The 263,227-nt window shown below is 40.7% G+C and overlaps 5 protein-coding genes across 8 annotated transcripts; 3 read left to right on the top strand and 2 right to left on the bottom strand.

Annotated features, from left to right (window-relative positions):
- Window positions 1-2,707: 2,707 nt before the first annotated feature.
- RIOK3 (RIO kinase 3) lies at window positions 2,708-13,928 on the top strand. 3 transcript variants are annotated; one of them, XM_059836053.1, is made up of 13 exons: window positions 2,708-2,770; window positions 3,845-3,966; window positions 4,928-5,025; window positions 5,154-5,258; window positions 5,802-5,911; window positions 6,625-6,768; window positions 7,693-7,820; window positions 8,984-9,172; window positions 9,665-9,824; window positions 10,836-10,916; window positions 11,005-11,094; window positions 11,465-11,572; window positions 13,117-13,928. In XM_059836053.1, the coding sequence occupies exons 1-13, from the start codon at window positions 2,708-2,710 to the stop codon at window positions 13,216-13,218; spliced, it is 1,500 nt and encodes a 499-aa protein (XP_059692036.1). In that variant the 3' UTR covers window positions 13,219-13,928. The 3 variants fall into 3 exon arrangements, with proteins under 3 accessions (XP_059692036.1, XP_059692035.1, XP_059692034.1); XM_059836052.1 differs by having other exon boundaries at window positions 4,880-5,025; window positions 8,987-9,172; XM_059836051.1 differs by having other exon boundaries at window positions 4,880-5,025.
- Window positions 13,929-17,493: 3,565 nt separating this feature from the next.
- RMC1 (regulator of MON1-CCZ1) lies at window positions 17,494-33,437 on the top strand. The gene is made up of 20 exons (XM_059815871.1): window positions 17,494-17,679; window positions 19,978-20,054; window positions 21,513-21,597; window positions 21,976-22,032; window positions 23,103-23,189; window positions 24,399-24,539; window positions 26,177-26,280; window positions 26,760-26,849; window positions 26,961-27,066; window positions 28,331-28,442; window positions 29,519-29,563; window positions 29,747-29,800; window positions 30,118-30,246; window positions 30,600-30,706; window positions 31,435-31,554; window positions 31,738-31,815; window positions 31,975-32,079; window positions 32,165-32,233; window positions 32,377-32,602; window positions 33,358-33,437. Exons 1-20 carry the CDS (start codon window positions 17,494-17,496, stop codon window positions 33,435-33,437), a joined length of 2,058 nt encoding a protein of 685 aa, XP_059671854.1.
- Window positions 33,438-33,477: 40 nt separating this feature from the next.
- Window positions 33,478-63,917, bottom strand: NPC1 (NPC intracellular cholesterol transporter 1). Its single transcript, XM_059815870.1, has 25 exons — window positions 63,834-63,917; window positions 56,622-56,744; window positions 54,260-54,366; window positions 53,482-53,657; window positions 52,400-52,567; window positions 51,509-51,758; window positions 49,451-49,527; window positions 48,410-48,780; window positions 47,795-48,021; window positions 47,128-47,228; window positions 46,044-46,146; window positions 44,890-45,079; window positions 44,289-44,471; window positions 43,504-43,618; window positions 42,555-42,682; window positions 42,323-42,463; window positions 40,393-40,482; window positions 40,092-40,282; window positions 39,175-39,290; window positions 38,470-38,599; window positions 37,872-38,072; window positions 36,970-37,201; window positions 35,727-35,840; window positions 34,768-34,930; window positions 33,478-34,082 (listed from the first exon to the last, which is right to left on the bottom strand). Exons 1-25 carry the CDS (start codon window positions 63,915-63,917, stop codon window positions 34,000-34,002), a joined length of 3,864 nt encoding a protein of 1,287 aa, XP_059671853.1. The 3' UTR covers window positions 33,478-33,999.
- Window positions 63,918-75,258: 11,341 nt separating this feature from the next.
- On the bottom strand, window positions 75,259-102,988 carry ANKRD29 (ankyrin repeat domain 29). 2 transcript variants are annotated; one of them, XM_059815689.1, is made up of 10 exons: window positions 102,968-102,988; window positions 97,509-97,619; window positions 95,828-95,926; window positions 93,707-93,805; window positions 86,720-86,818; window positions 83,627-83,725; window positions 78,682-78,780; window positions 78,118-78,213; window positions 76,949-77,047; window positions 75,259-75,342 (listed from the first exon to the last, which is right to left on the bottom strand). In XM_059815689.1, the coding sequence occupies exons 1-10, from the start codon at window positions 102,986-102,988 to the stop codon at window positions 75,259-75,261; spliced, it is 906 nt and encodes a 301-aa protein (XP_059671672.1). The 2 variants fall into 2 exon arrangements, with proteins under 2 accessions (XP_059671672.1, XP_059671673.1); XM_059815690.1 differs by lacking the exon at window positions 76,949-77,047.
- Window positions 102,989-120,021: 17,033 nt separating this feature from the next.
- On the top strand, window positions 120,022-244,754 carry LAMA3 (laminin subunit alpha 3). Its single transcript, XM_059815873.1, has 76 exons — window positions 120,022-120,282; window positions 126,219-126,371; window positions 138,403-138,520; window positions 139,147-139,265; window positions 140,835-141,005; window positions 142,808-142,905; window positions 144,352-144,467; window positions 148,393-148,511; window positions 152,903-152,993; window positions 154,041-154,172; window positions 156,022-156,084; window positions 157,424-157,465; window positions 157,597-157,734; window positions 158,576-158,710; window positions 163,542-163,588; window positions 165,003-165,102; window positions 166,304-166,356; window positions 166,745-166,850; window positions 168,402-168,501; window positions 168,970-169,126; window positions 172,078-172,216; window positions 174,860-175,002; window positions 176,348-176,448; window positions 176,554-176,707; window positions 178,086-178,246; window positions 180,494-180,602; window positions 182,808-182,905; window positions 185,186-185,351; window positions 185,763-185,889; window positions 185,989-186,128; window positions 186,511-186,626; window positions 187,157-187,368; window positions 188,204-188,408; window positions 192,324-192,468; window positions 193,246-193,386; window positions 194,778-194,942; window positions 197,901-198,002; window positions 199,959-200,042; window positions 200,986-201,216; window positions 204,974-205,087; window positions 208,866-208,975; window positions 210,853-210,933; window positions 212,319-212,422; window positions 215,061-215,111; window positions 215,501-215,652; window positions 216,193-216,303; window positions 216,403-216,514; window positions 217,076-217,243; window positions 218,258-218,454; window positions 222,296-222,412; window positions 222,965-223,119; window positions 224,480-224,621; window positions 225,224-225,323; window positions 225,714-225,830; window positions 225,914-226,093; window positions 227,925-228,067; window positions 229,119-229,295; window positions 230,488-230,639; window positions 230,738-230,900; window positions 231,387-231,520; window positions 232,032-232,182; window positions 232,964-233,083; window positions 234,008-234,132; window positions 234,486-234,606; window positions 235,760-235,900; window positions 236,683-236,813; window positions 237,672-237,803; window positions 239,450-239,594; window positions 239,894-240,045; window positions 240,458-240,647; window positions 240,950-241,090; window positions 241,918-242,077; window positions 242,215-242,342; window positions 243,867-243,960; window positions 244,306-244,425; window positions 244,609-244,754. Exons 1-76 carry the CDS (start codon window positions 120,022-120,024, stop codon window positions 244,752-244,754), a joined length of 10,035 nt encoding a protein of 3,344 aa, XP_059671856.1.
- Window positions 244,755-263,227: the final 18,473 nt, after the last annotated feature.

Raw genomic sequence — 263,227 nt, 5'->3', positions numbered from 1 at the left:
CGATGATTCATCAGTGACATGTAAACTAGAAATATCCCAGGGAGGTAGAAAAGCAGTGAAAGACATGCCCTAGCTAGTCACAATTACTGGGCGTTCTTTTATTGTGGCCTAGGTAAGCCTCGTTCTTCCCAGATCTGGTATTAGCAAGGCCCCATCTCTGCAGTTCTTGCCTTGACTTTGTTCGGGTAACGCAAAGTACAGGGCTCTCTCTGTACACATACACCCTGTTTTTAGAGGACAGAGCAAAGCAGCCTAAGTAAGGAACTGAGCATGTCCTAAACTGGGGAGTGAGGGAGGCACTAACTGGTAGACCAGAGGCCAAATCCAGCCCACAAAATGAGCCTGTCTAACCTGCTACGTTTAGCCTCAAAAGTCAGCAGACAGTGCAACAGCTGAACTGTCTCCACTGCACCAAGACAAATTCAAACATTTTGGTCCATCAGATGCAATCCTATCTGGTTTGTAAGGAGGTGGCCCAAAACAGACATCGTATTTCCAGTGCTGAAAGATGCAGTCCATCCAGGCCTACTAAGACCACTGACGTGCCACTGTAACGGATGCGATAGGGATGTCAGGGTAGATGATACAGCATTTCTGCTTTGCAGAGTGTGTGTTTCTGTAAGCATGTCAAATGTGTATTTTGCAAACAAAGGTGTACTTTGCATTGTGCCAAAAAGTCAGCCTGTAAAGCTTTAAAAAAAAATAAAAGTTCACAGGTATCTACAAAGACTAATGTAAGCATGTGATAAGAACACTTCTGACTTTTTATTTTAGTGGAGTATAATTTTTATGCAAAATATTACAGTGATATCTCTGTGTTTCTTGCAGTATTTCTTATTAAAAGTGGGAGACTCAGGCAAAGATGATATATCTTCCTACAGCAAAATGCAGCAGCAGATTTGAATTCTTGTAATCTACTTACAGTGAGGGATTAAGAATGAAGATATAAATTTATGCCAATGTTGTTTATCATGACTGACTTGAATTACATATTAAGTAATTGCTATACAGCTTTGGAATTATTTTGAGTTATATGAAGGGAAGTTTCTGCTCTGTCTAGATTTTTAACTTTTTATTAGGAGCTGGGAATGTGTGGCAAATTACTTTGTTTAAATGTCATTTTACAGAACATTTCTTCTCAATATAATTCAGTTCAAAGCTTGATCCATTCATATAGGAGGTCGTGGGGTCAAGGCCTAATCATGTAATATTTAAGAGACTAATATAAAAGACTTATTTCTGAAAATTAAAAACAGGCTAAAAAGACATAGGAATATTAAGTCATTGTTAATGTCTTTTTGAACTAAAAGCTACCAAAACCAGTTTCCTTAATCAGTGCTTGTACAGCTGTGCTAGAGTAATGATTTTCTTGGGGCAGCAGGACATTGCTTTGACATTCTGCTCATTTATAAAACTGATAAACTTAGCCAAAGAAGATCAAAGGGGGCATGGCAGCAATCTTCACACCCCAAAAGGCAGCTGCAAAGGGAAAGAAATAATCTCTTCCCACCAGGGCTAAGGGCAGAGAGGATAAGAATCACACTGGTACCGTATCACCAGGGTCGGCCATCGTAATGCCCCCATGGCACATGCCTGCGTCGTGCCTGCAGGCTGCGCGTAGCTGAGGCAGGCGTTACGACCTGGGCCCTGACCCTCTTCCAAACCGCCCGCCCTTTAGCTGGGGACTTTCTGCAGTAACGAACGCTGGAACAGATTGTCTTGGGATATTGTAACGTCTTACGTCATTGCAGGTTGTTAAGGACAAATTATATGAACTTTGGCTGACAAAGCTGATTCTTGCATGCCTGAGTCGACGAGAGTGGCTTTTGCTGGGCCTGCCCTGGCAGCGTGGGCTTCGCTAGATGTTTTACTCGGAGCTGGCTGGGCGATGCCGCAGGGGCTGCACGACCCCTTACCACTCCTCCTGCTCCTGGAACCTGCCAGCTTCACCAGGCTGGTCTTCTGTGATAGCGCAGTAGTCTACATCGGCAGATACCTCTGACAGCTGGTGGTGAGCCAGGCCTGGGGAGGCCTGTAGGCACTGCTTCCTTCCTGTTGGGAACCGTCAGACAGCAACTGTACTGCAGCGAAACACCATCCAGTTGCCCCTGTCCTGGAAACAGGGCATTTTAATCACAATACTATTTTCCAAATAAACATTACGTATAAAATCGAGGTGTAACAGGTGTCAGATCATGTACAAAGTATTTAATTTTGTATTTACAGCGAGTTACGGGATCAGGATCAAATTAATCTGTCCGCTTATGTGTTTTTTTTTCCCGTTCCCTTGGTTACTTCCTTAGATAAAAGCAAACGTCACCCATCCAATTTCATCCTATCTGGTTTTCTGTCAGCACAGATGCCCGGCGGCCTGGCCGCGCCGCGGGCAGGCTGCCATCGCCCTCGCACCCGGCGCTATCCGTTAGCTCCCGGGGTGGGGGCGGCCGAACCCGCCGCCTCAACTCGCAAGCAGGCCCGGGAAGCGCCGGGTCCGCCGGTGACCCCACGGCCGCCCCGCTGCCCCGGTGACATCACCGGAAAGGCGGGTGAGGCCCCGAGCCGCCGGCCAATGGGGAGCCTGACGGCAGGTGACGGTAAGAGAGAACGGGGGAGAACGCGGAAGTTTTCGCATTGGGAGCGCCGCTGCCCTGAGGAGTGCCCCCGTCGCTGCTGTCGCCGCGCCGCCCGCCCGCCCTTGCGTGCGCAGATGGACCCGGTAGGAGTCGCCGCCGCCCCCGACGCCGGGCCGGGCCCCGCCTGGCGGAGCAAGGTGAGCGCGGGCTGGGCGGGGGGCGCGGGCCGGGCGCGGCGGCCCGCTGGGCCTTAACGGTGGCGGCGGCCCGCGGGGCTGTGTCCGGCACCCCACGGTGGCCCGAGGCACCTCGGCTGGCCGGGGCCGTAGAGGTGCGGCCGCCGCTGGCCTGGCTCCTCGGGGGCGGAGGAAGACTAAGGCGTGTCGGGGCACGGACACCGTCTCCGGCCGACCTTCGCTCACGACAGGGGGGCAGGCACGTAGGTGTCTGCGGTACGCGGCTGCCCTTCTTCCGCCCGCCTCCCTCGGAGCGGGCTGGGGCCGTCGAGAGGACGCTGTGAAGTGGTGTCAACAAAACAAGGGTCACAGTTATTTGGCAAACCGAGCGCTTGGCTCCACTGCCTAAGCGAGTAACGAGCCGCCCTGGACAGGGCATGGCGTGGTTCGCTGCTACTAGCAATTATCTTCTTGGTGGAGAGAGCTGCTGTTAGACCCCGATAAATGAGTCGCTTCTCTCCAAGCTCTGTTGGTGAGCAGGGAGTTGGATCTAAGTGAGTTTGGTTATCAAGGCGGTAGGCTGTGAGTCACAACTTGGTTGGATGCATCATTCCCCGACCCCCACCTCCCCAGGCAAAGCTGTGTGCGGGCTTCTGCGTTTTTGAAGGGATGTGTATGATGCCTGTTCTTTCAGGACTCTAGAAACAGGAGAGGAAGCTGTGCATAAGCCATGAATATTGTGTTATTCCAAGAGGGGGGTTACATAGTCTGTGTGCACACTTGTAAGCAAACTTTCTGGGAAGGCTTTGCCCCTGTCTTCAGGGGGTACTGACAAACTGACGCTTCCCCCCCCCCCCCCCCATCAGTAAGTGACCATCAATATCCTTTCAATCACAGTTCTCTCTGTTGAGTTTATGAAACTACTACTTGAGGTATTTTCTGTCCTTTAGTTCATCATACTTCCCTAAGTATCTGTAGAAGACAAGCTCTTATAAGATTACATGAGCTTACTTTAGAGCCAGTGATAGCTAATTATCCTGATTATTGTGTTGCCGCTGCATTTCTTGCTGACTTAAATAAAATGTTTATTTACAGTGTCCGTGGGGAGCCCCGAACACAACATCAATATCGTGTTCCCTTGCTGATGTAATGAGTGAACAGTTGGCGAAAGAGCTGCAGCTGGAAGAAGAAAATGCTGCTTTTCCTGAAGTGGTTGCGTAAGTTTAAATCCTGGATTAGCGATCTCCATAGTTGTGAAGCCATCTTCTCTCTCTTGTGCATTTTCTTACAATATGCTTAAGGTGTAGCAATAAAGTAAATGCTTTGCCTATTACCTCCTAACGCTGCTTTTTCAGGCCTTCTTCAGTGAAGATGGCTTCCCCAGTTAAAACTGTTCCTTAGATTCTCTTCTCTGTCGCCCTTTATTCTTTCTTGATATTTTCTTTGCATTGTTTTGAGTGCTTTAAGCCAGTCTGTAAGCTACATTTTGAGAAACGTTGTCAGAAACATTTTTTTTCTTCCCTTGTAGAAACTATTGTTAACAGTGTAAACTCTTGTGAACAGTGTTATTTTGAGAACTGTCAGGTGTAAACTCTTGTGAACAGTGTTATTTTGAGAACTGTCAGGTGTAAACTCTTGTGAACAGTGTTATTTTGAGAACTGTCAGGTGTATCACCTGTATCCTCCTAATACTTGAAAGCTCTAAACACAGGCCAAAAGCTTACTAGTTCTAAACTCTTACAAATTTTGCCTGGGGTCTTTTCTGTGAAGCAGAACAAAGCAACACTGTTTGAATTTTTTGAGTATGTTTTTATTTACTTACACCTCTATGCCTTCTTTCTCTTTCATGAAGGGCATGTTAAAAATAGAGCCCAATGCTTCTTGCAGAATGGTAAACAAGTAAAAATTTAAGTAATATTTGCACTGTAAGGGAATGGCAAAGAGAAATTAAGTCATGCTCTATTAATATTTAGCGTTGGCTTGGAGCGGGTGTGGACAGTTGAGATCCATTAGTTTCTATGCAGCTCTGCATAAGATCTTTTGTATAGAGTGATGAAATGGTATAAAGCAGTGTTTCTGTTTAGATTACTGTGTTTAATTTTTTTTAATTTCTGTTTTCATTTTACATAGTGTTGCTGAAGGACCTTTTATTACAGGAGAAAATATTGACACTTCTAGTGACCTAATGCTAGCTCAGATGCTGCAGATGGAATTTGACAGGGAATATGACGCACAGCTTCGGCGTGAAGAGAAGAAGATTAATGGAGACAGCAAAGGTACCCTCATCAGAAGAAATATTCTTGCTTTGGAGATATTCTTGGCACTCTGCTTAAGTTGACAGAGCTGTGAGGAAGTGGCAAATTCCTGATAATCACAGACATACTTATTTGTTTTGTTTCTCAAGTCTCCATATCTTTTGAAAATTATCGGAAGGTGCATCCCTATGACAGTGACAGCTCGGAGGATGAGGTTGATTGGCAGGATACCCGTCATGATCCTTATAGAGCAGGTATGTGGCAGTTTAAACAATACAGTTTCTTTGGTTAATAGACCTACGAATATAACATAGTTAAATTAGTTTTTTTGAATGTAAGGAGACATACCAGCTGTATGTGAAATCAGGTCACCTAATTGGGAGGTGTTATGCAGGAAGTTGGGCGGGTAACTTCAGGCTTCTGTCTGCCAGTACATTGGCTTCAGTGGCCAAATCTGGCAAAATAGCTATTGTACGTGGAAAGTATTGTGGGATACGCGTATCTGTCATCTACATTTGGCTAGGGGCATCTGCACATGATATTGAATATTCCTGTCTTTAACATGCCAAAAGTGTGTCTGACACCCCAGAGAAGACATAGAAGTAAGTCATGATATAGTAAAAGAAGCTGTCATGTTTAGGGTAAGAGAAGACTGCGTTAAGATCATGCAATTGAAGTATTTTATTCTGTTTAATAAATAAAATTATGTTACTTTTTTGGGCATTATGGAACCTTTAAAAGCATTAGTTTTGTTTGTTTAGATGTAAAGTTTGATTTATTTCTCTCACTGCTGGCAGATAGACCCACTACTACCCCAAGAAAGGGCTTTGTAGGAAAAGGAAAAGACATTACTACTAAACATGATGAAGTGGTATGTGGAAGAAAGAACACTGCTCGCATGGAAAATGTAAGTGAAAACTTAGAGGAACTTACTTTGTGTGTAAAACTGGAATGCTGTAATTCAGCCAAAGAACTAAGGCATGTCCATCTGTGCCAGTGTATACAGTGCTGATTTTTTTTTTTTTCAGATGAAAGTAATGCAGTGTTTGGATTGGTTATTCAAATTGTCAGTTCAAGTTGTACGAGTTTTTTGTTTAATAATAGTTTGTTAACGACCATGATTCAAAAATTTGCACAGAACTGTTTTGGCAAAACAAAACTATCAGCAAGTTTGGTACACAAGCAAATAAAACACCAAGGCTATTTTTGAAGAGTATGGCTATCGTGTAACTATTTTTTTTTTTAATTCATTTTGCCTCATGAGCCAAGTAACTTATTTTCAGTCAATTGTTTGTCTTACGGCTTTTCAGTCTGTTTATCCGTAGTACATACCTTCTGTTTTCTTTAATGTAACTGATGCAACTTCTGCAAATAAGGAAATGCTGCAAGTGCTATTTTTACAGGATGTTAGGTAACCTCATATAAATTTAGTCAGAACTTCAAGTTCTGAGTTCAGAGCAATATGTTTTTTAACATAGTGACAGCATTACACAAAGTGGGTTTCACATCAGTACTAATCTACCCTAGGTTTTTGCAAATCAGAATGAGAAATTTCTGCTTGTGCCAACTTTTGGTGTCTTCTAGTAACAATGCTTAAATTTCTGTTATTTCTACTTGTAGTTTGCCCCTGAATTCCAAGTTGGGGATGGAATTGGGATGGACTTAAAGCTGTCAAATCAAGTCTTCAATGCCTTAAAGCAACACGCATACTCTGAGGAACGTCGAAGTGCAAGGCTCCATGAAAAGAAGGAGCACTCTACTGCTGTATGTTTTTAATGAAGTCTCTCTATATATACTTTTTATCTTGTGTAACAGCTGAACACTGTTTTGGTAATTCCTTGAAACATTCCTTTTTTAGTAAAACAGTTAAACAATACTATGTTAACATTGCTGAAGGAGATGGTATCAGTCAGCTCCTACTAGAAAAAGGCTGTCTTTATTTGAGCTGCATTACTGTGAGAGTCATATCAAAATAAGAGCAAGCAGCTTCCATTTTTTTCTCTTTGTCTTTCTAAACTTGTTTCTTAATTGGCTACAATGAATAAACTGCTTAGAAATTATTTATAGAAAACATCCAGAGGACTAATCCTCTGCAGTTGAACCATGTGACTCCAAATACCTGTCTTCATAGCAAGTTTCAGGAAGAAGAGGTGACCAAGCAAACTCTGACTTAATAATTTAGGAAGTCAGTTCATATGCTTCATGGGTGAGTTTAGAGCAGGGCCTCTGGTAATTCCTGCTGTGGACTTCTTCAGATTTGGGTGTTTTGCTTTGCTTTATTGTTACTGATATAAAAGGAATCTAATATTTGGTATATTTTGATTCATGATTTGTAAAGATTTCTTGAAAACTTTATAGAAAGTGCTCTTGAGCCACAGTCTGTGCTTTATGTGGAATTGGTAAAATACTGCATGTGCTACAGAGCTGATAAGGTACCTGGGCATATTAAATCTTAAGGACTACAGATGGCAGTGCTGGAGCAGTTTGGCTTTGCTTCATCTGTTTGTTTGGTTTGGTTTTGTGGGGTTTTTTGTTTTGTTTTTTTCCCCCTCTCTTACCAATTGAGAGAATGCTCTTAATACATTATTCTTTCCACCTAGTTGAACACTTGCAGTATATGAATACTCTAAACTCACTGTAAAGCAAAGTATTATTTTAATTAACTGAGTATTCATTTCTTGCCTGTAGGAGAAAGCAGTGGATCCTAAAACACGTTTACTTCTGTACAAGATGGTCAACGCTGGGATGCTGGAGACCATCACAGGCTGCATCAGCACAGGAAAAGAATCTGTTGTATTTCATGCATATGGAGGAAAGTAAGTATATTGTTTGTTACTGACAGTAGCTTTAAGTACCAGAGATGGTTTAAAAAACAGAAACCACAAAAACATTTAAATAATCTGCGCTTTTCATTCCCAAGACTTAAAGTTTGTATTCATTTATATGCAGACAATAATCATAAAATCTGAAAACCAAATGGTACCAACCATAAAGTAAAAAAATCCTCACTTTCCTCTTTTGGAGACCATTTAATGAACGGGGACAAATCCACTGTAGCTTTCTGTGGAAGAATATGTAGTCCTTTTATAAAAAAAGAAGTCTTGAGATTTTGGGGAACTCTTTCCACTGTCCTGTCCCAGACTACAGAGCTGTCATGATGATCTTAGGCTACCTGAAGATTGTCTTTCCATACAGATCACTGTATTATCAGCTCCATCTGTGCAGTTCCGTGGAGGTGCTGTTTGTTACTGTTGGGTTACCTTGAGAATAGTGTTGGGATGGTGTTCACTTCGCAAGTTATGCAAGAGTCCAGTTTTAAAGACTACCATGGTGGAAGGATTGTAGTATGTTAATAGTGATTGTAGTGCATTGAAACACCACTAGTTTAAAGTGAGTTAAGAAAGAACTAATAAAACCCAAATACAGATAACCTATTTAGAGTTGTTGAGAGAGGGGTAAGTTGGGGGTGGGAGAAAAGATGTGCTCTTTGTGGTGGTGGGTTTGGGTTTTTTTTTGACCTTTGCTTGAGTGATGTTCAGGAATGTTCTTTTGCTTAGTATTATTCAATAGGCAAAATCTTTGTGGTGCTTAACAAAACATTGTGATACTACCATTATTGTTCTAATGCAAGAGTTTTTTCACTTGTAATTTCTTGAAGGAAGTGCATCCATTAACAGGGCCGTTACTAGCTATGACATTTAAGTAAAATACTAACAAATTAGGAGATCGAACCTATTTGGTAAGCAACATATAATCAACATGCCAAAACCCAAACATTCATATATAAGCTTTATCATAAACTCTTATAAACTTAACTTGAATCGGCTTCCAAATTTGATAGAAAATAAGATCTTTTCCTCTCTTATTGCAAGATATAGTGATTCTTAATATGTTTAAAAAAATAAAAAACCAAAACCATGCATTTGCTTGTAAAGATGTGAATCGCTAACTTTGTTATATATTTTACTTTTTCCATGAGAAGTGCAACTGAAGATAAAGTTATACCTCCAGAATGTGCCATCAAAGTGTTTAAAACAACTCTTAATGAATTCAAGAACCGTGACAAATACATTAAGGATGACTACAGATTTAAAGACCGCTTCAGTAAATTGAATCCACGAAAGATTATTCGTATGTGGGCTGAGAAAGAAATGCATAACTTAACAAGGTAAAGAAAAAAAAAAGTATAGTTGCCACATGCCTGTCGTTTTCCTGTTCTTTTTTTCAAGGAAATTACACTGTGTCTGGGTAGAAGTTTAGATTTGATTTTTTAGGCTAAACAATATACAACCTGGCACAGATTGAATAAGCCTCTGGTTTCTTACAGTTTAATGAATTGTCAGCATCTTCAGTGATTTGGCAGCAGGATTTACAAGCCAATGAAATTAACAGACTCCAGCTAGAAAAGTAATTAGTTTTCAGTGAGCATTTTTTGACCCACTTAGGAAAATTAAGATCTTAAAATCTTATGTGAAATACTGTGAAATATATGTATGTATTCAGTTTTCAATTTGATCTATTTCAAAGACTTTTTGACTCTGGATCAAGTTTCTCACACACAGCTCTCTAAGATTGGAAATGAGCAAGCAGGAACTAAACTGTAGGGTTTGGGGTTTTTTGTTTTGTTTTTCTTAATCAGTATGTATTTTCTGATCCACAGAATGCAAAATGCAGGAATTCCTTGTCCTCAAGTGGTTATCCTTAAGAAACACGTCTTGGTTATGTCTTTCATTGGCCAGGATCAAGTCCCAGCTCCTAAACTAAAGGATGTAACTCTTAGTAGTGAAGATATGAAAAAGGCCTACTATCAGATTCTTAATGTAAGACAATGCTGATTTCTCCTCCAATTCTGGATTGTATTTTCTTTTAGGGGAATAAGTTAAAGGACAAATCAGCATTTATTTACTTTTCAGGAAGCTTGCATCATTTTCAAGATATGGAGTCCAAAGGCTTATGTGGCTGCTCTTTAATGTGTGACTTAGAATAAACAAATTATGCACTAAAAAAATAAATACATTTAATCTTAATCTGAGTAGAAAACATGCTGGAACTTGATGACAAACATATTTAGCAGCAGAGAAATTATAAGCAAGTAGTCCTCCTTTTATACAAGCAGTATGTGGTTTAGAAAGTTCTCTGAAGTCTTTCTGGGCTTACCGAATACTTAATTTACAATGTGTAAGCACTCTCCAGTGGATAACCCCCTCCCCACCCTCCTTTTTAACAAAACTAGAAATCGGAGAATGAATTAGAATATTGCATGGTGGATGTTTTACTTTCCTATTATCTGCTGTAATTGGTTTAAACATGTACCTGCTAACTGTCCACTTACTGTTAGCTTTCTGTAGACATTAAAAAAAAAAAAAAAACCCAAAACAAACCCACCAAACAAACAACAACAACAAAAAAAAACCCCAAAAAAAACAAAAAACCAACCAACTAAGCCAGCACCTTGATAATATGAATGGTCTGTGCCTCAAATCTTGAGATCAGTAGAGCAATACAACCATGTTTTAAGTGAATATGCATACTAGTTAGGGTTCAGTATCTAAAACTGTGAGATGACTTTCCTGCGTGATAGGGATGAGAATGACAGGTATATTTAGAAAATGTGTTTATCGGCCTCATGCACTTGGACTCGTTGGCAGAGCTGACATGAGTTTACCAGACTGATTGCAATTCTCTGTATGAAACTTTATTGAAGACTTGGAAAAAAATTATGTAAATTGGGTGGATAATTGAGGAAAGGCTTTGTTTTGTTATAGTAATGCAAAGGATATTTATTTGGAGTATAGCACACTTCATTCATTCATTAATTTGGTTCCTTGCAGATGATGCAACAGTTGTATAAGGAATGCAACCTGGTCCATGCAGATCTGAGTGAATATAACATGCTTTGGCATGATGGGAAGGTGAGCATATTCTTAATGTGCGAAGGAAGGTTTTAATCTAATGTGAAATGTTAATGTAAAGTGAATTGCTGTCTCTCTGTGACTGCAGGTCTGGCTTATTGATGTCAGTCAGTCTGTGGAGCCAACCCATCCACACGGACTTGAGTTTTTGTTCAGAGACTGTAGGAATGTTTCACAGGTATGACCTCTTTATCTGACAGTCCTCTGTTATGCTGAATGTTTTCCAAGGTAAAACAGCATCAAATCCATTCAGACCTAACCAAAAATAAGCCAATACCACTCTGTAAAAAAAATATCACCACTACCTATATATAAGATTACTCTTGCATATCGTCGATACTGGTGGTGGTCTTCTCCAAAAGGGAAAAAAGTGTGGAAGAATAAAATGGTACCACTAGATCTTGAAACTTTTCAGTTATTTTCATCTGTAGGTCAACAAAAGCAAAAATGTCATTTTGACTAAATATTGTAATTGTAACTTGGGGAGGAAAAGGAGTATTTTGTTTTGTGTAGTAAAGTGTTTAATATGTGCTTTTTATATTGACTAGTTCTTCCAGAAAGGAGGTGTGGCAGAAGCACTTAATGAGCGTGAACTCTTCAATGCTGTCTCAGGTTTAAATATTACAGCTGACAATGAAGTAGACTTCCAAGCAGAGGTATAGCTTTCTCTGTGTCTAACATTTTAATTTGGCTAGCTATAGTAGCTATTGTAATGCCTTAACTTTCCACGTTTATTTTGTGTGATGAGTGTGTGTGAGTATAATTTCAGCAGTCATTCTGCATCTCTCTTTTTAAACCTGATTATTTCAACATAGTAACAAACGGTTTCTGAAACTCTCATTGACAGACCTCTCCATGCCCTTTCCTGAACCCCCTGCTCCCAAGTATAAAAGGCTTCATGTTGCATATAATTGCTTCTTCCAGTGTTAAGGGAAATTTAGTGATCTGTTTTAGTTTAAAAGCTAGCTTTGTTGTCTTTCCTTACATACGTTAAATGTTGTGCAGTGAAAGGAATGACGGTTTAAAAAAAAAAATTGTTCTGCTGCTTATTTTTCATGTTTTAGATTTTAACTTACTTGAATTTAAAATTTATAGGCTAGCATTTTCAATGTTCAAGCCTAAAATTAGACACCTGAAATCAGGCTAATGTAAATATGGACAAGGAATCTTTGGTCACCTTTGGCTTTTAATTTTCAAATTTTAGCTGTAACTCCTCAAGGCATGCATCCTGATACCAGACATTTATAAAAAATAAATTGTCAAAAATTTGACATTTACTGATTAAAGTAAGGGTGACATGGCAATTCTACTCTACTTAATTCCTAATAACAGTGCAAGTGTATGCTAGTCCAGCATATGTAGTAGGTGGCAGCTTGAAACTATTTAACTCCTGGGGCAGGTCCTCAAAGTGAGAAAGAGATAAAGGAAACACAATATCACTGTTCCAAGATCCTTATGTATCAATTAATCAAGCAAAACCCAATTCCCTTACTGGCTGTGTTGTGAGCATTGGGGTGTGGGGTCAGGTTTTTTTGTTGTTGTTTTTATGTCATCTTTTTTGCTTGGAAGTTCTATGGGAAAGAGTTACATTGCTGTTTACATAGAGGTGAATTTGAGCAGCCCATCCTTAAGACTTTGATTTTAGTTGCTAGTAACCAAAATTATCTCCCCTGGAGTACAAGAGGAAGTAATCCAAACATAACAGTCTGAAGATTAAAATAAGCTACTGTACTGTGTTACTTTGATTGCACAAAACATTTAACTGTCTTCAACTTTCACTGTTAAAAATTATTGCAGTGGATTTGTAATCTCAGTATTACTTGGAATTTCTCCAGTGCTGATGGATTGGCTGAGTAACAGTAGAAAAGTTCAGAGTTGGAGAAAGGGACACTTCTGTACTTTGGGGAATACAGCTGAAGTCTTTAAGAATCATCCAGTCCTCCCTGCAACTCGTGCATTTCAGTTACATAGCATGAAACCATGAAGGGGAGTGCTACTTGTTTTACTGATTTGTTGAGAGCGGATGTTTCAAGCTGTACTTCCAAAGTACCTTGAGCCATACATGTGACTGAATCCTTGAAACAGAAATATTGTATATACCTGATCAGTCATCTGAAGCTACCTTTTAACACTGGTTAGAAACATTCTGGCACAGGCATGGTTTTATGATTTCAGCGTGGATTTATTTCTGGCTCTCTAGATTGAAGCTTTGGAGAAGATGAATGAAGATCACGTGCAGAATCATGGAAAGAAACTGTCAACATTTTCAAGCGATGGAGACCCACCTATATATGATGAATAGCACTGAGCGTATAGCTGCTAACGAAACACAAATTTACTGCTTCTGACGATGTTGGTGCAGTGGTAAATGTCAACTACCAATGTCAAGAGAGAGTGGTTGACTGGGAATACCAAAATGGAAAACACAGCGAGCATACGGTGATGCCTCAGTGTTGTTTTTTTTTAACTTAGCCCACACATCAGGCTGGTGCTGTGAGAGTGGACTGTCACTACCTCTTCAGATGGTCTGACAACTTCACCAATTGCCCATTACGTTAGACTAATGTAGCGGAGGTGGTCATATTTTGCATGATTCAGAGCTTATATGTTTTAGTTTAGACAATCTAGATGATTTTTTTTTTAAAGTATTTAGTGGGAAAGCACGCTAGGAGAGTCCCTCTTTTTTTCCTATTGCTACTTGAAAAACTAATTAAAAATTGTGCTTGGACACAGTGTCAGTGAACCTTTCATCCTTCTCAGCCAAGGGCAAAATGAAAAGTTGAACTATGTGCTGCAATCACATGAAAATGTTAATTTAACAAACTGATGTCTTATATATGCAAAAGTCTGGACCTTTTTGTTTGAAGTACATGGAATGTGGCTCTAACTATCTCTGTAAATACAATTGGGTATTACATGAGAAACAGATTTGAATCCAACCAGCAGAGGACTTTGGTGACATGCCAAGAAATCCTGAGGGCTGCATCCAAGTTGCAGAACAAAGAGTTAAGTTCAGTTAGCTTCACTCTTAATATACAAGTGGTTCCAAGAACTCGGTGCAAGAAAAAAAAATAAATTATCTATAATAATCCTGTCTCTAAACTGAAATTCTGGGTAGAGCATCAAACATTCTCACTCGCCCCAAAGATAATCATAGACTATGAAAACTAAATATTGATTATCATTATTTTTAAACAAAGCTTTTTGCTTACAAGTGCAAAAAGAGTACTCAAATTTGGTTTTTTCTCATGCTTTTCTTAATGTCAGTCATCTTATTTTAGCAAGTTCTAAAAATCTAGCCATGTTTCTCTCCAAAACAACACATTTAAAGATGAACTGATGTAGTGGGATGGTTTGGAATTAAGACATTTTGATCGACTTCTTTTTAACGCTGATTGCTGTTTCTGACGCTGCTCCTTATCAAACAGAATATAGTGTTGCTACATGTGACATTCTCAGTGTGCTGTGAAACTGACTTTTTTTAAATTTTTTTTTTTTATTGGAAAGCTGGTGGTGAAGTAAAAACTTAAGGTCTTGTGGTGGTATTCTTGCATGGTTCTTTGTGTCGTATGGCCTTCGCTGATCTTCAGTGCTGCACTAAAGCAGTGAGAGGGTAGGGCTACCCTAGTTCAGTATAACAATAGAAAAATGACTGTTTTAGTGGGTGCTATGTAAATAACCTTGGTGTTTTTGCCAGTTTCATCCTAGTACTTGGATCCTGTTCCCTTTTCTAAATTAGACAATTGTCTTGCTTTTGAAATAAAGACACTTAGATCTTCTGGAGATTAAGTCTATTCCTAAATGCTCAGTGTAACCACAAAGTAACTGTATCAGGGAAAGGACAGACTAGGTACTGAGAGGGAGGTGCCTACAGTTATCTAACCCCTTCAGGAAGGCTAAAAGCTTCTGTTGTCAAATATAACCAAACCTTCCTCAAAACAGTCAGAGGAGAAGGCTTTTAAAAAGAAAAGGATAGTCCTATTCTAGGCTTATTGCAAGTTTCAATACTCTTAACATTTCTTAGAGAAAAAAATACCTCAAAGCAGTTGCTAATACCTTACAACGTGCTTGTCTAGGAAAGATGTTGATTGCCAACTATATTTGCATCAAGTGAGAGGAAGAGAGAGCAGAAATAAGGGGAAGTGGGGGGGGGGTTGTTTTTTGAACTGTGACTTGAAACAGAGGCACCTGCTTGTATCACTGTGCTTGGACTAAAGCCTCAGTTGTTTCTGTCATTTTTAATTTCTTTCTAAAATCTGTCTAACACAGATTAAAAAACCCTCAAAAAACAAATAAATGAAGCAATGGTCCTCAAGTCTGTGATATAAAGCTACTGGGCCCAGTTATATTGCCTAAACATCTTTTCACTTCCAGCAGTAAAATTGGCTCAGGAATTTGCTTTGAGATTTTAAGACCTTTGGGCATATTGTCAAGTAGTTGAAAACAAGAAAGAAGTTGCTAAAACAAGTGTTTTCCTGGACTCCTTAGAAATAAAAGGTTCTAGGATTATCATTAAGCAAACAATCTTAGAAGTAAATCTAGATTTTTTTCATTGTTAATTAAGCTATTTGCTTAATTAACTTTTCTGACGTTATTACTACTCTAATGGCCAATTCTAAAACTATGACAATAGTTTCAAGCTGTGTGTTTATATACTTGTCTGCTCATTTCACCCCTACGTACCTCAGTTTCTACTATTAATATTCCTACTGCAATTGTAGAAAGTGCTTGCTGTCCTGTAGGGAAGCAGGAGAAGGTTAAACATAAGTAGAATTTCTTAGATTTTGGCCTTGGATTAACTACACTTTCGGCTAACATGCAATGAATTTTTTCTTTTGTGAAAAATAATAAACTTTAAGGTACTTTAAATGCTCTGGAAACACTTGCCCTCTCTAGTTAACATGGAATTGTTTGATGACGCAGGACCATTCTGCAGAGCAAATAGTTTTCTGTAATTCCTAGTTGTGACTTTAGTTTCTCTAGTCTGATGTGAAATCATCGCAGTTGGACTAACTGGGTCACAAGTCAGCAAGCAGTTTTTTGCATGATACTGTGTTAGTATCTTAAATTTGTATTTCTCCTGTACTAAGTTGTACCACTCCTGTCTAATCTGAAAACTTTTAAATTGGTATGATCACAGTCTCCCCCCCCCCCTATTTTTCATTTCCTTTATTTCCCTTTCTAAACCAATAAGCAAATACGTAATTGATGATGTTCTCACACAATTTCTAAATCATACTGTAGGTTGTGCAACTAGTGAACTAAGGCATTAATCCACCAAAAAACCCCAGTGCTAGTTTATTGTCCGAACTAAAATACAAATAAGCGTAAATGCTGAGAAACAACCCAGAATTTAACTTCAATAACACTTTATTAATAGTTCCTGAAATAAGGACTATTTTCAGAGTATAATTTCCCTTTCTGATCTATTTTACAGCTAGCCGCTAAAAAGCAGTTTCCTGCCCCAAAGCAGTATCGATAGTGACTGCTTTTCAGTGCTAATGCAGTAACTGTGGACAAATTAAGGCAGAGCTCTGAAGCAGTTGGTTCCTTTTTTTCCCCACCTAAAACTTTTGGGTTTTTTTTGAGAAAGCACTGTAAAAGGTTGGGCGAAATGTATTTATCTCCTGTGTGACGTGTCTCAGCTGTGTTTTCCTTCCAGTAGGCCAGGCAAGGCGACCGGCTGTCTACGGAAGAGGCCCACCTGAGGTACAGAAGAGATTTCAGGGTGACACTGCGCTGCAGAGCGGCATCGAAACCGCGGCGTTCCCACGCCGGCAGCAGCACAGGCTGCGTCTGAGGCGCGGCCCCTCTCCGGGAAGGGGCCGGTTGCCCCGGCGGGCGCGGCGGCCGCTCTCCGGCCGGGCCCGGCAGCAGGGCGGGCCCGGGGCGGCTGCCCAGCCCCCGCGCCTGCCGCTGCGGCCTCCGCCTGACGCGCACTGCGGCGCCTCTGCGGACAAGACCTAGGTCCCGACACCCGCCCGCGAGAAGCCCGGCCCCGCGGCCTTTTTCCGTAGCGTTTTGCCCTCAGCCGGAAACGCGGGGCGAGGGAAGGGGCGGCGGGCCCGGGGCCACCTCAGGGCGCGGCGAGGCGCGGGAAGGACCCGCGGCACAGGCGGCGGGACGCTAGCGGCCACGGAGGGCCCCGCGCTGATGGACCGCTTCCCACGAAGGACCGCCTTGCCCGCGGGCGGCAAGCGGGGAGGCGGAGGGCCGGGCCGGGCCGCAGGCGCCACGCCATAGCGCCCGCGGAGGCGAGCCGGGGCTGGGCGGAGAGCGACGGGGTAGGCGGAGCAGCCCAGGGCCCCGCCCACCGCCCGTGGGGGAGGCGCGCGCCCAAGCGCGGGGCGGGGCCCTTTCAGCCCTGAGCCGCCGCTTCCTCACCTGCTGTCGCGTCCGCGGCGGCCACCCGCGCGCTCCCCTCCTGCCGCGGCCACTGCTCTGCGCCTTTAAGGCAGGCCGGTCCCGCGTCACGTGTGAGGGGAGTGTAAACAGGAAGCGGCCGGCCGGCCGAGAGGTGGGGTGGGTTTGTTGGCGACCGTTTGGCGCCGGGTGACTTGCGCCGCGAGCCGCCGCCATGAGCTGCGAGCCGCCGCCGGGGGAGGAAGAGGCGCCGGGAGGAGGAGGAGGAGAAGGAGAGGAAGGGAGAGCCGGAGCCAGAGCTGGGGAGGGCGGCTGCTACCTGGCGCTGTGCGCGCGGCCCGTGCACTTCGAGAAGGCCAACCCCGTCAACTGCGTCTTCTTCGACGAGGCCAACAAGCAGGTGGGCGCAGCGGCGGCAGCGGGGCCTCCCCGCGGGGGCGGCGGGTGGTCGCGCTCCCCGTCCTGACACGCTGCCGGGCGGTGTTTGTCGACCGGCGCATCGTCGCCTCAGGGCCTCGGCCCACCCCCTGCCCTGGGGCTGCGTGTGGGTGCCGAGCCCCCAGCCTGCCGTGGTGGGGGTCTGGGGGGGGGCGGCGGCCGGCGGATCCTGGGTGTCCCCTCCGTGCACCCCCCCCGTGCCTCGCGTGGCTGAGCGGGCTGGGGTCGCGGCTTCGGGCCTGTTGCCTCAGCCTTTCCCGCTGCTGCTCTGTTGCCTCTCCGAGAAGAGGGGTCTGGAGGCTCTCAGGCCTGGGTTTGATTTTCTCCCCTCTCCTCTGCTGCTGAGCGTCAGGCTGGTTGTTCCCCTCTGTGGAACCGCTGCCGTGCGAGGTCTTGCTGTTGGGTGGCTGGCTCAGAACCTGTCATCTTGCTAGAGATGGTGGAATTTTTTTTTCTCAAACGCATCAGCATAGACTTACTAGGTTGAATTTCACCTGCCTTTACTCTCACTGCCATAAGGTCTTTCTGGAATTCTTCAGAGTCATCACTTTTTCTTTCTATTCCAAATGTCCCAATACTACTGACAAACCTTGTCACTTCACTGTTAGCTTCATTTCCCTGATTTATTTTTTTTTCCCTTTTCAATTCCTAAAGTTCAGTATATTCATAAAATTAATATTTGTAGCTTCACTTGTGGCTTGGACCTGAGCAGATGATCGCTTTTCATCTCTTGGCTTTAGTTCTTTTAAGCGTGTTTCTCCTTAATATCCCTATGGGCTTCTGAGTATTCAACTCAGTATAGCTAAAAGATTCACAGTGTGTTATGAGACTTATATAGATATGGATGCATTTCTCAGTCTGATTCCTGTAACCATTCTGTGATGTCAGCATTCACAGAATTGAAACGTTCAAGCTTTCTTCGCGATATAAATGGCATGGTTTGCCACGTGTGGTGTGGACATGATCAGTGGCGTATTTGGAGAGGGAGGAGTATTTCTGGGATGTGTTTCTTGCTGTTGCACTCTGTTCAAAATTATTGGTGTCCTTTCTCTTTGTAAACCATAATCCTTTACTTACATTTTGGGGGCCAGCTGAAATAAGATTGCTTAAATGTGCCTGTGAGGAGACACTGTATCGTAGTGTGGATGCGATATGACTACACATAAACTGGTTGTTAAGAGCTCGCTTGTAAGAAAATTATTTTCAACTGTAAATTTCATTCTCCATGTTTTCTTGCTACTCTAAAATTGTTTAATTTCTGATTCTCTAAACCATTTGTAACCAACATTTCAATGGCAGTTTCCCGCATGAATGGCCTTCTGAGCGGTCTGTCCTTGCTATTTTCTTGTCTTGTAAAGATTAAGAGAGTTTTGCCTTAATTTTCTACCTACATCAATATTAAAAGTAGTTTAAGTATTTATCATTCTAGTAAGGCTGTGGACTTGCTTGCATTTTATAGTCTTGACATGTGTATTCCTGCATGAGCATACTGCACCAGTAGCATGGCTAATATTGCAAAACAATGTATCTGTTATTCTGAGATTGGATCTGTGTGTCTAGTGCTTCTACATGTACAACAAGTACAAATAAGGCACATGCCTGACTTTCTAAGTCGGTTAAAGTTTGTAGCAGCATGACTTTTTTTTAATGTTACCTTAATCCAGCTCAACACGCCGTATAGCTCTCGCAGGTTTTATACATATATGTGTGCAGTTGTGCTAAAGGAATTCTTTAAGTTGTTCATGCAAGTCGGCTGAAACTTCTTAGGTACAGGCAAAACTGCAGATTACTATTAAACTACTCCTATCTAAGAACATGTTCTGACAAGATCAAGCTTCTGGGTCACTGAGTTGCACTGCTCCCAATCCCCAAGCTGATTTTGTTTTAAACAATGCCCTGATGTCTCAGACACTTTTACTAGTACCTGACTTAGGAAAATATGAATATGTCAAAAAAAAAAAAAAAAAAAAAGAGAAAAGCTTATATAGACTTCTACTGTTTTAACTTGCCCAGTAGTTCAAAATATGCCTGCAACACTGTCACAGTACCATTGGAAACCTGTCAACTCCAAACTCCAATTGAACTTGGAGCTCCAGAGGAAGGAATTGATTATTTACGGAATCTCAGTATGAACTGGCATATCTGTATAAGAACAAAAATGGTGTCTAGTCAAAAAATTAAAGGTGTGGCTTATAGAAAAGAAAGTTAAGGTTATGATTTTGAATAAGCTACAAATATGTTCAAAACTCTTTTTTTATAGGTTTTTGCTGTTCGATCTGGAGGAGCTACAGGAGTTGTTGTTAAAGGTTTGGAGGATAGAAATCCCATTTCCTTCAGGTAAGGCACCTTCATGTTTGTTGTCTTGGGATAGAATTCTGCAGTCTTAAAATTATGTGGTACTTAGTTCTGATATACTATAATTCAGGCACAAAACTTAGATGTAGTTGTGGTCATCTTTTGATTCTTTTCTTAGATGTAATCTTGCAATTAAGATGACATGCTTTGCCCTCATGAATTTATAGTCTTCTGGGGGGGAAAAAAAGTCATTAGGCTGTGGCTTTTTTTTTTTTTTTTTTTGAAACAGCAATGCCTTATTAAAACAAGCTATATATGTAGTAGAGTATGGAGATTCAAACTTGTGATTCCTACAACAGCAGTGACTTACCAAGGATGCAGTTTAGCAAGTTAAACAAAATGAAGTGAACTTAAATTTGTAGAGAACCGTAATTTCTGAATTTCATGCCTGTGATTCAAGCAAAGTGTTTTCTACATGTAGATTCCTTGCATTGTTTCTTGTTGAATCTGAATTGTCTTTTATATCTTCCGTTTCTTGTTGAAATGTTTTTTTTGCAGTACCTGACAACAGTACTTTCAATGAAACTACTTTGTCTTTAGAAAACTATTTTATATATTCCTCTGTTAAGAGCAATGGCTCTCTCACTCTGCTGTCCATATATAAGAAAGTATTCTTTTGCTTGAAGGTTACTTCAATCCAGATATGGATGAAGCAGTTTGTAGTCAAAGTGCATTTACAGTGATCTGTCAGGTATTACATAAGGCCTGTCCTGGAAGTTGCTATTTTTATTTGACTTTTTAATTTGACTACCCTTCTTGTCACAAATCCTGAGGGAGCTGAAAATACTCAGCGAACTTCAGGAGGTTCCACAGTTTTCCTGCTTGACTATCTAGCTCTCTTTGTCTGGACTTAATAACGTATACTGGAAGTAGAACTACCTCATTCATGCCAATTGCACTGATGCTTGTTTGGTAAGAATACATTCTTTATTTTTTCAAATTATGTGAAAACAGCCTCACGCTCCCTTTAACATCAGTTCTTCTAGAGAATGTGTCCTAATGGGGAAGCGAGTAGGCTTGAGTCACTTAGTAGTTCTGTAAGTAAAGGAGCCGATTGCAGGATGTTGGTGAGTGTTGCAGAACTCCAGACTCACTGGGACAGGACTGAGAATGTAGGTTTGAATAGTCCCACAGTCTTCCAATTGCACATCACAGGCCAACAGAGCTGAGCATTTGTAGTTACTTCAGGTGCTAATCTGTGCGACCTTAGCCATGTTTCTGTTAACGGTTGTGTTCAGAACTTCTGAAGAGTGAACTGCCATTATCTTCCAGTCTGAATTTTGAATCCTGTAATTGTCCAGCAACACTCATAAGTTGTATTCAAAAGCATTTGCATTACACTTTTCCCCCCTCTCGTTCTCTTTTTGAGAGTGTATTACAGAGATCTGTAAGAAACTATTTTAGATGATACTTCCATAACTTCTTTTTCTTTCTCTATAGGATGGAAGACAAAGGAGAAGTGAAGTGCATCAAGTTTTCCTTGGGGAACAAGATACTGGCTGTACAGAGAACTTTGAAGAGTGTGGTAAGAAACCTACAACCTGCAGATAGGGAATTGTAGCTGGAAATCTATTTATAGTACCAGAGTAGAAGCCTCTGAGGCAAAGGTTCAAGAGGTCTGGTGGCTAACAACAATTGTAGTGAAAATTCCTCTATTGTCCAGAGAGGCTGAACGGGCAACGTTGTTGTCTTGCTAGTATCATCATTTAAGAAAAGTAGGGGGGGAGCCAAGACCTGTAAAGAATTCCCTGGCAGGGATGAAGTGGAATATAGTACGTCAAGTTTTTCTTCTATGTATCTCATCCAAAATAATTTGATAAACTAGTATGTGTTCTCTTGTATATATGTATGTATCTTGTCTGTACTTCGTAATTGCTAACACACTGCATGGGTGTTTTTGCAGGATTTCTTGAATTTTATTCCAGATAGCCCTCAGCTTGAATATACACAGGAATGTAAGGTAAGTTAAATGACCAAAGCTTATACACTTAAGTGAAACTCTAATGTTAGTTATGCTGGTGGCCTGTACTCTAGAATAGAACTAACAGAGATACCTTCCAAAACACTAACATGAAGTAAATGACATATGTAGTCACTACTATCTATCTGAATTGAGGTAAACGAACGGGTATTAACAATACCATAAAAAACTTCCTGGTCCAGTCACTTTAATTCTTTCCTCGAAAGGACTAGAAATGCTGTGAAGGCAACAAATGCTGGGGTTTGGGATGGAGAAGAGACAAAGTGCTGATGATACAAAAACAGTGGACAGTAATTATACTAATGCCAGATGTGTTAATGTGGATGTTTTACCCTGATTTCACTGATCAGTGATAGTAAGCTATTACTAGTTTGCAGACTATGTTTGGTATTTTTAAACAACCCTTCTAGTTTTTTGATGATTATTTTACCAGAAACAAGTACCATTGTCATTGTTTGGTACTTTCCAACTTTTAACTAAGATGAATTACGTTTTGGGGTAATAGAATGCTAACGTAAATTTTTAAATATCTGATTTGCACAGATCCCTTTATTCCTGTAGTCTTTAAAGCTGAAGCACTCTCTGCTTCATTATTTAGAATTATGTGTTTGAGTAAACTATTCTAGCAAAGCATTTATGATAGTGTTATGAGCGAAGTCATGGCAAATATTTCCACTTAGTTCTTGATTTCTGTCCACAGATGGAACCATCTTTTCATGTCAGGAATTGGTTGAATTGGCAGTATGATTTCAGCCAGAACAACCTGGCTGTATTCAGGGAGAAATGAAAATTTAACTGTATAATACACTTGTAAATCTTACACGCTGCCAAAAATTCAGGTCATACAGTAGCTGTGTACATCATAGTTTTGGGAGTCTTTACAAAAGTAACTGATGCATTCTGGGTGTCTAGTGGCCAAAAGCATTAACTCCAGTGATAGGATAACTAAATTGCCTTTGATCTCGTGTTCTTTGTTAAGGAATATTAGCTTATCTGAATAGTTATTTTTTTCCAAGTAAAAGAGTGTTTGTTTGCTTGTTTGTTAAAAGACAAAGAATGCCAATATTCTAGGATTCTGCTGGACAAGTTCTACAGAAATCGTCTTCATCACAGATCAAGGCATTGAATTCTACCAGGTAATACAAATAACTCTTGTAGGACATACTTAGAGATTTGAAAATGTAAATTTGTGACAGTATCTTTGAATTCCTTTCTTCTAGCTCTCTAATTGAGAAAGTGCATTACTAAAAAAGAAGTTCTGCTGGTTTGTTTGCAGGCTACAATTATTTTGGTTTGAGAGGAATACATTTTTGGGGCAAAGGGAATTTATCATTAACAGGTTATTTCATACAGCTAACAAAGACCCTGTGTAAAGGACTACTGAATTAAGCCGTGAGAACTCTAAATTAATAGATGATGTTGGCTTGTATGGAAATGAGTATCTAAATCTAATGTGAAATATCACTTTAGGCAAAACAAATCAGCATTGGGGAGGATGTGTGCATGCTTATAATGCAGCAACAAACAAATAGTTGACTAGATAGTGACACCCTTCTGCAAATCGGTAGCTTTCTCCTATGTTGATCTCATTGTCTGAGTTTCTCTGTGTTATGTATAATTACCTTTGCGTATGTTTTTGAAGAAATCTAATGAATAAAGAGCCCTTTCTGACATTCATGATGAGGGATATTATAAACTTCCTCCAAAGTTGTGCACTTCCTAATAGTTCCAGTCCTGGAGCTAAGACACGGTGTTGCACATAGTACTAGTTATTAGTAACAGTAATTAAAGAAAGTAACTGAAAAAGTGGCATTATTTCCTGCTGATTGAGGCGGGGGGAAAATATATTTGGCACCTAAAAGGATTATGAACTGCAGGTAAAAGGACCAAATCAAGTAAGTGTGTTTTTGAAAAGAAGTTATTTAAGCCCTTAAAATGAAGAGAATCAATTTATATGCTGTGTTAGTTCTTAAAATAAAAGATTAAGGAAGCTGGGGAGTGAAGGCAGCAAAGATATTACAATAACTTTTTAATAAAACTTGTCTAGTTGTGTCAAGCTAGGGGTTTTCTCTATTATGGACAGAAATTATACCCAGACCTGGATGAGGGGGAAGAGACAGCACCTCTCAGCTCACTAGAATTTGAGGAGGATTTGGTACACATTTCCTTAGCTACTGTAAATTGGAGCCTAAGCTGTAATTGTCAGGTTTCTGATTTTTAATTCTAGCACTGTAAATGCCCTTACACTTAACTGTTTCTCACTTAACATTCCTAGCTACTGTGTAGTACCATTGGTGCTGCTGGAATCCTGATGGTAATATTATGCTAATATCCTGTGTTTCCAGGTATTACCAGAGAAAAGAAGTTTAAAACTTCTGAAGAATCAGAGTATTAATGTCAACTGGTACATGTATTGTCCAGAGAGCTCTGTTATTCTTCTGTCGACCACTGTCCTTGGCAATGTCCTGCAGCCATTCTATTTCAAGGTAAAGTGATATGTTCCAATTTTTTCATTTTGTGTGCTTTGGTTGTTTTAGGCTGGTTCTTCATTCAAATATGCTAATGCTTTTCCTGGATTTCTTTCAAGAGGGGTGTGTGTGTTCACATCCTTATATGACCATAAGCAAAGGACAAAGCAGAAATCTTTAAGGTAGTTCCTAGGTGATGGCTTAAAATTAAGTAATTTGCTCTTTCTTATGTCCTCGTTGGAAAGAGGTGTGTCCTGCTAATGTTAGACCGTTGACCTTGAGAAAGGGGGAAAAAAAAAAAAATCGGTGACCTAATATTTGACAACTTAAATATCTTTCAAGAGATTTTTTTCACTTAAATAAGTATATATTATTTAATTTTACAATGGGTATTTGCACTCTGTAGTGTGGTAATAAAGAAATATTAAGGGCCTTTCACTTGTGATTATAACTACAACCTTCCAAATGTGAGTGGATGAATTTGAAAAAGCAAGAAAAAAGGTAGCACTTAAGAAACAACTATTGTCCCAAGTATGAAAGGGCTTTGTTTACAGTATTTATTTCTCTTGGTGTTATTCCCTGTGGACAACACTTAAGGTTACAGGGGAAATATTTTTCTTTTTGGATTGGAAAAAGTGTGTAGTAAAAACTAGAACCTGTTTTAAGTTAATCATGCAGTAAGATGATTTAAAAAATGAGGAAAATAAGTACAGAGTTAATCTTGCCTCTCTCAAAGGATTAGGAAAATTTCTCTGGTGGTCTAAGGGAAGAGATTAAAAAGAAGCTTATTCAAATGGGTTTCCTGGTTTGATCTTGTGTAGGGTCTGTACTGGATCCTGAAATGCCATTCTCTTAGGTGGCTGGGTGGAACTTAATAGCCTCTCACAGCTGTCCTTTTAAGGACTTAGGTCATGCTTCACCCTCCTTAACATTTTGTGTCAAGCTGTAGCTTGAAGCTAACTAATTTTTGTGTTCAGAAGGTAATCTTTAAAGATTTCCTGAGAAAGGTACTGTACTAAAATATCTTTGAAAATAGAGCTCTAGCAAAGCATATATTTGTGTTCAGACTTCACACTCAAGAATGAGATAATGAGAATGGGAAGTGCATTTCAATGGAAGCTTTGGAAACTCTGAAATCTTGCTTAAATATAAATTCTGTAGGAAAAGAGGAAGAGGGGAGAGGAAACCTCTGAGTATAAGGCAGATTCTGGAGTTAGCAGGAACAAAAGCAGACTGTGACTGGTAGGAGGTACTGATATTTTCCCCTTCCCAGTAAGCAGTTATTTAAGACTTGGAGCATATGTTTTGCTGGAAGAAAGGAAGTTAAAGAGAGCTGCTGTTTGAGATCTCCAGACCAATTGTAAATGGGATCTGCATACAAATTTGTCTTGACTTAATGAAAATGGAAATGTTTTGCTAGCTGAAGCTGATGGTATAAAATCAAGATGATAAAGCTGCTAAAATTATAATACCATAAGTATGTGTTTAGGATCACAGTAGGAAAGAAAGTGTCAGGCCCTTTTTTTTCTTGTCGGCTATCACTATTCTTCACCTGATGTGGGTGCTATTGATGCAGCGTTTGATTACAGGTTACTTGAGACCTTTCTGTTTCAACTCTTAATGGATTTTTTTGGGGTTTTTTTGCTGTTTAACAGAGCGGAACAATGTCAAAACTATCAAAATTTGAAATCGAGTTACCTGCAGCACCCAAGTCCTCCAAGCTCAGCCTTTCTGAAAGAGATATTGCTATGGCTACAATGTATGTATCTAACTAATCAAGCCTTTCTTGGAAAAGTATGACAGTCTGGGGATGCTGAGAAAAGACAGGAACATTAATATGGTTGCATTTGTTTCTTGTCTTAGCAGTACTACTGCTTTAAAGTACTTCAGTTACTGCCTTGAACAAAGCATCTAAACAACTCCCTTGGGGCAAGGCAGGGAAGGGAAGCTAACTGAAAAGTCTTAGATGAAATTGTTCTTGATTAGTACATAAATTTTGAGAATGCTTCATTTTTGAACCGATGAGTTGGTAGAGTTGTTCTTAGATGCCTAACTGGCATGAGCATAGGCTGTGTGTTGTGATTTATCAAGTGCTGTTTTAGTCTTCCACTTCTAATGTTAATTGATCATTTGACTTAGGTAATCTCACATCTGTTCTTTTAGAATAAAATGTGTGGCTCTAATAGACCAGTGGAGCTATTATTTGAAACTAATGCTTTAATCCTATTGTCTCGTTAGATATGGGCAGCTTTATGTTCTCTATTTGAGGCATCACTCAAGGACTTCCAATAGTACAGGAGCAGAAGTAGTCCTCTATCACTTACCAAGGTAAGAGCAAAAGGAAGAACAGTAGTGGCAATTCACATGTGTGTAAGAGACATTAGCTTTTCTAGTTTAAACAAGCTTACTGACCATTTCTTCTCACCTCTATTTCCATAGAGAGGGTTCCTGTAAGAAGACACATATTTTAAAGCTGAACAGAACTGGAAAGTTTGCACTGAATGTTGTGGATAACTTGGTGGTAGTACATCATCAGGATACCGAGGTGTGATTTATTTATATTATCTTGTGCCTTAACTTTTAAAAGTTAGGGGCAGATTTTAATAATGATGCCTGTTAGCTCTAGAAAATATTTTTGCATGTGCTTAGCTGTTCCAAAAGCCAGAGTATTTGCAGGAACAAAACCATAAGGGTATAAGAGAGTCAAAGTTGTCCTTTTATCTTGTTGGGCTAACATTTAATCAGGGCTGTTTTTTCTTGCACTTTTTTTTGTTGTTGTTAGTTTCCTATGATACTCTGCTGCTGCATGGTGTAGGCTTTTAAGGCATTATACAAAGAGGGAGAGTTAAATTGGACACTAAATTATTAAACCTGGAACTTCTCATATAAAAACATATCATTCAAATGTGTGTGATGACACAAACTTATGCTCCTTTAGTTTGAAGGCCCGGATCTGCAAACACTTCTATGAACACAAATGATCTTATGCATATGGTAGCATAGGTAAAACTTGCTTGTCAGTAGACTCAGTAGCAAGGCTTGACCAGTGGTAAAGCTGAAGTGGTACTTTGCTCTTAACTTGTGGAAAGGCTTTGGCTTCTTGTAGTATCTTTTCTTGGGCAGCTTCAAGAGCTGGGGCATGTTATCTCATTAAGATGATTAGCTGATGTTTCATTTATAATTCATGTTAATTCTACACATTAGCATTTAATCCAGAACACTTATTCTCCAGCATTTTGATCAAGCTATAAACATGACAATATAAACACAGAAAACAAAATCAGACTGAATAGGGCAGATACCAATAATTGAAGTCATATTTTATTAGCACTGAAAGTGAAGCTAATTTCCATTGTGCAAGGCTAAGAATGTTGTCCATACTAGGTAGAAGCATTAGTGACCCGAGTTGAACAAGACTGAATGGTAAAAGTATGAGGGTATCATGGGAAGATGCAGAATTTTCCTCATGGTTTCTAGCATCCATAACTAAGCAGTGAATTTGACATGAATCTCTTACAAGGGGATGTACAAGACAGACTGAGAGAGACTTTTTACCAGGGCCTGTAGTGACAGTTCAAGGGGCAATGTTTTTTAACTGAAGGAGGGTAGATTTAGATTAGATATAAGAAAGAGATTTTTTTTTACAGTGAGAGTGGTGAGACCCTGGAACAGCCACAGCACATCCCTTCCAACCCCAACCATTCTATGATTCTGAGAACACAAGATGGAAATGTGAAAAGCAGCCTGAATACATGTAAATGGGTGGTAATTCACATTTGTGAATACTAATTTCCTCTTCTCAATTGCAGACTTCAGTTATATTTGACATCAAGCTAAAAGGAGAATTTGATGGGTCTACTACCATCCATCAATTTGTACTTCCAGCTCGATCAATACAACCCTATCAAATACCTGTAGCAGGTAGAACTACTATATAATAAATATCCTAATACTGTTATCAAGATTATCTAAATGGCATACAAGAGTGCTTCAGGTTTTGGGATGCTAGTTACTAACATTTCTATTACACATGTTTAGGATAGGGTGAGGGAGGAAAGAAGGTAAGAAGGAATTGAGCATAAATTTGTGTTCCAAACTTGTGCCTACTACAGAAAAGTAAGAGTTGCTGTTTAAGGTGCATACTTCCCATAGTACTTTGCTTTTACACTTCAGAGTTGGTTTGGGTTTTTTTTGGCCACAGCTATAAAAGCTTGTGTGTGTGCTCAAAAGCACTTCATGCTTTTCAGGCTTAAGTCATGACTATTTAACTTCCCAAGACAATCCAAGCTTAGAATCAAGTTCAGTACCAGTTTAGAAGCAATGCCTTAGCATTGCTTCATATCAACGTTCAGACTTCAACACTTAGATTCTTCTTCTTGGATTATCTTTCTGTTCTTCTGTCCTAGAAGTGTAACGGATAATTACCCTCAAGCTGGAAGCAGCTAGAAATAGTCAGAGCATAGTTCCACTAGCATCTGGGAGAGCAGTGTGGTTCTCTTTACAGAAGAGAAAGATGCTTCTATAGGAATGATTGCACCTTATAAGCTCTTTAACATCTGAATTTTGAAGTCACTAATAGCAAGTATGTTAAAACTGCAGGTGAAGGTTTGTATTAAAGGTTAGGATCAGAAAGTACAAACCAGTCTTGCTTTTTAAGAAACTAAAGTGATTACATATAAATGCAGCAAATGGGGTCTGTATATTTAGAATTATAGTACCAGAGGTGGAATACTTCTGCATTCATGACTTCACTTGGCTAAAAACCAAAACAATCATATTTTGAAGAATTTGTTTGCCTTTTCACAGTGTCAGATTTTCTTTGTAGATGATCTGGCTACACAAATGGATATATCTTTTTTGCCTGCATGCTGTAGGACTGCTAGACATGTTAGAATCCATAGTTGCCTTTTCAGTGTAAGATTGTATTTCATATTTTATTAGTGTAGAAGAGCTGCCCAAGTACTACTGTTCTTCACATAATGTTAATTGTTCTGCAGGTCCAGCCTCTGTGACAAGTCAGTCTCCAGTTCCATGTAAACTCTGTATCCTTTAAATACAAGTGTAAGAGTCTTACTGAAGCCTCATTCTATGTACCAAGTGTGGAAGTAAAGGTGTGACAGTAAATGAGTGTATGTTAATAGGATCTGCTTCAGTACAGTAATGTGAATTTAGTAGCAACACTTTAGAATCAATGTTAATATGGATGTTAAGACTTTAACATTTAGATTCTTCTTCTTGGATTGTCTTTCAACCTGATATTATCATCAGTGCAAGTGAAGGTAAGTGGTGAGGTGTTTGACTCTACTATACACAATGCCAAAGGGGGGGTAGTTTATACCTTCAATGCACAAAGCTGCTTAAAGCAAAGTGACTCAGCAGATGTACTTTGTAAGATGACTACTCTTGGTAGCAATAACTGAGGATGACCATATCTTTACTACAACTTCTCAGGCATAATGTTGCTCTAAAACAACATACACTGAGGAAGGCAAATAAGTCATAACTTGAGATGTGTTCTCATTTAAGATGGAGAAGTTAATGTCTAGGCTATATTATGTAAGGCAATTCACTTTTTGTTTTACTCCTTTAAATCAAGGTTACCTCTGGAGTCTTCAAGTGAAACTTGAACCTGTAGTTAACCTCTTGCTAGATAAAGGAAAACTAATGGATTTCCTTCTCCAAAGGAAAGAATGCAAAATGGTTATTCTATCTGTATGCTCTCAAAGTAAGTTCATGTGCTTTTTCTGTCTCTTGAAAGTACAATACTGCTTATTCATAAATGCTCATACAAGTTAGCTGGACTGTTCTTAATTTGAGATCACCTCTGAAGCTAGCTTGGTCCTGTAAAAAAAGTCATTTGAGTAGACTACTCTGTCACTACTCTAAAGGAATTACTTAATTGCATGAAAGAATTCAAACTCTTCCCTGCCCCCCCCTTAGTTAAAATACATCTTATGACTGAAAGCATTTCTTTAAAGTTTAGAATCAACTTTAGAGTAGCAATCACCTTTTCAAAAAGGCAACATTAAGCCCTTGGTTATTTCTCCTCATAGTTCTTTTTTCTTTTTATCTTTTCAGTGCTCAGTGAGCCAGAAAGGGGATCACTGTCTGTGATTGCAACTGTTTTTGACAAACTGAATCATGAATACAAGAAGTACTTGGAAGCTGAGCAAAGCTATACTATGGTAAACCATGTTGGCTACAACAGCTTACAATAATAGGATGATGCTATTTGTATTTCAGGTTGCATCATGGTGAAGGCAAAATACCTGCTCTTTACTTAGGAAATTCAGGCCTGCCCCAAGGTCCTGGCTGCCTTGGACTCCCAGTAGGTGGTCTACTGTGCAAGGTGCACCAAGATCCCCACTTAGCACTCTGTTGTGGCAGATGCTGCCTAGCTCATCTCCAGCATGACAAGTAACATACCCCAGTGCTTGAAAGCAGAGAGAGGGTAGAAGTTCAAAAAGCAACTTGAAAGCCATAACTATGAAAATAGCTTCCAAACCACTGATTTCATGGCACACTATACTACTGCACAACATATGCAGCCCTGATGCATCTCAATTACTTCTGTTAAAACACCAAGTTCAAGCACTAACTCACATAGTACAGCTGCATACTAACAGTCCTTCTAAAGCTGAGGGCCTGTGGCATAGTCAGTTTGATTCATCTCCTGATGATTGAGGCATATAACAGCAGCTACATCTATATAACTCTTAAAAGCAGTTTTGAACTTAATATGAAAGCCCACATTGGAGAGAATGCATCCAGTATAACATGGCCACAGATGTGAATTTGCTCAGTAACAAAACATGTTTATAATTATGTTCCCAGTGGAAAACAGTTTCTGTACAGATGAGACTAAAACTGTACAACACTACAGCTTTCTTTTAAAAAGGCTTTCTTCTTGTAGGTGGTAGAAGCAGGCCTGAGTAGAAGTAATCCACTCCTGAAACGTCCAGTCCGCACTCAAGCAGTTATTGACCAGTCTGACATGTACACACATGTTTTATCTGTATTTACAGAGAAGAAGGTAAGTTAATTTTAAGTGCTAGTTTGGCAACAGCCTCAGAGCAGCAAGCTTAAGTTGACTGCTTGAAATAGCCTGTCAAAAACTTTATTGTCAGGATTAGGGTATTTTGATACCCATTCTGACAGGGTTGTCATGAACAGGGGAAGCTATGCAAGTTCCACCTAACACTTTTTTCTTGTCCAGGAAGCACCTCATAAGTTCACTATAGCAGTCTTGATGGAATACATTCGCTCTCTTAACCAGTTCCAGATTGCAGTTCAGGTAAAGTACTTACATGCCAAGTACATCACTTCACTCTGAAATTACATGGAGTTTCAGATCAGTCTTCCTCATATGTCTAAGTCCTATACAATACTACCTTTAGATTGTAAAAACTGGTATTGAGACATACCTTTGATGGTCATCTTCTTGCATTCACAGCACTACTTATATGAGCTGGTCATCAAAACCCTTGTTCAGCATAACTTGTTCTACATGCTTCATCAGTTTCTGCAGTACCATGTGCTTAGTGACTCAAAGCCTTTGGTATGTAAGACAATAAGCTTCAATAAGTTAGTGATGGAGGTGGGAAGTCTTCAGAATTTTAAGGTTATTTCTACTTTTGCCCTAGGCTTGTCTGTTACTGTCCCTGGAAAGCATTTACCCTCCTGCACATCAGCTGTCTCTGGACATGTTAAAAGTAAGCATTTCAGACTATAGTAACTCCATGTCACATATGGGTTAGACTTGTCAAACAGCTTACCTGACCAAGCTTGAAGTGACTAGCTAGCATCTCAGTCATTCATTAGAAGCATAGTCTTACAGCTGTGATTGACTTCACAGAGACTTTCCACAGCAAATGATGAAATAGTGGAAGTTCTGTTGTCCAAACACCAAGTTTTGGCTGCCTTGAGATTCATCAGGGGTATTGGAGGACACGACAGTATTTCAGCCCGCAAATTCCTTGACGCAGCAAAACAAGCAGAAGATGACATGCTTTTCTATACTATATTCAGATTCTTTGAACAAAGAAACCAGCGGTTACGAGGAAACCCTAGTTTCACACCAGGTAAGCAATAAGCAGTTAGACCAAGATACTCAGTTGTGCAAACAGAACTAAGACTTGTTTCACTTCCACTCCAGCTGAGTCTTTTATTATAAGTCTCTATTATAAGGTAAAACTCTTGGTGCACTCCAGCCTGTATTTTAGACTTATCTTTAAGCACAGTTCCAAAGTTAACTTGTCTTACCCCTTTGTATACTGCACCCAGGAGTAAAGAGACTGAGCCAAACAGGAACTTGCAGATTAAGCTAACCTGTTTGGGTTGCAGCTGCTTGTACTGCTTAGTTTAGCAAAGCCATTATCTCCAATTAGTGCTTTCTACTGAAGCCAGGAACTAGGTCAAGAAACCTTGAGTTCAGTTGCCTGTTTCCACAGATTACAAAAATTCAAGGCCTATTTTATACTACAGTTCCTCTCACTTTAAAAACCAAGCTAAACTGCTTGCACCAGATAGTATACAGGCACAGAATCCCACTCCAAGATTTTATATCTTGACAGAAAAACTCTCATGATATGAATCTGCTAGTTAGATACAGGAACTAGATCAGACATCTGCTTTACCACAAGAATACTTGTCACAGGACTGGAGATACCTCACTATTCCACTGCTTTAAAATTGTTAAACCTCCTTTACTCAAAGGCATTAAAGATAAGAATTAGTACTTATAAATTAAGTTCAGTTAAACTACACAATCTTGCTTCTCAGTTTCTGAGTTTTAAAGTTAATGTTAAACTTTTATTTTGTGCCCCCCCCCCCTTAGGTGAACATTGTGAAGAACACGTCACCTTCTTCAAACAAGTTTTTGGAGAACAAGCTCTCATGAAGCCCACAACTTTCTGAAAGACTCTTCCACTGAAATGTATAAACTTAATTTATTGCATTCAAGTAGATTTTTGAACTACAAAATTGCTATTTTATAATAAAGTATATACAAGACATTTTGGCAAATAGTACTAAAAATATTACAACCTGTGATGGCTTCCCCCTAAAAATAGAGACAAAAATTGCATTGACCTGCATTTAAAATTAGTGTCAGTAGTTTAGCAGTCCATTCTCATACACATGTCACCTCAGTTTCATTGACAAAAAAGCTATTCAACTCGCAATACAGCTGGTTTAGGTTTCTAGAAGAAAAAGATGCAACCTCTTGAAAACAGAAGTGTTTTAGTAATCTTGTTAACACATCTAGTTTTAGTAATACTGTTACATGAGCCACACGTAGCATTTCCTGAGTTTAAAGCTATATCCAAAGCTGCAGCTGGTTATCTTCTCTAGTTGAATCTATGCAGGAGTCAAGTCAGTGGTGGTTACAGTGTGATAGTCATAGAACATTGCTGCACTTCAGTTCTTAAGAGTTGGGCCTAAGCCACAGTTCATGGAGTCCACTGAACACTGTTAAAAACTAGAAGTAGAGGAGTCTCTCCCGTTCTGTACCTCTGGTCCTCTCTTGTGCTGCACGAGTTTTAGCTTTATTTACTGATGGGCCTGAGAGAGAAAAAAGAGTTATTCCAAAGTCTCAACATTAGAGCAGATCAGTCAGCCATCAAGAACCATGCATGATCTTAGTTGTCTAGGTCCAGCTTAACATTGATGAGACTTCAGAAACATGCTTCTCCTCAGCTGTTAATAGGTGTCAACAGCAGCAAGGGCAGTAGGTGAATCCCCATCAGTCTTAACCCCCTTAAGTAAGGCTCAGTTAAACTCTGCTTTTAAGAACTACACCATAGGCATGAATTTCCAAATTCAAGAGGATGGTGTTTAGACCATTCTTACTGCAAACCAAGATCACTTCTGCAAATGCTGGAACACTGTCCCACAGCAGGTTTTTTGCTTCCACCTGCCATCCTGTGCCCAGGTTGAGAGACATTAATCATGCTGCTGTCTGTTGGGCCACACAGGCCTAGGCAGCCACCTCCATGAGGAACAGCACAGTGCAACCGCACAGGGCAGGCTGTGGTTGCTTCAGTTCAGTGTGCCCATAACTGTGATCTTGCACTGCCACCAGTCAACCCTTGCTTCCTAACAGACCAGCTACTTGAATGACCCAGAGGCACATTCAAGTACTGCTTTCTATTCTTGCAATCCTTCCTATTTAATGGAGAGAAAGTGTCCACAGGTAGCCAGCTATTTTTCTTTGAAGTGCGTTCTACAGCAGACTGTCACATCTTACCTATGTAACTAAGCAGAACTGGAAGAAATATTAGTCCATGTGTTGCTCCCAGCAGAACCATAGCTAGATACATCCTGAAGTAGAATATCTTGAAGATTTGAGATTTGGAAAAAGCCAGTACTACAATTCCTCCAAATTTGGTCAGTGTGATACCACTGAAAACCTGTCAATAAAAAGAAGTGTTTTTAAGTCATAAATAGGGCTTTATGCAATTCATTTGCTTTAAGTATTTAACATTTTCTAAAATTCTTATGTAATCTGAGGCTCCTATATGCAGTATACCTCCTTACCTGTTAGTCCTTAGAACCAAATCCAAGACCTACTCAGGAGGAGTTCAATTTCTTGGTCCCACTAGAACCTGACACCACAGGCCAGGCTCAGTATGATTAAAAATCCACTCTAAGCTGTACAGCCACCTAGTTTTAGTTTGATTTTTACTTCAGGCAGATACTTTAGTAATGGCTTTCATCTGTATCTCACACTCCAGTGAAGTTCCTTTCCTGGGTCCAGTACATGTATCACCAAAACAGTCTATTCCAACACCATCCACATTGCTTATCTTAGTTTAAGTGACATGACAGTACTGCCTACAAACTGAGGCTTTCTTGCATTCCCAAAGCTTCAATTGCATCCCATATTCGGAACAACCTTTCCTAGTCACCTCTGAGTATTTGTAAGACAGAATGGGATAATTCAAGGTTAATCCAAACTACTAGTTCAGCTAAGGTTTTTAGCTCTATTCTCTACTATTAGGTAGTAGTAACATCAGACTAGAAATTGAGTTTTGATCACCCCTATTACTAGTAGAAGCCTAGGTTGATCTCTTAAGAGTTTTAATCAAGTATTCCAAAAAGAAAAGGCAAGGCCATCCTTATGACATAAGGATATTGGCATAGTCTGTAAAGTAACTTGGCTACTCATTTCCCCCCCCTCCATACAGTAGATAGATAGATACTTACTGAACTGCCCATGTGAGACAAAGCTTCTTCTGCCCGCTCTACTCTACTGCCCTTGGTACTAACAGTGAACGCTCTCGTCACATGACTGCAGAATTCCACAGCAATACCACAACTCTAGAGAGTTAAAAGAAACATACATGAAAATATAATTTAGTCAAGCACTTTCATGGTAAGGTCTCTACTCAGAACTCTATAGACAGGCTAGAGAGGTTCTGGCAGCTGTGTTCCCTTCCCAGGGTTAAAATGTCATTGCAAGTTACAAGCTCAGCATTGCTTGGTTACTGGAGGCCGTTACAGGTACTGTATGGCATTTCACCACCAGTCATTACTAATAGACAATTAATCTGATTAAACAGGAATCAGAACAGGAGATCATTTTGGAGGACAAAAGCTTCTTGACGTTGAAGAAAGCTGGCTTCAGTGCAGCGCGTGCAGTGAATACCGAACGCTAAAAATCAGTTTACAGATATTAGCTGCAATAACATTGCTTTAGAGTAATACTGAGTATACATGCTGATTTGATACCATAAAAATTCAGCTGAGTTTAACACTTTAGTTTAATCTTAAAAGCAAGCTATTTAAATAGTCATTTACAATATTGATTGAACAGTTGGCAAGCCTTAAACGTACCTAGCAGGTAGACTTGCATGAACACATGCCTAGTTGCAACATGGGGCAACAGTTTACTCTCTCAAACCTTCTCAGATCTGCAGTAAATCTCTAGAGAGCAAGGTAAGCCAGAGCTCCAGCACTCAGCTATTAGTTGCTAAGTTCTGGAGTGTTTCACCAAGGCACTCTCTGCCCAAGTGGTTTCTCCCATTTACGCATGAACAATACTGGTGCTAGCACATCACAGATCTACTCTGTAGAACATAAATACAGCAGAAGCCTTAATACTAACCTATGTATCCTTACCTTAGGCACGAACAACCTCTGCTAATGTGCAACAGCACCTAGCCTATATAGTAGCAATACAACTGTTGCTGCAGAACAGAAGAGACCACCACCAGATGCAGTATAGCTTGCAGTTCAACTGCGGTATCTTATCAGTAGTAGACTAGTTGTCAGAAAACAGGTTTATTCTACACACCATCTAGATGTATTAAGATAGTTCCACTACTGTTCAAATGCCTGTCAAAAAGTTTAGTAGAAAACACTATTCAGTATCACTAATATATACATAAGACACACAGAACTGTTCAAGACTTGGAAACAGAAGCAGAGGGATGTCTTGTTAACTTACCATGACAAGATTTACTAATGAAACTGCATTCAAGCTGATGCCCCAGAGCCACATCACTCCAAACATGTTGACGATTATCATAGCAATAGTTACTGAAACTACAACAGCAGCCCATACTTCAAAACCAAGCAGCACAGTTGTCACCAAAAATATTGATCCCAAGGAGATGCAGAGGTTAAACACAGCATCATGCACAATTGTCAAGTATTGTTCATAGAAGACATAAAACACACTGTGGAAAGAAGAAAGTTGTAGTTAGTCATCTTCCTTGTTACATGCTAATATTAGATTAGCTTCTGTGCTAAGGATAAGTAGTTCCCTCCTTATAAAAAAAGTCACCAACAGGAACTGGCTTCCTAGCATTAGTGGAATGACTCTTACAGAACACTGGCTGCTGTATGACAACTCTTCACTAACACTTCAAATAAAGGTTGCATCTGGAAGTCAGGGTAATTCCCACCTTCAATACAAGCAGCTACAGTAGTTGCCAGAAGGCAGTTCCTCAGATTGTGGTATCTGCAGGAACTACTGCAGAGGGTCTGAACCAATTCATTATGCAGCGAGACCATAAGGATGGATAGGATTCTTTGAAACAAAGAGATGAGTATTTCAGCTGTAAAGATACCCTACTATGAAAACTAGTAAGTGGCTGAGCTGAAGCCAGAGCTATCTTTGCAGTGAAGGACAGGTTTCTTGATTTAAGTTAGTTATCAACCACAGTAAAGATAAGTTAGTGCTGTGGATATAAGTTGTATTTTTGTGGTTTTACTAGAAATTCCAGAATCTCTGTATTACCTTCTGTTAGACAAAACTGAAGACTCAAGTCTAAGATGTTACTAGCTAGTACCTTTTCTCAGTTGCTCAAGTTGAGTATTTGTCACTAAGGCAAGATGTAAGCATACCTGTAGGGAAACACCCGGTAGTTTTTCTCTTTGATGCCCATGGTTTCAGTAATGTTATCTGCTATAACCCGAGCTTTCTTCATAGCATCAATATAATCAGATGATGTTTTCAGTACAGTATGGTAAGTCATAAAATAAGTTGCTCCAACATCAGATTTGTTGTTTATAAAGTTGACAGCAGAGTTATATGCAGCATGTCCTCTATATAAACATAGTAACATTTTAGATGTCAATATCAGTACCATTCAAATTCATTAGCTTGTATAACTTACAATCTTGTTTCTAACAGTTTCGAAAACTAATAAAAGCTTCAGAGCACAATACACTTCAAGACTGCACAGGATATACTAGAACAGACTGACTATAGAAGTTGTTTCTCTTTGTACAGGGGAAAGCTGCTGTTCCATTTAGTTGATGATGCATTTGTTTTCCCAGTTTTGTTTCAGAAAAATACTATAGAACAGGTGAGATGTCAATGTTTGCGTGCCTTTTAGAAGGACATTAAATATCCAACCTTGCAGACAAGAAAAGTCACACTTCCAGAGCAAGTATCTTTGACACACTGGTCTAAGCAAGATATATAGAACATGGCTCTTACCCTTTGCCACATTTAGGATTAGGGTTGTCCGACAGGAACATTGGCAAAAACGTCATGAAGTCTTTGCCCTGTGGTCTCTGCTTGCCTTCTTGAGTCAGTGGTCGACAACGAGTGCAGGATGGATCAGTGACTGAAGAAATACAGGAAGACGGTCAGCTACAGGATCAAGTACTCTTTGTCTTAACACTAGTAATTTCTGACTTGCAATACTACAGGATACAATTCCATAAAAAGCATTTTCACTGATGAAATAACTGATCAACCCTGAAATTCTGTATAATATTTGTAGTCCTTTATTTTTATTTATTACTACTAAGGCAAAGGCTACCAAACAACATAGTTACTTGTGCATTATCTACATTAGACCCAATGAGAATTATATCAAATTGAAGGATCTGAACAAAAACAGAGCACTAAGTTTGTGTGCTCTAATGAAACCAGGAGAAGGGTCAAAATTTTTATAACAAGTTATTTTTTGAATAGTCATTACATTGGCTGTCTAGGTAGGCTGTCTTTAGCCTGCAGCATTCCAGTAGAATATTTATGTTTACTCAAACAGTAGTTAAAACAAATTAGAGGGCAACTCAGGAGGTGCCTGCTCACAGCAAGAAAAGCTATTCGCCTGACTCATGCCATGATAAAATGTTTTGGCTGTGAAACTTTTAAACCAAGCTAATCCCATAGCAACAAGATGGATGCTAATACCTGAAGCATTGCAAAACTGTCCAGTAGTATTGTAGACTCTGCAACAGGATGACTGCGGCTTCACCCAGTCAAAGTAGTCATCAATCCAGGATGATGGGGCATAGCCTATCCTCGTGCTAACAAAATAATGTAACAGATCCATCATCAGTAATTTTATGTTTCATTCCAGAACACATCCCTTGATCTCTCCAGTGTGAACTTACTCCATGTCAACTCATTCTGGTCCAAGCTACTTAAATCTCCATGTAGTTCCCTGCTCCAGTACCCCATCCAAGAGCCAGTCCTGCTCATAACACTGCAGCTAGCAAACAGCAGGAGCTTCTTCCGTGCATTCAAGTTCCACTGCCAAGCTCACTCAGCTTTCCATTCCCCTGTCCACTCCGTGCCCCATCCTATTCTAGATATTTTTGCCTCAGTTTTCAAGCAAGGCTCCTCCTTTAGTTAAGCTGAAGTAAAACGACTGAACTACAGTGGAAGGAATCAGGAAGAAGCTTTCTTCAGTTGTTAGCTACTGAACTCCAGATACAATTCCTGCTTAGCCTTGCTAGGCTAAGCTAGTTTATCCACTAAGTTTAGAAGCTAAGCATGCAAGTCATTTTCCAGGAAAGCTTAGCCATACTGAGGGGGTTTCATGAATTTTTCTTCCTACCATTTCCAGAGTCCTTGAAGGATCAAGCCCCTTTTCCAAACCCAAGTACATCGATATATCCCACCACTCCAGACAGGTTTTATCCTCATTCTAGGAGATTGCCACAGCTTCTTCCCACCACCCCCACCTCCCAAAACCACAGTATAAAGCAAGTACAATAGAGTGTCAGTTGTACAATCAACAGCTGAGCCGAACTAAATTAAAAGGACACACTGGTCAGCTACATCTCTTCCATGTGACTATGGAGAGAAAAGCATGAAAGACTTACTAGCTACCAATTTCTGCAGCATTGAAGATTTGCTGGACAAGTGAATCATTATTACATCCCATTCCACCACACACCATGTTCTGCCCTTCCAAAGAGGTGTAGTTGTGCCCTTCTTCTAGGACAAAGTAGACAGGAGGACCTACATGCAGGTACTTGCTGAGCTGGCTGAAGTAATCCATTACATAGGAGTCCTTAAAGAGAAAGTTTTGAGTTACTATTACATAATTTTGAGGTAGCACAAGACATCAAGGTTTCAATTCAGCCACAAATTACTGAAGAGCAACATGATCTTAAGACTTACATCTGGCATTGAGAGAGACTGATCCAGTCCAATCTCTACATTGTGCATAACTGCTGTACTGAATGACAGAACACCCACAAACACTGCTACCTGCAAAAAAGCAAATTCATGGAAGCAAGAACTATACAGAAACAAACAATAGAAGTAATTTACTAAGTTAATAGCAACTATGCAAAAGAGGCTCTAATTTAAGTATGCTGCCCAGGCTTAGTACAACAGTGGCAGTAAAAGCTAGCTACGCAAGCATTCCCTGTGGAGCCATAAGGGGGAAATTTATACTTAGAAGGCAGCAGTGAAAGATATGCCAAACACCTTCTGTAAATAAGCACAATAACCGCAAACTGAATCACAGTTTCAGCAACGCCACTCTAGATTAATGCAGCATAGGAGCCACCATGTGCTGATTTTTGACATATCACAGAATGATGGGGGTTGGAAGGGACCTCTGGAGATCATCTAGTCCAACCCCTCCCGCCAGAGCAGGTTCACCTAGAGCAGATTGCACGGGAATGCGTCCAGGTGAGTTTGGAATATCTTCAGAGAAGGAGACTCCACAACCTCTCTGGGCAGCTTGTTCCAGTGCTCTGCCACCCTCAAAGTAAAGAAGTTCCTCCTCATGTTTAGATGGAACTTCCTGTGACCAAGTTCGTGCCCGTCACCTCTTGTCCTGCCACTGGGCACCACTGAAAACAGACTGGCCCCATCCTCCTGGCACCCACCCCTTAAGTATTTCTAAGCGTTAATAAGATCCCCCCCTCAGTCTTCTCTTCTCCACACTAAAAAGACCCAAGTCCCTCAGCCTTTCCTTGTAAGAAAGATGTTCCAGTCCCCTAATCATCTTTGTAGCCCTTTGCTGTACCCTCTCCAGCAGCTCCCTGTCCTTCTTGAACCGGGGCGCCCAGAACTGGACACAGTACTCCAGATGCGGCCTCACCAGGGCAGAGTAGAGGGGGAGGGTAACCTCCATCGACCTGCTAGCCACACTCTTCTTGATGCACCCCAGGATGCCATTGGCCTTCTTGGCCACAAGGGCACATTGCTGCCTCATGGTCATCCTGTTGTCCACCAGGATTCCCCAGGTCCCTTTCCACAGAGCTGCTCTCCAGCAGGTCAGCCCCTCACCTGTACTCATGCATGGGGTTAATTCCACCCAGGTGCGGTACCCTACACCTGCCTTTGTTGAATTTCATAAGGTTCCTCTCTGCACAACTCTCCAGCCTGTCCAGGTCATGCCAAATGGCAGCGCAGCCTTTCGGTGCGTCCGCCACTCATCCCAGTTTTGTGCCATCAGCAAACTTGCTGAGGGCACACTCTATCCCTTCATCCAGGTCATTGATGAATATATTGAACAGGACTGGACCCAGTACTGACCCCTGGGGAACACCACTTGTTACAGACCTCCAACTAGACGCTGTGCCACTAATCACAACCCTCTGAGCAATATCTATTAGCCAGTTTTCAATCCACCCCACTGTCCGTTCATCCAACCCACACTTCCTAAGCTTGCCTATGAGGATGATGTGGGAGACAGTGCCGAAAGGCTTGCTGAAGTCAAGGTAGACAACATCTACTGCCCTCCCGTCATCTATCCATCCAGTCATGCCGTCGTACAAGGCTGTCAGATAGGTCAGACATGACTTCCCCTTGGTGAATCCATGTTGCCTGTTTCCACCTATATGCCTAAAGTGATTTCATGTCAGTAATGCAACTCTTAAATCTGGGCCTTGGACAATCCAAAGTCAAGCCCCTTATTTACTAGAAATACTCTTGCAGTTACAAAAGCTATTCTAATACTAATGCTGAAAGCAAAAATCCTAGAAGCTTCGTTTGTTCCATTGTGTTGAAGATTTTTCTTCAGTATGAGACTTTCAGGCTCACTACACTTTTGTTCAAGTTTAGATGACTGCTTATGTAAAGAGGGGATACATACTACTATTGGTCTCATCCAATCCTTAAGCAGATAAGGGGAATACAGATTTTTGAAGAACAGAAATAAGATGCTCTCAGAACGTTGGACTCTGCTCCTTTCTTCATTGCTTTTGATGCAACACAGAATATCCAGTCTATTTCTCTGAAAAGTGATTAAATGCCAGATTTAGTACAGTTCTGCATGCCAGATGCCATCTGTATTATGCTGCAGTTATAAGTGCATTTATACTCACCTCTTGACGCTTAATATCCAAGCCCAGGAGACTTACAAAGCAAGTGACTTGAAGAATAAAGTCTATGAGCACAGCCATTCCAGCAAAAAGGGAGAATGTGCGAACCGCTGGCATCGTAGACAGTGTCCCTGAAGGAAGCGACCCAATTTAAACAAGAAAGCTCCCTTCTCTTAGAAACGCATGAGCATTTTCTAGACAGATATCCAATTTAAGTGTTAGCAGGACGAAGAGCCTTTCTCTTCAGCGTAAGGAAAACATCTGACCTGAGCCTGGCTACGACTATTGTCTTTGACCTATTTGATATCATTAAGGCTGTGCAAAGTAGTGACTAGCTTTAAGACATTTCTCAATTCCAAAGTTATAGTCTTGTGCAGTCTGCATAAGAGGGTAGTTAGGGAGTGCTGTCAAGCAGGACCTTGTTTCAATATTAAGCCACTCAATGCAAGCTGAACCAATGGCAAATTACACTCCAAGTAAACAAGTGCATTATGAAAGAAAGCTAATTTATACTTGAAGGATAGCAACATAAGATACACCTCTAACACATACTGTAAGAGTGAACCTCAAACATAATCTGTCATAGGGGCATTTTTCCAAGCAGTGGCAAGATGACTGAATGTAACGTAGGAGCTAGTACACCCTCATATTTAATGTATTACTAAGGTCAAATCTAGACTTGTCAGTCACTACAAATTAGCAAAAAGCTCTAGCCTTTCATGCTGAAGAGCTTGACAGATTCAGAATTACATCTTTTTAACTGTGCCAACCTCAAAGTACTACAATGCCTATCCTCAGCAGAGGTCAAGTTAAACTTGATTATAGCAATGAACAACTAAGCTAAACTTCCTCTACAAATTCTTGCTTTGTTTTTATATTTTAGTTTTGCATTTATTCTTGCAAGATGCAGGTATGATAAGGCCCTTATCTTCAAATATTAAAGAAGTCTTACCAAGAAAGAATGCCACAGTCTCCGAAAAAGATGAGAGAAACATACTGGGTGCCACATCTCCCAAGACTCTGCCAACCTGTTTATCCAGAGTTTCACCCTGAAGGCGCTCATCTCTCTGTTTTAAGGCAATAATTCATGATAATTAGGAATCATGCACTTTAGAAAGTGCTTTTATATGGTTTAAAAAAACCCAAAAAACTTTCAAACATCCGAACCTTTTGTAGTTTTTGCTGCATTAACATGAGTTAGATAAAAAAGCAGAGATTCTCTAATACAAAAGCAGCATGACCATGCCCTGTTGCCTTGCTTCAAACCTAACTTAAAATACAGTAATAAGTTCAGTACTTCAGCCAAAACCACACACTTGCCAGAGGCAGTGCCACTTTAAGTGGTCCCTGGTCTGAAGCATGTAGTTTAGTCCATGATTACTGCTCACAATACACTAAAATTACAAGTGATCAAAATAGTAATCAATTTCTACAACTACCAGAGGAGAATGTTAAAAATATTATGCATTTGTACATCATTAGTATGTGGATCAGAAACTATGTTAAGTGAGCTTGATATCAGCCAGCAGTAAGAAAAAGCAGATGTTTTAATTTTTTTTGTGGGGGAGAAGTGTACATACAATCTTGTCTCTCTTCAAGACCACTAGATATCCTGTGAGAGTCCAGAGCTGCTCAGACTGGGTTGAGCACTGGAATGCAGAAGACTCTCTGCTCCAAGTTAACAGCCTTCAAAGATAACAGGCACATTTAGAAGAGTCTGTATGAAGGAATACATACCTGAAGTGTCTGGACTATAATGAAAATGTTGTCCACCCCAATAGCCAGCACCAAGAAGGGAATTACTTCTATCACAATCAGTGTCAGTGGGATTCCAAAGTAGCTGAAAATGCCTACAGAACATGCCACCGAGCTCAGTACAATCAGGATGCCTGCAATGCCCAGGGAGATCTTTGAATCCACCTAAAAAAGTTGTAACGACTGTCAACCAAACCAGAATCATCACACAGGACAGATTATAGCAAAGGTAAAAACGGTATTCTTACATTTAGTGTAATTAGTAGAAAGCTTACTTTTCTGGTTCTTTTGAAGATCCAGATATTTAAAAAAATCAAAAAACTTGAAGCTACAAGCCTTAAAGCTTAAGTTAACTGCACATCTCAAGTGAAAAATAGACTTAGTTGAGGCTATGAAGCACACAAATTGTCAAGTATGACAAGGACAATCCTCCCCCTAGTTCCTGTGCAAGGAAGACTCAAATGTTTTAAGACAAGATTGAATATGAGAAGTCTGCAAAAATATTCCAGTCACTTAAAGCTAAGAAAAGCTAGTCAGCAAGCTGTAGCTTCAGTGTTTATAGCAATGAGAACTATACACATACCAGCAGTCTTCTACAGCTCTGGATATGTCCCAAAGCTATGGAGATGTACACAAACATTACAATATAGCTTATCAACACAGTGCCAATATCACTCTTGCTTTCACGATTAATTTCATCTTCAATACTCCGTTCCGCAGAAAATGATATAGTTAAGTTTGGATTATTGTAGTTCTTCAAAAAGTTAATAAACCTGAAAGAAAAAAAATGTCAGTCACACTTTAAATAAAACATCTTGTATTAGAAATACTTGGAAGTCAGCTGAAGGCAAACTTAAATCATCTGTGTGGTACAAGAGTGCACTGTGGCCAGACAGTACTTTGAGGAACATTCCTCATTTTTAGAAGAGGGGTGCTGACTACACATCCCTAGAACTCTACTCCAAGCACTAGAAATACACTATGCTGAAATACCTTCCATGGTCTCTCCAGAGTTTGAGGACAACCAGGTATCTTGCATAAGCATAAACTATTTCAAAGCATAAGTGCAGTTTTCCTCAAAGCTAGACAAAAAGTACACACATGAAATATGACTGCAGCTTGCTTACAGTACTTGAACTATTTATTAGCCCTGATTTCAGTTCCCCTAACTGGAGAGGTGCTTGTGACACAGGTAGACACTAGTTATACTTGTATGTAGTCTTAGACTTTTTAGTACTGTAGTTTTTATCCAAACCATTAGCCAGAGTAGTTGGCCTGTGTAAGCCAACATCAGCTGTTCAAGATGGTGAAGGGGATGAAAGCTTTAGATCCTTATCTGGAAGACTTTTGTAAAAATTACAGTTTAAGAATTACAGGATCAAGCTGGACCTTTCCACTGGTGGTAACAGTCCAGTAGATTGGACAGTCTACCTGTGTAATTCTAGCAAAATTGAAATATATAAAATCCTTTCTAAAGTTACTTATCAGCAAGTACTACTGGACTAGATGGTCACTAACAAGACTAGAACTTATCTCCTCAAAGCAAGTGAGGTATGTCAGATAAATTGAAAGTCTTAAGACCAGTATAGTCTGTCCTTAACAGGTTTTGCTGCTTCTCAAAACATTCTTGTATTATACAGAGAAACTGTCAGTACAGTACAGGTGTTTTTCATGTATCTACATTTAAAGGTTGCTTTAAGTAACACATGTATTTCAGAATACAGGAAGCCTACTTACTCTTTTTCCCATGCCAAGGCTTTCATTAGCTTTCTTGAATCATTGTAGTAGTTGTTGACAGGAAAAGTAATAACAAGAGCTGTAGCATTATTATAGTTATCACCTATAGAATAGGAAAGAGTTGTCAGGCGTTACAAAATGGAGCTTACTTTCCTGTATAGGCACGTACAATTAAGTTTAAAATTAGTATTATCCAAAGCAATCCCATCCTCACAACTCCATTAAATGCAATCTGCTTAACAACATTGAGCCCTCGAAACCACTACTGAAATAAGAAAAGATATTACTGAAATAAGAATGGAAGTTGATAAGCACTCCAGATTGTATTCAAAAGTAATCATTCATCACTTACCATGCTCATGGCACCTCAATGTTAAATTGTTGCATGGTTAGACAACAGGCTACTATATAACCAGTGCTTTTGACTTCCATGTAGTGAGATAAGAGGATGTGGTTTCTTAAACATGGTGCCTCTTGCATACCTGGGTTTTACTCAAAGCAAGTACAAAAATCTACAGTTTAATCAAGTGCTTGCCTTCAAAGGCTGTTTTAGTACATTTGTGTTTGAAATATCTATCAAGTTACATTTAATTGGATAAATTGCTTCAACAAAATTTGGCTTCAGAATAACTATGAAAGGGTTTCCTTTGTGAACATCTTAATCCATTCTTAACTGCTTTGTCAGATCAGTGACAGAACTTAATTCTAACTCAAAAGCAAAATATATGCGTATGCCAGCATGTCAACTTGAGATACTTCACATCTTTATCTAGTTTCAAAAAACTAAAGACCCTTTACCAGGCCCGAAGTAGACTGGACACCTGCATACCTGTCAACAAGACAAGTATGTTCCAGTAATAGACTACTCTGCAGGCAGAGTGCTTGCATTTGGCACTTCAATCTCAGCACTGATCCGACTGAAAAGTTATTTAAAATACCCTTACTTACTGAAAGCTTAACAAAACTCCAGTTTCTCTGGAGTGCATATAAACGCGTGTTGAATGAGAATGCACCTTTAGTGCCAAAGGCAGCACACAAGCATGTACTTTCAAGACTTAAACTGCAATACTGTTTTGCCACCTACCATCATATCCTCCCAACACCAGCCATGGAAATATAGGTCCACCAAATGTTCCTAAGCAGGGATCGTGAAACAAGCTTGTGTCATTCAGTGATGCTGGAGCCCTAGAGCAATCACCAGCAATAATTGTTAGCTTCTGCTTGACAATTAAGGCACAACACCACAGGATCAAAAAAGTAAGAAGCTGTTGTGTTATAGCTGACTATCAAGAGAGAAACAAGATAAGACTGCTAGTGATACATTGCCCTTGTGCTATGTTTGCTTTGAATTTAAATACAGTTTTAAAGGTGTCTTCCTTATAGCTTCAAAGACAAGGAGTGGCTTCTACTCAACTGAACTATAAACTGAAGCAAAAGCTTAGAAACTGTCTTCTGTATCAGAATTCTACTTCTCAGAAGTGTCTGAAACATGGTTAAGGTAAAAACAGAGTCAGTGCCTGCACCAATTCAAGCTTAACCTGAAACCTCATTAAAATGCAGCTCCTGCTGAAGTACTAAGACAAAGAAACAGAGGCAGTCTGTACTAATTTGCAGTTCCACATAGTATTGAGAGTTTAGAAAGGGGTAAGAAAAGGTTCAAGGGGGCAGCAAGAACTAGCTAGTTTTGTTCGCCAGCAAGACAAAGACCTAGTTGGCCTACAGTTAGAAAAACACATAATCATACTGCTTACCGAACACAGTATAAAAAGTGAGTGTGGTAGTCAGCATAGACAAAGAACTCATCCCCAGTAGTGTGATCTAGTACAGAATGACTGTTCTGAAAGTAGTTGAGTACACTCAGTATAGTGCAGTTGTTGTTGTATGGAGCAAGAGGAGCCAGGCAAATGTCTTTCAGCATTACAGTCTCATTGTCAAAAGAAGCAGTTATGTTGACAATAGCATCCTGCAAATCCAGCACCTTGAAAAAAGAAAAAAACCAAACCATAGTTTAAGAGCAGCACAAGAAAGCATTTCCCTTACAAGACAGGACTTGAGTGCATGCTACATTCCTGTAAGTTTCCAAAGGCAGTGGCACACATCAACAGAAGTACATGACTAAATCTCATTACTTCTGCGTTCACACTAAGAATACTTACTAGGACTTAGCTTGCAAGTCTCTACCTTTAACAGAAGAGGTCAAAAGACAAGGTTTTCAGCAAAAAGCTTTTATAGTAAGACTAGAATTTTTAATATGAATATCTAGTGATTGTTTTGATAGATGCATGGCAGTACAGATGGAAGCCAACTCCATATGGTTATACCTGTCAGGTATGTTTAGGTCTTTGCTCTTGGGAAGTCCCAATTACCTGATGGAGAATCTCTTTGCTAAGTGGAGGCCCAAAAGGTACATCTGCTCCTGATGGGTAAGGTGAATAGGTGTCTGGATGACTGTTTGGTGCTTGAATAATAAGTTGTTCAGTACGAAAGAAAGGCCCAAAGTGCATGTCAAAGTACTCCTTCTCCTTGTGAGCTTGGCTGCTTGGGGCTGACCAGAGATCTACAGGGTTTGTAGTTGCTTTAACATATACGAAGCCGGAGCAGCACATTGCAATGAAGACCACAGAGAAGAGGATAACAGGACGTGGATTTCTGACACAGAAAGCCCCCCATGATGTGAATGTCATCCTTAGGCCATTCTCAAACCTTTCACCAAGCCTCTCACCACAAGTGACTTTCCCTGTAAGAGCAAGAAGTAAACAGTAAGTGTTTGAGAAGTCAGTTTAGCAGCATTTTTTTTTTTTGAAGTTCACTCAGAAAGATGAAATTTTATTCTAGCTCTGTTTGTAGTAAGCACCAGAAGCTATGTCTACACTGACAGTCAGACCCAGGGACCAATCCTTGGTTGAGGTCAAGGGGGCAGAAACCAGCTTGTACCTAGCATTGCCCCTTCTAATGCAAAATTATCTTTGATAGCAGTAGGCACAGCAAATAAAGGCAGGAAGCAGCTGAAAGATACATAAGCATTAAAATGAGCTACCTCAGCTGCTACACAAATTAAACTACAGTTCTTTCAAGGCATGCTTTGAATGGATACATAGCTGGGTCAGAACATGATTAAATTGATTTTAGCATCATGTTGCCCCCTTCACCCCCAGCTACCAAGCACTCCAGAACTTCCTATTAGCCTAGCTAGACCCATAAACTGCGCAACCAGGGGTCTTTCAGCATCCAGCAAAATAGGGTTAAGTGCTACTCTAAAAGAGAGATACTGGCCAAAAACTGAAATAAAGCCCTGTAAGAATGGATTATATGGCCTCACAAAGCTAGAATTCCAGAGCCCGTCCACAGGAAGGGGATGCACTTAAGCTGAGTTTCTATTAAATTTATTACTCTTATTCAAGACATACCATTGTCACGATGGGAATTCACAGAAAAGGCTATATTGCTGTCAATTGGTGTGTACTCTGAGACAAAGTGCCGCCTCCTGCAAGACAAAAAGTTATGTTACCCTGCTCCCCCAAAAAGGCGTCTTTTGGGGTTTGTACAGTAAGAAGAGAGTCCAATGCTAGTAATAAATTTGATATTTGGCTCCTCCAGAACCTATAGGCACTATGTTCCCCCTACACCCATCCACTCAAGAACAGCAATCTCCAGCTTCACGATCCTTTGAAACAACTTATAGCCATGTTGGCTCTCTTAATAAACTTTTCCAGCTTGGATCAAGCACACGTTCTTTACCCATATTTAGAAGATCAGTAGGATTAACAGCACAGAGACTCTCTTTAAATTGATCATAATTTAGAGTGATAGCATTTGCAAGAGATTTCTACATTAGAAATATTTTACTTCATTAGTCAAACTGCTTAAGTTACACCCATTTAGCCTGAAGAAAGGGGGAAGTTAAGAAAAAGGAAAGTAAGGTACTTTCTTCCTGTCCTGAAGACAAGCAAGTTATAGCACAGAACACTTATAATAGACCTATATTGCCTATACTCATTCCTGATACCCAGAGCAAGAGATAAGTTCAATAGTCTTCTCATGGTAATCTAATCAGACCTCCAATTATGGCAGGATGTTTTGGGCTATGAACCAGACATCTCAAACACCCTTACCATTTCATGCAGTTTACTACGCATATTGCCCATAGTTTACTACACATGTTGCCCAATAAGTAAGGCTGCTGAACATGTCTTAAGTTTGTTGTACCCACTATCCTTTTCCACACAGATTTAATTCTTATTATACAGCAATTTCAGATTCCTGGTCATAATTGAACAATATTAAAGTTGCACTGAAAAGTACCACATTTAAGAATATTACATAGTGGAAGCCTCTGGAAAATGCTATTAAGAAATATTAATAGGTTTCCACTGCTCCAGATTGCTAGCACACCCACACCAAAGCATTTACAGCTACAGTTACTTGTGCATTTTACTAGCGAGTATTGCATGGCACAGAGAAGCTAGCTTGCTGCCCCTTACTTTACAAAATACTATACTTACTGGAAGCTCAGCTTCTGTTTATTTATTTTCAGAACAGGAGACTAAGGAAAAGTATTCATGACTTAATTTGCAATAGGGCAGTGATTGTTTTGTTACAAGTATTAGTCTGCAGGAAAACTATGTTATGCTTGCGTGTTGCTGCCAATACTAGATCTTGCTCTCTCCCACTGATCCTGAATGGAGTCCTATAATCCCATTACCTTTAAGTCAAACTTTTAGTGATTCTTTCCCCCTCAGTCACATCTCCTAACAAAGTATGGTGTGTTGCATGCGCAACAAAATTTCTAACAACAGCCAGAACAAATAGAGGCTTTAATGAAACACTGCATGTGGTAAAAAGGCCTCTCCATCACATGAATTTTCCAATTACAACTTAAGGAACAAGTGATTTGAGGAAGGACAGGAACAGGATTGCATTTTTACTTAGTCATATGGGTTCTCCAAGGTGTTAGTTTATTAGCATACTGACCTAGTCTTAAGCATTGTAAAAACCCACAGCTTCCAGAGAAGTTTGACGTTTGAGTATGAAGGTGGTTCACCACTTCTGGAAGGTAGTGCTCTGGTATCTTAATGCATACCATCCAAGAACAGACAGAGTTAAATTGGGACTTTACTCTTTACCACAAAGGCTTAATGTCAATCAGATGAAGCAGAAATATGCAACTCCACAGACTCTTGCACTCTTTAAGTTCTTGCTTGTGTAAGTTGTAGATTTGTGTATTTGATCCTGTAGCTAGGGATGCTACGAGAGTTGTGCATCAACTAAATCAACTCTCGCACTCACTTTCCACCACATGGTTTTAGATGTTAGAACACTCCCTGTAAGTATAAGCATCTGCCACAGAACATGACTTTTGTCTGGGTGAAGAAGTAGAGACATAAGCATTCTGTCTGTCCTGGGCAAGGGAAGTTTTCAGGGAAAAGGTAAATGACTTACAGAGCTGAGCATTTTGAATGCTTTACCTGTAACACCAGACTCCAAAAACTAGTGCAAAAAATACGAGTAGAAATCCCATGTAGGAGATCCACATGATGACATACACAGCATCCAAACCAAACAGAAGCCAAGGAGCAGGCAGTGGAGGGGGCTGAGGTTTTGGACCACAAACAATTGAACAGTCCTGACAGCTGCATGGTCCTGTTGAATCATCCACAGACTCATTACAGCCTTTGGTAGCATTGTTCATAGGATTCATTCCACGGACAGGAACATCTATGACAAATCACAAGTTGCAGAGCCAGTTCACTACCAGGTAAAAATTCAGACCTTCACAACACAAGCTTCCCAGTTAAATGAGTTAACCCTTTACATGAAACCCCCTAGCCTCTATATAGAGTAGCTTTTCTTGGTCTGACAGCTGAAGAAGCCACTGCCTTTTCCATAACAGGTACCAACTATTTACAGTTGTCTGCTAACTAAATGACTGGTCCTGTTTTAGAACACTTCAGTCTGTAAAACTAATATGCACATACTTCTATCATCCCAGCAATGATTTGTCATCCCCCCCATCTGTTCAGACTGTGAAATGTGTAACAATTTCCTTACAAAGAAACCCTAAAGGATCAAGGTACTGCCCTAGTTTCCCAAGGAATACAAGCTATCCAGTTGCTTAAGCTTAGCCCATCCCTTAATGAGTTTTAGAGACCTATACAGCAAGAAGCTGCATACAAAGCAAGTGCAAAGTATGACTTCAAGCAGAAATCAAAAAAGATAATCAGTTTATCCTACATTGCTTCGAAAGCCTCTGACTGCAGACTTTCATTGCTGGCCAGCTGTTTAACAAATCCCTATACTAGCTATAGCACACAGCCTTTGACAGAAGCTTCAAAGGCAAGGACTATTCAGTTTCTTACCTGAAAAGATAGGAATAATGCTGAAAGGAGTTTGTCCATTGTCTTTACTAAACATGTACTCAATCCAGTTGGTCGCATTGCAGTCCTTGACATCCTTCCCACACAGCAGCCCCAGTGCTTTAACATTACTTGATGGAGCCTCCACATCTTTGCAGGCATTATACATTGCTAGGAAGAGTGCATGAAGACAGAAGAGTCATTAAACCAATGTTATTATTTCAGTGAGCATTCCAAGTATTTCCAATAATTAGACTCACCAAGTTCAAAGAACATGCTTATAGCTTTCAGTATCTTAAGATGTTTCCTCTTGAAATAATGCTGTCAGTTGTATTTACAGTATTCAAGGTGGCAATGCTTTGTTACAGCTATCTTACTCTGAGTAGGCCACCTGAATCTGTATTACAGTAGAACCTACTTTACTGTTTGCGAAGGAACAGTACTTAATATAAAGTTCCTTTCAGGGAAAGTTATGACAATTAAAGGTACTTTTGACCTGTAGGCCATATATGACTTTCAAATGTCTCATAACTTGATTCAAGGTTACTGCACAAAGTGTACAAAAGACTGAATTAATGCTTCAGGCTCGCTCTAAAACCAAAATACAACCCAAATTTGTTTGTTCTTCAAAAAAATCTTTGGATTTGACAAAGGACTAGAACAGTCTGAAGTGGACTGAGTGCTTCTTCAAGAACCATTGTAGTGCACTATGTACAAACTTTACTATCATACTTGCCAGACAGTTTCAATGTCAGGTAGGCTTTGGATATTCAGTATTTGGCAACAGCTTTGTTTTTCTTAAGTTACAAGTCATCAGGGTTAATAGCTATTAACCATTTGTATAGATGTCCAGTCTCAGATGAGTCTTCAGAAACACTGTTATTAACAGTGTCAGTGTAATGTCTCCAGATCAGGCAGAAGTTAGTATTCCAGCATTTTCAAGGGGAACCTACTGGTACCTATTTGATGCCTCAGACTTCAAAAGACAGTCACAAAGATGTTTCCCCCTCCCAATTCTTCCTGAGAAAGCATTAGTCTTGTTACCTTGACAAAAACCTAGGTGAATTAACACACTGTTTACTCACCATTTGCAAAGTGTTCTCCAATGAAGTACTGCAGCTCTGTAATGCTACTTTTGTTCTCTTTTAAAATTGGATCATAATAAGGTATGGTGCTTGTAACATTCAAAAAGTCAGACTGATTTGGACTGCAAGTCAGTTCACAGAAGAGGTTTATCAAGTTGTAAAAACATGATGGACATCTGGGTAGGAAAGTCAATGAACAGCAATCAGATTAAGAGGTAAAGATACAAGGCATATCTGATTTGACCTACACAGCAAGTATAAACATTCTGCTCAGAGTGACAGAACAAAATACATAAATTCTACAAGTTTTTAATTAGCAATACAATATTAGTTGATACTTAAAATTGCTTAATACTCATCAGTACTATCAACATCATTCACTAGCAAAATTGCCTACCTCAAATAGCAGCTACAAGCAGAATTTGACTAGAATCTGAAGGAAAACTTAACTGCTTCTAGCAGGAAGACTTCTGTTAGAACAAGACGACTGAACAGTACCTTATGTTACCCTCTTCTGAAGGCTTCATTACAAATATAGTAGCTTGAGACAAGCTAAGGTAATGTTTATTCTACCAACTAACTCCATTCAGCCTGTAAGTAGTCATTTCATGAAATTAAAGCCTCCCGATATGGATGAGGAAGTCTCTCCAAGAGCTTGCTCCAATAAGCCTTTAAATGAAATTACCACCTTTTCTACAGTCTACATGAACAGAAGAGTCTTAATGTCCTTTCTTGTTAAGTTACAAAGCTCTAGTTGCTTTGCCATTCATTAGCATACCTGGAGAGAAACTGTAGAGGCAGCTGCAAGTTGTTTTTCAAAGTCTGAAGCTGATGAACATCACAGCAAGTGCTAACATTGCCGAAGAATAAACCTGGACAGAGTTCCTTAAATACAAACAGTATTGAGATCAGGGGGAAGGAAGGAAGGAAAAGTAGGTTTAAGACTTCAGAACTCATTATGGTTACGGGTTCTGCTTCAGCATATTTCAAAAGACAGTAGCTGTTGCTTGGGAGATGCATAGAAAAAAAATATCAGTCTAGCCAATGAGATTCTTTAGAGAATAGGGAGAAGAATCACTTCTTTTATTCAAGGCACCACTTCCTTTTAAAAAAGCTCCTTCAGATGATCTTTAGTCACCAGGGTCTATATATAGAATGATAATGGTATTTGAGAGTCTATTAGTAATAGGACAACACATGTTTATCCAAGTTGAAAGTATTCCTGCAGCTTATCCTCTAGCGTATCTTCCGGACAGTATCAAATTCTAAAGTCTTAGAAGGCAAGCCACTTACCACAAAATCATTGATTACCTGGAAGAGCTATTTCATGTTCAGTTTACAGAAGAGACAAATGCATTCAAAACAAGTATAACCAATAGTAACATACAAGAACTGTACATTAAGTCTCCAGAAACAGTACAAAACAGTAGTTAGCTCACCTACATATTTAAGTCACTCCTGCCACCAGCCAAACCATTGTTTCACTCTCTAGCTATAGAACCATAGAATCATTTAGGTTGGAAAAGACCTTTACACAGAATCACACAGAATCACTAAGGTTGGAAAAGACCTGTAAGATCATCAAGTCCAACAATTACAAAAAACCCACAACACAAGAAAAAAACCACAAGAACCACCCACACCACACACGACCATGCCCATCAAGCCACATCCCACAATGCCATATCTACACGCTCCTTGAATACCTCCAGGGAGGGTGACTCCACCACCTCCCTGGGCAGCCTGTTCCAATGCTTCACCACTCTCTCAGTAAAGAACTTTTTCCTAATATCCAGTCTGTATCTCCCCTGGCACAACTTGAGGCCATTTCCTCTTGTCCTGTCACTCGTCACTTGGGAGAAGAGACCAGCACCCACCTCTCTGCAACCTCCTTTCAGGTAGTTGTAGAGAGCGATAAGGTCTCCCCTCAGCCTCCTCTTCTCCAGGCTGAACAACCTCAGTTCTCTCAACTGCTCCTCATAAGACTTGTGCTCCAGACCCCTCACCAGCTTCGTTGCCCTTCTCTGGACACACTCCAGCAACAAAATGTCCTTCTTGTAGTGAGGGGCCCAAACCTGAACACAGTATTTGAGGTGCGGCCTCACCAGTGCCGAGTACAGGGGCACGATCACCTCCCTACTCCTGCTGGCCACACTATTTCTGATACAGGCCAGGATGCCGTTGGCCTTCTTGGCCACCTGGGCACACTGCTGGCTCATCTTCAGCCGGCTGTCAATCAACACACCCAGGTCCTTTTCTGCGGGGCAGCTTTCCAGCCACTTGTCCCCCAGCCTGTAGCGTTGCATGAGGTTGTTGTGACCCAAGTGCAGGACCCGGCACTTGGCCTTGTTGAACCTCATACAATTGGCCTCGGCCCATCGATCCAGCCTGTCCAGATCCCTCTGCAGAGCCTTCCTACCCTCAAGCAGATCAACACACCTGCCCAACTTGGTGTCTGCAAACTTACTGAGGGTGTAATTCATGCTTTAAAGCTTTGAACTATCATCTGCCAGAAGGCAAGTCTGGCAATATCATCCTATACTGTGCATCAAATCCATAAACTCTATTATAACTTTCGTTTTGTTCACTTTGACAACTGAAGTACAGATAAGGAAATATGGTCTCACGCTAGGCACAGCTAAGGAGACTGAACTTTGTCTAAGTTTGCTCCATTTGTATGGGTGTCAGTTACTGCTTTCCTATTTAAGGAAGAGATCAGGAATGATCATTTGATGGAAAATATAGTTTAGTTATCTCCTTTAGAGATCAGACAGGCAAAACTGTGGTATGTATCATAGTCTGGAATAGTCCTAAAAAACCCCAGTCTGACTAAAGTGTGCTCAAACCAGTGAGGAAAACATGCAGGAAAGTGAATGAATCCTGTATTTAAGGTTATGTTTGTGAAAGCCTAATTACATGTGTTGAAGACGTCTCCTATCGGAAGAGAAACTGAGGTATATTACCTTCACACAGTTGGGGCTACAAGCCATACCTGAGAAATCAGAGGTAATCTGTTCACTTTCTCATTTAGTTAAGATGAGAAAGCTAAGGGTCATAGTGCAAGTCCAACAGAACCCAATAGAGAACTCTGAAGTATAGGAGAATTATTTTTTTGCAGCAGACCTCCAAAAGAAGCTCACCTGCATTAAATCATAGCCATCCTCTGGTAGTGCTATTGGTGGTCCATCATAGGCACAGTTGTATCTCTTGTCTCCAGAAGCAGCTCCACACTCCCCATACCAGACACACACTTGTGGAAGTACCTAATCAACATGAGATAACTGATTAACTGCAAGGAATAGTTGCCAAATTCCTCAGCTACTGTAGAGCTTATGTGCTACCATTCCAAAAGTCATTTACAATCCAGATTAGATAACTTCCTGGTAATTTAAACATCAGCATATACTACATAAAACACCCATTAACAAAAGCATGTGTTTTTGTCACTGTGCACATAACTGATCTCCAAGCTCAGCTCCCCACCCTTCCTTGCCCAGTCTAGAAACAGGAACAGCACTGTCTATAGTTAAGACCATGTATAAGAGTTACTTAAAAACTTAAATTAATACTTGAAAAGCACCTCCAAATAAGGTGATGTAGAAAATAACTTGTTCATGCAAGACAATATACATGATTAGCAGGTTAAACTGTCACTTCAGAGCACATGAGTCAATGTACATGGAGAAATGTATTACTTATATGCAATACTTCAGTTCCTCCTGCCACCTTTTAAGCCTTCTTGCAAACTCAGTCACTCACAGTGACAGATTGAGGAAGTAGCAGCATAAAAAGGATTCTGAAGCAGAACTTCACAGCTCTGCACTTGCCACAGAATGCCACATATTGTCACATTCTCAAAGGATGCTCTCCATCACCACTTTCAAGCCTAAGCATGCAACATTTAATGGGCTTACAGTGCTAAGTACAAAGAAAAAAGCTTCAAGTCTCATTTTAAAGTCTCATTTTTTATGAAAAATTCAGAAATCAATCCTTTATTACGTGCCTAAAATAAAGAAAGGAAATTGAAAAAGGACAATGGCACCTTGCAAGCCTTATATTTTTTTCAGTGGTACTGACACTGAGACATCTGAAATGCTAAACCAAAATATTTGTTCTGAAAATTAATGCAATAACAAGTTATTTACAGCAAAAGCTTTACAACAGATCCAAGGTTTTCTTTCCTATGCACCTGGACTGCAAGTGGAAAGCAGACTGCACAAACATTTACTACACTTCTGCCAGCTCTGATAAGAAGTTTGCATGGTACAGTTTGAGAGACAACTGACCTATTTTTATCTCCTGAACAACCTTGACCTAGCATTTGTAGAAACACCATATGCTTACACTGCAAGGGCAGACTGCTGTGCTTTGTGCTTGATCATGAATAATATTGTTTACTGACCAGAGAGGCCCCTGGAAAGGCTGTATCCATAATACCCAAGAGCTACCCAGAATTACAGTGCCTTTGCATTTTTGTGCTGAACAACACTGACAGTTCTTCAAAAAGTACAATAGTAATTGTTTTTGATTTTTTTTTTTAGTCAGGGACAATAACCATCACCAATTTACCTGACCCTGTTTGAATTGTTTTCCCTTTATCTTAACCTAGGCAACATGGCCCAATTCAAAGTTACTCACTATAAGCCAGGTCCAAAAGTCAGTTTAAGTACCACTCATACAGATCAATATTTCATTTGCCTACTCTACCATTTCTTCTAGCTGAACCTGTAACCAGCTGCTAAGTATCACCATATTCTTAGGTACGAGTTGGAAAGCACCCCTTAAGATAGCACTTTTAAACACTGAATGTTTAACAGCATGTTCATGCATCAAATTAATCTAAGAAGTCAATGCTGCTTTGATGCAAATTTAGAAGTCACTATCTTCACCTCTGCTTCTTCACACCTGTATACCCTGGTTTTAATAGCAAACAATCTACTAGTGGGGAAAGAAGATGATTTAGTGTTTGTATGTACCCGCATCAGAAGTGAATTAATCATGTCTTGAAGAAGCAGCACAGATTCATTGCTATTCTTGCAAAAGGGCAAAGAATTTTGAGCTGCTTACTACTGCCCATGAGAACAGAATTTGGTATTTCTTCAATATCAGGCTGGCTTCCATGTTTAGTCTACAATGGTTTGTAATCATAGTTTCCATGAACACTTTTTAAAAAAACCACTCTGTGCTTCATTAAGTCTTGTTATCTAACACTTCTTAATTTTAAAAACCCACAAAATTATCAACCTACTCTTTTCAGAAAGACTTAGCTTCTTCCACAGTGGAAAGTGTGGTAAAACTGGTAATGCAGCTACCAGTTACAAAACACTTACCAGAGCACTTCCTACATAGAAGAAAAGAACTATCAGTCAGCCTGATGTGGTAGCTGAAACTTACTTTAAGTTTTTCTAAAAATGTTATCTGTATTTCAGGGTAACACTTCCTTGGTTATAACTACACAGATACAAAATAAAATACAAGCTGTATTATGTCCATACTTTACCTGCAAGGCTTTTTGCCATTGTTTTCAGGACAGAACATAAAGCAACTTACTTGCATATGAGACTTGGTCATGCACCAAAAAGTATTCAGCTAAACACACAAGAAAATAAAGCAAGATGAGGTGTTTCAGCCTCGTGTTAGTTTACACTTGTAACTTGATTAAAGATTTTATAACCATATTACTGAAGTTCCACATCAATAAAACCTACAATGAAAAAACCAACATGTTTATCACTCAAACTTTCAGCCTGTTTAGAAAAGCTGAACAGATCAGTTACTTTTAACTACTAGAAGAGCACTTAGACCTAGAACTGCAAGTTTGAACACTCTAATTCAGTATTAACACTAAGAACTCAATTTCAGAGACAATCTAAGATTAGATATTTATGCCATGACCTAGCAGGATCTCACTAATAAAAGTCTGAATTTGTTCCCTGAACCAGTAAGCTTTGGTGATCCTTGATTTACAGTGGCTGAACCAAGTCAATAAGCCTAAAAAACACCAAATCATTCGAAGTCAGCAGCCTAAAGTCACCAACATAGCTCTCAGACATTAACAAGTTAATAGCACGCTCATCACTGAGTCAGCCACAAAATATGGGAGAGGGCTGGTCTCCTAGGATTCAGATAATATTCAGGGATACTACAAGTAACTAAGTAACTACCCATTACCACTGATAAGATATAGCTGGAAGCTCTCACCCCAAAAACCCTCTAGTAAAAGCTAGAGTAAGTTACAGAATAAGACAAGTACTTTGCTCTTTCCATTCTTTCAGAAAAACATTCCTACACTGGTAGGAATAGATAGGGATGAGTAAGTGTGGTTGTAAATAAGTCTAGTTAACAAAGCTACTGCTTGCAGACTCAGACTTTCAAGTCACTTGAGATTTGGGTGAACAATCATCTTTCTTAAATGGGTGAAAGCCCTCCTAGCACCAAAATTAACAGAGAAATGCTGTATTGAACACAACTGCCTTCTAAACACAGCAAGATACTCCCTAAGACTAACACAGGGTTGGGTGGGGTTTTTTGGGGGTTTTGTTTATTTGCTTTTTTTAAAGATCACATTACTAAGTGCTCCGTATTTTAAAATGGAACTTTCCTAAGTACTTTACAAAGCAATAGCAATATAACCTTAGCTTAAGGCTGTTCCCTGCTGCCCCCAGCACTGCCTAGAAACCACCTGGCAGTACACTAACAGTAGCCTTCAGTACATCCCCAGAGTTCAGAAAAGTGTATTCCTACTTCCGGTAGACGTATTCTGTTTGAAGAGAAATTTCACTCCAGGTCAGAGCTCCAGGAGCCCTAATAAAGAACTTGCACACAAGCAAGTATGAGCATTTCACGACTATTAACATTCTACAAAGGTTCTGTTACAGCTTTCTGGTTCCCAGGCATTATCATTTGTTTGTAATAAAACTAGTGTTCCAACAGATCATAAACACATTTACTCCAGTCCAAGTTTCTTCAACTGCATGTTGAAACAAATCAATAATCTTCAATGCTTCCAGCAACATTAGCCATCACCAACAATGAATATGTAGCTGTTAAGCAGACAAAGAACAATGATGATGTTGTATACAGAAACAGCAACTATTTGTAGTCTTGCAAATACCAGATGACAAGTGAACATTGTTTGGCTCTCCAAATTAAGATTACTAATGTATGGATAAGGCAACAGCATCAGATACAGCTGTTTCCCCTTCCTCCATTAGGATGATACAGCTGTGATCTTGGAGGGCAAGAAGAAAGATTCCAGGAAACAGCATACTCTCCCCCCCCTCCCCCTGACTCCCTTAATATCTAGTCCACACCACACTTAATAGCTGATAGTGCCCACTAGGTTGAGAAATTGAGTTCTAGGGAAACACAATACCACACTACCCTTAATAAATGACAAAACTGGTTTATGGAAACAGGTGACCAGGTCAAGTTTGCAGATCTGCCTCAGAAGTTGCACATTATCTCACGGCCCTCCCTATGAGAGGAGGAGGTCCATGGACCAAAGGAAACTTTACAGGTTTTAATTCTTACTCTTATTTTGTCTCCTTCAGTAACTTGTTCAGAGACAGCCAATTCAGAGACAAGCTTAGTCTGCCAAGCTCTTCTTGTTCCTTTGCTCACAGGTAAGGGACTGTTCCCTTTCAGACAGAAAAATTATTAGCTAATCCTGGTCAGGCAAAGCAAGCCCAGGTTCTGGGGTTATCCAAGCACACTTGACATGTCACAGGAAAGTCAAGGTCAAGTAGGAAGAGAAAGTTGCAATAATGGCAGTAGTTCAGCATCTGTGGAAACAAGCTGGTGTTAACTGACAATGATTTACTGGGAAAATACACACTTACTGCACGCATGATCAGACAGCACAGGGCCCCTAACTAGCAGCTGTCTGCAACTAAGGCTATCTGCACCAAAATACCTCCAATGGTCTGCAGGGGAATAGTAATAATACTGCACAACACTTAGATTGTTTTGTCTACTGCCCAGCAAAGTACTATTCAGTTCTACCAGTCATTCCCTTCAGTCATCTCTCCCCTTCTAAGAAGGCTTCCTCACTTTCCATCCAGAAAGACTATGAACAAGTAACTCCTGATTTTCCAGGAAGTAACTTCAGTAAAGTGTTACTGTCTTGTTCTGAAGCTACATTGCCATCCCTGCCAAGCAAGTTGCTCCACACAGGCATTTCAGACCTTTGTGCCCAAGGTCAGGTAACATGGCACTGCAGGCCACTTGGCAAGTTTGAGACAGAGCAGCACTGCCATTAACATCTTCGCATAGAAGTTCAGAAACTCAAATACATCCTACAGCTTGGGATCCCAGTTGCTGATAGGAAACCTGTGTCTAACCTTGCTTAGCCACTAATTTAACAGCCTGTGTTTTAGTATAATTATACAAGGATCAACTGAAACAGCTGCCATTAAGCACACAAGATGACATCCGGTACATTAGGATGTTCTTAAGAGAACAAGAACAGTTTCAAGACTTCATCCTCCTGTAAGTTCACATTCAGAAACAGGACTAAAGGAGCCAAGATTTTCCATGTGGTTCTTTGATGGTATTAATGGGTAGTTAACTACCAACTAGTAACAGGTTAGCTGACACAAGTCTTGTACCATGCACTGTTCAGAGTGAAAGATACATCCTATACAGGCTGAACGCTTCCAGTTCATTGTGAAAGTGTACATAATGGAAGGATTGCAAACTGAAATGCCACTCTAGTCCACTGACTTCTTTAAAAAGAAGAAACATGACATATGGCACTTCGGTTTACACACACCACAACCAAAAGCATGAAAACATTACATTACCAGTAGACTTGAGGGAGAGAACAGGTTCACCTTCGCAATACTTCTCTTCTGCCAGCATCTAACACTATATAGGCTCAGTCTAACTGAAGGACCGGTTTCTTTTTGAAAGACATCAAGGTCCACTTTGTGGAGTGTTAGGCTGTAAATAAGAGTTAATGGCAAAGAAATTTTCAATTTTGCCTTCTTACATTACAAAACTGAAACCTGCATGGTTAAAGTAATTTTGCAATGTTTACTTCTTATGGACCACAAAGCCACATCCTCTACAATGATCCCCTAAATCTTAGTGGAACTTGTTTCAAGCTCCTCTAGCTCATTATCCTGTCATCTAAAGGAAAGCACCTTGTCACTTCCTTACCAGCCTAGGACACACCTCATTGCTACAAGATGGTATCTCCCTCCAAAAACATTACATAAAGGAGTGTTGGTAAGGTGTGAAGTCCATTACCTACCCACCTGGAGATCACAAGTCATTACTAAACAATCAGCTTCTCCAGTGGTAATAGAAGAATGAATTCCCAGTTTTCTGTTCAAGCTCTTTAAAGGTTGTTTGAAGAAGATACAAGAACAGGAGAACCTCAGCACACACACAGGATAACAAACTTTTGAGTTTAAAAAGAATTAAGCATAAAACTTGACTTAGAAAGTATGTTTCCAAATTAGTTAGAGAAGAGAAAAAAAAACAAACACACCCCACTAAGGCTTACAAGACACTCCTTGTTTCTCCAGAGGAATGTGGAGTATCTCACTCCTATCTTGGACTACAGCATAAACAAAACATGACTGAGAACAGAGCAGTGAAGGTTTTACACTATTTTTTCTTAAAGTATCAGGAAGTGCAAATTATTCTAGTCATTAATTCTAATGCAACACATAGTCTTAACATTGGCACACCAATAAATAGCAGATCTTACTACACACAGCCTATTACTTCCAGGAAGCTGTCACCTAGCATAAGAAACACTCCAAGCAAGCCGACCCAGCCACTGAGGACATCTGCAAGCCTCTGCACGAGCATGTGACTGCATGGCTACTCACATGCATAGGGCATTGCATAACGAGGGCACACCACAGGAACGCGGCATGCCAGCAGCTGTTGCTGCATCCAATAGCAGGGGACTAGGACTGGGCAGAAGTTGAAGTTTGCTAAGCCGGAGCACACCCACTGTCGCGCCGCAGGTGCTCCCAGGCGGGCCTGCTGTGTCGCCGGGCTGTCCCGCCCGGCACCGAGTCGAGGAGTGAGGGAAAGTGGAGGGAGAGCCCCACCGGCGACAAGCAGGGGACACCCCGGAACCACACTTCAGCTTCCCACCGCCCCGAGCCCAGCGGCCTAACCCACACCAGGCGGCTGACGAGACAGCCGCCTCCCTCAGCCAGCTTCCCCGCCGGGGAGACCCCCGCCTTCAGGCTGCGCGGGGAACCACCCCGGCTCCCCGCAGCCCTGAAGCAACACCCGGGGGCACCCCGCTCCCCACGGCGGGCACCCGCCGCTCCCTCCCCTCCCGACGGTGCGAAGCGGCTCGGCCTCCCCCGGCGGGGGGGACTCACCCGCACGGGCGACAGAAGCAGAAGGAAGAGGAGGACGAGCAGGCCGAGGCCGCCCCGCCCGGGGCTGCCTTGCGGGCTCCCCATGGCGGTGCAGGCAGGAGCGCGGGGGGCCAGCAGGGCTCTCGGCCGCAGCACCGAGAGGCGGTGAATAGGAAGCGGGAGGAGGAGGAAGAAGAGGGCGGGCGGACAGCCAGCCGCGCCCGCGCAGGTCCGGAAGGGCCGCTGTCGCCAGGCCGGGCGGTGCTGCCGGCCCCGCCGCCGGCCCCTTCGAGGAGCGGCGCGGGGGGGCCGCGCCCGCGCGCCGCCTCCAACCGCCGCCGGCGCTCCGCCCCCCGGGCACCTCCTCCCCCCGGCGGCGGGGCGGAGCCGCGCCTCACGCCACGGCCGGGCCGCGCCTCAGCGGCGGTGGTGGCGGTGGCGGTGGCGGTGGTGGCGGTGGCGGCGGCGGCGGTGGCCGGGCTCGTCTGCGGCCGTGCGGTGGGAAGCTCGGCCCGGTGTCAGAGCGAAGCTGTGTCTCTCCGGAAGGGCAGATCCCGCCGAGGCTGCGGCAGCAGCCGGCCAGCGGCTTTGTATGGACGCGGAAGTCTTAATCACGTAGTTTATACATGTTGAAGTCGCTTTGAAAATCCTGGCTTCGAGAAAAGCGTCTTAATTTTGCTTTACAGTTAGTAATCCATGATTTCCAAGCATTAGTCTGACAATCCCGTGCACTGTTACCGTGCAGCTGCAGCAAATACAACTCGCGAGCAAGGCAGGCCAGGCTGCCCGGGAGAAAAACGCTTTCCCCGGCGTCCGCGGCCGGAGGATTCGGCGGGCGGAGCTGCCGTCGCTGCTCCCGCCGGGCTGAGAGCAGGCGGCCTGACCGACGTGGCCATCGGCAGTTCTGGGAGTGCTGATAGTGCTCGGCCGCTCTGTTGGGGATCTGTTTGTTGGGGATCTGTTCGGGATCACTTTGGGATCTGGCTGGGAGGAGGCACACTAAAAGCGGGGTGCGCCGCATTCCCATGCGGTCCCTCTGCGACTTCCCCGCCACTTGACTGCCTTCGCGGCCGGGGAGCACACATTGCGCTGCTGGAATAAAACGTGTAATTTAGCTGATATTGCCATCTGCTGACAAAAATGCAGACTAGTCTTGGTGTCACAGCTTCACGGGCTAACACGTTGGCCGGCAACCTCTGGACGGTCACATAGTCCAACTTTCTGCTGAAAGCAGAATCCAGTTAGATCAGGCAGCTCGGAATCGTCTGGTTGTGTTTTGAATAGCTTCAGAGATGGAGATTTCACGGCCTCTTTAGACAGACACTTTCACTCTTTGACCACACTTACAGTAATTTTTTTTTTCTGTATCTAAAGAGGTTTTCCCATGTTCCAGCTTGGGTCTGTTGCCTCTTGTGCTGTCCCTGTGCCTGCCTGAGAAGAGTGTGACTCCTCCTTCTCCGCATCCTCCCATTTAGTAGCTGCGGAGAGCAGTAAGGTGTCCCCAGAGCCAGCTTTCTGCTTCGGGCTGAGCAAACACAGCTCACGTGCTCCAGCAGCCCCAGCCATCGTGGTGGCGGTAAACAGGGCTTGCTCCAGCATGTCAGTGTCTTTTTTTTGTTCTGGGGAGTCCAAACCTGGACAGAGTACTCCAGAGGTGCTCTTACAAGTCCCAAAGAGAGAGGAATAACCCCAAGCCCTGAGCTACTGGCTACCCCCTTGCTGATACAGCCCGCTGACTCATGTTCAGCATCTTGCCCAGCCCAACCACCCTGTTCTTTTCCGCAAAAGTGCTTTCCATCCAGTCGCTGCTCAGCTTGTACTTTCCCATGGGATTATTCCATCCCAGCTGCAGGCAGGACTTGGCATTTGGCAAGTGCTAAGCAAAGTTAGAGTAGCTAAAGTTAGATTGTGTTTTAATTTTGATGTCATAAATAAAACATTTATTCAGCACTATGCAGTGCTACCTTAAAAGCAGGGGACCAAGTTGCCACGTTTTCTAGGCGTTCCGCATAAGCAGAGGTGCGGTGGGCAGAGCTTGCATAGCTACAAGTTAAAAAAATGCAAGAACATTGTTTCAGTGCTTGTGAAAAAGGTGAAGGATAGCAAAACTGACTAAACAGAAATGGCATGTTCTGAATTGAATTCTGAATGAATTACATAAAGAAGAAGTGATTTAAGAATCATAGGCGAGAGAGAACCAATTTATGTTACAAAATAAGCAAAAGGGAATCTATTGCAGCGGCAACTTCCACCATAAACTAATTAAGTCCATAACATCACACTTGTCTACCACCTACAGTATAAGCAGAGAGAAGAAGAAGAAGTATTTTAATATTTATCTGAATCTCTGATGGGTATCTATATTTAGATGGTTGTCTAAATTCACACTGTTATTCCAGTGCAATTCCTCAGAGAGTGCTGCCTTTTTGTACTCACAAACTAAAGTGAAGTGCTATAGGTGTGAAGACTGATTAACAAACACTAATCAGACTTAGCCTATCTTTGGTCAGAGAGACTTCTGAAATCTTGCCTAATGGCAGATGCAGAAACTCAAACATGTGCCTGGTTTTACGTCGCCTCTGTACACTGGCAGCCAGCAGACCAGAGCAGGGTATTTCTTCAGTCCTGCTGCAGCCTTCGGTCTTTGTTGCGGCTGCATGCCATATTCAGGGGGCGAGGATGCTGAGCTATCTCTAGCAGCCCCCGGGCATTTAAGTGTAGCTGCATGAGTGTTATCGGTGATAAAGTTGGCACCGTTGACTGCATCATCTTAAAGTTATCTCTTTCTTTCCGGGCAGGGAAAAAGTAGCCCTGAATAGTTAACCTAGATCAATGCTGCCAACAGCTCATTGCCTTGTCTGTGGTACACATGGCCCAAAAGAGACCGTCTCCACTCCCAGGTGGTCTTGTTGAAGGATGTTTATCAAGTTAGGTCTTATAAGGTTCCCTTCTAAACTCAGGATTATACATCGCTGTTAGGGACTGTCCGCTTGGAAGGCTAACGGGGAATACTTATTCTGGTTCTCAGCAGCGTGTGCAAAACTAAATCTTGCTGCCTGGAAGAAGAGACCAATATTAATTCACACCAAAGAAGTCCTTTAATTGTCCGTCAGGATCAAATAAGCTCTTTCCCTCACTGAATACCCTGAATGGTGTAAAGGTGCCTGCCGGGAAGCTTGCGTAAAATAGCCGCCTGCTTTGTTCTGTTCTACATCTTTGACGGAAAGCCCTGAGCGTTGCTTTCAGAGGTGTAGGCCTCACTCTATTTCTGTCACTTTGCTCAATGCAGAAATGAAACTTGTGTTGCCGCTTCCACTAGAAACTGAAGTGCCTAGTGGTAAAGACCTTGCAGTTTCTAGATGGCAATCTGTCGGAATAATTACATGCGCATGCAAATGGAATCATAGTACGTGATTGCTTTGCAGCAAAATCAATTAAAATGTCCATCGCTGTTTATTCTCCAAAATTTATTACAAGCCTTTATTATTTCTATTGCAATACCACCCAGAGGCATTTGCAAGAAGAGGGAGCTACATTAAGCAACACCCTGCACAAGCACATGGGAAAGCAGGATATTCTCCTTGGATGTCTTGCAATCTGTGTGAAGACAAGCTGCAACAGGTGGGTGAGAAGTTTCACCCAGCTTCTCACACCTCCATTTTTTTGTAGAGCCAGTCCAAACCGCTATAGCTTGTTCCAAGACTGTTTTTCCAGCTAAACCAGAATAATACTTGTGCTAAACAAAGCTGGTGTTTCCTATTTGGTGTTGTAAGCAAATCATATTCTTTTCATCAGCTCTCATTTGTCAGCCTTCCTCACCTGTGGAGGCCTGCTCGCCTTTTAATTATACCCGCCTCAATGTACCTATTACTTAGATCAGATGCTCTTGGCTTCAGACTTCCCATGTGGGATCAAATCAGGCTGAGGGGGCTGACAGCAGTCTGCCTGATGCTGCCAGTACTCACTTATATATACGTGTAGCATGTCAGGTGATGCTGAATCAAGTCTTTTTATCTTTTCATCTTTGTATCTGCCCTAGTGTATTTTGATGACTGCTCTACCAACCTGTACCAGTGTGTCCCTATCTAACCTTAGAAAGTCCTATAGTCACTCTTTAAGATCACATCCTTTCCGCATTTATCATTGGAGTCATTGAAACTTGTTCATTTTTATTACAATTAAGCGAAGTTATTTATTGCCTAGTAGCAAAAGCTTGGGACTTCAAACGATTCAAAGTTTATTTCAGTTTTGCTTCAAACTTGAGGAATGATCTGGGCAGGTCCCAACATCTCCAGTGCAATTTCCTCTTCTGTAAAGTGGTGCCAATTGCATGGCAACATGTGACCCAAGAGCTCCAAAATCAGGTGTCAATCAGTGAGCTGGTGAAGGAAAACACTGCAGAAATGCAGCTTATTATTGTAGCAGAGTCTGGAGACATGCTGCACTTGTCGCTGTGAACAAATATGTGCAGTGTGTACTCATGCCAGGTACTGTGCATAGCCACTGATATGCTAACAGATTCAAGGTTTGACCTATTAATGTCCTGTGTATGGCTCCTGGTTTGCATTAACATCGGTTTACTGAGTCCCTGTAAGCACCATGCTGCCAGTTGGTGAGTAACTCGGGATTTGCTGTTAAAGAGGACAATATGGGCAGAACAGTCACAGGGGGCACTACCAAAATCTGACTTGGCAGGAGGTACAGGAGACAGATTTATGAGCCAATTCACCTGAGGTACAGCCTGTTTATGGCTGGACTTCAAGACATTTTGTCAGTTTTGTAAGTTTGTCCCAGTGAGTAGGGTCCGATGCAGTAGCATGGCCAAGGGAGCGCCTGCAGAGACTGTTCTTGGAGTCTTCAGAAAGTGGAACACTTCTCCTGCCTCTTCATAGGATGTAGTCTGGACAAGCAGACCACGAGGTCCCTTCCAACCCCTATCATTCTGCAAGTCTGTGATTGTGATATCACTTTTCCAAGGGGATTATAGGACCCTATACCCATATTCTGGATACTAAGTATGTATGCATATAGGTATACATATATACCATGCAAGAACAATTCTGTGCAGTACATATAAAATTGCAGTCTGTTTCAGGTCTGTGTTGTAGGTTAGTGTCATGCTCCATCTGTGCATCCAAGCCAGTGAAACATTTGCCATAGCAAAAGGTTGTGTCCCTTGTTCCTTCCTGACTTAGCTGTGTTCCTCACTGGCACATCCCAGATTGCTCTGCTGATCCCTGCTCCCTGGCAAGGTGCAGCACTATGCAGCCCTTGCGCCAGCTCTGAACAAACTGACTCGACATTAAAAGCAGGACATTAAAGCATTAGCCCAGTTAAAATGCCTTGTCAACATTGTGAGAGCAAAATGGATTATTTAGAGACGACTTAGGTATGTGTCTCAGATTTCATTTTGCTGTGCAGCTACAGCCACAGTTGCTAGGCATATGGTCTCGTTACTGATCTCATGAGAGTTTGCATCTCTTTAAATCACTGAGGAGATAAAGCAAAAAATGTATTGATTCATGTATTTTAAGATCAAGGAGACTATTATGATCACATAATGTTAGTTCCTGCATATCATATAATTTCATCCAGTAATTCCTGCATGAAACACAAAATGTTTCAGGTGAAATGCATCTTTCAGAATGAAAAGTAATAGTTTTTTTTAAAAACTCAAATGATGAAGGAATCATCTCAGCAATTTGTTTCGATAGATAATTATCCTCACTCTTGAAAATCCACAGCTTGAAGTTTGAATTTGTCTAGTTTCCACCTCTTTACTGTTTTGTTATGCTTTCATGTGCAAAATTAAGGAGCTTTCCACTACCAGAAATCATCCTTTGTAGTGATTTAGGCCATGAACAAGTCATGGCACTTTCTCTTGATAATCTCTGAATAGATGGAGATGCTTTACTGGGTGGTGGCTGTAGGAATTTTTGATGACGATTCAAAATGTAGCTCATCACAATAGAAAATTGTAGGAATAAGGCAAAAAGCCTGGGATGTCAAAAACAAGGTAAAAAATACGGTTTTCAGTGTAAACTGTTTTCTCCTTTTATAATGCGCATAATCCACTGCATACCATAATAAGTATATAGCAGAGTGTTGACTTTTTTTTAACTGAAGTAGGTCAGATCAGCGTAAGGGCTAGTTTTACATGTAGGAATAATAACAGAACCACCAAGACATGTCTGACTAACTGAATAAAAGTATAGTTTTATTCCTTTGGTTCCTAAGTTGCTTTTTACAATCTTCTCTTCAGATCTGACCTAATGGATGCTAATGTCAAGGGGAGTCTGTCAGTGACGCCTAGGTCTTTGAAACAAACCTTGTTATGTCATGCTAAATTAAGTTTTCCTGATTCTCAAGCCGGGGCATTGGCTTTATTTGTTTTGTGAATGCTATCTCATCTGTAAAGACCTGGAAAATAATAGAAGTCTAATCAATCAAGTGGAATAGAACAAAGTGGTCTTTACATAAATAGGAAATTAATTCTGGTATTCTACAAAGAGAAAGAGGAGAATACAGAAGAAAGGAAAGATATATTGAAGTATGCAGACAAAATAATCTGAGTAGTATACTAATTTTTATTGAAATGATGGTATGGAAAAATGTGTTTTAGCAAAGCAATGTTCCTGTTGCAGAACATTAGTCTTACATGGAGCTACACAAATTTATACAGCTTTTATCAAATGCATAAAAGGACAGGTCAAAACAAACTGTGGAATTCAGGAATATATGAAACAATTGTGACTTTCCAAGGACCAAATGCAGAGCCGCTGTGAGAAGGCACAAGTCCATTTAGTCCTGTGTGTGCAGTACAATCTTCCGTTGCTGGAAAAAAGAGCCTTGTGTATGATCTTTGGTTGGACTCATAGCAAACGTTGACATTTTAATACCGCTGACTCAGGGGTTCCAGACAAAGGCAGTATTTTATGTCTGTTCAGTGTTCATATTAAGTGAAGTACAAATAGGACGGGGTTTGTGCTACCTCATTTTCTGTACAGCAATTCTGAAATTTCTGAGACAACACAAGATTTGGTTTACTTATGGATTTCCCAATAGTCACCATGACTGGCTGAATAAAGAAGTGTGAATTATTCTTGCAATTAGGCTCTGAGGCAAATAATCGTTGTTGTTAAAGTGCATTAAATATGACCTGCAGTTGTTTGATCTGGTAGTCTAAGCCTCCCAGCTCTTCTAAACTACACAAAGGTGGGTGGATCAATAGTGAGACAGTTTCGCTCCAAGGGAAGAACAGCATGTGCAAGTCAGGAGGTACAACATTGCTTTTTGTATCATTACTAAATACATGTCCCTGCACACTGCACTGCAGTGATCATCTTAAATGAAGAGCTCCATGTATTTGGGACCACTGAGGCTACACCACTACCATGTCACTGATGGGATGCCACTTCTCTCTATACCCCATGGACCTTTCCTTGTGCTCATCCCCATCCTACAATGGTTTGATACTAGTGAAATAAAAGAAAGATGCCCTATACTTTTCCTTGACTCACCTGTGTAGCCTGTTCTTGGTTGCACGTCCTTTGTACTCACTTGCAGCTGATGGGAAGTTACTAGGCTATAGCACCTGCATAAATCCCAGGTGGAGGGGACAGCAGGCTGGGCCCCTGGATCTGAATGTGCAGAGGCAAGCCTAAAAGCAGTGTGCTAGTGGAGCTGATTTTTTGGGGGGTGTAAGATGGATATATATATGGCACTTTGTGGGGAAAAGAAACCCCAAAATCCAACCCAAAAACCAATTTGGCCTCTTATCCTGTCCCAGTTCTATTTCACATCATTATATGGTACCTACCTTTGTCCTGCCATCTATGAAATGGATTTGGTGCCCCTTAATTTCTAGTCTAAATTTACTCTTGTCTATTGACATGAACTGATGAACAGCTGCTGCATTTCCCTGGTGGGTGAATGAAATAATCTATTTCCCTGCCTCCGCCAGCAATGCATTTTGGAACTTACAAAAGTAATAGTGTCTGCAGAGCACTTCGAAAGCCTTGCACAGAAGGCACGACAACTATGCAAAGAACTACTGTCAATATTAGTGAATCATTTCAGCTGCAAAGGGAAAGCAGGTTTCCGTTTCAGAACAACAAACAAACCACAGCAGTATTTACTGAGCACTTCAAAGATAACAGCAGTTACATAAATACTAAGAATTATTAAGGTTTCTTTGTGAAAAGGTTAATTGCATGGTGAGAAACAGTATTGCAACTTTCAAGCCCATCTACAGGCAGAATAAGCACCTTTTGGTTACAGGGAACCCAAAACTAAAACCAGCCCTCTCTCCAAAGGCTCTGAGATGAAGCAGATGCTCCCAACGGGAAGGTTTCCATGCCTAAAAATCCCGTGTTGGCTAAATAGTTTCTTTGCTGAAGCTGGATTCAACTTCAGCCTGAATGGGGCAGAGAAAGACTTCGCTGCCAGTTCTCCACCACAGAGCCCCCCCTCCCAGCCTGTGTGCCCTATCAGCCAGCGCTAATGAGAGCGAGGAGGGAGCTACAAGCCTCTCCCTTCAACCTGCGCTAACCCCACATGTCAAATTTTGTTTAGAAATAAGAAAAGCCAGTTATAGCCCAATATCACTCAAAAAAAGAGGACCTGGTAACTGCATCCTCTCAGAAGAAGGTCAGTAGATGCTTTGTATGGGACGTGGCATCCCAGGTGTTCTTTGCCTGTTGCGTGACAGCCCCAGCTGGAGTGGCCAGTCATGGAGGCAGCTGGACACACGACTTGGAAAGTCCTACTCTGAATGGTGGGGAGCAGACATGCATCTTCCCATGGACAGGCATAGTTCAAGAAGAAGGTCTTTACTGAGTAGCTGCCCTCTTTGGGGTGAGACCACTCCCACAAGAAAATATGCCTGGCAGAAAGGAGAGGCCACCTGCAGATACTGGGCACCTGCATGTTGTTGTCTCAGCTTGCTTACTTCAGCTGTCACAGGACCACTGTTGGCTTGCCCTGTCCTCTCTCCTATGCTCTGCCATCAGGAAAAAATAGGGGACCCTTACCGACAGTGGATGCTTCCACTTTTTTTAGGAAGATTGCTTGATCATTACAGCCTGTCTGACAGTAAGAGTATTTATTGCTCACCCAGCATGGCTACTGAAGACCTTCTAATGATTATCCTCCTCCTTGACAACTGTGAAACGGCTTTTCATCTTAAGAGTGTGGTTGTTCCCAGCTGTTGATCTGAAGAAACTTCAGGGAGAAAGATCAATACTGAGGCCAGGCTGCCTAGGGTCCCTCTAGCTTTCTCCAAAACAGTATGTCATCTTCAACCAACTGGGGGCTCCAAATAAACCTATCCTCTCCAGCGTTGCTTGTTAAAGAAGTTAGAGTCCAGTCCCATGTAATGCTGTGCAACTTAAGTTCCCAATAAGGTTCTTGAAATTTCTGCATGCTCAGTGTTTTTCAGTCTTTTGCAGAACTTAACACTGGATACAATCATCCTCTAAGCATCTTGCATAATTCTTTGGTTCTGTACCAGTTTGTCCACAAGTTTCTGTTAGGCACAACTTTATTTTAAATTTAAAAATATGGCAGCACAGATTACCTAAACAAATAGATTTTTCTGGTGTCTTCTTATATTATTGGAAAACTTAAAGCTTTCCTTTCTAATGCTGAATAGAAATTGAATAGCAATTAGAGCTCACAAGCAAAGGTATGCCTACTTCTGTTCCCTTCACCAGAACCCCGACTTCTTATGTAACTTACTCATAAAAAGAATAACTTTATGATTTGGTAATATATATGGCTAATTTGCACTAAGTGAACTACATTCATTTGTGCTAGCTCACTAAAAGTTGGGGTTTTTTAACTCACTGAAGCGAAAGTGCAACAGTTCAGCTGAATTTTAGGTAGACATTTTTTAAGCAGGGAATATTTTGTTTCCTTACAATATCTTCTCTGTCTTCAACTTTTAAAGCAATTTTTCAGTAATTTGCCAAGGCTTCAAGGCAGATGAAGTGCCTGGATTTATGTACTGAACTAACTTTATACCTCAACTCATTGTAAAATAAGCTTTAATATTTTTTGTGGCTAACAGAACTCAGTATATACTGTTTACACTGCAAAAATGATTGGGTTTCAATGAGGTGCCTTACAGCAACATGGTTAAAACACAGCTCTTCGCAAACCATCTACAATTTGCACTGCCTTCCCTACACAGGCACTAGTAGCGTGTCTAAGCATCTCAACGACAACAAAGGCCAAAATTGCTGTTGAAGAGTTCATTTTCCATGGCTGCGTTTAATTACTGGGCCTGTTTGAGTGTGGCTACGTGTAAACCTCTCACCAGCTGTTGAAACACCTGTATACTGCGCACTTTTCCCTTCACTCCCTTCATGCACCTGGGGAACAAGTGCATTGCATAGTAGCTGTGGGTACTAAACCGTAGTGTCACATATATGTGTGTGAAGAACATATGTATACTATTTGTACAGCATCTGTGCTGTTGTGCCCAACAGCTAAATTTCTGAAGTACTTGTGCCAGTGAATGATATGCCCTGGTTGGTTTGCTCAGTAACCGGTCCTCCCCTACCCACAAAAATGCATGTATGTAGATTGTAGGGTTAGGGGTGGATCCCCATAGCACTGTGTATGCTTTGCAAAATGCTACCAACTGCTCCACTGTGTTTCTGTTGCTGGACAGATTGACAGATCAGGATGTTACAACTGAGGAGGACATCTCCTTGCTTATTGTTTGGTGGGTAGCTTTTGGCATAATTTGTAACGCTCTGGATCATTTTTATGGAGCTGTATGTAGTAGTCAAAATGTTACCAAAGCCCTGGGCTGGCAGGAGGACTTTTTCTGCTAGGATGTCGCAGGTGGGATCTCACCTCTAGCCCCTTGTGGCACTTGGAGGTAGAGAGGAATGGTCAGAGCTAGCTCTGCCAGCAAAGGGAGGGCAGCGGCACCGTGGGGCTGCTCCAGGACCAACTGCATCCAAACAGCTGTGAGGTCTGGGTGTCCTTTTGGCACAAGGGCTGAGTGCTTCTGACCCACACATGCACCCCAAGGCACCTGTTACAGGTGTGCGGCCATGCCAGTATGGGGGCACGTGCCTGAAATGGCGGGAGCACTTGCGCGTGCGGGGTTGCGTATGCTGCAGGCACGGAGGAGCAAATGTTGGTGCTGGGACTGGTGGGATCCTGGAGTACAGGCAGGGCTGCAGTGCAAACGCAGCTCCCAGGCCAAACCCTGCTCCCATCGCAGTCCTTTTGCGTTCAGTGATGCCAGGCGGAGGCCCTAGCCCGTGGCGACCCCATGGCAAGGGCCTCAGGCGTTCAGGGAGCGTGTACTGGAGAGGCTAATCAGTTCTGCAAACTGTTCCACAAGCCCTTCTCAGGCAACCTAGGTTTACTGTCATGCTACTGTGGTCAGGGCGCATCTCTGTCAAACTGCACTTGCTACAGGGCTGCATTAGCTTTTCCTTTGCTTTTCCTTCATACGCAGGAGTCGGAGGATGCGTTCATTTTTTGTTAGTTCTGCTGGCAGTTCATTTGCCTGGAACAAAAAAACCTTGAGGTTAGCAGAAATGAAGGAGTATTTCCAAAACATGGCTTAAAAGCATTAAACTCTAAAGAAGATGGTACTGGGCATTATAATGCCATGCTTATTCCGGTGTTGTCTCCACCACTGTTGGAGATACCTTAAGAAGTCACATTTCCACATAATGTGCAAATCTCACTTAAGTCTTCAAAATAATCCCAGCATAGGATTTGAGTGGTCATCTTATTTTCTGCTGACTGTCCAGGCTAAATGGTATCCCTTGTGCTCCCTATGCTTCTGCCACAAAATTAAAAGAGAACATGGCTGCTGATTTTTTAGGGGAGATGAGGGAGGTCTGTAAGTACACAAGTCCATAAAAATCCAAGGAAAGACTTTAATTGCTATGAGACAGTCAGTGCTGTTCTGTAGGACTGGTAATAAAGAACATCAGAGTTTGGTCTTCTGTATTTATTGAATACAATTTTGGTAACATAAAGGATTTATAATGAAGCTACTTCTGAAAATCAGTAATTCTGTCCTGCAAATGTACTCTGTTGTGCCAAATTGCAAGTTATTTATAAAAAAAAAAATCAGTAGGAGAGGTTACAGCCACAGACTTTCTTATACTGCACACCCTCCTGCTGCAAATCACTGTCAGTAGCAGAAAAATCTTGCACATTGTTTGGATGATAGTATCAAAACAAAATGCTTATTAACAGGAACTACTCTATGAGCGGCATTAACTCTGCTGCCATCAAGTGGAATGATACAGAAATAATAGGCACAGGTTTTGTATTAAATGACCAAAACATTTAGAAGGCATATGTTGGATTACTTGCATTACAAACTTTCATTCACCCAATCATAAACCAGAAGTAAATACCAGACCACCCATTCACAGCTTAACAAAGCCAGCTAGATATCAAATACTAGCGGCAAATAGTTCATAAACAACTCAGAGGAAGACATTTTCATGGAAGTTATCGAACATGTAATGTTAAAACACTTCACAGAATAAAACCAAGACAAGTTTTCTGCAGAAAAGTTGCCGTTACAAAAAGAACATGAAACTATTTCAATATTTCAATAAACTAACAGATTTGCAGTAAGATATGGGCAAAATGCGTGTAATTCGGGATATTGTTTTGTATTAGAAATGTGCTGAATTCTAACCAAGTTTTCTTGTCAAGGGCACCCAGATACACATTTCTCTTGCTGCGGAAATATCCTCCTTACACATCTGTATGGAGATATGAATATAACTTATGACTTACCAAAACAGTAATGGATTACTGTTTCCCTAAAATGCAACCTAGCTAGCCCATGACTAGTTATAGTTAACAATTTAATCTGTGGTGCTCGAGTGAGTGAGTGCATGGTTTGGTTATTCTCAGATTGATGTAACTTCACAAGTACCAGCAACACCAGTGGCACTGCCTAGCACCCTTACAGATGCTTGTGTACAGAAATCAATGGACCAAACAGTGGTGCTTCAGGAGAGGATCAGTAGGCAACCATGGGCTGACACAGAAACGTGGGCTGCCACCGCCTCCGTGGCACGCACAGCTCCACCGCCTGGTGCTCCCCACCCGCTCACCTGGGATGGCGTGCCAGGACGTACCTTGTTCCTCAGGCCCGGGTCCGCTCCTGCTTCGAGGAGCAGCGCCACTGTCCTCGCGTTGCCGCTCAGGACAGCTGCGTGGAGAGCAGAGGTCCCGTTCTAGAAAATACCAATGGAGATGTTTGTACTGTGCATGGGAAGAAATCAAAAGCCAGTGAAACACAAACGTTTGCAAAGAACAAACCTATGAACAAGAAAGAAGTGACATGGAAGAGATTAGGTCATCAAAGGTATAGGGTCTGATTTAGGCAGGGTGCTGCCAGGCTAGTGGGCTATGAAGGAGGTGATTTTAACTGTTTTAATAAAAATGAGAGTCAAGTTCACTTTACCACAGCAATATTTCCTTTTAAAAATTACCCTTGTCAATAGATTAGAGGTGAAATGAACACAGCATTTGCTTCTGCCTGGCAAAATCAGCCACTAGCAAGGGAAATAGAAGCACAAGCCGTAATGGAAACCATCTGTGTGTTTTATCTTCTTCCTCTGATGATTAATGGTCTCAATGTCAGACAGCTGAATGGCGGTTTTTTTATGGCTGGCCTTTTGTTTGTGGCTGCAAACTGACAGTTCAAATAAGTGTGGAAGCTATTTCATACTTGCAATTAACAACTCAGTTAATGTCACCTGGATTTCCAAGTACATCAAAATTGCCAATTAGTTGCATGCACAGAGGCTATCAAAGTACATGATCTATAGGCACATAAAATTAGATCAGCTATTAAAAAGCAGCTTCCAAATATCTGTTATTTTTCAAGGAATTTTTTGAATTCAGAGGAAAACAGAATCAAGTAGAGAATCTGCTCACAAAAGATCTCTTAGGATACTATTTTGCTGACTAAATGCAATAGAGGGCAGGGTATAATGCTAAAAAGTGCACCATGGAAAGCAATCCATTTACAGTAGAAATAAAATTAGATGACAAAAAGCAGAATTCCTTCTACAACACAATGTGCTTCCTCATTCCAAAAATCAAATTCACAATTTCATTTGAAAAGATTCATTTGCGTGTGGCATTAAGGCCAAATAAGATAATTTCATTTTTCTCTTGACTTTTTTGGGCTTAAGCTCCTTATCGTCTTCCACTGGCATAGTCATAAACATCAGGTCTTTCATCAGACCCTTTGCTTTCTTGAGCTTCTGACTAAAAATCTCTGTGTTTCACTACTAACCTTCAGCAGGCCAAGCGTGGGAGAGAATTTCAGCAACTCTTCTATCACATTGTTGTACCCTTTAATGGCAGCCTTCAGTAAAGCAGTTGTACCGTCCTTTAAAAGAGAGAGGAAGGTCAGTTCAGTTGTTACCGATGCTTTACCTGCATTCATTCCCCTTGGCTGGAGAGAAACACCAGCTCTTCCCCACACCTCTGAAAGGAGGGTCTCCTCTGCTCATTGTCTTTGAGGAGGCACCTCCACAGCATATACTGCTGGTTTTAGGGCATCTGGAGGATTGTTCCTCCGGCAGGTGAAAACTTCAGGGTAAAATGAACCAGCGACACCATATATCGTCTTTGTCTTTCATTTATATGGACATTGCCATTCCCTTATTCCAGAAGCTCCCTCCAGGAAGCTGCCCCAGATGCAATGGGAAAAAGGGAGCCCGTGGTGGGGTTTTACAACCTGGCAAACAGGATGGACTCCAAGGACACCAGGCCTCCATTCAGGCAGACTTGCAGCCTCAAAAAAAGCTAGGAAGCGTTAAGCTGCAGACAGAGTGCAGGAAGAAGTGCTACTCACATCCCGCGCAGCGTCTCGCTCTGCTCCCCGGAGCAGCATTACTCGCACCACTTCACTGTGACCCATTTGTGATGCAATCCACAAGGGAGCCGTCCCATCCTGCAAACAAAATAAGACTGCTAACGGTTTCACTTTGGGATCCTGTGCTCCCTGGTATTTTACCACCCAAGTTTGCTTACTGGAATGGACATACTTCAACTCCTCAATTAAATCCTGCATCACAGATAGACATATGCAGAGTTGCTTCCAAAAGCACATGGGAGCTCGGTGTATCAAGTCAGAACCGCTCCAGTTAAGGAGTGGAACCACCCTTAGCTGCTTTCTCTTGCATAGTTGGCCTGAAATGTGCATTGCTGTGTGAACAGTTAAAGCCCTCTTTGGCTTACCAGCTGGGCCTAAAATACATGGGGAAGTTTGAAATGTGAAGCCCACAGGTATCCTGTGTACTTTGAACTCTAGGTGGCTAGATGTGACAGAAGATACAGGCAAATCTCAGCATGCATGGGCAGATTCTGCAGCCGTCTCTCTGTACATATGGAGTGGAAGTTGTTTATAGAAGCTACGGAGTAATGCAAGACGATCATCAACTTTCAATATTGTTACATTACCCACCCCCAGGGAATCTGCTAAAAACGTCCTGCCTTACAGTGATGGTGAGTATTTCACAAATTTTATCTTCAAGAACTCCACTAGAAAATAAGGCAATTATCAAGGAATGCAGCATGAAACAATCTGGCTTGGAAAAATTGTCCTATGCAATCATTATTTGAGCAGAAAACCCCAGAAAATAATATGTACATTCAGAGTAAGCTAAACTTTGTGATGGATTTCCATCCCAGTGAGTTGAAGCACTGGAAGTATTTCTCACTGCAATTAGAATGTAGTTTTGTGTCTTTTCCTCCTTTTGCTTCTAAATGGACTGATTCTCCAGACTACAGGAGGACTCTGGCGGTTATGTGGTGCCAAACTGATTCTCGTGGGCCTTTAACAAAAGGCTTTGCCTGTTTGGACTTTAACATAAAAGTGAGGCCTCACGTAGCAGGGTGCCTGCTTCTGCCTTCAGTGCTGGCCAGTTCTCCTCGCCACCCTCAGCAGCCTGAAGTCTTGGCAGGAAAAAGGAAGACGAAATATACTGGGGCTTCCAAAAGAGCCTTAATGAGAAGTTTCAGAAGAAAACAACTTTGTACTTTAAATAAGGTATTTCCACCTTGATCAAAGGAGCAATCTCTCTTCTCAGTGCCAGCTGAAGATTCATATGACTTCCTCATGCAATCCAAAAAAACATTGTTGAACCAGTTCTCTGCTTTCTATGGGCTAGTGACTTAATCCTTCGGAAGAAACAGAAAAGTTATTTCTTCTTTTGATACAATATTCTTGGCTTCCCTTTTTCTGATTCTGAGGAAGAGCAAATGCATACCCTGAGATCTTCAGTCTTCTCAAATGGTGAGGAACAGGATCTTTGCCCACTCTTGTATCATTTCTCTATAAATTAACTCATTGAAATTAGTGACTGACCTCATTCTAGTATATATCCTGTTAATACAATGAGTGTTCTTTGTGATTCAAAAATAGCAAAGGCTGTCTTGTATACAGCGTATGTGATGTCAGCATGATGGCAAAAACTATCCCTCTCCAAGTTACAGTGTTTTCCCTACCAGTAAGCTGGCACTTTATATTTTTTATAACCTCCCCCCACCAGAGGGCTCTCGAAAATAGCAATAGGGGCACTGAAAAAGCCTATAAAACTTGGAAAATATCTGAAAGCAGCCTACACAATTTAATCTGTGTGAAGAACCAATGCTGTACAAATCCACACTTCTATTTACACAAGAAATGCAAGCACAAGCACAGCATGGGGAACATAGCAGCTTTCTTTCAATCACAGTGAAGTTTGTAAGAAGAACTCTTATTTTCAGGTATAAATGAAAAGGAGCAGAAGAAAATACAAGTGTTGGGTAACATCACTGTTACCATTAACTGTCCCTAATAGTATTGCTGTTAGACATCATCCTCAGTATCTCAGTTACAGGCTAGAGGCAAAAATACATTGTGAGAAAGTTACTGTCTTGGAGGACTTAGCCTGAAGAGAAGAAAGATGAAGAACTTGATGGTGGGCTCACATTGATTATTGTCAGGTTCTCTCTCTTAAGCAAACAGCATCTAACATGCAGGTTTATGCAAACGCGTGTGATATTTATATGGAGTAGATGAGATTTCTGTCCATTCTCATGTTGGTGTACAGTACAAAAGAGATATTACATTGTACTAAGAGGCCATATAAGAATTCCTGTGTAAACAGATATTAGGACTTGGAGATGAGTCAGAAAGAAAGTGAGAACAGGGAAAGACACAGTTCAAAAACTGCTTTCCTTTCCTTGTCCCTCTGCCCACCCAGCAGACTGCAGACCATTACATTCCTAGAACATTGTTAAATACCCCATATGTTTTTAAGCTGTGCTTATTTCCGTACTTGATTACAAGTTAGTATACATGGACGACATCTCGCTATATCCAGCAGCCAGTGGTTCCCAACATACTCTGACCGAAATTTCTGATGCTCTTTCTCTTACGCATTAACTAATGACTTTGCTTTGCAGCTTCGAGTCTCAAGGTTTTATTGTGGCTTGGAGTTTTAGAAAGGGCCAGATTAGGAGGTGAAATACCCCTCGAATTCCCAGTAAGGACTTGCAGGGACAGAAAGCTCCTACTCTCAGGCTACTCAGTGTCATCTCCACTGTTCTGCCCATCAGCCCACTCGCACCACTACATCAGCTGAATTGTTGCTAATAACAAATTGCTTGCTTGTCTGAAGTCTACACAGTATATAGGTTTACTGGCTTACACACATGCGTAATTGCATATCGTGTGGTAAGAAAAACACATTCATTTTCAGAGTATTTTGAATCTGCTTAGCCAGTGCTGGGACACAGGCTGCCAAAACAGAGTGTAAAATTAATTGGCAAATAACCTTCTCGCTTTGTTTTTGAGTTGGAGAAGCAAAGAAACATCTCCCGCACCAAGCTGCAGACACTGCCCCCAGCTCTGTCTAGACAAAAAGATGACAAAAGAATTCCTGCCTGGCTCCGCAATGTCAGAAAGAACAGAAGGCGGCTAAAATCCAAGAGAAATGACATTGCCAGGGAAGAAACTCGCCAAGAAGATTCACAACTCGGTCTTGTGAGAGCTGAGCTGAAGGGCCTGCACGTGTACAGCCAGCGCTATCTGAGATGCTCTACGGTGTCAGAAGCACCTCTGTGGGACTGGGAGATGGGACACAAGACTGAAGGGGAACTGGTACCCACTGCAGCAGCAGGAGGAGACATACAAGGCAGATGCACATGCTCAGGCACATGAAATAAGCCCCCAAATTCACAAGGTAGAGAGGAAAACCTGGACACCATGAGGAAGGAGAAGCATGAACTCACATCTGGCACGCTGCAGCCCTGTATTCGATGTTAAGTTGCTTAGGAAAGTTTCCTACAGCAGCGAGAGCAATGCAGTTTGTAACTGACAGTAAGAGTCATGTGGCATCGAAACTGCCCCATCTAGAGCTACATTCCTCATGACCAACACGCCACGTTCGAACAAAGTACAAATTTGTTTGTTAGCAAGAGACTGAAGTCCATCCAACCATTACTCTACTAATTAAACAGTAAAAATGTTCGATTTGTTAAGGAAATGTTTCAGATTACAGTGTGCCCAAATACAAATGCCACGGACTTATCCAGGCATAATCTTAGCAGGGATCGGAGGTACCCTGAAGCAAAGTAAGCCCGTCCTGCTGGAGATGAAACAGAGCCAGGAGGCACATTCGCACAGCGAAGTCTTTGCCTCAACTAAGATTTAAAAATGCCTCATGAAACATTGTGTTGTAGAAATTGGATTAGAGAGCTAAAAAAATATTGTCAGAAAGAATTAGCTGGGGCATTATAATTATGGTTAGCAGAATGCAGTTTTTATGGCAACACGGTGGAGCTAAATCTAAGGTTCCCCAACTTTATTTTGACCCACTCAAGAGGCATTAATGCATACCTTGGTCTATCCTTCTACACTGATCTTTTAGACTGCATTAATTAACAGCTTTTAAGAAGGTTTCTTAATCTTGATCTTGGCAGACAGTGTGAAGGCAGCCTATGAGCAACTAAAGCGTCAGTCCAGGGAGTAGCTGCCAGCACAGCTCTGGTGCTGGAGAGGTGGGGGAAGAGGCAGCAGGAAAATTACTTTAGTTTCAGCACATAAAATGCTAATCCAGTCTCCTTACACTGCAGGAGTAGCAGGGAGGCTATGCAGACCTACAGATGCAGCAGAAGTCATATAGATCAATCTCTGCTGCCAGGCTATGATTTGTCAGGCTTTTTGGTGTAGATGAAAGGAAATACTGAAAATATCTGGCAAAGCTTGTCACATGCCACGTTGTCCACTGTTATTAGAGTTTTCACATTCATTTGCTCCTGCCTGCTGATTTTTTACTTGCTGCAGTCAGTGATCACAGCCTCCTGGCAGACGTACGTGACTGATTGCAAGGACAAGACCTTATCCCATCAATTTAAAATGTACTATGAAGACCCAGGCCTGTAGGCTTTCAGCAGACCACGGGGGAGGCTCTCTCAAAGCAGGCAAAGATTCCTGGGAAGCCCTGTCTCTAACTAGACATTTCTAAGTGCCGAGTAAAGCTAGCTATGCAACTTCCACATCTGGCTACTCAAAACAGCATCTAAATGTGCTGTTTAAGCACTGATTTTAGGGTCAAGAAAGAGCTAACCAATTAAGAAATCCTTTTTAGGAAACCAAGAGAGCTTTTATATATGTCTGTCTATATCACGTAAGCTTACGTATCCCTCAGTTAGTTTAACACCTAGGAAATTTCTCTAATCAAGTGTTAATTTTTCATAACTGTAAAATTTAGTAATTAGACCCCAGCTATTCCCTGAAGTGTTGAGCTTACCTGCCGTGGCTGGTTGACCTTTGCTCCTGAAGAAAGCAGCAGGCGGATGACATCCAGATAACCTCCTTGTGCCGCCAGGAAAATTGCAGAAGCTCCATCCTAAGAACAAATATATCCAGCTTATACTCTGTTGAAATATTGCCATTTTTTCCATTCAAAACCAAACCAAAGTGAATCAAGTTCCCTTCTTAAGCCATTATGCACTGTAAGAGCATGCATATAGCCAAGCTCAAGAAATAATTACCAAAATCCAAAGTCTAGTTTATAACAAACTATGGTAACATTTTTCATTCAGCATGCATGAGTATTGGCTCTCATCATATTACCGAACCAAGCATTAAATCCCAGGTCTGGAATACCAAGAGTCTAGCTCATTGAAGCATTGGTCTACAAACAAGAGATCCATTCCTATATAGCAAAATATATTTATTTAGGTTCATTTAGTTTTTATACGTTCATGCAGAATTGTTCTGCTACATAGACACACATGGTGAAAACATGTTCGAGTACTTTGCAGAACTGGAGGCTCCAGCACTGAAGTCTGCCCTTTAGGCTGAAGGAGTAAGTACTGCGCCATACTACTGTGCCACCCCAGCAACTACCATGGAACTGCTCTGGCATATCTTGCAGAAGAGACTCAACCTGTAATATAATCACATAAAGTAGCACATGCAAGACAGAGTATCTCATAGCCCTAATCAGAAACCAGCAATTTCTTGCAAAAAACTTGTGAAAGAAATCAACAACTATAGGATTTTTTTTTCCTCAACATGTCTTTCATGTGCAGATGTTCTTCAGCATTTGGCTTCACAGAAGCTTTTCCTTAGGAAAAAAATTTAAAAGTCATATTTAATTAATTTTTTTTTGGATGAAAAATTTTCAAACAGCGTTAGAATCCATCCAACCAACTGGAAGTAGAAATCTGCATAGAGGGTAGGAGAGGTGTTTACCCATCCTATATCCACAGCACTCAGTACAGAACGTGCTAGGGCAAGTTTTCCTAGGAGGTGAGATTCTTTTAGTTTAAACAGAAGCACGAATGAAGCCCTTCACTGCATCTCAGATGCACAAGTACACATCTTCCAACCAATTTATGCATATGCTTATCACAAAATACAGGGCATTTTAGCGGAAGCCTGTTGTTGACCTTGTTGGCATATCACCGTGTTGGGAGAGAATGCTGTTTTCTGCAAAGAGATACTGCTTAGCTACTCCTCTTGCTGCAAAACTCAGCACAGGCCTAGTGAAGCATGAGCTGAATATAGTGCCCCAGGGACTGAATTTAAAATATTTGACCTTGATTTCAAGACAAATGTCATGGTAAACAAGAAAGGTGTCTGCTGGCACTACAAATGCGTGTCCCTGGGCCCTCTGAGGGGCTGTTTTCTCTGGTTGCTGTGTGAGTACATGAGATAGGGTGATGGTATCAGGTCCTTTGAAGGCTTCCTCCAGAGACAGGTACAGAGGGAACACTTCCATTTAGAAAGTAAACAAGGCTGTGTAATAGTAAAAGAGCTCTTTATTATACCATCAATCAAGACAGACAATCTTGGTTTCAATGTCATCCAACCATTTTAAAGATTAAGTATTAGGTTTTTTGTGCTTGATTTGAATTGATGCTGTAATGAGATAACTGTTTTGAGGCTATAAAATATGTCTGCAAGAAATACTGTTTAGTTAGGGTATTCTCTCATCTCCTCTACCCCTCATGTGAGTCAATTTAAGATTAAGACATATATCTTGATGGTTTTGGGAGGACTACCTAAATGTGTGCTCAAAATCCCTCTCATTTGCCTGCCTGCCAGTGAAACTGCCAGCCAGATACCACTTTGCATATGCAGCTTGTGATGTCCCACAAAAGGAGCCAGGCTAATACTCGTTTTGAAGAGATTGTGTTCTTATTTTATTAAGCAGCCGCTTCTGACTGGTTTTGCCCAATGGCTGTGAACAATAAAAATACATCTCTAAATCCAATTGCAAATTTTGCTCATTTCCAGGAGAGACAACAAGGAAGTTATTTTACTGCCTTCGCTTCTAGGTAAGTGTCTGCAGGTGTGGCAACATAGCTATTTTTAAACTGAGTGGTAACCCCCGGGATTACCGTGCAGAGGTATGAATCACTGCCCTCAGATTAGAAAGGCAATTCCTATTTGCGCAGTAGCGAGGGTGGGATGCCGTTCTTTATAAACGCAGGGTGAGGGCAGCACAGAGGTGAAGACCCACACTGTGACCAGTGCACAGCCCCTAGCATGCTGGTGGCTTCTGTGGTCACCAGCCCTCGGCTCTCACGTACGCTCATGGGAGCTGAGTGTGACAGCATCCTGCAGATCCAAAGCCCATGGAAATGGCTGAAAAATATCATATCCCTAGGAACCAACTTCCTTTTTGTCAGTCTTGATTGCCCTGGGGTAGGAAAGACTGATGGGAAGCGGAGGGAAGATCTGCCACTCAGTTCTGCTGTGCTGAATGCTGAAAAGCTCAACTTATTTGTGTCTCTTAGAGTAAATTAAATCCAGTGCTTCACTGGCTCAATCCAGCTTTCTGAAAAGTCAACTAAACAACGTCAGTTCAGCCATTTTAACCATTCTTTGCCCAAAGCACTGACAAGGTAAGGATGCACAAATACCCAATGACATAATTTTAACTGATATTTTAAAAAAAGATTTTAAAGACAAGACAACTTTTACTACTCTTTCTGGCAGAAAACTGATGAACTGATTCTCTAGTACATCAGCGGCTTTATAGCTGTTCATTTGTCTGTCTGCAATGCAAATCATGGTAAACCATGACACAGTCTTTTCTTGAAGCAGAATGGATAGCACAAATCTGATCCAGATTTGGCACATATCCTTCATACACATAACAAAACAAAAGGCAGCCAAATAATATTTTCTGATTTTGTGCTACTTCTCCCAGGATCATGAGAAGCAGTCAGTTAACAAAATTCACATCTTAGAAGAGTCGAATACTATAAAACCGCAAATTTGGCAAATGCTTGTCTGTGCTGGAGCCAGAGTATCCACTGTTGTCCAACCAACAGCACATTTGTTCCATCACCAGTGTTGTCAATATTATCTGTGTCAAATAACTCACATAAAGTTGATCGTGAATGTTGGCACCATGCTTCAACAGAGTGTCCACTACTTTTGCATGCCCGTACTGACAAGCAGCTAGAAGAGCAGTACCTCCATCCTGTGAAAAACAAAAGAATGGGTACAGTCAGGTGAGAGGGAAGGTGCTGGACTAAACATCAACACGAAAAAAAAAAGCAAATTTTAAGGCTTTTAGAATTTGGCTCACAGCACTTCTGTAGTCACTACTAAATCTTTCATAATTTTAGTACCAAGTCTTGCCCCATAAATCTTTAAACTTGGCTCTGTCACTATAAACATGTTTCTCCTGAGGTTTTTTTAGTGAGGGATGGGAACCAAGAAAATTCTGCTTTTTGTTCCTCATCTTCTGCTTTCCCACTAGAAGCTTTGTTCCTTTCACAGCTACAAGCTCCTCCATGTCTCTTCCCTTTACAGCCAAATCCCCCATCCCTGCCAAGCTCTTCCACCTATTGAAGGACAGCACACCTTTCCCCTGCTACAAAGCCTACTGATCATCTACTCTTCTTTGGCCAGAACCTCATGACCTGTTGTATCCTGCCTCTCACCTGTTGATTGTTGGCCTGAAGAAGAGTAAGGAGGATGCATTTTAAAGCATGCTAGCTAACTCTGGAAGTGTGCATCGGATCAAACCCATGACCAGTGAAAGCCCCATTACTTCCGCTGAAGAAGTGATCCCTGCAGGTAGGAGCAATCCCAGGTGGTTATAGTTACTGCACATCACCACTCAAGGGAGACCTAGGCACATGTATCAAATCCTGCTTGTCCAGATGCTCCCCTGGGAGCCGTCTGAGAAGGGAAACACCTCAGTGTCACTGGCAATTGACTCCAAGCCAGCTGAAACAACGAAGATAGCAAATCTGGGTCTTCCCATCTTGTTAAATGCACTGTGCCCCACTCAAAAATTACCATTATTTCTGACACTGATACGGAACGGAAGTTCTCATCTTCTGCCTGCGATGGCACCATGCCATCCTGCAAGGATGACGCACACTCCAGGCCATCCACACCAGAGGTCTTCTCTCTCCTTCCCTGCCTTCTCCCAGTCTCAAGCCCCTCCTCCACAAGATAAGCTATCTAAAGTATTTCAGATAAATGTTTTCTAGAGCTGTTATTAATGTGGGCAAAAGATTGTGTTTTCCCTTAGCCTTGTCCTCTGAAACAGCGCCAAAGTTTTGTCTGAAATTTTCCACACAGACAGATACCCACAAGAGAAGTTACAGCTTGAATGGCCAAATGGATCTTTTATAATGGGAAGTGCCAATCAAATTTATTAATCATCTGTGGTGCTATTTCATGCCTATAATAACCTCATGAAAACTCAAGCTCTGACATGACTGAACTAACTCACAGGGACTGTCTATAGCTACTCTCAAAACCTCATATTCACCCTTCCTCCCTATGACACTGAAAAGCAAACAAGGCTTGAGTGTCAGCCAAGTCACATATGTGAAGCTGTTACATGACAATCTAAGAATCTAAATTGCATATTAATTCTGGATTACTTGAGTAAATATAGTGTGTAATCAGGTCAGTGGAATTAAGTTACCCTATAGCTACAATGAGTCATTAGACTTTCCTGTCAAATTAAACTACCCTAATTTAATAGGAGCTGCTGGAACAAAACACAACAGCAACCACAATGGTTCCTGGATTAAAAAACACCTTATACACACTTAAAAGACAATAGCAAAAGCTAATAGCTTTGTGAAACTTATTTCCCGTCTCCAACCAGCTGAAAGCCATTTTGCTTAAATAGTGATTTACCAGATCAAAGGTCTACAAACAAAAACCAGATACGTTTTTAAAGACTCTTTCCCTGAAGGAAATGGAGAGAGAAAGGTTAGTGAGTTAAGAAGAAAAACTGGGCTACCCAGATTGGACGTCCTTTGTAGAGAGGCAGGGAAGGACGAGTTTTTGGAAGCTTAAAAATATTGAGGTTCCCTGTATGGCAAGTAAATAGACATGCCCAGTTAGCTGTATATGGGAATAGTTTGTTTATTGCTTTGTGGCCTGGTTTTTGTGTTCTAAAATTCTTGTGTTCTTAACAAACTCCTGTTCTTTTAAGAATATTGTTTGGTTATTAACATAATTTCTGGAGGGAACCAAATGACAGGTCCCAAATAAAAGGCAGGCCTGCAAAGCTAACCGCAGTTAGCACAGTGGAGCCGACGCTCAACGCTTGGAGTCCAACTGTGTGATCCCACCTTGGGAGATGTCACAGCTTGAGGTTTAAGAAGGGAGACGCTGCTAGCAGATTACGTCTAAGTGTCTCAAAATGGGAATCCAGCCAAATGTTTGGTTGAATCCAATGAACAATTTTAGAGACATATGTTTTTGGAATGAATAACACATTTCCAAAATATATGATTTAAATCTTTCAGACTAGAGTGACCAAGTTTCCTAGATCACCCTGACCAGAGTCCAGGGATCAGAAAAAAACTATTTGGTGGTCCCCAGTTCCAGCTGTCTACCCTGAATCAAATATTTACTGGGCCAGAAGGAATTGGATAACAACTCCTTGACTCAAAGATTTGGACCCTGATCAGGAAGACAACTGAGCTCTAAGACCTGCACTACTGTGTCTCCTATGAAGTTGAATACATTCAAAAGAAGAGACTGAGATTCATTTGAATGCTCTGATAAAGAGATAGGTCTTGCTGTAAGAAAAGGGAAGTTGGGACCAGAAATATTTTTCACTGAAAAGACCATGCAGTAAGACAGCACTCAGTTAAATTGAGGAACTGGCAAACAGCGTGAAGGTCCATGGTTTCTCAGGAGGAGAAAAACTCGACCCCCTCCTACCCCTATTGAGCTTCCATCTTGCTTTCTCTTACTCCTTCTTCCCTTTTTGCCAGCACAAGAGCCTTTCCTCCAGCATGGTCTAGTTGGAGACCCCAGTGTTTTACATGCCATTGGGAAGGCAGATGAGTTATGGGGGCGAAAAAAAAAAAGAGGTAAATGTCAGAGTTTTAAAATCCCTTTGATCCCATGTGATTCCCTCTTTTCTTTTTAGCTTCAGCTGAGACGAGTAAAAAGCTGAAGCAGCATCTTTGGTACTGGCAAGCCTCTTGGAAACTCTGAGTGGGGCAGCAAGTGGGAGCAGGGACATGTGAGCAACCACAGAGGCGCTTCTGGGGCAATCGCCCTTCTGCAGCAGGCCGGAGGCCGGTGGTGCAGCTGAGAGACGGCACATTGCCTTGGGTTTATTTCTTGCTCATATCCTGTTTTCCTCACACAGTGTAGCTTCTATTAATCCTTCACTGCAAATCCTTCCAGCTCAGATGATAGGAGACAGTTCTCTCAGCTACCTCTGCAATTCGTCCTGTGAAACCATTTTTCTTATCGCCACACAGTTTGTTCTCGCTACTGGCGGCGCATACAGCAGCTGCCAACCTCCCACGTAAGCACCTGGAAGAGCAGCACCCAATAAGACCACACTATCCTGTCTATTTACCTACCTCTTCCCTCAGCTCTGTCATCATCACCTGAAAGTAGCTTAGAATTATATGGTGTTTTATCATCTCTGAAATACGCCACAAGGGAGGGGAACTGATCTTCTGCAATCACTACCTGCTGAAAAGTAGCCTCTGACGTACCGTTCAACCTGCAGTATTCTTCAGAAAACACACCACCATGCAAACCCTTTTAAGAACCCACCTGCTTATAACATGTCTCAGAGTAAGAAAAGAGAACATGTTTCAATCTAAGGATGCCAGACTGGGGCAATGCAGAATAATATTATTGAATGATATGTATTTTATAATAAATACATAATAACCTTCAATAGTACTATTTATTCGCCTTACAACATCAGCAATTATTGCTAATTACTTTATTACACTATTTTGGAACAATTGATTTGCCTGCTGTAGTGAGTATCAACTCTAATGATACAAGAATTGAACACCTATATTAAGGTAGTTTTCCAGCAATCTCGTATATGAGTAACAAATGTAGTAATAACAATTTACAGGGAAGTACATGAAAAAGAAGTTGTTGGGCTTGGCGTTTCCTTGCTTTAAAGTCTCTGTTTCCTAGGATACACTCAATTTGTTTTCTTATTTCAATTCCACGTCTTCATTTCTAATAGAAAGTTCTTTGCAAATGGATTAGTTTTGCAGTGCCCTTTAAAAATAGCCAGGATTGGCCATATCTTTTCCAGCGCTGCTCCCATCTTAGTGCCTTAATCAGAGAATGCTTTATCTCTGACCTGAAAAGGCATGTTTTGTCAACTATAGTGTTTCTGGGGAGCCTGTTATCTTAGTCCCTGTTAACAGAACGATGGTCTGATGGAATAATTCCAAGCTACAAAACCCGTATTATTAAATCAGAAAATAGAACTGATACAAAAACACAGTAGAAGGCCAATGGAAGATGCATACTGTCAATGCAGTATGTTCTCAATGTTGCCTCCTGCTCAGGTACATGCTGCTGCACAAAGTACAAGTTGGTTTCCCACCCAGCCTCAGTCTAAAAATTTAGTGGGTTACCAAAGCCCAGTCTGGAAGCTGTAAGCGTTTGGATTCCTGTGTCTAGATCCTCATTTCAGAAGAAGAGCTGCAGTCCCCAGGCAAGGAATGAGTGAAAGAATGAACATGGCCATTTCCAGGGTAGGTATCAGCATTAATGATTAATCTAGCAAAGCCCTCATACTACTCTTTAGAGAGCGCAGATCCTTTCAGCAAAGAGGGCATGGACATGATAGCTAACCTCAATTTTTTAAACCAGTGTCACTTTAATTTTGCACAGATTAATTTTAACCCAGCTATCCTTTGTTCAGCTTTTAAGAGCCTTTTCAGGCACTAAGCTTGTGTCATACTGTGAATGCTGAAGTGACTCATAACCTCTTGAAGAGGTGATGAGAAGGAGGGAGTGCTTGGACAGGCACATGCGATGCTGCTGGAAAACAGCCTCACGTACACATCGCACGCCAGATTGTCATGTTATGTCCCATGGGAGTTGGTGTTGTCTTATGACCAGCTCGACTGGAAGTGGCAGAAAACTGTGGCCTGGAGAGGAAGAGCAACCTGCAGCTTAAAAGATGGGCCAAGTCAGGTCTGAATTCAGAAGAAGAGGCAGGCAGGAATATGGGGGCTGGGAGCAAAGTTTCAAGGTGAGCAGTAGAGCCCAAACCTGCATTTGTCCAAAGATGGAAGCCATTAGGAGCGGCTGAATGCAGGAATGTTTTCTTATCATTTAGCTCTTTACTGCCTTTTATCTGCCCTAGTGACTCACGTCAATATATTTTGCATGCTTCATAAAAGATCATATATTGTCATGAAGGATCAGACAATTTCAAGCCTGCTGTTCACCTTCTGGGCCAAGTCTTGGTCTCTTCACAAACTCCTAGTTCACAGACCGTGGGAAGGTTTGGTGAAAATGTAACTGTCCCTCTAGACAGAATAAGGTACTCAGCCTCTGTCTTCCCTCCTTACCAAGTTTCCTGCATTCACCACTTTCCCTTCCTCTGCAAAAACACTGCTCAATTGCATGCTGAGCTGTAGTGAGTAGTCTAGGCTCTTCCTACACCTGGGACACCTTTGCTCCTTCAACGTGGCTTTGTGGCCTTTTTATAGACCAGATCACTCAAAGGACAGTGTAAGTTCACTTGCCCAATTGTGTACAGCTGAATGCAAGAGAAGATGATTCTTCTGAATCTTGCTAACCCTCACCTATACCCTGAAATAAAAGACTGAGAAGCAACCCTTATTTTAATGTGCAGCTTCTCCCAATAAATCTGTCCCACATGAGATATTAACCAGCACTTTAAAATCCAACTGTTGTATTTAACATTACAACCTCCTACATTTCCAAGTTCCACAGCTGCACTCCATGTTGTGTTAAATAGCCACAATTTTATTCATGTTTTTAAATTTACTGATTGCTGCTGTGGTCAGAGAGTTGCTTACCACGAGCATAGCTCCCTGGGGTACCAGAATCCTACTGTATCGGCATGTGTGGACTCTGGCCACAAAACCTCAGGATTTTTAGTCCCTGGAGCATAAGGAGTTGAGTCTCTGATGTTCCGTCAATTCCCTTAGTATTTAAGCCTATATTTCCAGAGACTCTGGAAAGCAGGTACGGGTTGAGGGAATCATTCGAATCACAGACGTAACATCTTGAAAAATTGGTTACTGTGGGGTAAAGAACTTTCCTCAAACACATTGCTATGCATCCCAGGGTAAGTGACTGGCAAGTGTCCTCCCCAGATTATGGGAATGCTCCAAAATGTGGCCAGCATGTCAAGGGCAAGAATATTTAATGAAAATATGTTCCTTTTGGTTCTGTTTGCTGAAAGCAGAGGTGCTAGTACTGCCTTGGGCAAAGAAACTGAGTTGATGTACTGCTGTCAGCGATGAACTGCTATTCTTAATGCTATTCACCCCATGAGGGGTGATGAACCAGACCCAGGATCTGCCATCTTGTGCTTTTGGCTGTTCTAAGAAGAGTTTGAAAAAGAACCTGCCTGAACAAAGAAACAGAAACTCTGAGGTGCATTTCATCTTCTTGTCACAGATGGGTAAAGGGTATTTAGGGAGGACTGAAGCCATTACACTCTTATGTATCCTACGGTGGTATGCAGAGACATCCCAATATAGATGAAATTTGCAATATAGACAAAAGTCTATGCAAGTGAAGTACATGTACACCTAAAAAGGGATCCTACCTAACATATACAAAAAGATCCTTTGTTCTTGTATTGGAGGATGGCTTAAGAGGAAGGACTGATACCACTATCAAGGGATTGATCTTTGATCAACTTATGCCATTAAGTCTAGGCAGTAAGAGCTAGTCCTAAGTCAATATTTTCACAATATGTTGCATTACTCATATTACTCAGAAAACGTTCAAGTGAGGAAATCCTTCTATCATCTTCCTGCTGCTGTGTCATGTTTCATGTGACCAGGAAAAAACAGCCTTGATTGTCAGAATGTGTCAGCATGCAAAGATAGACCCATCATCTTACTTTATTCTTAAATTCAGTGGAGGCTCCAAATTCAAAGAGAAACTTCACTACATCGTTGTGGCCTTGCTGTGCAGCAAAGAACAGAGAAGTTGCACCTGACTGTAAGGAAAAAAATGGATTAAAAAAACCCCAAACACATAACACACTTGACTGAAGTATATACATTTCAAATTAAAAAGTATTGAGCACAATCAGTTGAATATCAACAGAAAAGACATGATGATTTGAGGATTCCAGAGGACACCAGGTACCTTAGGTCAGTTTTCTTCCTGTTGCACTGAGAAATCTGTCCAGCATTACATATTTGAGTAAAATACAAGTTTCACAAGGAGCTTCTGCACAGAGTTTCTAATATAGACCTCTTAGGATTCACTCACTTCTACCCAGTCACCAGATAGGGAAAGCAAGTCCAGAGTGAGAAAAGAACAGTCTTGCACAACAGAGGAACAGCCAATTTAAAACCAAGCCCTATTCCACCTGCCACTACAACCTGAGACAAATAGGAGCGTGGGATGGATTTGGATCAGGGTGTGGAAAGACGAGGGAGGCAGGAACTTAGTACTGCAGAGCTCCACCTTGCTTGACTCTCCACTGACAAACTGTGACTGCTGTTGGCATAAGTCATCCTTGTCTCCTGCAGCAGTAGCTCCCCATCCAGCCAAGCAGCCTTCAAGCAACTGTAACAAGTACCGCAACTCCTGCTTTCCTTTAACCTCACCGAAGAACTGAAACCCCATATTTTATACTAGTTGTATAAAATACTGTCATTAACATGTGAGTAAATCAGGACCCAAAAAATGAATATGTAAGATTTTAACAGCTGGACAGAAGGAAAAAGGATGGGAAGGGAGGGAAGGGAGGGAAGGGAGGGAAGACAGAAAGAATGAAAGAAAGAATGAAAGAAAGAATGAAAGAAAGAATGAAAGAAAAAAAGAGAAAGAGAGAGAAAGAGAAGACAAGCAGGCTTTCCTGAATTTGGGCTCCCTCATCCCTTCTAGAAGGTGCAAGAAAGGAGAGCTACACATGAAATTCACTCCAGTGCCCAAAGCCTTTACAATAGCACATGGCCCCTTGCTGCTTTTCAAGCAATGTTTACCTAAGGGAAGGGACATGTTTAAATGTTTTGTTGGAACAGGACCCCACTGAAAGACACTGACAGTCACGGTTAGAGCAAGTTTAGGCCAGTAAGTGCAAAGACATTATATCATCAAACATGGCATTCACTGACTCAGTAACTTGCAGATGTCAGCATGAGATTAATGCTCTAGTTCCAGGTAACCAAGGAAAATGAGAAACATTGGCTTGTATTGTTAAAGTGACGAGCATACTCCTGTCCTGCACTGCCTGCCACCATCCCATGTTACTGCATGCCCTCCTTAAACTGCTCGTCTCTCTGGACCAGTACAACTGTCGTTGTCCCAGAGCAATTCTGCTCTCTGTGTAGCCAGCACACAGACCAGAGTGGCTGCAGGTACTCCTTACAATCATTTGCATGGAGTATGAGGGGAAGGCACTTTCCCAAAACCAGCCACTGACATTGTCCCTTCCACAAGCAAGCATGACATGGTGTGAGAGATGCCCTGAATGCAAAGCAGAGATGAAGGGAAGGGTATGGCTGATTAATCTGTGTGATTGTTAGTGATGACTTGGCTCAGACTAAGAGGCAGAAACTCCAAAGCATACCGAGTCAAAATAATCCCCAGGCTAACAATGGCATCCACTCCTTTTCAATGGCCAGACTCTGCAATTCAAAAGGTAAAGGACGACTTCTTATCATTTATCCCATCCAGAGAGCTGTAAATTACTGTGCCAGTAAGTAAAACTGCAGATGCATAAATGGTGTAACCCTGGGGGGTTATATCTCAGATGTAACTGCCCCTCACCAACCAGATGTGCTGGAAATGTTTGATGAATAATTTCTAAATGTACCTCTGGCATCTTATTTTCTATTATAAACTCCAGACATCTGATTCCTTGATGTCCTCAGGAGAACAGACCCTGTTTATACATGCACTGCACAGCAAGTGACTGTTGCAAAAAGCAACAGTCAACACTCATGTTATCTATAATAAACCAAAGGTCACTTAATCAATCCCTGTTTGAATGCAGAACTTCTCCTACCTCTCTCTGCAGATTGATATCTGCTCCTTGCAACACCAATTCCCGTACACAATCTATGTGGCCATAGTAAGATGCTACCATCAGAGCTGTTGTGCCAAGCTGGGAGTAAGAAAAAACAAGTTAGTACCTTCAAAAGACACCTCCAGCAACAAATCAGACTGCCTGGAAGAGACAGCACCTCTTCTGAAAAGCTGAAGGAAGATTATGACCATTGATAAACTTGCTGTCATTTAAAACTTACTATCAAGAACACTTTGAAAATGAGCAATTAGCAGGTGTTAAAGAAAAAACATTACAGACTTGCCTGCAGTGCTAAGGCCTGACTGTTCGACAAATACGTATGTAATGACTTCACCTTTTTGTCCCAAAATAAGTGCGACAAGAATAACAAGAATAATTTTGGTTTATACACAGCATTTTTATCAGAGAATCCCAAAGATCTTCCCATCATTTCCAGAAGAATAACCTTAGACACAGGAGCTGAGTGACTTAGCTGAGTCACTAAATTGTGAGTCACAGTCGGGAGTAAGGTGTGGGTGATCTGAATACTAATTCCCTGTCCAAATTACAAGAGCAAACTCACTCTGTGACTCTTCATGTTATATGAAAGAACTTTCCACACCAGAACTATGTGTTCAGGTTCCCTCAGTACCCCATAAGGCCCCTGGTCCAGTGAACCAAATAAGATTTAGGTTATATGTATGTGGAGTATGGACAATATGCAGAAACCATGTCAGAATGACAGTCATAGCATCAGCTCCAGAAGCTCTGCAGGACAAATACTTGCCTCCAGGGCAAAAATGAAATGAAAATGAAAACATAGGTTAAAGTCAATGGGCTTAGAAAATCTTTTGCACTTTGAAGGTATTTAAAATGAGAGAAGCTGTGATAGGTTCATATTTGAGGCTGGAAGTGGCAGTAATCCAGCACAACACAGGCATGACTCTAAGTGAGTCAGTCCCAACGCCAAACGAAAGAGACCTGTGAACTTCTCAACCTCGGTTTTCCCCTACTCTTCACCATAGCTTAGTGCAATCAAGTATCTCTCCATACGTTGTAGGCAGAATAGCAAGACATACCCATTATCTGTGTTTTCAACCCATTTCTGATCTCAAAACTAATTTCAACCCATGCCAATTACAGTACGGAAATCCCCATGAAATCTATCTGTCACATGTCTGGGCTCCTCTTTGCTTGGCAATCTTACTGTGCCTTCATGTTGGTGCCAAGTCCAGGAGATGCTGGGGTGGGGAAGGAAGAAGTTAGGAGGCCAGCAGTTCTTCTAATTATGAAGACCTCTGCTAGCTGACAGAATCATTGCTAACCGGGCTCGGCTGAGTCGACTCTTCACCGTGATCTATTACTATAATGACATTTCCTTGCAAAGAGAAGCCCGAGGTGCTAGGATCTGTGTTTTTAATGTCAGCGCCACAAATAACAGTGTAAGACACATTTTTGAGTGCTGGCAAATTCCTAACCCCTTGCCACTGATGTAAATCATCACACTATTTTATCTTGAGTTTCAAACTTGCTTCCTGACAAGAGAAGGTTTTAAATCATCCCTAAGTGCCATAAGACTCTCAAATGCCTCATGCTAGATCCCTGCCACACCCTCTGTGCAGCGGGCTATGGAAAGCGACGTAAAATCAGTGGCGTGTGTGTAGGTGCGTTGTGTGCATACGCTGTCTTTGCAGTCCACATCTACTCGCCCACTGTTCAGCAGCAGCTGGAGGAGAGCCAGGTTTCCTTTTCTTGCAGCCCAAAACGCAGCATTGGCGAGTGGTGTTTCTTTCTGTAAAAAAAAAAAAAAAGAAAAAGCAGAAAAAATAAATCACTTTGGAAGATCTATTGGACAAACGCACACATGCAAATTCTGCATTCAAGCCAGGCAAGCTTCAGCTTAGTGTGCTATTCTTTCAAAACCAGAGCATGGAAGGGAAGTTAATTTAATTTCTTTGTGCAATTAAAGAGATCAGTCTCCCTGTTCTACCTCATGTTGTTTCAGGTCTTCCCTGTGTCCATGGCAGCCTATGTCTTTTAGCTTGCTCTGTAATGAGAGACAACAATTCTAGCCCAGGTCCACAGGGAAACATCACAGAAAATAAAGTGCTAACTGGTACCTGTATTGTCTGCTTCTGTGATGGGGCTGGGCACAGTTAGAGAGGCTGCATCATCCTGCCGACTTGTCCTGCTGCAGGACATCCTCCTGGATTTCAGATTAGGTCTCTTCCATCTCCTTCTTCTCTACATATAAAGTCCCAATACAGGAAAAGTATTGCTCATGCATCTCCCATACTGTTTGGTCTGCCTCCTGCCTGGAATTAACACTCTCTAACTGTGGGCACATGAGATATCTCCTGGGTGATGCTAGAATAAAAAGGCTAAAATCTTGCTGTCTATAGACTTACGGATTCGTTTACTAGGTATGCAATGCAGTATGTAAGGCAAAATTAGGAAACTCTGAAATCTAGATAGCGCAGGCCACTGTTCAACGAATTGACAGTAATATAATACTCTTTTGAGGCTTTCTTAGCCCTAGAAACGATGCCACAATGTGACTTCTCCTGGGTAGGAGCAAATTATCACTGCCCAGCATAGGAGGAGGACAGCAGAAGACGACACAGACTTTGCTCCTGACCTCCTTATCTGATCCATGCAGGCAGCTGCCAAAATGCGGCTCTGAGAGGTAAGCACTGCGATGGGTGAAGTGGCGGGGGGGAACAACGCTGTGAGCGCAATGGTACGTATCCTAGAGCAGGCTCATGCCACTGATTTTTTAACAAGGCCCAAAACCACCAAGAGTTCAGTAAAGCATCATTTCACTGATAGTCATCTTAGACCAAAACAGTGTCAAAAATACCTGGGGGCCTTGCTCTCCAGTGAATCATGACTTCAGGATAACCCAAAGAGAGTGCAGAGTGGATATAAAAGTCAATCATTCTGCTTCAGAAAATGTAATACACACTTCTCCATGTCTAAATGTCAATGCGCACATGTAATGTGGCAGAGAATCGGGATTGAATGGTTTTGTGGTTGATACTTAAAATGCACACATAGACCAGAGCTTAAATTGCTTCCTTCACTGACACGCAGGTAATAAACCTTGCAGAAACCAGCAGACACAAGACCAATCCTGTGTGACTCTATCCCAGATCCGTCACACTGAACACTTTCCATGGGTTGCATTTTTAATATTTATAGGTTGGAAAATTGGCAGCTGTTTGAGACGAGAGAAGTTTCAACCATTCAATAAATTATAAGATGCTTCCTATAAATTGATAGTGATATTTCTTGTACCAGCACACATAGGGGCAGGAGTCTCAAAAATTTAGCAAGCACAGTAGGCTAAATTCTGATCTTCCTTTTACAGCTAATACATTTCCCCTGGTGAATCTGTAGATAATGTTGATCAAAGTGGAGCTAGCATCTTATACCCTCCTTGCTGGCAATGCAGTAGTGTTTTCTTATCTTTACCCTTACAACCACTAAAATTTTACATAAAAGCAAACAATTGACCTAAACACACAGTGGCCCATGTTGCCCTTTTTGCTCTGATTTATTAGGCAGATATTTATTTATAGAGCTGGTAGTTAGGAATATTGTCTTACTGTCTTTATTGTTATGATACTCAGTGGAAAGCTATTGCAAGAGAATGATATTTAGACCTTACAGAATGGGAGATCAAATTCCTTACCTTTTATTGCCACACTCTACCTCTTAAAGTTTTAGAAAGCTTTGGGGTATGGCAATATATCTATGCAGGGAAAGATTTATTTTGTCCAGCCCAGTTTTCGCTACAAGGGCACAGTAGCAATGTGACTGCATTTTATTATGCCTACCATACAACAACGCCTTTATCAATCAGATAGGCAGGGACTGGAATCAATATTCAGGAACTCTTTACCTGCTTTCATTAGTTTACATGAGGACAAAAGAGAACTAAGTTGCCAGTGTTACCCTAGTCTGGAAGTAGAAGTCCAAAGTCTTTAGGCTTATGAGTCATAAATTCCTACCTCTTTTTTTCCCCTGTAATTCCTACAGTAGCTCCCCAGTAAAGTTGTCCTCATACTTTGGATCAGACCCAAGGAATGGAAGAATTCTCCAGTGCATCAAGGACATGAAATCAGGTTTTTCCCAGTGGTGCTTTTAACCCAATTTGGAATGACTGCTATCAGTACTTGTACCACCCCTTGTGCCCCGGCATTGTTGGGGATCCCTTGTATAAAAGTAGAGTATACAGCACACTCAGACCGTCAACCATGTAGAGATTAGATAAAAAAAGCAAACACAAATCTGAGCTATTTGACATGCTAAAATGAATGGAATGTGCAAAATCATTCAGATGATCTGGGCACCCTACAAGGACAGCCTCAAGGAGTACCACGAGGCAATTTCTCTTTGGCTTTCAAACCAAGGATTTATACCTCTGTGCTCTTCATTTTCAGGTGACATCTGCAATACTGACATCTCTGGTAGGCAAAATGTAAGACATTACTTTAGTATTAATAATCTGATTAATTGAATAATTTTTGAACGGTAAATGGGTTTTAAACTGCAGGATGTAACATAAGCCTTGACTGCTATTGTTCAGTTATGAACTCAATCCTGTCTCATCAGATACTTCTTAGGGAGACGTAATGTTGAATTTCAAGAGATTAACTGGATACAATTTTCATGTAATTCTTACTATAAAGCTAGTCTGTTCCTAAAGGTTCCTTGAAGTAAACAATTGATCTTCAGCATTGACAGTCTGGGAACAGAACATAATAAATGTTTGAAAAAGTGATTAGCTAATAGCTTTGGAGAAAATGGCATGTTTCTTTTTGTCATTTGCTCCAGCATCAGCAACTTTCAGGATACAATTTCCTCCACTTCATCAAGATCGCTAAAGCATTATTTCAAACTCTGGCGGTGCTACTCATTTCAATTGTTTATATGCTTTTACGAGAGCCCAAAGATGAAAAGTTGGCATTATATTCATGCTGTGTTGACATCAAGCAAAAATACATATTCAAAAATGGCCTAGAGGAAAATATATGCTATAAACCTGACAAGACCATTTCTATGCAGGAATAGAGAAAAAATAAAATGTGATAACATATCTGTATGTGTCATCTTAGGAATACTGAGGGGGAAAATATCATTTAAATGCTGTGATCAGCAGCTCCCGCTCCCTGCCCTACCTTTGACTTGCTGTCAAAGAGGCAGGTGACAGTGGGGTAACAGCTGTGGAGGAAGAGCGCAGTTCTTAAACAGTGATCTTGAAGATGAAAGAAAAGAAGCAATAGACAAAGAGAAAGAAAAGAGAGGTGAAAGAGAACACTAGCCCAGCAGCTTGTTCCTTGTACTGTCAAAATACAAGAAAATTCCTGTTTCTTTCTCTGTTTCCAAACCAGTCCTAATGAGAAGGAGGAATTGAGTAACAAGTTTTAAGAAGAAGAACTGGAAATCAGGATCAAGCATGATACAATGGAAAATTTTAGTGGGAGTTAGGAGGAAAGAGAGAGGAGTTTATTAGATAGCAATACATCCTACATGAAGGATCCTGATAAAAAAGAAAGGTCATTCAAGATATAAGTTTAGACAGGCAAGAGCTCATAGAAGAAGAGAACATATTCATGTGTATAGACAGTGCGAAAGAAAGATAAATGCTACCTCATGGGTAAGTAGGATAGTAAGATGGAAAACATGAATTGACAGCAGCAGAGATGGTAGGAATCCAAGATAAGTACACTGTCTTCTGAGAGAAAGAGAAAAAGCCATGCAAAAGGCACAGAAAAGAGAGAGAAAGCAGGGGGAGGTGGGGGCTGCAATTCTCCAGAGGGAGAGGGAGCAGGCAGTGAGCTACCTTGAACAGGAGTACTTGAGGGAATAGAAAGTGAGAAATAGGGCACAGAAAAGGAGCTGATGGGGACAGAACAAAGAAGACGATCTGAAGGACAAGGTGAAAAACCAAGGAGGCCAAAAGAGAAGAAGACAAGAAGAAGGGGCTGGCACCACCAGGAACATGGGGCTGGCATCCATTAGGGTGGATGCTTGTGAGAAATGAAGGTGGGGAAAAAACTCACAGAGACAGAAGGGAGGGACAGAAGACACTAAGACTAAGAAAAACAAAGCAGGTATGAGACCAGTGCAGGACGAAAAAGGGGGTGACCAGAGAGATTTCAGCACCCAGCGTGAGGCTGAGCTGTACTGTGAGCAAAGATACGCTGCTCCCTGCCACATCAGGGCTTTAACTGCAGGTGGAAACCACCTGCTGCACCACCATCGAACTGACAGGGTGCCACTGCAGCACCAGCACTCCTGGGGGGAGACACACTGACAGGAGTGGGAGGCAAGTACAGGGAATCATCCGTCAAATAAAGCAATGCAACACAAGCAACACGGCAAAGGACTGGCACAGAGCTGGTGATCAATAAGAAAAGGGTAAGCACAGCATCCAGAAAGTGCCTAATGGAGGAGAAGCTGTACATCTAGCATAAATATTATCCCTTAGCATCAGTAAATTGCTGCTTGCTTCCCTCTTTGCCAACTGAATTTATTAATCCTGTCCTCAGATTAAAAAACCTTGTTTTGGGTGATCTTGTGAAAATTACTGTTCTTGCATGGTTTTGGATGGAAGAAGTACAAAAAGTGACAGGAATCACAGACAGAAAAGGGAAGGAACCAGCCTGGCTTCAGTGGCCACCACAGCCTGAAACGAAGAGCTCGGATAAATGCTGCCTCCGAACTATTACACAACCAGCACCAGCAGAGATGATGGGAAAAGTGAAGAGGAGGCTCCTGACTGCACCAAACCCCACAGTGCTGAGCCCGGCCACCCTAAAGCCGGCGTAAAGCTTCATGGAAGCTCGCAGTTTATGTAACACTAACCATGCACCCTTTTGGGGATGTCAGCTGTGGGAAGCACCCGCTCCATCAGCTGCCACCACAGCACTCCCGGGGCATCCCATAGCCCGAGAAGGACGCTTCTGTTTTCTTTCCTTCCGCCCTAAACCACCCCCCTTTTTTTCCTAAAAAAATAAATAACCCCCTAAATCTAAGAATATGACGAGCATTTCACGGGCTGACGGCACGGTAAGCACAAAGCGGGAGGCCAAACGCGCATCCCCCCGCCCCTCTCCCCGGCGCCCGGCTCACCTTGAACGACATCCTGCACATCGCAGCGCCCCGCCTCCGCGCCGCTCCGCGCTGCTCCGCGCCGCTCCGCGCCGCTCCGCGCCCCGGGGCTGCGCGGGGCCGGGGCGGGGCGCAGCGCGGGGCCGGCGCCTCCCTCCCGCATGGATTTATGCTCATGGGTTTCCGGCTATTAGTACCCTTTAAAGTTCTTTTTTTTGCGGGGAGGGGACTGTAGGGTTGTTGTTGTTATTGTTGTTGTTGTTATTATTATTAATAATAAAGGTAATAATAATAATCAGTGGGCACGGCTCCCCCCCAGCCACCCGCACCCCCTGCTCCGGCAGCATCACCCCGAAAAGCAAGACCCCGCGGTGGGAACCCACCCTGCTCAGCCACTGGTTCAGACCTATAGGTCGGGCCTCCACTGCTCAGAAATAGCACTGAAATGGTCTGAAGCCCAGGCACCCCCACCCAGCCCGGGTCTCCTCACAGAGCTAATGCCACCTCCATGGCACCTCTTTTGCATTTCACAACCTTTTCCCTTCATATCTAGGAAAAAACTGTCAAAAGGTATCGTTGTGAGTATCCCCACACTGCAGCCGCACCAGCATGTGGGGGAGAGCGTTCCCTCACCTTGCATGTACCCAGTTATCACCAACACTGTCTCCCATGGGTGATGCGCTCTCATTAGGAAGACAGTAAGTTCTTAAGGACTTAATTTTAAGCCTTTAAAAATGAACAACCATAAAGCCAATGCATGTCCTGTTTTGCCTGGCTGCTGCAGATTTCATTCGAAGTCTGCGTGATATAAAGTAGGCAAAACAGGGCATGCTCTGGTGGGAGATTCCTGAATTTCTTTGCTATTGTTGGTTTAAATTGAGCCCTTAGGGATTTTCTTCTTTTGATGTGCACACATAAATCCCATTCACGAGAAAATTACACGTGTGCGTTGTGAGCAAATACTTGCACTAAGATCCAAATAGTTTGTTCTACAAGTCTGCAAGTGGAGGATTTTCTGCAGATTTTTTTCCTGAGGCAATATTCATTTGTGCATACAGTAAAACAAACTGTAGGCAAGCAGATGAAAGCTGCTAATAGCATAAGCTTATGTCAGAATGTATGGCCTGGTGTGAACCTCACCTTAATTACCGAGAAGATCATACAAACATGGATGACCATTCTGATTTTTTCTTAAACTTAAAAATACTGAATAAACTCAGTAGATTGCATAGTTAAGAGTCATCCTTGCTCTGATCCAGTTGCACAGTCATGCTTGCCCACTGATAGAGGAAAATATTACTAATCTGTACACACTCCCTGCCTCACCCCTGGAAAATCCCTGTATTTATCCAATCTGTTGTGAATAACATGCCAATCTTTTCATATTCATCAGCCAAAATGTTAAATTTTCTGACAAAGAAAAAACAAAGAATCCTCTGGATGAACAACAAAAAAGGAGACTAGCGCAGTAGGTTTTTTGGGGTCTGTATTCATTTTAGATGTCAAGGGACAAATTTTTAAGTGTTTTTCTTAATTTGCCCACAAAATCTGAAACTGCACCAATTTTCAGTTGAATGTGGTCTCCTGTGATTTTGCTGTTTTCATATTCAGGTGCAGTAATTTGTCAGAACTGTTGAATACAGAAATACATATGTAAGGTATGTTCTTTTTTGGTGAGCCTTTGAAAGTTTATCCCAGGAAGCATTCAGAAACCATCTTTCTTGGTGTATATCTCTGTCTATTGTTACACTCAAACTCTTGTTTATGGGCAAAGAGGAAACACACCTCATATATATATAAAAGCAAGAATTTATAATTAGTATAACTGAATCTTAGCAGTCTAATCCAAGAATCATTACTAGAGCAGATAGAATTATTGCAGAAAAAGAAAAAAATGAGTCTATGCAGAAAAAAAATAATATTAATAATACTACAGTTAAAACTTTTACACACTTCCTAGATTTTAGTGCTTTTCCTTCTATTATCCTCACCTTTCCCCTGCTCTGCTGGGTGCTGAAGTTACAGGTTTCATTCTGGTGGTGGTGATGGTTTGGGATGTTATGGTGAGCTGTCAGCATCTGGAGGTGGTCGCTGCAGGGAATATGACGTTCGTGTTGATGGCTGCTCCTTCCTCCCTCTAGTATCTGCTTAGGGTCGATTTCTATGTTTGCTAACACGCTTTTACATGTCGCTCTTTCTTCACTGGTCTGCAGCTCCACATTACAGCCAAACTTACTACACATGATGGCTTTTATGTTTGTTCGATACTATTTTTTAGTTCCTTTTTTTACCCCTAAATCCAGTGTGGTCCAGCTCCAGGTCTGCATTTCTGTACCTGACTATTGGCAAGTTGTTTATAGCTGTGGGGTCACCAGTGCCAAGCTTGTCTCTTACCATCCCATGCCCACACTGAGGTACCCTGCATCCTGTGTCGCCACTTCTCAGTCACACCAGGTCTGCATTTGTCTACGCTGTGTAGTTATGGTAGAGTCATAAAGCCATGGTGGTACTATACAAAGGCAAACAAAAGTAAAACATATTACTTGTAGACTGCTGTTAGAGCTAAAGCATGTAAAAGAAAGTTGAGGGGAGGACGAGAAAAGTTTAAGGAGAGCAAGCCTGACAAGCCTCATTCCTGAGGCCTTGCAGACTCAGTGCCTGTTACTAGCAGTGGGAATACTGTATTTTAGGGCTATGTGGCTACGCTACCCACATCTCCCCTATTCTTGATTCTTGGCAGGATATTTAGGATTGCAAGGTATTGGAACTGGTTGGGATTTGTTACCTGTTTGGCACAATTCATCTGCAGGGCAGCAGGCCGCATTCCTACCACCTAATATCTCATCACAGTGATTATTTCAAATATCCTTAGTCATGTTGTTTTGTAGAAATCTGAAGGATACCTAAAATGAATTGCTGGAACGAAAGAAACTATTGCCTTTAAAAGCTGATTCAACCATTCAGTGTAAGTCACAGACAAACCTCACCTAAGCCAGAACATTTCAGGCACAGCTATATATGGAGAATTAAAAGAAGTGGCACAAATTTTGGGTTAGCCAAAACATTCATTTGGAGATCTTGATCCAAACATCTTCAAGTTTTTATGCAAACACATACATTAATTTCTATTTGCTTTAAAATATAGCGATCAACAAGCAAATACATGTTTAGAAATGTCAGTGAAGAGCAATATATTTTTGCTTGCTGTGTGTGTAAACGGATAAATATGTTTCAGCAGAGTACGATGGTCAGTGTACGTTTTATAACTTCAGTGAGCTCTGACATGGGATTCTGTCCCCATCTCAAGAACCTATTGCTAAATTTGACTGCCATCTTCCAGACTCCAGAGCTCTTTACTATGGGTTGTATCGCATGCTGCATCTGTGTAACTCAGGAGATACTGCATTGACAAATATGTTTCTGCACTGACTTTTCTCATTTCCCGTATGGCTGTATGTCCTTAGTGTTAATGCATTTGCTTCCACTGTCACCTGTATAAAGACCATTGATTGGAGCCTGTGACATTTATTCTCTCACTGCAACTTATTTTTTTCTGAAGTTTTACAGAAGGTGGGGATCTTACTACAATGTTATTCATTTCAGCTGTATCTGCATTGTCTTCTTTCCTGGGGCATTTGCTTCCATGAATATTTAGTTATCTAAATATTCAAAAAATGTAAATAGGTTTGTATGCCTTTCCAGAAATAAATTACTCTATCCAAAGGTTACAAAGAAAAGGTAATTTAAAATGTCAATTAGAGCAATTTTCAGCAGTTTCAGTTGCAAATTTCCAAGCCTAATTTTACCCAGACAACAATAGTAATATCCCTGGCTACTGTGAAGAGCAAATTGTATTTCCCTTTTACTGAGGTATAAATCCTCTTTACTACTCTAGTTCTCTCTGCATAATTTAAAAATCCTTGATCATTGCCTCTTAGAGGACTGCTGTGTTTCTGCCTGTGACCTCCTTGGGCAAGCCTTTTGTGCTAAAATCTTCAAAAATGGCCTCTCACTTTGGCTTTCTTACGTTCTCTTGCATTGTAACTCAAAACACAGACACCTGGGACAAAGGCTACTTTTGAAAGCATCAGCCTAAGGTTTTTACACATCAGTTTCCACCAGTGAGATGCAGTATTAGCACACAATAAGACAGCAGCTTTAAAACTTCCTTCTCTTTCCCTGATCTTTGGACACTTTGTGCTGCTAAAATTGCTCTTGATCGTGGCTAAAGCCTGCAATGTGCTGCACAGCAAACTGAGCTGGCCAGCTTGGATGCCACCAGCGTTCTGCTGTGCCAGCATGGACCAACAAGTGCAACTGCTTGGCTAACTAAATCAGTTCATGCTGATCTCTCTGGGGGTGTCTACGTTAGTGTTTTAGTCTGGATCAGGAGCACGCTTCTGAAGTGAACCTCCCGATTGTCTCCCTTTACTGTGCTGTTGTTCTCATTGTGGAGCGATCTTGTAGTACGCAAACTGGATAAATTTTTTAACTAAACTCAAAGAATTTCTCCAAGAGTTGACTTAGTGGACTGCAGCTGCAAATGGGTATTCATGCCCTAGGACTGAATGACAGCCAGTCTGAATTGAAAAAAACCCAAAAAATCCCAACATGAAATGGATACAGTGTGGACTTCAGGTTCTGACTGTCAACTGTTGGCTCTACAGATCTGCTCCTGTTAGACTGCACTACTCACAAATGTAGACAGCCTGTGTTGTCCCAAGTAGATTGCTACTGCTACTGTAACTAGCTTAGATACCTCTACACTGCAATGCATTCTTTAGTGTAGAAAAAATACCTAATAATAAGCTGGCTGGTATAGCTACGTTGACCCACAGTCCTGCCTGAAAAGCAGCCAAAGCCTTGTGCCACTGCTCCTTCCCCATGCCCTGTGTGTCTTCTCTCATCCAGTGAGGATCTGGGAAGTCTCATTATTTGCCCAGGACTTATACATGTCCTGCAGTACCTACAAATGGGCCACAAAACATGTGGAAATCTGCCTGCCCACTGTGATTTACTGTAGACTTCATATACGTGTGCTCCATCAACACTCTACATGAACTTGACCTTTTCAGGGTGCCCTATGCATAGGCAAATTCATAGTACAGAGCATGCACAATAAATGTGATCCTTTCCAAGCACACTGTATCTACTAAGCACAGCTTGTGTCATCAGCTTGTACCTGTGCAACAAGAGTGATATACCCTGGAATGCCTGGGCATGCCCATCCTCTGCCTGGGAGTATTAATCATTCCTAATCCAGCATGCTATATCACCTGGGAGTATTCTTCTGCCCAAAGGGAATCCTCAGCTGCTTCTTGGTTGCAACTTTTAATGCCCTTTGGTTCCTTCACAGGCACTTAGGGTTGAATATCTCGGCTTCTTTCTTTAAATGAGACTAACACTGCTCATCTCATGCGAAACACTTTTGAACAACGACAGATAAAACCATTTGCGTGTCTCATATGGATCATTGCTTATGTAATTAGCTAACCTTTGTTTGCAAAATGCTAGGGCATTGTGAGGTGAATATTAATTTGAGTGCAACATATTATTGTTATTCCAACTGTCTTTCAATATAGTTTTAGACAACTACTCTTAAAAAGAATAGTGACAGATCTGAGAGGTGTTTCTAAATCAGTTTGGTGAACTGATATGGTACTTCCAGCATTCACTTGTGTGTACGAGGAGTCTTAAGTCATGAAAGTGCCAGTACACATCCATCAATGTGTCACTGTGAAAATGCATAGGCACGCACACACACTAGGTGCCTCACAGACTTGTTACGGAGGTGGTGTGTAATCCCCTAATTTAATTTATTTATGAACAAAAATGATGCTGTTCATTTCAAGCCAAAATGTTATTCTTGATAGCACTCTATGGACAAATATTTCACTAACAGAACTTCAGGAAGTTCTGATACTCGAGACGCTGAAATCAGAAAGTCCTACCATACAATGACAACTCGTAGGATTCATTCATAGGATTGCATCAGGTTAATTCATGCTGTAATGTCTTTCCAATATATTTGCATCCTCTTTTATGAGCCCTATTTCAGGCTCTGTGAAGCACTTATGTGTCATTCTTTGAGGAATCTTACCTGGTTTTGTTGATTTCTTTATTGTAGAACCTAATTTAATTTGAAAATGGAATATTGCAAAATTCAAAGGAAATTAATCTAATAGATTGAGGGACTGTCAATTTTACAATTACCAAGAACACTCTAGTCTTCAACTTAACTTCTATACTGCACTTTTTGTGTAATTTTGTTTTTTTTAAAGTCATACTGGTATCTGTTATACAGGTGACAATGCCAAAGTAAGGGAAATGAAGCAATTTTTTTCAAGACCACATAGCAAGCTCATAGAAGGTTCGGGACTAGATTCTGCATTTGGCTGGAACATAAACCTCTGAAAAATATCATCAGCACATATTCCATGTAACATATTGGAAATTTGCCACTCATTCAGTCCCAAAGCTGAAGTCTAGTTGCACAGTGCTCTCTACTTGTTGCTCCACTGAGTATAGCTCAGGCTTCTTAACTAGAGTCCTTCTTTGGGCCAGAGAAATAAATATTATGCTGTGTACTTTTAAGAAAGTTGTGTACTGTAAAGAAACCACAAATTCACATTACAGCTCTTATGCAACATCCATCATTAACTTTGTCTCCCTAAGTAGGCAATTCAAGGTCTCTTGTGCACCTAGCATAGGACACACATTTCATTCCCAGTACCATACGGAAAAGTGTAACAGCTAGAAGTTCCTATCCCTTAAATAGCACTGCTGGGAAAAAAAGGTGCTATTTCTGCCTTGCTCTGAGAGTTACAGCAGAGGTCTGCTTTGCTTAATAATTTGAGTTCCAGCTGCTTCGAGCTGTGTAATACAAACCCCTGCGGGACAGAGCAACCCATTCAGACAGGTGTTCATGAGACCCGTTTAAAGGCAGAGCTTCCCATGAGAGCTTTTCCTATGACACTGGACGCTCTGCCTTCATCGCTGTCTTCAACCAGCTTCTGTTTAGGAGTTGGTAACAGATTTTAGTAATCCAGAAAGCAAGTCTGTGAAGTGCTGGCAAAAAGAGGTTCCTCCCACTGGCTGGCCCACGCGGTGAATTAAGCACTACCAGTTATTCCTTTCACACAGGTGATGGAGCTCAGGGATGAAGCTTGAAGTGTTCATACTGAGTTCACACACTCTGACGAGTGCCTGTGCAGAGAAAGATTCTCTGAAGAGTGGAAGAAATGAATGGTCAGTCTGTCTTTTTAGACATACAACAAGCCAATATATCTTTAAACAGTTTATCTTTATGCATTTATTTCATTATAAAAGATGCAAAGCAGTCATTTAAGACATGAATATAAATAATGAAAACAATAGGAAGACTGTAACAAATACTCCTTCAGTTAATGCTGAAATGGTGGGATCTTTCCAGCATGCTATTAGTCTTCTAAAATATATTGTATCTACCTTTTGCATTACCTGAAGTTGCTACTTTTACTAGATGGAGAAGTCTTGAAGTTTGCATTATGACTATACTGGTGAAATTTGTGAAATACTAAAATCTTAAAAGAATTTAACTAAAGCTTAGCTGACTTGACAATCTTAAGGGTCTTTTCTAACCTAAATGATTCTATGATTCTTACAGTAAAAGATCATTAATTAATCTACTTCTCTTCTTTCCAAAAAAAAGACAGAAATCATAAATATCCTGCAAATAAATTGTTTTATGATTATGCACTGTTAGTTAAATTAAAATTTTTCTTGTATTTAAATCATCAACAATAACTGATAAAGCAGTCTATAAACCAAAAGATTTTCCATCTGGCCTATCATCTACATCAATCTTTCCCTTGCTAAACTGTAGCATAAACAGCTACATAAGCTGTTTCTAGTTTCTATGATATTTACAAAAATACAGGCCTATTTTACTAAAACTAGTGTATAAAGACTGTACTTTGAGTTGCTCTATTTCGGGAGATACTCTTAGAAATGAATAGTGGTAATAGGAGAAATAGTAAAAATTACTTTAGGAACAAATCCTGCACACTTCTCAGGAAAACTATACCAAATATTTATGTATCCCATAAACCTTTTAAAAACAGAATGGAGAATTTACAAAACTGAACCTGAAAAAGGAAAAAATTATTTAATAATAGAAACTGTTTACCCAACATGTTCATAACTGCATGCATTCATCCTTCTAGGGAGCTGTTACCTTGAATCTTTCTTTTCATTGCATGGTCCTTTTGCTGAGGCCTCCTGTGATACCAAATTTCATATCAGATTTGCTGGTATAAGCTGGTGTAAGGACATTTAGCTGCTAGGGACCACACGAGTGTTACTAATTTCCTTCATGTGGCCCTTCAAACTGATGCCTAGGCTAGTGACCTCGGAATCAGAGAGAAGTTGGCATTGTACTTGAATAAGTAATACAGAATAATTTCCACAAATTGTCATTGGGGTGTTTCAATGAATTTGCTCTTTTGTTTCCTCTTTTCCATTCGTTCCCAGCAAATTAATGCTTTTAGCCACACGGATTAAGTGACATGTCAAGGAAGTCAATGAAAGGACTGCAACTACCATCTAAGACCAATTTCCAGTCCAGCGTAAGTACCAGCATGCCATCTTCACTTTAGTGCAAATGCTTTTCAGCCTTCAAACAGCTGAACTTAAACACCTCTATGTTAGCATCTGTACAGGTACATCACGCTTTAATTTTTTTTACCCTTCCCCTCCCAGTCTTGGAGTTTTTCTCTCCTGAAGTTTTATTGCTTTAAGACAGCGTATACAGATCGTGACTCGATGTTTTCTCCATCTATCATTTCCTTTTCCTTTCCCTGCTTATCCTCTGTATAAGTTGATTTTATGACTCAGTCTGAAGTTAACTGTTTACCTGTTTTCCATCTGCTCAGCCAGAGAAAAACCAGTGAGCCTGCATCCAGATGCTTTGGGTTTGCATGCTTTCTAATTCCATGCATGGCATGTACCCACTGGCTGATACTGGTGCAGATAATGAAAATGGCCGTCTGAGTCCATGGAGAATCTAAATTTGATGGGCAGTGAAGCTCTCGAAATATAAAGGCATATTCAAACAAAATCATATCATCGTGGCCATTTTTCCCAGGCATTGCTTGTACATTATTGTATATAACTCTACTGTGGGAGGTGGTGTGGGTCTGAGAACATACATACCACATGAGTGCGAGAACAATGAATGATATATCCCATATGCTACTACAGGTAGGAAAAACAACAGATTATCTAGGGTTTGCTATTTTTTTCCACAGAATATAATTGAGTCCTATTCTTGTAAGTGGTAGTTTTGCATACGTTCACTAACAAAGATAGAAAAAACCTCAATATAAGAAATTGGGCCAAATTCTAGTTATCCTCCTAAGGCTAAGTAAACAGATTCATTAAAGGGGGACACACCTCATCAGTGCTGCACAAGAACCACAAAACTGCTCTGTATTTAGCACAGAAGTGTAAGATTCTCGCTGTTTGGCTCATGTGAGACATTCTGAACAGCAGAACTGTACGGGTTTAGTTATTTCATCTCTGTCTCAAAAGCCTTGTCCGAGGACAACAGAAGCCATTGCAGAGCACCACTGTCAGGGTCCAGACACTCTGAGATGGCTCCCTAGGATCTTACCCCAGTTGGTAAACTGACCTGGTAGGTTGGTTTTGTCCTCACTTGGAGAGAGTGGAAGCCCTCAAAGGAGGGAACTGAGGACCTCAGGCTGAGGATGACGGGGCATAAGCAAGTTTGGTAGGAGTCATCTCTATACATGCAAGATGGAAACTACTTACATTGCCCTGTACAAAATTTATTTGAGTTACTGGCTACAGCTCAGTCTGTTCAATTTCTCTGCCTTATGCTCTGCTGGTCAAAAAATAAATCCACTAACTGAAAAGAAAGAACTTGGCTAAAGAACATAGGGATACAAATGTATGATAGAATGTCCAAACTACAAAATATTATAGCAGCGCTAAGAAGCCAGAACTATCACATCTCCCGACAAAGTTTCTGATAATTAACAATGCTGAAACTAATTGTTATTAACAAAAAAATAGAGATTTATAAGAGTCATAACTCTTATAAATATAAATCTCTCTTCCATAGAGAATTTTGTTAGTGTATTATATCTGTGCTATGGAAATCTATAATTGTGCTATAAACATAGCAAAGGTATTCTCCATTAAATTTTCGGCACTTTCACAAGGGATTTGTTCTAAATTTCCTACCTTTTCCAAGTTCCAAACCCAAAAATAAGTAAATCTTAATGTTCTTGAGCTGCATCTGTTTGAATTCTTAGTTACATTTGTTGCCTGATCCTCAGCTGGGATAAACTGATATAACACTGGAGTCCCCTCAATTTATACTGCTGAAGGTCTGGGTTCCTACCACATTTAAACATAAGGTTCTATTTAAAACTTAAGAACTTGATGAGACTATGATCAGGCTAGAGCTGAGGTTGAAGTAAACCTGAGGCAGTGTCTAAATTTGTGACAGCAACACTACCTAAAACTATAAAAACCTTGCTGGAAACAGATCCCAGAAAAAGCACTGGCTTATTAATAGAGATCAGATCACAGAAAATTCTTGCAGAGAAAACTATGAAATTCAGATGCCAATCCAATCTAACCAATGGTTTGAAAGTCTGTTAAGAAAAGCAGTTTACAAAGAAGTGGTTTCCATGAGGAACTGCTCAGTGTACTGTGGCAGGGAGCCTGTACATAGCTGTTTTCTTCGATTATGACAGCAAAAGCAGCAATAATAGCACCTATGTCAGCAAACAAAAAAACATGATGTGAAAAACATGAGAGTATATGTTTTATTTTTCCCCACATGTTTGACTGACAAGTCATCAGGCACTGACCAAAGGGAGCACATGCTTCTTCACAAAGAATCAGGCATTGTATGACCAAGACTTATTTTCTTCTTTTTGAAATTTAAGTCCATGAGCAACTCTATAAAAAAGTACAGAAAGCCAAGAATAAGAAGGAAATCCATTAAGAAGAAAACAATAAAGTGGATGGATTGTAATGTTGCCGATCAGGCGGTTTCTTCAAGTAAAAAAAAAAAAAGATACATCAGGCTCTGTAGTCAATACAGTGGAGAATGGTCAAGTGTAATTTGCTTAGGGACTCTTAAGTTAGCTATACTTTTAGCTGCATGCCCCAGCGCGTTCCTCTTGACTTATTCTTTGGAACTGGAGGGCAAAGAATTTGTGTCTCACTTCCAGGGTTGCCCTAGCCTCTAGGACACTCAGTGAGTAAACGTACAAAGACCAAGACTGGCAGTTCAGTGAGCAAGTCACCTCTCGCATCAAGGATCACAATTTAGCCTATCTCTATTCAAAACTGTAATGACTGGCCTGATGCAGGGGGTTAAGGAAAAGTCTTTCATTAACTTTTCCTATTATGTTATGCAGCAAAGAAAAATATGAAATATCTAGAACAATCAAGAGCTACTTTAGAAGATGGTGGTTTGAGTCAGCCAAAATATATCAGATGCTTCTCTGAGAAAGGCAATGATAAACCAGCCAAATTAGATAGTACTATTTTAAGTCTATACAAGAGTTTCATGGTTCAGGGTTGAACAATGATGAGAATGTAGCTGCAGATTGCAGTTTGCAATTTGCCTTGAGAGCCCTGTTGGAAAGAGAGGGAATTCATAGTGGTTTTTTATTATAAGAATATATCGAGTAAACTTAGGAAGCAGGATGTGCAGGAAAATCTTAGTAAATGAGATTGCTGGCTGGCGGAAGAAAAAACAGGCCTGATACTAGGCTGTAGAGGGATGCTAAGTCAAATGGTAGCTACTAAGCTACTACGCAGCAAGCACAGTTACATAGTACTGCAACATCATGCAAGCCACGAAACAGCAAACTGCCAATCGTGAAAAAAGCTGAAAGAGCAGCAGCTGAGATACCTGAATCATGTGAGATGATAGAACAGAGAATAAGAGAGGCTCCAATTGGATGGGAAGTAAAATCTAACAGGCACAGTACAAGAAGATTAAGAAAAAGATGGTCTATGAAGAAGGTTGACATCATCTTAGTGTGTACATCCAGATAGAAACAGCTGAGAGAAATAAGGAGGAAAAAAAAAAAAAAGAACTCAAACAACAGGACAAGACAAAAGTGCAGTTGTGAATAATTTGGTTCTGGATTACACGAAGAACTGTATGCATCTGAACTGTTCCTGCTGACAGAAATGCATTTTTAGATGTGGGTCCTAGCTTCTATGGGCCTCAGTATTCCAAAGAGGATAATTTCTCTTTTTCAACGTAATATGGTAGGTCCTCAAATACTGTGGTACAATAAATTTCTGCAAAATGAAAAAGATACTTTCATCAGAAAAGCAGAGACCAAAATGATCTTAATAGAATGCATCTTTCCTGATGAAAGGCAGTGAAGACATCGGACTTGCCAGCACATAAATGTACACTGCACCATTTTGCTGTTAAACCAGAGTGTGTGCGAGTAACATTATTTGAGCTTAGGTGTGCTGCAAAAACCTTTTAGTAAAACTAATGGAAGTTTACTTACAGACACGAACTGAATAATCATCATGCATAAGCATTTATAACCATTTATAAGCATTTAGCCTGGAGAAGAGGAGGCTGAGGGGAGACCTTATCGCTCTCTACGACTACCTGAAAGGAGGTTGTAGAGAGGTGGGTGTTGGTCTCTTCTCCCAAGTGACAAGCGATAGGACAAAAGGAAATGGCCTCAAGTTGCGTCAGGGGAAGTTTAGACTGGATATTAGGAAAAACTTCTTCACTGAAAGGGTTGTCAGGCATTGGAACAGGCTGTCCCTGGAGGTTTTTAAAAGACGTGTGGATGAGGCGCTTAGGGACACAGTTAAGTGGTGGATTTTGCAGTGTTAGGTTTACGGTTGGACTTGATGATCATAAAGGTCTTTTCCAACCTAAATGATTCTATGATTCTATAACAGGAGGTGATAAATGACTTATTTCCTTGGTAAAAGTAGGGAGCTTAATTGGACCTCGAAATGTTCTGGTTGTGTATTAACACTCTAGGCTACAAATGTGCTTAACTGATTATAACTTTCAAAGAGTGAAGAGAGCTCCAGTACGTTGCAGGAAGACTCTTCTACAGACTAAAGTTTTAGGACTGGTGTCAACATAATGCCGGATATAAAACTTTTATGCAGGGACAGCATGCACAATATAATCTTCAATGATAACTGAATAGAGACTCAGATCTGTCTAATCCAAGAGACTTTTGAGCTACCTGCTAGCATATTGGTTCCTTATTATCTCAAAGAAAGAGCGGATTCCCACATCACCCAGTGTGGCCGTGTGGGATGGTGAATGTGGTGCCTGTACAGGAATCATAGGTTTTGTTCTCACCTTTTTCACTGACCTGCTGTGCAGCTCACGTAGCACACTTCACAAGTCCTAATCCATGCTAGTTTTGCTGTGTCTTAAGTTCTGGAATACTTGGTGCCACCTTCCAATTCCTGTGGTAAATCATATTAAGTAGGGGCTAAATATTACTGCTAGTATTACTCGCTGAGACTATTTTTTGATGATCCCATTTTCACTGCAGGATTCTGGCTGTTGAGCTGAATATGCCAAGTCCTAAATATGTTATGAAATGGCAGTATGAGATGAGATGTGCTATACTGCACATATCAGTAAGAGAATGAAACAAAGAAATTATATCAGCAAGGCTATTTTGGAGAAAACATTCTTGACTTGCAATTTTAAATCCATTCTTAAATGAACATCTTTTAAAATAGAAAGCGCAAACACATAGAATGATCTATAATCTTAGTAGTGTAAATGTCTACTAATGTAATGTAATCTGTTTATGTTAAAATAATACAGATCCAGAAACACTTTCAATTGCCTACATTTATGCAACAAAGTGCTCGACATCTGTGAAGTAACAAAGTCTACTGCTTGCAGACAGGAAGGAACAAGGAAAGCAAACCTTATAAAGGCTGAAGGGAAAAGGAGGAGAGGGTTTACTGGGAGGAAAAAAGGGCAGGTAGCTGGAGAAGAGTGTTTGCTGCAGAGGGCCACTGTCTTATAAATGCTGATTGCTGAGAGCTGCCAGATAATAAATTCTTATCTGTGTTTCTGGAACCTGTAATTACAACAAAAGATGACATGAAGGGAAGATGAAGCATCATCCCATGAATTATTAATATTGACTTTTTTACAAGATGATGTACTATATTAGATAGGGTGAGCTGAAGCTCCACGAAGTCAATAAGTGCTTTTCTGTGGGTTTCTGCTGGCTTTGGATTTGGCTTAAAATAGATTAAAAAAGAGAGATACGGAGTTTAGAAATTTGGAGAGTGGCATTCAAGAAAACATGTCTCACTCCTCTATTCTCCTTACTCTACCCTTCCTTCCTGTGGTTCTAAATCCCTGCAGAAGCCAGGCTAGACTCATGCCTGCACATGGTCATACCGCAGCCTGCACAATGCTGTTGGAACAGGAGGACCAATCTGCTGGATATTTTCCATCTGCTAGTGACAGGCCACTCTGTCATCTCCACATATACATTGACAGTCCTGCTCCTGTCTCCTTCCTCATATACATGATTCACTCTGGCTTTACATAGTGCCAGGGGCTCTGCCTAAAATTTTTGGTCACTTAGGCTTTTTATAGAAATCTTTATTGAGTACCTGTGTTAGGAATGCTGCTATAAACATTGTTTTCCAACTTCTTTGAGTCAAAAGCACTTATTTTCTATACTTCCACAGTACACTGTGATTTTTTTAAAGCTTCATCAAATGTGTTTGAATCACCTGGTTTATGTTCTGTATATTCTTATTCTAGGCTTATGCTTCTCAGAAAACCCTTCCCAAGTTTTTATTTTGGAGACCAGGGACAGAGGTGCAGAAGAAGAGTTCAAAACTCAAAGCATGGAAGTGCTGCTTATAATCCCCACACATGTAGAGGCAGGGCTCTGTGCAAGAAGTGTGTCCAAACTAACTAAAGGTTATTCCTTTTTCAGTTATTTCAATTTGCAGCATTCATAGCAAAAGATGCCTTGTCATTAAAATCAACAATCCTACCCCTGGAGTCCAATTTGTAGGAATGTACGTGATAACTGGAGTAAACTCATTTCCCCAAATTTTGTGACAGACAATAAGTTTCTTTCTGGTTGAAGAGGAGAAAATCTTTCACGGCTTTTTGGATATATACAGAAGCAACATCTTTCAGAGATTGCTAACTGAATGTCCAGCCTGGAGATAATCTAACTAATCTGAAAGAGATTGTGATGATTTTGTAATCTTCATAATTGTAATCTTCATATTGTACTTTATAATGCATTTCCATTAAAGTACCCAAAAAATTCTTTTCTACCAGGAACAGGCTCTGCTCAGCTTTTATTCAATTTGATTTAATTCCTCTAACAATAAAGAGGACAAGGATGCTCAGCAAGTTAATGGGTGGCAGGCCTCTGTAAGAGCTTGCTGGCTCTGGACTTAAAGGCCACTTACATGAGATATTTCCAGATCTCCATTTGTAAAAACTGATATACTCCAGGATATACTTGGGATTTAACAGGTTTTCAAGAAATAGGTTGAAAAGACCAGTGGATATTCTATCTGATAATGGGGCGTTTTGTTTAATGGAACGTTTGAACCTGGTGTTGCTTGTTTGTATTCAAACATCTCATAGTTTTTATGAAGTACAAACTATTGTAGGAAGTAACATGATGGACATGTACAATGAGACAATTTTCTTTCCACAATGTCACAGTTGGAAAAGGAGAATATTTTTAAGCTCTAGAAATTGAAAGCATTTACAGATATAATAGCTAAATCTGATATATTTAAATTGGCAGCATGCTACATTTATGAAAGCCAGCTTTTCTACGGAGGACACAAAAATTGTCTCTCACAGATACGTCTCTATGGTGTGCTACAGCCATAGTGGCACAAAACCAAGGATGGTGATATTTTCTTGCAGACAAAATCAATAGCTTGTGGCTGGTGCTTCCTGAAACAGTATACCAGGGATCTCCCTTGCTAGTGCTGTGTGGCATGTAGCAAAGCCTTCATAAAGTTATGAAATACTTCACTACTCACATGAATCACTATTAAAATATTAGAGGTATGTGTATCTAACCATATCTTTGTGCCTGAATCTGGCAAATTTTATTGAGAGAACTGAGCACTGGATGTGTGAGCGCCTGTGGGCTTGGAAATGTGAATGGATGTGAAACATGGGATAGCCATTAAGCAGTGCAACTCCTGATACAGATGACATGGTTCTTAGGCCTCCTTCTCCCTCCCCAACCTCCCCTCCAGCTTCTGTGTTATCCAAAGCCTGTGCCAAATACCTAAAAAAAGACAGAAGGTTCATTGTCTGCCCTGGATGAGCAGGAACACCCATTTCACAAGGAGCCGAGAGCACTGGCTATGCGTTGCAGCCGGGTGGCCTGGGCTGCATGGCTTCCAGCAGCCTCAGAGCACTGCAAATGGCAAGAGGAGCTGCGATTGCTGCAGCACAGTGGTGCAGGGTGTCTTCCCAAGGACCTGCAGAGAGAAGCAGGGTATACCTTGTGTGGAGAGGAGAAAGCTGGGAAACCTTAACTTTACTGCCCGTAAGTGACATGACAGGTCACGGCTTACGAGGATGGATGCTCTGAGATTTCTTCACGGCCCGTTAAAAATATTCACCCGCATACTACTGAGGCGGGACGATCAGAAAGCTCCAGCTGAGCCGTGGGGTGGCGGGGGGGGATGTCACCTCTCGGCACGCCCGCGGAGCTGGGCGTCAGAGCACACACCTGGGGCATCCCCACCGGCCCGGAGACCCTTCCCTTCCCCCGCTCCGCCCCGCCCCGCCCTGTCCCGCACACCCGCAGGCCCTGGGGGACGCGGCCCGCTCCGCCCGGCGGCCCGCACCGGGGCTGCGCCTCGTCTCGCCCCGCCCCGGCCCGCGCCCCGCGGGCAGGGAGGCTCGGGCAGAGCGCGGGCAGCCCCCTGCCTCCTCCCGCCGCCTCCCAGCCCGGCCCGCCCGCCCACCCCAGCTATAGGGCCGCCCTGGGGGCGGCGAGGGCAGAGCCCGGCGCAGGATGGCCGCGGCGCCGGGCTCCCCGCTCCTCTGGGCGCTCCTCCCGCCGCTCCTCACCCTCTGCCCCGCGCAGCCGGAGCCCGCCGGCTCCCGCGGGATGGGGCTCAGCCTCCACCCGCCGTACTTCAACCTGGCCGCGGCAGCCAGCATCTGGGCGACGGCCACCTGCGGGGAGGCAGCGGCGGCGGGCGGCGGGCGGCCGGAGCTGTACTGCAAGCTGGTGGGGGGGCCGGCCGCCGCCCCCCTGGGGCGCGCCATCCAGGTAACCGGGCCTCGCACCCGGCTCCCCGTCCCGCGCCGCCTCCCCGCGCTGCGGGGCGGAAGGGTGTCCTCTTGGGGAGTCCCGGCCCCTCCGGGGGCGCTGGCGTTACCGTGCGGTGCGCGGTCTCGTTTTCTCGAGCGTGTTCCCCTGGCTGGGCGTGTGCCCCGGCAGAGGAGGGGAGCGTGGACCAGCGGGACGCCACGCAGGGAAGCGCTGGGAGGGGTGGAGCGGGCAGCGCCGCTTCTACACGCGCCTCTGCCCGCAGGTGTCCCGGCAGCCTCTGCAGACCCCCCCGCCGCGGGCAGCGGCTGCTCCCCTCCGGCCCCGCTGCCCCAGCTGCTGCCGGGGAAGCGTGAGCCGCTGGTCCCGCCGGGCCCTCGGGCGCCTGGAGGTGGCTTAGGGAGTACCCGAGCGGTGTTTTGTGGCCTCAGCGCTTGGCCCATGGTCCGCGGGGCGCAGCGTGGTGCTTCTGGGAGTAAAGCAGTGAGCCTGGGGGGGGGTGGGGGTGGGGGGTGGATGGGGACGTACTGCACTGGTAACCTCGCACTGGAGAGCGGGCATCTTTCTGGGGCGGCGGGAGAAGAGTCCGGTTTTAGTCAGGTGTCTTCGTGGTATTTTACAAGCACTAAATGCGAGGCTCGTCGACTATGCCATGCATTGCTTGTGGGAGGAAGCCAGAGATTCCTTGGGACTCTGACAAGGAGTATAAGCACACAGGGCAGTGAGGATGACGACGTTCTCTCCTAGCATAGCATAAGATTATTACACACATTTTGTGCCAGTCACAAGAAAGACAACAATAAACGGCAAAGGGTTAATGGAAGTATATTTTTCCTTTGGTAGAAACTTGTATGAACATGTCTGTTAGAGGGTAAGGAAGGAGTAGGAAATGTACTGAATTCTGTGATGCACTGCGATGGATGTTCAGTATCAGTTTGATCAGAACTTTGTTAAAGGAGGGACTTTCCTAAAGCCTCAGACCTTCCAGAGTTGTTTTATTTTTGTTATCTCTTGGTGGGAGGAGAAGAGAGCCAGAATTAAACTGCAATTTGAAAGGGATTTTGAAAGCTTTAAGGTCCACTTTCTGACTCCAGGCAATACAGAAAGAATGCAAGTAAATTTTTAGCATCTTGGAAGAAGGGGTAGTGTTTCAAAGTCTTATGAGGTGTTTGTATGTTTTAATAGTGAAATAACCCTTAATATCTGGTTTCAGAAGAGGTTGTGATGGATAAGAGAGTTTTTCTTCTCGTTTTTTAATGGCGACAGATGCTCAAGAGAGGGGGAGAGGACTAAGAGGGTGCAGCGTATGTACTCCTTGTCATGTGCCAGAAGGGAGCATGCAGCATCCCGCAGCTTGCCCTCGCAGTTCGTTAGGCAGCCACAGCCAGCAGTGTGCTTTGCCCTGAACTTCTCTCTGTCATGCCTCCCTGCCTCACCATGAAGTCTCAGTTTACCTTGTATCTGTGTAGTGCCCTCCATCATAAAAAGCTCAAAGTGATGCTTACAGGCTGAGTAATACACAGTTTTACTGATAGGAAAACTGGGTCACAGGTATTACATGCTTAAACTAAGGTTACAGAAAAAGGTTGTGATGATCAGGAAACTGTTTAGTCCTCTGTTTCTAGCACACCTCTGAAATTTAGGCATCCATCCCTCTGTGCTGAACGCAACACCCATGTTTAAATTTGCCTGAAACAACCATGCCACCAGGTGAATAGCAAGCCCAATAATCTCTCAGCAACATGCTATAGCCCGCTGCTGCAGTAGAATCTCATAGTAATATGCCTTGGAATATCAGAAATCATGGTATAACAAAAATCAGCCAAAGCAAACATCAGGTAAACATGTCAAGCAAGTGGAACGAAGCCTGTTGTGTGATGCACATTGCCATTGATGGTTTTTGTAATTGTTCCCTTTACATATAAACACCCACCTGGAAATAAGGGTTTGCTGTATATAGGAAGAGGCTAGAAAGGGGGCAGTTGTTCTTGTTAAATATTTGCCTTACAGGTCCTAGGTTAGAGGACAGTTATGGTTCATGCCTGATTGAAGTTCCCAGAAGGACTACTGATAGCTCAGCCCTGGCACAAGGAAGCATGTTGTGCCTCTTGCGGCGTTTGTATAAGCATGGATACAGCAGCGTGTCTCTCCAATTTTAACAAAGCCCCATTGAGATACATAACATGAATACTTCTGTGGTTTACTAGTAGTTGTTGTCATTCAAGAAGGGTCGGAAAGTCTTTCAAAAGGCCAGGGAAATCCAGCCACGGAAAATGTGATAACAACACAATGTACGTATTATTAAGCCACTCCACCTCATAAGTTCAAAGACACTGTAAATAAGAGAATCTCTTCTTTCTTGGAAAATTGGGAAGAAGTGCATTAAAGTCTTACAGAAGCTGAGCTTACATAGAAGAATTTAAAGTCAGCATAAGTATTCACATGTTGTTTCTTAAGAGTCTGAGGGAAGGTCATGCAGCTTTTACATAAAGTGATAGGTGTAACAGCCACCGTGTCAGGCCAGTTCAAGTTAAAGCAAAGCCGTACACTTGAGTCACTCACTTTTGGGGTCTCTACAAGGCTGGATTGCTGCTGTTCCTCTATGAAGAGGGAAATTGGAAAGAAGGTGCGGAGGGTGATCCTCATTCTGACGAAGGGAGCAGACAGCTCTGTTGCCAGTGCTATCCCAAGCACTGAAAATAAGGCAGAGAGAAAGAGCAGCCTCAGCTTCATTTCCACTGCTCTGCCATTGGCCTCTCTCGTTCAGCTTGTCATTTGGTGACGTGTCTTTTAATGAAGGCTGTAGTACCCAGCAAATCCAGAAAGAGCGTTTGGAGGTCTCTTAAAGCTCTTCCGCTGGGGTGGACAGTTCCTTCACAGGCAGCTCAACTGCGGCTCTTCTGGCAGTGCTGGACAAACCCTGTGGAAGGCAGTATGTTTCCCTTATTTAGCACATCAGCAAGTGGGACAATGACTTAATAAGAACAGCGTTGAGTGAAGAGATGTACTGCAGTGTAAAATATTTCCAGAACTGATAGGTAAATGGCATGCCTGGTTTTGTCTGCCAATCTGTTCGCAGTGGTGTGCGGGTGTGAATTAACGTTTAACTGCATACCTGTCCTGCCCTGCCAGTGGGCGCAGAACTGTTGGGTATTAAATAGTGAACAAATCCTTCATTGTTGTCGCTGTCTGTAACTTACAGGTGAGACATTTTCATCCCTGCTTGTCTCTGGTCCACACAGGCATATTTCAGCGAAATCCTTCATGCAGTTCCCGTTTCCTCCTTCGCCCAGGACAACCAGGGGGAAGGAGGGTGACAAGGTCACCGGCAAATGCCCACCTGCCTGATGAACTGCAGCCAAAATCAAACACAGTCTCGAGGCCCAGTCTTCTGGAATGGAGACGTGTCCTGTAGCAGACAGGCTGAGCGCAGCGTGCCTGAGATACTGCCAGTGGGAAGCAGGGAAGGCTGCTCTGTCCAATAATTAATTTTCTTTCATTTTTTGTTTTGCTGCCTTGTTGGCAGCGTTGCTGGAATGTACTTTAAATAAGTGAAACTCCAGCTGTTGCAATGAAATTCTTTGAATTACGTGGCCCAAAAGAAAAAGATGGTATCCTGAGTTCAGACCAAGTGCTCTGGTATACTGAAATCACATAGGTGCATGTAAATGTAACACTTGCATTTAATACTCCCCATTTTTTTCTGCTCATTCACCCTTTCTTTGAGGCTGTTTCCAGATCAGAGCTGAAACTGCTGTAGCAGCAATTGTTGTGTATTTCCAGCCTGATCATTGTGAACGTGAATTTAGATCTAAAGACCATGTTTTGTTATAAAACTGTTTAGGGAAGCTTGTACTGTTGTAACATACATATGTCAAAACTCCAAGTATGCATTTGTCAGGAAAGATGCCCTGATGTGGTGGTAACTGAAGTTGTGGTGCATAGATTGATTTCTCAGTGTATTGATTTTGCAGATAGTGACACGATGTTCTTTGTTGTCACTGCAGAAACTGGCAACACTGCCTGTAGCTAGCACAGGCTGATGTGGTGTCTACTGCAGCAAACTGTATCTGAATCCAGCAGTGCCCTGGCGTACTGTAGTTTGTACGAAAATTAGCCAAACCATCTTCTCTAACAGAGCTGGAGGAGAATCATGTTATAACGTGATCCCCAGACATAGTTAACCAAACTATGTATGTGAGGATTTAGTAAGTCTTTAAACAACTCTCTGAATTCTCAAGAGTTAACCGTCAGCCAGGTTGACACCTGCAGTGCTGAATCAGAACAGCTAATGGTAGCCATGTCTTCTGGAAACAGCATCGTATTCTGGGCTTTCCAGAAGAGCAGGATGAGGATGGAACCGTTGGTAGATGCAGATGCTGAAATTATTACTACTGATGCAGAAATATTCAGTGAACATCTATGTTTTGTATCTGAGAGACACAAGATGGTGTATTTGTGTCACGTGAGAATGATGAAGTTGTTTCCAATCCGTTGGTAACTATGGCAGATGTTAAACAAATTCTGCTAGAGATAAACATCTTAAATTCACCAAGCTTGCAAGACTGTACCCAGCAAGAATGTGAGAGCCCTAATGTTATTCCTCTATTAAAAGTGGGCAAGTATGATTGCTCCAGTTACTTTACACTGGTTAGTCTGACAGCAGCGACAAACAAAATAATGGCAGTTATATGGGATTCTGTTAATACTTAAAAGGTAGGAACATACTTCATGCCAGGCAACATGGGTTGTGGAAACAACAAAAGATTTGTCACATCTTTTTGATGAAAATATGCTTAGTTGATAAAGGGATTTACCTTATTTAAAACAGGAGTCCAACGCAGTGTCAGGACATCACAGGCTGAACGGTTTAAGCAACTGTCTGGCTGAAGTAACGATTAAGGCGGTACTGCCATTCAATGAAAATGTCATTTTTCTATTGGGGTTCTACAAAGCTCTGTGCCTAGCACAGTTTAGCATTTCCATTGATTATCTCCACCCAGTGACTGGAGTAAAATGTGAATGGGACACTAAAAAGATTCCTTAATAACTAATTACAACGCTTCAGCACCAATCTTAGTAGACTGCAAAATGCAGATTCTTGGAGATAAAAATAGTGCTTATGGGGCAAGCCAAGATGCCAAATTAGAAGACAATTAAGTTTCCTGAGGTTTATTCATCATTATTGTACAGATGAGTACAAAGAGCTTTAGAGACTATCAAAGAGAGATTATCAGGACATCTCTGGAGTGTGGCTTTAGTTGTGGACTGGAAATGGGGTGGTAGCTTCTGCAAATGAAGATGCAATGGGATTCTTTAAAGGAAGCTTAAAGGGAACAGTCTATAGGATCCATTGCATTTTCCACGAGTACATATTGTTCAGAAGTCTCTGATTCTGAATGTATTATAATGGCATGAAAAAAATGAAAGCAGTATTACAATATTGTGACACCAAACTTATAGGCAAATAACAGAGTATTTTTTATGGTTTTATTAATACCAGGATATGCACATATGTGCATATTTCACGGTCTTTTAGGAAAATTTAGGATAATTTGTTTGTTGGTCTTAATCCAGTTTTAAGAATCTTTGTTTCATTAATTTACTGCGGACACCCCTGCAGACGTAATATAGGTAATTTCACCAAAGGATGAATAAATTCATTAATAAAGAAAGACTTACTGTACTTTTGTCAAAGAGATTTCTGAAATTTTAGTAGGTAACATAAAATTTAATATGTTTCAGGGCATAAGCGTGTAACTTAATTGCCAGGGGAATCATTTATACATTAAAAAATCATACTATATAAAGAGACAAAGAAAATTTAACTCCATTTTTAGGCAATGCTGTAGTTCAGAATCTCAATTAACAACAGTATGCATCTGCAGTGCATAAGATTTCAGCTGAGACTGTTTTTTTAATTTATTGTGTTTCAGGGACAGTTTTGCGATTATTGCAATGCTGCTGATCCCAGTAAAGCTCACCCGGTAACCAATGCAATTGATGGCACGGAGCGCTGGTGGCAAAGTCCTCCTCTGTCTATGGGCTTGAAGTACAATGAAGTCAATGTCACTTTAGATCTGGGACAGGTGAGTGCATGAGCTATTGGGTGAGGTTTGATCACTTCTTGCATTTATATACAAGCTTTGCAATTGGGAGCAATGTCTGAACCGATGATTTTAACTTCCAACACCACATCTTTTTTTGTCTGGTTTATGTTCTGTATTTTTTTACCAAGTTAACTTTATTAAAGTGATTATTTTCCTTCAGGAATTTTGATGATGTGGGTCCTTGCCACTGGCATGACACAGCTTTAATGACTGTGTGTTTTCTTGCACAGACACTCTAAGTTGTTAACCTGAGGTTACCGAGGGGATTGCTCAGTTGAATCTGGGGCTCTATCTTCCATTTCATATTCTCCTTTTCCATGGGCACAGAGGGAGAGAATGATTTCATGATCTCTTACCATGCACACATTTTGACAATAATGTTTGGAGTCTTGCTTTTGCCTCAGGGGTCCTTGTGGTTTCTCTATCATCCAGCAAGATCTTCAGATAGACAGAAAAATACTGGTAACATGGTCTAAAAGGGAAGGGTCAGCAAACCCAGTGTAATATGACTTAGTAATATGACAGTAACATGAACACCTGTATTTCCTCTGCAGGCGATAGGCAAGTAGGTAACAGTAAAGCCTCTGTATCTGTATTTTAAGGCATAGGGACAGATTATCAGCCCGCTTAATTGGGCATTGATCCAGTGAAATTAGTTATGCTCTGCAAGTTGACACCAGCTGAAAATATATTGACTATAAATATATATTGGGGACTGAAAATATATGTATACATATGCATATATATTTTGGACAGTAGTAACTGTTTATTGACTGATTATACAGGACAGGATTTTTTGAATAGGCATTCAATTTAGTGGACAGCAAGGGGAGGAATAACTAAGGAAAAATGTTTCTCTCTGAAACTCACCTGCCATTTTGTTGGGGATTCAGGTGCAAATTATTTTAAGTCTTCTGTTACATGGGGTTAATGTTCCTGTCCCTGATGTGACTGGAACTGTTCTCATTTTGAGGATATCTTCATTCAGTGTTTTTGGATCCAGTATAGCAGCAGTGCAGAAAGGCCAGATAAATTAAGATAGAGATTATCAACAGTTAAACTAAACTGCTGTGATTTTTGAATTTGCATTTCTATTAATTAAATTAATAGGAGGTTGCAGAGAGGTGGGTGTTGGTCTCTTCTCCCAAGTGACTAGTGACAGGACAAGAGGAAATGGCCTCAAGTTGTGCCAGGGGAGGTTTAGGCTGCATATTAGGAAAAATTTCTTTACTGAGAGAGCGGTGAGACACTGGAATAAGCTGCCCAGGGAGGTGTGGTGGAGTCACCACCACTGGAGGTGTTCAAGGAATGTGTGGACATTGTGGGACATTGTTTAATGGGCATGGTGGTGTTAGTTGATGGTTGGACTTGATCTTATAGGTCTTTTCCACCCTTAGTGATTCTGTGATAACATGCCTATTTTCTTGGTTGCTTTTCTCCACGGTACCATGAAGGAAGGGAGAGCTATGTCGAAGCTGATGAATTTTTAGGTCACAGCGTCCACATTAGCACACAGTGGTTGCACCTATCTCTGAGTTGCGTTGCTCTTTCTGTTACACTGTACAGCTGGGGAGTGTTGCATCCCCTGATGCTTTCTGATCCTGCAAAGTGAGTTGCTCCATCATTCTTTCCCAGCAAACTGTAGGGAAGTGTGTCTTTCAGGTCATACAGAGTAGGGACACTGAATGCAGAGCAGGGTGCTATGAATAGGCGTGGGAAGGCAATCACCTCCCAGTAAAGCACGCCTTACCTTCTGAGCTGCTTGCATCCATCGTGGTCTTTGTAAGACACGGGATTAGGTTGCAGACTGCAATTTGTCTTGTGGTATAATCCAGCATATTTGTGACCAACAGTTGTGCATCGTCATCATCCACTTGTGTAGCACATTGCTCCATCCAAAACTTTATTTCCACTGTATACTTGTTGGCTTCTTTGGAAGACCTACTGACAGACACATTTTCTTTTATGTGTTGAGTAAACTTCTGAGAAACTTCCTTCCTTCAGAGGAAGGATATGAACTGAGTGCCCTCTTCTCATGGGACTACTTGGAGGCCAACTACTATGTGCTAAAATTCTTGTGCTTGTTAAAGGATTTTTCAGTGGGAAGCTGTGTGCTTCTCTTTACTCCGGTACCACCTGGAAAGGCGACTCTGAACTCCCTTACTTGGAAACAAGGGAAACCCAGGACAAAGGTTAAAATGACTTCAGGTCTTGTGATCAGGAAGGGATCGTTTTTGTTGGTGGATGGATGAGGGTTTAGTAGGATTCATGTGATTTTTTTTTTTTTTTTTTTTTTTTTTTTTAATTTATTTCCCCCCCCCACTTCATGGACATTATCTCATATCTGTGTTCAGTCAGTTCAAACAAATCCTGAGATTAAGGTTTAACTTGAGATTCACTCTTGACATTTTGCCTAGTATTCTCACACCCCGAATTCATACAGCAGTGCTCAATACTAATAATGAAGAAGAAAATGAAATACTCTGACAGAGTAAGTCTACTCAAGCAAACCGGTAAACACTGAGGCCCTAATTCAGCTTACCTTATTTCAGGGTCCTAAAAATTAAGACCTTAGTGTGTGTTAGTCATGCAGACTTTCGCAGTAGCTGACAGAGACAGACATTTTCAGAATGCAATTCCTCCTCAAGCGATCTGAAATGAAGCAAAAATAAATCTTCTTGAAGTTACATGTGTGCCTAAATACCTTGCAGAACCACAGGCTGTAATATTTAAAAGATAGCAGGGGTGTAGTTTTCCTCACTAAGTAGTTGTCCTGTTCTTTTTGACACAAGGCACCTTTTTCTGCAAACAAAATATGGAAATGTTTTTGCATATGCAAAACATCACAAAGAGTAAGGTACGTATGCGTGCAGGGAAGCAATGACTGAGTTGTAAGTTGGTCATCAAATATTCACAATTAGAGGAAGCAGAACTTAATGCAATGTCAAAAGCTTTTGATTTACTGCGTTCCTGCCATTATATCTTTAAGACTGAGAGCGAAGTCCCAATGGAGCCTTTTGCCATGGTCTGATGACAATATTTAGTTGAATAGTTGCACCATGATGGAAGTTTGAGCGCTCATTACCACAGAGTTGTAACAGAACACCCACCTGCTGCTCCTTCTGTTTCACAAGGGCTGGGGGGGATTTTGAAAGACAAAATCCCTTCAGGATGTTAAATCTTTCCGCTAGAAAAATGCTCATTTTGCTGTACTTTGTAATATGAGAAAAAGCAAAAACTTTAAAGCAAAAGCCCTGCTTTACTTCCCTTTCTGACTTTCTGTACTATAGTTACATTTCTAATCAATCACAGTCCTTCTGAATAATAATTATAATGTTGATCCCTGAGGCAGTCTCTCCATCTTGTTAACGTACCTGCTTATACTGTGGCTATTCCTGACTTGTTTAAAATATTCGGATCAAATGAAGTCTCATTTATTCCTTTAATTGGTCCTGATTTTCCCAATGTAGTTTTCAACATATTTTAAAATTCTGAATCCAGAATGTCTGACTGACATTCATTGCCCTTCCTCTGACTCTTTGGATTGCCTAATTTTAGCAGGTGTGCCCTCATCTTTGGCTTGCTTAATGCTCAGCAGATATTACAGTAGTACTCCCCCAGGTATTTTTCTGAACTCTGTCTCAGAAGATGAAGGTTCAGGATAGCATGATAGTGTATGATGAAAAAGAAATGTCTAACTGTTGGACTTCAAAAAGTGTAGTACACAAATTTTATTGTTGCTTTTAGTTATGTGTAATTTTTTTTACTGTGCTTTTGTGGCAATAATATAGTGCTGAAAGACCCAGGCTCAGTGAAGTCTTGTGCTTACCAATACGTTGAATAGTTTTTATGTAGCGATATTATTAGCCACTGTTGTAAATTAAAGGCACACAGTGGAATGTAATGTCCAAAGTAGTACTTTTATTGGGGAGAGAGAGAAAGTAAAGCACCAATTTAAGATAAGTGGTATGGCCTGTGGAGCACGTCATGCTTTTATGTTATCTGCCAATTAAAGCATGTAAACATTTTGTAAAAAAGCCTCACAGTTTGGCAAATCTTCTGAGTTGCTTTTATATGGTAGGTATTTCTTATGGGTTTAATTTTTATATTTGATAGCAATCCTTTATGTCCATAGCTTTACAAACAATATTTGTTGTTGGGAATATTAATCAGCCTTGGCTAATTGTTGTTATTAAAAACAATTGTTCTTAACTTACAAAAGATTGACATAATTTCTTAAAATGTGTCTGAAGTTACAGTTAATTTAACTGTCATCCTGTAAAATATCAAGTGTCCTGTAGGCCCTTCTCCTGTAGGGAGAAACTGTCAAGGCGGTGGGAGACTTATCATACGCTGCATTTCACTGCGCTTCCAAAGATAGTCATTGTGTTCATTGTGCTTGACTACTGAAGACTTTATATTACCGCTGACCCTGAAATTAGACCCAGCTCCGGTGTGGAATTGTGTAACCTCTATAATAACACTGAGAACTCCTACATATTAGGGCATGAGAACCACTGCGTAAGGCTTCTGCGGTCCTACAGAGCCGCCCCGGCAGTGAGACAAAGCCTTTCCTCTGGAATCCTTGTAGAGCTCTGCCTCTGCAGCAGCACTGACCCCTGCTCTGCTGTTTTGGTTCACACTGGGGAGAAAAGGGGCTTTTAGGTCTGGGGAAGGTACAATATTGTCCCTGCAGTACCCAGAAATGGGGATGCTAACAGCACAGAGAATTTTGTGTTACTTCGTATTGGAGAACTCTGGTTCTGAGTATTTCAGCTTGTGCAGGAAGCTGATTTGGGATCATGCCACAAAACACTGTGCTTTGAAGTTAGTTGATTTTGGCTCATACCCCAGTAAGGTGAATCTACTTGTGAACTCTAGATTAACACAGCTTCAGCTGATCAAGTAGCAGCTGTCTGATAGAAGTTTCTAAAAGTTGTATCAGGTAATGCATGCTCCATTTATTCCTCAGTCACATTACAAGCAGCTCATTCTGAGCTGACCTGCCAGCCTTAATCAGGGAAATACCCTAAATACATCCTTTCTTGTTCATACGTTATCCTTTAAGATGTAGTCAATGTGTTGTGTTTTCTTAAAGCTTTAATTAAAAAGACCTTTTGAATGGCTCAGCATTTTTTTTTCTTATGTTTGCATTAATAGATCTATGTCATTGGCTTTAAAATGTGCTTTTGGTATTAATTTGGTATTATTCTCAAAATATAAAGAAAAAAAATCTCGCAAGTCTTGCTCTCCTTCACTTTCCTGACACTGTCTTCCTCTGGTTCTTCTTCAGCATCCCTTTAGGAAGGTCTTTGTTCCTACTCATTGATCTCACCTCCGTCCATGTCTGTACTGCTTCTCCCACCTCCCTTCCCATGCTCATTCCTACATGTTACTTTAATTTTGTGATATGTTGTCCTAAATACCTCACTTCCAACTCAATATAGTAAAAGCAGAACCTCTGCTGATAGCCTCCAACCCTCCACACTTCCCTGTGTTTCCTTCCAGTGCTGACAGTACTACTGTGTTTCTTTTTACTTTGCGCTGCAGCCCTCGTAAGGGGATGTTTATCTCCTGGACAACTGAGGTCTGAATCGTGCAAATCCTTTCCCATATGAATAGCTTCAGTGTTCTGTGAAGAAATAGGCCATATGTAAGAAATAATTATGAGCATTGAGTTGGTCTTTGTCTAAATCCCAATGGAAAAGTGGCTGCATCAGAAATTTTAGGATAGTAACTGACAGTCATTGATGTATTTGCCTGTAGCCTTGGCAAAAAGACCAGGGACTGATTGAGCCTGGACAATGGACTACCCTTTCATTTCTGGAAGTGTTCCTTCTTTCCAGAATAGTGCCTGTGAAGTGTGGAGAGCTTCTCCCTTCTGGTCCTGCCCATTGACTGTCATAGAGAAAAGACTTAACATCTCCAGATGTGTCAGTGAGGCATATTTGCAGGCACTGATTTACATAACTAAATAAAAGTGTAGCTTTTTAGTGTCAGGGGCTAGTTAAATGAAAAAAGTGGTATGAATACAACAGGTACAGTGCTAACTGTACAATGTTGGAAGTCCTGCAGTTACTCTTGGCTTCTGCACCCCAGACTGTGAAGCTGGCATGCAAGGAATGACTTCAGCATGCTGTGCAGTGGGAGCCTCTCCGGTCACTGTTTACACACTGTTAGCATTGCTGTATATACGTGTATGTGGTTAAACTGTATGGAAAACATTCAGTGGATCTAATGCCTCTCAGGTACTACCCACATGGGCCGTTCTCTACACCTTTGCCATAGCTGCTTTTCTACATACCCAGAAGAGTAGCTGGCAACTGTCAAAAAGGCTGGTTCAGCTCTCTCCAGATGGCATTTTTATATTGCAGTTTCATCCGCAAAATACATTGTTGGCAATTACCAAATACTGTCAGGAGTATTTTAGTAAGTCTCTGGATCTGCAAGGGTGCCTCAAGTCCTACTGAGATGTTATTGAAGAAAGGGGGTGCTGACCTCTTTGCAACCACAAGAAATCAAAGCCTTTCATTTTAACCAGAATACATGGGATTTTTATTTCATTTAAATAGATTGTTATTTTATGTCTCGGTCTTCGAGGAAAAATCAATACTTAAGACCTTAAGGCTTCATTGCATTAAGAAACTAATGGACATGCACATGCCAACCCTGTGAAATCAGTGGCACTAAGGGGTGTTCTGGAGCAGGCACTAAGCACGATTCACACTTCCTTGAATCCCATTCCTGCATTGGTCCTTGTCTGAGAAGTTTAGTTTAGGTGCTGAGTGATCATCAGATTTCTGCCTCTTTCTCACTTTCTTTACTAAGATATCCAGCAAGTAGAGAAAGGTTGTGCGTCTGCTACTGCAGGGCATCTTTCAGAGAGGTCCTTCAGTGCAGGGACCTCACTGTCTTCTGCATAATGTGCAGTGCCAACCCCAGTGACATTCAAGATAATGTCAGATGTCTAGAAGAACAGTCATATTATGTTGAGGGAAGTTTTGGTGGTGTAGATATAGCTGCTAATACGGTCTGAGGAAATACTGTCGTGCTGGAAACAGCTGTTCTCCGTATTTCTACAATTCAGATTGCATGAAGAGAGATTGTTGTTGGTATCTCTTTGAACACATCTTGAGATATATAGAATGCCTCAGATGATAGATGATCTACCTGGCTCTAGTTGTGTTCTTGTTTTTACTACACTCCAGGAATTTTTATTCTTCATGAGCCAAAAATGGAGAACAATCCTTTGCTACATGTGCAGCACACAGCGTGATGATTGTTCAGAACATAGTGAGTTTTTCTTTTGTACTAGTTTATGTCCAGCATTTAACTAACAAGTCATTCCAGTATTTTAGTATTCTGTATTGAGTCTATGGTGGTAGGAATGGAGGAAAATATACTATACTTTTATATATGCATATCTTTCTTCCATTTGTGTATATATTTCAGGATTCAAACAAATCTTGGAAATTCCTCTATTTAAAGACTTGTTTAAATTTTTAAGGAGGAAACGGAGAAAAGATTTTTAATGGATATTGTAATTTTTAGAATTCTCATGAGAATGCAATGGGTCATAGGAAGTTTTCTTTCGGTTGGATTAAAATAAGTAGTATGCATGCTGTTAGAGATCATGAATATTGTATCATCAATGATAATGGTACAGTGTGAGTCTCATTCAATTTAAATGAGCTCTTTTACGACAGTTTTAAATTCACCTATAAGGGCTTCTATAGAAATTTTTCTGTCTTTATAATGTAATATTGGTAATTCCTAGAACTGAATTATAATTTCCATTCTCAGATGAGCAAGATATTTTGCTCATTCTACTGGATGATTTTGTAAAATTTTATCCCGGTTTTTATAAATCTTCAAGGCCACTGCCTGCAAGAACATTTCAAATCTGAACAAACTTGAGTGAACAGGAAAAAGCCACATCAATATGGAAATAGTTAAATTCCAGCTGTTGACAATCCATCAGGTTTGACCCATGCTGCTAGATTGCAGCAGGATGTGGTCTTGGGACATTTACTGGAATACATCCTCTTTCAAGCATGCATTTCCAGAGTGGATTGTTTCCATTACTGGAAACAAAATACTGTTTTGACTTTTAAACTTAATTCTTTATTCATATAAGAAACCTGTCAGAATTTTGATTAAGCCATAGTTCAGATTTTTTGGTGAACTTTCTTTTTTACTATTATAGAATTGCACCAAAAGAGCAGGTTTTTTAATGCTTACTTACATTTTTAACACATCTTTTGAAAAAATGTTGTTTTTTAATGAAAGAAATTTGATTTAAAAGCAATCAAATAAACATTTTTTCAAAAATGAAGAAACTTGCTTCCCAAAACTGAATGACTGAAGAAAAACAGTGCTTTGAGTTTATTATGCTTTTTTTCAGGGTAGGTCTTATTTCTGTCAGTGCAATGGGATCAAGATTTAAATTAGTGAAATACCAGCTTAGAATATGTGATTAAAATTGTTTTTAATGGTTCCTTTTCTAGGTCTTCTGTCAGCAAAGTTACTCCTCTATCTTTAGCTAGGATTTATTTGCTAAGCCAAGGATTATTTTTCTTCCACTGTTGCCTCATCAGATCTGGAGAGAGACCATTCATCAACTTGGTCAGTATTGAACCATAGTGGCAATTCAGATTTTCAGGTGCTATTCTGCATCCTTGATCCAGGTCAGGACCAAATCATTGCCACCTGTATGAAGTCATGACCAGGACAGATAGGGTTGGTGACTAAGTTTTGGTTATATATTGTCATGAACTAACACTAAGCCCTATCCCTTTCCCCTTTCCAAATGTGACTGTACAAACCCATGCAGTATTTCAGACTGTGAGATGTAAGGTGAGCTGCATGTGAATTGAAGGTTTTCATATATGCAACAATAGTTTGAAGTTGCCATACATTTTTTCTTCCATTTTGTGGTTTGCATGGAAGTATGCAAAGTGTGGTGCTGAGAGACAGTTCTTGCACTGGCAGACTTGGTAGAGGAGTGTGTTGGAGGATTCCTGATACAGTACACATATTGGACAGTACTTCAACTTCACACACATTGAGTAGTCATAGGTTTAGGCAAAGTCCACAGCTGCATAGCAGATGTGGCATACAGGTGTTTGACGGGTACCACATGCTTATTCAGCTGTTTTACTATTGTGTGCCTTCATTTTGGCCACTTTAGATGCTTATGAAAGGTCATAGCCCAGGGTGACACTGATGTGTAAGTGAGCATGTCTCATATTACTTCAGCAGTGTGGAAGCACTGTGGAAATGGAATTCACTGCTACTATTTTGCTCATGCTTATGAGAAGGTATCACCTGTTATGAGAGACGAGATGAGACTGGCTGTGTCAGCACTTTGAGTAGCATCTGAGTAAAAGAATATAGTAACTGTATGACAAGCTGAAGCAGATGTCATCTGGTTTTTTGGAGAATAGGTAGAAGGTCATTGTTGTAATAATTCCACAACATGACTACAAGCAATGGGGCCCTGGAGAAGGCAGGACCTTTTCTATACGCTTTCTTTGTTTCCTCTTGAGCTTTCTAAACCATTTGACTTGATTAAATCTGTATCAATCAACTCACAGAGTGTTATCCATACTTGTTAACATGCATGTAAGGATGGGACTCCCAAAGACCTTAAAACAGGGGAAGCAAGACTATTAAAGGATAGGCAGTTGCCTGTCCAGTGCGAACCTGATTTGAACAGGACAATGCCCCTTGAGAGATTCAGCTGGCCAAAAGCAAGAACATGAAACACTTTTTTTTAGGAATTTCAGAACTATTATGCTTTCCTGGGAGGATATCAGTCTTCACATTGAATGGCCATCTGGATGACATGTATTGTCTGTATGGCCAATATCCCTACTCTGAAACTTGCCAGTCACGTAGTGGAAGTTACTTAGGCAAAGAGTATCAGAAACTCAGTAAGAGCAAATCTTGCCACAGTCCCCAAAGTATTCACCTATTTCTGACAATCAGTGTAGAGATTTTCCGTAGGTAATTTAAGGGCATTACTCCACCTGTGCAGTCATTGTGCATTGTTCTGGGTTCTGTCATGGTTCTGTCAACCGAATGGCTGCCACTGACTTTGCTCAGTACTGTTGTCTAGTAAGTAATTTTCCATATGTAGATACTGTCTGGCTCTTTAGTTACCTAATTTAGTATCAGGAGGTGAAGTTGGTGCTTGTCAGGCTGTGTTAAGCAGGCAGGGTAAATTCCAACACTAACATGAAAAGGTTTTTTTTCCCCAGTTATCTCTCCACTGACCTAGGTAAGCAACATTCAGCAAATCAACAGTTTCTGAAATAGATTTCAAGGTACGACACCTGCTGCAGTGATGCCTTGGTGTGTGTAGAACAGGCGGTTGCCCCAGATAGGTGTTGTACATACTGTATTAAATGAATGCACAATGAAAAAGCTTCAGTTTTTATTTCTGGGATGTGAAGTATTATCATGAAGTCCCTGAATTCCTCCCATTTCTCCATGAGAAGGTTTTACTCTCTTCTGTGAATACTTTTGATATTCAGAAGCTGATATCTGAAATAGATGCGTGAAGATTGAGACTGCATGCAGCCTTATGACTGCAATGTGTGTGCAGCCATGGGAGTGGCATGTGCAGTACCGGTTAGGGACAAATATTTCCAGGTATCTGCTCCATTGTATTGTTCACCATGTGCATTTGGCTCTTGGTGGCCCCAGCTGGTATGACAGCTATTGAATTGGTCCTAGCTGGCAGCTGAATGGGCCAGGCATGGCAACAGATGCTGTTCCCAGTTTGTGTTTGGGAGCTGGTACGCACTTGTGTTTTGGAGTCTAATAACGTGTGCAAAGTGTTGGCTTCAGGGTTATGACATTTGTGATGTTTGAGCGAAGATAAAATGCATGGGTGTATTTGATGTGAGGGCTCTGGCCACAGTTACTTGACAGACTGTTGTCTGTAACTCCCTGCCTCCCCCACCAAAGTAAGAATCTCTTGCGAGCAGATGGTTCTGAATTGAGGTTGCTGAGTGGGAAATTCTGGTGCAGCTTCACTTGAATATTGACTGTACCTCAGTCTCGGATCGCTTTTATTGACAGCTCATATCCATGTTGTGGTGTTTAAATTCTAAATGACTCGTAGAATCAATCTGCGTTCAGCCTTTTGTGTAGAGGTAATTTTACTGATGTTCTGATTTTTATGACTGTGGACTATCCCAAGAGGCTTACAGTAAGATCTCCTTTCTTGTCAAATCCGTTTTTGCTCTAGTGTTTGGGAGCTTTCTGTCTCTGTGGTCTATCGCTATGATACACAATGAGCACCCAAAGAAGCCAGATGGACTCTTGGTCTTGGGAACCTTGACCTGATGAAGCTCTTTGAGCTTTTTCAGACAATGAATGAGCTACCAGTCATAAGAATCTCTCCTGTGTTTTTTGATACCCACAAAACTCTGGGGTGGCTTGCTTCTGTTACTTGGGAAGTCTGTCAGGTGGCAAAATTATCTAGAAATATTCCTAAAGTGAAGGAACAGGTGCCTTAGATTACTATCAAATGCAACAAAAGGAGTCCCACTGTAAAGGGTGTGTGCATTTTCTCTTATGTCATTGTGATTTTCCTTGACTACATGCACAATTACATGATTGGAATGCAACACATGTACTGGGATGCTGCAAAAGTATCTTAGTTCAATGATGTGTTGTGATGCTAACTTTTCAAGGTTAAGTACTATACCCTTAACACACCCAAGCAATCAGTCATGTGGAAAACAGAACTGTCCTGAAGTGTAAGAGATGGCATTTAACACAGTCCTATTGCAGCTTTCTTAATGCATTGGAACACGTTGCCAGGTGAAGTAGCCAGCTGAGAAACTGGGCTGTTATTTTAATTGGAATGGAACTGCAGAGGATAACCTCCTCACTGTACACTAAAGAAAAGGTGTTTATTGGCAATAATTTTAGTATTGCGGTACTTTTATAGAGTTCAAAAAGCTCCTGATAAGATCTATGTATATTCTGTTACCAGCTCTTCCATGTTGCCTATATCCTTATCAAGTTTGCAAATTCTCCTCGTCCAGATCTCTGGATCTTAGAAAGATCAGTGGACTTTGGAAGAACTTACACTCCCTGGCAATATTTTGCTCGTGAGTATCAATCCTTGTGTCACTGCTCTTTTGTGGACAGGTTTCTTTAATCATTCGCCCAGTAGCAGGAAAATCAGACCATGGGGCTTGCTAAAGATTTCAACTGCAGTGAAGACAGTGAATGTCAAATACATTTCTCTTGTCTTAGTTATCCACAATAAATTAGTGACAAGAGTGTAACTAAAAATGAGTATAATATTTTGAAAGTGTAACTCAGCAGATGAATATTTTTCAGTCTGTTGGGAATTTTTGTTTTGTTTTGTTTGTCTTGGTTTTTGTGTATGTCAGAACTATGGTGTCCTTCATCCCATGGGACCCCAGAGTTCCTTGCAAAAATCAAAGTGAAATACAAATGCAAAACCTTGGAGTACATGTACAGCTTTTTTTGTGATGATATGAGAAATATTGTGCCATGTCTTGTCAGGCACCACTGAATTGCTTAGGATGAGAAATTATTTCTTTTGAGGAATTTCCAGTTTTCTGTGCTGAGCGACACAATCATTGTTATTATTCAATTACGGGGGAGAATTTACCTGAAAGCACAGGGGATGCTTCTTCATTAATTTACATTAGAACTATAGTGTTTATTTTCACATTTAAAAATAATTTTGTTCTCACTTGACTAGACTCCAAAGCAGATTGCTTGGAGCGCTTTGGAAAGGAAGCTAATCTTCAGGTGAGGAGGGACAGCGATGTCCTTTGCACCACAGAGTACTCTCGCATTCTGCCTCTTGAAAACGGAGAGGTAAGTGCTTTTAGAAAAGTAATGTGTCACACTGGAAGCAAACAGCATCGGTTTCAGAAGTTTGCTGTTTCAATAAAAACCTAGAACTGGAAGTAATTTTTCAGCTATGACTGCTTGAATCTACATTAATAAGTCCATAACCAAGCACTTAAGTAGCTGGTGAGATTTTTGAGGCGTGAGCTGGCTCCTCCTAACTTTCACCATTCCCTAGGGGGGGTAGGGGCTGCTCAGAGCCACCTGTGTTGATTTTTATCATGATTTAGGTACCTCACTTTAGCCATGTGCATTTGAAGGTGTTGACCACATTTTCTGAACACTTCCAATGTACATAGCAGAACTTACTGCATCAGAATTGCTCATGGGAGTAAAGGTTGTAGAAACAGGTATTTACCATTCACAAATAAGTAGCTATTTAAGAAAAGAATATGTAAAATGCTACATGTTTATAATGTAATACATGTGTTTGGAAAATGTTGCTCTGATTTTAGCCATTATTCCTTGCTAGGCAGAAGTGTGGCTTGTGTTATCTGAACGAATGTTAAACTCTTGGCTGTGCTGATGGCTCCTGCTGACATTCTCCTTTTATGCCTCATGTGGTTAGAAACCAGGTCTGAACTCCTCAAGAGTTATCCAGAGTTTTGAGCATATGGATCTGGGGTTGTAGTTTCATATGAAAGTAGAATTTGTTTATTAACATAATTGTAAAATTTTCCTAATAAAATATTGTAAAGAATAATTTCCATAGAAGAACACTGCTGGTGCCATCTCCTATTATGTGCTGTATGACTTTTCCTAAAGGAATTGTGCTGCAGTCAGAACCGTCACCATTCCCTTGTTATGTGCTTCGGAGTACAGCAGCTGTTTGAAAATAGAAATCTGTTATCTGGTCAATTATAAATAATTGAAAGTCTCTTACTCAGTCCTGTACACGCACACTGGATTGTTAATTTAATAGAGAATCATGATTGCTAGGCTGCTGACATCCGTTTCTTTAAAAAATAAAAAAGTACCGGAGCCCTTGTTTTGAAAGTCAGATAAACCTGCTTTCATGTGAGGGGATTTTATAAAGCAACACTGTGTACTTTCTTCCAAAAGACCATTAATACGCTTGCAGGCACTGGACCTGGTAACAATAATATTTTCCAGGAATGTTTGTGCCTTAACCCAAAAATAAATGTGCTTTGGTAAGGAGCCAAAACCTGATGTTTTTACTCAAGAAAAACTCCCATTGACACTATCAACTGTTAATATAACTATTTGCAACTATTCCTATTGTTTTTTCCTATTAAAACATGTACTTTTTGTGTGTTATAGCTACTGTTTTTGAAACAGATAGAGGCACTTTTTTTTCCAATGTGCCATATGGGGAATGAGAATTCAGGAGGGTCCAAGACTAACAAAACTATTTTTCCCAATGTCCTGGCTTCAGTATGAAATGTGTAGTTGTTACTGCAAATATGCTCAGAAACAATAGTAAGTTTTTGGATTCTTTTATGAATTTTGCTCTGTGACACTACTGACACTTGCAGTTGATATATTTTAACAAAAATGTGCTTACTTCTTTGTTAGATTGTAGTATCTTTGGTAAATGGCCGCCCAGGAGCAAAAAACTTCACTTATTCCCCCAGTCTTCGAGAATTCACAAAAGCAACAAACATCCGCCTTCATTTTCTCAGAACTAATACGCTTCTTGGACACTTGATATCGAAAGCTCAACGAGACCCCACTGTAACCCGTAGAGTAAGTACTGTTTTTGCCAAGATATACTCCATAATCGTGTTCAGCATGTTAGAGACCAAAAAATTATCTGAATGTTTTAAGTTTGCAGCACCCTAACAGTTGAAATTTACAGTGACCCACCTTTAAATCCCCATATTTTCTCCAAGTTTATTTGAGACAAGAAGGTAACTGGGTCAGCACAGATTTATGGAGGGGAAATAATGATTGATGATTTTGTTACAGACCATCTTCTTTCCCTGTTTTCAAACATGGAAGGAAGTTGGGTGCATCATGGCAACTATAATGAGCCAAAACGGAAATCTTCTAAACTATCTTACGCAGAACTGAGGAACTAAATATCTTCAACTTTTTTTGACACTACTTTCCCTTATTTATTCAAAAAATGATTTTCAGGAAACAGTAGCTGAGTTTCTGAGGGAGCAAGAATCAAAGGACATACTCGAAAGTTACTATCTTTCCGCAAATCGTTTGAGATGCCTAGGTGTTTTCAGTAGATTTTGGGCTATCCAAAAGCTTGAAAGCCAAAGTCCCGCCCCCATTCAGTGGGGAAATGTAAGGAAATTCAGCTCCCTTAAGGGTACACCACATAGAAATTCATATACTTAGAGAGTTTGCAGACTTCGTATTTTATTGTTATTTTTAAACTTTTGATTTAAAATGAAGATTTGGTAACAATTGGAGGAAACCCTGGGGTGAAGCACTGCACAAATGTGTGTGAGGGTTTCTGCATCGAAAAACATAAAAAACATTCCAGTCACTTGACAGCACTCCTATTAAGTACTTTTATTGTCTTAAGTAAATTTTAAGATGTTGCTCACAGGCAGATGTAAATGCAGTATTTAGTTTACTTGGCAAGCAGCACAGCTTTAGTGTAAGGAACTTCTGATATCATAGCTATGGGATGTAGGATAGATGAATGAAATATCAAGTATTTTATTAAATTTATAAAAAAGAGCACAAGTTTTTATTGTAGCGACCTTGCAAGTCTAGGAAATAGTTAATATTCTTAAGGAAAATCTGTGTGTTAAACTTATTGTAGAAACAGATGAAAACCAGACCAGTTCTGCTCTCCTATCCAAGTAACTGCCTGGCTTCCCCTGTTAATGTTTTGAGTTCATGACACACTGAATTATATAGAGTATATTTTATGTCTACACTGTGGCAGTTTGGCCTATTAATTGTTTTGGCCTATTGCTAATTCGGCTTATTACTGGCCAGTGACAGTACAATTACTGTTAGTAGTGAAGCGTAGCCCTGCAAAGCTGTGTGAAACTATAGACTGGATTGTGAAGACTCTTATACCAAAAACCATTGTCAAATACGTTGGCAAGAGTCACAGTGATCATTTCTAGCTGTGCTGAGAACACCGAAAGCTTTTACTTTAAAGTTTTTACTTGAAAGTTTTACTTACAGTAAAACTTTTTTTACTTACACCTACAAATTGATGCTTTGACGATACTTTACAACTTCAGCCTCAGGCTGGCTTTGAACAAGCTTTGGGCTTGGGCACTAGCGGCTGTGTAGCTGCTGGGGAAAGGAGATCTACAGCAATATGCATTTAGTGTGAGCTGCACAAGCCTGTTGCTATCAGGCACCCCATGGGTACTGACTTTGATTTGCTGGTACTTATACTGAGACACAGACATCAACAGAGGTTTGACTGCTGGCTGCCTGACTTTGGTCTTTTGTAAAGATCTGCCTTTAAAATTCTGATAAGCAAGATTTAACAATCTGATGTTGATATTTCTGACATAATACAAGTAAGGAAAGACCTATACGTACTTCTTGTGCTTGTTCCACAGTATTACTACAGTATAAAGGACATCAGTATTGGTGGTCGATGTGTTTGCCATGGCCATGCTGAAGTATGCAATGCAAAGAGTGCTGAAAGCCAATACCAGTAAGTAAACTAAGCATAACATTAATTTAATATGAGAAAAACAATACATGAATGTTTTCAAATGACCTTTTTTATTATAGAATGATATAGTCCTACAGGGATTTTTTATTATATTTAAAAAACTAGAATCTGCTAATGATTGACAAGAAAACATGTCAATAGTTTTGTATGTGAAATATAATAATAAAACGTCTTTACTTAGATTTTTCTTTTTAATTGAAATAAGAGTTTGGCAGATTGAATAATTTCTTAGAAACCCTTAGTTCTTTTTGGAAAACATGGGTAGATATCACCTTCCAGCAGGAGGAATTAGAAGCCCAACTCAAGAACAAAGTTAACTTCCTGGAGATATTGAGCATTATAACTGAGCTCAGCCAAGATCCAATGGCTTTCGATCATTACTAGAAAAAATAAAACCAAACTGAATGAACTATTCCCTTTCCCTGTGAAGTTCCCTTTCCCTGTGAATTTTGTGATCTCCATATTGATTTCACAACAAGTTAGATCAGGCTCCTCGGCTCATCCGCTATAGGGAAGTGACTGTGGATAATCAGGCCATCTAAAACATATTTTAAAAGCCTGGTTTAAACCAGCTGTTGCTTTTATCCATGATGGCATTGAAAGAAACTTTTATCAGGACAATGCAATATTTTCAGTTGTGTTTTAATGAAGAGTAGCTGGGCAGATGGGTGCCTCCTTTCCAGATGTCTATGCTAGAGAAAAGTAAGTACAGAAGGTGTAAAATCTGTGGGAATAGGATGGTTATACTCGAAAATTTTATTGCCCCTTGGTTATTAGACTACACAGATAAGAGAGGAAGGTTGGAAAAGGCCCCTCCAGTCTCATGGTCTTTGTTCCTCCAGGGATTCAGTTACTATGCATGACAGTAAGACCTAGCTCATAATGAGAGCCTGCCCTTTAAGTAGGCTGTTCAACTAAATCAAAATAAATATGAGCTACATTTTCTTGATGAATAGTGTGCACTATTTTAAAAATAATAAGATAACTAATAAAATTATTGTAAACAAAGCATAATGAAAAAATTATGAAGGCATACATATAAAGGTGATAAATATTTTGATTTACTGTAGGTCAACAAGCTTGAGCCTTGGAATGAAGCTAAAATGGGATACATCCTAAACTGCTATATGTCATCTTGATTTAATATTCTAGAATAAAGTTTCATAATCCAGTCTATTGAATTCAATTATAAATGTTCTCTATAAGTAATCTGTGCTAATAAACTCATAATCACATGATTAAAGTAATCAGTCATGAAGAATTTTAGGAAAGTTCAAAAATGTTCTGGTATTACTGTTTGACCTCTTTACATGTGAGCTTATGTCCTGTCCTTTTCACACTATGTATAAGTCTTGGACTGTAAGAAAATGAGGAAAAAAACTTTAAATCCAGCTTTGGTATAATAAGAGGCTTTAATTTCTGTAGGTTTCAGTGTGAATGTCAGCATAACACTTGTGGGGAAACCTGTGATCACTGCTGCCCTGGATATAATCAGAAACAGTGGCAACCTGCAACAGCTGGGAGCACAAATATATGCGAACGTGAGTAGCCTAAAAGATGCTAGGTTAAAAGGGACATTGAGTAGTGGGTGGGAATTAGCCATAGAACACATGTTCATGGAGAATAACTAGCACACTGCATGTTTTAACACCTTTTTTCTTTACTGAGAAAATTCTTTCCATACAGCAATAAGGAACAGATGATGCAGTGAATATTATTTATATTCTCTCTTATTAAACAATGAAAACAGTCATTCATGTGAGAATATTGCATAAGAAAAGTGGAAGCGTTCTTGTAGTACATTGAGTCAACATCTCTCCCCAGTCATAGCTGTCTGCTGACAGACTGTGGATCCGCACTAGCACAGCAGAGACTATGGGCATCTTGTACAACTTCAGAATTTGCCTCCCCATCACCCAGCTTCTTGGTGTTCAGGATGCAGAGAGATTGCTTAAGGCTGCCACTGCTTACAGGCGTTTGCACTGCCCTTCATTCTCCTGCTGATGGTTGCCCCTCGCTGACCGTACGTAAGCGGGAACAAAGGCGTTCCTGGTGGGGAGTCTGGGCAATTCCACAATTGCACCCCTTCCCGAGGTTGGGAATTCTGGAGTGCTTTAGCCCCACAGACTGAGTAGTCAAGCTGGAGAGGCCCACTGACCTTTCTCCCACCTCCCCTGTGTTTCATTCTTTTGTTAAAGAAAATGACCGCACGGACCTCCTTTTGGTGGAGGGGTACGTACTGTCACACATGGGTGTTTTGCATCCTTCTGGCCAGAAACCAGCAAGCGTGGTACAGATAGTCTTGCCATCTCTGTGCACGTCCTATTCTGAGCAAATGTGTTGGCAGCCCGCAGTTTCCTTTGTGTCTGGTCTAATTTATTTTCCTCGTCTGCCTTTCCTGAGAACGGCGTAGCCAGTGGGTACAAACCGTTAACAGGGGAACCTTATCTGAGAGCCAAAGAGATGTACCTATATAATTAGTTTGAGGAATAAAGAGATGGCTTGTTTAATCAAAACTGCAGTACTAAGACTGAGCGTTGGGAGCAGGGGAGGAAGATGATTAAAACCTTTGATAGGAGATAGGCATGTTGGGACACAATTTTTGGACAATATTTGAAACCTCATTTAAATTCTCCTCTTTGAAAGGAAAACATCTTCTGCCAGGAAAGAGATAGACAAAGAGCATAAATAATGTCATGTTTTTTAAAGAATGAGTTTATAGAAAATCATCTACAAGACTCTGAGCCAAAACAACTTTGCTTCTAACTACCTCTGAAAAAATACCCTTTTTAGTATGGATTGCTCAAAGCAGTTTGAGGTGATTTGTTGAGAGCATTTGCCAGGTGCAGACCTCTTTTCCTGGCAGCCAGTAGTGAAGGAATTAAAGCAACCTCATTAAGCTTCCCAGAAGCCTGAGGTCCCTTTAGAGAAACTGATTGAAAGAGATTGGTGGGAGCTTGTAGGGGTAAGCCCAACCTCTTGCTATGAGTTTCCCAGTACTGTAAGGGTCAGCAAATGGCCCAAAGTCATAAAGATGCTTGGTGAGGTAGAAGGGGTTGCTATTCCCCTGTGAGAGAAAATGCTATTACTATAATCAGAGCAAATAATTTCCTGTTGCTATTAGAAGATACACTTGTGAGCTGCATGTCACAGATGGTTTGGCCCTAGAGGCAAGGAGCTTTTATTTACATTGTAAATTGTTTTTGGGGTTTTTTGGATGTTCTCTTCTTTCCTTTTCTGACTTAGTATCTTGAACCAGCATCTCATTTGTGCAATGTTTTATTTTCTCAAAGAATTATATGAATAAAAAACCTCAAAGACCTCCACAGGCTATTACAACCTGGCCAGGGAACCCAGTCTCAACCTGTCTGGTTCCTGTCAGCAGACCATAAGGGAACCTGGTGGAAGGCCACAACCGCAGCTGTGTTGTTGGTAGTTTCTAGGAAAAGGCTTCCTTGTCCAAAGCTGTTCAGATATAAAGACATAGAGGAGATACAGGGAACGATCCACTTTCGCTTCTCTTGTCTGTACAATTGCATAGCAAGCTGTGGAGAATCAGTTGTCCCTAAGGTGTGCTCCCAGTTGTGCCAGGTACTTGGAATAGAGTTTGGAAGGATTACTTCCCATAGGCTTCCCTCATTGTGAAGCAGGTAGGGCCAGGGCCTTTAGCTTCTGTTTTGAGGTGCTTTCAGGAACCCATCGCCTTCCAGAATATCTTATCCTCTGGTCCAGATGAAGGGAGGATTTCCCTAAACATGAATTCATAGCTTCATAAAGTCAAAACTTCAGGAATTTCTTGGGAAGGTTTCCCTGGAGTGCTGGAACAGCTGTAATTAAAAGCACACCTAGCACCCAGATGCTTGGGGGAGCCTTTTTTGCTTTCTGTATTCTTTCAAAAGATTCCTGTTGTTCCTTTCTAATGAGAATAGAAGATCAGACCAGGAAAAAAAGGACATAGAATGAGTTTATGGCAAAGCCATGGTCCTGCCTTTTGACTTACTCTGTTTGCTTGCTACTATGGTTGGTTCCTACTCAGATTTATATTATAGTTCTGGAAGATTTCAGTGAAGACAGGCAGAGCTTTACATGACCAACGGGAAGAGATTCGTTTTAACTAAGATGGGAAGATTATGAGATACACATCACTGATTTCTAGAAAATTAGATAAATTATTTTCTGGGTGAATCCATCACCCTTTACTCAAACTTTATTTGCAGGAACTATTCAAAATGTGGAGCTATTTTTCAGGTTAATTCTTTTCTGCAAGCAAGGCACAAACATTGGGCTGGCTCTGGGATTTATATTGATAGGCCTTTTTGCCAGAGGAAAAGCAGCAAAGACTTTGTGGGATTTAAGTCTCCCACGGCAATGTAAGGAGATTGGTGAAGCCAGCTGGTGCATGTACAAGGCCACAAGCGGACATATCAGTGGTTGTATCTCAGATGTTTTCAATAGGTGAACTTCCTAAACTGAGACATATGTGAGACTGATGTGCCTGCAAGCAAAGCCTTACAGGTATCTCTCTCTCAATCTCTTCTGAGCACTGCAATATTAACATCTGTTAGAAGGAGTTAAAAGTATAGCAGAACATGTATGTAGAGACAAATTCAGAGACACTGGGAGTTCAGCTGTTACCTTTATTTGGCTTAACAGAAGGGAAAAATAAAGGAAAGGAGCTAAACGCAAACCACCCAAAGTAAAATTTATCACAGCTGAGACTATAAACAACCATAAACTGGGGAAATGAGTTATCTCAGTCACCTAATTCTATCCTTTTCTATATAATAATAATAATAATATATATAATAATAATATATTATTATTGGTGGTGTTTTTACTGTTGTTCATACCATACTTCTTTAAACCATACTTCTTTTTGAATCCCCAGTTCCCAGAAGGTAGAATGAACTCATACTTAAAACTTGTCCGTTCAGAAGACAGCAGCTGGGTAAATGTATAGCCAAGTCTGCTGGTATATCTATATCTATGGCTGAGTATGAGAGTTCTTTGGTGTAGGTCTTTTTATTCAAATGTGTATATCTTATCTATAATTATTTATTTTAAATAGAAGTTTAGTGCACACAGCTTCAGCCCAGATGTATTTTTGGACATGTAAAAATAGAATAAACATTTGAACATGTTTTTGATAATTTTTAAAAACTGCTGAGACCATTCTTCTGGAGCTTCCTAGTTCTGCATTTAAGCATAAATATATTGTTTTGAGATAGTACAACTGTTGCCTCCTCTGATAAGCCTAGTAGCACATGTTTTCTTCATATCTAGACGATCTTACCATGTTTCTGGTGTGAAAATCCAGTTGTTAATAGGTAAATATGTGTATTTGATCATACTACAACCTACCTGAGTGTATGTATACATAAAAAATCTAAGCTTCTTTTTCACCTCTGCTACGTTATTGAATTCCAGCATTATAATGAAAGCTGACTTGGAATATTACTTTTTCAGCCTGCAATTGCCATGGACATGCCAGTGATTGCTACTACGATGCTGACGTTGATGAGCATCGGGAAAGTTTAAACATCCATGGGCATTATGAAGGTGGAGGAGTTTGCATTAACTGCCAGGTAAACAGGTTATTTTGGTCAGTTTAAACAAATGACATTTGAAGAAGGGCTACTGAAGTGGGACTGTGTCCTCACCGATAGTTTGGAGGCTGACCAGCCTAGATAGCTCCATTTCTCTGGTGGTGTTACTTGTACTCAAAGCAGGGAAAAACGTGTCTGGAAATAATTTACACTGTACAACATTGCTTGTTAGTGTATAAAAGACACATATAAATTGGATTTATGCTCAGTCCTGCGTGATTCAAATAAAGCCACATGATGCAACAATTAAATGAACTACAGAAATTCCCTTTCCTGTTATTACAAACTCTGCCATTTCCCTGCTTAATGGATGGAAGTAAAATTAACCAAATAAAATTCCAGCTCAAGCCAGCTGGTTCCTTACCGCAGCAAAACACAGAGGGCTCTCCCTCATCAGCAGGATTAAAGGAGGGCATAGGCTATACCAAGAAGGAAGCTTATAGGTATTGAAAAAGCACAGAATCATAGAAGGGACCGCTGGAAGTCATCTAGGCTACTGCTCTGCTCAAACCAAAGCTAGATGCGAAGTTATGTCAGGTTGCAAAGGGAAATGTCCAGTTGAGTTCTGAAAATTTCCGAGGATGGAAATGACAGAGACTCTGGGTTATTTTTTACAGCACTTAATCACTCTCACAGTAAAGAAATTTTTGTTACTGTTTAGCAGGAATTTCCTCAATTGCAACTTGCGACAGTTGGCTTTTGCCCTTTTGCTGTGCATGTCTGAGAAGAGTCGCCTCTCTCTTCTGTGTAACCCCCTCTTAGACAGTGGAAAACTGCCATTAGACACCCCTATGCCCCTTGATCATCTCTTCTCCAAGCAAGCCAAGCCATTCCCTCAGTTTCTCCTTACATGCCACGTGCTCCTGCCCCTTAACTGTCTTAGAGGCTTGGTTTGACTGAATCAACAAATGTAAACTTGGAGTCAGAGACTTTACACTGTACCTGTCATTAACGAATAATATGTTATTGGGAAGAGAAAGAATGTCTCTCATGCTGAGTAACTTTTGTTCTACTCTGGCTAATTACTATCAGGAAAGATCATACAAGGCTCTGATCAATTTGATCTAATCTTGGACTTATCTCTGCTTTGAGTGGGACTGAACCACCTGACCTCCTGAGGTCCCTTACAACCTAAATTATTCATTGGTTCAGTGATCTCAGGGTTAAATACAGCCAGTCTTATTTGGAAGTCTGTCTTCCTTTTGTTGTCAAGTTATCTGAAGTATTACGACTAGCAGCTGACCAGAACGTAAGTCAGAGGGAAAATTATCATCGAGCCTATGTTCCTATGAAACCTATGCATCATGATTTATATATTACCATACTGTGCATTTAAAAATATAGCTGTATTTAAGAAAAAAAAAAAAAAAAGGAAATATCCAGTAAAATTCATAGGGTATGTTTTCCATCTTATTGCCACAATATAATCAGATATTGTCCAAACGGCAGTCAGAAGAAAGTAGAGTTATTTTTACTAGCATGAGTAGAAGAAATGTTCTTTGTCTTCCAACTGTCGTTTCTGTGCAGAACTTTGTTCATGCAGTCTGGTAAGATTTATCACGTTGGTCTTTCCTGTCGGCTCTTTGCTCATGAAAGAACATTTCTCTTATACTGCTTCCAGGATAGAAAAGAGCAAAATTGATCTAAATCTATGAGTCCTGGTTATATGACTGGTATTAATTGTTTGTAACCTAATTTTGTGGAAGTTATGCTGGATTAAATGAGTTTACCATAAATCTAATTATAGCATTGTTTTCATGGATAAAGCACATGGATGTTAATTTACTTTTTCTGTTTGTGTCAGAGAAAAAAGTGTTGGGAATGGATGCCTGAACAAAGAAGTGATAGAAATGAAATGTTGCATACAAAGATAGATTCAGTTTCTTCAGAGTCTAATAATAAGGGAGCTCTGGAAATCACATAGTCCAACCCCCTACTCAGAGCAGGTCTAATTAGATCAGGTTGCTCAGGGACTTGTTCAGTCAAGCCTTGAACACCTCCAAGGACAGAGATGCCACAACCACTTATGGCAACCTGTTTCAGTGCTTGACCACCTTCATGATAAATTTTTTCCCTAATACCTAATCAGAATTTTCCACATTCCAATCCATGCCTGTTGCCTCTCATCCTATTGCTATGCACCTATGAGAAGAGTGTGGCTCCATCCCCTCTGTATCCTCTGATCAGGTAGTTGTAGATAGCAATAAGTTCTCCCTTCTCTTCTTAATGCTGAAGAGAGCCAGCTGTCTCAGCCTCTTCTTTAATGTCATGTGCTTCATTCCCTCACTATCTTGGTGGCTCTGCCCGCCCCTTGTCCACAGCACCAGTCGTCTTATCGCAGAGAGCAGTGAGGTTGATGAGGCATACTTTGCCCTAGGTAAATTTATGTTGAATACGTCCAAGCACCTTCCTGTCCTTCATGTGTTCTAAGCTGATTTGTTCACTGGAACTCCTTCCCCACTGAGCTACGGGCCCCTACGCCCGTTAGCTGTTCTTTTGCTGCTGATACACTTCTAGAAACCTTTCTTTTTGCACTTCACCTCCCTTGCTAGTTTTAACTCCAGCTAAGCTTAGGCTTTCCTAACTCCACTCTTACATGTGTGGGCAATGTCTTCCTATTGCCACCAAGTAGCCTGTCCCTGCTTCCACCTTCTGTGTACTTTCTTTTAGAGTTTGAGGTCAACAGGAGCTTTGTATTTATCCATGCTGGCCTTCTGCCATGCTTGCTTGACTTCCTGCACGTTGGAATAAACTGTTCTTGTTCCAAGGAGGCTGTCCATGAGAATCAACTAGCTCTCCTGGTCCCTTTTCCCCTCCGGGGCAGTTTCACACAGGATCTTGCCAAACAGATACCTGAACAAGCCAAAATCTGCTTTGCCCTTCTGGCAGATATTGAGGTGATTAAAGTCATCCTCGAGTACCAAAGCTTTCTCTAGCTCCCTAAAGAAGGCTTCATTTGCCTTCTTGTTGAGGTGGTCTGTAAGACACACCTACTGCAATATCAGCTGTGCTGGTCTGTCCTATGATCCTTACTCGCAAGCTCTGCACAGGTTCATCACCTGCCCCAAGCCCCAGGGAGAGGCCCAGTTATCCTCTGCAGACCCAGACCTGGACATCCACCTCCTAGAGCTCTGTTTGGGGTGTGGCCTCTGACGTGCCACTGGAGTTAACACCAGGAATCTCCAAAGAATGTGCCCTGCAATCTGTTGAGACCATTGCTGCACAATCTCCAAGTAGCCCTACACAGTCTTGAGCAGAGCTGCTGCTCCTGCCACGCTAAGTGCTGCAACAACTACTGCGTCTCCGTCTGCTGTGTGATTTGAGCATCACCTTCCCTGATCTGGCGTCAGCCTTTCCCAGCAGTAGTTCAGATCTGAAGATACTAGAGGAGGCTCCTGGCAGAGCTGCAAGCAGAACCCAAAGCTGCTGCGCAACCTGAGAGCGCCAACCACAAGCAGCAGCCCCAGCAGCGTCCTGGGTGCACTGCTCATGAACAACCCCACCAGCCCCTCCATTAAATGCCGGGTCCCTGCTCAGCCCTGAATTGCAACACTCCCTAAGGAGGAACTAAACAGCAAGCAGGGGCTGGGGGAAGCTGCTTTGGTTGCTCCAGGGCAAAGCTTCACCCTCTGGTTCCCTGCTCACGAGACTATGAGCTCACCAGGATGCCTCGTGACCCTGATTTACTCAACTGGTGAATGCCATTGCTGCTGCACGCTCCTGCCGCCCCCACCACAGAGGAGACCTTTACTACACGAGTTGAAATACATCCTGTACTGTGTTCACAGGGAAGTTACCTATTTTTGCTGTAGTTCAAGTTACTTACGATATTTTTTTCTGTGTGTCTAAAACACATGTTTACGGAGACATATGCTTTTCTAATGGAAGATCTGTTTTGTGCGTGCTGACCTCACTGACCAGGTTTTGGTTTATTTTGATGTTGCTGTTCTTAGACATAGGGTATCCAAAACATAATATACAGTATGAAGAAAAATTTATGATGCAGTTGCCTGAACGATGTATACATTATGATAAGAAAGCAGCATAAAAAGAGATAAATATCATGTGATAAAGAGATTTTTTTTCCTAGATTTAATTTTTTTATTAAAATAGCTCTTTTTTATAATGCTTTAAAGATAAAATTCAGCTGCTTTATGTGAGAATACCATGATTCAGAAATCCTTAGAGAACAGGTGGTTAAAGAACAGCAAATGATGAATGCTGTCTTTACTGCAGTCATATGCCATTTTTTTCCTGTGCTGAGCCTTTTTAAGTTGTATATAGAAACAGTGTAAAGGATGTTATTGTTTCTTAATTCTTCCAAGTTCCCCTTTTTATCTCATATTCTCCTTTTGTTTTATTTGGCACAGCATAACACAGCTGGTATTAACTGTGAGAGGTGTGCAAAAGGTTACTATCGTCCTTATGGTGTTCCAGCAAGAGCTCCTGACGGCTGTATACGTGAGTCCTTCTCTGTTAAGTATCTTCTCATGGTGGTGGCTTGGGGTTTTCTTGGCTATAATCAAGGCATGGGGTGCCTCTTTTGGGGAGAAAAAATGAAAGAGTGGCTAAAAGATGTTGGAGAACAACTGCAAATGACTTTCTGTATTGCTTTAGACCCTTTTAGACCCCTTTTTCTCAACTTATGTGTCATATGAGCCTGAAGCTTTAGACCAGCAGTAGGACAGTAGGAGGAAGTAAGCCAGAAAAGGCTGCTGAGGACATAGGATCACGTAAGCCTGGGGTGTTGCTACACACCCCACAGTCAGCTGGCATGACCTATAAGAAGCCACTCTCCTATCCTACCCTCATGACCTTGCTTCTCTTAGCTCTCTGATGTACATTTGAGGTATCCTTTGGCTCTTAGTCACTTGAAAATTTTATTCTATAGCTCAAAAGGTCACGAGGTTCACTACTCCTATTTTATGCAGTGCCAAACCTAACAACTAATAAATAATGCAATAGGATAATTACTAATATAACATTTAAAAAAGAAGAACTGAGTATAGGTAAGAGATAACAGTTGAATTACAAACAGGCTGAAGGAGCCTTGTGACAGGTAGGAGGAAGCCACAGTTTGTTGTGTTTGGGTATTGAATGAGTGGGAAGCCAACAAAGCCATGGTGTGCTGCCATAATGTTGAACGTGGTGTGTAAGGGAAGGTGGATGGAGCGTGGTGCTTAGCCTAGACCATGGAGAGAGGTGAGCAGAAGCCACAGAGAAGATAGTTGCTGCAGTGCTGTGGAGTAATAACATGCAGCTTTCTAAATTAAAAGAAAATAAACATTCTAAGAAAATAATATAGGTCTTACTTCTAAGGGATATCACAAATATTAATTGGTGATATAGAGTACTTGGAAAATATGTAACAGTATGCAAATGTTTATTCTTTAAATAATAAGACATTCACAACTGCAAAGGAAACACTATTATAATGCCATTGTGCACTGCTGTAAAAGGCAAATTAACTATTTTCCAAAAAGTGCCTAATTGCTGATACTTACTTAGCCTGCAGTTGTAACTCGGAGCATGCAGAGGGCTGCGAGGAAGGGTCTGGCCGCTGTGTCTGTAAGCAGAATTTCCAGGGAGAAAACTGTGAACGCTGTGCTGATGGATTCTATGATTATCCATTTTGTGTCCGTAAGTATACAAATAAAAATGCCTCTTTTCCAGTATTTTAAATGCGCATTAAAGAATTAGCTGTTTTCGTGACACTTGACTTGGTTAAAACATCTGGCATTTCAGCTTCACATGTTTACACGTTCTGATAAATCAACCGTCATACTACTGAAGAGAGTCAGGTTTACTTTACAAAATGATGGTTACTTGAAAACCAAATAGATTGTGCTGCGTTCTCACAATTCAGACATCTTCAGAAAGGCTACAGCCTATCTCTCAGTAAGTCATGAATTTCAGTCCTACAGCCCTCGACAAATTGTTTAAATGTGTCTCAGGGCCTTTAGGTATAAAGACCACTTGAACTGGGAAGTGGAACATGACTGTAGTGAGAGAGGGGAGAAAATGGTTATGTGTTCTCCTTGAAACCTCCTAGGATTTGGAACTTGCATCCCTGATAAAGAAAGTTTGTGGGCTTTTGGAGGATTCTAAAATAAATAAAAATAATTCGAAAATAGTGCCTGTGTAATGTTGGAAAGGTCCTCCTGGCAGAGCATAAGTCTCTCAGCCATGCTGTCTTATTTTTGCTGGACTGTGGGTAGGCACAGATATGTGGTTGAAGGAAGGGTTCCAGTTTGTTTCAGATTTTTTAAGAAGTGGTTGAAGGAAAGGTGTTGTTAAATCCAAAGAAAATAAACATATTAGAAAAAACGATGTGACACAGAATTGCTGAGTGCTTCCATTATCAAAAATGGTAAATGAATGCTATCTACTGATACTGACTAATTGAAAATTAGACTTTTACTTTAAAATAAGGAGATTAAAATTAAGTGTTGGGAATTCAGAAAATTAAATGCTTTCCCCATAAAAAAATATATATAAAATAACTCATAGGAAAATGTAACATCAGGATTGTGTTTGCTGCATAAAAGCTTGTGACTCCATGATTGGATTCTAAAAATTCTTCGGTGGGTCGTTTTGTGCCCTCAGGAGAAGGGTATTTCTGACAGCTGATAAAACAGGTGTTGTTCTGGGGCATGATTTGAGGTTTGACTAAAAGAGAAGTACCATGATTAAAATGGAAGAAGAGGGAAATCAATACAAAACAAAGGAATAAAACAGTGTAAAAAACTGAATGTTGTTTGAATTCAGTGGCTGTGATAGAAGAAATCCTCTCTATGCAGTACATTCTAGATTATCACATCTCATGTATCTGCTCGTTTGTAATCCAACATTTTTAAGTAAGTAATTTTTATTTTTTTAAGTAAGTAATTTTAATCCAACATTTTTAAGTAAGTAATTTTTAACTAAGTCCCACTGATGTTTGTAGCTCATCAACTTTGGATCCCATCTTAATGGAGGAAAGTTCGTTGGGATGTCTTTCCCATTCCTAATCTGGAGGATTCTCATATAAAAAGCTCCTAAGATGTACTGTACATGTCATGAATTCTGGCAGTTCAGGCAGTGAGTGATTATGGCAAATAGCAGGAGGTGGACCTTCAGCTGGAAGCAGGGAGTGTGAAATAAATACGGAGCTCCCTAGATAGCTCTCATAACACCATCTAGAATGAGAAAGCTTTCTGTACAAAAGGGTAGGGAGCAGGGAAGCAACCTGGTATCCTTTCCAAATGGCGTCTGGCCTTTCATACTGTTCTTTCGAGAAGGGGTGTTTGTATCTGAATCAGACAGCAATAGTAAAATGTTTCTGATCCTGTTCCTCACTGAAAGGAGACTAAGCTGAAGTTGGTTACTAGAGTCATGTGAATATTATGCTGTCTGTATTGACTTGAGATTTTTTCATGGTTTGTCATGATTTTTAGTGAAATAACTGTGTCTGTTTCATATACACTTCATTGTTTCTTTTGTTTTAAAGGTATTCCTGTATATCCTTTTACTTCTCCAAATCCAAGAGATGCTATGGCTGGTGACATAATCGGCAAGTTCTTGGTGGTTTTTTTTCCCCCCTTTTCACTGTTTTTCCTTGTGTCGCTATTTTTCACTGTTTCGGGGGTGCCTGCTCTTTCATGGAGATTTATGTAGTAGCTTTGCCAGTGTTGGTATTTATCTTTCAGAGAGCCTTTGTTCTTGCCAGAAGTTCATCATATTGTCTTGTTCGTATTGAACAGTTTAGTAGGCTAGTTTCAGAAAGAGTTATGGATCGAAACAAGTTTAACCAGCCTCCGGCAGACATCTGCAGAAGAGGCTGACCATCTTGTTTGGTGCTCTTACAAACAGATCCATCAAGACTTTCTGACACGTACAACTTGTCAGCTGCTTTGCAGTGTAAATCTCTTTCTAAAGGCTAACTGGCCTCTGCTTGTGGACTGTCCTCTTGCACCTGGCAAATTGTACATTGCCCTTGGCAGTGAAGAACTTTGATTTCTAAGAGAGTTACATATTTCTTATTTAGCCCACTGCAAAGGTGCCTGAAATCCATACAATGATTCCCTCAGTGGGCTTATATTTTTTGGTATATATTACTATACTGCAGAACGGAGACATCATCACAGCTAGCACTTAATCACATACATACTTGTAATGCATTTCAGGATTAATAACTTGAAAAAACCTTGAAACCTTTTTCATATTCCAAAATCAACATTTTCCCCCTTTATTTCTATTAGCTTTAATAGAACAGGAGTTTATGTTTGCGAATGAAAAACTGTTTTCTTCTGTGAATGTTGCAGACACTTAGATATAAGCAGACAGTACAAATCCATGTATGTATTAACAAGTCCCAATAGTTTTCTTGAATGCGTCTGCAGTTGCCATCACAGCCCACAAAGCCTCAGTCTCCTGTACCACTTATGTCCTTCGTACAGCATCCAAAATAATTGCCCTGGTAGGCCTCTGCGTATGCTCTGTCACATATCCCTTTATCTCATATATTTTTCAAAGGAAGAAGAAAGAAAACTCTGAAGAAAAATGAATAAATAGAAACAGGAGAAGAAATAGATCTTGAAAATAGATCTTGAGCTATTTACATTTTCAACGAGTAGCATCTGAGTCTGAAGGCATAAGAAAGGCAGCTGCCTCTAAGTAGAAGCTTCTGTGTCTGTAGAAGTTGTAAATTTATGCTGGCAGACTATGCATGATTACGGATGATTTTTTTTTTAATGACATTTGCATGTAAGGGTCATACAAATAGTTTTCTTGGTTCAAGAGTAATAATTACTAAGCACTGATCCATTTTTCTGTGCAAAAATGCAAGGAGTTGCATGATTTTATGCACTAACTTTGTTCCTTTCTTTCTTTTCCTTTCCTGTTGTAACTAGAAGGTGGCTGCAAACCAGGGTATTTTGGCCCCCAGTGTCTGCGTAAGTGCCGTAGTTTCTTTGATGCTTGGAGCCTGCACTCTGGTATAAATGCCAGCCTTCGGCTTCCAAGTGAAATAGGAACATTAAGATCGTAACGCCGTGAATGTTTTCTTTACAAATGTGCTCTTCAGCATGCCAGTGCCACGGGGCAGGAGTGCTGGGCGGTGACTGCAATGGAAATACCGGACAGTGCAGATGTCGAACTGGATTTCAGGGGTTTTCCTGTGATACCTGCGCAGTTGGGTATTTTCATTACCCCTTCTGCCAGGGTAAGCCAAAACATTCCCTTTCAGCAAGCATATCCAAAATACAGACTCAATTTTTATACTGAGGGAATTTCAATCCTTTTTGCCACAAATATGTGTTCATAAGAGGCGCTCCCAAAACTCACAGAAGTCAAAGAAGAAGAAAAATGTGATGAGGGGGGATTTCTATCTAAAAATGTCACTGTTTCATTGATCATTGTCTACTGTGTGATGCATCTTTCAGGCTCCAGTTTGAGGTTGGATTTAGTAACGATGAAATTTGGAATACCCATGGGAACCTTTCTGTTACTTACCCTTGTTTTTTAAAAAACTTATCTGTGTTTGAGTTTGCAACCTCACTTTGATGCATCAAGCTACCCTTTCTAACCAATATTAGAAAACTTACTTGTTTTAAGCTTTATTAACCATCTCTGTACTGTGTTTTTAGGCATTCTATTAACCCTTCCTACCTGAGATTGTAAATCCAAACCATAAATTGTTCCATTTTAGCCTTAAAAAGGATGGAATTACTTTCAATAGTGGGCATACCACTTGGTATCAATAAAACAGACTCTGAGCGGGGACAGGCTAAGTGTAGTGCTGCAACACTGGTATTGAATGCAGTAGTTAATGTGAGCCAGATTCTTTTGCTCTTTGATTAATGTCTCCCTTGATACTGAATTATTACTGATGTGGGCAATTAATAAAAGCTGTTATGAATCAAAATAAATTTGATGGGAAGATTTTGGTCCTGTTGAGCTTCAGGGAGTGGCACTTTTTTAATTTTTTTTTTTTTATTTAAAGAAAGGTAAAAGAAGAGAGCTTATGCAGAGGCTGCCTCTGAAATGTCTCTTCTCATTTGCAGTGTGCGAATGTAACTTGGCGGGTACCCAGCCCGAAGTCTGTGATTTTCTCGGGAGATGTCTTTGTCGCTCAGGGGTGGCTGGACTTCAGTGTGACGGCTGTCAGCCTGGCCACCACTCGTTCCCTGCCTGTCAAGGTAAGGCTGCCAATCGCATGTACAGCATCAAACAAACCCCTGAACAGGCAGACAGGACTGCTTTTCAGGTACCGTTTTTGCAGTGGTTGAAGCAATGTTCACAGCAGTAAAATAGCAAGGGACTCTTTTTCTCTACAGTGAAGTCCTGGTAGATTCTCATTCTCCAAGCGCTAATTCCAGGCATGGTTCCGCAGTAGGGAAGAATTATATAGTCTGTTTTCTCACAGGCTTTTTTCTTGCATGGCCTGACAGTTTGATATAGCCTCAGTAAGCACAGCTGTCTTACTAATAACCAAAGTATTTGAAAGCTGTTTTCACATGGAGACCTACAGCAACAGAGCATGCTTGACTGCTAAGGAACTGGCATAGTAAAAAAACACCAGCAGAGCTGTGAAGCGCTAATCTGCTTTTGCAGAGGGTCTTTGTTTGGTACCTTGCAAAATGTGTGTTCTGTAAATCTGAAAATGAGAAGCTCCCATTCTGCCCTTCACAGAGGTTTCTCACTCATTTTAAGATCATACGACAGGCACCAAGCCAAACTATTCACCTAATCATGAAACATGAATGATCTCCATAGGGTTCCACCAGTGTACCTGCCACCAAGGACTATCCTACTTTTTATGAGAGAGGAAAATTGATGAAGTATAACCTGGAATATCATAATGGGTCTGTGTGCATATGATGAATCCATCAAGTCCTACCTGGCCCCTAGGTTTCATCTGTCTTTGCAGTGAGTGAGAGAGAGGCTCTTGATCCTTAGTGAATTTTACGTTGAGAAAGAATATAGGATATTGCTGAGTTCTGGTATGTACTTTCTTGTACAGCTTAACAGGAGTTATATGGAACATTATGATATACTTTCTTCTCATTATTTTTGGTTGTTGGCTATAGCAGTCTTCTTTCTTTTGTCTTACGTACTTGTTTATGTCCTATGAATAGACAGCAGAATTCTTTATGCCCTTGCAAAGATATATAATGTTGTGTCAGCAAACATAATGGGCGGAAGAAATACCACATGACTGTGTCTTTATGGTCTGGAGTAGATTAACATTTTTTAATGAAAAACATAAAATCAGGGTTCTGTGTTGGTACATGCTGTTCAGTGGTTTTAAAAAAACACTTTTTTTTTTCTTAGAACTGAATCAGGTAGCAATCTTAAAGCAAATCAAACCCATATTGAATACGTCTGAACTTTTAACACCAAAAGCTGGAAAGAGACATAAAAGCTTAAAAGAACATGCAAAAAAACAAATTGTGAAAGACAGATAAAAATAGTTGAAAACACAGACTCAAAACTGCTGCAGTTCACAGCTTGTTCTGTTAAAATAAGCTGCCATGGGTTTAAATTTAAACTAATGAAGCATGCTGCAAACTGTGGTGGAAGGTGGGCAGCCCAGACTGCTATTCCTGTTTGGAGTTGTCATCTTCAGCAGGGAGGAAGATCTATAACTTTTTGGCTCCTGCGGCTAAAACTGATCTCTCTGGTCTTGCCTTGTTGAACTCAATAGAAGCTTTATTCAATAGGAGTGATATAAAAATAAAGCCTTTAAATTATTCAGTGTTATCAAAATGAGGAGAGAATGCAACATAACGTTCAGCTTGGCGTGGACTCTAGTGTATGTGATGCTTTTGGAAGCATCAGTATTTGTATTTCTCTTACACTAACTTCCTAGCAAGCCCTGCGTCCTTCCAGGCGTCTTTGAAGTAAAGGCAGCAAAGTCAGATGTCCTTGGCTGCAGCAGAAAGAGGAACCGAAAGGAGGAACCAGGAACATGAACACAGAACAGAAAGCCGGTGTTTGTTTTCTGTTTCTGTCAGTCAGCCATTTCTGTCAGTCATAAAAGCCAAATGATAGAAGCAACACTTCAGCTTGTACCTGGGCAGCTGGGATTCCCAGATGAGTTCCCGTTCACGTACTTGTAAAGTGTGGGTCTGTGTAATGTCCAGCATCATTTCAATAAAATAGCACATCTTATCTGTGATAGAGCTATTAGCCTAAAATAGTGGTAATGCCAAGAGAGGCACCCATCCAGCTAGTTGTTACAGTCTGACAACGTGCCTTCTGTATTAGACGCAGATTCCTGCAATGCACTGCTTGCTATCTTCTAGAATTAAGTTGTTGGCAGTTTTTACCTTGTGCATCATTTATTTGTGCATCATGAACCTGTGCTTGTGCATCATTAACTGCTTGACTAATAAGCTTCTTGTTAGCCATTAGACCTAGCCTAGCTTTGTGGATGCTGTTTCTCAGAGGTTTTTTTTTTTAAAGATGTTAAGTACTTCTCTCCTGTGCCTTTCTTTTCATTGTAAGGTGGATTTCTGTCCTTTATGCATGTGTTTTGCAAGGCGTCAAACTAAATCTCTAAACTGTACATTATAGAATTTCAGTAAGAACCTGGTTATCAATGGTTGAGGCGGCAATTATATTATAAGCATCTATTTCAGGATATTTATTTTTGGTGGTAAAATTACAGTTTGTCTGGATTCCTCATGATTACTTTACATTCAAAAGCGACTTTTTTTTTTTTTTTTTTGCAGACTCTGGTTTAAATAACTACTGGTTTAGACATGTATCTGTTAGGATAGTTATTATTTTTTTTCTCTGTGCAGAATGTAACTGTGATGCTGTTGGCTCAGTGGAGAATACATGTGGTCCTAGAGGTCAGTGTCCATGCCGTAGTAACTACGCTGGACTTAGATGTGACCAGTGCGCTCCAGGTTATTACAGCTATCCCAGCTGCTTGCGTGAGTAAAAGCCTTTCTTCCTTTTACTGGAGTTACCTGTGTAACTATGATAGTTTTGTTCCATGCAAAGCTGGCAACAAAACCACTGAAGGTCCAGCCAGCGGCCAGGCTTCCTGGCAGGCATGCACTCTAGTAGTCCTCCCTGGCACATCATCACTGTTCCTGTGCTAGTTTGATTTGTTCCTGTGTTAGTTTGATTAATGTGAGCATGGCAGTGTTTGGCCCTGGTACAGCTGTATGTCTCTTGTAAAATATGAAATCTAAAGCTTAGGCTGGGCCATGGGCACGTACCTTTATGAGTTCTGGCTCACTCAACTTACAGAACATAAGCTGTGTTTCAACTGGTTTGGGCTTCTAATATTTCATACACCGTCTTGTAAACTTTTAGGTTTATTAGTATGTGCTCTTGACATGTGCCAGTATTGCACCATAAATCCTAATCTAGAAGGACTTGTCTCTGCAAATCATCCATCATATCAACATTTTTTCCTGCCCACGTAGATCAATTGATCAGGCCCAGAATGTTTTTATAGGTTTTTCACATCAAGCAGAGGGAACCCTGGAGGCTCTGTCATTAGAATCATGAAGCTACTTGATCATCATGAATAGGACTTCTATTTTCTAGAAATCAAAAGATTATTAGTGCTAAAGAAGCAATGCATCCTCAGAATTCTGCTGTTACTAATCACCACAACCACAGCAAAAAATAATCTGACAGGTTTGTTCTCTCTCTTTAGGAGACTGGCTACTACATTACTAAAATAGTAGTCATTAACCATTTCACCCTTAGACTCTATCAGAGCAAAGATTAGTCCCCTGGCTGTAGCACCATTGTTCCTTTTTGTGACATTATTCTTATTTACCATGTGTGTATAAATCATTGCAAAACTGAGGCCTTACATAGGAATCTGAAACAGTAAGACTGTTGCATGGTGGATTTTAAAGCTTGCTTCTGGCCTCCTCTGCCCTCAGATCTAAAGGTGTGATGGGCATACAATTTTATATTCTGTGTTTCACCATCATATTTTTAAGTGCAGGTCTAATTGCAGAATTTGCCCTGTGCTTTCTGTAACCATAAGAAGATCAAGAAAGCAGAAAGGCAAAACCAAGTCTGCTCATAGGATGGGACAAAGAAGTTGAAGAAGAGAAGTTTATTATGGTTTCAGATAATCCTACCTGTTTCTGTCAAGAATAGAGGAAGAAAACAATGCCAAGACAGTACAGGTCACCTCAAACTCCTAGGTTCCAAGCAGGGGTGAGGACCCTATGAGTTATGGGAGGACCTTGTGAGCTATTAATTGCACAGAAAAATGAAAAGCATTCTAGACAAATAGTACTCAAACCTCTACAGTACTAAAGTTTTGGGAAGTTATTGCTTGATACCTACAGGGTGAACCCTATCACCACTGTCAGTGTTTGTTGTTGTGCAGCTTGTCAGTGGTCTCCTGACGGTTCCCAGCACAGCACATGTGAGCCTGCCTCGGGGCAGTGTGAGTGTCAAATGGGCATCACGGGGCTACGGTGCAACAGATGCCTTTCTGCAGCTGACAGTTTCCCCTACCGCAAAGGTAGCAGTTCTGAGGGAAAATCCTCCATTCTGATTCAGATTGCCCCTAGTTTTATTGCAACGTTCTCCAGGGCAGTCTGCTGGGTGCAAAGTTTTATAGAAACCTCCTGAAGCATGGGGAGGGAGGGACATACCAGGAGCACATATTAGATGAGCTTATTTGTCATTCTGTGTGTTATCTCATGAAGTGAACTATAAGATTAAAACCTTTATTAGATGATGGCACAGGAACTTTGAAGAAAATGTCTCTCAGTTCTGTAGGTTAGTGCTGTATTTTTCCAAGTGACTAATTTGTATACCAAATCAAATAGTCTAAACCAAACTAAATACACATTTGAAAAATCATTATTAAAGGCTTCTGCTTGTCTTGCAGTTTAAAGTATTTGAGTCCCTCCAAGGTAACTGTATTAAAAAGCTCTTTCAAACTCACATCTGCTACATTGCACTTCTGCACTACTACATTCCACAGCTCTGTTTTCAAAAGATCTTTCAATGTGTTTGTTTTTTAATTTCGTAAAGGTGTCAACAGTGAATGTGACCCTTCAGGTAGTGTTGATTCTCATTCCGTAAGTATTCTACCATTGAAGCTAACAGTACATGTTAATAATTCATGTGCCTTTCCTGAACTTCCTCACTTCATTGCTCAAGTCCTGAAGCCTGCTCTTAGACTGTGAATACTGTGTTCAGTTTTGGGCCCCTCACTACAAGAAGGACGTTGAGGTGCTGGAGTGTGTCCAGAGAAGGGTGACGAAGCTGGTGAGAGGTCTGGAGCACAAGTCTTATGAGGAGCGGCTGAGGGAGCTGGGGTTGTTCAGTCTGGAGAAGAGGAGGCTGAGGGGAGACCTTATCGCTCTCTACAACTACCTGAAAGGGGGTTGCAGAGAGGTGGGTGTTGGTCTCTTCTCCCAAGTGATAGGACAAGAGGAAATGGCTTCAAGTTGTGCCAGGGGAGGTTCAGGCTGAATATTAGGAAAAATTTCTTTACCGAGAGAGTGGTGAAACACTGAAATAAGCCGCCCAGGGAGGTGGTTGAGTCACCATCCCTGGAGGTGTTCAAGGAACGTGTGGATGAGGCATTGTGGGACATGGTTTAATGGGCATGGTGGTGTTAGTTGATGGTTGGACTTGATGATCTTACAGGTCTTTTCCAACCTTAGTGATTCTGTGGTTCTGAGCTTATTTGCAGAGTAAGAGTAGAAATAAACTTTGTGTTTTGTTCTTTGATCATACCAGTGCAATTGGTTGTTGAGGGTGGGGGTTTTTTATCTTTTATATATGGAATATGCATACTGTTTATTCTTCTTGGTATGCTAGAACACTAATATATGAATGCAGATATGCACGTAAGCCTACGCATGTCTGAAAGACCACCTGGTTCTGGGTTGCACCAGTCCATTTCAGCATCAAATTATTCTTGAAAAAATTATTATCTCTTTGTAACTGTTGCTATTCCACTATTACTGTTATTAATACAGTGATGGTTATTAGTAGTAGCATATTACCAGAAATCACAGTCATTGCTAAATGTTTAGCAAAGAAGACCTAGAGGGTAAGTCTGACCGATGCAAGAGGTATCTATGTAGGCTCATGTATACAGCTCTGTGTGTCTTCCACCAATAAAGGAAGGAGTAAATATGAAAATTAATGATTACTTTTAAGGAAATTTGTTTTTTAAACTTTTTGAAAAACAATTAATACTTTAGAGCAGTTCAAATAAGGCTATAAAAGGATTGGAAAGTGCATCCCTTGGGACATTTAGAATAAATTAGATACGGCAAAAATACGCAGCATGGAACAATCTTGTGCTGATAGTATAAGACAGAAAAATCTAAGTAGTCTGAATCAGCTTCAGTTTCCATGCATGTGTAAAAGTCAGTAAACTGCCCAAGTTGTTAATAATATTAGGTTTTTCTTAGTACTAAAGAGCAATATGTTTTTTATGAAACAGATGAACCCCTATTAACTCCTTTCTGTTATTAGGGCTATTGCCAATGTCTTCAGCACGTTGAAGGTCCTACCTGCAGTAAATGCAAACCATTGTACTGGAACCTGGCCAAAGAAAACCCTGAGGGATGTACAGGTACGGTTTCATGACATATTTCTTTGGCTTATGAAATGCGTTATATTCTTTTGAAAGTCATCTTTATTCGCTGTCACCATCATTGGTGCTCGGTGACTTTCACAACTTCTGATAGCATGTTTTTCATGCTACTTAATTGTAACACCAAATTACCTATGATACCAGCAGTAACTTTTAGAAATTAGAGCATAATTTGATGAGTGTTTGCTAGTGCTGGACCAAGGTGTGCCCTGAGTTACAATGATGTGTACTTCCTAATGGCCCTATGGCAGTTTTACTGGAGTGAGATGGGATTTCTGCCCTTAACGCTAAAACCAGAACTTGGCTCATTGTTTTGAGTAAAAGGTGCTTTTTCATTTATTATCATCTCCTAGCTTGCCGAATAGTGAAAAGCCTTCTTGTGGCCTCAGGGTGTGACAAATCCGTTATGGTTTATGTCTAGATAATACCGATCTGTTTCCAATTTTCAATGTTTGCTAACGGCGAGTATGTGTTTTTCAGGCATATAACAATGATTTTAAAGATTAAAAAGGATAAAGATAAAAAAATCTGTAAAGACTTCTTTCTCGCTGACTATTTCCTTTCCAACAGGTTCCACTACAACAGCCACCTAGATAGGTTAAGTAGCCTTAGAGCCGATACCAATATCATCACATCTTTGACTCTGTATTTCTAAATACTATACAGTCTAAACATCTCCTCAAAGATTAATTACTGTACCTTTCATGTAATTAATCTTCTCTGCCTTCAGTCACAGAGTCAATACTGGGTTTCACCAAACCTCTAGGTCAGCATATTTGCTTCATTTATATTTCATATGGAGAGCTGAACTGGTCCCAAAGTAGCACTGCAGAATAGAAGGTGCCAGTCAGGCTGGAAGACACTGTTTTGCATCAGTTGTCTGAATGTTTCTAAGAAAGAAAACAATTGTAAATCCAAACTCAGGACTGTTTTTGTTAAACACAAGTTAGAACACTTTAAAACACACCAGTAAATCTCACATACACAGAAGTCCTCATTCTTTCTCCTTTGCTTTTTCTTCTCACGTTGTGCCAGTATCCATCTGCTATTCTGAACTTTCTGGAGTAAAATCCACCTTGTGGCATTGTGACTCAAAATTACAGATTCAGGGTGGTGGGTTTTTTCCTGCAAAGTGTTTTGGAAAGACGAAATGCAGATTGTCTTTTTTTCATGTGTGCAGCATGCCAGTGTGACGTGAGTGGAACACTAAGTGGAATTGGAGAATGTCAGCAGGTAAAGTGAAATTAAAAGAAAGACATCAATTAAATTGATTTTTGTAAAGACAAATTGTTGTAACATTTGATAAAGTAGAAATCTTAGTACTGATTATTGCTTTTGCACATAAAGTGGCTGGTTTTATACAGCAAAGAAGCAGTTTATACGGAAGGGATACATCCTAGGGATGGATGAAAGTTCTGAAAATTTTTCATTATCTTGAGTTTATTTATTTTCTAGTCTATTCATTGAAGACGATAAATGACAGAAGTTATGTCCAGATAATATTTTTTGTTGAGATTAGAATGTTTTTGCTCTTTAGAATTAGAGGGAATTCAAAGTATTGAAAGATTAAAGTTCTGAAAAAGGTGCTGAAACATTTATTATTAAATTGTTTTCTTCACAGGAAAATGGGCGGTGTTACTGCAAATCCAACGTTTGTGGAGATTCCTGTGACACTTGTGAAGCTGGTTATTATGCTCTCGAAAACAAGAATTATTTTGGCTGCCAAGGTAAAATTAATAAAGGATATATCTAGTAGCATATTTGCACTTAGCACAAAAGTCTTTAGAATTACTTAGGTTGTATTTATAACATGTGGATTTGTTGAATCACTCATGTGCACAGCATTTTGGACTATTGCTTATAATTGCTTGTAACCTGTGTAACTCCTCCTTTGCCTTCCAAAGGGAAAAGGAACAAGGCAAATGTTACCACTGTGGTTCCCAGCCCTTCTGTGGCTCGCTCATGTGAGGACATGTGTTCCTCTTTGAGTTCATGGTCCTTCACCTCGTCTTCCTCCGTGCCTCATTTACCACTACCTGTCTGAGGCTTCTCTGTCAAAGCCCACAGTGAGATCGCACGAGGCGCTGCTGAAGGTGTTACCTTATCAAATAAGATAACTGACAGTCATCCCTTCTCTCACTCTTTCTCCTGAGTTGTGGGGCCAGGGATGGTTGGTTTTCCTGCAAGTGTTACCTGTAAGAGTGGTAGCTCTCTGTTCCGCTTAGTGGTTTTCCAAGGTCTGCTGCTGCAATAAAAACTTAAAATGTTACAACAGCTACTAGCTTGATTTTTTTTGCAGGTATATTTGTGTACTGCTTTAGCCCGGCGCTCAATGTGTTTTGAAGCAGAGCCAGATGTAGCTGTGGAGAAAGTGGTCCTTCTTCTGAAGGATACTCTCTCTGCCATGTGCTTTGAGTGATGTAGGGCTACTTCAACAGTTCCCTCCTTGTCCCCACACTGCAGATTTCGGTTTGTTAAAATTATTGAAAGCACTTTCACTGACTTCAGTGTCCTTTACACCTGTCCAGGGGTGATGCAAGGCATTTGTTTTTAAAGCATTGAAGTACTGGTAACAATCTTTTCATACGTGCAAAGTTAAAAATAACAGTTACTGTATCAAACAAAGCTTTCATGCCTAATGTGCAAACCAAGGAGCTAATGAAAGGGATCTGGTTTCATAAAGGTGTCAAATATTTTAATTATCCTTGATTTCAGTGAAATTACAGGTGCTTAACACGTCTTAGAAAACAGAATGCATATGCTATTTTATAAACACATATGTTCTTGTTCTGTGCAATTTTTATAAGAGAAATTAAATGTTGGCATACCAGGCTCTGAAAAATTAATATCTTACGCTTTTTGTACCTTAGGATTTGTGGGGTTTTTTAAAATAAAATATTCATCCTGGTATTGCTGTAGAAATTCTGACTTTGATTTTGAAAACATTTGAATGGCTGTTCTGCAAAACTGTAATCCAGCATTTAGTAAATGTGGCATGGCTTATTACTTGTGATTTTTTAAAAAAGTGGCTTTTGTCACGTTACAAGGAGAAGAAAAAGGAAACAACCACAAACATGGGAAGCCAGAAATAATGGCAGCCTATGCAAGTGTGTTAACATGTGTTTGAAAGAGTCTGAGGGAGGGGGAGTCTGAAAGGCTCAGGAAGGAGGAAATTAGTTGACAATGGCATTTAATTAGCGGAAGCAAGGTGTGTTTTCTGATAACTTTTATCACTTTTTTTCTGATGGGCTATTTGGCTTCTGCTCTTTGCCTGACAGGCTGCTGGTGCGATGTCGGAGGATCCCTCAGCACAGTGTGTGCTGAGCCCTCGGGTGGCTGCCAGTGCAGGGCACACGTCGTGGGGATGGCCTGTCAGGAGTGAGTCTGGCTGTAGCTCCTGATAGCTCGTGCTTCAGCATAATTCTTTTGAAAGAGCCCACCAGTCCCTTGCTATCCTTTCACGTGAGATTCTGGATTTGTTGATAAACAAAAATGTTGGTAAATTGTGGTATTAGTTACTGATACTTGTTTTGCCTGGCAGTTTTCTTCTGTTACTTTACTAAGATTTTTTGACTTGTTTCCTTAAATAACCAATACCTGTTGTGCAATAATATTGCATATGTATCTATATATCTATCAAGAGTTATATAGGAAAATGTATGTAAGTTGTAAAAGCTTCTGGAAAGAGAATTCTCATTACATGCACCTTATCAGCTGTCTTGAATATATTAGCTGCTATCAGGATTCCTCAGTCATCAGTAGGTCACCTCCCTTCCGCTGCCGTATGCTCTTAGATGTAGACCATACAGCAACTGGTAATTCTTTGTTGTTTTTTCTCCTTGAAAGGCCTGCAAAAAACTATTTTTTCCCTGATCTGCACCACATGAAGTTTGAGGTTGAAGATGGTACTACTGTCAAGGGAAGGGAAATTCGGTTTGGCTATGATCCTCAAGAATTTCCTAGCTTCAGTTGGAGAGGATATGTCCAGATGTCCTCTATACAAGTAAGCTGGTATTTCACTCCAGGCCTTGGGGTGAAAACATAAGTGAATGGTATGTATGTCTCTGTATTACTGCTATGTGTGTGTAAGGTCATGGAGAAACCAGAAGAAAGGACAGGATCTCACTTATCCGAACCCTTTGGCACTGTATCGCTGTTTGGGTTAGTGGGTGTTGGTATTATTGTTAGTTGGTCATTGCTTGTGCCAAATATGTGTTCTTCAGAAATGTTCTTTGAGGGTTTTTTTGTGAGCAATATGCATTTTGCAATAGGTGTAAAGAAAAGAACTAATAGCTTTAAAATCTAAAATACTAAGTAAGTGTAGAAATTCTTGTCATGCCAAGTACAGTGGAAACGGCAAAAGATTGATGCTTGGCTAAATAATTTGAATTACACAATTCCTTGGCAGTCTGTGTCCATAAGATTTCCAGGTACTGTCACAGTGCTGTCACTGAAGTCTTTTTACACTTGCAACTTACATTGGGCGAAGAAGAGAAAGGCGCTAACTTTTATTAGGAATGACACCTTCACATTACAGCAAACAGCAGAATGTTTGATTCAGTAAAAGAAGCTGTGAGCAGGAGCATATTGGCAATGTTTATTTTAGTCTCATGACAGTCTACAAATAAACTAAACAACAGCAGAGAGAATAAGTAAATCACAGGAAGAAAGTCACCGTAATTTAATTGTGTGAGAAGGGACCTGTCTGACTTTGGACTGAACTGCTGAGCAAGTGAACCAGGATTTTAAAACAGTAGATTTGAGCAATAAATGGGATTTGCTTACTCTTCTGAAAAGTAGTACTCTGGTATAGTTGTGTCCAGCCTCCGTAAGTTGTCCGAGGACTAATGAATCAGTATAGACTGAGACAGGAGCACATAACCATTGCACAAGCATAGTGATTTCCTTTCTGTTCTTAATTTTTCATTCTTTCCTCTTTGTTCTTTTAGCTCATATTAGTTGGATCTTCAGAATTACTCCACATTCACAAATGAAGGCAACTCTCCAGTAGCTGTGATTTCTTAACTTCTGCTTTCTAACTCAGCTGTTTTTTGCATTTCATATCCAGTGGCATTTTGTAAAGAGGTAGTGAAAAGGCTTAGTCTCTAATCTTGCTAAAAGTGTGCATTATTTTGCTTATCTGGATAAAGCTTTTCACTCATGTAAGTAATTGCCAGCTCCAGGCCCTCCTTAGTTAGATCCTTGCATAACTGAGACAGATAGTCTCACGTTCTTCATTTCAAGGAACTTTCCTAATTGTGACATAGCGTTTCTGTGTCTTGCAGGACCTTGAAGTAATCCTCCTGACATTTATTTTGTAGAAGACTAATAGTGTTACCATATCTACCACACAAAAAGCTAATGTAACAACTTTTTGTGAAAAGAAACTATTTCAATACAATTAAAAATTTTCAAGGTGAAATAAATAAGCTGTGTGTGACCTCAGTGGAGGTCACTGGTGCCCTGTCATGCTGCTGACATGGGTGTCTCATTATAGACTGAGAAGCTGACAGTCAGGCTCAGATTTTAAAGCAGTGGCCAGAGTTGCCTAAGTTTGTGGCAGAGCTCAAAGAATAATTTCTCCCCACTCCCTGCCTTTACTTGAAGCCAGGGACCAAGATCTCTTCCTCCCTCATTCCTCACATAGCTCTTCTTTCTCTCCCTTCACTGTGTCTTCTAGATTTTCCATAAAAGCTTAGAAACCATTTTGATAAATCTCCTGAATCATGTTTCTTTATTTCTTTTACCTTTTCTTTTTTGTTTGTATCTATTTTTCAAGTGTTCCCTCAGTGCCTGTCTTATCCATGTAGCATCCTTCAGAAGTCGTCCTTCTCCATTTAAAACAACACTTGTAAAACCTTCCCCTACTTGTCTGTATTTTCCATTCTGGTCCACTGCCCTTCTGCAATCACCTAGATTTTAGCTATCTAGTCTCTGTAGATCCCTCAGCCCTGCCATCTGTTGTATGTCTATCTTTGCTTTCTGCTTTGCACTTCTATCAAGAAGGTGGAGGTCTCTGGGATGATGATGACAGAGTTGAGGAATATACATTCAGAGCAGCATATGAGAGCTGGCAATCTTGCATTTATTGTAGCTTTTAGGAGTAAGAGAAAATTAGGTTTTGTGCTCCATTCTCAAATGTATGGAACAGAGAAACCTGTATGCATTTGGACCACAGTGGTGGGGAGGTCACCATACCACAAGCATCTTGGAAAGGGACAGCGAGTGGATTGTGATGGGTGAACTGGTGAGAGTTGGATTATGAGGGAAGCTTTAGGATTTAGGATGGAAAGAAGGAAGCCAAACCCCTGAGGTTGCAGCAATCCTATTTTTTCCTAATCCACCACCAACCTCTGAACATGTCTCTGCTAGTTCTGTTACTCCGCAAACTAAATAATGGGGGCCATGTGAGTGCAGCCTCCTGTGGGCTCTAGAACTGCGTGGCTCCAGAGGTGTCAGTTCAGCCCCAGGGCAAACAGGGTCATGCATGGTATCACATCTCTAAGAAACTGAGGGGGCTGGTGGAGGAGCAGAAGAAGTTTCAGCAATGGTCTGAGACGTCTGCATGCTGTGAAGTGTTGTGTGTGATCTCAGACTGGGATCAATGATTCTGGCCTGTTGCTTGGGAAGCCAGGAATATGGACAGCCCTTGTACAATATGCCTCCTTTATGGCACGGGAGAGGAGAATAACAGTAAAATACTGTCCGTGTATCAAGGTGCATTATCAACAAACAGATTAGTTCAGCCATTCTGTGTCTTTCTGGATAAGCTATTATTCAACAAGAGTTTTATTTCACAGGAGGTTTTGTTCTATATTCTTTTGTAAGCTGTCCAAGCCTTTCTTTTCTGTCATGGAGTTTGTCTTTGCCAAATGTTTTTTCTTTCTCTGGGTGCTACTAACAAATAATATACTTTCCTTTCCTCCTTTTTCCCTTTCTTTCTATTTTTCCCAGCCAGAGGTGGTTGTGCCTATCACTGTGGCTTCCCCTAAGCTCTTCCACCTAGTCCTCCGGTATGTCAGCCTGGGCTCAAAAAGCTCTAAAGGGAAGATCTCAGTTGCTGAGGGAAAACATTTTGGCACTAATTATACTTGTAAGTGAATTAATTTTCTCACTAGGCTTGCCTGTCTTCCTCTGTCGTACACCAGGATTGCCATTCCAGTATATGCTTCTCTGCATGTGCGTTTTTCTTGTAGGGCTTTAGTATGGTGCTTGCATGGCTTCTAACTGTTCCTCAATTCAGCACTTTATGGCTGTTTTTGTTTATTAACTTCCATTTTTCAGAATGAAGTGAGGATAACTTTGAATGTGGAAAAATCAAACCTCTACTTATTTCGCATTATCCTGAGGTATATTAACCCTGGAGGTGAAACATTATCTGGTCGCATATCTGCTTGTCAATCTCAGCCTGAAACAGGTAGGTGCAACTAAACGGCGCAACAAATCAGATGAATGTTAGATCAGAGGAGTCTTTTCAAGGTGTACCTAAGTCAAATTTGTAACGTTGCTTAAAATGCATCACTTTTAACAGTGTTAGTACTTTTGTGCTTTTCCTAATATATTTTGCCATGTAATTGATGTGGCTGTGCTTGCATGAAACCCCTGCTTACAGTAATAATCAACATTTGTTTTTTCAAAGGTCTGCCAAACTCGGTACTTTCAGTTCTGCACTTGGAAGCTCTGAACTGTGTGTTTTATGAAGCTTTTAAAGAAGGGATAGCAGCACTTATTTTGGTTTAGTTGCCTTTAATATTTCAGTGTAAAGGTAGCTTCTGCCTTCATTCCATGAATAACATTTATTTAATGATGAGTCCAATCTACCAAGTTAGCTCTGATTACAGAACCTCAAGAGCATGCCATGCCTTTTGGGCCCTGATAAAAGATAAGTACTCCATATCCTTTGAATGGTAGAGGTATACCAAGACTGTATGTAAAATTATCTCTTATTAAGCCTAACTTCAGCATAGTGATGGGAGCTAGTGGAGTTTAGTCATAGATCCTTTTAGGAATTCAGAGGAGAAAAACATGAAGACTTCACAGATACCACTTAGCAGAGTGGCAGCAGTCTGTGGTCATGTCTGGCTTATATTGCCTGGGAGGCAGGGAACCAGCTTTTGTCTGTGTCCAGGGGCTTCAAAGAGGAAACCTTTAATATTCATGACAATTGATCCTCACAACTTCTCTTTGATAAAGCATACCACAGCTATGTTTCTGATGTACATCATCTCTGCCCAGAAGTTACCTTCAGTTACTATCTGTAACTAAACATTTTAGATGCGACTGAGAATTGCAGAATCATAGAATCACTACGGTTGGAAAAGACCTGTAAGATCATCAAGTCCAACCATCAACCCAACACCACCATGCCTGCTAAACCATGTCCTGCAATGCCACGTCCATACGTTCCTTGAACACCTCCAGGGATGGTGACTCCACCACCTCCCTGGGTAGCCTGTTCTAATGCTTCACCACTCTCTCAGTAAAGAAATTTTTCCTAATATGCAGCCTGAACCTCCCCTGGCACAACTTGAGGCCATTTCTTCCTGTCCTATCACTTGTCACTTGGGAGAAGAGACCAACACCCACCTCTCTGCAACCCCCTTTCAGGTAGTTGTAGAGAACGATAAGGTCTCCCCTCAGCCTCCTCTTCTCCAGGCTAAACAACCCCAGCTCTCTCAACTGCTCCTCATAAGACTTGTGCTCCAGACCCCTCACCAGCTTTGTCGCCCTTCTCTGGACACACTCCAGCACCTCAATGTCCTTCTTGTAGTGAGGGGCCCAAAACTGAACACAGTATTCGAGGTGCGGCCTCACCAGCACCGAGTATAGGGGCACGATCACCTCCCTACTCCTGCTGGCCACACCATTTCTGATACAGGCCAGGATGCCGTTGGCCTTCTTGGCCACCTGGGCACACTGCTGGCTCATCTTCAGCCGGCTGTCAACCAGCACCCCCACGTCCTTTTCCGCCAGGGAGCTTTCCAGCCACTCTTCCCCAAGCCTGTAGTGTTACACGGGGTTGTTGTGACCCAAGTGCAGGACCCGGCATTTGGCCTTGTTGAACCTCATCCAATTGGCCTGGGCCCATCGATCCAGCCTGTCCAGATCCCTCTGCAGAGCCTTCCTACCCTCAAGAAGGTCAACACTCCCACCCAACTTGGTGTCATCTGCAAACTTGCTGAGGGAGCACTCAATCCCCTCATCCAGATCACTGATAAAGATATTAAACAAGACCAGCCGCAATACTGAGCCCTGGGGAACACTTGTGATGGGCCACCAACTGGATTTAACTCCATTCACGACAACTCTCTGGGCTCAGCTGTCCAGCCATTTTTCTGAAATGTTTGGCTGAAAGTCGCATGAGAACAGGCCTTGTGTCAGGTGAACATATTGTGAGTCAGGGCAGAGACAGGTTGAACGGAAAATAACGGAAGGGGAAAGTGAAGGAGTGCGCATTTCAGAATACTGCAAAACTGGCCATTACAGGGGCAGAGCTCTGCTTTTCTGAACCAATTTGCGCAAGACTAATAAAAACAAAGACAACAACCACTGAATAGCTCTGTAGCTTATTGTGTGTGGTCAAATGCACTGTTAATACCTATTGATATAGAAAAGCATTGATCAGCTCCTGCTAGACCAAGTTTAATGGATTAAATCATCAGTCCAGTGCACTAACCAAGTAGAGACTTTTTACACAGTCACTTATTTTTTTACTTGATTTTTTTTTTCCTTGCAGGGGCTGCTCAGAGCAAAGAGTTTGTCTTCCCACCCAGCAAGGAGCCAGCTTTTGTCACAATCCCAGGAAAAAGCTCTACAGAGCCTTTCTCACTGGTTCCAGGCACATGGACTGTCAGTATAATGGCAGAGGAAGTCCTCTTGGTAAGAAAACAATTGAGGAAAACAAGTGCTTGAAGGCTGTCATGATAGTATTGCTCTGGAGTTACTTGCCAGAAGAACCCTGCAAGCAACTAAAAATTCAGCACTAGTGAAAAGAGTACAGCAGCAGAATATCATTATGAAAATTTACAGTTCTGCCTCTTCTTTCTTTCTTTTTCTTCTCTGACTTTCACCTGCTCTAATTTTTCTTGTGCTTACAGACTTTGTCTATCCAGAATCTGTACCTTCAAAGGATAAAGTAATATTAACATACAGCACAATTGGTTGAGCATAGATGCTCACAGAAATTCATAATTCTTACATATCAGATGTCATATCTAAAAGTTGGCTCAGCCACAGATGACCAAGGCCTTAGTTTCTTGACAAAGATTCTTCAGAGAAGTGTTGTAAGATGGGCTGAATGATTAGCAGGTCATATTCTAAATGTTTTTGTCCTCCCATCATTACTCTCCTTTCACTCGCTGAAAAATTGAAAAATTTTCTGACAGCAGTTCTGAGAAATTGCTATAAGAAGACAAACTGTTTGAGGTGATCATTTATGAAAAAGCTTAAACATGTATGATCACAAAGACAGCATACTGAATTTCATACATATATTGTATAGGGTTAACAAGTAGCCGGTGTCTTTAGTCTTAAAGCCTGCGGCTCTGTTAGATTTATGGAATACCACATAAAATGTTACTAAATAGCTTGCAAACATATTTCTTGCTCAAAGTGACAGTACTTATTATGCCTGGTTTTTTATACTAGTACCTTTGAAAAGGAATTTATTAATGATCTTAGCCCAGCACGTTCTCACAATAATAGTTTTTATAAATAAGCTGTAATACGTTAATTTAAGTAGGCAAGGTAGAACAAAAATATACCAGCTTTTGAAGCACAGCTTAATAGATTACATGGAATATTTTTATAAAGTCACCTGGTATACATGAATCTCCCTTGTGGAGTCACACACAGTTGAGTTGTGTGCATGTGGATTGCACTCATGGGTGAAAACAGCACCCAGCTGGCTGTGTGTTACCAAGTCATGGGGAGGCTCCTTTATGAGCACTGTCTTGTACAACATGTCATGGGAGAGTGGCTTCAGAGTTTCCCTACTGACAGGTCAGCTACCTTCGTCCCATCTCTGTGAAGGTATAAATAGGGAGACGCATTCTGATGTTATTCGCCCATGTAACAACAACAAAAAAATCCACATCTTGCAGATGTCCTCTGTAAAAATTATTTATGTGGTTGGTTTTGTTCATTGCTACATTGTGAAACTCTAGAGGTGTTCCTTTTGTAATTTTCTGCATGGTCTTGCATTTGTTGTATTCTTTGTTCTTAGGATTATATGGTGCTGTTACCTAGTGATTACTACGAAGCATCCATCTTGCAGATACAAGTTACAGAGCCTTGCACCTATTCAGGACGTTCTTCAACAGAGCAGTCAGTATATATGCCACAGAATAAACCATTGCCTTGGATTGTTTTATTATTATCCTGCTGCACTTGAAAGCAATAACAATCCTGTGTTTTATTTTTTTGTGTAAGCTGCTTGCTCTATCAGCATTTGCCATTGGACAGATTTTCCTGTGTCCTTGGTTCAGAGGCAGCGTATTTCAGACATGGGGGAGGATACAGAAGAATACCTGTGCGACAGCCAACTCCTGATCAACCAGTGATGTCCCATATCAGTGGAAGAGAGGTCAGATTCCTGCTGGCTAATTGCAATCCCATCTCCACTGTTGACTATAAACCTACTGGACTAAAACTGTTGCGGATTTACAACTCAGGATCCCTAAAACAGACTCTGTGTTAAGTTCTGCATTTTATATGGAACTCTGTAAATAGATCAGTGTAGGCAGATTTATAACTGGCAAGAGTGGACATTTCAATCTGACAAAAGTATTTTATTGAATAAAAATCCCTCTGCTTTAGGCTTTCTGCCTTGTTCACCGTACTGTTTAACTTCAGCAGAGATGGCATAATTGTTTATCACCCGAAATGGTGTACATACATGACTCAGAATTAATCTTTTTTTTTTCTTAAATAGCTATACTTACATAAAAATTTGCTTTACTGAAAAACAAGTAGAAGCAATTATGCCACTGCTGCAGGTCCATTGAAAGAGAAACATGTTTTGTGAAATGAAAAGTTTTACTAGAAGCGTGTTTGGTAAAAATAAGGTATTTTATCAAGCACTTGATAATTACACGTGAAATGATTATGTCCTCTGTTACTGTGCTTGGATATTGCTTTTAAAAATAGCAAGTGCAACAAGAATACTTACATGCCACAGGCCCTGGTGCTTCATCACTGATGCAAGTGGAAAACTTGACTAGTATGAATAATTGCAGTGAAGTCAAGAGGGCTGTTGACGGAATTATTTACGTGTTTATGTGTTCATAGCCTAAGGAAATATTGAGAAGAAACAGTTTAAATTTGAAAATAATTATATAGCCAACTGTAGCAAAAACCTCTATAACCACAGCACTTTCTATGCAACTACTTCAAAGTATTTTGTATCAAATATTGTGTTAACCAATTTGTGCAGATAAACTAAAAAAAAAACCTTGATGCTTCAGAACGTGGCATTGGCTGTTTGCTGGAGAATATGCTTTCACTCTTTGTAGGGAATCAATACACAGCTCTGCTGTAGTAGGAATTGTGTTCCTGGAAATATTTTTGTCAGTGGAGAAGTAGACTCAGTTTTCATATGTTGTTAAAGATGGCTTAGAGATGACAGTGACAATTTTTTAGTATCTTTAAAGTTTCCTCACTGGTACTTTCTACTGGGGAGAGGAGAAATAATAATATACTCATTTCCTAGGCTTATTTTACAGCCTTCCTAGAACTGTTATAATGGCAGCTGTCTCTTGAACTTGGCTGACTCTTATTAGTGGACAAAGTGATATTTATAAGCATTGCTTCCATTCTGCTGGATGTCTTTTGCTGAGACATTACAGGATTGGCCCTGGACTAATGCAGACCAGTTGGCTTGCAGGGCAGGAAAAGGGAGCTTCCTACAAGAAAAGGAGTGAAAAATCTAACGGCTTTTTTCTTTTTCAATGATCTTGACCTAGGTCAATTTACAGATGATCATAAATGTTCCTCAAGTCGGTCGCTATGTTCTGGTTTTTGAATATGCCAATGAAGAGGATCGGTTATACACTGTCGGGGTAATAATGCATAGCCCTGGACCTGTCACTGAAGGCAGAGTGAGAATATACAGTTGTAAATACAGGTAAGAATTTCTGAAGTAATCAGTAAATGATTAAATAAGAATTTGGGATATAATTATACTTTTTATATATTGGAATCCATTTTACTATGTAGATAATTTGAATTTTAGGGTGATTTAAAAGCAAGTACGTGATTCTATGGGTATTGCACAGATTTTTCACTCTCTGTGCAATCAGCTCATTAAATATTGCTACTGCTTCAGTGAACTGTTTTCCTATACAAAGGGTTACTTTTTTATATACATTCATAAATCCTTATAAATTATTATTCTCCGAGTCCAGTGGAAGAGCATCACTGTTGGCTGCAGATGCCTGCACTGTTTTTATTTAGTTAAAAGCGTGTCCATGGGCTTTGGCTATAAAAAATGCAGGAGCCAGTTTTACAAGAGTATTCCCACTGTTTCTAGCAAGATCTGCTGAGGCAGAAGTATAAAGGTCTCTGAAATTCTGAGTGTAGCCATCCTCTGGCTGTTAGGCTATAGGCAAGGTCTTCAGCTGAATGCTTCTTTACCCGTGTAGACTACTGAGGTTACTGCAGATATTTCTGCACAAGAGATTTTGTCTGTCCTGACCGAGATTGTCTTTAACACTTGAGGATTTCAGTTTATGACTCAAATTAGGATTGTGATCCTGCAGATGTTTGCACCCTTGGGAGAGCCTACCCAGTGCCAGGGGACTACAGACATGCATCCATTTTTCCTGTGAGCCAAGTGTTTGGCAGATTTGAGGCTTAGGGATATTCAGGATGAAATTGCCCAGTAAGAAAAAAAATTTTCATCAGCATGTTTGTGATACAGAGCAGAGCTATGTGAAGCAGTGACCTTGTCAGGTTATTACTGGCGAAAGCTCTTATTTTAGACTGTTTTTTGGGACACTTTGAGCCCCAAACAACTTGCTATACATCTTCCATTTTATTGCTTTTTCCTTCCCAAACACATTTTATGGGCTAATTTTGAACATACTTGTTTGTTCATATAATACATTAAGAACTCACTCATGAAAATACAAGGAAAGCCCTTGCTGTTTTAGTGTAGTAATGTAGTAAATCCCTTCTGCGGCCATTCTGCAGAAGCTAATGGTCACATTGCAAGTAAGTTGCTGTGTCATCTTTCCTAAGCAGGAAGTTACAAGTCTCTTCTGTTAAAAAATAAATCAATAAATGACATAGTGAGGCACATGCAGATAAAAGTAACTTGTAGAATCAGGAATATATTGTGCCAGGCCTTCTTAACAGCTCTATGAGCTTGATTAGTCCCAATAAAACATTGTAAGAGAATAAAACATTGCAAGCTTCCAGTGAATCACAAATAAGGGACCTATATTTCTCCGGTCTTAAATGTCCTTAGCCCTGAGCTCACCTTATTTCTGAGCTGTGCTCTAAACAAGAGTGAAAATTCCACGTTCTCTGGTTCATAGAGGAGAAATAGAGAAGCAGTTGTATGGTGGTTACAGCATCTCACCCATGGCATGCTGGCTGGACTAGATGAGCAGAAGTGCACAAGAAAGAAAATAAATTAGAGCCTTATATGACTTCTCCTTAGCAAAAGGGAACTGTCGCTACTTTTGTCAAGTTGCAGGGGTCATGCTCCCTGAACAAGGCAGAGTTCGAAGGCTTTTGCAAGACTCTTCCTCTTAGTATGTATTTGTCTGTACCGAAGATGCGCAACCAGTCGAAGGTAGTCAGTAAGAGGTAAACCTACATTTTTTCACTTGTATTGAGGAGTATCTCAGTGTACAGAATAGCTTCCTAAAATCAAGACTTGCCCAGCTGCCATTGTGTGGGTGAGAGCTGCTGATCCACACCATCAACGGTGTGTGGCAGTAGTGGAAAGCAGCAGCTGCTGTGTGCTGGCACCTCGAGGAATACGGCCCAGGCACAGAATATTAGTAACGTGCCATGTTACATAGCTTGGAAACCTCTGCAGATAGCATTTATGCCTGTCTGTCTGTTCACATCCTACTTAAAGTAGTAGCTCAAATGGAGATCTGAGCTGAGGTCTGTAGGTTTGGGCTCTGGACAGGTCAACCCACAAAGGACAAGCAGTATTTTGTATGTGGTATATCCTTTGTCTCCCTAGCGAGGATACTGCACATTCACCAGTGGCCAAAGGTAGTTGTTACTTATGATCAGCAGGACGGCTCTGCACCAGTGGTGAGGCTAGCCAAAACCTAGGCAGCTGAGATAGGCCATAGCCTAAACAACATGGCAATGCCAGCAGGCTCATTTTTAATCCTGCTTTCTGTCTCAGTTTTCTTTGTCGCAGCATTGTAGTTGACGATAGGAATCGCATTGCAGTCTATGACCTTCTAGCAGATACAAAGATACATCTTAAGGCATCATCAATTAATTTTCTTTTGGTAAGTTTCCATTGTCTTTTCTCTTTCATAATACTTGTTCCCTGAGGAGGTAAAGAGAGAACTTTTCTCTCTATGTTCACATGCTTTGTGGTAATGTGTGAAAGGATGTATATTAGATGCTTGAAGATGTTTCTTTGTATATACTCAGAGAATAGTGAGTCAAACTTGATTGGTTTCAAAGATAAACAGAAATTTGCCTTTCTTGGCGAGGGTTTTTCCGACTCTGTTGTGCTTTATTTCAGTTCCTCTCTCTTTTCTACATGTAAACTTTAAATGAAAAATCTGCTGGTAGCTTTTATACTTCATCATTATATTTCTTTTCCCTACCTTTCACTTTTTTTAAGTCCTCAAAATCCATATGGGATCTTCTTGGTCTCTTAGAAAATTTCAGGTAATAAATGCTTTTTAGAAATGATAGAACTTCTAAATACTTCGAGTAAAAAGCCTTCACTGCCCTCTTTTGGCCACACAAGGAATACGTTTTTCTGGAGCCTGAATTTTCTTCTGTGTTTTCCATTTTAGAAACACAAGGCGAGTTACACAGTTGGTTAAAATCTGAAGTTGACACCCAGCTATAAACACAGAGTAGTTTCGTGGAACTGTTAGGTTTAACAACTGATACATGCTTTCTTTTTTCATGAGGCAATGTGCAGTCTGAACAAATACCATTTAAACTGTCTGTTAGCTCCCTGCAGCAATTGCTGTGCTAACAAGATCCATATCCAAAAGGTGTGGATATTATTAGTCTGTATCTCCATGTGTGGAAGTCTCTTGTGCTAAGAATCTCTTTATTTTTATTTCTAAATTCTAGTTATCATTCTCTGAAAAACTTGTTGCAAGATAAATTTCAATATTCTCCTGAGATACAGGAAATATTTCCAAGACTGCCCTTTGCAAAACATAGGAAGAAGGAGGAAAAAAGAAGAGCTTCTGGTCTGTGGACACTAACCATGGAGTCAATGGCAGCAGCTTTGGAGTTAAAGACCCTCATGTGACTCCCTGTCATGTAGACCAGAGAGGCAACGGGAAACCACTCCCAACGCTGGGGTTCAGAAATTTGGTCTAAATAAAGGGGAAATGGGGTTCTTGAGGTCAGCTTTCAAGAGGGGCTCTTACAACTTGATAGTCTTTATCTCACGCTGATGCATATGAGCTGCCTAAACCCAGACCGTGTTTCGCATTAACTTTTTAGCCACTCATGAAGTGCAGTTCAGAGCTTCAGAGTCTACCCTTGTTCTGCTGCAATGGGCTGGAGTCCTGTACGTCATCACATGCAAGACAGGCACGATGTTTGCTGCCCAGGAAAGGGACTTCTAGCACTCTGCCTTCTAGCTTACAAAGGGTTTCTAGTCCCTGCTTGCTGCTGCTAAAACACAAGCTGAGCTCCCTTAGGACCTGCTTCTAAACTGAATCACTTTGCACATTAAAGAATTCTTCCTATGCAATTTTTATTTATGTTAATACATAGTACTAGTTATCTTCCTGCTTATCAGGCATTTTTAGCTCCTTTTCAAGTAGTTCATGCACAAGTTTTGTAACCTGCACTTCTGTGTTTTGTAAGTGCAGGTAGTATATTTTGTTAGTGCAAACTGTTGTGTCTACCCACAAGCCTTCCCTTATGTCCTTACCACCATGGTTACAGCAGGACTACCATAGCTTCATTTGCTCATGTCTAGTTTTAGTTAAAAAGAAAAATCATGTAAGGTCTCGTTGGCTTTTAAAAAGAGTTCTGAATCTATTGGGAGAAATCCTGGTGTAACTGAAACTTACTCCTATGGACTTTGTGCGAGCAAAGTGTTCATGCCTGCATTTCAGAAGGTCTATGAATTCCTCCAGGGTCCCAAAGTCTCTAACACCACAGATGAGAGCTTTCCCTCCCACCTCTGTACGCTCCTTGCCTAGCTTCTGACCCTGCGAGCTGGTCTTCTGTCATTGCCATTACTATACATATATTATGTTTTAATTTATTTAACTTCTCAGCAGCCAACTTTCCCCTGAGAAGAACATAAAAATGCTATTTAAATACTGAGGCATTCAGGTGCAAGCAGGTAAAGGGATCCAAAATCACGTGGGAAGTCTATGACAGAACATGGCTTTGGACTCAGGTCTCCCTATGCTAAAATTAGGCTCCATCCTTCCAGTTTCAGGCCTGGCCCTGTTATTTCCAATATTAATTACTAATTGTGCCTTGTTCTTACTTTTCAGCACAAGGTTTGTATTATATCAGCTGAAGAATTTTCTCCAGAATATGTGGATCCTAAAGTACAGTGCATAGCTGCTTACAGGAGTACCCGTGACAGAAGGTAACTTGCTTGGTTTTATCCCTTGTCTTTTCTGAAAAAGACCTTGAAAGGCAGACTAAATGGCAGTTTAAGTCTTTTGAATGAAGCTTTGCCCAGTGACTCATGGGTTGTTTGTAGGTCACTTTTGCAAAGTAGTATTTGTAAAAAAGCTGAAGTGTTAGTGTTAATCTAGACAGTTTTTGCCCAGGATGTTGTTAATACTGGCCTCTTCTTGTCCCATATGAACTACTGAGTGCTGATGCATTAGAAAACATTAATCTTTGACATGCCGTCCGGTATGATGGGTGTCCAAGCTGGAGAAACATTGCTACGTCTGTGGCAAGTGATGAATTATCAGGCTTGAAATACTATCTGGAGTTTCATTCTGCACGTTTCTGCTTCAGCTCTTCCAAAATGGCTTTAATTTTTCATTAGATAGGGGAGGTGACTGCCCTTCAGGCATCCAAAATTCACAAATCCACCAGCTCAATTTGGCAGCACCAAACTACTCCACATGTAAACTCCCACTTCACAAACAAGCCATTGCCTTGTCCATCTCATCATGGGGCCTGTATGGTAGGTATGTGTTCAGCATTCACCCCGCACAGCAACACCAGGTGATCCTTCTCCTCCATTATACTTGTATAGGACCAGTAATTAAAGCACTCGCAGCTTGGTTGACCCAGGTTGATGGCTTTTCTCTTGCTGCAGAGATCTGAACCTAAACTTTCACTTCTCAAGTGGTCAGTTTGGGGTTCTGCAGACCACTTTCTCCATCATGTTGAATGTCTTCCCCTATCCATGTGTTTTATTCTTTGGGCCAGAAAGGAACTATCACTGCAGCTTCCAAATGAGGGAACCCCACATTTCAGTTCCTGTTGCACTCCCCAGGATATCCCTCATGATGCTACTCCTAAGGCTTTCTTCCTACGGATCTGGCAATGGGAAGAGCCTCAAAGTAAAAGTCATTTGCAGGACTTCAGAGGCAGAAAGAGTTGGTGACTAGGTCTAACAGTTTTCCAGACAGTAGCTTCTAATATAATGGTTGAATTGAAATAGCAAGCAGAAAAATCTGGATAGTAAATTGGATAAAAGCATGTGACTATATTTGGCTTCCAAGCATGCATAGCATTGAATCACAGCTTTAATTCTCCTGCTTGGAGTGTTACAACTGAGAGCAGCTTTCTAACACTGAAGATACTTGTCCTTGCACCAAAGGCATTTTGCATTCCTGGGCATTTATACTCTGGGTAAAATGGGGGAAAGAGTCTGGGTGAAGAACATGATTTAAAATAACGCTTATGTAGAAATTTGTACCTTTTACTTTGTTTTTGTGGTGGTTGGTTTTTTTTAATCTCTTGTTATATTTGCATAGTTTACTGTATGCTTATGTTCTGTTATTAAGACCATTATCTGGCAGTGTTTTTGCTTTCTTGAAAGTCGTTAGTGAGATGCAAAGTCTTGGCTCAGTTTAATAGTATTATAAGCATATGCTGCACATGATTTCCCACACAGGCCTGGCAAATACGTCTCAGTCCTGGCCCTGAAACATGCTTGCCATTCCAGTTCTGGGCCTGTCTTGAGCAAAGGTTAATCATTGTCTGTTGAGTACTTACGAGAAGTGAACAAATACTAACAGGAAACCCCCAAAAACATTTTCTCCTGCAGTCTTGGAAAAGACTTCTCTCCGTCGAGTTCTTCGGAATTAAATATACCAAGGTAGAAATAGTTAAACACAGCACTGAATGAATAAGGATGCTTCCAAGGAGCACTGTTATTTATTTTGGCTCCAATTCTACAAATATTTGAGTGTATACTTAACTTCTAAGTACTTAAGTAGTCCTATTGACTTCAGTGGGAAAACTTGCATGTTTAAAGGATACACCTATATAAATATTTGTAGAACTGAGAATTCACTATTAGTATGGATTCTGGTGAATGTAACTAACTGGATACATTAAATTTTATTTAATTGGGTGGTTTTTGTAACACCCTTGGTTCCCTTAGGTTTCACCTTCCTTAGCAAACTCTTTCCATTAAAACTGTTCAGCTTATGGAAATTTTGAGTGAATAAAATTAGTTAATGTACATTTTCTTCTTTGTGAGTTAAATCCATACCTCTTGTTTTCATTTACTTTCTGATCATTTACACAGAATCCAAAGAGTAACAGGGGTTACTATTGCATTATTAATTGTACTGCAGTCTAATGTATTGACTTTTGTGAGTCGACTGCTTTTCCTTTTATGATGCTTAATAAATTATCCTGGCCCCGAGAGTAATTACTATAATTCTGGTTTTAGTGCAACATGCATTCCCTCGGTGTATGAAACTCCACCAGCAGCTTTGGTTTTGGATGCATTCAAGGATGGGAAAATTTCTGAAGGACGGAGAAATATACTCTATGATCCACTGAGTGCCCCTTTACCTTCTGACTCAGTTAATGGAGTCACCTTGACACCATTGCAGGTATCTCATATTTTGAAAATTTTGTTTCCTACATCACAAAGTATGTTCTTAGTGAAGGTAAATAGATGAAACAGTTTAAGAGAATCAAAACTGAATGATGTGATATGATCAAAATGTTGCAGACTGAGTAAGCCACCAAGACAATATACAGAAAGAGAAACAAAAATGCCAGCTTCTTTCTAAACTCCACAATAGTCTCACAGACTGCAGAAGAGCATTAGATACACTTGGCATGCAAACAGAAAGGAGCATGCAGTTGTAATGCCATACTCTTTGGAGATATTGTTAACTTGCTGAGAGATGCTAAGCCCCCTCTCTTTCATTGCAGGTAGGTGGCACAGAGCACAGCTCACAAACCCAAGAATATTTTACGAAACAAATATACCATCAGAGCTGTTCTTGTTTCTGCAGAACCAGATTACCTTGAGTGGCAGGGTGTCCCGCTTGGGCAGGTACGTATTTGTGGTACATTTTTATCAGCTAGCACACCCGGTGTTCCCTGTGCAAGTGCGTGTGGATGCAGGACGTGTGTGGTCAGGTAAGCATCTGAATTTGGTCTAACCCAATTTCCTGAGAATTTCCTTTCTCAGCATTTTGGCACATGGAGCATTTTTTGGCATTATGTTTTTTCTTCTAGGTTCCTTCAATGCTTCATTCTGCCCTCATACCTCTGGCTGTCGGGATCAGGTGATTGCAGAAAACCAAATTGAGCTTGACATTTCTGAACCCAAGGTCTCTGTTACAGTGATGATACCTGATGGAAGAATGCTGGTTCTGGTACGTTTACTACATAAATGTACTTGGAAATGTTATTCTCAGTTTCACCATTCATTTAGAGATAGATGCAAAGATGAAAGCCAAAAAGAAAGAATTTGTCTTTTAATGTTGTGTTTCAGATATTTGGGATCTTGTGCACTGCTTCTGTTGTATTTTAAATTTTTACGATACTATACACTGTTGTTATTGTACACTGCTTGTAGCATCACAACCCTGTGGGAAAGATAAGAAGTATATTTTCCTATTTTTTTCAGTTAAAATGTTACAGGTTTTGAGAAAATCCAGAACACATAATGAAGCAACATTTAAATATCTAAATGCCTTAGCTTGTGTCTTTTGCTTTTTTCTGAAATGTACAACTTAGCTTTCTTGTTGTTTTAAGGAAAATGTCTTAGTTGTTCCAGCAGAAACCTACAGTTACAAAATTCTTGACAAAAAGACAGTGGACAAGTCATTTGATTTTATCAGCCAATGTGGAGGAAACAGTTTTTATATTGAGTAAGCATTGCTTTCTAAGAAACTGACTATTTGACAACAGGCTGGGAAGTAACATTACTTTTGCTCTGTATTAAAGACATATGTATAAAATCCCCATCATTGTGCTACATTAAAATGCTTTTCATGGCTTACGCTGGCCCATTAAATTTCCATGAGTCATTTTCCCTTGACTTTCTATTGTAAATGAAATGTAAAGGTAGAGCTTTATTGCTCACAGTACAAAAGAGGAAAATCTATGTCATCTTTCTGTCTTTGGTACTTCCATCTTTGGTATTTGGTATTTTGCTTGGCATGTCTGAGCTGATATGACTAATATACACACTTTCATAGGAAAAGATCTCTTACCTGCATGTTCAAAGCCATTCACCACTAGTTTAATTAAAGTATATCCTTCCATGTGTACTGATGCCATCCTTATGTCAAAGGACTGTTTGAAAGACAGGACCCTAATTTACTGAACCACTGCAAAGCATGCTTATAACAACTCCCAAGTGCCAGTACTTACATGATTTATATTTCAATTTAAATAGCCCAGAAGGATCATCGGCCTTCTGTAAGGACTCTGTAAGGTCACTAGTGGCTTTCTACAACAACGGAGCCCTGCCATGTAATTGCCATAGTGCAGGTGCCACGAGCCCTACTTGCAGCCCCCTGGGAGGACAGTGTATTTGCAGACCTCATGTCATCGGTCGTCAGTGCAGCCGATGCCAAACTGGCTACTATGGATTTCCATTCTGCAAGTGTAAGTACATGTTCGGACTTCTTCAGCACCTGACCCGATCTTTTACTTAACGCTCTGATTTTACTGCATAGGTACCATAGCCTCACTTTTCTTTACAGGGCTTGATATTATGAGAGGCTGGTTGAGCCATCTTAGATTTAGCATAGCATAGCTTTCAGTTTAAGGCAGAAGTAACCCCATTCCCTTAAAGCACACCTAGTTCACGATGAAGTGTGCCTTCGCATGTGTTGTCTGATCAGGTGTAGTAGGCTTGCAGTTTTACTGGTTAAAATCCATATTGCCACTCTTTCAGTCAAACGGATTTTTCTGCACTGACTGCTAAATCGTTTCTAAGGTATTACTGTTGTATCCCAGTTTACACCTTCAAGATTTTCCATAGATAATCGGAGACATAGCATTCTTAATTCCTCGTATTCTGATGTTATTCTGAGTAATATCAACAGATTTATAGATTACACCAACAGTCCTCAGCTGCCTTCCCAGATATTATAGTTGATGTTTATAAACGTTGCTTTGTAGAAGTGGTGCCCTTAACGCCAAAACTATTCATTGTTTAATCCTTGGCAGTTTTGGGAAGTGATTAATAATGCTTGTGGTGAAGTTAAGCAACCAATCTGTGGAAAAGAGCCAGGAACTAAACCTATACTTTGAAACTACCGTTAGAGTCACATAGTTGGTTTCCATGACCCTGAGCTTAAAACTAGTGAAAGAGAGAAAAGAATCATGTCCTTTATACATGAAGGTTGTGTGTGTTTGTTTCATATGCAAGTTCAATAAGAGCTGATCATTGTGAGTTGAGATGTGATTGATTTGTAGAACTTTTTCTTTGACCTAGTATGCAACTGCGGGCAGCGTCTCTGTGATGACATGACTGGTAAATGCATTTGCCCGCCACGAACTGTGAAACCAAAGTGTGAAGTGTGCGAGAAACATTACTTCAGCTATCACCCTCTTGCTGGCTGTGAGAGCTGCAACTGTTCAGAAAGAGGAGTCATTAATGTAGCAAACCCAGAATGTGAAAAAAACAACGGGCAATGCAAGTAAGTTTGGGTTATGTGCATTATAAACTGCACGAGTGGTTTGCTTCACCATTCTTTTCAGGTATTTGGAGGGAATGTGGGAAACTTTGATGATGGTGAATAGGGATTTAAGCAGTGCTTGGCAGTAGTGAGGACCCAGCTGTTTCAGGGACGCCTGCAATGTTTTAGTGGAAACTTGGTTTGTGCAGGTAACTAATGGTGGGATTTGTGATTCCTGGGCTTGCATTCTGTTTGCCAGTGACATGCCATGTCACCCATGGTAAGTCACCAAATCTCTGTCCAGCTCATATGACTTATCCAATGTCAGTTAGTAGCAGACCTCAGATCAGAGCTCCTGACTTCTGGACACGTACCTTATTTGTAATGGTATTCATTATTTCCCAAATTCTTAAAACTTTGCAGTTGACTTTCCACAGTCTGATGTCTGGATTTAAGTCTAATGATGTTTTTAAGTACTGTAAAGATTGAATGTTTGCAATGAATTTTGAGAAACTTTGATATTAGGTGCTGTGTGTAATATGTAAAATATGGTTCAGTTGGAGCCATAGGTGATAACTGCCATTAAAATTATGCCTTTTGTATGACATATGCTTATTTTTCTGTAACTCAGCATGCTGAGATGAGAATAAATTCTTTAGTTTTATTCTCTTATTTACATCCTCTAAAATAGATATAGCATACAGGCACAACCATAGGGAATGATCTTAAATTCAGATGCTGTCGTATTAGTATAGTTGAACATTTCTATTATTTCCTTGGGGGGATCGAGTCCTCAAATAGCAAATACAAATACTTGATAGCCAGTAGATTGTGTAAGGCCGGGATTAGTTGAGTTTGATTGGTTTGGCTACATTAGGGTCCTAACAAAGAGAAATTTGTCCTTCCTGCTCTGTCATTAAGCCTGTAAATATGATAGAGAACACTAATTTTCAGACAACGCTCATATTATTTCCCAAATTTAAATTATTTTCCTAAGTCTGTCCTTTTCATATGAAGTGAGTAATTCTCTTACCCCAGGAGCAAAACAGGAATCTGTTTTCATATTTAGAAGTTGGGGTTCAGGGTTAAAGTGTAGCATATTCTGTATCTCCTGATGCACTCTCAATTTGATTAGTTTCTGCTTTCATTTTCCCCATATAATACAAAATAAAATCAAAATAAATACTATGCAAAAATAAATCAAATAAATAATTCAGTCAAATAAAATCTAATACTTCAAAGAAAGGGCTTAGCACATTTCTACTTGAGTAAAATTGAGGATAACTTTTGCAGAAATAGTCACGTTTTTCCGTTTCAGTGAAAAGCTGTATTGCCGGATTATAATAGTGATATTTTTCATGTGTAGCCAAATTGGAAGTGTCAGAGAAATGACAGCTTATTGGTAAAAAATTCTGAAGCAAAATTTGCCATTTAGCAAATACTTTTGGACTGATTGCTGAAGTATATAGTTAACTATTACCTTCTGATTAATACTTTTCCTTCTGTGGATTACATAAAGTTCAAAGTCCCCATCCAGCTCCAGTTATCTGTGTGTGAGAGTAATGTATTCAGCAAGACTCTGAGAAACCTCACCCATTGTTTGGTGAATTGAGTAATTGCTTTCATACATTATATGAAGTGCAGTCTACCTTGTCTGCATACTTTAATTGCTTTTTTCCATTAAATTCATAGTGCTAGTGCACATATGAATTTGGTCCTGAGAGCCAAAGGAGACTCCACCAACTTGCTGAGACATTTTTAAAAATTATCTTATCACAAACAAAATGTAAAGATGTGGATGGTGGTGGTGGCAGACTTTATCTATCAATGGCTCTTTACTGTCTTGAAACCTCCTTTGGGCCGGTACAGACAGTTCACCAGCATCGACAGAAGCAAGAGGGATCATCAGACCTATATTTTCACTAGTTTTATCAGTCTGTGCAAGTTTGTTGTAAAGGTAGGATGAAGTACCTGCTACCACTGAAAGATGTTCTCTCTTACCATGCCATCATAGAAGGCTATCAGTATATGACAAAGCATCTGGAGGAAAAGAAAGTTATCAGAAGTAGTCAACATGGATTCACCAAGGGGAAGTCATGTCTGACCAATCTGATTGATAGCCTTCTACGATGGCATGACTGGATGGATAGATGACGGGAGGGCAGCAGATGTTGTCTACCTTGACTTCAGCAAGGCTTTCGGCACTGTCTCCCACATCACCCTCATAGGCAAGCTTAGGAAGTGTGGGTTAGATGAACAGACAGTGGGGTGGATTGAAAACTGGCTGATAGATATTGCTCAGAGGGTTGTGATTAGTGGCACAGCGTCTAGTTGGAGGTCTGTAACAAGTGGTGTTCCCCAGGGGTCAGTACTGGGTCCAGTCCTGTTCAATATATTCATCAATGACCTGGATGAAGGGATAGAGTGTGCCCTCAGCAAGTTTGCTGATGGCACAAAACTGGGAGGAGTGGCGGATGCACCGAAAGGCTGCGCTGCCATTTGGCATGACCTGGACAGGCTGGAGAGTTGTGCAGAGAGGAACCTTATGAAATTCAACAAAGGCAGGTGTAGGGTACCGCACCTGGGGTGGAATAACCCCATGCATGAGTACAGGTTAGGGGCTGACCTGCTGGAGAGCAGCTCTGTGGAAAGGGACCTGGGAATCCTGGTGGACAACAGGATGACCATGAGGCAGCAATGTGCCCTTGTGGCCAAGAAGGCCAATGGCATCCTGGGGTGCATCAAGAAGAGTGTGGCTAGCAGGTCGAGGGAGGTTATCCTCCCCCTCTACTCTGCCCTGGTGAGGCCGCATCTGGAGTACTGTGTCCAGTTCTGGGCTCCCCGGTTCAAGAAGGACAGGGAGCTGCTGGAGAGGGTACAGCAAAGTACTACAAAGATGATTAGGGGACTGGAACATCTTTCTTACAAGGAAAGGCTGAGGGACTTGGGTCTTTTTACTCTGGAGAAGAGAAAACTGAGGGGGGGATCCTATTAACGCTTAGAAATACTTAAGGGGTGGGTGCCAGGAGGATGGGGCCAGTCTGTTTTCAGTGGTGCCCAGTGGCAGGACGAGAGGTGACGGGCATGAACTTGGTCATGGGAAGTTCCATCTAAACATGAGGAGGAACTTCTTTACTTTGAGGGTGGCAGAGCACTGGAACAAGCTGCCCAGAGAGGTTGTGGAGTCTCCTTCTCTGGAGATATTCCAAACTCACCTGGACGCATTCCCGTGCAATCTGCTCTAGGTGAACCTGCTCTGGCGGGAGGGGTTGGATTAGATGATCTCCAGAGGTCCCTTCAATCCCCTATCATTCTGTGATTCTGTGATTATCTCAAACCTTATTCAGAGTTTGGTGTTGGTTTTTGCATCTTTTGTACTTCACCTAAGTAAATCCAAGGCATTCAGCCGTCACTGTGAGCAAAATGGATTTTATCCTTTGTGAACAGCTGTAAACTAACCCAAGCCTTGTGGCAGGTTGAAGTCCCCATAATTATTCATATGCCTGGGATTCTCCACCTTTTTGTTAGCAGGTGAGAGCCTTGAGAAATGCCCAGTCACATCCTCCAGCCCAGCTATGAATCGTCTTCCAGCTCCGCTTACGTGTGTACCACATCCATGTTTCGCACTTTGGTGTATAAAGAGAGTAGTTCTGCACTGCAGACACTGAATAGCTGCAGAAGTCTAATTCCATTGTGAACGTTTATATCCTTCAAAACCAAATCCATTCCTAATCAGTTCCATGACCATATAAAACATCTCACTGATCGTATCTGAGAACAATACTAACCTGCTGCTGTTTCTCCATGGAAGTCATAAGGTTGTGTCATAGCCACAAAATCACTTCAAAGATCCCCCTGCCTTTTGTTTTAGCCTTCCCTTCCTCACTCCATTCCTGCCTCCTCTGTTGACTCCCTCCTCTGTGTTTGTTAATAAAGATGCAAACCAGGAATAAAAGGACGGCAGTGTGATCAGTGTGCTCCTGGTACTTACGGTTTCCCAAGCTGCGTGCCATGTAACTGCAACAGAGATGGAACAGAACCGGATGTTTGCGATCCCCAGACAGGAATTTGTCTCTGCAAGGTCAGATAAATCACATTACTTCTGCATTCACAAGCATTGTTTGCACAGTGACTATTTTGTATTTAATAGAGTGAATGAAGTGGGTTTATCATTAAGTTTTCAGTAGGAAGTAAATGCAGCTGTACAAAGCCATCACACCTTGCAGTATATGCCCAGTTTATCACGGTAGCAGTTAAATGCCATTTTTTAATGAGTTCAATATCTGTCAGTTTTACAGACAGTCTTAAGCTTTGCAGGGTGTTACAGTGCTGCAGAGTAGATGTCTGTTGATTCACTGAAGCCGTCTGTACCCTGCATAGATCCGCTTTATGCATCTGCATCTCGGCTTTTGGATGTTAACCAGCTCCCATGCTTTTTTTAGCCATATTGTGTCAGTTGACATTTCACCACATCATTATATCCAGGAAATCTTTTGTTCTGATCTGCATAATTAAATGTGATAAATGTGAACTTTCACAAGTGACCTTTTATATTGTAGGTTTGGAAAAGCCAGCAGGAGGGTTTTGGCAGGGAAGTTACCAGCTGTCTGTGACTAATATTTATTATTCAGTGGTTCACTTTATAAACTGGAAAGACAGCTCGTAACTAAGATAGTCTCCAAGAAGTCAGTTTTATTTGCATTTGGAATATGGTGTATACAGACAATCACACATTTTCATTTGTGTTTCCATACGTTTAAATATTCTTTCAGAAGATTTGTTTTATGTGCAGGAGGTTTTGGGGGCCTCACCAAAAGCAAAAGGAAAACTAAGATTTCTTTCAACTATGCCTTAACAGGAGAATATTGAAGGTGCAGAATGTGATATTTGCCGGCCAGGATCCTTTTATCTGGACCCTTCTAATCCCAAGGGATGCACCTCTTGCTTTTGTTTTGGGGCAACCAGCAACTGTCGCAGCACAAATCGTCGTAGAACCAAGGTGTATTCAATGGTTTTTTTCTTTGCTCTCATGAACCTGCATTTATTCCGTTAAGGAAATACCAGATTTCTTCTAAAGTTGAAAATATATTTTGCTAGTTTCTGAGGATGAAAAATATTCTGCAAGCAATAGTGCTGATGTAGTGCAGCCTTGTTAAGACTTGGGTGTAGTCTGAAAGTGCCTTTCAGCAGAAATGGCCCTTTTTACCTGTTTGTTTACAAATCACTACTGGGACTGAAGTTGAGCTGGTCATCTATTGCGTTGTCTTCAGACACTAGTTCATCATTAAAGTCAATGGTCTCCTTCAAGATGCTTTGATAAGCACGTGTTATTTTACATGTCTATATCATAGATGCACTTTGAAACCTAAGAAATGTGTGACAGGTTCCACAGAGATTGTAAAAATTATCTTTCTTCCCTCCCTATAAAAAGACATGACATCAAGTGTGAGAAAAGAAGGAGAAGATAGAGTTTTAGTAGCATAAATGAATGGTAAGATGGCTGAAGACTCAAAAAAAAAAAAAGCAACAACTGCCTGAAACAATGCAAGAGAAAGAAAAGAGAGAAGCAGAGTCCGAGAATGATGGATGAGGAGTTTAGTTTAGGCTTAGACATAGGCTAGATGCAATCCCGACTGTGGCACTTTACAAGCAAAGGATGAAATTCTGGCCACAGTGAAGTCAGTAGCAAACTTCCACTTGCTTTAGGAAAATTTCCTCTAGTGATTACTTGTCCTCACCAAAGACTGTTTTTGAAAACATGTCTATCTTTTTGTTTTATTGCTCTGGCTAGCCAAGGGCAACCTGCCACAGAACTGTTCTGGTACATATGCGTTATGCTTTCTTTCCCCCAGCATAGTGATAAATAACAGGATGTATGGTCTTCCAGGAAACAAGAGCCTGAAATGTGCATTCGAGAGCCAGAATATTAGGCTACATTGCCTGCCTCCCCAAAATATCCTGCTGTGTCTCCTCCCTCCCAGTTAACCTACCACAACAGGTCCGCACACTGACTTTTAAGTTAGCGTCCTTGGTTTGATTTTGGAATGGACTTAAAAAAGCACCTCCAAATTATATCCTTGGGTTTGTGTACACAATTCCTAGTCCACTCCAGAAGGGTTTTGTCTTCATGTGACTGAAGAGAGAATTAGTTTGCAGGTCACAAACCAAATGTCTGCATCCCAAGTAGCTTTGGCACATCTGTCCCACTGAGGCTCTCTTTTGAGGTCCTTGCAACATCCATTGGACAAATACTTTAGGCTGGCTCTGAAGAGGTTGAATTTCATGCTAAGGGGATTATAGAGGCTAAACAATTTCTCCTCATTACTTGATGCTGGTAAAGTTTAATAAAGGATGAGACAAGCTTTTATTTCCTTTATGTACTCTCATTAGTTTGTGGACATGAGGAACTGGCGCTTGGAGGCAGTGGATGAAAATATTGACATTCCAGTCACTTTCAATCCAGTCAGTAATAGTGTAGTGGCTGATGTTCAAGAATTGCCTGCTTCAGTGCATAGTTTGTACTGGAAAGCACCACCGTCTTACCTGGGAGAGAAGGTAAATGACACCTAATTCATCTGTTTTAGTAACATGTATTCATTTTTTGCCAGCATTGTTGATAGAGTCTCATTGTTTTTCTTAGATACGTTTTTCTCTCTTCCCTCATGAGATTCTTATGTCTCTTACCTGTCATACCAGGAATCACAACATTTTACTTCTGACTACAATGTTAAAATTATAATCAATAACACAGAATTAATCATCTTGCTTGGTGCCAGGGAGGTCTTTATGTGAACAGTGCTGTCAGGAGCTGTGGTTCAGGGAGCTGGTACCTTCAACTGATTTTCTGAAACCCAGAACACATAGAGCTTGTCAGTGTGCCCGAGTATCCCTAGAGTATCTCCTGGGCAGACTTCCGAAAGAATAAAAGATCATTACGTGCTCAGTGGCGTCCAAAAAACCCAAACTTTTGTTTGCGGTATGTTGCTTGGGAAGAGCAACACCTGGTTTTCTAACCTTTGTGTTCTTTGAACGGCTTGCTGCTCTTTCTATTCATGCATGGGAGCAGTCTTCTACTCACAGTTAATGCCTATCAGCATTTCAGCCTGGGGAGCACACTAACCAGGGGGACTTTGCTAGTGGTGGCTTGCAGGCCCAGAGCCTGAGGTTCTCCCTGTTTGCAACTCTGACAGTGTCTATAGTTGCTAGACAGCTGGAGGACAGACAGGCTTTTCAGATACAATCCTACTGTCACACAAGTGAAAACAAATGGGATAGACACCAGAGCATTAAAGATGGTACAATTTCTGACGTTCCTCTTAGTCCACATTTTAAAGACTAGAGCAGTATTTTTTACCCTGCTCTCCTATGCTCAGAGGTACATATCTTTCACTTGAACAACATGTTTAGTTAAGGTGCTTTTTGTTAATGTTATAGAGGTTCTTGTTTCAATGCCTACAAATTATTTTACAAAGATATTTCATGTTAAAGCTTATGTTATCTACTACAGTGTTAAACCGAAAGGACTTTTGTTGTTCCCATAACAAAATGTAAAGCAGGCAATAACCCTTTTTAAACACATCTATTAAGCACAGTGCTATGAGTTTTATGTTGCATGTCACAGTATCTAACTAGGCATGCCATGACTTGATTTTATTTACAATGACAACACTGTAAATAAAATAGTTCTATTTCTGGACCTGCTTTTACTGTACACTGTGTAAGTGTATATTTTAGCACAGGCAATGCTGCAGTAGTGACGTCCTCCCCCCCCCCAAATGCTATCTTGCTGCTAGTTTTACAAGCTCATAAAATTACCAATTATTCATGTTGTTGTATTCTGAAAATATCAGGTTTTAGTCTACTTCCTGTGATAGCACCTCTCTCGGAAAATGTGAACAAGACCACTCCAGACATTCTTTAGTATGATGAGGGTATAAATACTGTTTTCCATTATCTTAAACCTTTTAATAGTTCCACTGGAACATTACTATTTAGCAGAGTATATTTTCTTTCCTCTCTCTATCTTTTGTTTACCAAGTTAAGAGGGAATCAAATGTAAAATCTATAGCAGTGCAGAAACTAACATTCATTGAGAAATTCAGATCACATTGTCCCCATTTTCTGCTCTTTTGTATTTTAACATTCTATTTAATAGAGCACTCAATGTTAGAAAATAAATACTGTATATATAGAATACAGAGGGTAGTTTATAACACCAGTATTTTCCCATTAACAAAAAATCATTAAAAAAGCAGTAACTTAACAGACTGTCATATGGTGCAGTCCTAAAATGTGTGCTAAACAGGAAATTAGCTCTAATTTGAATTTTATTATATTTTTGAAAAAAATTACTTATATAGGGTTGTTTTCATTGTGTTGGCAAAATAAGGCCAGTGTTCCAAATGATGCTTTTGAAAATGCAGTTGGCTAAAGATAATGGCATTAATTATGGCCCTATGACCCAAGGAAAAAATTTAGTCCTGAGATGTCTGTGTTTTGTTTGTAATTCATCAAAGTATATGGAAAAGGGTAAATCGAAGGCTGGTGCTTACCTGCAGAACACCAAAACCTAACAAAGCTGGTTTTCCTCCCATGTTAAAACCAAGCATAAGCTATAAGAGCAAACAGCAAGGCTTACAAAATAAAGTAGTATATCTGTGGCAAAACACCTGATTTCACCTAGTACCCACAAACCTTCCTTCTAGGCTTTTCTTGGAACAAAAACTGTCTAGGCTGTGCCTGGAGCTTCCTTTCCTCTCAATGTGCTTTGAACTGAGTCACTCGTACACAACCAAGGGAAGCTCTTTGTCAGATGATTCAAACATACTTGCCTAAGTCTTTGCTCTGGGCAGCAGCCTATGTATTTCGTTGGTTTTGAGGCCGCCTGTGGTCACCTATAGTTGGGCCAAAAGAAGTGTCATTTCAGCTCAACCTACAGCAATGGTCTGTTTACAACAGAGCTGATATCAACTGATACCTGTAGAAGTCCTGTCCTCCAGAAGGTGGAGCAAAGATTTCCTGATTAGATTCATGTTTGTAGTAAGGTTAGAAAATGCTGGCCTATGAAAGCCACCTTTAAACATGCTTAGTCTGACTTCTCCTATTTATCCATGGCTGTTCATGGGATTCACTACCCCATTCATTGTCAGACTGACATCTGCTCTTGATGAGCCGAATCTGTTCTGTAGGGTCAGGGGAAGAATAATGTTCATGTGAACATGTGATTTCTCCATGACACAGATGGCGTGATCCCAGGTATGAAAAAAAGAAACCTGATGCAGGTAATCTTCCAGAGAACAGTAACTGCTCCAAAAGTGATATTAGATACACAAACTAAACAAAATAGAAAGTAATTTCTTCCAAGCAACACATATTTGTATATTTTGTCTAAAGAACAAAGAGTAAATATATTATTTACAGTGCTGGAAGATGGGGTAAACTTGACTACAAAGTTATATTAATATCAAGCAATAGTGCAGTAAAGTATCTCAGGTCTTGTGCATTTTGTTACAGCTTTCTTCATATGGTGGCTTCCTAAGTTACCAAGTGAAATCTTTTGGCTTACCTAGTGAGGGCATGGTTCTTTTGGATAAAAGACCTGATATACAACTAACAGTAAGTTTTGAAATATTTTTTTTTTTCTTTCAAGCAATACCAATACCATGATTTTTTCTGTTACCTGACAACTATGGCAAATCTTGATCCTATACTGTGCTTAACTTTTGTAGCAGCTTGCTATGTTTCTGTCACAAATGGTGTTCCCCAGGGCTCAGTACTGGGGCCGGTCTCATTTAATATCTTTATCAATGATCTGGATGAGGGGATCGAGGGCACCCTCAGTAAGTTTGCAGATGACACCAAGCTGGGCGGGAGTGTTGATCTTCTTGAGGGTAGGAAGGCTCTGCAGTGAGATTTGGTCAGGCTGGATCGATGGGCTGAGGCCAATTGTATGAGGTTCAACAAGGCCAAGTGCTGAATCCTACACCTGGGTCACAACAACCCCGTGTAACACTACAGGCTTGGGGACGAGTGGCTGGAAAGCTGCGCCACGGAAAAGACCTGGGGGTGTTGATCAACAGCTGGCTGAATATGAGCCAGCAGTGTGCCCAGGTGGCCAAGAAGGCCAATGGCATCCTGGCTTGTATCAGAAACAGTGTGGCCAGCAGGACTAGGGAAGTGATTGCACATTTTCACTCGGCACTGGTGAGGCTGCACCTCGAATACTGTGTTCAGTTTTGGGCCCCTCATTACAAGAAAGATATTGAGGTGCTGGAGCGTGTCCAGAGAAGGGCAACGAAGCTGGTGAGGAGTCTGGAGCACAAGTCTTGTGAGGAGTGGCTGAGGGAACTGGGGCTGTTTAGCCTGGAGAAGAGGAGGCTCAGGGGAGACCTTATCACTCTCTACAACCACCTGAAAGGGGGTTGTGGTGAGGTGGGTGTTGGTCTCTTCTCCCAAGTGACTAGTGACAGGACAAGAGGAAATGGCCTCAAGTTCCACTAGGGGAGGTTTAGATTAGATATTAGGAGAAATTTCTTCACTGAAGGGGTTGTCAGGCATTGGAACAGGCTGCCCAGGGAGGTGGTTGAGTCACCATCCCTGCAGGTATTTAAAAGGTGTGTGGATGAGGCGCTTAAGGACATGGTTTAGTGGTGGACTTAGCAGTGTTAGGTTAACGGTTGGACTTGATGATCTTAAAGGTCTTTTCCAACCTAAACAGTTCTATGATTCTATGATTCTGTAAAAGTGATTTTACTGCATTTTGCTGAAAGCCATCAACACACCTATCTCTGTTGTCAAAGTAACATATTATTAAGCATAACTGACTTGAGAGCAAATAAAAAGATAAAAGAGGATTTTATCTGTAAAATACACCTGTGAAAAAAAATTAATTAATGCCTTGCACACTTGTCAACAAGTATGGCCTCAACTCTGCAAACTATGCCCTGGATTCCATGTGTAATTAATCTTATTTTCTGTGAGAATTTTCTTCAGCATAAAATTAAGCATAAGTAAAAGGCTTCAAGGGACTGAAGTAAAAATGCATTTTAGGTTAACAGTTTTTTAATTTAACCACTTTAGGGACAAAATTGAAATCTTTTATTGTTTGTTGGAATTCCCAAGGGGGTGTTTTTATTTCTTCGGACCATCAGAAATACTAATTCAGTATTCTGGGATTCTTACTGAGAAATATGCCTCATAAAGTACTACAGTAGTATTCAAAGTTGTTTGTGCACCAGGATGCAAAGGAGAATGTTTGAAAATGCAAAAACATTTTTACTCAAAAGCAATAACTAGTTCCTGTGAAAATTTATTAGCATTAATTTAATTCTCTTGGTATTTTATTTGAAAGCAAGGTTGTTAATAGGCAAAAGCAGTGAAAACCCTGCTGACACTAGAACACAGTGCTTGCTATACCACTTCGCTGACAAAATGACATCCGGTTTTCCTAGTATTAGTTGTTTTTTATCCCCAAAGAACAGGAGTAATGTGCTTCACCATATTTTATTGCATCTGAACACTTTACCTTCAAAAGTAGTGAAAAAGCAATGTTATATCCTCATTCTCACATAGGGCCAGCAAATGAAAGTTGTTTATATGGATCCCAACAACCCACTGCCTGACCGTCAATATTATGGCCGTGTGCAGCTAGTTGAGGTAAGAAATGAAAATGGAATGGCCTCCCCTTTTCTTCCCAGTGGCACATAAAAAATATGCAGGTAATATGTGCAGAAATACCAAATACTTAATAATGTTAATGAATATAAACTTAAATACTGTAGACCTTAAATATAAACATTTTTTCTCTCTTACCACCACATTGAACCTAGGTTCTGGTTCATGCCACTTAATTTTAGCACCTCTAATTTAGGCATCTTGTCCAATGTAGCCCTTAGCACTCCCTCCCAGGGCCAGGGGAGTAATACTGAATCAGTCACCAATGGAAGATGATTCATCGCAGCCCCAGACATGTACTTAATAGGGATGGAATGAACTGTTATCTGTTTTCTTTGGTGTCTAGGTGCCTAGTTTTGAATGGGAGTCCAACATTCAGGCGGGTGAAGTTAGCAGGGATTATTCCTACCTTAAATCTGTGCTCAGAAGGTCAAACCAGGTTATTTCCATGTCATGTATAGGCAAAAGAGATAATGTTTCTTCAGGCCAGATTCCATTTTCAGTAATGCTGTGTCTATTAGTAGCAGGAAAGCACGTGAAGCCAGCCCTCAAAGATTAGATATGTAGGACTTCACTTACTCTTAAAAATAAAAGCATTTTCCTCCCCCTTTTACGGTTTGGTGGGTGATACCTCAAAGAAATTTGGATGACTGAAGAAGAACCTGTATGCTTCTTCACTTTTTGATACCTCAAAGCCATACGTACCTTGCAGAGTACAGGGTATACCCCTTTTTATGCTCATTATTCCTGTGTTAACATTCATTATATTTATTTTCCTGACCTCTATTTCACCCCACATCCCTTGACACTATAGGGGTCTGTTCCATGGGGTTTTTCTCCCCTTTTTCTCTCATCCTGTCTTCTTTGCAGATACTCTTTTTAAGAAGCAGCTGGACTGTGCTCATTTTGTACCCTTAATGTGCAGGGAAACTTCAGGCATGCCAGCAGCAATAACCTTGTATCCAGAGAAGAACTGATGATAATCCTGTCTAGACTAGATGGTTTACACATCAGAGGCCTTTACTTCACGGAGACTCAGCGATTAACCCTTGGTGAGGTTGGGCTGGAAGAAGCCACCAGCGCAGGAAGCGGCAGCGTTGCATACACTGTAGAGACATGCTCCTGCCCTCCGGAGTACGCTGGTGACTCATGTCAGGTAGGAAGCGTTTGCCTCCACACTGTACCATTATCTTCTGTCTTGCCTACAGCTATACATACTGGTTTAGTTAGAGGAACAGGCTACTTATTAAAGTAATTAAGCGTGCTTCTTGTAAGCGTGTGCACTTTCAATGGCTCAAATACTTTCACTGTCTAAGAAGCACTGTAGGGTTATTCAACTCGTGATTGCTTTTGTGGAGCTGTGAATGTCATTTTACATGTGTAAGACACTATAATGAGGGATTCTTCTGTGATGCCCTGTAAGAGACTGAATAATCTCAGTCAATACTTTAATGGAGAGAAGGTCAGAATTGACTTGATCAAAGTCTGTGAGACCCTACACAGTGGAGAAGATTCCTGGTATTCTTTATTTTAGCAGGGTCCAAAGGAAGTAACCTGAACTTAGATAATTCTGGATACTTTCCTATTTTTATAGGAAAATGTTTGAAAGCTGAAGTTAACATATTTGCAAAGAATATTTGGAGATATTTTTATGAAGGATAATGTAAACATTGTAAAGTAATACCGTTACCTGAAGAATGGTGAAATCCTAGCCGCAGTTGTATATCCTGTCCCTGATGCTGCTCCTGTAGCTGTAATTCTGGTGGTTGTCACTTTGCTTAGCTTAGAGCTTGACTGTTCCCATGTGTAAGCACCCAAGGCAGCAGAATAAAGTACCGGAGAGATAAGCGGTGTACAAAGTGCACAAAATATGAGCAATTATTCTCTCAGAAAATATTTGAGGGTTACCATAAAGCAGGAATTGCTGTACTAACTTTGCAAATGTTTTTGAAATGAGAATGAAAGAATAATATCTAGATCAGAGCAGCTGCAGAGACACTGAACAAAACAACATTTACGGTTGGCTTATCTCTTGTGTGTGCATCCACTGCTCAGAGCAGCTCTTCATCATCTGTTGAATACCATTTTGGAAATATTTCTAGAAATTTATTTTTTCACATATTTGATGTTCTGTGCCAAGTGCAAATTGATATGCATTGACTGAAATTCCTACTGCCGTCCCATTGCTTTCAACATACTGCCTTTATAAATTAAGGTGTTGGGGTTTTTTATAGTACCTGGTGAAAATACGTAGCCAAAGGAAGTGATCAAGACACTCACCTGGGTAGTTCATAAGCCCCGTGTGTTTATGCAGCATTACTCAGGCAGTGATTTACTGCTCTAATCACCCAGCTCTGTCTGGCTGCCTTGGGTGGGGAGGAGGTGATGCTTGCCACACCCCGACTTAGGTATATATTGAGCTACAGGAACTGCAGGGTTACTCGTTAACCTCAGGAACGGTAATGTGTGCTGTACCACTTGACTCACGTATGAAGTTTAAAGGTGGGGCCCACCATAGCACAGAGCCTCGTTAATCTGAGTCAGAAGCTGGAGAATAAGGGAGAGTATAAGAGAACGGGCGAGCGCCAGAAGGATAGCAGCGTATGTTCACAGTGGAGCTAAAGTAAAATGATGGCCCAAGTGCAGAGGCTGAGGAACATAGGATGGCTGGTTGTCACGTTAGTAGCCCTGGGGCATTGTTTAGCACAAGATATGCAACAGAGGCTATCGTACCCTCACCTTCAGGAGTGGAGTCAGCAGCAACAAGTTCAAAGGGATTTTTACCTGAGACAGGTAATTTGTTCATTTTTCCTTTCTCGCTTGCTTCCTTCTTTCTCTTTGTTTTTAAATGAACTAATTTGATAACAACTTCTACGTTACTTAATATAAAAGTAATAAGGCTAATCTTCTTATGTCTGAAAGTACTTTGCGAACAAAAGCGTGTGCAAGAAGTTTCTTTTAAACTGCTGTTTACTTGAAAACAATCAGCCTGAACTCCTGAGCACTTGAAAGTGCCTAGAGCTTTATCTTAGTGTGGAATGAATTTCTCTGTATCACGAATGCTGCTTCAAAACCAAAGTGCCCACGTACTCCAAATGTGTTGTTTTAAAGACAGCATAAATAGAAAAACAAAAAGCTGCATAGATTTTTTTCCAAATGCACTTGGACATATTTTTAAAATGAGTGATTCATTTTGCTCTCCAAAAAGCGACTTACAGTAAATAAAATTTATATGCATTGGAGCCTATATTTTACTTAGTCATGCTGTTTAATGTATTTCAGGCCCTGGTTTCTTCAGAGGCTGTGTATATTGGCTCCCTGTTGTTCAGGGAACATATTCACCTTTTTAAAAATGTATCTGAAAAAATTCAAGTGCCTATTCTAAATTCAGTCCTTGCTCACACTGAAGTATTAAAAGCTGTTGAGGATATTAGTATTCTGCATACTTTTTTTTTTTTTAATTTATCCCACATGTAAAGAAGGCAAAGGTGCCACTAGCAACTGTAGTTTTAACAGCAGTAACTCAGTATTCCTTTCGGGATCTGCTTTGGGAGAGATGAATATTTTTTTTCTCTGGTAGGTACATGGTTGATAAATTCACTGGTTAATCCTGTCCCTGCATAAATACTTATACCTCAAACCACTGGAGCGTGATGTGAGACACTGTTCCGCAAACTCTTTGCCCTTCAGATTAGTCCCATCAGTCTTGATGGTGCAATTGCTATGAGAAAAGATTTATGGCTTTAAAGTTCAGCTATCACTTGTTTTCTGAATGCCACTGGGCCAGCCCCTAACGGTGAGGTACAGGTGAGGTGTAGGTGCTGTGCAGAAGTACATTGCCGGAGGCAGGAACCTGGGAGGTATTTGCTTCTTGGAGAGCACAGCTTTCTCCCCACTTCTGTACAGCCTCTGATCTTCCTTGCACTAGTGAAAAGGAGCTAGGGAATAAAAGGGATAGACTTATGTCTGGTCATTTTTGGTGTAGTTGGTGTGTCAGGAGGATGCTGAGCAGAGAAGATGGGCATGAATATTTCAATTGGTCTGTATACGGGAAGGCTCCATGCCCAGGAAGAATTCCTTGTACTTTCCCTACCCTTATGCTTTCCCTGCCCATGCCCAGCAAGAAGCTGGTTTTAACATATTAGTTACTACCTTCCTCGTGTAGGCTAACAAACTTCATGTCTCTTGCTTCATTCATACTGTTCCTCTGGTTCAGCTCCCTATTTAAACCCAAGTTTATCTGACGGGCTGTGCTTCTGCTCCTGTGCCCTCAATAGCTGAACATTCTTCTCATGCTTCCTGGGTCTCTGGGACAAGCCTGTACTTAGAAATTAGACTGCTCTAGGTTTTGTAAAATCACCTAGCTCTGTCTAAGCGTGGCTTTGTATAGCTCCAAGTAGACTTATCGTGGAATTCGTGAAAAATTCATGTAAAAGATATCTCATTAGAAGTATTTCCAAGGAATACATCATAGTTAAATTAATATCAAGATTTCGTATAACCACTAGCTATTATGTGAGATTTCCGTATGTTCTTCTTTGGAAGACTGTAGTATGAATCTATATTCAAATCTTTTTTTGTGGTTTAAAAGTCATATTATACACCTTTGTACATAGCCACAGGAAATGTGTTTTGCTCGGAGGTTAGAGTCAAAATGATGAAATCCCCACTACCACAGAGTGTAGACGTTCAGATGCTTAGACTGAAACGTCTTCAGCTCCATTCTTCATTGCCATTTGTTGCATTAAAATACTTATTATTTAAGCAATAAAATGGGCTTAGAAGAGCTTGCCAGGAAATGTACATCTCCACTGCTCCTTGGAAATGGCAAACAATTTCAAAATACCCTTTCTATAACTTGTAAAACTTTCTTTCTGCCAACACTATTTTTTTTCTCTCTGTTTATTGTCTAGGAATGTGGTCTTGGATTTTATCGTGAGAATAAAGGACTATTTACTGGACGCTGTGTCCCTTGCAACTGCAATGGAAATTCAAATAGGTGTCAGGATGGTACTGGAAAATGTATTGTAAGTAAATACTAACATTCAAGAAACGAATTTGAAAAAAAGGAGAGAAAAAAAGCATTTATCTTACTGTAGCATAGACTACACAGTATTGTTAAATTCCTAGCAACTAAAAATAATCCTTGCATGCCTCGTTCTCTATATCTTGTACTGTTAACGAGCGTAAGTTGCATACACTTAAATGTATGTTTAACGTACTGTGAGTGATTAGAATAATTTGTGTTCTTGTTTCTGTTTTCCTCTTTCCCGTGTAATTTTTGTTAGCTCATGGTACAAAAAGGCACCAAATTAGCACATATGTACATGTTTGTAGTTATTTGTAATAAATATGGGGTCTTATTCTGTCATATGCAGTCTTTAGGTTTATACGTATATACTAGGGTTTGCCAACGCTGGCAAATAGTGCATTAATGCATAGCATAGCCTTTACAGAATCACTTTTTTAATCAGCATCAGTAAATCTCCACTAATCTTAATTTACAGCTAGGTGGATTAAAAAATATTGGGGTAAATAAGATGAGATAAAGGGGATAAATGTTAGATTAATTAGAAAATTTCAGCTGTTACAGAAGATATAGTGGGGCAGATTCTGCTCCCTGGCACACCGTATTAAACCAAAAGCAGCCTCATGGGAGTGGATCAGCCCTCATAGCAATGCAAGTGTGACATTTGGCCGACTGTGCTTCTCCAGCCTATATCCCTGACGCTTCTTTGAACAGTTTTTTTCTGAAAAATTCCCACTTAAAAACTTTTCACTAATTTTTCACTTACTGTGTAAACAAGAACCTTGCCAACATCTTTCATGGTCTGCCTTCTCTGTTATTTCTTCCTTGTTCGTGCTGCATCCGTTCTGCCTGCGGTGCATTCCTGCGCGTTATGTCATTCCCCCCGACTTTGTCTCAACCAACCTCTTGCTTTAATGGAAACTATAAACCAATTCAGCACATTCTGGGGGATGACTTACAGGCCGCTGCTTTGGAGAGGCAGGGCAGGCCGTGACAGGAACGTGCTGCAGCAGAGCTGTAAAAATGAGGAAGTTTTACTTCAGATGAAAATTATAAAGGGAAAAAAAAGCAAAACTCACTTTTACCTCATGAAGTGTGTGCTTTAGGTCTCTCTTTGCCCCCCTCCTTGTCACAGCTGGATTAACTTTCAGGTAGATATAGCTAAATCAACACTTGGCCCTGGGACAAAATTTAGGGCAAGAAAGTCATCCAGGATAATGCGGTGAAAAATGAAAGCCCAGAGGGCCTGTATTTCTATCATGAGCCTCCACCTAATAAGGAGCAAGTTTGACTCTCTCTAGAGGCGCCACGGGACACAGACCCGCAGCGGAGCGGAGAAGACAAGGAGGCTTCCCAGTGGGGAGCCATCACGTTTCATATCCAAAGTGCAAAGCTTGCTCATCTGGCCTCCTCCTTCCTGCTCCTCAGCTGGAGCGCTGGACCCCAGTACCTTCACACGCCAGTGTCTCTCCAGAGAAGGCTTTGTGAGGCTAAGCCCGGGCTGACTCCTTCCTCTGTGGCGGCAGCACAGTCCTCCCCGGCTCAGGTGATAGCTGTCCTGCTGCGTGCTGGTGGAAGGAGAGGGGTGCAGGGCTGCGCTGCTGAAAGCGGAGGAGAACAGGGTGCAGGAGGAGGTGGAGAAGACAGAAGAACTGGTTCTGGTGTGTGGGGAAAAGCCAGCCCTCTGCCATTAATCAGGCTTTGTCTCCTCGTGGTCCCTGCCCTTCCTCCTGAAAGGCATGTTCCCTCAGCAGCAGCAAAGTGCTGAGACTTGCTTATCCCGTGACATGCTGTTTCATGTCACGTAACCCCATGTACAAAGGTGTTTCTGTGGTGGCCCTGACACACTCTGCTCTGGCTTCCTTGTACCATACGGGTGCATATGGAGTCAGCTGAGAGTTTTCCTTTCGGAGTTTGCAATACTTGATGGTTTGGAGATGCTGTGGCTCCAGGGGTGTCTCTAGCTCTGTGACACTTGATGGAAGACCTCTGAGGGAGCTGCTGCTCTGGCTTCATTCCACCATGCCTTGGGAGCACTGGATTATGTTCTCCAGCCCTACTACACCATGTAGCTAGAGGAACAATGTGGCACATTCAGAGCGGCTTATGTGTGAAATATCTTAAAGTTTCTTCGGCAGTTACGGAATTGCTTCAGATGCTATAGTTTCTATAGACAGAGTGAGCAAAACAAAAGTCAGGAGGTAAACTTGGGGGGGGAGGTTGCTCCAAGATGAAACCAACACAGATATTTTTAAATACCTCTCTTTTACTCTTTTTGCAGTTTAATTTATTCTTCCGGATTATCAAAATTTACAGTAATTATTCAGAAACAGTCTGAATTTTCCATGAGCTTTTTGCAGGAATGTATGCACCAGCTTTTATAGAGGCTGCATTTTAAATTGGTTCCTTTTACAAACACATCTAAGTGTCTTCATCTTACTTCAGCTTCCCCTAGTTAAATGGCCCATATGTGAACTGGAGCTTTTCCTGTTCTTTCCCAGAACCTTTCACAAGTGAGCCACAAATTTAGTTCTTTAACTAAAATGAAGACAAATTAGGGGTTACTACGTGCAGAGTCTGAGGGAAGGGCTGTTGATATGGTTGAGGGAATCTGGGTGTGAAGAAATGTGGAGGAGAATGGAGTGTATGAGGAGAGGCTGAACTGTTTCTCATTTGTAGGGGAAAATGCCCCTCTGCTGCAAAACATGGTAGTAGGGCCTTCAACCATAGCCCTAAGCCATCAAAGTCCATGAAATGGGAGTGCAATCTGCTCAGTGACTGCTTCCAGACAATTATCCACTTTTTTTTTCCATCTTTCCCTTTATTAGTACACCCCCAGCTCAGGGGGACAGTGGATCAATCTGTTGCACATTGAAGAAAACAGTTTTAGAACTTGGGAGCTTTAATGCCTCGAAAGTTGGTCACATGGAATTTTTATCGCTGCTCAAAAATGTATTTGAATAACTTCTGTTTTAAATTAGCATTGCTTTAGGTAATGCAAAAGCAACTTGCTCATCCTCTCCCCATGTAGAATCACAGAATCATTTAGGTTGGAAAAGACCTTTAAGATCATTGAGTCCAACTGAACGTGTGTGACAATTAGACAACACCAGGAATAAGAAAGTTTCTAAAATAAGATATAATTCCCAACAATTTTATCATGGAAAAAGTGGCTCAGTTGTATCAGTTTCAATTGTTTTCCTAGCCTTTGCTTTTCATTATTTATTCCAGTTACCCCAGATAAATACAAATTACATACACACTGGAAAAAGTACATGAAATTCAATTCTGATCTGAATCTACTAAAAGAAATACTTTTAATGTTAATTTAATGGGATTTTTTAAGAATGTACTTGGGCACAATTAATTGCATGCTTTTAAATGGTATCTGCCTTCTAATTAGTGTTAAAATGCAAAATCTGAAGTTCCATTTAAACAGTGATTTTTAATTGAAATATCAAGATATAGAGAGAGCATTAATGGAATGTTCCTTAACAAACTATGTATCTGATTGAATTTCTTTAAAAATATGTTTCACGCTGCTTATTTATCTGTTGCTTTTCCACCACAGTGAGCAAACTGTGCTTTCTACAATTAGAGAATGATTGGAATCAATCTATCCTGGTTATGAAGGTAGTTTGGCAATAAATGTTTGATTATGTGGAACGGAAAGAACATATCCTCTCAGTAGATTGGCTATAATTTTTTTAAAATAATAATAAAGTCATATTGAGTGGTAAAGCACTGTTAACTGTCTTGCTTGTTTGCTTTTTAAGAACTGTCAGTATAATACTGCTGGGGAGAAATGTGAGCGCTGTAAAGATGGTTATTTTGGAGATGCCACTCAAGGTTCCTGTCGGGCGTGCCCTTGCCCTTATACAAACAGGTACAGTAAAAGGTCATGAGTAGTCAAGCAGAGGACAAAGGGGAGGGGAAAAAGAAAAAAAGAAAAAAAAGCCCCAACCCAATCCTCTGCTACCGTAGGAGGATAATGATCTTCTGTATTCTCATATCACCCAACATGGTGGGGCCTCAGACCCGTTCGAGGCATGTTAGACCAGCAGTAACTTGGTGCTCTGTCCCACAGGATTGTGTTTTTCAGTGAGCTGAGTATTCCATTCTCACTCAGTTCCTGAACCACAAAGGCATGCTGCTCATCGCCTGGGGGAGCCCCAGGCAGTTGCAATGGGCTTATGTATAAAACCACCAGTAACTCCTTCATAGTGAGAAATATAGGATGGAATTCTTTTCCCTTACTGGGCATATCCAGAATCTTTCTTGTTTACTGAAATGCAAGATGTAAGTTATCTTTAGTCTCACATTTAACACCATTACTCTGGCTAGGAGATAAGTGACAATGATGAAACAAGCCTTTATATGAATTCAGAAAATTGAGTAAGATGCAAAAATAATATAAAAATGTTAAAGCTCTTAAGCACATATGTAGATTTCTGAAAGAGTATGGTTGCTCTTCAGGTGGAAGCTCCGTTTGAAGTGCAAACATACTCAGCTAGAAAAAATTAAATCTCCTTGGCTCTAATAAGGTTGCCAGGCTTTTAAAATTGGGCAGTAAATTGCATTTTAAATGCATGGTATGTTTAGCCACATTGTTTGTCATCATTGGTCAGTTCTGAAACATGAAATTTGTTAAATAAAAGCAAATTTAAAAAAAATATCTAAGCTATAAATTGCTAAAGGCGCCACATAGTATTTGCCAGGTGCATTAGCAAACACCAAGTAGCCTTAAGTAAGAGATTTACACTAGCAGACAATAGACAGGTTTTTCATTTATCAGAGAACTCTCTGATAGATTGGTTTTGACAGCATTGGCCTCTTCTGCAGGTGCTTGCCTGAGGCTGACTGAACATATTTTTAGTCATCTTTTGCTTTAAGAGTGCTGAAACACCTAGGGAGACCATAAACCTGTGCAGTTTCATAGCTGCACATTAGGGTGGTAAATACCATTCCTGACATAGGAAATGCACCCCACCTGGCATTATTGGAGTTGACAATTTTCCACCTAGTCAAGTTATATGTAATTCTTATTGCAGATATCTATCTTTGATACACAGACTTGCTTCATCCAACTGTTCATAGGTTAAAAAAAGGAAATAGCAAACATGGCCTATCCTCGCTTCAGCTCCTGCCTTCTCCTTACCAAACATCAGCCAAATAATGGTTCTCCTCCCCAGAGAAATGTGAATCTAGAGGAGTCTGCTAGAAAGAGCAGACAAAATTGTTCATTGTGTTAACCAGATGTACTCTAGAGCTCCCCAAAATGGTGCACAACTCTATTCTGCCTTGGTTTAAAAAAAACCCCAAACAATATTAGCTACATGAAAATATCCTCTAATGTTTCCATCCATGAAAAAAAAAAAGCTATCCAAACAGGAGGAAATGTTGTCTAGCATAGGCTATTGATTCTTGTCTAGTAAGTGAAAATAGCTACCCAGACTTGTTTTATTTTACAACATCACTATTAACGTTTATTTTAGGCATTCCTTTGGGTAGTGAACTATTATACTCAGTCCAGAGGGTCAGGAAATGATTATTTTTTAGTCTAAGGCAAGAATTTAGAGGGAAAATGTGAAACTTCAAAGAAGTAATCACAGCAGTTTATCTAGAGGCAATTAAATTAGCTGAGAAGTAATTTGGTGGTATAAAAACTTTTTAATCTGAAAGTCATTTAACTGAGCTTAGCCTCTAGAGTGTAAAACCTGTTTGATGATATGCTCACAATAATATTTTTGCTTCTTCTCAAAGATTTGCAACTGGCTGTGTGGCAAATGGTGAAGAAATTCAGTGTCTCTGTAAAGAAGGCTATACTGGCGTTCGTTGTGAACGGTGAGTGACTTGTTTTTCAAGGCCAAGGTTTTTGAGAGGCACCATTAAAGGAGGTATGTCTGTATTGGGTAATATATGGATGTATGCATATGCATAGTATGCACACACTTGGGGAATATTTATATAAACAGCTGCTATAGTGTGGTGTTATAGTATAATTCTAGAGGTAAACACAATGCTCCCTGAAGAAATGTAAACAATTCTCCACAGCCTATTTAGTGACTAAACAGTTTTTATGATGCAGAGAAGCGTCAGCCTCTTTGCCTAGGCAAAGTGCCCTGTGCCTTGCCTTTTATCCTGCACGCTTTCTGATAATGACTCCCACTTACTTTGTCCCTTTTCAAGTTAAAAACATTTTCCCATTTCCTCCAATTTACCTGATGGTGCTTCAGGGTTTGTAGTTATCCAACAGCAACCACATTAACACCATACCCTTCACCCCAAGTCATTCTGATGTGCTCCACAGGTGGAGCGTACAAACACAATGCTGAAGCTATCTCTTGCTGGAAGATTGCAGCAGTTTGGGAAAGAACAAGAGGAGCAGCATGGCAGTTTCAGGCAGGCAGAGGAAGCAATTTCACTGAGTTTCAAATCCAGGGGGAATTTAAGTGTAATGGAGTGGTGCTATCTTGTATGGAAACTTGAGGCCAGTAAGTCATGATGTCTCACCTGAAGACAATACCTCCAGTAGCACATTGTCTTGTGCTTCAAGACTGTTACCTTTGACATCTAAGCTGCAGGTTATAGACAGATTTTCTCTTCCAGATCCATCTGTACCTTAGCTGCTCATCATGGTCCTTTAATCACACATTACCACCCCTATAGATCTTACAACAGAATGACTTCTAGGAATATTAGCTAGCCAGTCTGGACAATATATTTTATAAATATTTAGGGATCACTCACACAGACTACTTTGCTGGCAGATGGCAAGAGGAGGTATCACCCAGCAGAAGGGTGATAATGTCATTCAATGCCATTTCTGTTTGAAATCTCAACATGTGCTTGTGGTATGTGTTTTCTGGTGGGATCACAGACCAGAATGGTATGGCTTGCTGGGTTAAGCCTTGTCAGATTCTCTAGGTATGTATGTATCTGTGTGCATTGTATTTTTTCAGATTGAGTGAATTATTCCTGTATGAGCATTGTGGGAGTTCTTTTATTTTTAGAAAAAAATTCTGCAGTACTTGGAAAGATATTTTTAGCATAGTGCAGAGGATATTGTAAACCAAAAATACACCCTTTTTGTCTAAGTCAAGACATGAAATCAAAAGTTCTTGAAAGTTTCTTCAGGAGAATAATTGGGTTTTTTTGTCAAGGGAATGTATATGTCACAAAAGTAGCTTCAGATATTTAATAAAAATTACTTGTATCTCTTTATCTAGCTGTGCTCCAGGATATTTTGGAAATCCACAAAAACATGGAGGCTACTGTCAGAAATGTAATTGTAATAATGGACAGCTGGCTAGCTGCGACCGCCTGACTGGAGGTACGTGAGGGCCTGTGAACATGGAAGGGAGTGGTTTTCTCTCGGGGAAGCAGAGAATGAAGGTACTTAGATCAGTTGAACTGAAGGAAAGATGTAGACTTACAGGAAATGCAGAGCATTTTTAACAAAAAGTAAGGTTTCCTAAAACATAACACCATGGTAATACAAGGGCTGTCTTGAGTAATCGAGTTCACCCTTGTAAGCCATTTTATGATGTATTTCCCTTCATAAATACTACCACTTTTATTTTGTTTTTCTGTTTCACAAGTATGTTTTTAAATGCATTATGGTTCATCTGCTGACATGGTTAAGTCATATCTTGCCAGTCTGTGTTATGGGCTTATGAAACCAAGCAGTCTCAATATGCCTTTTTAAAATGTGTTTGGGACAGATCAGTGGCATCTTCAGAGTCTGCATCAGGCACCTGCCATCTTAGGTATCCAAGCTAACCCCTGACTCAGGAGGCTGTTTTATAAACCCTGCTATACACCATTCTGCCATCTAAGACATCCGTGATTTTCCCAGTTTGAGTCACGCATGTACTACACTACTAGTAAGCTCTTAAAAGAATATTATGCCACTGGCATATGTTTGCTTTATCTGTTACAATTCTGAAGTAAAGGGCCGGAGCCTACATTCCTCAGACTGTCTTTACCTCAGTTCACTTCAATCCTTTGGGATACTCATTTCCATTCAGAAACACGTAGGCCACTGCTCCTGAAAAGGACCTTGATTCTCACATATTTTCATTCCCCAATAAAATTACACTCTTCTTTCCCTGTAGGCAGCTTTTCCTCCTCAGATGTTAGTGAAGTGTCAAACTAATAACTCCTGATATTTCCATGCTTTTCATTTCTCTGCACTGTTCTTCATAATGCATTCAAATGACGGCCAAGGATCACCTTATCTTTCCTTGTCACAGAAATTAGAAAATCAGCAAGTGGTGTGAACTGCTGTTGGCAGCTGGTGCAATTTTTCAATAGCTGGTTCTCATTTCATATTTCATCATTGAAGTAATACATCTTTATTATATTTATAACTTACGTGGAACAGATCCAAGCAGTGTTTGATGTTTTGTCATTCCTTTCTTTTTGAAGCAAGAGTTTGCTAGGACAAACTAATCCGTAGGGCAAAATTCAACAAGCCAGTTTGTTTTCAGTTTGTCTCCAACTATATATTCTGTTCAGCCATCTCTTTCTCCACATTAGGAATAAAACCCTCTGTGATCATCAGCACAGCATGTTCTAGCAGGTTTCTTGTGCGTGATGTTCGGCACTTGGCCAGACTTTTTCATTTCACCATTTCTTGGCTGATGTTGTTTGTGCACAAGCTGTAATAATAGTTTTATTTAATTGGTACTTCACAGCGACAGCTGAAATGTGTCTGGTGTTAGCTGAATTACACAACAGCAGAACTGCACGGGTATTTGAATTTCAGAATAATTTCCTTCATTCTCTTACAAATATATTCTTTGATGCTTGTCTCCTTTTGGCAGCAGCGCTCACTACCAATCCCATTTCACTTCCTGATGACTTAATGTGCAAGTGCCAAAGGAAATGGCACAGCTAGGCAGTTTGTTCCAGGCTGTTTCATGCTGCTGTTAAAGTTCAGGTCCAATTTTATCACTGTAACCTCTCACAGTTGCAAGCTGTTGTTGACTCTTGACAGCAGCAGCCTATACACTGAGTGCATCCTTTTCCATCAGAGTAAAAGACATGCACAGCCCTATTCATTTTCAAGAGGAGATGAGAGTTTGGCAATAGGACCAAGCCCGTAAAAGGGACTTGGGCATCAAGACAGGGAGATTCCTGTCCTGTATGATGGCATTTTTAGGAGCCAGTTCCTCTCCTGCCTCCTGGAAGTTAGGATCCCCGGATGTTACAATCCCACATGCACCTGGAGAGTGTTAAGCTTCTCCTAACGGGGCATGTAAAACAAACAAACAAAACAAAACAACACACTGGACAGGCAAGTCACTTGTGCTAGCTTGTTGGAAAGTCTGAGGGCGATGTTTGTTATATACCACCTGTATCTGTGGTCTAAGCTCCGTGCCTTGGGTTACATACAGTGCTTCCTTCCACACATACACTGTGGATTTCTCAAGCTTGATTAATCCCTTAATCTTGCAAGCTGTGACAGGTATGAAGGAAGGCCATAAACATTTCTCAGCTCCTTGTGGGTAAGACATCCTTTGGGGAATCAGAATCTGTGGTTTGAACGTGGATGCTAAAGCAAATAAAGGGCTTTGAACCTATGTCCTGGGTAAAATGGTTTAACAATATAGTCTGGGCTCCAATCCCTGTGGTGTTATTTTAGGCAAATTCTAGCAATACATTCAACACACTTGATGTGAGAGAGCCTCCTGCTGCTACCCAAGTAGGATATATTGGGGGCAATACAGTCAGTTTCCTTCAAGGGATGAAAAAGGTGTTGATCTCAGCAAGGCATAAGTGGGAGCTGAATGTTTTGGCATGCTCAAGCCTTCTGGGCATTTCAGCTCGTTCACAGTGGGCATGGATTTATGAAAGGGCAGCACTGTGTTTTAATGGCTGCTAACCATGAAAAATGAGGGCAAAAATGCAGTAGTAGTATTTCCATAAGAAAACTTTGATTGCTGATGACAGTCTTGTGATTTCAGAATGTTTCAATAACGAACCAAAAGATGTGGATCCCAATGAAGATTGTGACCGTAAGTAATAAAATAGAACTGCACTTAGGTTGCCTTCTGCTGGCTTTGGATACATACTGATGACTCTTTTAAGGGTGGCAGAGTTTAAAAAGGACTGGAGGTGTCCTGTAATGAATCTTTTAAAAGCAAACATTCAACCAAACACTTGGAAAAATTATAAAAGAGGTGGTCAGCTAGCCAGATGTAAATGGGACCTCCTCCTATTTCTGGCTTTGGTCACTCTCCTTAATACTGTGGGCTTTGTTGTTGCCTTTGTGCTTCAGGTGGCACCAGATGACAAGCATCAAAGTGTTTCCGCTGTATCTCATTTATTAATGTACTTAGTGAAATGTTCTCTGCACCAAATATCAATAATATATATTGTTTTCCTTTGCTCATGCTCCCTCCAGCTTGCGATAGCTGTGTAATTACACTGCTGAAGGATTTGAGCACAATAGGTGACGAGCTTCAGCTGATTAAGTCTCAGCTGCAAAACGTCCATGCCAGTACCCACACACTGGAGCAGATGAGACATCTGGAAACACGCATCAAGGACTTAAAGGTAGGCACACATAAACAGAAAAGTGGATTTCAGATTAAGCGGATAAGAGCTGAACCTAGGAACTTCTGCCATCTTTTTGCCAACTTCCAAGGAAACGTACATCAACTTCTGATTTCAAATACCAGATGCTGACAGCACTGGGCTTCACCTGTTAGAAGACAGCTATTGTTTCCATGTCATCCTCTGAAATAGAATCAGTATCTCTACTTTTTCTGAGGCCTGCTCACCTTGAAAGCTGTATCTCTGAGGTTTCCCTATAGCTCTGTCTTTTTCCAGCACTTCATGTCTCTGCATTACCAAAAAACCCCAACATTCCAATTCTCAATACCAAAATTAATCCTAAAAAAAATTTCTTTGGTTGGAATAGCAGTTGCTATACTCACAGATAAAAAAGCCCAGGTTTTGGGCAGCCATTGGTCAGCCTTCATGTCAGTAATGCTACTTTTATTTACTTTGGGTAAGGATCTAATACAGTGAATTTTTGCTTTTTGTCTCCTGTGTATGGGTGATTTATTGGATTATTTTTTTCTTTCTTTTCAGGTCTTATTGAACAATTACCGTTCTGTTGTTCATAATCAGGGTTCAAAGGTAGATGAGTTGGAGACAGAATTTATTAACCTGAATCATGATATAAATGCTCTTCAGGAAAAGGTGACTTACCAAATCAATTTAAAAATACACATCTCTTGACTACATATTAGCATGTTGTATCCAGATATTCTTAATCTAATTAGTTTTTTCCCTTGCTAGGCTGAAATGAACTACAAAGCAGCTGAGATATTATTTCATAATTTTGGCCAAACTCATCAGAAAGGAAAAGATTTGGTTTCACGAATAGAAATAGTTGTCAACAATATACAAGGTAAAAATAGTTTCTAACTCCATAACATGTTTTGTTTTATGGAATCTTTCCAGTTTATTTACAATATTCTTAAACATGAGAGGTTTTCTTAGAAACTTCATAAATTATAATTTAGATGTAGATGTGGAACTCACTCTTCCTGTTAGAAATCTAATATATAATGTTAGTATATAATGTTAGTTTAGGAGCCTACCTTCCCTATATAGAGAATAGGGACAGAGAAGCTTTAACACAGGGACATTTAGAGCAACAAATTGACTATCCTGAGTTTAGTGTGACTTTAGTCTGGGTTGCTATCATAGGCTCTTTTAAGTTAGAAGTTTAAAATTATTGCTGTGAATGTGGTCATTTGGGGCAAATTTCAAGCCCGATGCCATCTTACTAGCTCTGGTTATGTGACATGGGATACTTTTCAGCTTAATACAATTAATGCAAAATGGATCTGCTTCATTAAGGAATTCAGGAATAGGCATGCCTTTTTCAGAAAAGAGACTGTCCCTCTCATTTGTATCTTTTGCATAGGCTTAAGTGCATGCTCTTTTTGACAATACTTTTTTTCAGTGCTCTTAGAACAAATAGCTGGTACAAATGCAGAAGGTAACAACTTGCCCTTGGGAGATGCTGCCAAAGAACTGAACGAAGCTCAACGTATGATGACAGAGATGCGAAACCGCAACTTTGGCCAACTTCTAGCACAGGCGGAGAAGGAGAGAACAGAAGCTCAGCTGCGTAAGGGCTTGTTCTCTCAGCTTCTTACTCTCTAGAAAGATCAATCTTAAATCTGAGGCATCATTGTTTGGTTTTGGATGGAGTGCAGGGAGGGCCATTTTGCAATGTATCCCTGGAATCTGTAGTGGTCGATAGTCAACAGAAAAGTGGTAGTTCTGGAGGGGATTTAAAGGCATTTTTAGTTTGTTATGGAAGAAACTGAGTTGAGCTGGGGAAAAAACCCAGTAGATCCTTCTTTACTAACTAGATGAAGCTCAGTAAAATAAAGATGTAGCCAATCATAATATACCTATGCAGTGCTTTGGTGTATTATAATATACAGGCTATGGCACATGTAGCTATGTAATTTAACAACATGTAATTTAACAACAGATTTTAAGAAGCTGCTAGAGTAGTCCAAGGGCCAGATCATACAAGGATAAGGAAGTTCAGAAGTTCTAGTTGCACTAGTTATGTTCTCTGGGTGTGTTTGACTGGGACATTCAGAAACCTGATTCCGGACATTAGAGACAGCAAGAACAGCAAAGTCACAGGCTTATCTCCTAGCCAGGGACATAGTTGAGAAATGTGAAAGACCTTACAAGTGATAGGAATTTCCCCTAACTTTGGACTTTGATACCTACCTCTGAGTAACTCTTCTGTATGCTCTATCTTGTATGCAGTGAAATGGGCACTCTTAAGAGTGTGATTCATTTGACTTCTTTTATGTTTCTACCTTCTTTGAGATGAAATGTGCCCGTATCTCTCCATTGATTACAGAGGAAGCTCGGATGACTAATGCAGATGTAGATGTCTACAATGTAGATGAAATTGTTGATGAAATAGTGTTAGTTCCACATAAAAAAAAAATAATTATCTCTGCTATAGTAACACTGAAATTAGCGCTGCAAAGGATGCTTAATATTTTACACAACCACAGCTTTCTAATCCTAAATGTCAAGCCTTTTTGAAGGAAGTTTTTCTGGTTCCTTTCTTCTCTGAACAAAACTTTTCTTTCTGGTCCTGATACTGCAGTACTGGCACGTATTAAGAATGAACTACAAAAGTACCACCAAGAAAATCATGGGCTTATTAAAATTGTGAGGGATTCATTGAATGAATATGAATCCAAAATCACTGACCTTCGTGAAGCTCTGAATAAGGCGACAGGACAAATCAAGCAGGCTGAAAACTTAAACAGAGATAATGGAGTTCTGTTGGAAGACATTAAGGTAATGTCGGTGTTCGGGAAAAGAAAGTTAAACCTCAGAAGATAAGAAGTGCTTTCGATTGCTGCTTTTGACCTTGCAAAGTGAAGTAGCACTAATTCTTTAGACTTTCTCCAAGGTCTCTTTCCGTCTTCTGATATATGTATGGACAGGTATAAATGTAGTCTACTCCCATTTGTGGCCTGTTTATGTGACCAGGACAGCGTGACCAAGATACAGATCTGATGAGAGCAGGGAAGGAGAGTCTGCCTAGCCCTTGTCTTCAGCTGCCACTAGCCTTTTTGTTTCCTATTCTAGATCAAATCCCTGATGCTGATGTACTTTTTGTAGTAAGTTCCTTCAAGTATTTGGCTGTAACAGCCATGAAAGGTGGGAGCGATGATGTGTGCAATACTGTTAAATTATTTGGGATTAATATTCTACAGAACTGCTTCTGAGGTATCATCAGAAAAGTGACAAGAAACAGTTGTCATTCCTGAACACTGTTTGACTTTTAGACCTGGTGAAACTGTACAAGAATTGAGGGTGTGCTGCAGGACCCATTGTTTTAAATTAATTGTGATTTTGCTGAAATATATCCCTGTTTTAGCACACTCATACAATCATAGAATCATTTAGGTTGGAAAAGACCTTTATGATCAAGTCCAACCGTTAACCTAACACTGCTAAGTCCACCACTAAACCATGTCCCTAAGCGCCTCATTCACACACCTTTTAAATACCTGCAGGGATGGTGACTCAACCACCTCCCTGGGCAGCCTGTTCCAATGCCTGACAACCCCTTCAGTGAAGAAATTTCTCCTAATATCTAATCTAAACCTCCCCTAGTGGAACTTGAGGCCATTCTTCTTGTCCTATCACTTGTCACTTGGGAGAAGAGACCAGCACTTACCTCTCTACAACCCCCTTTCAGGTGGTTGTAGAGAGTGATAAGGTCTCCCCTGAGCCTCCTCTTCTCCAGGCTAAACAACCCCAGCTCTCTTAACTGCTCCTCATAAGGCTTGTGCTCCAGACCCTTCACCAGCTTCATTGCCCTTCATTGGACACGCTCCAACACCTCAATGTCTTTCTTGTAGTGAGGGGCCCAAAACTGAACACAGTATTCGAGGTGCAGCCTTACTGGGGCCGAGTACAAAGGTACAATCACCTCCCTACTCCTGCTGGCCACACTGTTTCTGATACAGGCCAGGATGCCGTTGGCCGCCTTGGCCACCTGGGCACACTGCTGGCTCATATTCAGCCGGCTGTCAGCCAGCACCCCCAGGTCCTTTTCTGCGGGGCAGCTTTCCAGCCACTCGTCCCCAAGCCTGTGGTGTTGCATGGGGTTGCTGTGACCCAGGTGTAGGATTCGGCACTTGGCCTTGTTGAACCTCATACAATTGGCCTCAGCCCATCGATCCAGCCTGTCCAGATCCCTCTGCAGAGCCTTCCTACCCTCAAGAAGATCAACACTCCCGCCCAACTTGGTGGCATCTGCAAACTTACTGAGGGTGCCCTCGATCCCCTCATCCAGATCATTGATAAAGATATTAAATGAGACCGGCCCCAGTACCGAGCCCTGGGGAACACCACTTGTGACCGGCTGCCAACTGGATTTAACTCCATTCACCACAACCCTTTGGGCCTGGCCAACCAGCCGGTTTTTTACCCAGCAAAGAGTGCGCCCGTCCAAGCCATGAGCAGCCAGTTTCTCCAGGAGGATGCTGTGGGAAACAGTGTCAAAGGCTTTACTAAAGTCTAGGTAGAATATATCCACAGCCTTTCCCTCATCCACTAGGTGGGTCCCTTTGTCATAGAAGGAGATCAGGTTAGTTAAGCAGGACCTGCCTTTCATAAACGCATGCTGACTGGTCCTGATCGCCTGGTTGTTCTGTACATGCCACATGATGGCACTCAAGATGATCTGCTCCATAATCTTCCCTGGCACCGAGGTCAGGCTGATAGGCCTGTAGTTCCCCGGATCCTCCTTCCGTCCCTTCCTGAAGATGGGTGTCACATCTGCTAACCCCCAGTCCACTGGGACCTCCCCAGTTAGCCAGAACTGCTGGTAGATGATGGAGAGTGGCTTGGTGAGCACTTCCGCCAGCTCCCTCAGTACCCTTGGGTGGATGCCATCTGGTCCCATAGACTTGTGGGTGTCTGAGTGGTGTAGCAGGCCTCTAACCATTTCCTCTTGGATTGTGGGGGCTTCATTCTGCTCCCCATTGCTGTCTACCATCACAGGGGGCTGGGTACCTGGAGAACCACTGGTCTTACTATTAAAGACTGAGGCAAAGGCGGCATTAAGTACCTCAGCCTTTTCCTCATCCTTTGTCACTGTGTTTCCCGCCGTGTCCAGTAAAGGATGAAGATTCTCCTTTTGTTGCTAGTCTATTTATAGAAACATTTTTTGTTGTCTTTTATGGCAGTCACCAGGTTAAGTTCTAGTTGGGCTTTGGCCCTTCTAATTTTGTCCCTGCAAAACCTCACAACATCCTTGTAGTCCTCCTGAGTGGTCTGCCCCTTCTTCCAACAGTCATAAACTCTCTTTTTTTTCCTGAGTTCCATCCAAAGCTCTCTGTTATGCCAGGCCGGTGGTCTTCCCCACCGGCTCGTCTTCTGGCACATGGGGACAGCCTGCTCCTGTGCCTTTAAGACTTCCTTCTTGAAGAATGTCCAGCCTTCCTGGACTCCTTTGCCTTTCAGGACTGCCTCCCAAGGGACTCTGTCCACCAGGCTCCTAAACAGGCCAAAGTGAGCCCTCCGGAAGTCCAAGGTAGCAGTTCTGCTGACCACCCTCCTTACTTCCCTGAGAATTGAAAACACTCTCATTTCATGATCACCATGCCCAAGACAGCCTCCCACCATCGCATCCCCCACAAGTCCTTCTTTGTTCACAAGTAACGTGTCCAGCGGGGCACCTTCCCTAGTTGGCTCACTCACCAGCTGTGTCAGGAAGTTATCTTCCACACGCTCCAGGAACCTCCCAGACTGCTTCCTCTCTGCTGTATTGTATTTCCAGCAGACATTTGGACACTCATGTCCATCCAGTTTGCTAACACTGCTTGAACAAAAGAATTTCTGCATTCAGCTGTCCCTTTCAATATTTAATTGTACCTTTATATGCATGGACTGTACAATATATGTGCTACATAAGTATGCACAGTTGTGTTAAAAGATGGGTGCATCTGTACAAGTCATAAATCTCCTGATACGCTTCTCTGGTAGAGAGAGATTTGACAGGTTACAATGATAGAAACCCAACTGAAGAAAGCTAACGCATCTTTACCTGCAACACCACTTGTCTGGCTGTGTTTGTGGTGTGCCATTACCCTAGAGCTACACTGTGGATTGTCACAGGGCTGCTGTAGACCAAGGAGCTTCATTCCCCTCAGAGCCTTCAAGAGGATAAGGTGGGGAGGTTTCACACCCCCCTTCTGGTAAGATCCCCAGATGAAGGGATAGTGTAATCACTTTATTTCTGCCTTTGAGAGGATGGAAAAGATCAGGGTAGTCACCAGGGAGCTGTTTTTAAAGTTTCCAGGTTTGAGAGATCAGACACTTAGATGGTCTGTCCTGACAGTTCATCTCAGCTGATCTGTACTACTTTTACTCTGAGTGCTAATAACTGAACTACTGTAGCCTGCTGCCCAGCTGTATGCTATACTACTGTAGACTCCTGAGTTTTCTCACTCTTCTAATCAGTAGGATAGCATTAGTCCCTAAACACTATAGGGATCTGATTAACACAGCGATAGTACCTTTGGTAAATCCAACTGCAAACTAGATTAGGTAGATACAGTTTTCCCTGCCTCTCATTTTTAAGCCGATATCACATGTTATTCAACCTTTCATTTTCCCTCAGAAACGGATTGAGGAGACAAATGTACAGCAGAATGGTATCTTGGATATTCTAAGCTCTGCCCGATCTTCCCTGACACAAGCTAACAGTGTACTTGGATTACTGCAAAAGAGCAAAGAGGTATAGTTAACCTGCTTAAGTTAAGGTTAAAAACCCCAATATCTTGCTGTCACTGTAATGAGTAGCATAGCTCCGTGGCTAGGACACGAGGCTTCTCTGAGCCTCCCAGAAAGGGAAGGATCTCGCAGCCCATCCTGGGTGCAAGGGGAGCCTGCCTGCACAGGTTTCTGTAAGAAAAGCTTGTTGAGGGTTGTGATGTGTCTGAGGAAGACACTGAGCTGCAGGTATCTGAATTTGGGAGAACATCTGTGAGAAATACCATAAGTGATTGTGCTATTCTGGTGTTTCTTTCTGGGCATTTGCTTTTAGTCACTGTCAGAGACAGGATACTGGGCTGGAAGGGTCTTTAGTCTGACTCAGTTTTTACATAACAGGTCTAGAAGCATAATGTAATGACTAGCAGTTGTTTCCAGTAACCTGCAGAGTAAGCTGGAAGGGAATGCTTTTCCCCTTGGTCTCCTCGGGTGCAAGGTATATGTAACACTGAAGGAGATGAGGGCAAAATCAAACATGTATGAATGCAAATAAAATTTTATCTTTATAAACCCATAGGAATATGAAAGCCTGGCTGCTCAGCTGGATGGAGCAAGGAAGGATATGAATGAAAAGCTCACAAATCACTCTTTATCAGCAAGCAAAGAACCATTGGTGGTGAGGGCTGAGGAACATGCCAAATCTTTGCAAGACTTGGCAAAACAACTGGAAGAGTATGTTGTCATTCCTGTAAATGAGCAATTTTTGTACATAACATCTGTGGTTGCAGTGCTCTGTCTGTAACTTCACTTGCTTTAATGACCATTTGCAAATTTAGAAAGAAATTCAGTTTGTCTTCTGCTTCTTCATGATGTACAGATGTTTTCTTTTCTTTTTTCTTCATAAACCAGGTATTTTTCCTGATTTTTTTTTTTTCCTCAGAAGTGGGGACTCCCATAATACAGTTTTATATTATTGTACTAACACTTCATTAACTTCTTGCTAACAAGAGAAAAACCTCATGTACAGAGTGCGAAGATGTTTAGAATATCTTTTTTGTAGTGTTATTTCCTGTACTCATACTCAGGGATACTTTTATGATGGCAATGAATTGTGGCAAATAATTGGAAGAAATGTTGTCTAGGCAGTCTTCAGACACACCTGTTTAGCATTAGTGAGGAAAAAACTTCCTGTAGTTTTCTCATCCTTCAAAGAATCTTCTAGAAAGGCAAAAATATATTAAACTTGATATGAATCAAGTGGTTCTCTCTCCATTACTTGTAGTTTACCTTGGAATTATGAGGGAGGTTTTGGAGGCCTTCTATGGTACATCAGAACAAAATGAAAAAAATGAAATCCTGATTTTTTTTTTTTTCCTGTGCAAATTATTTGCGTTTTGTCATTACACTGACTAGAAACTCTCAGAAAGTTAAATTCCAAAATACCTAACTCATCTGGAAAATTCTTGGTTAAAAAACCCATTTTCATTATTTTTTTGTTAGTTTTCAGTGTGATTTTTTTCAATTAAGAAGCCATTGTTTTCACAAATACAAGGCAGCTAATACTGGGCAGTTGCATAGCTCACGGGGAGTGGGTAGAAGAGTTTTTGTCTGTTGTTTCTGATTCCAGAGCTGCTGCACTGGTTCTTGTGTTTCACCCAAGAGGTCTTGTAGTTGCTCCATCTCGTGCTCCATCTGCCACTCCTGTAGGATACTGGTGCAGCCAGAGATGATCTGGAAGCTGCAGTTCTCTAAAATTCTCTGAACTGAAGTGTATTTGGAAGGCTGTGATTGAGGCGGCTTGTTGACCTTCTACCTTGGTGAATTCTCCCTATCTTAATCATTTCAAGACTGCTTTGGAGGCCCACAGTTGTGCTTTTCCACACGCCTGAACTTATTCCATCTTCTGAAGAATCTTTTCATATTGGTCTGCCTCCAAGTTTGATATTTTTGCAGAATGAAATTACAGATCTAACTGAAAAACATTTTTTGTATTGGCGTTACTGAGAAAATACTTAGTTCAGGTCTATTCAGAATACTTCTCAAAGTCCACAGTCTTTGCGGAAGGCTGCATTTTTCCCCCTGTTTCCCACAGAATAAAGAACAGTGCCAGGAAGGACGAGCTGGTAGGCTGTGCTGTGGAAGCTTCTACTGCCTATGACAATATTATTAATGCCATCAAAGCAGCAGAGGAAGCAGCTAACAAAGCTGGGAATGCAGCTGACTCAGCTTTATCGGTAGGTACCTGTAAGTGGCCAAATGATGGTAAATTTGTTACAACTAGATTTTTATTTTATTTTTTTTTCACTGTCAGAGAGACACCAAAATCAAAGACCTGTGTGTCTTGGCATGCCTTGTTTGTCTGTGACCTTTATATAAGCTGATATTCTGCATGTTCATGAATTAGTCTTGGTTCAGCATTGAACAGGCTAGTTACTGCCTTTCTGATGAGGCTGTCCATATGAATACTAACTGCTCCTTTCAGTGCAAAATAGAGATCTGCATAAGGCAAGCCCGATAATCACTCAAGGTGATTTCAGGTATTCTCTTTTACTTTTCAGTAGTAATAACCCACAAGCTTTTCAGCGGTGGAGTAGTATCTAGCAGCTGTGTGCTAATAATTTCTTCCAAATGCCCCTAAATGTATCAGAAGTTTGCTAAAGAACAAGGTTGTATTATGCTTAAATTATTCTTGATAATTATTATTTAAGGTGGTGTTCTTCATATGAAATATCTGTCCTTGTATAGTTGTTTTTTTAAACTGGATTGGGCTCTTTTACTCTTTAAATTTTAGTATAATTATTAAAGCAGTCTTACAGTACCGTGCTTCTATTACCAGACTGTGAAGAGAGAAGACCTATCAGGAAAAGCTGCAAAGTTAAAAACTGAGAGCAGTGCACTCTTGAATCAAGCACAAGAGACTGAAAGAACATTGCAAGGTACCGAGAAAGAAAGTGATAGTAGAAATATTGTCACAGCATGACAAGCTTTCATTGAACCATGAATTTTCACAGTTCAGCAAAGCTCTGCAGCACATATTTAACTAGAAGAGGCTAGTTCCATTACAATGGGACATCTTGTGATGGATATTTCCAATGGCACAAAGGCGAGAAAGTGGATTTCATACCTCTGCTATGCTATACACCTTTGCAGTACTCCTGTCCAGCAAATCCTTAGCCTTGTACTTGTTTTGCAGTGCAAATATTCATTCAATGCTCACTGGCAACATGAGCTGTGTAAGAGTGCAGACTGGTGCTGCCACACCACCTGTCCAACAGAGAGGTGGTTTTTCTGTTTAAAATTCATACGGGGCATTCACTGTTTTGCAGCTATTGGTCCAACCCTTGAAGACATAAAGCAAAGACTTGATGTTGCTGATGGAAAGAAGAATACACTGCAAATTGATCTTGTCACTCTTCAAAATAATCTCAATGGGATAAACAGAGGTCAGTTACTTACTGATCACTTCTGTTTTGCCTCTTTCATCTATTACTATAAGAATCTGCACATGCATTTGTGTGTGTTTCAGATGACATCGACAGCATCATCACCGGTGCAAAGAACATGGTAAATAGCGCCAAGGATGTCACAACTAATGTATTGGATGAACTGCTCCCAATTCAAGCAGATGTGGAAAAAATGAAGAGTACCTATGGAAACACACAGAGTGCTGGCTTCAGTAAAGCACTGATGGAGGCAAACAATTCAGGTATTGCAGGTGCTATCTGAAACCTGCCAAGTCACTGTCAGGTGAACATGGTCAGTTTTGCAGCAGAAATTTGAGTCATCTGAAAGTTAGGCACCTAGCCTAAGCTAGTATTCTGAGCTTCCTTTATTGCCAGTAGAATGGGACAGGTAAAGCAGAAGGTGATTCAGGCAATCCTGTGGTATGTGTTAAAAGCTGATACCATGACTGGTCTCTAAAGACTTGGAGGCCACTGACTAGCAGGGTACCCCAGGGCTCAGTACTGGGTCCGATCCTGTTTTACATCTTCATTAATTATCTATATGATGGGGCAGAGTGTACCCTCAGCAAGCTTTCTGATGACACAAAACTGGGAGCGGTCGCTGCTATACCAGAGGGTCATGCTGCCATCCAGCAGACCTCAATAGGCTGCAGAAATGGGCTGACAGGAAGCTCATGAATTTCAACACGCAGAAGTCCTGCACCTGAGGAGAAACAACCCCATGCACCAGTATATGCTGGAGGGGCAGCCAGGCTGGAAAGCAGCTTTGCAGAAAACAGACATGGGGGGTCATGGTGGGCACCAAGTTGAACATGAGCCAGCAGTGTGCCCTTGTGGCAAAGGCTGGAACACAGGAGCTTCCCTCTGAACAGCAGGAAACACTTTTTTACTGCGAGGGTGACCAAGCACTGGCACAGGTTGCCCAGAGAGGTTGTGGAGTCTCCATCCTTGGAAATATTCAAAAGCCATCTAGACATTATTCTGGGCAACTGGCTCTAGGTGGCTGTGCTTGAGCACAGGGGTTGGACAAGATGACCTCCAGAGGTCCCTTCCAACCTCAGCCACTCTGTGACTCTGTGATTTTCTACTACACTGACTGAAGAAGGGATCTAGACAATTAGCTTAGGCTAGATGTCTGTTAGCTGAAATTAAGTGAAATGGATTGCACGGAGCCTGTGTTGAATACAAAATAAGGGACAATCCCAATCCCAAACAGCTTCTTTTTTCATCTTTTCAGCAACTTTGTCTGATACAGTCAGGTGAGAGGAAACATTTTAAATGAGAGAAATACAAGAGCTAGCCCTGCATGTTATTGCAGAGTCGTAAGTCATCCCTGCAGTTACCAGACCAGCTTAGAAGTCATATTTAGAAAAATAATAGGCCTGGATTTCTTTTTGTTTGCTTTCTGCATCATAGGGTTGTAGTCTGCTAATACTTTCAGGGTTTTTTTTTTTCAATCACAGAAGATGAGAAATTGTTTCCTGTTTTAATGAAAGTTGAAAATCTCATAGTATGTCCTTTTCTCCTGAAATAAACCTGCCCAGATACTGTAAGGCTCACTACTGAATTGCGATGACTAGCAGCCCTGACACAAAGTATAATACATACCCTACTCGGTCAGGCCAGCAGTCTGCCTATCCCAGTATTCACTTCCAACAGTAGGAGCAGGAGATGCTACTCAGGGAATGCACATAAGCCTGACCCCTGTCTGCTGTCCATAATCCTCATCCTCCCCTAGCATCCACAGTCACTGGATAATAATGTTAGAGAGCACATCCCTGTCTGTTCTATTTAATATTTTTTTTCTGGACCTGAATTTATCTAATACGTTTTTGGACATGCTGATTCTGTCTGCTTCTGCAAATACCTTTGGCCTCAAATTCCAGGAATACTATAACCTCTGTATAAACTGCTAGTTTCTGTGAGGGCTTCCTAATATTGTAGGACTAATGAAAACAGTGCTGTCATTACCCTGCTCACTGCTTTTCTGATAATTGTGTAGTGATACCGTATTTCTTGCATCTGTTTTCCTCCTCCTTTCTATCAGCAATGATTTTTTTTCTTTCATTGCAGTAAAAAAATTGACAAACAAACTTCCAGATCTGTTCAGCAAGATTGAGACTATCAACCAACAGCTGATGCCAATAAGCAACATCTCTGAGAACGTAAATCGCATAAGAGAGCTGATTCAGCAGGCAAGAGATGCTGCAAATAAGGTCTGTCCTGAACATTGCAATCGTGCTTGACCTCAGTGGTTTGGACACACAGCAGTACTTTTGTTCCTCTTTCTAAATCATTTTGTTAGAATGTGTGTGAAAGACCAGACATAAATTTAATTCAACAGCACCACCCAGCACTTAAAGTAACTGACAATGGGAAGCATAATAATTTGTACGTAAAAATTAGTGGATGCAGTAGCATCCTTCTCCATCCTCCTCCTGTAGGGCTTTTTTCCAGGGCATGTCCACAATACTTATTTGTACAATAGCCTCTTGCCTTCCAAAGTACGTTGTGCTGGCTTTGGCAGCAGGGGTAGAGTTGGCTGTGCAGCTTAGAGGCAGGGCTCTCCACCATGGCCAGCTGAATGCTGACACTGCCAAAGAAGTTGTGGTAGCCCTCTGCTCTCATGCAGCTGCCCCAAGATCTTAGGAGTCGGCTACTAGCATCTTCTTATTAGACTGCCCTTTCTCCATTTAAGCAACTGCTGTGGTTGCTGAAGGGGTAGCGTGGTCTCAGGTCCCTGAGAAGCATTCTCGAGGTCATCACAAATAACCTATAGTTACAAGGAGTAAGAGGAATCTGTGACCATGGTGTAAATAGCTGTAATAGGATGTGTCTTTATTAATATTAGGGATGCATTATAATTTTCAACAGATAGTCAAGTCTAGCTAAGTGAAGCATCAGGATGTGTATGTAGACATTTAAATAATTCAGAGGCTTGCTCTTCAGAGCTGCAGGGCACATCCTTTCCTGTCTCTGTATTGAAGGTAACAATTACTTGACAGGGGCGTGGTAAGGGTTGATTAATTGATGTCTGGAGTAAAAAAGTGCTGTGTTAAGTATTGATAATACAGAATACTGTATTATCCAGTCTGTTTCCTAATTACACTGTTTGGTAGGATCAGAGTCCAAATCTGTAGTAATTGATGGCTGTAACATGACTAGGATATCTAATAGATTACTTTGCAATTAAACACAACAGTGAAATTAAGTAGGAGTAGTAGCAATAGATAATTATAATGTACTGAATTTTGGTTTTCTTAACAGGTTGCTATTCCTATGAGGTTCAATGGCAGCTCTGGTGTAGAGGTTCGACCTCCAAGCAACCTTGAAGATCTGAAAGGCTATACTTCACTTTCTTTCTTTCTCCAAAGACCTCAGACAAGATTAGACACCCCCCAGAGGGCATCAAATAAGTTTGTACTGTACCTGGGTAATAAAGATGTAGGTATATTTTGAGATTTAATCTCATTTTTAGAACAGAAAACACGCTTTGAGAAACAGATGGGAGATGATTTATTTTGACTGAAGTTTATAGCTACTGTTGGCCCATTTCTTTATAATTGCCATTATGTGGTGCCAGAAGTGTTTTGTGAATGGTTCATTCCTCCACTGGCAAAGTAACTTTTTGGGTGACTGACTGCTTTGCCCTTTGATGCTTTGCTGTTTTACTCCTTTGAAAGTTACTTCTCAGTCATGGATACTGTCATACAGTCTTGTCAGAAGTGTCAGGTTCTGCAGCAGTCAGCACAAACTCAGCCCAACTCCTGCCTCAGAGCTTTGACTCTTAGCACAATATAAGTCTCTGTGAGTTTCTCTGTGGATTAAAAAAAAGTTATCATTTCAGTTTTAAAATTCAGTCCCTCAGCCCTTCATTTCTTTCTCTTCTGAATATGCAGAATAGTATGGACCTGCTTGTGCATTCAGGCTTGCTTAAGCACCATCAAACATTTTAAAAATTTCCTGCATGCAGTTCCTAACTATGTATTTTTAAGCCTTGTTATCTGACAGCAGCTGTATCTGTAGTGATTCGTATGCATACACAAAAAGCTTTTTAAAGGTAGTTGTTCTACACTGGATTTTAGCTTTTTATCCCCTGAATATCTGGCCAGGATATCTGTTGAAAGCATTTTTATTGTTATTTGTGAAATATGGTATGTTGGAGAAATAAAATGTGAATTGTTTGGGAAAATTACTGCTTCCCAGTCACCTCAGTAGGAACCATCGTCCTTGACTGAGTGTTATTCCAAGCATCTTTTTTATTTCACAGATGTTGAGTCTAATTTTTAGTAAAGGTGTCATGTTTTCATGGCTTTAGCTGGGAGATGTTACAAATGTGAAAATTATTTTAGCTACTATTGTTATAAAAATAAAAAGCCACACATGACTCTTCAATTAATTTATAACTATATTCACTGAATCAGTGCAACACATTATTCGTTCAATCAGTGCAACATGTAAGATTACAGTTTTTGCTTCCCAGAACTGATAAACTTAATAACAATTCTCAACATTAGGTGGGTAGACTTCTTATGACTCATGCACAGTATGATGATGTCTCTGAGGAAGTGCTGCTGTATTTTGCCTTCATTAACATTAATCATTTATTAATGATTATTTGCTTTGCTATTCTTAGGCTTCCAAGGACTATATTGGTATGGCTGTGAAAGATGGTCACCTCACTTGTGTCTATAACCTGGGAGATGGTGATGTAGAAATAGATGTGCAGCCATTTGTGACTCAAAGTGAAACTGAGGAAGCAGTTATGGATCAAGTTAAGTTTGAAAGGTATAAGATCCACAGTGCACAACAGTTTTTCCCAAAACCTGTTAAGAACATCTTTTATTAGTGTGATGTGATATTTTGCCTGTCTGTTTTGGTTTTAGGATTTACCAGCATGTAAAGCTGAATTACATCAAGGCAGCAACATCAACTTCTCCAGAGTATGAAAGCCCTTTGACTGCAAGCAGTGGAGGCAATGACATTCTCCTAAATCTTGATCCCAGCACTGTTGTCTTTTATGTTGGAGGATATCCACCAGATTTTAGGGTAAAAAGAGTTGCTTAGTCTTCTAAAGAGATTTCTGTGTTAATCATTCTGTTGTTCTTACAAGTAAAGATTGGAACTAGCAGTCTTCCAAAAGCTGTGTAAAAGTTTATCCATGTCAGTAGGAATAGAGGGGATGCAAGCAGATGCTACTTCTTACAGACGCTGCCTGGCTTATAGTATGCTAGAACTCAAAGAAGGGAGCATGATGGTATTTCATTTGCCGAGGACAGCATGAAACCTGTCCAGCTCTGCTAAGTACTATTCCCAATCCATCCACATGACTCCATTTTAAATTGTGCTGCAGTACTCCTGGGGTGGTATCAGACAGTTTGGATATTATATACAAAGATGTAATAATTTTATTATATTTAAAATGTCATATTCTGTGTCTTATTAGTATTTGCAGTAAGTCCTAGCAGTTACAAGTCAATGTAAAATTTTGTCAGCTGATGTTGACAGAATGTTTTTGATACCACTATTTTGCAGCCTCCACGTAAGCTAGACTATCCTCATTATGAAGGCTGCATTGAATTAGACAACCTAAACGAGCATATTATCAGCCTTTACAACTTCAAGAGGACATTTAATCTCAATACCACTGAAGTGCAACCCTGCAGAAGGTATGATGATATAAACACAGACGTGTTTTTCACATTTCTGTGATTTTATCATTATGAATTCTTGTCTTTTCACATCCAGAAGAATAACCACTGTGGCTAAACTGGTGATTTTTTCTAACTCTTGGCCATTCTACATTTCTTAGAGAAAATCTCCAGTGTTGGCACAATTCACATCTATGGCAATCTCAGTCTACTGGCAAACAATTTAAATGTTATAATACCCAGACACAATTCGTGGACTAATGTATTCAGCTCCTTTATAAATTAAATATTAAATTAAGTGCAAAAAAGTCAGTCACTGATGATTTCCTCTCTAAAGATCATATGTGACTCCAATAGAAGCCAGTGGAAGGTTTTCTCTTTACTTGGGTTAGACCAGAATTTGGCCCTATTAGTGGCTCTGTACCAAATGCTTTAACTTCAGCTTTTTTAAAGTTATAATGACAGTAAGACCATGCAGTAATAGTTTTTGCTTTCATAGATTCACATCTGTGACATTGAATTTTTACAGGTATAAAGAAGAGACTGACCAAAGCTATTTTGAAGGCACTGGTTATGCCAGTGTCACATTGAAAGAACCAAACACCCACAGCCAAGTACGCTACGAGCAGACAATTGAGACTACTGCAGATGAAGGCATTGTGTTTTTTGCAGCAAATGGGGTAATTTGTGGAATGCTTCTGTCTGTTTTGTGGTCCAAGAACATTTTTAAAAACTTCGCTTACTCGAGAACGTGTTAGATTTAGTAATAACCGTAAGGAAATGTCTTGAAAGTGTTATTTTTGTTTGTGTGGCAGATCAGTGGATTCTGCTGTATGTTTAATGTCATATGTTTAGTTTTAGGTAGTCCTGCGACGAGCAGGGAGTTGCACTCGATGATCCTTATGGGTCCCTTCCAACTTGAGATATTCTATGATTCTATAATGGCTGTTGAATACTCACTTTGTCAAGGCTGACAAAAAAATCATTCCAAGTAGCTCCTCCATTAGGCCATGCAGAGAATTCAGAACTGGGGGTGGGCAGGGAGGATACAATTTGAATCAAACCAATTTTGAAATACTGAAATTCTCCACAAGTAGAAGTGCACTCTTCCCAAATCTAGATATGGGTGGTAACAGAGTAAGGAAGAATTTAGGAAGTGACATGGTGACTTATACCTGTAAAGGTGCTCAAAACAGCAGTGATGCTACTTATCTAATAATAGTCAGTAGACATCTTGAAATGACAAAATGTCATCTAGAGATTTGGAGAATACATCTGGAGCTGATAGCACATCTGTTTATAACATTTTAAAGTAATTCTGGTTGATTATTTTAAGTTTTAGTCTGCTTTGTGTTATCTTTCCCCCCAAAAGCTTCTTTAAAATTATTCACATCACAGTGAAATATATATGAAATGTTGGCAGTTTAATTGTGTTGGTGTTTTTTTTTTTTTTTACTGCAGGATCAGTTCATCAGTGTGCTCATTAAAGATGGTCACAGAGTTTTTAGATACAAAGTTGGCTCTGAACCTCCAAAAGAAATAGAAAACAATGCAACTGTAAATGATGGATCATATAAACAAGTATGTAATTTTAAACAATTAAGTGATCTTTATTTGTAGAGATACACATTAGCTGAAACTAAACATCTTGTTGTAAAGTTTAGTTGTGAAGTTTTCCTTTTGTGTTGAGGGGATCAAGCTGTTGGGGATTACATGTGAACAATAATCTTTCTTCTGTTGTGCTTTCCTGTGAATTAAGCTCAGTTTTAAGAGAAAAACCACCAAAGAAAAAACTCTTTGACAGAGCATTGCTTTATTTAGAGAAAGCTGTGTACATTGCAATTATTAACATTATTTTAATACTTAGATTAGTGTTTTTACTGCCTAGGGGTTTATTTCTTCAGGCCAGGCTGATCTTTACAGACATTACTTTTTTGTTGTCTTTTTGTTGTTGATTGTCTACTTAGCTGCAGTCTGGCTGTTTTGTAGCACTACTAGAGTGAAATCGTAAAAGACATTGTTAAAACCTTTGATGGCCATGTTGATTCATTCTTCCTTTTCCCCTTACTACATCTCCAACTAAACAGCGTAGGTCACAGGGTCTTCTGGAATGAGTCTTTATGCCGTACTGGGTCAAGTTACCTCCAGCCCGCTGACTGACCTGGTCTTTGTATCAGGCAGCAGCTCCTGAATCTTCAACTGCAAATAGAAGACAATATCTGAATGTTAGATGAGGTGTATTTTTAGGCAAGCATCTTCCTGAGGAAAATAAAACCTCACCTTGTATTTGGATAAAGCATTTTCCTTAGGCATTTTCTTTGGCTAAATGCCCAAATTTTGCAAAGTACCTTGAACTACTGCAGTTATTCTGGATTTAATGCACTAGTAAACAAGAGGAGGGGAAAAAAAAACCCATTGTGTCCTGCTCTGTGGGAGTACTTTTAACCTGCTAAATGATTTTTGCTTCTGCTAAGTGAAGTAATTCTCATTATTCACCTATTTCAGATTAATTTGCTGCTTGCCCGAAGTAAGAAAACTGTTCATGTCAGTCCTGATATTAAAGCCAACATAAATGTCTTCCTTTTCACTAAATACTATCTAGGTGGAATTCCACCTTCTCTACGGGAACGGTGAGTAACTATAAGAAGACTGTAATACACAGGCTTTGTATGGAAACTCCATCTAAACTCTTTCCTTAGGCAATTTCTTTCACACTCTGTATCGGGTATCTTATGTGATTTGAAAATAACCAGTGTATAATACATGATCATAATCTGTGATTTTTGGCTAATGGTGGGATCTTTGTTGGACTGTATCCTGAAGACTGGGTTTGATCAGCGTGAAGTATGTGTGTGCAACAAAGACTGCTTTTGTTCTGTTTTTCTATTTCTTAATATTGTCAGCATTTACAGGCTACTATACTGGTGTGTGCTTTGAAATACCAACCTACTGAACTCTTTTTCCTTCCACTCCCTGAAACCAGCTTTAATATATCCACACCTCCATTCCGGGGCTGCATGAAGAATGTGAAAAACCCTAACACTGCCTCTGTTATTTTTGACGAGACTGTTGGTGTCAGCAAGAAATGTTCAGATGACTGGAAGGTAACTAACGAAGTTCCTTAAAAACTTCTGCTAGAGTTCACAGGCTCTGGTTTGTCTGTAAATCCTGGACCATTATGTTTTACTTAAGTCAAAAATTATATTTGGTTAACAGGTGATGGTAATAAAAATACCCTGGGCTTGGTATGAAGATATGGAAGAAAGGAGACTCCACCCCTACTGTGATAGCTTGCTCCAGCACATAGTCCACCCTCTTAATTAATACTGTGTACAATTAAGAATTCATATTTACTATGTAAACTTGTTGGCTTCCAGTTGCTGTCATTGATTAGGCCAGAATACTTAGTTTACCTAATGCTACTCAGGATCTTTCCTCTCACCAAGGTGCTCATGCTTCCTAATTAAATGACCTCTCAACCTTTTTTTTGAAAATAGCTAAGCAGGCTTTACATCCACCAAAGTTTCTCATTGTAAGGCTATTGCTCCACTCATCTGATTGTTTTATAATTATTTTCTGTGCACCCTTGAGTTTTGCTACATTCTTTTTAAAATGGGACAATGTGACTTTTCAGTGTTGTCTTAACCAATGCTGCATGGAGAGATGAAAATTGCCCTTCTGCTTCTACTTACTGCTACTTACACAGTGCATGACCCCATTTGCCCCTTTTACTATGGCATTGCACTGAAAGTTTGTGCTCATTTGCTTTCCCTTTGTGGCATCTAAACCTATGCAGAGTATCTGACCTTCATTGTCTGTCCGTATCTTGTCATGTATTAAAACATGTTTTGTTCAAAAAGGCCCATGACTGTCCTATGACTCACACAGCTTCAGCTAGTAGCTCATCTGCACAGCTCCGTACTTGCAAACCATGCCTCCAGCTGCTCACTTTTGTGTCCCCAAATGTGAAAATTTTCAAAGCCATCATGTCAATGCAAAGTGTAGCTAGAGACGAACAGCTCATTATACTCAGCAAGCCTCATCTCCCTTTAGAGTTTCTCAGATCATAGTTAATGCTGGTGAAACCAATTCAGTCGGTGTGTTCCGTACTGAAATAATTGTACTTGCAGTTTGCCTTGTGCTTGGTTTTGACTGGAGCTGGTCGGAATTATGTTGAGTAGGGCAGTTGTTGTCCAATGTTGCCATTTCTTCTGAATAAAAGGAAAATCACTGAAAGCATTATTATCTCTCTTTCAGCTCGTCAGATCTGCAGCTTTCTCCAAGAAGGGAACACTGAGCCTGAGTGTGGTGGGTTTCCCATTTCCCAAGGATTTCCAAGTTGGCTTTGGCTTTCAGACCATGGCATCGACTGGAACGCTCTTAAATTACAATCTATGGGTATGAAACATGTTCAACTTAGAATTTGTGATTGGTTTTATTTCTGGCTCAGTTATGTCTGTTCGTGACTGTCAGTTTGGCATCAGTGTGTATCATAAGTCTTACGTAGATTCCTGTATTTTAAGGCAAGAAATGGCTATTACAATAATCTTTTGAGCATGGCGCCTTGCATGTCATAGGACAAACTCATCCTGGCAATTTCTTCACTCAACCAACAAGTAGTTCAGTGAGTAACTGAGCTTTGAACTTGAGCCTTCTGCAGAGTAGCTCATGCACCGTAACACCACCATTCCAGTAAGATAACTGTTGCTTAATACAGTTTGCTGGAAATTTTCTCAGGAAAAACTGGCATTCTGCCCATGCAGAAACGTTACCATGATCAAACATGCAGAGGAAAGGGGTTGATTTTGGCTATGTTCCCTCAGAAAGCATGAAGGTTCAAGCAGAACCCCATTCTTGCTGGCTGGAGGACTTAAGAAGTGAGTGCACACCAGGCATTTGAGAAGTGGAGAACTGAATCCTCTCCTTTTTGTAAAAATAATTTAAAGAAATATTTTAAATAACTGTTTGGCATTCAGAGTGCAGAGGTATTTTAAAACAGGAACTATGCTAATCATGCAGAACTGGGCATAATGTCTGGTACTAGGTGACTGAGAAATACAGTTTTAGTGTAAGAAAATTTCTTTCCTACAAGAGACCACTGAGAACTGTATTAATGGCAATATCAAGGAGAACTAAGGGCACTTGCATTTACCCAATCGTTCTGTGGGATTCTTTTATAGCCTAATACTCTTACCATCTTTCTGAGACCTGGCTTTGTAACTGCAAAGATGGGAGAGAAGGAAATCAAACTGAAAAAGAAATATGAAGATGGGTCAATGCATTATGTGACAGTAATAAAAACAGACAACACGTGAGTCCAGTTCATTATCTCATTCTTTTATGTTGTGGTTGGAGAAAGATCATAATTTTGTGTGACTTGTTCTTTGGGTACACAGCTAAATATGGCCTCTGCTAGCAAAGGATACTGAAATAATGAAGTAAAAGGACATTTTGGTCTATGAATGTGCACGTCGGTACCTGTGATGTTTCAGCTGTACCTCACTATGCATGTCTTTTATAGATTGTGTGAGTTTTGACTGCTTGTCAAGCTGGAGCTTTGGAGCTCTTCCCCTTTCCATAGCCTTTACATATGTCACCTATCTAACATAGGTGGTTAAAGGCCCTGGGAAGAAGCTAATATTGTGTCTGTTTTTTCAGTAATGATCTGTTATGTAGATATCAGAAGAGACAATTTACTGAAAAGCTCCTAAATCGTATTGATTTCTGTGGAACACATAAAATGACATGAGTGTTAGTTAAAGTGGAAAGTTCTGAATGACTTGCTATAACTTTGGGTAATTATAACTTAATATTATCTGGACTAGCTGTTGCTAACTTGTCAAGTGCACCATTTTGACACAAAGGATGAAATCCTGTCCCATAGCTGTCAATGAGAGTTTTTTCATTAATTGCACCAGGATTTCACTGTAGGACTGAAGTACTAGCTTCAACTTGTGTTCAATATCTACTACTGAAAAGCAGAGCAGTTTCATAGCAGTCAATGAGCACATACTGAAAAAATCCCAGAAGTAAGCTAATGAAGCTCTAGCATAATTAAAATGTAACAAGAAAACACATCTGTCAAATGGTTCTTTTTTAATATATATATTTCATTTAGGTTTATTACCATTTCTTTAGATTTCATACTTATTTTTACTCACTGTTTCAGAGTACATCTGCTGGTTGATGATGAGTCGTCATTAGCATCAGTTGACTCTCCAAGAGCACGGGCATTATTTGAACCTATAAAATTTGGTGGAGATAATTTTGAAGGCTGCATCTCAAACATCTTTATAGAAAGGTATTTGGCCTAGAAAGAATTTAGTTTCATGCACTTGGGACTGTTTTCCTTCTTTAATCATATTAAAATCACTTTTTGCTAAATTGTTTTTCCTCTACATGCATGAAGCCTTCATGAATACGTAACTTTGCTGTCCCCAGATATTCTTTTATCCAGGCAGATTACACATGGTATCAAGTTGTAATTAAATCTGCTGTTTAGATGTAATGGAATTTTAGTCTGAGTCATACCTGTTTAGTAGTCTTTTAATCAAGGAATGAACTCAACATAGCGAATTGGAAGTGTCCCAACAAGGCATCCAAAAAGATCTGCTAGACTGTATCATTAGAGCTACACAGGGAGACAGGTAATGAAAAGAGCAAAGCTTACTGGCAGAACCAAAACAGTTACACGAACAAATAAAAGCATATGTATAGAAATCAGGTGCCTGATTTATGTTGCCTCTTTTTTCATATGTGTTTGTCTGGTTATAGAGACATCTTACAGGCAAAATTTAGGAGAAAAATTATGCATAGATATGTTCTTTAAAGAAAAGTATTCCTTGATTCACAAGTGATGTTCCAGTGAGGCTTTGTTCTAGCTAAGTTTTGATGACTATTTATACCTGTGTAGAGTTTACAAAAAATAGTATATTTTGTGATCATCATAGAATCACAGAATGGTTTGGGTTGGAAGGGACCTTTAAAGATCATCTAGTCCAACCGCCTGCCATGGACAAGGACATCTTTCGTTAGGTCAGGTTGCTCAAATTGTATCTTCATTTAAAGCACTGCAAGACAATGAAGTGACCTGTATATTAACCTCCCCATCAGAAAACAAATTTGGAAAATTGCTTTTAGTACAAAAATAGATGGAGAATTAATATTGCAGCTAGTTTGATCACATGAATGGAGAACTGGACCAGAATCGAAGTAGTACAGGTTCTGCTCCCAACTCTACCACTCTTCTCGTAAGAAAAACACAGGCAAGGTACTTCATTGCTTTTTCTAGTTGTAAAGTGTTTTGTAATTTACTGATTAGAGATGCTGTGTACAACTTAACAAAATGATAGTATTACTTAATATTAGTTTTTATGCACACAAGGAATTGGTTCTGGCAGTCTTTCTGACAGTTTGGCTGTAATACTAAAGCTACATATTAAGTTGCAATGGGCTTTGCCCCTTGACAAATCTCATTAGAACATCTTATTTAAGGAGAGAGTTAATCATTGAGTTAGCAGGACCTGATATTGCCATTTTTTCTTGATCTGCCACTGGTTATGCATAAATAACCAGCAAAGTTTTGTAGTCTGATCCAGAAATCTTATTCAATCAAGGCTGCTGTCATTGTTTTCCCCTTTTTTCAATTACAATATTTATTTTTTAAAATAGATAGCTTTTAGGAAAAAATACTTTGTTTAGAAGAGATGAGAACAAAACATCAGAGCTTTTTCCATAGCCAAAAAGAAATGGGCAGAACCAGGACAAATAGGAATACTTTTTACAGCATTGAACCTACATTTTTCATTGAAAAATAAAAATCGGTGCTTTTAACATCAGGTCACTGGGAAATCTATTTTGTACAGAACACAGTTTTACAATATGTTGTTGATTACGCTAACGAAAAGGAATGCTGTGTCACAGCGCTTACTGCTTTCATCACTCTAGGGCAGGTCAGCTCCCTGAGGTTCAAGATCTCGTTAATTATACTGCAAAGACTGGTGTGTCCCTTGGAGCTTGCCGCAAATACGAGAACCTTGAACCACTACTGCTGAAAGAATTTAAAAAACCTCTCAGGCTTAAGATGCTCAAGGTATGCTTATTTTTACTGTCATCTTCGCTCCATATTGATGCCAAGGCTTTGCCTGCACAGCCATGGTTTGTAGAACTGAGATTCAGATGTTATTTTCCTTCCATCTCACACCTGAAGCAGGTTCTTTCTGTGTTGAAGTTCCATGCTAAACCCATACCTGTCCAGAATGACAACAGCTTTTCTGTCCTTTAGAAAAGGCTGTTGACTGCCTCAGGTGGGAACTCTTAAATGTCTAGATTGAATTGTTTTTTTTCATGTTCATGCATAGTGAACGTTTCAATTCTGTCTTACAGGTACAGAATGAAAAATACCTTGATTATTTGAAAGCCGCTAATGTGCAAAACCACACTTTACCAACTCAGTTAAATGTCAGCAGTGAAGCGTATCTCCTTGGAAACACCCCCAACAGTTTCATATCCTACATGTTTTCTCCCCCATCATCTACGGACAGGTAATACAAATGTTCTCTGTTCTTCTCCTAATACTTGAATTGTCAAAGCTGCTTGAATCTTTGGGTGCTAAGAGCTAGGATTTTCTTCTTGCTTATGTCTTGGGGCATAACAGAAGAATGGTTCTAAAGGTTCAGGCATTTTTTTCTCTTTGCTAACATTTACCTAAACTGAGTAGATTGACTTGGATGTGGTGGACAATTACAGTGCATATTGATGCCAAGTCCTAAGCCTGAATATGTCAACTTTCATTCACATTCAGAAATGCAGGAGATGTAGAACACCATGATTCCACCCAAAAGCTATTCTGCATTTCACAAATGGAGTTTCACTGGCTTTTTTTCTGGAGAACAGAAAGAATACAACAACTAACAAAATAGACCTATATTTGAATATGCTTACTTTCTACTACAGGTTACATTTTTCTGTAGATGTACGGACTCGATCATCAAGAGGATTAATAGTTTTCATGGAGGAAAGGTCTGAGGACTCTTATATGGCTCTCCACATTTCAAAAGGACATTTTGTCTTTTCACTTGGCTCTGGCAGAAAACGAATCAAAATCAAAACCAGTATTAAATACAATGATGGGCAATGGCACACTGTAAGTAGCATGGCACAGGAACTGTGGTGAAACCACAACTAGCATTCAGCAGGCACAGTCTATTGAATTTTTAAGGTATTAGAAATTCGATTTTGGTCATCTGAAGTTAATTCCTATGCCTGAAAGTTCATGTGGTTAACAGGTCTCTGTTATGAGAGAGCTTATAGAGACTGATGGTCCCAGCATGTTATATTCAGTTTAAATATTTCAACAATACGGTGTTTAAGTTAAAGAAAAAAAATAGCCAGTGGCTTTCATTGGCCTTGGGGTTTTTCATTCTATTATGTTTGCACCCTGCAAAGGTGGTCTTCAGCACAGATGGGAAGAATGTTCACCTTATTGTTGATGGTCTAAGAGCCCAGCATGGAAGATTAGCAACAAATTCTGCCATCAGCATTAAGCCACCGATCTATGTGGGAGGGCTGCCATCACTGAAAAGACAGGTAAATAATTGACACATCCACCCCCACACACTCCCCATGCTGCACTAATTACATGTGAAAGTGTTAATATGCAGGATTTCCATGTTGAAAAGGTTTGGGGAATATTTCCAAGCACTGATTGAGCACCATCTGTGACTGGCATTTGCAGTTGTTCATTACAGATCTTCTTCCTCACCTGTTCACACAGCTCTCAGCTGGACCCATATTTTCAACGTGTGTTGCTGAGACACTGATGACAACCATGTACTGTTTTCATTTCTATTATTTAGAAAATAGAAAAGACTGAAGTCATATTTGTTTTTCCAGGAATACCCTCTTCCCGCAAAATATTTACCTCAGTGGACTAAGCGATAATCTGTACAGAAGCAAAGGAATCCTTCTACCATGGGCTTATCCATTCATTAAAGAATTATGAATGTAGAACTGGATTTTAATCTGAAATATGTGTGGTTCCTATTACTTTAAAAATAGGACAATTAATGATGCAGCACATTTTATAAAATCAGATTTAAATAAACAGCCTCTTAGGAAGGGAAGGGTGTACTTGAGATTTCACAACTCCTGTTGAGTTGTCTTTTTGACACATCTTTGGGAAGCACCTGTTCTGCAAGCAGGAGTAATGTTAACTCAAAATCAACTGTTACTTTCATGTTTTATGCTCTTTTTTAAAATTTTGGAATACCTTTTCACTGCATCAGAGATGGGTTTTAGGTGTCTGTAGTGCCAGTTGCTTTCTACAGCCCAACAGTATAAAAGAATTAATTGGTATTCTTACTAAAGAAATTGCCATCATGCTTTAGTATTCATGTTTTGAAATATGCTTTCAGAATATACCCATGAACAGTTTCAAGGGTTGCCTGAGGAATTTTAAGCTGAATGGAAAAGTCATGAATGAACCTCAACAAAAAAATGGCATACTTCCATGTCTGGATGTACCCATGGACACAGGGATTTATTTCTTTAATAAAGGAGGATATATCACCATTGGTAAGCTGTGTAGAGATTATGGTATATGGAATTATGTCTTAAGTGTGTATGTATAAAGATTTTTTTTATTTTTTACGTGGTTTTCCAATTATATTCTCCTATGATCATTCCTCTACACACTGTTTAATTCTCCACAGGTAATTTGCTGATGGCCTTGGATTTTAGGATTGTATTTACCATTCGACCAAGGACTTCAACAGGTATACTCCTCCATGCTGGAAGCAAGCAAGACAACTACTTGACTATTTACATGGAAGGAGGAAAGGTAAGTAGAGGCTGTGTTTCCATTCCAGCTGTATTGCCTTCATTCAGCAGGGGGAATTCTGACCTTGAACTCTGGACTTACATGTTACAACATTTGTCTATAGGTATAACGTTAAAACAACTTCCTCAGAGTTGTTTAAAACCATCGTATGGAAAATTGAGCATTTAACCTGTCTCTGTGCTTACATTAGCAGCTTCCATTGTGTGCACACTAGCTTGCACATGCTTTCTTCACAGTGGTCAGCAGTAAGGCACAGTCTTCATTTTCTCAGGCTTCTGAGTCTTTGTAAAAACCCACCGGGGTTTTGGCCAGAGGCTACAGAACTCCGTGTCTTATTCCCACTCCTACATCAGTCATCATGTGGCTGTACTGATGCAGCTCCATAACCACGTCCGTTACAGAACTTGAGCAGTCTTGCTTTGTGTTAGCACCTTCTCCCCCAGTAGATGGATGTGTCATGGTGGTGATTATTATCATTGTTGCTTTTTCATAATGTAACAGCTTCAGAATGCGAGTCCTGGACTACAAAACTATTGTGGTTGCTGCTGGAGAGACATCAGATAGAAAGATGTCAGTGCTCCACACAACCTGCTGTCTCATGGCACAGTTTAAACCAGCATGAGTCTGCCTAACTTCAGACAGCTCAGCTTTGCTCTTCTCTTCCCAGATTAGGGAACTTGCTTTTATTACTTATCTTTTTGTCATCAGTTAGTTTCCCCCAGATCACTGATCTGGTTCAAGACACAAATAGCACATGGAAGCAGGGGCATCAACAGCTGGGGACTCCTGAAGGGCAAGATTGACCACGTTTTTCAGCAGTAACTTGGATTCATGCTGGCTGCCAGTGTGGACAGAATGCAACAGGAAGGAATAAAAGGTCAATGGGACACCATCAATCAGCCTGATAGGAAGTGGACTCAGCATATCAGTTACCTGACCATTACCAAGTTTGTGGTAACCATCACACCAAAAGAGAGTTTGAAAGAAAGATGTTGAAAAAAAAAATATGCACTCACAAAGAATGAGAAGCAAGATGTGAGAAAGCACAAGCACGTGCTTGTTCAAAATGTCATCGTAAATAGTCAGGCTGCAAGCTTCATGAGTGAACTGCGAGTAGTCCAAAATTGTGTGAAAGGCAAGAGAAATATATTGCAGAGATTCTCTCAGGAGATGCCAAGCCTGTAGCTGACTGCTTTGGGAAAGAAAAGGAAGGCCTAGTAGGAAAGCCCTTGTCTCAGAGAGACTATGTCAAAAGAATTAACACAGTTTTGTAAGATTGAGGGGGAGAGACAAAGGTATGCATTTATGCTTGTAAAATTTGTCAAATATCCTCTCCTGGGATTCTATTAGGGAAATTTACTTTTGTCTTGGAGAGGATAATTTCTGAAATATGTATACAATGACTGTGACTCTTAAAACTAAGTGAAACCCAGTCATCACAAGTACAGTAAATTACTTAAAGTACTGTATTTTTCTGTTGCTCTTTTCTTTGCCACAGTAACTTAAAAGATAACGTTTTTACAGGTCATTGCTGCTGGAAATAGTGGTGCTGGAGAATTCCAGACATCAGTCACACCTAAGCAACCTCTGTCTAACGGACAGTGGCATACTGTTGCAGGTACGCTGTATCATACCAGTTCTTCTGAAACTTTGAAAGGACAGTGGGCACAGAGCATTGCAGCTCCAGATTTTTATTAATCATTTCACTTCTGTTTATTTTGAGAATACTCTTTAGAACAATGTAAGTGTCTTGTGTTAATTCAAGGCTTTACATAAGACAGGGTTTTGGGGCTGTATTTAGCCCCAGAGTACCTAGTTGTGTCAATCTGACTTTGAATTAAAATAAAATCTATTTTTCCTACAAGTTATATTTCAAGACAGATGCTATTTAAAAATAGTGCCATATCTAGTTGATTCTTTAACAGGGTTGAGAAAGACTACTCATTTTCCTGCTTCTTTGTAGTCTCTCAGAAGGAGAATACAGTGCAGCTAGAGGTGGGCACACAGAGTAACTATACCACTGGACTTCCACCCTCTCCTCCTAGACATGTTCATCAGCCACTCTACTTTGGCAAAATTCCAGGTAGTATTATTGCTTCTTATTTTTTAATGTGTCTACTGGCTTTTTTTCCTTTCCAAAACAAAGGTCCCATTCATGCATGTAGTTCTATATCATTCCCCCTCTTTTGAAAGCCTTGCAGTAATTAATGTTCTTTAAAATCATTCTCATTTTATTAACTTGATCTTTCTACCTTGTGTTTTGCAGCACATTTGGACATACTGTGGCTTCCAGTTAAAGATCCATTTTTTGGCTGTCTTCGGAACATTAATATCAATGACAAACATGTCTCCAGCAGGAGAATTTCAGAGGTTCATGGTGTAGTGAGTTTGCACGGGTGCCCGACAAAGTAACTTCGCTGTTAAGGTACTTGTACACACATCAGGTTGGGTCTGCTGAAGTACTGTGTGAATTCATGCAACGTGGGTTCCCCTTTTGCTGATCACCATGTCACTGTCATCAGGCTGGTTATTCAGAACAGCTGGTGAGCAAATGCATCCTCTGGATGTGGACTGTGCCAAAGAAAACTGAAAGTATTTGCTTTGGTAAACTCCCTTTAAAATGTTATTGATTTCCAAGGTAATCCATTGTGCCTTTTGAAATATATGCAGAGAATATAACTGTATATACCCTACTGGGCCAAATTCTGCTCTCACCCACAACAGCATAGACTTGAGTAACTCCAGTGTCTTAATTTTGGAAATTTGCCTTAATGCTGGCCATCTTGAGAGCAAATTTGATCCACTAAGATAAAGAATTTTATAAAAATATAAATCTCTTTGGACTGATGTTTATACAGAAATGTACATTAATGTTAAAAGTCATAATAATAATATAAATGGAGTTTGAAGCACTTTAAGGAGTGAAACTCTGGGAGTTTGTTACAATGCTAGGAATTCTGGGGCCAAATAAATGCAGTATGTTCTTAAACCCATCCATTTTCTTGTTTGGTTATTTTAACCTGGTGTTTCTTTTTTGTGCTTTTTACAGGCTGCTAAATCCTGCTTGCTTTATACAAATATTTCTGTAGCTTTAAGAAGCTGGCTTGCCTGAATAAGCAGAAGTCCATCATCTGCTTATTAGAATTTGGTTATATAAAAACCTCAGAGAGAGAGTAATTTTTCTTGTAGTCTTCAGAGCCAGGAAGTCTCCTCCATAGGCTTTTTTTTTCCTGATTAAATGAAGACAAGTTATATTAGGAACAACTGTTGCACCTGCTACAGTTATGTAGCATGAATTGCAGGACTAAACCAGCAAAATTTTTCTTTGACATTCAAATCTTTACTTTGTACCTGATAGTGACCCATGGTGGAGGGCGGGGGACCCAGGTTGCTTTATTCCTCTGAATACAGGGCTGGACTGAATAGACTTGACACAGCTTCTTCTTCCACTATCATTCAGAAGCAGCATTTTGATAGTTACTTTTTTTTTTTCCAATTCCCTGATGCCAACCCTCTTCTGCAAAATTTAAACATTTTCTAAGGCTGGTTCTAGGTGGGAGTAGACAGCAATGCAAACAAACCCTCTTTCCCACCTAATACAATGTTTGCTCCCACCTTCCACTGCCTTCTTGCTCAAGGGGCAGCAGCGTGTCCTCAGTGTGTTTGGAATGAGGCGCTTGCTGGATTAATAGAAGATGCCAGACCAATAGCCCTTATGGCTTTGGTCATTAATCCCTTATCAAATATTTGCAGTTTTGCAGGTCCTTTGCAGCTTTGCAGGGTGGCAAAAGTTTTAGAAAGCTGTTCACACCAAATCCTGTGTTGCTTTTTCTTTTATGGCAACTCTGCTACAGGCAAATCTATGTCCACGCAGAGCTTTTTTAGCTGTAGAGCTAGGAGTTTTGGAGCAAATGGGATGCAGTGAAAGCATGCCAGGGTTGAGGCCTCTGAGGGAGCAGAGGATTGGCATATAATGGCAGAGCCCTCTCTCTGGAGATGCTCTGCAGAAACAGCTTCTCCTGTATGACTGCCTGCCACGTGGGACAGAAACACCCATCAGCCTGGAGGTGGTGGTGTTTGGAAATCATCTTCTCAGATAGCAACAACTGAATCCTTTCTACGTGTAAAGGACCCTGCCTTTGAAGTAGATTATCAAATATTCAGGTGACCAAAACTGTAGAAATACTCAATTGATTTACTGGCCTTAGTTGGCACTGAAAATTTCCACAAGGAGAAAGGAAGGACAGTTAAACTTTTTATCAAGCAATTCTCTAGTAACATTTCATATCTCATGCCCACCAGACTGCTCTCAGAAGCAGATTTTCCCTAGTCACAAGAAAGCCTTTTCTTTCTTCCCTTCCCCCCTCAGAAAAAGCAAACATGACAAAGATTTTTGCATCACAACCTGGAGTCAGTCTTGGATTTCAATTCCTTTCCATCTGATTTTATTTTATCAGAAGTAGTTTTAATGCTGACAAGAAGAAATGAAAAATGTATAAAGACTTCAGTAAATGTAAATTATAATGATTAGTAAGTATTAATCCCAGTACAATCCTAATGCATAACAAAAAGGTAGAAAAGTCTGTCTGGTTTTTAAGGTTCTTGGTTGTTGGGCTTTTTCCCCCAGTTTCTTCAGTTGTATTGCTTCCACTGAGTCAGGCTGTCACACATTGTTGGGACAATCAATAAAAGCCAATTAGAGTTTCACGTGTTATACCTTAACATAGATAAACCTGTATCAGGCTAATAAACACTTAGTAAAAAGCTTTTTAATCCTGAAGAGCCATTTTCTCACATGGCAAACATCATCTGGAAAACAAGAACCTGAATTTTCAAGCATTTCAAGTCATGAATGGTAGACATAATTTCAATTGTAAAGATTCCTTCTCTTCAGGTTCACCAGAAAAGATCTTTGTTAAAGTCACAGTAAACAATTCCCCCAATACATTTCAGAGCAGACCAGAAGTGACTAAATCTTTTAGTCAGATGAAATGTTATGTGAATAAATAGCAATGTGAGCCTTGGGTAAACACCGTGCCATGGGGTTTTTTATTGTTATAAGTACTATTTCCAAGGCTTTCATCATCCTAGTGTTGCCATTTGACAGTAACTTCCATGGATTATTTACCTCCTTTGTCTATAGCATTTCAGGTGGCCCCCCATATCTATCAATTTCTGTGTTAGAACAAAAGTACGTAACTCCCACAGGAGAGGCTTTCCCTGTCATTTTGTATTCGCTAGTCATCTTTACTATTTGCTAGTCAAGCCTTTAAGTAATACTAATATTTTCAATGGTAGAAAACTCTCAGCTCCAGTCATCCTTTCTAAGCCTGCATTATTACTCATTGCTTGTGTTCAAAGGTGCAAAGGTATTGCAGCTTGCATTTTGCTTCATTCACCTCAAAATTAGAAGTAATTAATAAACAAAGAAATGCATATGTTAATGTCTAATGGCAAGATTTTGCTATATTGTTTGTACCTCTTGAAATTCAAGCTTCTGAGGAAAGTTTTGAAAAGTTTAATGAAAAAGGATCTAATATAGTGTTCAATACACTGAGAGGGCATGGCTAAAAAACCCACGCTCTTTAACAGTGTGTTTAGATTGCCCTAATGGCTCATCTGAATCCCAAATCAATTACATGAGAGCAGAAGATTTCCTCTCCAGACTAAACCACATTGGTATTGCTAGCACCAAATCTCTCTTGCTCATACAAGTATCAAGGCCAAAGGGTTCTCCTCCAGTTATTTTGGATTAGATTTAATAGGATCATGTTATCTGAGGTGGACAACGCCAAGATCCGTGAGTTCCATTTATTATAACTACAAAACACAGCCAGATTAGTGGGAGCTGAAAGACGGTTAGGAAGCCTAACACTGAGAACTGCAGGCAAATAAAATGAAATAGATCACAGGGCACTGTAGAAAGAAATATACATTCACTATAGAAAAAAGCATATATATACAAGAAAACCATTTTTCTTTTTCACTGCTTATAAATGATACTGTAACTTAAGTTTCTTAAAACAAAAACTTCCAAGTTAAACTTCTTACCAGTCTTCCTGTATCTGAGCTTCAAGGTCTGTGCTTTTGTTACTGTAAAGCTATCATGTAAAACCCAGAGCCATCAACCTTTCACTTCTGTCAGCAGCAAAATGAATTGGGTGAGTTAGCTTTCTCTGGTTTTGTAACCACTTTTTGGAGTCACCTGTGAGCCATTTCATTTTATCCCTTGCTCTTGATAGTAGCTTTGCCTCTTCTGCAGTCCTCTGTGAATTATTTGGGTTTTTTTCTCCCCTTTGCTTCCTTTCTGCTCCTCATAAAATAGCCTGGAAAATGTGGTTTTACTGAAAACACCATAAATGCTTTATGGTTTTATAATGAACTCTTGCCATGCTTTTTGCCTCTTTGTCGTTTCCTCACTTAACAAAAAATTTCTGCATCTTTTTCCAATGATGTAAGGAAATTTAGGGCACAATGGTCCAGTCTTCTGTAAATCTGTCTGTATTTTCTAAAAATACATTAAATGGATGTCCCTGGCAAAAGGAACTACTATACGTTAAAGGGGATAGTGCCATAATACAATGTTATAGCTTCACTGCAGGCGTTAAGACTGCAAGGCACAAGCATAAACCTCCCTTGTGCAGCTGGCCCAGACATCTCAAAACTGCAGGAGGCTGGTCATTGCCAGAGCTGCAATGAAGCATCCTCTGAGTATAAAGAACTGCAAGCAAAATAACCAGTAAGTCTTTGTGTTCTTTCTGTCAATTTTGGGGACCCTCTGCAGCAATGAAACCAAACTATGACCTGTTGTTCATATCACACTGTGTCTCCTGGTTTCAGCTGATGATAGCATTCAAAATAGATACGATTTTTTTAAACACACTCCTATCGTTACATTGCACCTCAGCCAATTACTGTGTTTCCTACAGGTTTTTCCGAATGTGAAGCATGTGTGAAATGTTCCACGAGACGCAGTTTCTTTGTTAAGATGCCACCCGCTCGTTGATGAAGATTGAGCACTGCTGCATTATTGCACAGAATAAAAAGACAGATAGTTGGTATCACGATCTTTTGTCTCTGCTCAGTTATATTTAAACTGGGAACAGCAACAGATTCCTCTATTGTGCAGGAGCCTATGTCTAAGATTCCTGTCACAGGAGGACTATGCACTGGTAAGAATGAATAATTACATTCATAGGAATGTCAGTAAATTATAAATTAATATGGAAGAAGATAGGTAGAATTTCAGTCCAGAAAGAACTGTTCAGATCTGGTTTTTGAAGCCTGAAGGCATAACGAAGAAAATAATTTTAAAGAATACAGAAACAAATGGCTCCGTGTCCAGCTCCTGCAGACACAGTTTTAATTAACGTGTTAATAACATAATGAGCCAAAATCTATCAGTATCAGATATTACTTAATAGAGGATTTATATTGTTAGGTAACAGCACCTGCCATAAATCTTAATTTTAGATCCTTCTGGTTACTTTCTGATCAGAATTACTGTTCAGATGCTACAAACCTAGAGAGTCAGTAATATACCTGGATACCGATTCCTCTGGCTAAGGCAAGGGTATCAACTAATAAAATTTACCTGAGAACAAGGTGTCAAATAGGTAATAAAGTTCTAACTTTCCCTTTGCTGTACTCAGTTAAATAAAAGGTAATGACATACCCCTGGGGACAGTAAGCTAAGTAGTAAAGAAGCTAAAGGCGCTCTGGGCAATTCTCCAAGAAAACACGTAGGCGTGATCCAAAGATCAGTGGCTTAGTGGAAAGATCTAAGCACTTCACAGGACTTTGGCTCACACACCTTATTGAAACATGCAGAAAATCTTACCCACAGTTTATAAAAAATATATTCTAAGATATTGCCAAGGTTTATAGAGAATTGTTATTGCAGAGTAAATCTGTTATGTAATAAAGAGCAGGACACAGTCTCCAGAAAACCTAAGCATGCAACTTTTTATGCAAATATACATAAATGGAAACTTTACACAAACGCAAAGGGTATTTGCATCAGCAATAGGGGTGGAAGCAAGGAGACCACACAGGTAAACCGTTCTGCCTGATGACTATCAGCAGTGAAGGCAGTGCTGGGGGATGGTCTCAGACCACCACTCCTGAGCCTGCCCGGGCTCAGCTCTTTCCCATGCTGCTCAAAATCAGAAGTAACTTCAGTCATCCCACTATGCCTTTACCAGGCTCAAAGAAAAGAAAACCCTTCTGGGAATTTCATTATCCCTGCATGCAGAAGAGTAGGACCAAATTTTGAACTGGTAAGTTGTATTTAGTCAGATTTTTGTATCTTGATATTGCCATGGTAAAGGAAGGAAATGTTCCCACTGCTGACCCACTTAAGATCACTGAATCTATGTATATTGCATTTATCACAAAAGATAAAATGAATCAACATGATGTATATACTTAGAACAAATTTAATTCAAAACAGACACCACAAAACCACTAATGATCATCATTGTTATTTAATTAAAATGGAATGAATAGGTTAAATCTTCCAAAGAGACACTGAATGCCATCAAACAGAATGAAGGCCAGGTGCATGATTGGTATACATCAACACAGCTCTATTGGTCCCAGATTTGGGCTAATAGGAGAAAAGGATCTAGTCTTGTTTATGTAGCCTCTTGCTTTCAAATGTTGGGAACACAGTGTATAGATCTTCTGAAAAGCACATTGCTATAAAGAGTTAAAATAAAAAATGTTTCAATTAACTTCCTGTGAAAAAAATACTGTATTTTTTCTGTCGGTACAAAAAATTACCTAAAGAACAGATGTGAGCCTAGAGGATGGATAGAAAGAAAAAGACTTTATAGTTGAAGAAGGAAAGGTACGTAAGGAAAAGTAAGCGTTAAGACTGCTCTGAGAGGATTTACCCCCGCCAAGGGAAATGTCTACAGGAGAGAAGCTAGTTAGAAACTGTGATGACTGTTAGCTTGATTGAACAATTTCAGGCTACATGGTGGCGTCAAGGAGCCCAGCCACTGCTCCCTTCCAACCTGAGACTCAGTGCTATGCTTCTGGGCAGCTCCTGCAGCCCTGAATGGCTTCCTGGGTGCCCTAGCCCCCTTGGCAGCCCAGCCTCTGCCTGCTATGGGGCTGGGTGCCTGCCTGCACCCCTTCTCCAGTATTGCTCTGGGAGGGGAGCAGGGGGGAACAGTTTTTCTCAGTCTTTGCCTCCTCTCTGATCACATGCTCAGCCTATGAACTCACAAATCTCTGTCTGTGTTGGGGAGTTCAGAAAAATGGTAGCCCAGGACTAGCATATGACAGGACAGAAAATACCATGAAGCTGCCGCCCCTGGCCCCTTCTGTTTTGCTCTCTGACCCTTTTCCTTTTGTTTGTTGTACTTAGTATAATGGAAGGGAACATCTGGACTCTAGTGACAGCAAACCAAATTTGCATGCATATAGCAGATAATTAAGCACGTGTCTATCTGCAGCTGCAAACAGCAATTAGTCATAAAATAATAGCTTTCCACACCCCTTCCTGCCTATTCTCTGTTCCCCTCAGAGGGTCCTCTCACAAATGCATCTAAGAGGCACTGAGCGCTGTCCTCCTTTTTATTTGTGAAGATAGTTGTACAGCTGAGCTTAAACCCTTCAATATAACTTTGACTAGGATGAACTTCCTCTGATATATCAATTTCTAGTAGAAACTGCTTTCTGTACAAGACATGATGCAAGTGACCCAAATCCAAATAACCGTGTCTGCATCCCAGCTTAGCTGGGGCTATGAGCAGGTTTCATTCCTAGCTCCTCCTCTCAGATTTGAGGAAACTGAGCTCTAGAGAGTCGTTTCTGACTGCTGATATTTTCTATGGCTGACCCTTGTCTCTCTGCAGTTGTCCAAGGCAAATACTGGCTTCTCTACTCCCTGCAGCTATAAAGAAGTTCAGCTATAAAGAAGTTCACGTTTGCCCTACAGTTTCCACCCTAAGCCTATGAAAGGCGTGTTATAAAATCTTGTCATGTCAAGTAAATACCTATATCCTATGCCTGTCTTGTCAGTTGTAGAGAGTCCTCTGCCAATGAAGCCATATGTAGCATTTTGTCACCTAGAATAGGTGTCCTCATTTCTCCTGTAATAGAGTCAAATTTTCTAGACAGGTAAAACAGAAGTTGCTCAGGGCTGCAACCAAGAGACACAGTTTAGTGTCATTTACAAAGCACAACAAATTTCTAGTTTGGTGAAAACCAAAGCCTGCATTGCATATTCCTAAATTTCAGCCTCTGGCATTGTATCTTTTAATTTATCTGTATGCTAAAATGTAGTGTAGTATTAAGGCAGGCTTCAGCAAGAGCAGGTGCAAGTTGGAGAAGAAAGGGCTGGAGTGTGATCAAAGGGACCACCATGCCTCGAGCACCAATTAGATTCAATGGAATGGCTTCACAATCTGGACAACAGTGAGTATTCCATGTGGTGCTTTGCATTTGCTTATGTATAACTGAGCTGCTTGATCGAGGTTTTTGCTGAGGTTAAGAGGCTCATACCTCCATAATGATCTCTGCTGGAGAATTCCCGCGTATGTTTGAAGTAACGTTCTCGGGTATAATTTGCAACATTTCCACTGCATTTATTTGCGTGTGTTAATAGTATGTAGGCATTCTCAGCTGTAACAAAGTCACACAAATTGCAGAAAGCATTTGCTTCAAGTACTCATTTGAAAATATAACCGCACCTTTCAGAAACTTATTAAGGCCTAGAGACCTGTTTGAAAACAAGTTTGCTTTTCGTATAGGTAAAATAAAGTCTCCTGTGTTTCAGTGGGGAATACTAATGCAGGTTTTTTGTGAATGTCCTGTAACAGCAATGCACAAAACAACCCTGGCTGGCACCAACAAGTACTGTAACACTGTCACATGCGTCTACATTTCAGGCATAGCTGTGCTTATGGGAACACATTCCAACACCAAATCCAGACAAAAATGTTATGGCTTTTACTATTAGGGTAGGTGAACTCATTATTTTTCATTTGGGACGCACAGAAAGTTAAAAAATATGTGGACCTACTTGATTTTAAGCAAACGGAATGGCTAGCCAGACTTGTGTGCATATGAAACTGGCTAGCAGCACTGATACTTGCTATGTAACACCTACCTGACTTCAGTAAGACCCACAGCATTTGTGGAGTAGTATGGTTACTCATCTCACAGCTTCAGTTGTACAAAACTGGATATCGACTCTAGGCTCTCCCTCTATAATCGATGGAGGGGTTTTGTTATCTCCAAACAAAAACACACCCACACACCATCTTAAACACATGCCATAAGAGAACATGGCAGCCGCCAACCTAGCTCCGGGCTCCGAGCAAGAAACCCACTGAACTAATTCCCTGAAGATGGATGCAGTGGTTGATTATACTTTAGTCCTCAGGAATAATTAGACTGCCTTACAACCTAGCTATACAAATACCATTGTGCAGTGTTGTCAGCAGGCCTCAGTGAAGAAAGGAACAAGCCACAGGGAATTATCTCCTGCTTCCAATTACAGGGAAAATCTGTCATTATAAATGCTTTTGTCACTCATCCTTTTCAGTATTGTTACCCAAACATAGTGTGGTTAGCTCCTGGCATCTCCATATTATGATGCTGTGACTCATCGTGATGATAAGACAGTGCTTGAATCTATGACACTATACTTGCCAGCATTTCTTCACCTTCTTATTTTTCAGTGTCTTGGTGCTACCACTGGAAGAAATCTCTGTTGAACTCATTGCTTTTGTGATGAGCCGGACACATTGGTGGGCTCATATACTTCTTAGTTTCTACCTTATAGCAAGGTAACTAAGATATATGAACCATTTTTTCAGTGCTTTGTATGATTTGAAGCTTGAGAACCTAAGAAGAAAACGTAGGTTGAACCCCAAGTGAAAAGTATATAAAATAAAGAGATGAGAGACAGAATGTGTATTTACATGTGCTTGTGTACTTATAAACCCTCTAAAAATAGATAAGTGCAAGAGCTATTAAAATGAAAGGAATGGAAGGAAAAAGAGAGGAACCCTTGCTGGATGAATTGCAGTAGAAAAAAGCATTTGAGAAAAATGCTAATGGAATGAAAAATGGGAAAGTGCACTGAGAAAATAAAAGATGATTTCTCCTTGTGCTACGTCTGGAAGAGGAACTCTGAAAAAATGGCCCGCAGTAAAAGCATAGCTTTTCTCACTGTATTACCCTGGTTATTGCTGTGCAGAACTCATAATGGCTAACATTACGCAACTCAATTTAAGATGCTTGCCTGGTACATAGCTCTTCAGCCTCACAAAACACTGTTGGTAGAACAATAAATAGTGAGTCAGTACAGAATAAGTCACCCAGCATGTGGTTTTAAAAGGCATCGTGCTGTTTAAGGGCAGGAGTGCTTTCAGAATCCAAATACACTTTAAAAAAGAGGAGGGTTATTAAATTTGTTATTTTGCTGTTACTTTAATAAAAATCTTGTTGCATGTTAAGATTTGTAAGTAAGTCACTCCTGTGGTTACCAATACATGCACAGAGAATCTTGGCTTTGCCATCTCCCTTTATCTGCAATGCAGCGTTTCACTTGCAGAGCAAACGCTGCCACTTCCCATAGTGGGAACTGATTCTGGTAGTCACCGCTTGGAGGAATCTTTAATTCTCAAGAGTGTTTCCCAATTCACATACCTTGATTAACAAGTGCCCAAATAGGAACATTTTATAAACCAATTCAGAGTACATATTCCAAATAAATGGCCTAAGTTTCCAGAACTAAGTGGAAGAATGGGAAAACCTAATGGTAAGAGAAACAAAAAGAGAAAGCACTTCTTATCTTAGAGAATAGGAACCTCGGTCAACTGCATGCTGCTTATTTCATTAAGTACCAGGAGATAACACACACATACCTGGTTTTGCTTAATTTCATTACGGGACTGTCAACTCAAAATCTAGTTGGTCAAGTATCAGCTTCCAGTCTCTTAAATTCGCTTTTAAATTAAATGTCAGATACAGAAAATAATCTCACCAAACGACAAATGTATATTTTTTATGTCTGCTTTACAGTTTTACACATCAAAATGTGAAGAATCTTCCATTCATATAAACTGACAGCCCATTCACATAATGCTTATGACTGTAGAACAAAAAATTAAGGCAAAGAAGACTAGAATGAAGATTATTTAAGCATGTGGCTCTATTTAGCTGTTGCCTCTAGAAAATGCTCTAACCTGAGTGTATATAAATATACGTACTACCTGCATACACCCTTAATAGAAGATAATCCCTTCATTTTAGGTTTATACAAATAGATATGATGACTTTTCTCGCACATTAAATAGTTCTCTAAATTAAATGGTACAACTAGTTATTTTCTTGAGTGAGCAGCAGAAGTGTTCAGACCAAAGCACAAGTTTCACAGATGAAAAGCTAGGATCCAGAAATAAAAACTTTGATATCTGGGGTAGCATCTGTCTCTCAATATGTTTTTTAGGCTTTTTTCTGTCTTATGATACATGCTGCAGATCATACTGCTTCTTTTAAAAGCCAGTTGCCATGTCTATGTGTGCAAGCCTCAGAGAAGAGTTTTGTAAAGAACAGCGCACTATGTTCCAGAAGACATGCTTAAACTCCAAAACATAAGAAACTGAAATAATCAGGGACAAAGATCTCAGTAGCTAGACAGTGTATATGCAAGGGAAGAAGCTCACCATCTTTGTAGCCATATACGCTGCTGACAGAGCTGCTCAAATGAACATACTCTGTGTGGTCTATTCCAGCTACAGAAAGTCAAGGTGCTTTAGTTTGAGGCAGTCATAGACTACTGAATGCTACTTGATGTAGCATAGCCACCAATGTTAATGCACAAAATTATTGTGCATTACAATCCCATCAATATGAGAACCAATGCATGGACAATTTAAGTGGCTTGCTGAAAGACACAGGTGAGGCAAGGTTTCCTCATATGTGAGTGACATATGACTATGAGGTGGCGGACGGTTTCATAGACCTTGATGTTGTACTCTGTCGTGAAAAATTCGATCTAGCACATTCCAATCAAACCTGTCATTATCTTGAACCCTTCGAGCCCCATGTTGGGCGCCAAAAAGGACTGTCGTGGTTTAACCCCAGCTGGCAACTAAGCATCACACAGCCGCTCGCTCACTCCCCCCAGGTGGGATGGGGCAGAGAATTGGAAGAGTAGAAGTGAGAAAGCTCATGGGTTGAGATAAAGACAGTTTAATAGGTAAAGCAAAAGCCACGCAAGGAAGCAAAGCAAAACAAGGCATTCATTCACCACTTCCCATTGGCAGGCAGGTGTTCAGCTATCTCTAGGAAAGCAGGGCTCCATCACGCGTAACGGTTACTTGGGAAGACAAACGCCATTACTCCAAATGTCCCCCCCTTCCTTCTTCTTCCCCCAGCTTTATATGCTGAGCATGACGTCATATGGTATGGAATATCCCTTTGGTCAGTTGGGGTCAGCTGTCCCGGCTGTGTCCCCTCCCAACTTCTTGTGCACTCCCAGCCTACTCGCTGGTGGGGCGGTGTGAGAAGCAGAAAAGGCCTTGACCCTGTGTAAGCACTGCTCAGCAGTAACTAAAACATCCCTATGCTATCAACACTGTTTCCAGCACAAATCCAAAACACAGCCCCATACTAGCTACTATGAAGAAAATTAACTCTACCCCAGCCAAACCCAGCACATTCTCCCATCTACAAGCCTACAGCAACAACAAAACAAAAACAGGACAAAAGGAACATCTCCACAAGAATCCACTGTCTGCAGCTTTTACTAACACCGGGAGAGGGAGATTCACAGCTCAGCCATGGCTGCTTCATAACCTCCCTCTGTCTCCCAAGCTAAGCTCTTGGTTGCCTTCGGTACCCAACCATCAGCCCACCAGGTCTTTCTTTCATGCGTTCCTTTCTGTTTCCTTCTTTGTCTCAACTACTGGTCATTGCAGTTGTGATTATCTTTCAAGGCAAAGAGTGTAAAGCTAGGTCATGTAGCTTTGCCTAGTCTCCTCTGTATGATTACCTGGACAAACTGTCTACATAAACTTGTGCTTTGTGTCACAAAAAACTGTTGTGAGTGGGGTCTGCTGACTTTTTTGTCACTAGAAATTTAAACAAAATATTCCCTGCTCTCAGGCTGGGAAAAAGAAGAGGGGCAAGAAGTGCGGATTTCAAAACTGAAAAACAAACATGACATCTCACATGGCCAGAATAAAACCTCTGTAGCTCAATAGAGGCCATTCCATTTTTGTAGTGAAGGACTGAGGAATAAGCTAGTGAAAAATGTTAAGATGCTAAATATAAAACACATATAATGCCAAAAGTCCCAAATGGAAGTAGAAAAGTACAAATGTTGCTGACAAGTAATCTTTAAATAATCTCATTTCAAATTGCATTATGCATCAAGCTGCTTGACACCTGTGAGAAAATATTTACTGCTAAACTTGGAAAAGAAAAATAAGCCTTAGCAAGATATTATGTTTATTACATTCCAAACATTTCAAAATATGTCCTACAAGTATTTTTTATTATTTTAAATTACAAGGATTGGTGGGGAGCACTAACAAAAAGGGTGTTTATTGAGGCTGATATGTTTGCCACAGGTTATCTATGGCCTTGCTGACTACTCATTTCTCATCACAGGCTTGAAAGTACAAAGGCACATCCTCAGTAACTGGGCAAATGATTTGTTGGCAAATGCTATACATATAGTGAGATACATGTGCATGTATATAGAGGAATATATAGAGAAAAATCCTTCACAAATGCATCTGGTCTGTGTAATGGCTTCAAGCACAAATGAAAAATGCAGGAAAACTGGATGGACTCTCCAAAGCAGATCAGCAAAAATGATAAGAGGTTTAAAATTTATGGCCTGCTTGAGAAAGGTCAAAGTGAATGGGTTGTTATTTGTTCTAAAAAGTGAAAGACTAATAGTGCCCCAATCAAGATCCCATGATGTAGAAACAAGGGTATTGTGTGGGAAAAATAACGTTTATATTTTCCAGTTTGGGCAAGACAGCCTGCCTCCCTTCCCATACACAAAACCATTAAGCTCACCTGTTTTAATTTGCTGTTACTGCCCTGCTTCTATAACAAAGATGCAACCAATTGTTTTCATTGCTCACTGGAGTAAGAACAAGAGGGAAAATTAATTTGCAGACTCTCCATACTGAAAACATTTTAAGGATATTTAGACAAAGATTTGTCTTTTACAATCTAGATGAATTTGTTCTGACTCCCCCGAAAGGACTGGGCTAGAACTGGTGGATTTCTGGCTATCACTTTGGGCTTTACATTTCATGCTCTCTGGCAGTACAAAGCAGGTATTTTTACAACCAAATGTAGATCTGAACTCTGTAGGAAGTCATCCCTCTGAAAGTAAAACATTTTAAATTGGCTCTTAAAAATTCAAGTAGGATGATTATTTTGTGTGGAAGTTTTTCCAATTAATTTTCATAAAACAGGCCAGCATGTGGCCGCCGCCTGAACAGAGCAGCTGTTAGTATTTAATACTTGTGTATTCCTTTGTTTTCTCTGGAACTGTGTGCATATGTTTGGCCATTAGCACAGTCTGGGAAAAAAAAACCCAACACTAAAAAGCGCTGTCATTTAGCATCCTTTATATATTAAAAATTATACACCTTCATATGCTTCAATAAAAATAACTCTGTGTGACTGCAGATGGATTTATCCCGTTACATGACTGATTATATATTGGGTGCAGAGCAACAATAAGCATGGATAAAAATAAACATTATCAAATATAATCAAAATATGAAAAAACATATTAAATTGCTCTTACTTGCTCTGTCTCATTTTTCACTTTCTTTTTTGAATTTCCAAGAACTTTACCTGCTCTGACCCAGCGATCTCTGTGATTTCTCTGTGCAGAAATGCCACAGCGCAGCCCTTGTTGCAGACTAGATGGGAGCAGCCACCCACAAGTGCTCAAGAGACCAGGATTGAGAGATCAGTCACCTTCCATCAGATAGTTCTCCATACACAAAAGGCTTCCTGTGAAAAATGGGCAGGGAAAACACAAAGCTTGTGAGAGGAAGGAGTAGTTGATTCTGGAGTAAAGTCCACTGCAACAAACAGCGGTTATTCTTCTAACTGTTATTGCTGTAACGCTCTTTAATCAGAGGAAAGGGTCAATAGACTCAATTTCAGTATCCCTGGAATACTTTGGATGAAGAGGCTCATTAGGCCTATTTTGTTTTATCAGGACATGTATGCATACTCCTTGTCTATTGACAGAACAGACAAGTCATTTCAATAGTCATTTCATGTGTGTGTCCTTAGGCGGGGTTTAGCCCTTAAGATGACAATGCATATTAATAGGAAAATGTGGAGAGACAGCTCTGAAGATTAGCTTGGCTTTGTAGTATTGCTTAGTTGCTGCGCTGTATGGAAAACGCATGACGATAACAGATGTAGACCTCACCACTCATAAATATTTAAGTGACAAGACACAAGAGGCAGGCACCTTCATTGCTGCAAAACTCAGACGTACAGTGTGAGGCACAAAGCCCAAGAACAAGTGGCTTTAGCTACTTAAAAAGTACATTTCCTTAGAAATGTACTTGTGAACTGATTTTTTTCTTACCAAATACAATATATTCCAAAAGGGAAGATTCTCCCATTTAAGTATTCACTAGCCGTTATTGGCAGTCATTGACACAGATAAGGCCCCTCTGACAGCTGGTGTGGAAAAGATGGCTATAGCCTGGATTGTAACCCCCCTTCATAACCAACAATGGAACTGCGCCTGATACTTAACTGGAATAGCAAATCCTCGAAAGAAATTCAAAATTACAGGAGCAGATTCTGCAGGTTTGTGTCTGAGATTAAAAAAGTGTGGGAGATGTCTTTATGATTTTAAGTAGTATTTTCAACACTTTATATACATAGTCACACTTCCTGCAACACAGAGGAAAAAAGTTAATTCCATTCTGAAGGATTTTACTTCTCTCTACTTAAAACAGCAGTGATTCTAACTTAATTGCTGATGATCAAATATTCTAAATCCACAAATTGTACGAGGCTTATTGAGGTGTTCCAGGACAGAGGTAGAATTCTGGAACAAGATAGGTAAAAAGAAACCCAGCAATATCAGATTTAGGGCACTCTGAGACAGAAGCAAGGGGTTAGATTGCCTCATCCAGACACAGTGGAGAAGGGCCCTGGGACAAGTGGGACCTAATTTACAAAGTATGAAAATTATATTCAAGAAATTATGTATATAGGTCTGTTCTGTTTTTAACTCTTTTCTCTCTGATGCTTTAGATAAATCAGTATGTTTTTCTTTAATAATTTATTCCCTGCTACTTCAAATTTTGCCGTTCTCTGTAGCTCGTGGAATTTATAGTAGGGCTAAATTCCAATCAGACTTACAGAGGAAAAACACCAATTAAAAACTTCTCCCTGTCAGAAGCACAAAGACAGGGAAGAAACTTGGAAAGCTTGTCAAAGGGAAGAGCAATTGAGTATTCAAAGGTACAGGCTATCTTGAACTACGACAGCACTGTACCGCAAAAGGGCTATAAAAACACCACAATCCTGTATCTCCTACAGGATGTGAATATTGTAGCCACTTTGCCTTTTATCTATCTAATAACTTCTGGGAAAACAGAGTAAAGGTCTTGGAAATTTTAGGCCAGTTAATTTATTAAAAGAACAATTCTTGCTCACCACAGTAACTTTATTGTCCTTGAGTAACCAATCACCTCAATCTGTTTTCATAAGAGAGAGGTAACATAGGCCAGTGTAGCATGGGTTATTCAAGACTGCACTGAAGCGAGCTGTGGGGGCAAGGGGAAAGCTGGCCACTGACTGGTCCCTCTGCTGAAATTACTGGCTGATGAGTGTCTATCATGCTGATGATAGTATGCTACCAGGAATTAAAAAAAACCAAAAAACCCCAAAAAACTAAGAAAGTCATTTAGAGTGTTGGTGGACTGGGAAGTAAATATAAGCTTTCACTAGCAAGCACAAGTCACCCATGTAACTGTTGACTGTGGTTTCCTCACTCCCCTGGCCATTTTAGCAGGCTGAATCAGCTGTACCACATCCTCTGCGTGAATCAAACTAACTGTAACCCATCACAAGACCTCATCTGCCGTTACAGGGCAGGCAGGGAGACTTACAGCCCTGCTGATTTCAAATCCAGTTCTGCAGGAAAATGCAGTTCCAGTGTGGTTCACAACAGCACGTGCACTATAAAACTGCTGCTGCTCAGCTGTTGAAGTCAAGCTGTAGATGTCATACTGCTTCATTACTGGTGTTTAAATGCGTTACTTCTCTACTTGAGCAGTTGAAATGCAGTTTCATTCTGCCATTTTTTTCCATGGATTTATAGCTGTGTTTCTGGAGAGTTGATTTAGCTATTCATGTTTTGAGTTTCAAAATTAATAGCTAGCTACCGGATAGTTATAAAAGTATTTGTTACAGAAAACAGATTATCAGTGCCAGCCCTGAGCAAGGTCTGGAGCAACTGGGTGCTAGAAAGAACATCTCAAAGAATTCTAGCTCCTTGTGCATGGAGCCAAAAACCCGCAGAGAGCACACAGCCCTGCTACAATATTATTCAAACACAGGGACTAGGAAATAGGAGTTTAGCTTTGCAGAAACAGAGTAGGTGTTTCACAAAGGACTTGGCTCTTCGCTGCTCTTCAGAAATGGTACTTGGAGGTAGGAGTTCTCAGGGAATCCATAAGAAGATTCATTGATTCTTGATCAAATTGATTATATATGACTAAGGGAAAGGATATTATAAAACCACTCCACCATGAATCCATACCCAAAGAATCCTGCATGGAGATAACCTTACAGAAGTACTTTTTCATCTGGAATGTAGTGTCTTGCACACACGTAAAACAGAGAACAAAGGTGGTGAAACTGCAACCTGTAACTTTCTTTTAGTGAGGTTGCTTGAATTTCTGGAGTCCAAATTTCACAAATAACCTGTGAATACACAGGAGAACACATCATTCCCTATTCATGCTATGCTGACCTCCTACAAGCCCTTGAGGATTTCTAGGCTGTGTAGATCATGCTGTTTTGGAGATGTGCATTGTAACAGAAGGCATGTTCTCTTTAAACACGCCGCTGAACACTCAGCTCTGCTCAGTAAGACAGAGGGACTAGGAATCAGCCAAAGGGCCCAGTTCACACCTGACGGATTTCAGAAGCCTCCCAGCATTAGACAACCCTTGCCTTTCAGAAAGGTTTGTTGTCTTGAGAGGTTTTTGGTACAGAGTATTGCCCAAAGTGGTGGTAGCGATTCCCATAAGACACATACAGAAATATTGATACCTGATTCACAGGAAAACAGATGTTTTTCTTGACAGGGAAGAGATGTTGCTACTAAAAGTAGAGTGTGGTTCCATTCTTCTGTATGCCAGCAAAGCAGGGGGCAACTCTGATCCTTAAATTTTCACAAGATCAGCTGTAGCACGGTCCTAGCTGACAGGAAGCAATACCAGGTTGTAGGTAATAGGCTTCATCTTCACCTAAATTTAAGCGCAGCAAAGAAAGCCTCTTCCTGCAAAGGAGGGTGAAAACAATGGGGGTGTATTTTCAGTGTCTTGGTACTTGGCCATTTTGGGTCGGAATGGATACGTTTATGCAAGAGTACTTTCTCACCCATCCTGTGCTTGGTACCACCTGCTAGGCTAGCCTGTATCCAAACCAAACTTGGCAAGATACTGATTTTTGCCGTCAGCTTCACAGGCAAGTTGACATTGCTGCTAATGGAGGTAGGTGTCAAGCATTAGGGAGTAAATTCCTAGAAAACCTAGTGTTTCCCCAGCTTGCACTGGGAGGTCACAAAGTCACCATTGTACAAATGAGGAACTTGTCTCTGTACGAGTGACCTCGGCCACTGA

Source organism: Gavia stellata, chromosome 3, assembly GCF_030936135.1.
Source record: "Gavia stellata isolate bGavSte3 chromosome 3, bGavSte3.hap2, whole genome shotgun sequence".
Taxonomy (NCBI): Eukaryota; Metazoa; Chordata; class Aves; order Gaviiformes; family Gaviidae; genus Gavia; species Gavia stellata.
Note: the sequence above shows the minus strand (reverse complement) of the source record. Positions and strands in the feature narration are given on the sequence as shown.

Excerpts from the sequence above, each read along its gene's own strand:
- LAMA3 (XM_059815873.1), top strand. The coding sequence starts at position 120,022 with ATGGCCGCGGCGCCGGGCTCCCCGCTCCTCTGGGCGCTCCTCCCGCCG. Across the intron at positions 218,455-222,295 it reads TTCTGTTGGAAGACATTAAG|AAACGGATTGAGGAGACAAA; the intron begins GTAATGTCGGTG and ends ATTTTCCCTCAG. Across the intron at positions 228,068-229,118 it reads CAAGAGATGCTGCAAATAAG|GTTGCTATTCCTATGAGGTT; the intron begins GTCTGTCCTGAA and ends TTTTCTTAACAG.
- NPC1 (XM_059815870.1), bottom strand. The coding sequence starts at position 63,917 with ATGGGGAGCCCGCAAGGCAGCCCCGGGCGGGGCGGCCTCGGCCTGCTC. Across the intron at positions 54,367-56,621 it reads ATGGCTATGATTTAATGCAG|GAACTCTGTCCAGGTTTATT; the intron begins GTGAGCTTCTTT and ends TTTGTATTTAAG. Across the intron at positions 48,781-49,450 it reads GAATTCCCATCGTGACAATG|GGAAAGTCACTTGTGGTGAG; the intron begins GTATGTCTTGAA and ends TTGCTCTTACAG.
- RIOK3 (XM_059836051.1), top strand. The coding sequence starts at position 2,708 with ATGGACCCGGTAGGAGTCGCCGCCGCCCCCGACGCCGGGCCGGGCCCC. Across the intron at positions 3,967-4,879 it reads GCTTTTCCTGAAGTGGTTGC|TGTTGCTGAAGGACCTTTTA; the intron begins GTAAGTTTAAAT and ends CATTTTACATAG. Across the intron at positions 11,573-13,116 it reads AAGTAGACTTCCAAGCAGAG|ATTGAAGCTTTGGAGAAGAT; the intron begins GTATAGCTTTCT and ends CTGGCTCTCTAG.
- ANKRD29 (XM_059815689.1), bottom strand. The coding sequence starts at position 102,988 with ATGTGCAGGATGTCGTTCAAG. Across the intron at positions 86,819-93,706 it reads CCACTGAATTTAAGAATAAA|GATGGAGGTACTGCTCTTCT; the intron begins GTAAGATGATGG and ends TGTTTTTCACAG. Across the intron at positions 78,214-78,681 it reads AGCGAGACGCTGCGCGGGAT|GACGGTACAACTGCTTTACT; the intron begins GTGAGTAGCACT and ends TCTCTTTTAAAG.
- RMC1 (XM_059815871.1), top strand. The coding sequence starts at position 17,494 with ATGAGCTGCGAGCCGCCGCCGGGGGAGGAAGAGGCGCCGGGAGGAGGA. Across the intron at positions 29,801-30,117 it reads TATCATCAGTGCAAGTGAAG|GTTACCTCTGGAGTCTTCAA; the intron begins GTAAGTGGTGAG and ends CTTTAAATCAAG. Across the intron at positions 31,816-31,974 it reads AGTTCCAGATTGCAGTTCAG|CACTACTTATATGAGCTGGT; the intron begins GTAAAGTACTTA and ends TTGCATTCACAG.